General features: G+C 38.9%; 1 protein-coding gene and 1 long non-coding RNA gene across 3 annotated transcripts; both read right to left on the bottom strand.

The window, feature by feature from the left end:
* Positions 1–156383: 156383 nt before the first annotated feature.
* PRIM2 (DNA primase subunit 2) lies at positions 156384–267608 on the bottom strand. Of its 2 annotated transcripts, none has more exons than XM_035542941.2 (14): positions 267546–267608; positions 267015–267185; positions 266179–266282; positions 265794–265873; positions 262907–263027; positions 245394–245489; positions 244419–244556; positions 210866–210933; positions 202643–202715; positions 201501–201686; positions 180268–180394; positions 178541–178623; positions 164292–164360; positions 156384–156961 (listed from the first exon to the last, which is right to left on the bottom strand). In XM_035542941.2, exons 1-14 carry the CDS (start codon positions 267595–267597, stop codon positions 156734–156736), a joined length of 1596 nt encoding a protein of 531 aa, XP_035398834.2. In that variant the 5' UTR covers positions 267598–267608; the 3' UTR covers positions 156384–156733. The 2 variants fall into 2 exon arrangements, with proteins under 2 accessions (XP_035398834.2, XP_035398835.1); XM_035542942.2 differs by lacking the exon at positions 267546–267608 and adding an exon at positions 267351–267414.
* Positions 267609–279804: 12196 nt separating this feature from the next.
* On the bottom strand, positions 279805–285372 carry LOC126913241 (uncharacterized). Its single transcript, XR_007707987.1, has 3 exons — positions 285280–285372; positions 284662–284685; positions 279805–279912 (listed from the first exon to the last, which is right to left on the bottom strand). It is a non-coding gene; the product is annotated as an uncharacterized LOC126913241 (long non-coding RNA).
* Positions 285373–288358: the final 2986 nt, after the last annotated feature.

Raw genomic sequence — 288358 nt, 5'->3', positions numbered from 1 at the left:
AGTAACCTTGATACCTATTTGTGGAACTGCACTTAAAAAAGATTCTGAAAGTAAAAGATACTCTGGGCTATAAAAACACATTGCTGTTTTAAGTATTGTGTTGTGACATTCCTATGATATTGCCAAGGCAATGCATTAAGCCACAAGTCTGTCCACACAAATATAATCCACCTCTTTTCATTTTTCTTCTTTATAAATATCATATACCTGATAAAGAATACCTTGCAGGTATCCATTATGAATCAGACTGCATCTAGCCTATGTAACCACAACCATAATTTATTGCTTTCCTTTTCCTTTTCTATCCAAGCCATTAATTAATTCTTAACTCTCCCTCAAATTAATTTCCTTCCTGTTTCTGAACCATCAGCTCTGCTCCCTTCACAGGCAGATCCTTCAGAAAATTGCTCTCATAATGGCCACTTAACTTTGCTCATCTTTTTCCCCTTCACTACCATCATCAACCTTGTTTCCTTCTTTATCCCTTGGATCTGTCCTCTTCTCTTTGCAAGCCAAAGGTACTCAGTGTTATCCCTTTTGCCCAGTTTTCACTTTGGCCATACTTGGATGTTTGGAATTTTTTCTATCACTTGTCTTCCTCTTCCACACTCTTTCTACCCTCTCCCTTAAAGACTCCCTCACATTTTTTCCTATGCGCTTTTTCTCTGTGCTGCATCTATTCCCTCTCTAGTTTGGTTAATGCCTCAGAAAAACTGTGTGATTTCTTACTTATTTTAAACTAACAATAATCTATTGCACTGTTTCAGAATACTAGATTTGCCTAGTAATCTAGCCAACCTCTTCTTGCTTGCTGTATTTCCAACAATGTGACACTTGCATGCATGGTTACACAGGAGCTCAAAAGAAAAAAAAAGAAAAGCCAAAGATTTATCTCCTCTGGGATAAGCCTTTCACAATGTTAGGTTAGTTTTGTGGGATGTGGATTCCAGGCTACATAGACCTGAGACTGACAAAGTCACATTTTAAGGGGAGTCATCTAACGGAAATGTGGATGCTTCCATGACGATGTCTATCAAAGAAAGACTAGGCTGACTTTACACCTGCCTGTGTTAAAAATTCCAGTGATTCTCAATGGAGAGTACCTTAAACAGAATTTTTTCTTCTTAGAGTCAGTACCTTCTCTTCCTTTTCATGTGCCTAAAAGTGTCTTAGGCATCTGTGTTAGCTGGTCTTGCTTCATCCTCACATCACCAGTAATCTTGCCATGTAGCCCTGCACAGTTTGAATTTCTGCCTATACCATATATCAGTTCCAAAGTATATTTTAGTAACTGCTTCTGAAGACCATAAACAAGGGAATATTATAGAGCACAAGCCTCCCCAGGATGAATCAATTCTCACTGACCCAGAGAAATGAATGAAATACAACCTCATTCAATAGAAAATGTAGCCTTGTCTGTTTAGAATGAATAAGAACATCATCAAACTCAAAGTACAGACATTAACACTGAAACAGTTATAGACCAAGTCCAAAGTCCATCGACTTAGGCTAAGCTCTTGACTGATTTCAATGAGTTTTGACCCACCTGCTGGCAAATTAGGACCTTCTGCAAGTCCAGCCTGAAAGAAAAAGAGCATTTTCTTGTCAATCTCATACAAAGTTATTCAGCATAAAGATTTCTATCGAGCACCTCTGATTTCTTGGCAGCAAGCCTGAATATTTCCAGTCATAGTTATAAAACTGTTCTGGATTTATTCTATGATTACTCTTTTATGAATATGTTTGTCACTTCTGCTCAAGACCAGCTTTCTTCCAATTACCTCAAATCTGAATAGGATATGCATGTTTTTTAATAAGCCTTCAGCCATTGCAACACTCTTATGCCTTGTTTACATCAGGACACATTAATCAGCAGCAGATAAATCAAGGTAAAGATTATCTCTACAATTAGTCTTCTCTGTGATGTGAAAATGGTGATGTGTATTTCCTTGTATATTCAAATACATCTTTTATTTTGCCAGCTGTGGACAAACAATGTCATAAACAAGAACTGAATTATTGTGCATTATGAGAGCAATCTAAAGGGAAAAAAAGGATATTCACATTAAATCTTTTAAATCTATTTTATGTTTCCAGATATTAAATGCAGTTTCATTCTGAAAATAATTTTTAGCACATAATTTATGTGGTTTCAACATTAATTCACAGCAATACCATAGTTAATCTCTAATATTTCTTAAGTGTCACTTTACAAATATTCTGAATATATTCTCTCTAACTTTCGATACACCAGCAAACAAATACCCTGTAGAATATAAAAAAGAAAAAAAATATATATAATAGCACTCACTCTTCCTGAGATATGAGAAAGCACAGTAAGATCTTCTATATCCTATTCAATAAAACCTTTACAGATTTCAGAAAATATTTTAGGAAATTATATCTCTATAGAAACTACAAATCAGGAAGTTATACTATTTCTGTTACTTTGTACATCTCAGAACTTAAAGACTGTCCTAGGTAGTTTGAAAAGCACAATGCCTTGATATTTGTTTGTACCTTTTGTCCTTTTGTTAAACAGAGAAAAGCCCCAGGAGACATTATTTCATCTTTCACTGTTCACAAGCTTGGGATACAAATGTATCTAGTCCAATTTTATTTACTGTACTCTCTTAACTTATGCTATTTCTTTGGGAACTGGCAGACTGAAAATAGCAAAAGCAATGGCAAAGATTTCATAAATATAGCGCTACTTTCACAGTTTTACCAAGTGCTCTGTCCTAAGGTAAGCAGACAGACAATTTCCACATCTCTTTTCTTCCCCATACACATTCAGGTCCTTTCACAGTAACATCTGCCCAGGGCTATTGATCAAAGTTATCAGACTGTTGAGTCTAATACATATTTATAACTCGTACTTTCAGAGTATATGCTCAATAGGTCACATCAGTCTGTGATGTAACTTCATAGAAACCAATATTTGCACCAGTAGTGATATGGAAACAATTTCTCAGGGTTGGTACAAGCTGCACATCATCTGTTTTCATCTGCTGTTCTCATGTAAAGCATGCTGTAGCACTGAGTTGCCATATTGCCAGCAAGATATATCTACAGCAGCTCTTAATTCCTTTTTCAGATTCCTGTCTCAGACATTTAATTCATTAACATTCTTATTTCCATGTCTTTTTATGTCATGTTGTTTATGACAGCACTACTTCTCTCAGTGTGCCACTACACTTACAGCATACTGAAAACCAACACCAAGCCACAAGAAGCCAGAAAATTTTCCTATAGTGTTAACTTCTGGTGTCAATGTAAGTATGCATATGTTCATGCATTATTTTCATGTGGCAGTATATATGACGGGATACCAAAGAAGTTACTTAAGCCCAGATCCTACCTTAAATTTAAATTTAAAAAACGCTTTATGCAAATACATTTGTGTGTTTCCTCATAAAAGATAATATATTTTTTCCTTTCTGTATAATTTAAAAATTTAATTGTTAAATGACCTGACTGTGTATCTGCATTTCTACTACTTAAAAAGTGAACATACACATTCAGAAAATCCAGATGTACAAGAGTACATTAAAAATGAGGAATTTTTGTTTCACTTTGCATGGAATAACATTTCATATGTTTTGCTTTGAGTCTGTGATTAAACCTTTTTGAGTCTTATTAACATATGTCATATTTTGCCAGATTTCAGGAAGACTATGCATAGACTAAATTTGCCAGACCTTTCAGTATAGATAGCAGAGCTGTCTTGATAGTTGAAATCTGCTAATTTACAAGTGGTTTTAGATTTTCTTATGAGTATTTCACACAATGTTATTATTCATCAAATAAAAATTCAAAGTCTGATTATACAGGACCCATGCCTCAAGAGGGACCCATGATTCATTCCTATCCTTCAAGTATTAGAAATATGGTGTGCTGTCAACCAGTCCCTGGGCTCATTCAGAAACAAGACCCCTGGAAGCAGGCAACATGGACAGATTCAGCAGAGGCTTCTGTAAACAAAGCTGACAGTTTAAGATCTCTTTAGAACAAATTTGACTTTCAGATTCTCTCAGGAAACAGAACATCACACCACAGTAATACATAAGCAACTTTCACTGTGGCAGCTAGATGTTTAAATTTTATGAAGTAACTTTACATAAGGCATTACTTCCAATTGCATAATACACTTCAAAGCTTGACTGTGTACTTTTTTCACATACAAAAATTCTTTTTTTCAAGCAAAGTGATTTCTATCCTTTTTTTCTTTATATTTATGCCACATTTCCTTTTCTCTAGTAACAAAGTTTCTTCAACATAAGCACAAAACTTTTCTATAATCCCTTCAAAACTTGCCTCTCAAATTTTACTAGTCACTCACACTAAGTAAACAGCAGTTGAAATGCTATCTCTTAAAAAAATGAATAGAAAGTTTTTGTATCCTTGCTATGACATTTTTCAGCAAATTATATTTAAATTATTCCCAAAAGGCCAAATTGTTTATTACATGTTGAAAATTCTACTGTCTCGTTTAAGATAAGATGTGGACTTTTATATGATAACTTACATATCAACTATTATTTTATATTTAATGTTTCAGCTGCAGCAGATGATATCAAAAGACTATTTCAACTACGAAAAGCAAGAGATATTGCCACTAATATTTACTTTTACCAGTTTCATAAGATACATTATAAGTAAATATCTTGCATACAATAAGTAACCAGCTGCTAAAAAAATAGATTAGCATGGCGATTAAATCACATGTAAAGAAAATTATCTATGCTGTGAATTAGCTCCAGGCCAGGGTCACAACCCAGATTAGCATGCTGTCCATGTATGGACTGTACCTTTTTTTTCCCCCAGTTTCTACTTTTAAAGAAAACTCATCACGAAAGTTTAAAAACAATATGTTTTAAATTTGAGCACAGATTGCTCCCCTTTCACAAGTAAATTGAATAACAACCTGAGGCTGAAGAAAAGGTCATTCACTAAGGGGAGATTTCCAACTAGAGAAGCTGTCTTCCTTGTCCTTCCCTCTCTCCACCTGGAGCCATGCTCTTGCTGAGTTTTTGGCCCAGTAGTGGAAATCATTTGACTCTGCACTTAAATAGTACAACCAAAAAAGTGAACAGTCTTCTGAATAGCCTCACTCTGAGATATGATAAGCAGAAGCACTAGTGCTGGGAGAGATGGGAGCATGTGACCTATTGGAAGACCAGAGAAGCATTGTCCCCTTTCAGCTACTGCATCCATCATCCTGCCTAGCACCTTCTATCCATTCAGAGGGAAGCAACATGAAAGAAGTAACTGTGAGACAGAGGAGAATATGTGGAAAATAAATGTTTTGGCTTCTCTCTAATTGAGAGGCATCAACTATGTGAACACAGGTAGATAGTCTCCTGAGAATATTTTCATGTTTATATATTTCCCTGTTTAATTGCAGATAGATAGATAGTGATGGTGTTGTCAGCTTCACCCAACGAGATGCTGTTGCTTTTGAGTTTACTGGAGTTGGTTCTTTGTGAGAATTTACGTGAGACTGTTGGCTGTAAAATAAAACCCCCTGCTAACACCTTAAAGAAACAACAATGTTGGCAAAGAAGTCTGTCATATATAGTGGGCTAGCAGCTCCATTTTAATAGGGATAAAGACAGACCTAGTTTTACCACACACTTCAGAGAAATTTTTGGCAAGGACAACTTGATTAATCCCATTATAGCTATAAGGGTCCTGTTCTGAAGCGAATTTACACAAACTGTGATATCCAATGAGCAAATAATAGCTGTTCTTCAGTATGATGCTTTGGTGATAATTATGTCTGGAAATACTTCTGTAGATGTAAATATTAAGAAGCTGTCAGGACAGGATCTATAACTGTAATGTACAATCTTGATATGTAGGTTAGCATAATTTCTGCTCAGACAAAGAACATGTTTAAGAAGGCCTACCTTTTTTCTTTTCCAAAGTTGTCTGTATTTTTGGTGTCCTTCTGAGTTGGTCTCTGACAGAAAACAAAATTACATTATTCAGAATATAGTCCTATGAACAGCATTATGCAATTGTTCATCCAGCACTGGGCTACTCTGCCTTTCACACTCACACGTCAAGTTTAGCTACAAATCCAACCTAGTTTCTCTAATACAACAGAAGATTTATTTTGCCACCTGTTTTCATGTTCAGCACCTTCATTTGCAAAAGCAATGAGCTGCAGAGTAACTGATTGCTTTAAGTAATACAGGGACAGAAATGGAATTTTCCATTAGGACTTTAATTGTTCATTTGTACAAGACATAAGCTAGTGAATTGCAAAATAAAAACCTCAGGGATTATTGACCATAAGACTGATACTGAATTCTAAAGCTTGGACTTGAGGTCTAAAACTTCATAACATAAATAGGTTCTTTCAGATTCAGTAAACGATTTGACTATTACCAAACCAAGAATACTGCCCTGATGAGGAAAGTGTAAAATGTGACCAGCCTGAAGATTCATTGCTTTCCATGCCAGGGTAACACCTACTCAAGCAGACTTTAATATTTTAATGTTTTATTGCAGGATTGCTTCCCACAGGAATAAGTACCTATAGTGCAGTGATAGTAATCACTCATCAGCTGCATATCTATTCTGCATCCAACATTTTTAGTAACACAGATTAATCTGTGTTAGCATTAGTTAACTTAGAGAACCTTGTCCAGGAGGACAGCAGGTCAGAGCATCAGGAATATTATTATAAGGTCTACAGGATCTCTAACATTTTGTGCAAATATGTCCTCACTTAAATGTCTATTCAAAAGTCTGCACATTTAAGTCAGCTGTAATTTCTACTCAGTTTTACACTAATTATTGGCATGCTGGCTGTGTAACTTTGATTTATTATCTTGTTTTTCAAAAGCAAGGACTCTAGAAGCTCCCAGTACTGTTAATCCCGGGAGATGCTCAGGTAGAAAACTGGATTCAGGAAAAATTCTGGGAAGTATTTATGGTACAGAGTTAGTAAAACATTGAAACTGATACAGAAAATAGGGAGTAATCCATGCCTATGAGAGCTTCCTGTACCACTAAGTCTCCATTCAACGGTAGGATGTGAATTGAAGTATTTGCTTATGACTCACCATCCACAATTAACATATTGATTGGTTCACTTCACAAAACAGATTTAGCGCTGACAGACAAGATCTTCTTTGGAAGCCTCTGCTCTAGGTGCACAGCAAATGTACTTCATCACCTCCTGGGAGTGGAAAACATAATGATCTAAACAAGTGTTTTTGCTTTGGGCAATTTTAAATCACACCCATGACGAGGACATACAGTCAAGGTGAGCAGATTAAATCCAATCCAAAATAAAGTCTCTTAATAGGGCTGATGTAGGACTATCTTAATGATAATGCACATACTCTTATCAGGCTAATGTAGTCCATACTACACAGAATGCGGCAGCTCCTGGATTCCTATCTAAATATAATTCCAAAATAATTTTTGTTACAATCATTAATAAGGACCTAATAAGTGCTTACACACTATTTTAGGAGAAACCTGTATGGGATTTCTAAGCCTAATCCAGTACCAAAATGAACTCAGTAGACATCTTGCCATCTGAGTTTTCATCTAATTAAGGTTAATTCATAATTAAAATGAATGTCTTTTTTTCACAGTAGTGCAATACTGAACCAGTAAAATCAATGCGACAGGCAGGAAATCAAATTTCACTGGAGGAAAAAAAAAAAAAGACAAAGCTATGACTTTCAGACCTACATATTTAAACTGTCATTTATGTGTGCATATTCATAATCCCTAAATCAAGCACTTTTCAAAATATTGTTTGGGAATTACATTAGGTAATAAAGTATTAACCAAAATACAGACCTGTACATAAAATTAATCAGTGAATTTATGAAACAGGAGATTTTCAGACACATTAGGCAAGGATTCACTCTATAAAGCAACTTCTAAATTCAGCCCTATGAAATGTATCCCATCCCTCTCTATCATGTATCCCATTAGTTTCCTTGATGTCTTCATTGGCTGCTGCTTCTCAGCCAGGGACCTCCCAACAACCTGACTGCCTACAGCTTGAAATGTCTGTCCCAATATCTGCCCTGCTTCCCACGACTTATCTCTTATCCTAAGTTTCTATTAGTTATCCAATAACGTGTATCAAAGCGTATATTTGTGAAAATATGTTAATAGCTATCAGACCTGGCAACATAAGAGGATAGATTTTCAAACTTTTAGCTGGGTCAACATCCACCTGATTTCTACTCAGTGCTGTAGTAATGTATCGTTCCAACATGTTTTATTTTATGCCATCTTTCTAATTTCTATGTGTTACAATAGTTGCAACTTCTTTGTGTCAGACTTGTGAGCAACTGAAGCCTTGGTAATACGATAGAGAGTGATTAATTGTTTTGTTAACATTTATAACAAAAGGCCAACCCTCAGCAGGTCAATTGTCTTTAGAGTAAATTAGGTAATAATCCATCAAACAGTTGTCAGAACCCCATAAAGATATGAGCATAAGTGTACACTGACACATTCATTACGTGAAAATCATACAGATGATGGCATGAGAATATTTTGTTGTTCCCTTAAGCACCAGGTATGAAACGTAATTTCTGAACTGCAGCTTGCCATATTTTACTGAATCTGTGATAATAAATAACGGTCATCTGGAAGTGGCATACCACTGGCAATAGAACCACAATATGTTCACTAGCTGTGACAGCAACAGGATCTGCCAAGGAACGGCAAGGAAGAGGCAAGTTAAGGATCAGCTGAAGGAATCAACTTTCAAACTTATGTCACCTGCATCCCCTCGCGCACCCTAGAAAGACATGCAGACATACGCTTGTTCTCTGCCTTAACTCCCAGAAAGTGGCAATCCAAGTTCCCAGTTTGGAAAGGATCTGTGGTGTGCCCTGGCCAGGACTCTATACAAATGTCTAAAGGACCACAATTTTGGGGTGTACCAAAGCACCTACGCAGACTTGAGTCCAATCCCTAGTTCTAGTCTGATCCCCAGACTCTCCAAAGCCCAAAAGTCTGTCTGTTACTCAGACAGAGCCAACAGAGCACCCAGCCACCAGCCTAGGTGTTCACTGAACAGATGTACTACTTGAAAGCAACAAATAGTAAAACTCCATTGGGTGGCCCCAGAAAAGGAAAGGCAAAGCTACTCACAAAGGGACTTTAGATGTAGTCAGTCCCTGTCTGGAGCATGTCAACCTTTTGCCATAGCTGTTTTCTAAGACAGAACTGAAAATTCAGCTTGGACACCTGTGTAGCCATATTGACATAACCTAATATAGGTGCCTAACTTAGCAAATAAGATGCAACAGCACTGACATTCAAGAGAGCAATGAGCAATCACACTGTTATGGAGTTATTGCAGAGAGGTAGTCACAGCATTCCCATTAGATGCTTGCAGTAGCTGTTCTTCCTATCCAGGGCATTGCAATGACTGTCTTCCCTTAACTGCATAGGGAACGAGGGCCTAGCATCTCTGGTTAGCAAATGGTCTGAATCATAAGTTAGACATCATCATTAGCTGGTCTGAATATAGGCCATTGCAATTATCTGCACCTGTTGCAAAGGGACAAAACCAATAGTGTCGTTAGTTATTCCCATTAACCCTGCAAACCATGAATGGATTGTATTAAAGGGACTCCACAGGTAATTTCCAGCAGTTTGCTTCAATTAATACCCATCTTACCTTTCCTTTTCAAAATTAATGATAGCTCATAAAAATTATAACATGAAAAGATTATACATATAACACCTGCACAGAAGCATTTTAATTCTCTAATATTTTTATACAGTTCACTTCAGCGACTTCAACCAGTCAGAGCAAATGTTTTTTCTGGAAAATCAGGTTACACTGCAGAGAAACACAATGGTAGTTGATAGGAAATTGAGACTGAGGCACTCAGGTGGGGTTCTAGATAATTGGCACTCAGCTGTAATTCAAAATTATATTGTAGCTAAAATGTGAACATTTCCCAGAAACCTAACAACTATTTTTAGCTCTCCGTTTAACTGCAATAATGTCACCAATAGATGTTTTCTTCTGGCAAATTAGGTTTCAGTTAATAAGAGACATTAAATCCATTTTACATTAAACCTTTAACTAGGTTTTTTTAACTTGTTTCTTTCTCATGTGCCTTTTGAGATCTTCTGTTTGTTCCATCAGAGTCAGTTTAAATTAAAACTCATGTGGTACTCCTTGAAATGCATGATAAAAAGCACCTGACAATATCAAGAGGTTAAGTAGCCATGATCTGTACGTTGTCCATACCACAGCTGACAAGAAGATGCAGTTTGATACCGTATCTAATTTGCTGTGACATCCAAGTTTTAAGTGATGTTCAAGGAGATGGAAGGGCTGGCTCTGAACATATCCTAACGTGTGCTGGTCTTCTGTCTGTTAACTTGCTAATGAACCATGATTGAGTAAAGTAATGAAGAGTTTACAGAGAGCCCCAGGAAACCAATTTCCAATTTTGCGACCAGCAGGCTTTAACTTCACTGCAGCCTTTGTTAATTTTGTCTAGAAGAGGACTTCTATACTGAATGCCATTTCTGCTTTGTAAATCAGACAGACTTTTCTAATCCCTGAATACTTACTTGCTAATGAATGTCTCTTCAGATCCATTTTATTTCCATCTGTAGTTGTTAAAAATAGGCTAACTGAAAAATGATTACTGAGAGAAATGAAATTATAATCACTGAAAATCAGAGGAACTGATAGGCTTGTGGAGAGAAGGAGATTTTAATCTTCAGTCTGACCTAAGATGAACTGTGGAGAAAAATGCAAGAGAAATACAGCAGATTAATCTTCAGGAAAAGAAAAAATCAACATGAAAACTTTTATACGTGATGCCCATATGTGACTGTAAGGAACCAGTGCTTCTACCCACCCTGTGTACACAGAGCTCTACATACAGTCTATAGAATAACATTTGCTTCAAAAATCTTTCTCTGGAGCTAGCATCTTCAGTGTTTGTCACACAGGATAGCCAAAGACAGATGGAAAGAATCAACAGAAAAGTAAAAGAGGAGAAAAAGCAAATGTCAAGACAAAAGATAGATTTCTAAGGACAGGTTTCCTACATGTCTCTCTTCTGAACAGACAGGTTTCTATACCCAGGCCTGCTGTAAATTACAAAGACCACACTTGTTTTGTTTCCCTTTGTTTCAATAAAACATCATTTGAAAGTCTCAATTTTCAAAGAAGATAACTGTATCTTCTATGGCTGAACATGACTAGTACAGCTCTTATGAATTCTGGGTGCTGCTTTCAATTCTCTGTTCAAAAGGTACTTAAAAGTAGGGTGTACTTTCACATGTCAGGGCATCTCCAGATTAAATATTTGAGATATTGATGATCATTGAAGGAGTCATGCTTCATAATTAGCAACAAGAAAAGAGGCTTTTTTTTTTTACTTCAGTAGTGAGGGAAAAAAAGCATTATCGGGGAACATCGGTCTGGGTTTCTGCCTCCAATGCTGTTAGCTCACTCAACCTTCTACTTATCTCAGCTGAATGAAGAATTCTGAGTTACTGTAGATCCTATTGACAGTGAAATACATTGTTCCATTTAATAGCTGCACATATTAATAGGCATTCCATTTTCACAGCAAATCCTGATGGATACATAATCTACATGTATTGTTATTTACTTAATAAATCAAATTTCTGCTTTCCCAGAAAATAACCAGTATCTCCAGTAACGAATAGAAGCTTATTAGGGTCTCAAAACTCCTGCCATAATCAGAAGTTTTTAAGAGAAACACTGTTAGAAAGTACAGACATTTTCTTCAGAAATTTTAAAATCTTAGAAAAACAACTACAACCTGGGAAGAGAATACTACCTGCAGAACCAATATACCAAAAATCTTGGCACATGATGTCTCAGATGAAACTTTTTTTTTTAATGTGAGTTTTATGAACGTCTGTCTATCATTAAATCTGCAAGCACACATACAGCATAGATTACAAAGAAATTTGACATATTGAGAAATGCTAATGAGACGTACCCCATCGAACAAGCTCTATAAATCCCTCACAATGACATCGTCAGGCAAAAACCTGAATAAGTTTTACACTAAGCCTTGAAGGTCAACAAAAATAGTCGTGGTCCAAGCTGCAGAATTAAAATCAAGATTCAGGGCTACTACAGCAGTTATATTCTGACAAGGCTTTTGAAGATCTGTTCAAGGACTGTAGATAACTTTAATTGCTATAGGACTAGATAGGGAATGACACACCCAGCACCAGGTCTTGAATTTGCACAGGACAATAAAATTCCATCAAATAATTTATAAAAATGCTTGCAATGCTGATGATGAGAGCAAAGATTTTTAGCGTTTTAGATTGCACTGCTTCCCAGGACCACCTGAAAAAGAAATGAGGGTTTAAATGCCTTTTGAGAATCATGTATACGTCATCATCTGAGGCAATCTAGTGCTTGTGCACCAGAAGGGATACCAGGCTGGTCCAGTGCCCAGTCCAAGCCAGACCTTACCTTTCAGCTCAGCTTCTTGGCTCACATTTGCTTCCATAACATTTGGAGGGGAGTTGGGAGAATCCTGCAGCTCTCTGTCCAGGTGTGGCAATTGACAACACTTAGCTCTCACTGACAGTAGTACCCTGTGCACCCTGATGCCCTCATACCAAACAGAACAGATGCTTACAGCTGTCACTGGAATGGTTGGGGACAAGAAGCAAGTAGCTGTGGTGCATGGACAAACTAGTCTTAATAGTGATGGGTGGGAACAGATGCCTCCTGTGAGAGGCCCAGAAGCACCAAGATTTTAGGATTAGATTACCAGAGGGTTGGAGACCACAAAGATCTATGGGGACATAAGTGGTCTTTTGCCATTGCTGCTAAAGAGGGACACCTTACCTTACCTTACCTGACCTATCTTGACTGACTGAAAAATCAGAGGTGATAAGCCTCTTGTAAACCCATGAACAATACATAAGTTTTTAAAGCTTCTTGGGACAGAGGTTATGTTCTTCCATACGACTAAAACTTGGAGGTACATGTGTAGGCTGCAAATAGCAAAAGAATAGAGATGGAAGAAAGAAGATGGAAACAAGGGAGATGTGAATCCCACAGATTATGTTATCTTTCAGTGAGCAAAGTTAATCCATTTGTTTTAAGAGCCTGTAGAAGACAAGCCCTTTGAGGAATAAACTTCTTCAGTAAACAGACTTGTGCAATCATTTTCTTTGGCCAAATGAAATTGATTCAGGTTATTAATAGCTGCATAATGAAAGGCTCACCATTTCTTTTTAGAACTCACTGCGCTGTACACCATTATTAGGGAAAAAAAAAAAAACAGTCTATATTGTATAGAATTCCAAAGCCACTAATTGAAAATGTATTATGAAAAGCAATGCATGAGATACTTTATTCAGTTCCAGTAACAGATTCAATGACATTTGCAGCAATAGCTCTCTATTATCTACATTGTATTACTTGGTAAATTTAGCAGAAAGAAGGGGATGGGAAAATATGAACACAAGAAATATGAAAATAATGAAACTTTAATGTAGCACAAAAAGTGTGACAGATGTAATACCACAAAGAGTCATTAAATACTTCCCAGTCCATCTCTTTTTATCTCTCTCACCCTGTCACTATCAATTATTCCTAATGTTTCTCCTTATTCCTGCCAGACTTTAAAAAAAATCAAAATTAATTTATGCTTTTTGCTTGTTATCTCTCCATCTAAACTGGCTACTGACATTTCAAGATGCTGAACCATGTGATACAAAATCACTTTTATTGGAGAAAAATATAACCTTTCTATGAGACAAGCCATGAGTCATTTTAGTATTTGTTTGTTTCTAGTGCTCACAACTTTATTAAAAATTCTAAACTAAAGTAATGGTTACAGTTCTTAGCTAACCTCCTTATCTTATATTTACTTTTAGTTTTCAGGCCCACAACATATTCCAGCAGAACTTATATTAGTCTCTTTAGCATGGATCAATGCAGATGAAACTGTGCCCTGAGCAGAACTCATTTGTCCTTGTCAGCTGTGGATACCCAACTAATATACTTACAATAAAATTACACTGAAATAGCCTTATCTTATTAGGTTTACTTAAAGTAATAAGTGCTATTAGGTCTTTAAGACCTAATTTAAAGTTGCAATAGCCCACAAAGATGTACTGAATTCACCTAAAGCAGTATTTTATATTGCAAACTGAAATAGTCTAGCATATAGAATTAAACCATTTTTTTCCAATAAAAGTAAGATGTTCCCTCTGCAGACAAAATAATGCCCAAACTAAATTAATTATTGCATAATTCTGTTACTTCTTCACAGTTCAAAAAATATTTAAAAAATACAGAGGTCCAATCTGTTCCAGTCCAACTTATTTGAATATTTAGAGGGATGGATATGTATTAGGGTGATGTAAGTTGCAAGATTGGAGTTGTCTAATTTTTACAGTGGGCCAGAAGGGGTACTTTCTACAACTTTGGCAGATTCATTTGTGGATGTTAGGGCCCTGTTCTTTTTCATTTTGAAATATACTTTTGCAAGAGTCATTAAAGTCACATTCAGGAGTGCATTACAAAATAATGGGGAAAAACATTATATGTAACTCTTGAAAAAAATCTCATCCTGAATGAATAGTTTTCCATTTCCTTCACATTTTGAATGTACAGAACTGCCTTTTTTAACATAGGACTTAATTATATGTTTAGAATAAATTGGATTAGTTCTGTGTGAAGTAAATATTGAAAGATTGGGAATATATATATGGAAAATACAACTGTCACAAGTTAAATTACCAGTTCTGCAAAATACAATTGTATCTTACACCAGTGACACTATTCAAAATACAAAGTAATACATTTGCTTACATATATTTAAGACACAGAATCTGGTAATATGAGTATGAAGAACCAGGAATATTACACCAATAACATCTATTCTGTTGGCAAATCTGAGATACAGAGAAAATCAATGATGACCATTGCATATTTCAATCACCTTTAGCTAGAAGGAGGTTCTAGACATTTTCGATTTGTAGGTGGGAATTTCGCTATGGAAATGAAATTGCTAGTGAAGAGATACACCGTAGCCATTTTCAATAGAAATTGCACAAGATATTTTAGACTGAGGTAGCCAAACTTCTGGCCAGAATGGCTCAAAGATACAGGGTGTCTCTTGGCGTCCCAATGAAAGCCCTTCTGACTTTATTCTCCCAGTTTATATACTGGAACTTTCCTCAATTTCCCTGCTCAGAATATAACACTAGGAATGAATATCATGATCAAGACAGCCTCCCGCACGGTCATGAAATCCAACACACAAGAAAGCCTAACACACAGAGTCTATCACCCCCAACTCTTGTTTTCATCTGGTTTTGATGGTAAAGAGGGAAATACGTATTTTGCCATGCAAGCAGGCCAAGAGGGAATGTCTCCTGTAGCCTGAGTTCCTTAAAAAAAAAAAAAAAAAAAAACTTTAATTAGAATATATAAACATATATAGAGATTTCATTTAAACATAAGATATATTTTTATAGTAAGGATGACTGAACACTGTAACAATTGCCCAGAGAGGCTATGGAGACTCTGCTCTTGGACATATTCAAAATCTGACCGGACATGGCCCTGAGCAACGTGTTCTACTTTACCCTGCTCTGAGCAGGAGAGGGGTTGGACTAGACATTCTCCAGAGATCTCTTCCAGCCTCAGTGATAGTGTTGTTCTGTGAGGAACTGAAGTTTCTGGGCAGAACTGCTACATTAGGTACTCCAGTCCCTTTTTAAAATGGGGCATAATTATGTTTGTGCTACTTGGTATGATGATTTTTACACAAATTCCTTTTCTTGTAGTTCATATATTATGATTTCCCAATTCTGTAGATAATGTGTTATCTAAATATGCCTCTAAATAAGTTATCTATCACTCAGCCTGAATTCTTAAAGAATAAGAAAGGATCAATCCACCTGAGATTTTAACAGTTAGTATTTCAAGAGGGAAATGGGAACTAGCTACTCTTGAACCATACAGAATGTAATTTAACATTTCTGTCTAGGAACGTTCTTTGTCCATTTAACTACAAAGAATGAAGTTTCATAGATTATGTCAGTAACACGTACTATAAAATTAGTTTGGTGGATGCCTAAAAAATGTGTTCTCAATTAGTCCTCATGGTTTTTTTCTGTGTTCTCTCAGAAAAAACATTGAGGGGGAATAATTTATGGCAATATCTTACAAGTGATTTTTTAATGAGGTAATTGCCATGAATAATATGGCTTTCAAACTCATGTTCTTGGTAGGAGTTCTTAAGTTAGACATCACTTTCATTGGTCTTGTTAACTGTTATGAAATTCAGTTTGAGTTTACCACATTATCCACCCTTTTCCTGCCTGCTTCAGTGCCTGCAGAGGTCTCTCCCTTGTCTTTTACAAAGATGAAAATCATCGATATTCTCCCACTGACATGTCTGTGGGTCCTCTTGAAAGAGTTGACTTGGCTTTTGCCAAGATCCAAGCTATATTCAGCTCAGGTCTCCAGGATACTCCTTTCTGAGTGGTCTGAGCTGCCCCTGTCTCTGATGGTGTGATAGGAGCCCATAGGTTTGAGGCAACCCTGCATGGACTGTTTTCTTACAGAGATAACCTGGAAGACCAGAATAGCTTTTAAATTCAAAGACACTTTTCTTCTTCTTCTTCTTCTTCTTTTTAGAATATAAACTAGTGTGCTTCACTATTATGTAAAAAATACTCAAAGGAATTGTGTCAGTTAAAATCTGACAAAACCTTGTGATTTTACACCATGCTGCTTTTTGGATAATATACCCTTGTCCTGTGGACCTCTACTTGCACACTCGGCTTCAGCTGACTAACTCGAAGAATTTCCAAGATGCAGCAAAATCTGCACAATCTCCTCTGATCCCCTCCATCACTCCTGAAACCTTTCTGTCCCTTCCCTTCTCTTTACAGTAATCCATCAGCGTCTGTATTAACTGCAGGCCCCCACCTCCTTGCTGTGCCTCTTTGATTGCTTCTCCTTCTCATGTCATGCAGTCCTTCTGACTTTCTTTCCTCAAGAACCTGTTAAAGAGCAACTTCCCCGCCCCAGGAGGCTTCTGCCCTAGCCAGTTCTGCTTCTTACAGGAACACTACATGAAAGCTGAGAACAAGGCACGTACGTCTTCAGCTGAAGATTTTTTTAGTAATTTTTTCTTTCTGTCTAATCATCCTTAGTATTTTGAATCTTTTTGTTGGTGTAGACATCTAGCAGCTTCTAACCTCTGCAGTGCTATGGTTTGAGTCAGTTCTCACTGTTCAGCTCAGCAACCTCCTAACCCACAATGATGTTTTATGCCACAAAACAATGAACATCCATCACTGGATGCTGGTTGTTTTTTTATTAGCTGGAAATGAACTAAGAAATGTGCAATGAGAGTTTTAGTGCCAATTCCAGACAGATAACTAAACAACAGAGATGACATACAAACACTAGCTTTTTCAAAGTTAATAATAATCTCTAAATCAGCAAAGTTGTATGCTGTGCTGAACTAGAAATTGGCAAACAACTTGCTGAGTGCTGTCTAACTCAAACACTAGCCACCTACTGTTTTACTCCAGAAAACTGAATTTGTAGAAGGAAAAAAATGTTTCTAGTCCTCTATGCAAAAAGAAGCTTTTAAAACCAAACTACCAACATGGTTCATTAAAAAATAAATGTTCAAAATGTTATTTTATGTGTGGATGAGTATGAAATGCAGTTATGAATATGGAAAAACATGTATTGTCTTTTCCCCTTTGAAGATGTTGGGATTTAATGATTAGATGTAAAAATCAGATCCTAAAAACTTGTATATTTCTTTTCTTAAGATTCTGGGACAGTGTTCCAGGTTTGGTTATGGCCTTGGTAAAGAATGAGGCTGCTTTGCACATAGGAGCTGACTCTGAGAGTGAGGCAGGGGCCAGCAGCTTCATGGGGCCAGGAGCAGCTGGGGCTCCCCAGGACTGTCAGGGCTGGCCCTGGCACCAGGTCCCATCCCAGCCCTACCACCCCAGCCAGGAGCGGGTCAGCTGGGGGCACCATGGCAGCCTCAGCCCCAGGCGTTGGGTACCTCCCTGGGAGAGGGGTTGGGCCAAGGCCAGTCCAGGACATCGGCCTGCAGGTGGGCCTGGCTTTGTGGGACCCATGGCCAGGCAGGACAAGTCTATTCGGGTGCTGCAGACTGGCCCTGCTGATGGCTCTGGGACTGGCATGGGGTCCTGGGCCAACAACAGCATGGGTGGAGCCACAGGGGGTGGGCAGAGGCAGGATTGGTGGTGCAGTCCGGGCTTGGACACATACACAGAGTATCATATCACAGAATCATAAAATCATAGAATATAGAATCATAGAATGGCTCGGGTTGGAAGGGACCTTAAAGATCATCTAACTCCAACCCCCCCCTGCCATAGACAGGGATGCCACCCACTAGATCAAGTTGGCCAAGCCTCCATCTAGCCTGGCCTTGAACACCTCCAGGGATGAGGCACCCACAACTTCTCTTGGCAGCCTGTTCCAGTGCCTCACTACTCTTACAATAAAGAATTTCTTCCTAATGTGTAATCTAAATCTATCCTCTTTTAGTTTAAGACCATTCCCCCTTGTCCTATCTTTATCGACCTGAGTAAAGGGTCCTTCTCTATCCTTTTTATAAGACCCCTTTAAGTACTGAAAGGCCACAACAAGGTTTCCCCAGAGCCTTCTCTCTCCAGGCTGAACATCCCCAGCTCTCTCAGCTTTTCTTCATAGGAGTAATGGCCTTTCTGACCATTCTGGCTGACCAGGACAACTGATTAAAGAAAATAAAGCAAATAAATGTAACATTTGGAAGTTTGAGATGGGCAAAATTAGAAAAATACACTTTTTTAGTCAACAGATCAATGGGAGAAACTGAGTACAAGGAGCCAAATACTTATTATGACAGCTGTGAAAAACAAATGCTTTGCAAGTGCCATAGGGTTTGGAATACCTGCTAATGCACCAGAAGTTGTAAAAAACCCTGGAGGGATTTTCTACAGGGAAATGATCTAAAACAGACTTGAGTTGTTTGCAAATTTATGTCAGGCCTGTAAATATTAGGTAGTATCATATAATATAGAGAGCCCAAGAATGCAGATTAGTCTGAAAACCTCTTCAGACCCAAAGAAAATACTCTGTAAAGTCCTGTGTGAGAGAGTGACTTCTCTTTTTCCATGTTATTAAGAAACACATAAAAACAGTCTCAGTAGTTTTTGTGTTTTGTCTGTTTGACTACTGAATACTTCACCTGAGCTAGAAATGCAGGTCAAGCTAAGAATATGAGCTTAATTTTTCAAAGAAATTAGATGGTAGATTCATCCCATACTGACAGTAAAATCTGCTAGTTAATAAGAAACCATAAAATTTAGACTTTCCATCGACCCCTAAACATTAAAACTGTCAAAAGACAGATAACAATACCAAAGGGTCATAGGATTTGTCAGAGAAAAATTGCTAGCACAAAGACCGCTTCTTAAAGAAAATCTGCATTTTGCCCATGATTATGTACATACTGTGGACACACTCTAAGCTAATGACTGCTACCATATGCCAAAAAATAAATGTAAAGTCTCCTGTTACTTCAATGGATTTGAACCAGCCAAGTTAGCAACTATGTGAATGTTTATGTATCATCAGAGAAACTCAATGAAAAACCATCTTTTCTGGTCTTCCTCACTTTTGCTCAATTTTTCACATCAAGTATGTAATCTGAAAGTTCCACTCATCAGAGTAATACTGTTGTAAAGCAGACCAACTAATGCATAATGCAATTTTTATATCAATATTCATATTTCTTCCCACAGCAACTGTTGTAAGGGTGTGGTGCTTTGTGCCACTAAACTGTAAATCAAATTGTTCAATATTCTAAGAATTTCTTTACTTGCAACTTCAATACTATTTCAGGGTTACTAAGTATCTTTTATACTACTGAATATAATTTTCTAAAGAAAAAATATTTGTGTAATAAATCTCAGTTTAAATATTATCAAAGATATAATATCCTAAGGACTCTGAAATAAAGAACTTCTGAGAAATTAATATGAGTTGTTTTCCAGAAACACCCCGACCTCACAGACCTAACATTTAATGCCTTAAGTTTTAAACATATTTGAAGTTAATCCTTGTCCAGTACAAGATTTAAAAAATAAATAAATAAATAAATAAAACCGCCAATTTTTTAAGATCTACAACTTCAGCTGTATACAAAACAGACTGACTGCTATGTTAATATGAAAGGCTGAGATACTAAAGTGAAGAAATACTTCAGTACTAAGATCCACTTTCCATAATTTAAACAGTTTGAATCATAGATGCCTTGTGAGGAGTCTTTATACAGAAAATTCAGAAGTTCTCTGTGTATTCAGTGAAGATGGCCTTCATGCCCATCGGAGCAAAATCTGACTACAGACTGTTGTTGGAAATTAAGAGTACTGTATCCTGTTGCAAATCCCTGTATAGTTATTTTAGTCCTAGTCTGAGAGATAGCAAAGAATGTATAGACTGCAGAATATTTTTTCTTGTTTGGAAAGCACCCAACACAACAGCTAATGCCAGGTAAAAGAAAGTAAAACCATGCTGAGATTTCACAGGGAATCAGAACAAGGAGACCTGCTTTGAATCAGAGGATATCTTGCCTCAAATGATAAATTGACTTAAATGAGTTGACCAAGAGAATTGAAGTGCAACTTTACTTGGGACTTTTGTTTTCCCCTTTATTCCTACACACTGCATGGATAGGAAAAAAAAAAAAAAAAACAAAAAAAAAAACCACAATAATAATAAAACTACACAGGACAAGAACTATGCTAGGATTCAAGCTGGTTTTGCCCTCCTTTGTCAGGGCATGTGTGTGATGGAATGCTTTGTATCTGGAAGAAATTACTTGACAAGCATAAAAAATGAGAAAAGAATCTAGAAATCCTTGTGTTAAATCCAAACTGACAGCATCCCTCAGCCGACAGGTTTGAGTTAACCTTTAGTCCCATATAAAAATGCACCAGTTTTTGTATGCTGCTCTGAAACAGAATGTTTACAGATCTTAGTTCATCCATAATCAGAGTAAGAAGGTAGAAAATAATTTGCATAACAGCTGTAATTCAAAAGTACACGTCTTGGTTCTTGAACCAGCTCAGGTTTTCACTGTAGTAAAGCAGCAGTTAACTAGCTGTCAAGCACAATTGCAAGTGATAAGGGAAAAAGAAGTTGCTGAATAAAAAGCTCAGGTATGTACTAAGTACATTATTCTATTGTTAACAAGTGTATTTACTCCTGTGTCCGCATTACTGTCAATGATTTTTTGTTACATCCTGGGGCTTTAAGATTCTGCAACTTGCTTCTGTGCTGACTTCTGCTGAAAATGGAAGAGAGATTTGGCAGTTGTAGCTGTATACTGTAGGGGGAAAAAATGCTAAGAAGCCTGAATGTCTGCAAGATACCTTAAAACTTCAGAGATGTGAAACCATTTTATACCCTTTCTGTATGAATATCATTCACTAAAGCTGTAGGAACTGCTTTGACAGAAACACTCTCAACTCAGCATATCTCCAGCAAATCTAAATTAAGACTCTAAGAGAGGCTGCTCTGGATTCCAGCCAAATTTCCCCACAATCCATGACCCTACAGCATTTCACCAAGTCCACCCTTGTAGGGTAGGGATTAGAAGCATAGGGTTTCCAGCTCTGATACAATTTATCTGTTGGGATTCAAGAGTCTGTTTGGGGCAGATGCACTGGCTGGAATGAGTTAGGACCAGGGAATGTGCCAAGTCCTCTTGGCCAAGACAAGTTGTGCAGACTAAAGCAAAGGTAGAGGAGGAATATTGCCTGCATTCAGTTATTAAGAGCATGTGAGCCAGCTGTAGGGTTGATTTTCTGCATTTTAAATACCTGTGTTAGGGAAAATATTTGCACTTTTTTTTGACTGCAGGGGAAGACAAGGCTATGTAAATTCAGACTGCAACATCTATTGTGTGATACATAATCTCAGGTAAGATTAACTCCTCTTCCAATTACCCTACTTGGCATCTGGAAACACTTGCTCTAAAGAAAGCTTGACTCCCACATGATGGCATGACTTTTGGATCCATAGAACAGTAATGCCTAACAGTTGAAACCCCACCTCAGAAGCTGACTATTGAAATGCGTGGCAGTGAAGCTCACATCTGTCAATAATGGTAATTTACCTGGGTAAAGATCAATAGGATCAATGGCATTGTTTTAGAAGGATTTGAGCCAAACAAAAGTTTTGAAAAGCAAGATTTTTTGCAGGAAGGAAACTGTCCATTTTAGTCATTTCTAATAATGGAACCAACTTCTAATGCTGTCACCACACACTTGGTAAAAATATACCTTAACTCACTGGTGTATGTCTTCTGCCTCTCTTACCATCTGTGTCCATCAAAGCAGTGTGATATGTTTTACCAAAAAAAGAAAAAAAAATGTGTTTTCATAACACTGAGAGATTTCCTCTGGTAAATTTTCATAGTGATTAAAATGGAGTGGCTCAAAAACTGACACAGAACCAGATCATCAGCAAATGGCTGTCAATGGCTCACTGACCTCACTAGAACTGGCTGTTCACCACTATCTGCAATATCTAGTTTTACTCACTTTCTGTTTCTTGGTTTAATGCAAACTTAGTGCAGGAATACTGTCCAAGCTGTCTAAGTAATTATTGTACTTTCTTATGCAATGGGTTACTGCTGGAGAGCAGCCAGCTGCCCACCCAGATGCTCACTCACTCTCCCTCCTCAACAGGACGGGGCAGAAAAATAGGATGAAAAAGTTTGTGCATTAAGATAAAGACAGGGAGATTGCTTAGCAGTTACTGTTGTTGACAAAACAGAATCAACTTGAGCAAAATTAATTTAATTTGCTGCTAATTAAGATAGATTTGGGTACTGAGAAACAAAGACAAATATTAACACTTTCACCCTCTTTATTCTGCAACCTTGTTGTTCGCACTACTGTTTTTCACTCTTTTTATTTCCTTCTCCCCTGTCTGCTAGGCATTTTTACCCTTCCTTAAATACATTCCCCAGAGGCCCTACCATCTTGGCTGCTGGGCCCTGCCATGCCCTGCAATGGGGCCATTGGAGCCAGATGGAACCATCTGGGGCCAGCATGGGGCAGCCCCGGCCTCTCCTCACAGAGGCCACGCTGTAGCGCACCACTACCAAAAACTTGCCACCTATGCACAGTACATTTATGCTTGAAGTTTTTACTTCTTTTTGGTGTTAATTCCATCATACACAGTTGGCTTACTGAGTCTTCTCTTAATGCACTAATGTTCTTCTAAGAGGAAAGTTAGTCATTTGCAGCTAGACTTCACAGAGTGCACAGTTCTCTAAGACGTGCTAAAAAGATGGTCAAAGACCTCGGACATAAAGCCTTTGAAGAGAGGTGAAGAGAAATCAGCTTATTTAGTCTGAAGAAAAGAAAACTAAGGGGTGATTTAGTATCTGCCTGCAACTATTTGAAAGGCAGTAACAATGATGAGAGAACCAACCTCTTCTCAGTACTGTAAGGTGATGTGGACATAACTTTGTGGTCTGGAAGACACCAGTTGGATATAAGGAAGAAAATTTTCACCATGAGAGTAGTGCAGCATTGGAAAATTTTGCTCGAACTATAAAACCACCATCCTTGTAGTTCATTAGTTGGCTAGCCAAAGTCAAATCTGATCTCATCTAATGTTGATAGATCCACCTCTGCAGCAGTTGTCCAGCTTCTGTGGGAGTTTGGACTGCTTGTTATGCAGAGCTCATTTCTAACAAACATTTCTATAATTTTGTGATTCTCACTTTTCACCCCTTTGTCAATAAAAATAGCCAGCACTGGATCATGCAGAGCCATACATTTGAAAACTGAGACACAATGATTTTGCTTAATCCATACTACTCAAGTAGAACTCTACCTGCTCTCTACTAAGGAGCCTTCTTCAGTTTCATTTTAAAAAGATATATTAATTTAGGGAAGATTATAGAAATATGTAGTCATAGATAAAAAGGGTTCTGTAGCAGTTATTCTTTACCTCTTATTATTGAAAAATACCTCAGATGTATTTATTCTAGGAAAATTTTCCTGAGATGGTAAAAGATCAGATTGCTGATTGGAACTATCCACATACCAAATATCCCACACCCAACAGCTACTAGTACCTGGACACAATTTTTGGATTTTTCCTCATAAACCTCACTGCTGAACTATGAATAACGCTTCTCATTTGATATAATCTGGATTATCCAATATTTAAATCCTTCAGCAGGTACAATTATTTTCATAAGACAACTAGGTATGTATTTGATACTCTTCAGCATCTAATCATGATTTGGAAAGAATATTTATTTTAACTTTTATTTAAAAGATGTGTAACCTGTCTTAGCAAATAAAGATATATAAATAGGTATACTCTGCCAAACAATATAAAACACCTACAAAAAGTTTTGTGAGAAACAACATTAAAAAAGGTTATTTCGCTCCAATATTTTTGTGAGGTTTATGTCTGTTGTAATTCTTTTTTTCACTGGCAAGTCTCAGGTGTGCAATCTTCTATAGCACTTCAGAAATCACTTTGTAGAATATAGATGTGACAAATCTTGCATTCAATGACATTTGAATAAATTCCAATACCTTTGAAGTTGTCATGACCTCCTTTTGCAAACTCTTTGAGATCTACAGATGAAAAGTACTATAAGATACTATATAGATATCATCTAATTCTCTACACACTTAGGGTCAACTTCTATTTATTTTCATTTATTTGTCACATCAAGCAATGTTTAAATTGTGGATTTACTGAATGTTCAGAAATTATTTCCATCTGCATCACTGAAAGTCACTTTTTGCCTTGTGGCCATATTCTGGAGAATTTCCAGAGCCACCTGCTGAAATGGACAATTTCAACAGCTAGTTATATTTTGGTATTGTTTATGTATAACCTGTTTGTATGTATACTCAGAGAGAGAAAAAAATAATAATAATCTTTTCAGATATCTGCCTGTAATGTTCTTCCAACAATATACCCTGTCTGAAAACTGTCATTTACTAGTACAGTCTGTCCAGAGTAGGACTTGATGGAGTCTAGTCAGAATCACAAGCACATTCTGCCTACATGCCAAATAACAAAATGCAGACAGCCACTCTTACGCAACGTAAAGTGTGGGCTTACTGTCTTTGACTCCGAATGATACCAATTTCTAATTAAAGCTACACCTCTTTTAACTAAAGCAGCCTTGTATCCTGCTCTTTTGGTTCATGAATGAAGCTTGTGATAATTGTGCAAATTAATTCTTGTGGTTGTACCCTAAATGCATTTTTTTAACAGCCATGAAAGAGCAAAAAGCTAACTTTCCAATTGGAAAGGCAGAAGATGTGAGACAATCGCTGTCATAACCTATCCTTTAGCTCTGAGCAGTACCAACTAGCCAGTCAGCTGCGTTGTAAGTGGAGTCACCAGAACGTACTTTGCCTGCAGCTTTTGCTGCTGCATGATGATTTAGTTGTTCCTTCTCCTTACCCCAAAGAACGAATTAATCTCTAAGTTCCTAGTTCTGTGCACAGTACATGAAGCCATACCCAGCATGGGAGTAAGATGCATCACTCTGCCTCGCTTATGGTTTTGGAGCATGTGATATCCATCACTATAGACAGATCTGCATGGCAAATCAGGTGGGGACAGTCTGGGTAAAGGAGTGTATCATGTATGTTCTGTCTTTCTTGTACTCAGGGCAGGCAAAGCCTGATTCCCAGGCACATGATGTGGACTGACTGACATTCACACTATGTGCAGGGTGCAAATCTTGGTGCAGATTCTCTTCTCTCCATTTTGTGTGGGTGTGTTGTTTCTTTTTTCTCATCTCAAGGTTCACCCCATATCAGTGACTGGGAATGAACTGCTATGTATTTCCAATATGGATAATCATAGTACTAGCATTGATATGTACCAAAACAGAGATAGGATCCATTTTGAAATAGAGACACACCTAAACATTGTTACACTACTTATCGTAGCTTAGCAAGTACATTTAGGGCTTTATTCTTGGTACCTCTGAAATGCTGCATTGTACTCTATAGATGTTTCTATTTGTAGGTAACTTTATTTACAAGGATCTGCTATATTAATACTATTCTCATAAACCGCTAAAAAATAAGGGTCACTTACTCTCAGGAATTGTTTTCTGCTATATGTGCTATCATATTTTTTTTGCTACATTAAATCTCTGTTATTAAAGAAAAGAGGTAATCCTAGGCTTTCATTGAATGATATGGAAGTGTCATTGCTAAAGAGAACTACATTAGGAAAATGCATATTTTTAAATTTTTGTGTAGAGTTGCAGAAAGGAAAAAAAAAAAGAAAGACAGAAAGAGAATGTTCTGCCTTTATTTTGCATGTGGTGCACAGTATTTCCAAAAGTAGGATTATGAGAACTCTTTATAATTTTCTTATGAAAAAATAATGGAACTTTTAATGAACCCTAAATGCAACATTATCTTTTTTTTTTTTTTTTCTGAGAAAAGTTCAGATGGCTTGGCAGTATTCTAAGATTTGTTGGGAAACAAAGGCAAATGTTCAGCTAGTACTGCCATGCATTATTTAGTAGAAAAACAGAAATCTGTTTGTGGGAAATTAAGCTACAATTTAGAAATGAAAATCAGATGAGGCAATTCAAATCCCTAAAGTCTGAAAAAATGTTGTATTAATTGTAAACAACTACTGGAAAATTAGTTTAAGCATTATCAATGTAATTTTTTATCTTGCAATCCAGGTACAATATCTGCTTTTGAATACCATATCAATTCCCTTCTCGAATGTCAAGCCAGTAGTGATCTGAATTCTATTGTTCAGGACACCAGATGACAAGAGATCATTTTTTGCTAATACTATGATCCCTTTCACCTTTTGCACTGTGCAACTTCCTGCACTACCCATCTTGAGCCTTCAGGCACTTCCATTCCATGTCTACATAGACCAAGAAGGTAGGTATGTAGCTCATGAGGCAGAAAAGTAAGCTGAAGGGCAGACTGTGCAAGCCCAAAGGGGGCTAAGATGGTGATGAATAAATCTAAATTAGAAAATAATAAAAGAAATCAATAGCTGAGGAAATTCTTTTTTTTCATTTGTTCACACAGGGCCCAGGTAAATGTACAGTTCAATGTGTTTAAACAACAAAATATAAGACCCTGCAGAGACTGACTTTAAAACTATAACAGGCAGTAAATGCCAAGTGGGAAACGGGGAACTATATGAGCTGACAGACACTGCAAGCACAAGACCAAACAACCAAGTGGAAGTCTGACTTGGCATCAGGATGTTTTAATGGCCACAGAGGGAACTTCTGGGGTGATGTTTCCCTTGGAGCAGTGGGGACACTTACAAATTTAATGGTAATTTTCAGCTTGATAAACTTATGAAAGGATTTACACAAGTACTTGTCTGTGACTGCTTTGTGCTTTCCTTAGTGAACTAAGGCACCCCATCTAGTACTGTGTGTCCTGTGTGTGCTTCTACCTTCTAAAAGGTATCAGATTGACACCCAATTTACTGAGCCTTTTTGTTTTTTTTTTTGGTAGATTATTTCAGTCTAAAAAGCTTACATTGTAACTTGATAATATAAATCAAGGGTGGGATCATAGGATCATAGAGTGGCTATCCACCATTTGTGGATAAGAAACTGAGACACAGAGAGGAACAGCCAAATACACACAAGAATTTAGACAATTCAGTCTGGGTCTATGCAGCAGAATGGGATGCTGTCTAGAGAAAACAATTTCTGAAGAAGTAGAACCACAAAGTGTGGGAAAGAGATACTGGTTTGGGCCCCAAAAGCAGTGTAGCCATAGTAGAGATCCAACATCTTTGTTCACGCTGGGAAAGGAAACAGTTCAGAACCATCCTCTAGCTTTTGGGCCAAATGGTGCACCACAGATTGCATCCATACAGCTACACTCTCTTACCCACCACAACCACCACAACATGGTAGCTTGACAAAATGCCTGTTAAGAATGCTCCTTCACAAATGCAAAATCTCATACATGTTTTGGGGTTTATCTGGAAGAGTGCCAGCTGGCCCCAGGCCAAAACCACGCTATGAACTGCATGCTGCACAGATGGGTACATGCTCAATCTTATTCCTAACTTCTCTTCTCAGCTTAATATTATAGATGCAGCCACGAGAACTAACTAAACTAGGCACTGCATTGTATTGTTACAGCTGTAAAGCTTCCCTTTGAAGTTCCCATAAATTCAGAAAAAGTTCAGAACTCTCACAATTCTGAACCTGTTAATTTTCTTTTTCAGAAGAAAAAAACACTTTTCCTGCTACTACCAATATGAGGACAGATTTTTTTAATGAAATAAGCCCAAAGTTTTGAATTTATTTTATCAGTATCCCAATTTTTACTTCTAATATCTTTGCATCTTAGTATGCAAACAAACAAAAAAAAAGTAAGTATAGAAAAGTCATCATAGTTTTTATCCAGTTAAAATCTATTTCTCAGAAACGTTTTACCGCTTCACTTCTAGACTGTGGATGTCCCAGAATGAAAGTTATACAGTATAGCAAGACAGCCTCCAGAAGACTAAGGGAATGCTCATGGACCATCTGCACTGTTAGAAAATAAATTCTGATGGTTGAAAGATTTCAGCCACTCTCCATTTGAGCTGTATTTGAACAAGTGTTGTGGATACCTTCCTGACTTTTCCATCTAGTGGATGCATAGGCACTTGGAGTTAAGAAAATGGTTTTGCCTGTATAATGCACAGTTAAGAGCTCATTAGATACCTTAGGTAAACTAAAGTTGTGTGGGTGGAGCCTATACTTACTTCCTTTGAACAGGCAATTCCTGTTGTGTAATACCTGAAGAACAGCCAAATGGAGGCACAGTTGACACCGTTGCTTTCCTGTGCTTCATTTCAGTGATTTAAAAATGTGACTGTAACATCACTTCTAAGACTCATGAAATTCTGGTGCAATTGATTGCTTGCCACAGCCACTTGTCCCATTAAGATGTTTCTGTAACAAATATATTGTAACTTAATCTTGCTTTGGAAAAGCAAAAGCTCAAGAGAAGAACTCTGATAATGTTAAATATATATATATGTGTGTGTATATATATTAAATATATATATAAGTATGTATATATTTAGAGACAAATATCTTTGTTTAAATTAGGTCTTTTTGTCTCTGAGTACCAACATGAGATTTTTCATCTGATAAAAGCAGAAACCAAATAACAATGCATTTGCTTCTGAAGCTTACTGAGTAAGGTGAATTTTGATTGACAAAGCAGAGTAGAAGCATGTTACACCATGATTAACCTTTACTTCATTATTTCAGTAGGTTGCTCTATCTCTACATTTCATAATAACTAATCCTGTTTTAGAATGAAGGATGTTTAATTATTTGTATGTTATCTCTCTGAGCTTCTCACAGAATTTTACTTTACCTCTACTGATAAATATATGGAATATACATATAAAAAGGCTGAATATATTTTTGATGCTAATTGAGCATGGCCAATTTTGATTCACAAAACCATCAGGAAGTGTGTTGTCTTGTGAGCTTATCATTTTAATCATAACATGCTCATCTTTAAATTTCATTAAAATTAAGCCAGTATTAAGATAGATTTAAGTTATTGATATTTTATCTCTTCTAACTTACAAATGTATTTTTATCTCTACTGATACAGAATGAATTTTTATCACTTCACAATGCACAGGCACCAGAAAATGTGCAGCGCTGAATGGCAATGACATAGTCTCTTCTGAGTCATTGTACGGTATATCATGAAATGTCATACAGTAACTTCTTTTTGCTTCAGGGGACCGTTGCTCACCCTTATAATTAAAGGAACCAGTAACACTGGGGTTTTTAGACTGGAATGGGAAAAGTTAAACTTACTCATGATAATGGATTGTTTCAGTGAAGGCTGGATTTCATTATAAACTTCATTTGTAAAAGAAATATGAAAAGATATGGGAATATATCTATATTTTCTACTGCCAGGTGCTGGGAAAGGAAAGATTAAAACTTTCTTATGAATTTCTTTATTTTTTTGTAATATCAGTTAGCAAACTCAGCATAGCAGACCCATTGCAATGGTCATTTCAGCCCACCTTTAGTACAGTCTAATGCTTTGCTCTGTGAAGTTCACACGGACTTTGACTGGTTTCTTCAAGGACTGGCAGGCTTGCCTTATGCACACCTTCTGTAGGAATGAGATACTCATTCAGATACTGGAAAGTAGCTAGAAGTTCATGTTCTGGTAAGCTGGAACCATTAATGAAAATAGGAATTGACACAGCACCATGAGAGAAGGAGATGAAGAGGATACACTTTGATAGGAAGCCTTATCTCCCACCAGCATCCCAGCAAGTATGCTGGGATGCTGCTCATCACCACTTTATTGAAGGCCCTAGAGAACATCAGTGCAACAATGAGACCTCTTCCTGGTTTGGCCCACCTGAAAAAAAGGATAGGAGACAAGACTAACGAGATGGTGCCAGGTGCATAAATTCAGTCTGTATCCAGAGTAACTGTTTTGGCTGACTGTCAATCCAGAATCTGGATTGCTGACTGAAAGATTAGTCGTTTTGAGTCACAAATGTCAACAAAGAGCCATGTTTTTCACACTGCTTCTTGTCCTCTATTTCTCTTTCTATCTGTCTGTTTTGTTAAAGCAAGAATAGCAGCAGACCTTAAAGGTGAGTTAAATATCCTCCCTTAAGAGCTGTATGACAAATCACAGAACTCTAATGTCTTACACAAAGGCTTTTTCCTTTCCAATAAATAGGGAATTAAAAGTAGCTTTCGCTCTGGGATTTATCATCCAAACTTCAATTTATTGAGAGTAATACACTAATACTGCTAAACTTAAAAGCAAGAAAGCAATTCAATTTCACTTGCTGGGAACAGCAATATTACTGTTATCTGTTGGAGAGAGCTCAAGGTATTCTCAGCCTTTCAGTTTTCCTCTTATCTCCCCTGGATTTTAAGCATATTTTTCGTTGTAAAACTCTCCAACTATCCCACAGGCGGACTGACTTTTTATTGGCTTGCCCTTCTATGCTAGGTCAAATTTCCCATATTTTCTCTAATTTGCTGTAATTAATTTCTTTGTTTCTGAGGATTTTTAGACAAACTGGGAAAGATAGTTCTTCCAGTTAGTAGAGCAACAGGATGCAGAGGCTTGTTCACATTTTCTTTCTGGACTAAAGAGAATTGAGGCAGAGAAAAAGTATTGCTTATCAGTTTCATATCTTTATTATGTCTCCTACATTATTGATTTGATTTCTAGACTATTGCTGCAGTCTACCCACTTACAGTTTTGTCCTTTGCTTTGCCTAGCATCTCATAACAACAGAGATATCATTAGCAATATTTAGGTTATTTTCTACTGGAGAAGTTTTGAAGGAACCCCTAACCCAGAGCTACAATTACAGTAAATAGCAGTACACAAAATTACATCTTACATTAATAGACACTTGCATATGGTACTGATACATATATAGCTACAATTTCTATAAGCAATTAGACGCTGAGATCCCCCTTCTGGGAAGCTCCTAGATTTTACCAGAAGTACCTTTCATCTAAAAATTATGGTATTTTGAGATGGTTGAGATGGCTGAGAAGGTAACTTCTTTTACACTGCCTGTTTTATATTCAAAACACTTTATCCCAGTCTGGGGTAGTTTTATCCATCAATCACAGTCAAAACAGGTAAATGGGTGAATAATATGAAATCTTTATAGACAAACAGGAAAATACTGAGATTGCTTAGCTAGGACAATAATAGTGACTGAGAGGATGAGGATCATGAAAAGCAAAGGGAAAAAAAAAAAAAACATAATGAGATTCTATCTACTGTTATATAGCCTGGATAGAAATAACTTTTGCAGTGTGAGAACAAGACAGTTTTTCAGGCTAGACAAATAACAGTTTTGTAGGACCTGCTTTGAAAATCTACTTTTGAATACCCTAATAATAAATAAATGATAAATATCAATTTTCTTTTCAGACTACAAAAAGAAATACACTCACTTCAGCAGTGCTTAATTTCAAAAATAATTATATTTAAAAATGAGAAAAACTGCCAGAGAGAAGCCAAAAGAGGAAGCCAGAACTGCTAAATGTTGGCAGACAACATATTAGGTATTCAAAACAAACATGCACCACTAGCCAAAATACTTTTAGAAACAGCACAAGGAAGAAAGCCAGCATGGATCAGGAACACAATAAGGGAGGCTATTTGAAATAAAAAGATGTCTTTCAAAAATTTGAAAGAAAGAAAGAAAGAAAGAAAGAAAGAAAGAAAGAAAGAAAAAGAAGGAATGTTGAATGGGAAAAAATAAAAAATGACAAAAAAAAAAAAGAAGAATTTCAGGTACAACATATAGAAATATATTAGCCTGTCCTAAATCCTTGTTCAAAGATGTATTTGGAGAGAGCAGCCTCCCCAGAGAGGCCTCTGAAAAGGTGGTCAAGGTATAAAATACAACTCAGAAAAGACAAGACTAGAAGAGAAACATGAAATATTTCTTTCCAATCCAAGTTAACCAGCAAGCAAGAAAAAGCTTGATGAGATACCTGTGTGACAACCCTTTTTACAAGAAATATATTGGAGGAATAATCTAGAATTGGAGGGAAAGCAGAAGGTATGAGCACCCTTTAGCATGTTTGAGTTTTGTTCTTTTCCTTCATTTCTGTGGACATATGCATTCCACTTACAGAACCAAAGTTTCCAGGGTGGTGAAGTCCATGATTAATTTCTAATTTCTAAAGCTTTCATTTTTAAGAATTTACTAACTGAAAGTCTTGAACAAAGGCTCTTGTTGTCTTTTTCGAGATGCTTTTCCAACTATTCTTCATTAAATGATGTGGTGAGCATCGTCTGTATAGCTGCTTTAGGAGAAAACAAGGTTGCCAGGGCTATAAACCTAGAAATGTGTCTCTTGCCATGTTAAATGTCCTTACAGCCTTACTTACCAGAGATACATTTAATCACTTCTAAGCCAATACTTCTCTGAAGCAGAGGACCGTCCAAAAATAAGCTAAAGAAAGTGCTGTTAAACTGTTCTTTTACAATGTTTGGGAATTTTTTTGAGCTACTAGTGTTATGGCTCATCATAAATAATGATGATCAGTTAGAAACCAGACACTAAATGTAGCTGATCCAAGCCGTGCTTCCCAAGGGTAGAATTGATCTTACCTGATATTAGCCTTATAAACATCAGGCATCATGTCTAAACTATCAGTTTAGGCTTCCTCTGTAGTTTGAGAGATGTGCTTTCAATACATGATTCATCCTACCAGTTTTAATATGAATGAATGGAGAAGCACCTATCTTGCTCCTCTTCAAAGCCAGGAGTTAATTCCAGTGTCTGTGCTTCTAACTTTTCACAGATAAAAATCAGGTTGGATAAATATTGGTCTGACAGATTCATGAACACCTTTAAAAGGTTTTTTTCCTTCTGAATACAGAAGGGCCAGATGTCTGAATCAGAGAGTAAATCAGAAGCAAGGTATTTTTTAGAAGTGTAAATCATGTCAACACACAGGGTTTTCATGAAAAGCTACACTAGCTAAATCCCATTAAAGCAAACGAATAAATAAATAAATAAATATAAAAATAAAAGAAGCAAATAGTTTAGTGAATATATTAAATTAGACTTGATATATAAGTGACTGAAATATTTTCACATTAGTTGTTATCTAAAGTAAAACCTCAGGAAGAAAGTTTAACAATGTATAATCTTGTGCATGTGTGTGTAAACAGATACATCTATGATATCTTTGCACACAGTTAGTAACAATAGGAGGTAAATCTAATGATAGAAGGTAAACATGCACTTTGGATATTGTTCTAAAGTTGTTCCCTTGACTATTAAACATTAAATATTGTGCTCCTCTGTATGGGAAGGCACACATCTGAAAAAGCTGTATTAATATTTCAGCTTCATTTTGGAAATTGGTATATGTGATTACATTGTGAGTTTTCATTTCCATAAAAAAAATGGGCACCTAGAACTGTCACTACTATGGAGAAGAAATAATGCCTTCCCTTAATTAAAGTAACTCGTGTACAGCTATGCCTTTTTCCTTAAGTAATATTGTTTTAATATAAAACTGATTTTCTCAACTCTATAGATGGGGCCAGGGCTTTCCCCTGAGCTCAGATTAGAAATTTGGAAATCATTCGACATGACAGTTTGAACCAACTTAAACGTGGAAGAACAGAAACACACTCTTGTTCATCTCAGCAGAATTACTTACGTCAGAGCCAAAACCAGTTAATTTGCTGTTCAAAAAGCTCAACAGAAAGATCTTTTTTTTTTTCTTTTTTTTTTCTTTTATGTCACAATAGCCTAGTAAGTGTGACAAAGGGCATGAAAAAGAATAAATAAACAGATGGGCTATACTGAAATTAAGGTCACTGTGCATGAATTCAGAAGTAATGTGATCAAGAACCATGCAAAGACATGATTCAATTACAAGAGTACAGCTCTCACAAACATGTGGAAACAATACTGTTTTCACACATATTAACCAATCAGTTCTAGCTTCACACAGAACTCTCAGACCTTAACCCCTTAACACCATAAATTGTTTTTAAAAGTGTAAAACTAAAACAGGCAGGGGTTAAAGAAGACATTTTTACTTAAACTAATTCCACAATTGTAGTAATGAAGACTTTGCAACTGGTTTGGGTTCATCTTTCACTGCAGTATGTGGCAATCAGAAAGTAATAACTAGTAAATCTAATAAAATCCTCCTCTTAATTTCACATAAACAAAGGTCCGTCTTACGAGGCTGCCAAATAGGGATTTGCACCACCCACCAAGCAAATGAGTCCAGCCAAGAATGGTTATTATTTGTGACCAAGATGCATCTGAAGGAGTGACAGATTTCACATTAGCTATCAAATTTCAAATGCCTTGTCTAAAGCAGACAGGCTTCTTGGAACTGAATGACAAGGAAATGCTGGCCAGTTTTTCCCTCAGAATTTCCAGGGCTTCATAACTTTAGTTATAGCACAAAATAAGCTTCTAGTGGGCAAAAATGAGCAAGCAAGAATAGTAATTCTTGAAAAAATAAAGGAACTGGTATGCTTCATACCTAATTCAGGTTTTATTACTATCTTGTAAGAAGATTTATCACCAATAGATCAATACTTCTTTTACCTAAACTGCTATTAATAGTTTAAAATTTAAGAAAACATTCTGAAATATTAATCCAGCACTGGAATAACTTGACATTTCAGTAGGGATATTTCCATATCAGAAGTGGGGGGGAGGGGGGGGACGACAGCGTGGTATTTCTATATTTTTAGGAACAGGCAAAACATAAGTCTGTCAAGAAAGATTTAAATAGAAGGTTTGAATAGTCCTGGTCCAGTTGTGACCCATGGGAGGGAATAGAGACTTCCCTTTCAATCCTATTTTCTGTAAGAAACTCATCCCAAAAGTAGTTTTTCTTCATTTTAAGCGGTTTTCTAGGGATAGTAATAGAAAAGAAGTGATTCTTCAGCATCTTTTCCTTGTTAAAATTTGTTTCATTGATGACAAGAGGTGAAATGTATTTCTGTTGTGAAAAGACAATTTTACTAATCCAATTCTCAAAGTCTACCATATATGTAAAATAAGGTAATTACGGTAGCTTGTAGTCAAGAACACTTTGTTCACCTCCTTGTTGCTAGTACATACCTCCTTTCAATACTGGTTACCTTATTTTTTTCTTTTTTGTTTAATTTTCTGCTTTGTTTAACAGAAAATACAACACAATAATATTGACTGCAGGAGATTCATGAGCCTTTTAAAATTGGTATATATTTCAGGGAAACGTTCCAAATTTAGATTGTGGCATTACCAGATAAGATTATGTAATACTTCCATTGCTTTTGAAATTAATTTTCTTCATGTAAATTAAATCTTATAGATAAATATGCTGTTCAATGAAACAGATGGAATGTAGCCCCTTTAAGGCATAGATTTACACATTTCTTCTGAACAGATGAGATATTGATCCAAACAGTTATTATTATTTCTGCTAGTCAGAGTCAAAGATGCCCCATTTCACTAGACAAAAATATGGCTGCAGATGCACAATAACAGGGAAAAGGAATAAGTTGAAGATGGGGATTTTGATTTATGAAAGAGTACAACAGACACATAAATTGAGAATAGAAGATTACAAAAAGGAAGAAATAAATGCTTAATGGGGACCAGGTGGAGTGGAACACAAACCAACAGCTGAAAAATAACCCTTGATTGTCATACTGGAGGACAGAATCAGCCTCAGCCAACACAACTCCCCTTCTTACTCCACAGTATTGCACATATCCTTAAAATTTAATACCATGGAACATGATCAATGAAGACTGAAAAATATAGGCCAACTTTAACAGGGTTTTCTTGTTTTCTCTAGCCCAAAGTGCCAGTAAAAGAAAAAGAGAAAGGCAACTAGATACTTAGAAAAACAAGTGAAAGAAGAACACTAAACAGCAAGGGAGCATGTATCCTACTGATTTTCTTGACTTCTACATTATTCTTCACAAAATTCCTTAACTCTTTTCCTTTTACTTTTATTTTTCCTGTTTCTTTTTCCTTTCCTTTTTCCTTTTCTTTTCCTTCCTTTCTTTCCCTCTTTTTTCTTTCTTTCCTTCTTTTCTCTTCTTTCTCTTCTTTCTTTTCCTCCCTCCCTCCCTCCCTCCCTTCCTTCCTTCCTTCCTTCCTTCCTTCCTTCCTTCCTTCCTTCCCTCCTTCCTTCCTTCCTTTCCTTCCTTCTTGCTGCAACATGGTTTAATTTTTCAATTCAAAGAGTTATTGGTATAAAGCATGCCTCATTAGTTTCTGGGAGGTAGCTAGTCTTCATTAATTCAGTTCCCACTTCATTTGCTTTGCATACAGTCATAATTAGCTTCAGAACAACTTAGGTAACTTCAGCAGATTTACAGCTTCAGTTTATTCTGTGTTTGGGTTTTTCCTGTTGTTTCAGCATGTTGTATGGGTTTTAAAAAATCAAGAACAGCAACGGTTGCTTTAGGGAATAATTTCAGGTTGCAATTTTTAGAGCAACAATCTCTCTAAATCCCTGTCTGCTCAGCTACGTAACTAGTTCAAACATTAAATCTTACACAAACTCAGATGAATTTTTCTTTAAAATGCACAGAAATTCCTATTCTGCATGCATTCTTTTCCATGTCTCATGTTCCAGTCTCTCTACATGATCTATACGGCAGCAGAGGAACCCACCCATACTGTTCAGAGCTAAGGAAGGAATCATGTCAGTCATTTATTGATGTCCTTCTAACTAAAAAAAGGGTATGGTTTATTTACTGGGGAAGTACTGCTATAGTAAGAATACGTGCACAGTACCACTTTTAGATCCAACTGGCTTACATAGACTGAGAAGACACCATTTCTATTTTAAGAAAGGCAAAGAGGAAACAGCTGAAGAGAACACAGCCACAGTACCTCCTGACCCCTGTGTAAGGTTGATAGGAAGTGTGTCAGTATGTCAGTATAATTAGTACGTCAGCCCACCTCCCTGATGAACTGATGATCTCTTTCTTCTTGAGGCAATGCCCCATTCCACTAGAGTGGGCCATATTGACTGAGAGGAAGGGAAATAAACCCTTCAGAGAAGTCCCAGAACGTTTATATAAACTGTCACTGTCTTGGCACAAGTACCAAGGTAACACTACAAGAAAGATGGAAACTCTCCCAGGAAGAAGGTACAGTAATTAGCAGAGATATTCCTAGACACTTCTGATGCTGTAAAGGAGCTTCAGTTAAAAACACCTGTGGCAGAAATAAGGAGTCCAGTCCCCAAAAGGTGACATTTAAGAACTGAGCCAGTCAGAGCAGAGGACAAGGGCAGGAGTTATAAATACAACAAATAGATTGAGAATAAAGCTGCTTTATTCTCATGCAAGCCTGTTGTTTTCCTCACTTAAATAAAAGTCACCCTCAAAGCTCTGGAATGTGTGTGCATTCACTGTGTGCATGTATTGTTGTGCTATCTGGAAAGTCCACCAAAAACTCCAGTATTTGCCAAAGAAAACCAGAAACCTATGAGTTACTGCTCCATAGCTATTATAAATTTTCCTTCCTTAAAAAGCCAGTTCACATAGTCTGAAACAAAGTGAGGTTCTGAGGAGGTTTTACCAATAAGCTGCAAGTTCAGTTCATGGTAGGAGAGAAGTGGTACTGTAAATGTTAATAACCTGCCAAAGTCTTATTAATTGCTCCATGTGGACTGCTAAGTCATGGCTTCTCTGTAGCAGTCCATATGCTGGAGGTACATTAACTTGCAGAATAGTTCTCCCCCATGGTCAGCCAACATGTGAGCAGGCAGCAGGGCCAGGCTGATGGTGTTCCCAGCACACTCCACATGTCTCTAAGAAATTTGTTTTATTTGCTCTGCAGCACCATGTTCACTTTCCTCAAGAGCTGGACTCTGAGGGATGTCATCAGTCCACACCTCTGCCACTTGGCAAGCCAAAGCCTAGCACTTAGTGATATCCTTATATCTGTCATAAAACCCTTGGTGATTTCAGCCTTCGTGTTCATGGGAATGATTAAATGACAACTTTTCAGCAGCAGGCCATCTTGCAGAGCAAATTGCTGACTAGGAGCCAAACATGCAGCAAATTGAGCTGATTTAGTATGTGAAAGACTAACGCTCCTGGCAAAGCCTCATAAGCAGAAAATGTGTTGGAGCAGCTTATTGTGCTCATCACATTTCAGACAGTTCCTGGTACCTGAAGGGAAACAAGGGCAACCTGTTTTCAGTAAACCCTGAGTAACCTGTCCCAGATGATTGGCTCTGTGATATCCTTACCATACAAGGGTAAAATAAATGTTTATCATATTGGACCTGCAACCTTGCAAGAACAAAAGAGAGATGAGCTGTTTAATTGAGGAGATGGGTAGATATAGTTTGTAATCTGGTTTGATGTAGAAATCTCAGAACTTGCTTGCCTGGTTAAGTGCAAGAGATCTTTGTATCTGCACATATCCCCTCCCTGAAGAGGGACTTTTTATCAGGGAGTGTAGTGATGATAGGGCAAGGGGTAATGGCTTTAAACTAAAAGAGGGTAGGTATCAATTAAGTATTAGGAAGTTCTTCACTGAGAGGGTGGTGAGGCACTGGCACAGGCTGCCCAGAGAAGGTGTGGATGCCTCATCCCTGGAGGTGTTCAAGGCCAGGTTGGACGGGGCTTTGAGCAACCTGTTCTGGTGGGAGGTGTCCCAGCCCATGGCAGGGAGGTTGGAATTAGATGATCTTCAAGGTGCCTTCGAACTCAAACCATTCTCTGATTTTATGATATGTTTTTCTTATTTGTCAGATAGGTTGTTTTGTAAATATCTGGTGTTTAGATTCTCCTGTCTACTTTGTACCATAGAACTCATTCTGATTTCATTCTCCTTTTGCCATAGCCTTTTGTGCTACAGTCTCACTCAGCCACCAGGCCTGACTGCCCTTACCCCAGTGTGAGGTGCAGGTTCCTTTAGCCAGCAGGTACCAGGATGTCTAGTCAGCTGTGGGAGCAGTATCCTAATACTGGAAGGTGGCTGGCAATGATGCTTCTCAGACTTCTATGTGCCCAACACCACAAAATATTCAGAAGGAAATCAAGGTGCCCTTCTCAGCCTCTAAAAACTCCATATGATATGCCTACTCGTAATATGACAGCCCTATAAAAATAACAAAAGTGTTACTGCAAGAAAATTAAAGAGGGGTGGATTAAAGGGTACAGGCTAACACACTAATGTGTATAAAACATCAGGTTGCAGTCCTGTCCTGACATATATGTGAGAACAGCAGAGCAGTGACAGTCCTTGTGAAAAATACTGCTCAGTTCAGTACCTAGTAATGTCTGTTTAAAATACGTCCTTAACTAATGTATATGCAATCGGTAATGTCTCTGTTTAAGGTATGGGGAATACAGGGTTATCATTTTTTGAGTCTGAGAACAGTTACTCAAGGTCTGTAAGGGAAAGCTGCAGGGTAGCTGTTCTAGAATATCAGGAGAGTTCACCACAGGGACATTGCTGTTTTCCCAAATAAATGTCATGTTCTGCACAGGGTGGAGTGGAGCGTGGCTGGGAGGCAGGGACAGAGATGGAGTGCAGGGTTCTTTGTGGATGTTAAAAGAAAGGACCAACAATAAATAGCATATTTAAATAGCTGCTTTAAGAAGACAGAATAAAAAGAGGACTACAGAGAGCAAGTAAATCTTATGTCCATTCAAATGCTGGGAACTTGTGCTTGGTCTCTGCAGCACACTGTGGAAAATCCATCTGGGTTTCATCTGATACTGCATGGAAGCAGGGGTCCCAGCATCTCTAGTCCTCTTTTTATTAGATTTTCTTTAATATGCCATTTGTTGTTGGGCCTTTCTTACTGACATCTGCAAAGAGCCCTGCACCATCTCCCCACTACCCACCCACATCTCTGCCCCCAGTGCACAACATGCATCCAGACAACTGTTATTACAGAATAGCTGTGGCACTTTAAATTCATAGCCTACCTTAATGATTTCCCTGTGCAGCAAGATGCTTCTCACTGACAAACATGACACACAGTCAGAGGCTACTGCTTACAGCAGAAAAGAAATGCCTGAAAACAATTTGAGAAACTTTAATTCCTGGGCCTGCAGAAGCTGGAACAGTTCTTTGTCAATTTTCAGGGTGATGATCTTGCTTTTCTCATCCCAATTATCCACCACATAAATGGAGAGGTCTTAGGTGAAGTACCTAAGGTTGTCCATGCCTCATTCTAGCATGGAACCTTTCTTCTACAAACACTAAAAGAGATCATGACAGACCTGGCAGGATATGGGGACTAATTGCTAAAATAATCCATATTTTATACTGGGGAAAGTTTTGCACAGTTGTTGTTAATATTTGGAAAATACTACTCCCTGCTTAATGCATCAGTAGTCTGCTTCACATGTTTTCTAGTTAGAATACAGCAATGAGATGTACAAAGTCATCAACAAACGTTTTTATGTGGATTTTCTCCAATCTTTCTTTTCTAATTGTTTGCCGTTTAAAGATTCAGTCAAAAGACTTTAAAAGTTTGCTATAATAAGGCAAAGACTGCTGAAACAGAATGTAGGTTCAGCTTTAAAAGACTGTCTCTTAGTTTTTGAGAGATGCAACAAATTGCTTTAAAAAATTACAAGCAATGCTGTGAAAGTTTCAACATCTGGAAAAGCATTTTTGTTGCTCACCGACATGAATAGTCTCTAATTATACTGAGCATCTCTACACCAAGAAGCAGGGTTTATCAGCACCAGACGCAGGGCCGCAATCAAATGTGCACTGTGAATTCTAGCTCCCAAAACTTAAAGATGCATTGAAAAGTTATAATGAAGTGTACAATTGGGAACATTTATTGGTGATTTTGTCCCAGTATGAGCCAAGCAATTGTCTGAAATCATTGGAAGCTGGTCTGTTGGCTATTCAAGGTCTAGACTGAAGAGCTGATTGAGCTTGCATATAATTTTTTAACTCCTTAAGCTTTCTGACTTCAAACCAATAGGGATGCATGCTGTATGATTGAGAGGAACTTCGACTAAGTGCATTCAAAATCTGCCATTATATCTTGATATAGTCCAGCTTTTGAACACTTCAGGCTTGATTTCCTGTTCTAAGTGGAAGGCAGTAACAAGACTGGAGGGTCTGGGGCCATTTCTGCTGTTCATTGTCATAATTCAGCATGAAGCCAAGAAATTTCAGCAATAAATGTGGGCCTAGATCCCTGTGGCCTCTCAAATCTTTTTTAGCCAGGCACTGCCAGCAGAAACACTCCAACCATATCCTCGCATCTATTTCACAAAGGTGTCTGAAAGAGCCTGAAATCTTTGCACTGCTTTTAGCCACTTAAGCATACAAATTTCCTGATGGTCATAACCATTTCATGTGTCCCTCTCTAGTTGTTATAAAGGTTTGTTATGTGATGAAGAAGTGCAATATTATTGCAGTTCATTTGTCAGTTGAAGGCATCAGTCTAAGCACTGTCACTTTTTAAGAAATCAGCTTTTAAGAAAGAAAAAAAAAGTCTCTCTTCATTAATAAGCAGGTTTTCATGTAAGAGGAAGATGGAGATAACATTTCAGATACCATCCAGTGTATATCTATCACTTATCTAAGAAAAAGTAACCAGGAATCTTGCTTGAATACCAAAAGAAATTGATTATACTAGGATACAGGTTACACAATACTGTTCAACATTTGAAAGAGGTGAAGCAGATCGCCGAGGATTATTATCTAAAAGACAACTAAATTTCTGGATTTTTTAAAAAAGACAACAAAAAAAAAATCACCTCTGTGACCTATGCCTAATACAAAGCCCATCTAATATATATGTTGCCAATAAGTGTTTTGCCACCTTTTTGAAGCTGTGCGCGTAGTTTCTCTCCACTGTAAGAAACGCTGGCTTGCCTCCCAGCCATACAGACCAAATCGTCTTTGCAGCTCCAGACAGTGGGAGGAATAATGCTGAACCTCCCACCCAAGGAGGGTGAACTGGGGTAGACCTAAAGGACCTTTAGCAAATGGGCATCAGACTGCAGCTGTCTATTTTTTATGTGCAAAGAAAGGAGGGGGTGAAGGACACTGTGAATGAATTTGGAGAAAGAATAATGGTTACCCATGCTGTCAAAATAAGCGTAGGTAGATAATGGAGAGGCCACCTAATACGTAAGCTTCCAACTGTGATGAATTCTTTGGGTTAAGTGAATTGAAACAGAGGATAGTCTACCAAAAACCTGAAACAGGCTCTTAAAGTGCCATCCATTGACCAGAAAGCCTTTCCTTCCCTCTGAGCCAGTCCAGATGCAGCTGAATGCATCTCCTGGCTATGCAGAGCTGAGCTGTCCTGACAGCGGGGCTCCTAGCGAATGCCTGTAGATCCCAGATCAGCACCAAAGCCACTGATCACCTTCTCCCAAAGCCTTGCAAGTGCTCCCCCTTCTAGAAGAGCAGGCAGAACACAGCCTTTATAAAACCACCACCAAAAGCCAAATAATAAATCGATATTCTTTCAGTCTGAAATTAAAACCAATGGCAGAATGGCAGAAATTTGTTTTAAATTAGACTTGAATTGCTTTCAGCAAAAAGATATTTGAAAGCATCATGAGCAGATTGAAGGTTCCCAAGAAATGGCAGCTGCCAACATCAGTAATCCCCGAATTGCTGCAGAGAACAAAAGAGCTTATCCCATTGAATTAGGAGGTGGAAAGCCACTGCAGCCCAAAGTGGCTGGGTGTGTGAGAAACACATATTTTTAAATGAGTGTTAAGTGGGTCAAATTATAAACATGAAAAAAGCTTGATATTTCCAAGAATATGGAAGCCTACCAGTGTAACTGAATGCAGCCTGAATTACAAAACTGCAGATTTTTGTTCTGCCAGGATTCAGTTTTATGAGTGCTTAATCAGTCACCCTAACAGTAAGACAAAGCTGTGAGCTGCCTTGCTTGCTCACTGGAGTGTGTTGTTGGCATTATCCTCTAATGACACAACAAATTCCATAGATGAATTTTGCTGCAAAAGCACTTTCTCTCATTTTCACCTTAAAAAATAAAACTGTACAGTAATTAACTTCACAGCAGTTTCATTTGGCAAAGTAATACTGTACATGGAATAAAATATTCATTAATAATTGACTATGAAAACTGTAGTTAAAGTATGTGCAGCTAATTTAATAGCTAGCAGCTATGAGAATTCAGAGGGCACGGTTCTTTGCATGAACAAAATATTTCAAGCCAATAGTGTCTGAGAGAGATTTTGTAAAGAATAGCTGTAGTAAAACTGCAAAAGTCCCACTACAAAAAGGGGTAGAGAGAAAATTACTGGGGATTCAGAGAGCACTATGTAGTGTGCAGATTTTTGATCCATAATACACAAAACGTCTGAGAATAAGATCCTTGATAATGTCTCCAAACCCAAGTAGTATATTTCTTCAAAAAATTTACAAAGGACAGCCATGGTTTCTTTTCAGTGAGGACTCAAATTACAAGGAAACAATACTGCATTAAACATAATGAAATTTGATAGCAACACATGATGACATGGTGGAATACAGAATGAAGCCACTGAAAAGTGTGCATTGAATCAAGACTTCTGTTTCCAAGTTAACACTCTAGACTTATCTTTTTACACTGTCTTTCCAGTCCATTAAATCCAATTTGCTATTCCTTAATGGGAAACAAAACACATTCCTACTTACTACATTTGATTGTGATATGTTCTCTCTCACTCTCTCTTCTTTTTTGTGTGTATCGAAACTTGCAAAGTAATTTTACTGGCTCTATTGGGTTTACGCAACAGGGTTTTGGTAGCGGGGGCTGCAGGGGTGGCCTCTGTGATAGGAGTCCAGCAGCTGCCCCATGTTAGATAAGGGTCAGTTTCAGATGGCTCCAAAGGGACCCGCCGCTGGCCAGAGCCAAGCAAATAAGCAAAGTTGTTTGCACCTCTGTGAGAGCAGATTTAAGAAAGGGGAAGAAAAAAAAAATGCTGTACAACTGCAGCTGGGAGAGTGAGGAGTGAGAAGCAGCCCTGCAGCCCACAACGTCAGTGCAGAAGGAGGGCAGGAGGTACCCAGGCCACAGCAGAAGTTCCCCTGCAGCCTGTGGAGAGGCCCCTGGGGGAGCAGGTGGATGTGGCCCAAAGGAAGAAGATAAACCAGAAGCAGAGAATTTATATGTCTTTCTAAAAAGAAGTATTATAAACCAGCATATGAAAATGTTTTTAAAAGAAAAGACATTATGACATAATGACCATTGGATCCACTGAAGTTACAGAACATCATTTGGTACAGAATGCAGAAATATATTTGCTAAGAAATATAAAAACACATTTTTAAGATTGTTTTCTATTCTCTCTCAAGTGATCAGATCTGAATCCAGGATCGCTCTTTCTTTGACACTTCAGTGTATTAGGAACCATGGTCCAGATTCAGACCTTTCAACAGATTAAATGGACAGGATCCTGTTCTACTTAATAGTAGACACCATAGCTTAAGTCTAAACTCCCACTGTAGTCTGTGGAAATCTCCTATACAATTCGAACTCAAGATATTCTATAAATCTATAAAATTGCCTGAAGAGCTTCTGAGCTTCTGAGCTGACCAGCCCCAAGGAGATCTGTTCAGCTGCCCACACAAATTCTTCCCACCTTGTCCAAAAACTGCACAGACCGATAAAGTTACACGAGACCTATAAGAGAGTCATGCAATTAAATGGTCACCTGTGTGTTTACAGATGCCACAGGACACCCAAGATATTTGCACAGGCTGAATGGACATGATGTAGGACTCACAGGAGATCTTTGCTTCCTGGAGAGGCAGCTCAAGCCTGGGTAGCAAACCTCACCTATCTAACCAGAACCAGCTGCTAAAACAAGGTAACTGAATCTCATTATAGATTGCCACAGAGACAGATGGAGTGCTTGTAGATAACTAAACATCTTAGACATCTTATTTTGAATTAAATCCCACCATAAAAGCCTGCATGTGAAATCCAACTTCTCCAAATTTCAAACCAGATCACAGTGTTCTGGGTCACTTAACCACCAGAGACCCAAATAAGCAAACAAGCATTGTTCATGTTGAATAACTTTAAAATCCATATCCCAAAATTGCCTCTAGCCTTCAGGCCAGGTGCATATCCTATCAAGGACAATCACGCCTGTCCCCATCTGTGCATCTAACATTTCTCAACTGGAGATATATGAAATCTTTTTACTTTATTTAACTCTGGAAAAAAGAAGCGAGCTTAATCTCTTGCTGGAACAAAAACCAAACACATCTTTCTATTTATTTATTTTTCCCAGTTGTTTCAAAACTTCCAACTGCAAAAAGAGAGAAAAAAAAATCTACCCTCATGCAGTAAAAATAGATTCTGATTAGTGAAATGGAAAGTTTGGCAACTGGCATTGAAATGCCTGTCTGTTCAAATTCTTCTTCAGACAGCATTTCCAGCTACGAGGGCAGAAGATACTGTATGTAGGCATTTACAACTCTTCCATGCCATCATAATAATCACATTTCTCATTTAGATCCTGTAAACTGAAAACAATTACAAAATTCACTAAAGGAAATACAAATATATACTTGTTCTTTGGAGTGTCTAGGAACTTACATAATCATCTTTCATCACATACACAGAGTCTTGCTACAATTTCAAACATAAAGTAAAAAAACACTAGAGGTGAGTATTGTCTCAGAGACATTTAATAGCAGAAGAACAGAAGCTCATTAACAGTACCCGCAGCATACAACAATTTTGGATAGCAAATGAGAGCTAAATTTCCTATTGTAAACATGGGATGAATGTAGAGAACCGGTTTCATCATTACACTGACTTTTAACTAGGATCCTTATTCTTGGAAACTACCTACAGTTTTTTAAAGGTTTTTAAGTAGCCAGGACATCTGTCACTTTCAAAAGAAAATTAAAGTTTCATAATAGGAGAAAACTAGAAGAATTATTTGCATTTTTAATATACCCATCACCTGCAAATTACCAATTAGATTATCATTCAATGAGAAAAGGGGAAAAAGTCTCTTAAAACCAAATTTTTAAAGCAGAATAAAAAGAGCAGGAACTAGGCAGTCAGCCATAGCCTGATGTTTTTATAGCTCACTACCAAGAGAAAGCTAATGATACTCTGGTGAAAGATTCCCAATGATACAGAGGTGATCTTCCTAACATCACCTAAACCCAGTACAAATCAGCAGTTTAGCAATGAAGAGTCCGTGCAGTGGAAAGTTTTGCTTTCTAAAGAGTAACAGTTGAATTTCATCCAGCTGAAGGCAGAGGTGCACAAAAGCAAGCTTCACTCCGTTCACAGGGGAAGTAGCATTACTTTGCCCCAGAGAGAAAAGCAGAGAGGATTTACTCCAGAGGAAGTTAATATGTGAACTAGCAGAGCAAGCTGCCCATCCAGGAGGCACAAACATGGACGGTTCACACTTGCACCTCTGTTAGAAATCAGTTACTGAACATTACGGGAGAGTTTCCAAGAGCTGAGATGAGAGCATAATACATGGTTAAATTTGACCAAGAGGAAAATAAAACAGCAGATTTAGTTTTCTTTTTTTATCAATATGTCACCTGACTTTTTTTAGGCTGACTTCTCTTTGTTTACTCCCAAAACCAACTAGCACTCTAATTACATTAAAAGAAAGAAAGGGAAAAAAAAAAGCTAATGGATTATAAATGAAAAGAGAACAGGATTAAAGTCCATTGCATAGCAAAGGCAGACAACCTGATTAGCAGCAGGCGGTGATTCTATAAAGTGCAAAGATAACATTTATTCGCACTTTTATTCAGACTTATCTAAGGAAAGCTTTCATTTATTTTCAAACTCCCACAATGAAATCATTCACCATTTAAACAAGAGAGCTGATCAAGAGATTCCAAACTTCAGAATCTGATGGACTAGCAAAGATCTAACATTTGAAATTGCCAACTACACGAGGATTTTTGGTAGCTTTCCAAAAGTTTCTGTGATACTTCACATAAAGCTGATGAGCTTCACATAAAATAAAATCACATTTATAATTTGAGTGAGGGTCTTGGGATTCAGTGTTTCCAGGTACTCCTGTATCCCCAAAATCAGGTCAACTACTTCAGTTTTTTAAATACAGCCTCATCTTCCTTTCTCTATAGTTTCAAGTTACGTCAATTTTTATCTTCTCTATTAACTAACACAATCTATAAATAATTGTGTCTATGAAACCCCTTATGATCTTGGGTTGAAATGTGTTCTCACTGTCACTTTCACTTGTGCATACTCTCTCTTTATGTATATGGATTTATGTGATTATTTTGCCTGAGAAAAGAACAGTTGGCCTTCAGGTGTTTGGCTCTCTTGAAAATGTATTTCCATGCTTCATAAGCACGTAAAGTAGTTTTGTTTGCATATTCTCCTCTCAATTTGATTTTATTGAGACCAGGGGAATAGAATATGCAACACCAAGCTGCTTTTCTGATCTTTTTCCCTTTTTAAAAGAAGGACTTGTTTCTTCTCATTGCTATAGTTACTCAGCACAGTACATATGCCCTTTCGATTCTGAGTGTCGCTAAACTCTGAACAAAATGTGGTGGGGCTTTATCCTGTCAAATGCCATTCAAAAATAGCTCAGTATACAAATAACCTGTTACTGTGTGTCTACATTACTGGAAAGTCTGTGTGCCGTGTGGATGGAAAGGCTTAAACCAAACAAGTTAAAACTAACATCTTCAAAGCTAAGTGGCCAATCATCACTCAAAGTTATTTGATACTGAGATCATCCATGGGCCTCTCTGTGTACCCAGTGTACTGCACAGCAGCTAAAGAATCCCACTGTACACAGAGGAGAACAAACAGACGCAAACATAATGCCAGTTTCTTTTCTGTTTTATTAACAGAGCCTCTCCTGATGCTCTAGAGACCAGATTTCCTGACTGGTCAAAGGCAAGGCAGAACAGCAATGGTTTTGGATTGTTCACTTCCTCCTGTATGCAAACACACAGAAGTCAACCAGCAGAGGTATTTTCTGGGATACAGAATATTCCCTAAGCTGTACAGATCCAGATGCTCATTTAATACTCCACGCCAGTTCTGTTCTTCCTGACTCAATCATTTCTCTTACTTTCTTTGCCATGCTGGCCTACTTCTGAGGCAGAAGATGGTGCCCAGCCCTGCACAGAAATATCTGACTCCTGGGCAGACACTTGCTGGCCAGCCATAAAGATTTGGCAGAAGCAGGGTTCAGAGCAACTTGGGCTTCTCTTTGAAAGTGGATAGCATGGGGCCTTCTCAACCCATTTCCCTACCTAATTTCTGCTATGCATAGGACTGATTACCTCCCTAGCCTGATATCTACAGGCATCTGTCTATGCAGTACATCAGTTCTCTGAAAGGATATAGTCATTGTCCTTTTTCAGAAGTTGGTCCTTCGGAGACACAGCGATGAACAGGGCCATTGAGGTACTACAGGGGTGGCAAGGTGAACAGGCGTGACGCTAATCTCATACTGGAAATAATGTCCCTGACTACTCCACCGTCACTGCCCAATAGCAGAGGTGTGGCCAGCTTGGGTGGGCCCCTGCTGCTAGTGTCCTATGGGCAGCGCAGCAAAATGGTGTAAGCCAAAACAAGTGAGCACTGCCCCAATTAGTCTACCATTCGTGTGTCAGTGGGAGATTAGTCTTTGAGCACCTTTTAAATTACACAGGTCTGCCCATACCTAGGGTTGCTGTGAAAAGGACAGGATAATTTCATGCACAATATATATCCAGCCATACTACTGTACATGTGAAAAACAAGATCGTGATTACCCACACACTTCAAATTTGTATTTTGGGGCATGCAGAGATGAGCAGAAGTCAGGAACAGTTACTACTACTAGCAGGTTTCCAGACACCAATTTAGATTCATAAGGAAGTTTTTGACATCCCAATGACAGCCTGCTTTTTGTCTTTTAACATTTCCCAACATGTTATTAAGACACTTTTTAATAGCAAGCTTCACTGAAATTTTTGCAAGTCCCTATATTAACTATTGATACATCATAAAAATGAATGTGGTCGGTATCAATATCCACAGGTTTCCTGAAACAAGTGTGCTCTAGGCTCCCTCTCATCTGAGTGCAGCAAGAATGACATCTCCCCGAGGGTCTAGAAAACAGTAAAAATTGCCACTGCTGAAGATGTGATCAATACATTTTTAAATCCTCAAAGGAATGCTTGTATGATTTATCCCAGATGGGCACGAAGTCTGTTTTATGTAGTTCATAACGAACTTGGCCTTTTGAGGAAGCAGGATGTCTGAATTTGCTACACAACGTTATCAAAGATCCACAGAAGTTCTGATGTGCTATTAAACACTGGCATTTAATCTGTGTGTTTCGTCTTATGCCTCTGTTATCACGTTTATCAATCATGTCCTAATTACCATGGCAAGGTTTCTCACAGTACACATTCTGCTGCCTTTAACTTTAGACTTGTAGCTTTTGCACTTGCTTCAAAGCTTCTTTTAATACTGCTAATCTCCTGTGTTTGCAAAATATAAGCGTCATGGGTACTAAATTTCAATCCTGTCAGGAATTCTGGTCTCATACATTTTCTTTTGGATGACTTTTGGTGTTCTCATGCTGGTAAATGGAAAGTAGCAGAGGAATCACTGGATTAAAACTTGTCTCTTTGATATGATCAGGTCAGGGTAAAATTTGGAAGACTGTGCCATCTGCAACTACTCAGTAACTTCAGTCTATTCACTGTCAATCTACTCACCATCTATCTTCTAGATGTCTCCTGCACTAAGATGCAAGCACAGCTTTCTTGCTTTCTTCTTTTATTACACACTACCACAAGAGATGCAAACAATGACTTGTCAGTTCGTTCATCTTATGCCATTCTTGGTCTTCCTCCCAGTACAGTTCTTCTTGTTTCTGAAAATCTTTGACCGTGCCCCACTTGACATACTTTCCCTTCTTCCAACAGAATTTACATTAGCTATATTTGAAAAAGACATTTGTGATGACCATCATCTCATCTCCCTCTTGTGTTTTGTGAGGTTTTACTTCTGCATCTCTATTCTTGTGTTGGTTAACAGCTTTCATATGTCTTATTCACTAAACTTCCTTTGTGGGACAGAGGATGTGGAGCAGAACTCAGTATACCTCCTCTCCTAAACTTTGATCTATGTAATTTGCACCTGGTACTACTCTACACTTTCCCAGATGAGCATTAGGATTTTTACTTTATTTTCTGCTGCCTGAAGAAGACAGGTGTGCACCCAATATATACCATGTTTCACGTTTATGTGTCTAAAGAAGTTATATAAACAATCTGCTGGCTAGGCACTTACAGACCCTGTCTGCCCTTTCTGGGAATGAGACTGTCTGTACTAACAACATCAAAGCAATGAAAACAACATCATTAAAAACAGTTTGGGGAAAAACAAAGGAGTACAGTTTCACACAAAAAAAATCCTCTCTGGCACTCCCAGTTTTAATTCTCCAGTATTGAGTGTAATATAATTTTATTCTTCCATCTGTCTATGTATAGTATATGTGAAGCTGGGGACAACTTACAGTGACTAAATCAATTTTGAAGTAGTACAGATGCATCTATAGGTGAGAGAATACTAACATATTCACCCCCTTGAGGTGTTCTAAGAAGCAGGTTTCTTCCTTTATTCATGCTTCAAGAGCCATTATTGAATATGGGGCGGTCTTCTGACGTCCTGGCACCAAAAATGTGTTGTATTCTACAACAGAAGACAGCAAACATGAAAAGGCTATTTGAAAGACTTGGGGATTTCTAAGCTTGGTATTATTTCACATTGTCAGCAAAGTTAATCTAAATGTTTCTTTTATAAAGTCCTTACCTCAGTTAAAACAGCAGCTTCTAATTGTGGGGGTTTCACGCATAAATGACAAAACATGATCCAGCTCATTTAACAATAAAAACAATATAAATAACTAAAATGATCATTATATTGGATATATTCATCCATCACTGTTCATTCAGTAATGTTTGATTAATTTCCCTGGCTATAAGTGGGACTTATTACTCCTCTGTTATGCACAAATGTTATAATTTGGAGGATAACTTATTGCAAACCTCAGTATCTCTGTGTTCCCTTGGAGAAATCCCAGGCAAACTAATGATTTTCATTTCAGACTCTCATTTCACTCTGCACTTTTCATTGCTGTGAGGGGTTTGTGATGATCTCAAAATGTTTACCCAAGCAAAACAAAACTAAAATTAATCTAAGGTACCCAGAAGTCTACTGTAGTAGTACACTTGGAAAAAGTGTGTTATTTTATTTGGTATTGTTGGCTTAATGAAATGCGAATGTCTAACCTATTTTATTTATTTATTTATTACTTTCATGTAAACCCACATTATCAGTACTGACACAAAAGCAATATATTTGCAGGTCCAGAAATAAAACAGTCCTCTTCCTGTAGCTAATTAAAGTCAGCTTAATGTCCTTTTCTTAAGCCACAGTCTGTAGTAGGTTGTCGTATGGAATAAAATTTGTCACGTGTTTCATTACATGCAACTGTCATTTATATTTCATCTTCTATCTTCATAAATAAGCTATCTTGTACATCATAAATATGCTACCATAAATAAAGATGTGAAAAATAACATAAAAGAAGAATAACTCCCTTATATGGTGTATGTGAACTTTTTATGAAATAATTTATCTGAACTCTTTTTTATGTTGACAACTTCAGAAACAAAATCCATCACTTGCAAAGTAATATATGAAGAGTAACAAAATGTCCTGTGTACCAACTCCAGCATGTGTATGGAAGAAAGGAGGGACACTGAAGTGAAAACTCAGAAAGGAGACAGCAGCAGGTAAGTATTCTGGTCAAAATCAGCCATTAAAACCACTACTGAAAATAGTGTTGTTTTGTTCTCCCTCCAGTGTCACTCCTGAAATGTGCCATCTTCTAGGTAACACAAGTTGTAAAACCTATACACAATAATTTTCTTGGCAGTCACAATTTAGTGATCTATTAAAATATATTAAAGACTTATCTTTAGGCTCCAGATCCCTGAATCCGTCAACCAGAGCTAAAGCAATAAAAGCTTGCTGAGGGCAGAGGCTTTGGGACTCATTTTCAGAACTGCTGAGCAACCTCAGCCATCAAAGTCACAGCAGCAGGTACCCAGCACAATAAAAAATAAATTAAAAAATAAAAAAATAAAAGACCTCTATTCTGTCAGCTGGTTTCTTTCTCCTGCACTGACACCGAATAGAGAAAAACTTCTTTTGTTCCTCTCCCAATAAGTCAACTCTCACATTTCCATAACTAATCTCACATTAGTTTGTTAAACCCAGAATCAGTCACTGAGCAGTAGCAACATATTTTGCTTGGTCACACCAAAGAACTTACAAATACTAAGGTAGACAGGGCAAGAGCTAGGAGTAGCCATTAAAATTATGTCATTGTGAAAAGGGGAGATCAGGTGAAGCTGGACAGTCTCCTTGTCTTGCCACTGAAACTACAGACTATTGAGTTAAAACCTTCACAGGGAATACTTGACAATAATTCATGAAGAAACTGTGTTTATTGGAAATGAAACAATTTTTTCATTGTATGGACTAAATTTGCATTAGGGGGAGTTGGAATGACAATATTTGGATTTGCATTTCAAATGTGTCTTTCAATTCTCCATAGATTTAGAACTGTTTATACCTACGGTTATGACTTAAACCAGTTTAGAGATATGAATCATGCCTGAAATTCAGATCCAGAACTAAGAACTGCAGTTTAGAGCTTGAAAATGTCCAGATGTTGGTTTTTTTTGTTCAGTCATTTGGAGTACATACATGATTGCATATCATCCCAGCTAGGAACCTACCTAGCTGAATGTATTTCCTCCTGCTCCAGGTGCTACACTGAGTTGAAGATGTGTTCTGGTTAACTAGAAAACTTTCCTATACAAGGAGTTGTGATGGGATTGCCAAAACTTCTGAGATGCACACGAGATAACACTGTTGCCAGCTCCCCCACCATTGCTACTTTGCTCATGATAGTGATATTTTTCCTCAAGCTCCATCTTCTCAAATGATAGTCTCAGTTTCTGTTATGCTAAAAAAAAAAAAAAAAAAAAAAAAAGATTTCTAGTTCTTTCTGTTGCAAGAGAAAATTTGAAAAGTTTTAAAATGAGACTTCAGAACACTCTAATGTTTTAGAAACATCAGTACAAATAAATGGATCTTTAGGCTTATTATTACTTTTTATTATTATTTGGATTTTTTTAAACTTGTTAAAATTCATCTGGGAAATCTGTTTCACTGTTTGTTAATGCACAAAATTTGTAATGATGAAAAATACACAGAAGCTTCTTCATGCCAGTGAGTAGGAATACCAAGAGAGATACAGAAGATATTTACAGAAGATATTTTTGGATATTTTCGATACCTCTTAGCTAGGTAGTATAAATTGCCACTGGGAAGACAGCTGCTATGACCTGCCTTCACTATGTTTTATTTTCCTTTCAGAGCAGAAATCAAAGCACATGTGGTAGGCCTGTATGAACAGCGCAGCTTGCACCATGTATGTGAGCCCTAAAGTCCTAGCTAGAGGCTGGCTGGAAGACAGCTAGCTCACGGGGAGAGGGCTGTAAAGGGAAATAAAGTCACTATCAATTTGTTACTGGTTAACAGAAGTATGAAGTCAACAAACTCAAAGACCAGAAATTGTTCAGTCTCATATACCAAATGCTAGGGTGACAAGAAGGGCGAAGTGGAAATTCCTGTGGAGAAGAGGACGTGATTTAATTGGCAACAATGAATCCAAGAACAATGCTTCATATTATTGGAATGTTAGAATCACAAGGGAAGGTCTGGAAAAGAGAGGTGAGTAGATAGTGTGCTACATGGCAGAAAAAACATTTCTTGTGGACTCTGCGCAGCAGGTTCTGCACATAGTGTTATACAGATCAACATGCTCCTAAAGGCCAAGAGAGTCTAATAATGGGGTGTGATACAGACAAGCAAATCAGCTTGGCGAAGAGAATAAGTCAGCCTCCTGTAATGAGATAAAATAAAAGCTCTATGTACAGGAGATTTGGTTGGGCAGGAGGCTGCCAGTGGCAAACGGGATTAGAGGTTCTGGCCGATTCAGATGATAATTGACAAACACAAACTCTACCACAGAAGTTACACGAGTTGACTTTGTTTTGGGAGAAGTTACGGATAAAGGGATGAATTAATCACTTGTCTGTGATAGGGGCAGATGCCTATTGCTAGCTGTCAAACTGCATTAAGGTTACCTGGGGTTCAGCTTTCTCTTTGCTGGGTTCTACTCTGAGTCCTGAAATTATTCCAGAATACTGCCAGCTTGTTTAAACAATAATCAAGAGATAGGGCATTCATGTTCGGTGAAATTAAAGTTGTTGCTTATTTTGTTTATCTTAACCCAGCATGGCAAAAGATGAGTGGCCTTCAGGAACACGGTCTACAGAAGAAAACCTGATAAATCCTGTACAATCTGCCCCAGCTGAGTTGTGCCTCTGTTAAATCTTTTCAGTATCACATGGAGCATGTAGGCAGAATGCGTGCCCCCACACAAAGCGCCTGAAAACAGAAATATAAAAAAATCTATTTAAAAATGCAATTGCTTGTAATGAAACCAGAAAAAAAAAAAAAAAAAAAAAAGTAGAGGCAGTGTGCAGAGCTGTCAGCACCAGATAAACCCCAGGGATACTCCTGGGAGAAGTATCTTCGTAATGACAGGTCTGAAAAACCTATGACACATCCCAACATCTTTATATGCTGTCAATGTAAGGTGAACAGGGCTTGAATCTCACTGCACCACCCTCGTACACTCCTTCCTGGCACTGGCAGAGCCTGAGAGGCAGCTGAGGCATGGCTCACCGTCATACGACGTGGAGAACCTTCTCTAGCCCTGGCCAGGGACAACCTGAAACCGTGTTGTGGTAAAAATACTCGTTCATTAATCTGGAAAGTTTATGGTGTGCACGTTCACAAACATTCATTAAGTACTCACAATTTGCTGTTTGGGACGGTCTCTTAGATTTCATTGTCCCGGTTTATGCAGAATTAAAAGCCTCATTCCCAAGCAACATCTTTAGAGGGATAATTACATTAACTGGATTTTGTCTGTGTATGTATATTTCCGTAATATGTGGTCATGACATTCTTTTTTATTATTATTATTATTTTCTTACTATTATTTCTGCTATTCAGATTGCATGGGACATGGCTATGCAAACCGTGGAAGCCATAAACCATATAATCCTAAACCACCTGGATTTTTATTTTGCCAACTGTACTCTTTAGAACCATCTCCAGGCAGGAATTTGCAAAGAATGTTGTGTGCTTGGTTTATTCTGTCACACGATAGATATGGCTTGAGTTTTGAAAACATGCTAAACTTATTTTCTTATTCCCTTTTCCTTTAATGTGGCCAACCTGGAATTGCACCCATACGAAGCAGAAGCATGAAAGTCAGAAGCCATCAGTAACAGGCACAGACAGGGAAAAAAAATCATCTGCCCATTGGGAGGTTTTGGGAGAGGCTGGAGAGTTTGCACAGCAAGTCACAGTCATTAACTCCTTCCTCTGCTGTGAGTACATTTGAGGAAACTGTAAGAACTGTGTCAAGGTCACGTTTACCCAGTTCTAATGAAGCAATGTATAAATCACAAATTGTTAACCATCCGCTGGGAATAAAAGTGTAATTTTTTTTTTCTTAACAGCTAAGTAATTAAAAAGGCAAATGTGTTCCATATTGAAAGAATGTTACTATATTAGATATGGGAATGGCCCATGACCATGTGACATTATTAATATGACCAAAAATGATCTGGTCTCTTAAATTACTTTATTTCCCTTAGCAGACTATTAATTTCAGGTTAGTAATTTAAATTGCATTAGTATGTGACTGCTTAAAAGTGGCATTTCATTTCATTTTCAAAGTTGTTCCTCTTTTAATTTCTTCTCCTTCTACCCACAGGGTTCTGTTTATTTTAATTGGGAGTTACTTATGCCAGATTGTGTACTGACTCTCGATGACATTTTTTAAATAAGCTGTTCTTTTCAAACCCACCATACTGCGGAAAGAATCACTAGAAGTAACAAAGAGAATTTGAAATCCAATCTCACTTGAATGGAGAGTCTCTCTCTTCAAGCTGCAAAATGACCTAATAATTTCATAGACACTGTCTGCTTTTGCTTGATTCTGTCACCCTTCCTCATAGTTATTAGCAATGTCTTTTGCAAGGAGTGCCAGTAAGATCAGTGAGGGAGGCAAATAATACATTTTACTTAAGTAATCTATTTTACACAATGGAGAAAACATAAGATGGCTACTTTCTCCAATGTGGAAATATACAATATGAGACAATAATTATGTAAGTGTTCCTGTTCTATTAGTTTTGTCACAAAATTACAAAATACATTTACCTCTTTCCCATTAAAGGCAATATTTGCATTACAATTTAATTCTTCCTTTGCCACAGCATGTTTCCTTGGTAACCAAAAACTTCCCCACAATGAATGACGAGCAACACAACCAATTACTTTACAGTGATGTTTACTGAAAAAGCAGCACTTACCATCAGCAACCACACAGTGGTATCTAAGATACGGTAGTATTTCTTAATCAAGTGGTAGGTGCTGACCATGTAAAAACAATGCGGAGGGGGAGAGAAAGAGAGAAAACTGACAAAGATTTGTAATCAGTGCTGAATGGGGAACATTTTGCTACTATATGGCTAAAACAAAATCTGTCTTGACTTCCTAGGAAAGCTGAACTGGAAGAGAAAAATACCTGGGAATTTTTGCCAAAGAGGTTACTTTATCCCTTATTCAGTTTTGAATGAGGTGCTTACTTGGTACCCACCAGGTGTGCATTCTTGTACGGAAAACAGCAAAAGTGTCAGCAGTGTATCTTTCTAGTGGATGAAATGTGACCTGCAGTTTTGTACTCCAATATGTTGGCATCTCAGTTAAATGGATACTGCTGGCCTACCTTAATAAAACAACCAAGCAAAGGGTTAGCACCCACCGTATCCACTGCCTGCATGCTCTAATGCACACCGTACAAGGTGCTTGATGAATCACAAGTTAGAGAGAGCCAGCTAAGGCAATGTCTTCTGACTGAGATTTCTTCAGGATAAAAGACCTCACTTGAGTAAAGAAGAGTTAAAAGCAGGAGACAGAAGTGTGTAGGTACATGATCATAAATTAATCTTGTATGATTGAACAGGAGCACAAAGATGCCATCTTTGTTACTCAGACCTTAGTCTTAACAGACACAAAAAGGAAGAAAATCAGAGTAGAGACACAGCAAAAAATGGTTGTCTTCCAGGAAGTAGACTTTCCAATGCAATTGAATCCTGATGTATTCAAGATAGTATCTAGACCAGCAACAAAGAGGATTTTTTTCACCTTATACACAAAGTCTGTTTCCATTTCAGGTTTGTTCATACATTTGTTTTCAAGACAAAGTGCATAAGAGCTGTTTAAAAATAATAAAAGTAAAACCTTACAAAATAGCACTTTGATGTTCTTTAATATTTAGTATATAATTAATAAAGAAAACTGGTGAATTCATAGGATTTGTGGAAACTTGTGTTCAAACACTCTAGAAACACTTTAGTGCATGAACTGAAATAACTCTGTAATCCAAATAATTACATTGGTCATTCTGTTACCACTAACTGATATAGCTCATGGCAACTGCAGTGTAACAGCTACCAGATTTTTTGGAAGAAAGATGTAAGTTCCATAGGAATCAAAGAAAAGAATGTGTTGCTTTTCCAACACCTGCAGTGTTTCCAGTTAAATCACAACCTCAGTGATGCCTCTTATTATAGCATTACTAAAAATAGTATTGATGAAAAATTATAGTACCATTTTTTCCTGGCATATAATAGAATAGAAAATAAAGAATACCTACTGATTTTAAAAATTAGTAGAAAGAGGTTGAATCAATTCTCCTCATAAATGGCATGATACGCCAGTGCAGCTTTACTTACAGCTCTGAAGATTCTCAGTGATAATGGTAAGAGTTAGCTAACTGGAAAAGACAGAAAAAATCCCGTAATCAGCTTACTGTGATTAAATATCCATATAAGAAGTAAACAAATTCTTCTCTTTAAGAACAGCTTTAAATTGGATACACTACAGATCACACAACATCTGGAATTCTTCATTGATAAATGAAGCACTAAGCATATCCATAAAACATGCTCCTTTGATGAATTCAGATGCACATACTACATCTCAACACTCTGCTTTTATTTGAAGGAACGTAATAGCAGAAACTCGCCGTTATATCATGTGCATGTTACACAGTCCTAAAGAGACTAAAATACTGTACAGAAATGCAGAACAAACGACCCAACACATCACATTTTGGTAACTTTTAAAAAGAATATGAGTAAGAATAAACTTGTTTTGCAACCCCAGATCTGAGGAAGTCGTAGTACCTCCAATGCTAACTACATGTTCTTCTTACTTCAATAGAAGAAGAGAGGTCTGGTATTATGGCAAGGACATGACTGTGAGGATTTTTTTATTGTTAACTGCTGTTAAAAATATTGATCTAACCAGTAAGTGAAATATGGTGCTGAATGACCAGGTCTGGAGGCTCCAAGAAGTATTTCCAAGACTAAAATTGCTACTTTTAGCAATGGATGGGGATCTGGTGTATAAACCATTCATAGACCCTGAGAATCACCAAGTTTGGAGCTGTTGAAGAGAAGCAGTTCTGTTTTCTAACTGTTTTCTTACTTCTTCAAGGAAGTATCTTTGGTATTTTGCCTGCACAAAATTATACATAGCTCTTAATTATGTGCTTTAGAGGCCCCTGAGAAAATGGTTAAACTTAGCCAAAGCTATTAAGCATTAGTGGCTATTAAAGGCTGGTGAGTATTGCAGAGAGTTATTAGTTTCCTTGTGATCCCGTAACAAGTTTTTCACAGTGGCTGGCTTCTTTTGGTGAGTTCTTCTGTAGCTGTACTACTTATAATCAGAAACTCGACAAAGTGCTGCAGCGTCTAAAGGCTGGAGTGGGCTGGCATCATCTGTTCCTGACAACAGACAGGGGGAATTCAAACACCATATGCTTTAATCTGCAAAACGCCTACTTCCAAATCCAAGTGCCCCGTAAAATTATCTTCCTGCAGAATTCAAAGTCATTTGCAAATCTGCTTCTGTTAAACAAGCTCAGAAATAAGATTAATGGAGTAATGAAATTAACTCTGCACCAAACCAGCTTTATCTTCTGAGTCTTTCTGCAGGTTCTGAATTTCCATGACTCCTTTGCAATCACATTTTTGCAGGACTCTAGTCAAAATTGTTTATCATCTTTCCTGCAGTAAATACAGGTTCTCTCTTGCTAGAGTAGCATAGCTCTCTTTGTGACATCTGGAGATTAGACAAAGTCAAACATCATTAAAAAAAAATGCTTAGCTTCATTCTTTTTTCTTTGTTTCTTTAATTAATTCATGTCAATTGGTTTGAATATTTTAAACATACCGAAACAAATTCACAGATACCTTGGAAAAGTGATGCTTTTATGTCATATCACCAGGTTTTGTTATTAGCATCACTCTTGTTCTAATTACCAAATGTACGAACACTGCATGCTGCAGTCCTGCTGAGATCTTCTGCAGTGCCTGGAGGTGATACTACAGGAGAGACACAACTTGCTTGTATAATGTACCCACGTGATCTTTTACCACTCTCTGGTAACGAAGACTCAGTAGTAAGTCAATTAAAAGTGTTAAAGCTACTGGTAGACTAGCAGGTAAATACTGACAGTGTGGCAAATTGAGAATCTCGTTTTGGTATCAAGGCAAGAAGGATGGTTTAATGGAGGTGTAACAGAGGGCTGAAAGCTCTGTGTAGATAGCCAAGGATAAAGCCACCCTTGGAGCACAGTGCACAGGGATGTTAATTGGCTGTTGTGAGAATGCAGAAGGGAAGAACACCGGGTATGTGCTGCATTTCTTCAGCTGAGGCGTGAGCAAATGCAGACTTCTGATCTGTGAAATTAATACATATATGTGTTTCTTATTGTATTTTTTGTGGCAGGGAGGCTAGCACAGCAATTACATAGTATATTTTTCTTTTTTTATTTTAAATGGATTTGCATGAAAAGCTCATAGTACCTGGAAAAAAGGAAAAAAAAAAAAGCCAGGAAAACTTTTTGTTCAAGCTACATTATCCAGAACATTTTGTAGCTTTCCAAAATGGTCTAAACAGGACAATACCAACCCAGGGATAGATGGTTATTCCTTTTCTCAGACTGACACAAAAGACTTCCAGTTGGAAGGAAATTGTGCTGTGACTCATATGCCATCGAGTGACTGTTTGTGAAATACAAAGGGTTCCATATATGATAATAAAAGAGAATGGAAAAATTTAAAACAAACAAATTTTATGGCATTATCAGCCCATCAGGAAGTGATTCAACTCCAGAAAGTCTTCATTTTTTATTTTGAAATCCAAATTCCTCTCTGCCAAACCCTGGTCAGGTTCATCTTTCATTTCTGTTGCAGCAGACTCAGATGCCTGTGATGTGTTACAGAACTGTTTCCCTTAAACCAAACAACTCAGCTTTGTTATCAGAGCTATGTGCAGAAACACTACTTCAGCCTAAAATTGAATGAAAATCTATTTTCAGCTTTTATATTGAGTACATTTACTTCTCCACTAGGATAAGAAGACTTATCAGAGGCACACAGTGCTTAAAAGAATTATTGATTTTTAGAAATTAAAGCCAGTTTCACATAGCTCTGGGCTTCAATGAGTCATAAAAGCCCATCAACAGTTAGCTCAGATCGTTTTTGTTCCTGGAAGACAGTGATAGGTTCTTGTGAACTGACAGGTGCAAATGTATGCAGTGAGAAAACTTCTGAAGTAATTTTTGAAGTGGGACTCTAAGCAGAAAGAGGTTGATTTTAACTAACCTACAACCAGCTCAGTACAGAGACAAATTTGTATTGAAATGAGGTCACAACATGAGGGATGGCTGAGACTCAAACCTGTCAATGCTCATGCAAGATGTTTATCTGAACCTCCAGAGTCTTCAAAGCTGTGCTTTAAAAAAAATTATTTCATGAGAACTGGTATTTTTCTCTTCTTGTGACACTTCCACCTCATAGTAATGCAAAAAAATAAATAAATAAATAAAATCCCAGATCACAGTCTCCAGGTCAGCACTTCTTCAACTTGATTCTTTCAAGATACGTAAAGATCGAAAAGATAGAAATACAATTTAAAACTGAAAGGAAAACATCTTAAGGAAATAAGATAATACCTTTCTTAAGAACTGTGATAAGTTTTTTTGGATGTTTCTATCACACGATGACTCAATGTATTTCTTTAGCAGATGTTCCATTACAGACGACTGTCTAGAAAAAACACTACTTTTCTCACACAAAACTTGTATCAGACCCTGCGTGAATTCAGACATATTCAAATATGGAAAATGTCTGCTTTCATACTCAATATGTGAGTAAGCAAAATGCTGTAATTACTATCATTAAAATTAAGTTATTACTCAGACATAGGCCTCTGATTCCCAGTATCCCATCCTATACCAAGAAATCATCAGGTATTCTGGCACCACTGAAATGCACAAAGGTCCCTGACAAAGAGCAAGGAAGAACTCACAGGTGTTTATCTCTTCCTATAATTTCTTCATTGCTATTTACCTCCCACCAACAACGGTAGGCAGTCTGGCAGTATTTGACAGTTTGGTCAGTGTTTCCCAAGCTGTGGGAAAAGTAGCAGGGTTCACAGTTTCATCTGTCATGAGTTAATGGACGCGTGTCTCCTGCCCAACTATAGCATCTAACTCTTCCCCATTTTCAGTTAGAGGCTGTCCATAAGATCTAAAAAATGGGTTGAGTTTTCCCTTTCACTCATTATAATATTTGTTCTTGTCATCAGTATTGTCTTCACAAGATCTAGATGTCAGAGGATTCTCTTCTCAGCACACAAACCTTTCCAGGCATTTCATACACATGGGTGCTTTGTATGGTTAGGGTTGCTGTCGGTACCCGGCTGGGCCATTCTAGCAGATAACAGTACCATAGGATAATTAAGGTGTGGAGGGACCTCAGGAGGCCTCTAGTCCAACCCACAGCTCTAAGAAAGATCAGTTATAGAGTTTATCAGGGTTTCATCCAGCTGGGTCTTGAAAACCTCCAAGGGCAGAGACTGCACCACCTCTCTGACCAACCTGCTGTATGGCATAGCTGGCCTCATGGTGAATAACCTTTTCCTTTTATTTATTTATTTTTAGTATTTTATTTGTTATTTTATTATTGCTTTTATTTGTTTACTTCATTCTTAATCTGTCTCTCTCATATCTGTTTATGCCTTCTGTCTCTCATCCTCTTGCCACACACTGCTGGAAAGAGGCCGTCTCTGTCTTCTGTTGTTCTGCACCATCCTTAAGCTGTTGGACTTCTGGAATTTCTGCCATTTCTCCATAAGGCTTTGCTTAGGGTTCATTCAATTCTCATTACATCTTTCTAAAGGCAGTTTGTCTTTTACTGTTGATCAAAGGAGGACATTTTGTTCCTCTGCCTTGCTGCACATACCAGTAAGTTATCTAAGTAATTCTTGTTGGGTCAAGGAAACTACCTTCTTCCTACCTAGGAAAAGTAAATTCTTAAATGTTTCTTCTCCAGCATCAAGCCAAAAATTCTAGTTTGGAGTACCAAGCAACTTTGAGAAATGCTGAGAACTCCCAGGTCCCATAAGGTGAGGCACAATTTATTCTCATATCAAGTAGCAAGGTGCTTGGGTATGCTTCACTTCACATTGCAGTTGCAGGAGAACAGCTGATGAGTTGAACTATGAATATAGGAGCCATCTTCATGCTTAATGTGAACAAGATATTACTGGACTTCTTTCATTTGCAAACTTTGCATCATAACAGCACTATTGAACCTTTTAGTTTAGGATTAGAAATCCTAAACATGCAGCTGAAGCTAATTCTCCTACTTCTCAGTTAGATGGGCTGAAAGCACAGCCAGACTTTAATAATAGTTATCTGAGAAGTGCTAAGATGCTCGCCTCATTTCTATGATGTTTCTTACCCTCGTTTTTGTGCTCCAGTCCCATGAGTCAAAATCGCACCATTTAAAAACTCAAAAGCAAGAAATTACAGTTTAATCTTTAAATAATCTGTATAACAAAGGGATCTAGGACCATCTATAAAATGACACTTGAGGGTTAGCTGATCCAGGTTATACGCACTATTTCCAAAAGCTCTCTTTCAGACCATATGAGTGATTTGCACACCAGTGTAAATCGTTGCTTTCTCAGCAGTAACATTCCTGTAAACTGGTATTAATGTCAAATTTATACTCATAAAAACATGCAAACTTAAAGAATAAATGACAGGCATTGATTTAATTTCTTATCATGCATATATTTGCATAGTATTTACAGATTAATAAATGAGGCATACCTCACGTGTAAATCAATATCTGCCCTCCCTGTACAGTGCAAACTTCATTATTCATGCTCTTACACTATGTTGAATAAAACTTTAAAGATACATGTAAAACTGTTGTGGATTGCTTTGAAGGACACAGGCAAGGTCATTATCCTAGAAAGAGAGAACAGAGATGTAGAGCATTTTACGAGTTCCACTCTGTTCTTTTCTCCAGTCTTTCACATTCTTTTTCCTGTTTCCAACCCTGTCATACAGAGGTGAGAGCATCTCAAAGGGTCATTGTGAGGTGTTACTAGTGAATGTTTGTAAATGTCTGAGAAAATGATAATTATTTTACAGGCATGAATGCCTTCTAATTCATAGTGTCATTAAGCCATTTCCTAACCTTGTAAATGCATGTGAAGTGATTGCTTACATTTCAATGAAAGGAAATTGCACGAAAAACAAAGGACAGCCTTTGTTTCCCATCTTTCCGTAGAACTTTATCGCCATACATTGGTATCACATGATTCATATATGATTAATGTTATAAATTAAGACAACATAATTTCAGCCCCATTCTGCTCCCTTTACTCAAACAAGCCACTTTATGGAAGACATTCCTTGTATAGTGAAACAAGTCCCATAAGCTCATCTCTGCAAAACATATTGAAGACAAATAGGGTGAGGAGACAGGGAGAGAGAAGAATGGTGATATACTCAGCAAAACACAGCAATTATTACATCCCCAAAGGAAAAGTGCCAGCAACAAGAAGCTTGATCAACATTTAGGCCATATTGGCATCACTACCAATGACTAACACTGGTCAGCTGTGTGGTGTAATGGGCACTGGACCGAGGCTATCCCAACTAACAGATGGAACAGAATTCACCATGACAACATTAAGTGTCCTTTTAGTCCTGAGCCTGCTTATAACAATAAAAGTTTCTTGACCAAAACTACAGGAGCTTCATAGCTTCCCAAGACCACGCACGCTGCTTGAGCATCAGGTTCTTTCTTACTTCCATGCTGAAATTCTTCAAGTGTATTCCCCTCATGTTTCTCTCTCTCAGAGACAACATCCACCTCAAAACTTATATATTCCCTACTAAGAAACCGGTACATCCCTAGCGTTTTTCATGTCATGTGCCATACTGGCTAAAACAAACCATCTGATTTTCCCCATGCTTCCTATCCCATTACAATTCTAGTCTTCCCTCTGTTAGCTTAATCTGACTAAAGCTTGTACCAATTAAACACAAAGGCCCAGTGAGGACCAGAGGCAAAACAACAGGTAGAGGAACCCAGTGACCTGACCAGTGGAAAATGGATTTCACGGGGTCAGCTGCACCTGGGGCTATCAGAGGATAAGGATTAACCCACTATCTCAGGTAGGAAACCCACTGAGATGAGTCAGACAAAGAAACTGCCTCCCAGGAGCACCATGCAAACAGAAGGATATCATTGCCTGCTGGAGTGTAGGACTTATGGGATGCAGGAGAATCTGGGATAGAACAGAGAGACTTCTGAGACTGCATAAAACTTACTACAGCATGTTTTAAGTCAATTGTGGCACTAAGGGAGATGGTTTAGTGATGGGACTTGGTAGGTCAGGTTGATGGTTGGAGTTGATGGTCTTAAAGGTCTTTTCCAACCTAGATGATTCTATGATTCTGTGATTATGGGATGTCTAGGGGAAAGACCACAGGCAGGGAAAGAAGGGACTGAGGTGAACCACAGAGAAAGAATCATGGGGTAGCAGTGAGTAGTTGGGACAAAAGAAGCCAGTCACGAAAAAAAAAAAAAAAAGCTGCTGATCAGTGCACATCTGACTGAGCACTGTCCTTAATTATGGTAGTCTCTCCTTTTTTCCTACTAAATCCCTTTTTCTAATTATCTTCTGTATGGCTGCATTCTCTTCTGACCCTAAGTGGGTGTTCCCTAACAGCCTTCAAATCAGAGTGGCCATTGAGTAAGGTATGAGGTACAAGGGACCACAAGCCTAGCAAGCTCAGAGGTCTTGGGGTGAGCAACTGGAGGATGCCAGGGCCTGGGGACCAGTTTCTGGGTATAATGAGCATTTAAAAATGGCTTTTGGATAAACTCATAGCATTTCAGTGTGTGTGAAAGCACTGCTCTTTGTGGTAATTTCTATGGCCAACCATATTAGTGATGTGTATACATGCCTCACTACTGGCTGAACTTACAGACAGGAATGGCAGCAGTCTGGCTCTACTGAACTGGGCCAGCAGGTATCACATCAGTTCCCACTGTCATTGTCACTGGATTTGTCTCCAGTGGACCAGTAGGCATAAATCTCCTTAAGGCAAAAATCTCATAAATCTCCTAGATATTAAGCTGACCATACCCAGTGACCTCCAGCACCTTCCCCATATGAAAAGGATGAACGTTCTCTTCCCTCAACAACACATCAAGTGTCTACATGACCCCAGATTCTTGCAGGAAATATCAAATCATTCCAGTCTCTCCTTCCCACACTATGATCACATGGATCCTTTCTTTCTCCATAACTATTATTTTTGTGTTACCTTTGTAAGAGAGGTGGACAGAGCTGAGGTTAGGAATATCATCATGCCATGTCACATAATATGTTTCCACCAATCTACAGACACTATTGAACCTTCTGTGCCCAGAACCTAAAATCCTTCACATACCTTGTTTGAATTCTTCTGGTTTCCAAATCTGCAGTAAAACTGGCAGAAGCCAGCCCTCTGTATCTGGGCTAGTAATATTGTATGAATCAAAGCTGTATTGCTTCCAAGCAGAGAAATGCTATCACATTGAACCTGGAATTCATTTTGCTTTTCCATAACTGAACAAAACCAAAGCTGACAAATCCTTGGAGCTGAATTCTGGAAAAGAAAAAGAAAAAAAAAAAAAAAAAAAACAGAAGAGGTCATAGAGTCTTTTGGGAACTCATCTCTCACCTGAAAATGGGAGCTGGGAAACAGGAGAGGATGCTGAAAGGGTAGGCTGGTCAGCTGCTAGAGCAGAGGAAGCTGTGAGCCCTTATTGCTCAAGCCAAGCACAGAAAGCCAATGCTATGAATTTATGAAGATAAAATGGGACCAGAAAAACCTTCTCCATGCCCTGCCTGATCCTATAAACCCTGGCACGTTGCACCACGCAATCTAATCTTTTATAGTTGACAGCACTATTGGTTCTTCATAATATGAAAGAAAATAAATCCTCAAGAAAAAAAAAAAAAAAAAAAAGCTCACATAAAAGCATGGTTTAACTTTTGTTTTACTTCTCAAACACCTTTTGCTCTCCCTGACTGATCTTAGCTTGATCAAATGGAAAACAAATCTCCACAGAAATAACACAGCTGTCTTTCTGGGCTCTTAGATCATTTGGAGGAGAGGAGAGGGCACTCAGAACTTAAAAGTGTTGTTTTCTGGTTTTCTTCCCTCCTTCTCAATATCCCCCAAAACAGAGAGTGGAAATGGTGGTGAAGCACTTAAAGGCAGGAAGGGCTAAACCTTCAAGTTTCTTAGCAAAGTAGAAAAGTAAAAAGAAGCTTAAAGAATACTAGTGGTCGTGGCAGCAGGGAGATTGAACCATAAAGCTTTCAAAAATGTTTAAACATAAATTTTCAAGCATGCCCAATTTTAATATTCAGCCTTCAAAGGCTATGGGCACAAACTGGAACACAAGAAGCTCTGTCTAAATATCGTGAAGCACATCTTTACTCTACAGATGATGAAGCACTGGCACAGGCTGTCCAGAGGGGCTGCAGAATCTCCTCCTTGAAGATCTTCAAAAGCCACCTGGACATATGCCTGGGCGTCCTGCTCTGGGTGCTTGAGCAGGGGTTGGACCAGATGCCCCCCTTCCCACCTCAGCCATTCTATGGTTCTGTGAAATTCTGAGGCCACAAGGTGGGGAACAAACATAGTAAGAGAGCTCAGAGTTCTTCTGTCATTTATACGGGAGAGAAACAAGAATGAAAAATGAAAGGAGCAAGACAGCAGCCATGCTTACAGCAGCCATAAGCATCTACAACTATGCAAATGTAGGAGGTTGACCAAGGGATGGGGAAACAGGATGGCAAAACTGCCCATTTGATCTTATCATATTTCTCACACAGTATGAATGAAAACTACAAAAGCATATGGAAAATCTCTCTTTTGAGGGACATACTAGGCTGTGCATTGACAGAAACTTGACACAGGAACTTAAAAAGAATATCAATAGAAAACAAGGGGATAAAAGGACAATAGGAGAGCACTGTCAGTGCCAAAGTAAAAGCAAGATTAGGACCTAGGCACCTGAAGGAATAAAAAAATATTATCTCACTACAGCCTACACAAGTTTACAACCAGCCTTGCAGGATACCACCAGCACTCAGTTGCAACAGAGAGGTGAATGACACAGCCTGACTGATCCTGTTCCAGCTGAGGTGTCATAAGGCTCACAGAGGAAAAAAGAAAAAAAATATATCTTTTTATCCCTTGTTTCTAATGGCTATTTTTGTTATTGTTCTTCAGCAGCAAAAACAAAAACACTGAAAAACTGTACTGAACAGCAAACTAAAACATGCCTACGGCGAGAGACAGCTTTTTAAACTTCCGTCTCACTAGTGTCTGTCTATATGAATAATGTCACCATGTCACTGCCTTTCCTGCATTCTGTTGCAGTATATTCTCTCCCCACTTTTATTATGCTATTCTATTTCAACTTGATGAATTATCTATATTACATTTTTTTGAGAAACGTTCCCTCTAGGGATGGACATACTTAGTTTAGAAAGTTTCCATCAGAAAAAGGAAAAGAAAAGGAGAAGAGAAAAAGAAATTTCCACATCTCCACTGTTTCTAAGATACCCTTGGGAGTTGGACATAATTATCCACACTCTGCCATTGCCAGCCACTTCTTAGCAAAATCAGTGTATTTAGATGGGGGGGGGGGGGGAATCAGTGGTACTGAGAAGTGATGCTCAGGCAAGCCCAGACAGAAGGAAAAAGGAATTTGTTAGCAGAGAGCAAGAATGGGAAGCTGAAAACACAAGACAGGGGCAAGTTAAATAGTTTCATTGGCATTAGGATTGTTTTTATCTTCTCTTCTCCATTGTTCTACAAGTGATGTGCTTACTCATTCAATCAAAGACAACAGTTTCAGTAACATCCTCTTTGAAAGTGGTGCAAAATAGCTTGCCCCACAGCAGCCAATAGTACAGAGTAGGAGTGTTCACTCTAGGTTACATAGCAAAGTAGTCTTCACCTCTGACAGAGATTTTTTGAGGTCAATTTGAGTTCAAAATCTGTGACTCTGTGAATATAGTTTTCACTTTGTCCTTCTCAGCAACATCAGGAAAAGAAGTACCTGCTAAGTCACTTTTTTTTTTTTTTGAGTATGTTTCCTAACAGATTTGGTTACATTTCTGCATTCCAGCAGACTCCACGGGCCAGGCACACATGGTTTGGCTTGTTTGCCATTGTTAGAGCAGCCTATACTTTCATGTGAATATGGAAACCCATTCTCATGGTATCAGCCTCCAATAGAAATTCAACGGGAACATGTAAGCTTCTGTTCTGTTGGGTTACTGCAGACACACTTTTATGCTAGGGACTTGTTTTGTCAGTGTTGTAGTTTTGGACAAGGAGGCCCTGTAGACATTTTTTATATGGGAAAAAAAAAAAGTCATTTTTTGGAAAATAAGTTTCAGCAGCTGAGCTGGGTTTCAAATAAATCTGTAACTAATATGCTACTGTGAAAATCTTTATAGGACTAACGGACTAATTAGTCCTTGAGGAACTGTAAGCCAACTTTCCTACATAGGATGATGCCAGTGCAAAGCCTTCTTCTTGCCTTTTTCATTAACAGCTTTTTAAGAATTCTTAATAATTAACTTTCACAAGTGCCTGTTTGTTTAGAACTAGAAAATGGTTCCTATGCATATGCATGTTCAGTTAAAATCCAAAATATTCAGCAAACAATCTTCAAAATTCCACATATAGCACAAAAACATTACTCGTTTAATGCCACAAATTATTCCTTGTCAAAGATACAGCTCATTGCTATATGTTTCCTACCTAAAGGGAATGATCTACCTAGAGAGCCCAGTAGCTAAACAAGTCTGCATGACTTAAACTGAAATGAGGTAGCATGAGAGGTCCTGCAAACTGTAACATTTCTTACTGAAGACCAATATGATAAGTTTTAGACTTGTAGTCTAGCTATAATTTTGTCTCGCCAGTTATTATATTCCTGCCAACCTTTCCTTTTGTTTTGCATTTCCCATGCTCTTCTGGAGAAATTGTATGGGTTTCTATTCATCTCAAAACAGACCAACTGAGTTCTCCATGGATTTGTGACATTCACAGGTGTGTTTCTGCAGTGGCCATATGTTCTTGTTGCCCAGTTGCAATTTGGCTACAATAACGCTGAGACGAACATGATTTCTCAAATGGCTTCTTCCTAAAAAGCAGAGCACTTGGAGATTTACTACTGCCTCATTGAGAAAAGATGTTTGTGAGGGTCCCAGCTACATTTATTGCTTCTTACAAGATTGGAGATGCAGATCATTTCTAGGACATTATGATGGACCCCAGAAAGGTCTAAAGCTGGGAAAAATGGTCTTCATATCCTGTGGCTTCCTATCAAGGAGACATGTCCTGAATTTTCATTACCAGGCACAGTACATTTTAACATGGGACAGAAGAAAGAAGCTCCATCAGCAATTTCACCCTTGTTTTGCAGGGCCCCAAAATCTGATACTCTCTCATGATCAGAAATATATATATATATATATATATATATACACACATACGTATACAAATATACATATGTGTGTATATACATATATATATATATATACACAAAAGTTGGTATAGTAAAGTTACTCTTTGGTCCCTGCTATTTATCAACATTCATATGATTATGATCAGAGGGCTGGAGCACTTATCCCTATCCTATGAAGAAAGGCTGAGAGAGCCAGGGATGTTCAGCCTGAAGAACAGAAAGCTCCAGGGTGAGCTTATTGCAGCTTTTAAATACTTAAAGGGGGGGTTATAAAATAGATGAGAACGACTTTTTTCTTGGGCAGATAATAGGACAAGGGAAAATAGTTTTAAACTAAAAAAGGGGAGATTTAGGTTAGACGTTAGGAGGAAATTCTTCACTCAGAGTGAAGCACTGGAACACATTGCCCAGAGAAGCTGTGGATGCCCCATCCCTGGAGGTGTTCAAGGCGAGGCTGGATGAGGCCCTGGGCAACCTGATCTAGTGGGTGGCATCCCTGCCCATAGCAGGGGGAGCTGGAATTAGATGATCTTTAAGGTCCCTTCCAACCCAAGTCATTCTATGATTCTATGATTCATGACCTTGAAAAGACATTTGCATTTAAGAAGAGGACTTTACTGCTTGACCTACGAATTTCTTTGATGTAATCCCATTCATTCCACATATTCAGAATATATATGTTTATATTCAGTTTTACTGAATAAATAAGCTCTAAACAGGTTGTTTCCTGGAGGACTCCTGATGTTTGTCACAATAGAGAGTTCATTGTCTACAGATCTTTTCCTCCCTTCTTTTAAGGTCACATTTTGAACTCCTTTTTCTGGTCTTTAACTGCATCAGCTATATACAGGACATCATGGCACAGAAGCCATTTGGCTGACACAAGAGCTCTGCTCGGAGCTCACCATGCAACTCAATAAACTAGGCAGTAGTCCCTATTATGTATAGTTTTGGGAACACAGACCTCATGGTAATGGCCATTAGCATCCAGATCAAAATTGTGTAAAAGGCCATCCTTATAGGGCAGTCACTGGAGGATACCCCACTATTCTTCACATCATACTGCTTAGTCCTTACCTGAAAGTTGTTTCTATTATGAGCATTTTTGCCATCTCCCCAGACAGTAGCTTTGGATGGATTTTTCCTATATATTGAAAACAGAGCCTATCATGATGTATATAAGCAAAGATGATGTATATATGATGTATATATCATGATTTATATAAGCAAAGCAGTTCAACAAATTCAAAAAACATACTATTGTCCAGGTTCGCATCTTTCTTGAACGTACAACAACCATTTGTTTCTCTGCATGGCAGGGGAGGAAGTTATACATTTTGGAAGAAGTTCATACAACAGAATTCATTACTACATTTCCATGTTTTTTTACACACGTTCTCTTGGGATGACAAATTATTACTTCATTTAATGTGCTTACTCTTTACTGCCTTAAAAGAATTATCATATTCTTAGCTAAGAGCTTCATTACACATAATCTTGACTCTTTTGGTCTAAGTATCCTTATATTTCACAGAGGGGAAAAAGAAGGTTTGGAGGCACCTTGTAACACGGTTATTTTTTTCTTGACTAGATGTCTCATTACAGATCAGAAGTCAAAACATGTTTTAACTCTGACTGCGATAGGTCTGTTCATAGATGGAAGGCTACTCACTTGACAGCACTACTGACAGTCCTTGAGTGCAATGCCACCATTCCCCCCCTAAAAGAGAGATACATTTTATTTCTATTATTGGGAAAGAACCCTAAAGAATCACTATTCAGAGTCACTCTTCTAATTGCACCTAGCCAAAAGCAAGAACAGCCTGGAGGTATGGCTTTGCAGTGGGCTAGGTTAAGTTAGGTCCTCAAATTAACAGCTACCTGTAGGCTTACTTGAGGAGGCTCTATTCTCTGAGGCCAACTTTGCTCACTTAGAATTAGTAAGGGGATTCAGAGTCGAGCTTTATAGACTGAAACTAGAGAAGGATGCTGCAGCCCATTCTCAGTGGGAGCTCTACGCCTTTCAATTTCATACTTTATTCCTTGCTTGAAAAAGCCCAACTCTGATGACCTCCGATTATATTGCACAGCCATTTCTTTTCCCATAACTTTGTACATAGTAGAACAGAGGAGACTAAAAGGAATTTCAAAGGAATGATTTTTCAACAGGAAAATGTCTTTCAGTGCTGCACTTATGTGTTCTATATTATGTCCAAAGTTCTGGATGCATATGCAGAAAAATTCTTTTTAGTGTTCCTAATAAATCTAAATAGATACACAAAATTCAAACTTCATAATGAACAGCAAACTCCAAAGTAAACATGAATTTTAAAGTCATATTTCTTTTTCAATAAATGACCATCTCACAATCTCATTGAAATGTATAATGGTCAACTAATGACTATTTCACAATACTGCATTCAAACAGCAAAACTTGAAGAAAGAAACATATATATATTTACAATTTCCTAGAAGATATATTTTTCAAAGCCTTATCATCTTAACAAGAAATTTCATCCACACTGAAAGAGAAAAGGGGGAAAATAGCTTAATACACAGGGTACTTTTCTGTAGTATGATTTCTCAGCAGTCTCTTGGTCAAAAGAAATTAGAGGCACTAAACTTTATGAATTTCTTGAGAGCCTTTAACATGTTGTTCCAATTATTAAAGGTGCTAGGCCAAAATAATATAGATTACCTTTATCTTTTAAAGGTCCCTGAAAAACATTCAAGTATCTGGTGTAGTCTTGAAGAAGGTAAAGTATGACTGTCTCCCGTAACCAAATCTGTCCCCTTTCGACTCTATATTCAGCAGCTACATCTGTTCTCTTTTGACCCATGATAAGGTAATAAACTCCCAGATCTCAGTGTGGCCTGTACTGGCTGAAATTATTGCAGTTTTGCAGTAAAGTAATTTTTCTAGTGAAACAACGCTGCAGACTTAAAACACACAGAGCATATAAACCAAAGTTAATTGGGCACGTAATGGTTCTTGAGCCATAAGGTTAAGTAGTGAAAAACAAGGAGATAAACAAATCCCATACACCAGACTACAGTGGATGCCATGTTGCAGTTGATGTAATACACTGCTCAGCTTTCCTTCGGAATGAAAGAAGTGTTAGGGAGTGAAGTGGAGCAAATAATGCCATACGTTAACTGAAACGATAGTCGTCGTATTAATTCAGTCAAGTGCTGTATCAGAGCAGCCCTTCTCATCTTGTAGAAATTTATCACAGAACTGTTTCACAGTTAGAAACTACTGGATTTAGTTCCTAACAAAAAAAGACATTAAGCCTTGTTAAAAAAACTGACCAAGCTCTCTATAAAAATAACACATTTTGCAATTATGATGCTGCACTGCCAACTTTGTTTTTAAGAGGTTGGTTACAACAGAGGTTCTTTCTGCACATAACACTATTTCCAGAACCAGCTACTCTAAATGCAGGATCACAGTCTACTGCTAGCAGGACAAGGTCTCACAGTTGTGGAGGTGTTTTTGTCCGTCACCATTTGCTTCTTTGCAAGGTTTAGGTTTTTATACACTACCAAAACAGTCCAACAAGCCCAATCTATTTCATCAATTTTACTTATTTTTCCAAGGCATTTTCAGTTTCACTTTCTTCTACTAAAGCTATTATTTTGCTTTTAAAACTGAAAGCTATTCTTTAAGCACAGAAGACTTTTACTGCTTCTTGGTAATACATATTTAGACTTCACATTCCTTTGATTTAGGAGGTTTTGTAGGTGTACATTTTCTAAGCATCTAAATATCTAAAATCTGCTTTCAGAGATTAAAGCAACTGGTTCACAGATACCTCCTTTCAGCCACCTTTCATCTAGGATTGGATTTTCTTGCTCAGCTTTAAACAGAAAACAACTTCTTATGCTTTAATGCTTACACTTGTCAATTAAAACAATATAGTAACTGTTATAACCTCAACTACAACAATAGCAAACATTCCTTCTGTGAATCAAAACCAGGAATTTTTCAATAATGTGAGACAAAGTAATAGGTTGAATCATTCCAGAATGAAAATAACGATTTCATGCCACAGACAAGCGATGCTTATGAAGCAGTCACTAATCTTGAAAATTTAAGCCAAGCTGGAAATGCTTTCTAGACCACTAGCATAAGCCATTTAAGGCTATATAGAGAGTGATTTATACTTTCATATAAAAAGGCTGTTTGTAGCTATCACCTTCCCTTCTCTGCAGATTATTTTTATGCAGCTTGACACAGGGCGACGTTAAGTACTGTATTCTAGAAACATGGATATATGCATTCTACTGCATAAATGTGAGGAAAGGGAAAATCCAAACAGCGTTTAGCAAGCAGGGTGAGCAAGCATTCTACACAAAATGGCAGTAGATGCTGTCTTAGCTCTTTCAAAATTCAGAAAAGGGGGGAAAGAAATTAGTAAAGGTGTCATGCAAAATATCATCCAGATGCCTGAAATGCCACAAAAGCCTAAAGTTTTCAAACTAAAATTTTACACACACATGAACACTTTTTTACTGCTTAGAAATTCTGTCATTGTGCTGGACTGGTTGTTCCCTTCTCCTTTGGAGGGAATTTCTTCCAAAGTAGATATTCTTGAATCCAAAACCAAAAGAGACTTGATGTAATAAGTACACAGTAAGTTTATCATTCACTGTGTTGCTGAACGTAATTATTAAAAGTGGGTAGAAGAAAGAAAAATAGTGGTGCCTTACTTTCCTTTTGCTGTACCTCCATAACTGGGACACCTCCCAGAATGAGAGAGAAGAGAAAACCCTATGAGAGCCACTAGCCTAATGGGGTGCTGGTCATAACTCCCTTACAGAAAAGCTACATGCTTCTGTGCAGAAAAATCTGCTTAAAACTAAAGGTGTTTTTCATGCCTCATTCACAGCACAATGCAAAGAGCTGCCTAACAATAGGGAGAGCAGGAGAGAGGATTTCTGATTTTTGAGGGCACACCGGGAAAGCGATCCTGTTTTCAAGTCTGTGCTCCCAGAAATGTTCATTCTGGGATGAAATAGAGGAATAATGTAGTTGGAAAGGCTTGAAGTTGTTTTTTCTCAAAGATAAATTGGCATCTAAAGATCTCATCCAGTGCTAAAATGGTCTCTCTTACTCTCAGTTAGATGCAGTAGGGTCTTTTTTCAAGTTATTTAATATCATATCCTTCTTTTAAAGTTACAATTTCTAACTGCAGATAGCAGACACTATCAGAAATCATAAGAACAGAGCGCTGAAAAGCACTTAAACCCAACAGGATATTTTGAAGCATTCCTAGACCATCCCTAGCAGATGTTTGTTTCAGCTGTTCTTCAAATCCCAAATTCCACAAGCTCCTTAACACAGTCTCTTCCAGATTTTCATAATTTTAACAATGAGAAAGCTTTTCTTAATATCCAGTTAAATCTCCTGTCCTCCAAATACAACTGCTTTCTCTTTTTCATGTTCCCAGTGATAACAGGGAACATTTGATCACAGGCATCATTACAAAAACCTTTAACATACCAGAAAATGTCTCTATCCCCTCTTTCATCTTCTCAACTTTTGATTTAAAAAAAAATAAAAAATAAAAAAATAAAAAATAAACAAACAAAAACGGCAGTTCCTTCAACCTTGTTTTGTTCTTTGGGTTTCATAAATCTCTCATAATTGCTAATGCTCTTTCTCTCCAATTTGTTTACATCTTTCTTGAGGTTCAGTGCACAACACTGGACACAGTTCTCCAGATAATCTCACTAGTGCCAAGTAGAGTGAAATAATTACCTCCCCTGTCTGACATAACCTCTTCCTTATAATAATTCCAGAATAAGATTAAGTTTCTGGCAACAGCTTTGTTTCTCAGCCTTATTTGTATGCATCTCTCATTATAATCCCCTGACGCTATGAGAAGTACCATTGTCTACTTATTTTCACCTTTCAAGTATTTGAGTTTAATACTTCCCTCTGAAGAACAATATCTTGTATTTGCCCTTATTTCATATTGCTGATACCACAGTATTTATTCAAACTATTAGCTCATATGAAGGATTTTGTTGATGCCGTCTTGATCCCTTTTCATATAACAATTTGGATGAAGATTTCATATATTTCTGTGATTTCCTGTATATTCTTGGCTTGATCAAGATCTAGTCTTCCCATTTTCTTACTTCCCTCACATTCTTCACCCAACCAACCAACATCTTCATTCTCTCAGCATTTTTTCTAATTCTTGTTCTCTTTTACTAGGAAGAAATCAGAGAACTATTAATAATTTTTTCCTACCTTGGAAGAAAAAAAGGTCACCCTTGAAAATATAAAAGTGTTACAAAAGGTACCTGAAATAAAACAGAAAATAACAATTTGCACCGAAAATGGAAATATATACAAATTGGGACCCAAAACTATTCCATTGATATACATTATTACCTGAATTTGATATACATTATTACCTGAAATGAGAGACTTTGTAGGTTAATTTGTATCACAGGTCTACTTAATGTAATGTAGAAGATGTTATATTGCTCATAAAGGAAGATGTCAATGAGCATATATGTCAATGAGCAAACTAAATGATTCAACAACAAAACTGACCCATTGGAAAGAGTTTTTTGAAGAAGAAAAGACCATAGATACTCTAATGATTGACTTTTCCCTACAGAGCCAAGCCAGGAGGAACTGACATAGAATTTATTTTGAAAATTTGCATTTTGATTATTCTTATGACAATTGTTTTGAAATTAAATGGCACAGAGAGACATTAGGAGTTTCTAACCAATGGGGGAAAATGGTTGCAAATACCAAGGGAAAAGGCATCTGGAAAAAATGTGAGAGCGAGTTAAGAGGAAAGGAGAACATGAATAAAAACAGCAGCACTTAAGAAGACAGCCTTCAATATATTGAGGCAATTTCAAGATAAAATATCCTGGGAGGATAATCATGGTGCAAAATTTTTAAAGACACTGAATTCCTTAAAGAAACTCTATTAAGGGCAAATATGCAAACAATCCCACCACAGAGGAAAGGAAGTATAGCCAAGAGGCTGACGTTGCTAAATCTCAAGTGCTCTATGGACTTCAAACCCAAGGAGAAGATATACAGGAACAGTGATGAGGTCAGCTTAAAAATAAAAAAAAAAGAAGGAAAAAAAAGAGAAAAGTTACACCATAAGTAGGGACTCTCCATGTCCCCAGACTTAGCCATGTTCCTATTCTGAACATTTTTCTTACCTAGAAGTTTTCTATACCAATCTGAATTTCTCTTACTGCATTTTTATGTTTTCCTTGTCCAACATGAAAAACATTTTTTTACATCGTTTATTTTACTTTTTTTTTTTTAATGTACCCCAAACCTTTTAGCTTGCTCCCTTTCATCTTCTCTTCTAATCCTTAGATTAACGCTTTGCATTTTCAACATGGCATCACAACTTCATTCAGTACAAGAGTTGCTATTCATTATATTGTTTTAACCTTCTTATTCAGTTTCTGGTCCATATCTTTTCTGCTTTTTCTTTTTTTTTTCATTAAACGTATATATGGAAGCTCTACACAAATCACAAAATTGCCTATTTTGTCCTGACTGTTTCCTTTGTGATGCACTACATTTGGGAGTTTTGGAAGCATTAATTATTTTTTCTCCACAATACAGTTCTGAGATATATGATATTCTTTTTTCACTGAATACTTGGGAACCTGAGGCATAGATTTTCAAGTGAAAGTAGTTAAAGTTTTCATTGATTACTGATGCCCATGTTTAACAACATAGGAGAGTGACCCTTCATATTTCCTACATGCTCAAAGCATAGTTCCACCAGGCATAGCTGGAGATGTTAAGTATTATCTGCTTTAGCAAATTTGTCCTTAGATGTAACACACTGAGAATGTATTCACGGCCTAAAGATTTAAATGACTTACCCAGCACCACATGGCTACGCTCCAGCAGTGAAAGGAATAAAACCTAGTTTTCCAAAACAGCACTCTACTTCCTTTAAATATTAATCAATGGCTCTTTAAGCAAAGGTCATATCACAGTGTATAGAAGGAGATCAAAATTTGCATGGGTAGTCATAACCCTGGTTTTTGTATTCTGCTTTTGTAACTTCTACAGTATTCTAAAGAGTAGTCAGATGTTCTTGCTGTGCTCACTTCTAATACTTATTCTGATTTTGGTTTAAAAGTCAGATATCCCAAGAAATTGAAATCTCTGTGTTCTGTGCAGATAAAATTCTCAGGCTCCCCAGTATAGTTATCTTTGTATTGTATCCAGATAAGATTCAGTGTTGGACTGGTGGAGGTTTTTCGTGTCCATGCTGTTCATATACCACAATGCCAAGCAGAGCCAGATTAGTAACAGAGTGTGTCACTGGGGAGCAGATTCCTGACTCTGGAGTCAGAGAAATAATTTGCTTGTAGCTATGGAAGGGCACATTTCTTCTTACCAGGAAATTTAAACACAGACATATTCACAAAACCTGCTTATCACATGTGGTTCACAGCCAGTCCAGCATATCTGCCAGCTTGTCCCGCCCCACGTTGTACTAAATGGGAAAAAATCTAAACATAATGGATTTAGTAAAACCATCCTACCTACACTACGCAAAAGAGAAGGCACCTGTAAGGGAGCAGTCAGTGTGCTATAGGGGACAGGCCATGCTCCCTGCTTCTGGCTGTGTCTGAAGGGAGATGGCTTGGCCAGGAGTCCAGACCCCATCAACAGCCAAGGAGACACAGCATGTGGCACGTCAAGGCAAGACTGTCATCAAAGGCCTGGCCAAAGCTTAGGAAATCAGGGTCTGTCTACAGTAAAAAAAAAAAAAAAAAAAAAAAAAAAAAAAGTACTACAAGAAGCGCAAAGAGGCAGGAAAAACTGGTGCTAGGCAGATCAGGAATCACAGCCAAAATAAAGTGAGTTTTGAAGCTGGACGAGGAACAAGGATTACAGAGCTGGGCTGGAGACAAGATCAATAGCAGGACTGGAGACAGCTCACAAGGTCTGAGGGTGTCTCCTCCATGCACACACACTTACCTGCCAACAACCCATCACCAGGAGGAGTCATAGCTGGAGGACAGCACCCCCTAAGGCAGGCATCGTGGGCAGGAGCTCCCACCTACAGGGAACCAGCTTCTGAAACCATCCCCTCTTGATGGCTTTCATCTCACAACATGTCAAGTACCCAGCATCACACAGAGAGGAAAATTCATATTTGATGAGGGTTTAGGCCCAAATACAAAAATGATCAACTGCATCAGTATGATGCATGCACACCTCAAACACATCAAAAGTAAAAAACATGTCATAAATATGAGAAGAATACTCGTTTCACTACTTACAGGGATTACGATTCTTTTGCTTTTAAAGAAGTGTTAATTCCCTCATTCCTTTACCTTTTTAATGTCAAAACTGACACAGTAAAAGTGTTGCTGAATCCTGGCAAAAACATCAGAAAAAGAATGAAAATGAGTAGAATTTTGATAATATCTGCATCTGATCCCCAACATCACAAGAGAGTCAGGGAAGTAACTACAGTGCTAGAAAGATACTTTATGTGAAAAGAATACCTTTTTCTTTTTTTTTAGATCTAAGCCTTGCAACATCAAATAGAAGGAAATAACTTGTGTATGGCAAGGAAGCCTGTGTGGATGACAGAAAAATATCTTCACACATATTCCCAGCTAAATTCTGGCTGGAGCAGACACACTCTTTGTGAATCGTGAACAGGGTACAAAAAGAGAGCAAAGCATTTGAAATAAACTCAGTGCTACAGTCAGGACTTGAGTCCTATACTCAGACTTGGCACGTTGTTTTCTGGTCTTGGTTCCACAGATTGACTGTACCTCTGTAAAACAGATGCCTCAAAGGAGAGCTGTGCCACTCTGTACACTGTGTTTATGCTAGTAAGCTGAACAATCCCAGCAAATACAACCAGGCACTCAATTATCTCTCCAGGGAATTGTTAGCACTGGCACAGATCTGGCCTCTGCTTCCAGATGATTTCTGGGCTTAATCAGGAATTAGAAGAGGCCAAAAACCTTGCTCAATAGGCATGCTGGGTATCAGAGGAAAGATTTTAGTAGTGCGTTATTAGCAGGTCATTTCAAGTCAGTTGGTCTCAGTGCCAAACAACACTCTTGAATACATCTAATTTGTTAGTATAGGCACAGCCTGAGTGTCTGTAAACTGCTTTGATGCAGAATTCAAGGAAGCTGTGTGTACAAATGCACAGGCATCAGTAAGCCTGCAAACAGGCAGCCTCCGGTGACTCCAGCATGGGCAACCTCAGCATTCCCCAACATGCCCCCACAGAAGGATGTGCCAAAGCAAACTGTCACAGTATTAATAGTCCATTTCAGGACAAAGTCATCGAGATTCATTTCAGCTACCTTCACCCATGAGTTAAACTAATCTAGCTAGTTTTAAACTCATCTGTATTAGGAACAGCTGAGCTACCATGGGCATTACATTCACTGCAAGAGAAAAATAAACCCCAGTGGACAGATCAAAGAGTCAGCATGGGGACAGAAGTTTCTGACTCTTCTAACTACACGAGAGGACACCCACCTACACTCTAAGATGGATTTGTCCAACGGCGGGAATAGAGCAGCAGTATACCTGTTCATAATTGTATGTTTTTCTAATAAAAGCTCTTCTTCAGAATAAAGAATTAAACCAAAGTAGGAAGTGGCAAAATTGATGTTACTGTATTTTTGTTCTGTAGCTGCAGAGTGGGTAAAGTACCTAGAAGGGAAACAAAGGTGAATATTAGCTGATTGCCTTGGATAAAGTTAATGGCATGCACCTTCACATACAGCTTGATCATACCATAGAATCAGAGAATTATTTAGGATGGAATATTAAGATTGTCAAGTCCAACCACCAGCCTGACACTACCACATCCACCACTAAACTATGTCCCCAAGTGCCATGTCCACACATCTCTTAGATACCTCCAGGGACAGCGACTCCACCTCTTCCCTGGGCAGCCTGTTCCAATCCTAACCACCCTCTCTGTGAAGAAATCTTACCTGATATCTAAACCACCCCAGAAGCAACTTGAGATGGTTTCCTCACATCCTATCACTTGTCACTTGACAAAAGAGATCGACACCCTCTTCCCTGCAATCTCCATTCAGGTAGTTGTGAAGAGTGATGAGGTCTCCCCTCAGCCTAAACAAGCCCAGTTCCCTCAGATGCTCTTTATATGTCTGTCTATTATAAGATTTGAGGAAAAAAAAAAAGGCATTTTAATATTTTTTGCTAATTATTTAGACCTTTCCTATGCTTCTACGCATAACAAAGAAGTAACTGAAAATTACAGAAATCTAAAATACATTATTTTTACAGGAATATATACAGACAATCCAGAAGAATGAATGTTGGAAGCTTTGCAAGTCTTTTTACATTGATTCTATTTACATCCTTCTTGGCACACCACTGAAAAATAAAATCTTCTGTCATCACAAAATGAGTGTGCAGATCTACAGACCTGATTCAGACTCCTTTTACAAATGTCAAGCCAGAATTAGACACCTCAACTGGTTTCTCCAACATCATTTTCAGTCAGATGTCTTCAATCTGTAGAGCCCTAAAAACTTTTCAGAGAAATGTGAAGATCCTTGTAGAGCAAATTTAAGCCTATTCTGGCTTGTTTTTCATGCATTTTCCAGACCCTTTTAGACACAGGCAACTCATTATCAGGTTTTAGGTTGCAAATCAGTGATCAAATGGAAACAAAAGTGTGTCACCTTTCCATTTTACCATAAAAGAAAATTATTTAGGAAAATTTCAGCTGCCAAAACAGCAGCTGTAATTCAGCTGGGATCAGGATGGACCCAATCCGTTCACAGCTTCACAACACTTTTGAATGACCAAAAGCATCAAATGTTCACGTGATGTAATACAGATTGATGTCAATGAGGAGCCACATGCAAAATCATAGAGCCATAGAATCACAGAATGGTTTGGGTTGGAAGGGACTTTAAAGATCATCTAACTCCACACCCCTCCCCTGCCATGGGCAGGGACACCTCCCACCAGACCAGGTTGCTCAAAGCCCCATCCAGCCTGGCCTTGAGCACTTCCAGGGATGGGGCATCCACAGCTTCTCTGGGCAACCAGAAACCAACATGGAGGTCATTCCCTATGGGAATTCACCACAGGATGGTAGAGCTGCAGGGTTTACTCAGCAGAGCTGGGAAGGAGGCATTTGGGTTGCCTTTAAGCTGTGCACTGTTTCAGCTTTATGAATCAGAAGCTGGTATTTCTACAATGCAATTGATGTAGGGCATCATAATTTCATATTATACTCAATTCTATATCCACATTCTACATTAAAAGGTGACTTCCCCCTCCATTCATATTTTCTCCAAAGAAATTATACTTTTTTTCAGTGCTCTTTAATTCTTCCAGATGTTTTTTTGGGAGACAGAAAACTGACCATGGCTCTTTCTGTTCATGTATGTGTCCTTTCCACTCCTACAACCTCCTACTGTGAGGTTTTATTTCGCAGAGCTGAAAATGTCTGATGTCCTCCTTTCTCCAACCCATGGTTTCCCATCAAGATAAGTCCACTTCATCCACTTCAATCATTCCTGGCATGTATCTTCCTGTCCATTCCCTACATAGTGAAATACTACCTCTCTCACAAGAGTGATATATTCTAAGGGTCCCTCAGACAAGCGGCTCCTCTGCATGTTATTCCCCATCATCAGTCCAGCCACAATATGTGTCTCTCCCTGGCAGACAGCCATGACTGTCCCCACACCTTCTTCTTAGCCCTCTAGATCTTCGGGTTTCTGTCTGCCCTTTATATCTTTGCAGCAAAGAATATTGTCGTCACCTCTCACAACCAAATGTACCCAGTTCAACTCCTACAGGATCCATCCACTTTCTTTATGACTTCCTCCAGAGTTCTCTATAAATACAATCCAAAAAAAAAAAAAAAGCATACCGCACATTTACAGCAATATGTAATTTGCAAGAAGAGACATTATAAGCACATTGTTTTAAATATAGAGCCTGATTTTCTTCTTGTCTATGGAATACATTAATACTACAGAGCAGCAGGCAACACTGTAGGAAATAATGTCACAGTGTTGTAGGAACTGTGTAGGAAGTCGCAATGCAGCACCTTTCAGGAGGGGGAGGTGATTTTATTTTTAAACAAAACCAATTTTAGTCCTTCATACTCAACTTCTCACATCCACATACTCACAACTCCAAAATGTGTGAGCCCAAGCCATCTGTCCCGCATACAGGCAAGAGACCATGCACATGCAGGTGCTGTGTTTAGGAGTCCTTGCAGTGAAGTGGGGATGAGGGACATTGACAAAGGTTGAATCCTTCTCACATCTGGGCTTCATTTATGCTGATGACCAGGTGCTGGCTTTAGATATACTTTTTTGTACACATTAGGAACTGGTGGTTTCTTCATCCCGATCTCCACCTCCCTGAGTAAAGAGAATTTGCTCATTGCCCTTTGTTTCCAAGTCTTAGTGGGAAGCTCCAGACAGACACGTGCAAGGATTTTGCTGAGCATCAACTCATGCTGTTCTCACAGCCCTTCTCCTTCCTCAGTGTCTCCACACCCAGATATTCCCAGTCTTAATATTTCTGTAATAATTCTCTATAATGTCATCTACAAGAGAAAGCTTCTAGGATTCTGGGTTGCAATACGCATGTGGAATAGGGATAAGAGTTCAAAAATGGCTGTTTCTTCAGAAGAAGATGCCTACAATACCTATTTGGCATGTAGGGTGGATTGAATTTGTACCCAAGGACTAATATAATAATAGAGGACTCTGTCCTGTGAATCACATATGCTTATTGCATTATTGCGAACAGCCCACTATGAGTAGCTGGAAACTGCAGAAATGCAAAATCAGTTTTTCACTTGCTACTCTCAAGGTTCATTTATGGCTCTCAGAGCCTCTGTAAAATCTCATCGAGGGCAATGCATTGCTTTTAAATAAATTGATTGTTAGGAAATTTCCAGCAATAATCATAATTACTTTAGTACTGAGTAAGACAAAAGTTCCTATAAAAACCCTTCCAAGCAATTCTTTCCACAGAAGACCACACATGTTGGCAAATGGCAGACTGTTGATAGGAAACAGTTATGCTTACAGGTCTCTTTATGTGCTCACAGCAATCAACCTAACACAGAAATTGTGAGCAAAATAGGAAACAGTCTTCTGCATTAACCATATGAAATCTAGAAATAAAAATTAGACCACAGATGACTGTATTTTTCTGGCTTGCTCCAGATCCACACTCCAGGAGACATCCTCAATTCCTGCGCTCCAAACTCAGTCTCTTGGAATATCAAGCCACCAGATACTCCCTAAACACTACCTTGAGATGCCAGAGATTTCCTACTTCCTAATACCTAACTTTCTCTTCCAAATATTAGCAATAGTCCTGCCGTAAAATTGAAACTCACTTTAGTGGGCATTACTTCCTTCTCACATATTGCTCATTTCAGACCTTGGCTTCTTAGAAGAAAAAAAAAATTTACTTCTCTTCCACAGAGAAGCTAGAAATCAAGTTTGTAATTCCTGGGGAAGGACCAAGCTATTGCAGTTGCACACAATAACAACACAGCAACAACATATAAAATATGAAATATTAAAAAAAAAAGAGAGAGAGTATAGGTACTTGTCTGTGTGCCCCTTCAGGTGGATATGGCATTAAAACAGCATGCAAGTGATGTTCACTCACCCTGCTTGTCTATGCCCTTTTAAGATCTATTCTTTATTCCACCATTGAAAATTATTCATTTTTTCTTTTATTTTGTTATTTCAATTACATTGATAGAAGAGCTTCTGACAAAAAAAGTATTAACGCCTCTAAAAATTCAGCACTGAGTGCATTGGTGGATACCTCAGATTTCTGTGGAGCTGGTGCTGCTAATAACGGTAATAACAACAGGGAGTTGTGTGATGCTCCCATGGGAGAAAGAGCTTCCCCGGGCTCCAAGACAAGCTCATTTGTGCAGGTGCATTTCCATCCTCTCTGCTTTGTCATCCTGAAACAGAAACCCAGCAGTGAGCTACCCTGGCAAAACAGCATTTGTTGGAAGTGAAGGACCATCCGACATCCCTGAAGAAGAGAAGAGAAAAGAGCTTAATCTAAATATGTCAGTGGCTCCATGCATAGCCAGGGGATTGCCTGCATTCAACCCTCAATATGAATTTCATGCTGAGACTTGGCAATGGGAGTGATTTGCAACATCATGTTTTAGAGAGCTAAGGTCACTGTGGGGCTAGGAGGTAGTCTGTGCCCAAATATCTGATTTCAGACCTTTACAAAAATATTTAAAAAAGGAATTGTAGTGAAATTTTAATAAAAAATGCCTAAAAACATATGATGGGATCCCTAGAGACCTGCACCCTGCTCAGCTTCCCACCTAAGAACAAATATCACTATGTGAAGCAGGCATTGTGCTAAAATAATGCTTCTTGTGTAAACTGAAATGGCACACAACCCACTAGCCTCATTTAGTAAACACTTCTCATATGTAATACAATAAAATATAATGGAAAAGATATCTAGTTAACTTAATATTGAAGTCATCATGACTTTTCTACTTAAAGCTCTAAGTAATGCATGATTTTTAACACAGCAGTATAATTATTAGACTATTTCCAACAACTGCATTTCACAGCTGCGTACACATTTATTCATATATATATGACTTACACTTACATATGATGTGCTGCAAGTTTATGCAAGAGAAAACATTTTACTCAGAGAGAGCCGTGTCAGCTGATCTCATATATTTTAGGGTAGAAGATCTGCTGAAGAAGTCAGGTCTCCAGATTACAAACTGGGAACCTGTCCCATGAAAGTGTCTCTGATAAACAACTTGCAGTAATAGCATCCAACAACATGTTGCCATCCAGCTATGCAAAATCAGAAGCCTGTGCACATCAAGGGAGACTAGAAGAAACAGTCCTTCAATCCCTCTTTGAGTAAATAACTTAGATTTTTATGCAGCGAATCATCACATCTAGCCCTACAAAAGGAAACTGTCTGCTGAGTTTAAGTTTTTAAACACTGTGCACGTGAAGTTTTCATCTGTATTGTCAGTTCATGCTTTTTTTCAGATGTTTTGTAACACACCTGGAAATTAAGACATTTTTGTTTCTGCACGGAACAGGGCTGCAGAGCAAGATTGCATCTGCCAGAAATGACATATCTTTGCCTCCGTGCAATGCACTGACTGCTTGACAAACAGAAGCCATCCCGATAGTGTCACGAGTCCGTACAGGTGTGATGGAGTGCCACTCTTCATGCAGAGCTCTGATTTATCTGACTGCTGTGAAAAACGCGCCCAGGTAGCAAGGCAATTTCCGGGCAGCCACCGAGGAGGAGCACACACCATTCCAGCTGGGAACAACATCAATGAAATTTCTGCATGTGGCGGTGCCACTGCCCACCTGCCCTGCTCACGTCGCTCTGACCGAAACGGAGGGGAGATGGAGCCTGAAGTGAAAGGAAGCTGGCTTCACTCCCCATGGGCACAGCTGGGCGTTTTGCATCTTTGGCAGTCCATATTAAAATCGTCCTGCAGTCTGGGTAGCTGTGCTTTTAATGTGTACAAACAAGAAGAAACATTTGTACGGACCTGAAGATGAGCACTTTTAAAGGCAGGCATTTTATCAGAGCATCCTGACTGGGAGAGGATCCTACTTAAAACGGTTGAATATTTTAATAACGTCACCCTTGGGAGCAAAACATAGAGCTGACATTACTACGTGGGCTGGCTAGAAACAGAGTTACAAGGATGGAAAATTTTCTCTCATATTATTCACTGAAACAATAAAAGTGACAACAGCAAAAGTAACCTTTTTTTGCTGTACATTCCTGGATGAGCTTTGTCAAAACCTGTGGTCAGAAATACATAACAATTTAGCATTGCAAAGAGCAGATGAAAAAAAAAAAAAAAGAATACATTGCTTTTGCTCACATCTGTTTGCTTGCACTGAAATGGCAGTAAGTAAGTGTAAGAAGGAAATTCCAAAAGCACTTCAAACTTGGCCTGAACTTGACTTCAAAATTGACAGACATTGCTGCAGGATTTTTCTTTCTCCCCCTGGACCCACTGGGCATGAAGGGTGCTTAGCACCTTGCAGGAGCAAAGCATTTCCTTCCTTTTCTTGCCACGTGTCTCTTCTTTTCAGATAGTCTCTGTTGCCTCCATGCCTTCTCCTTGCTGCTTCCTTATTCCTGACAGCATGACCACTCTATTTAGGTATGTGTTCCAGTGCACATCGTAGGCAACCCCACTCTAACTCCAGCTATCAGTTTTCTTGTCAAAACACGTACACTTCACATTTTCTGTAGCTTTTGTCTAAGCACAGCAGTGCTCCCATGTTCATGTGCCTCTCTATATATCCTTTCCTGCAACCCTGCCCAGCTGCTAGAGCACACGGAGCTCTCCTGGTGGGGACAGAGGAACTTGGGAACATGGTACTTCAAACACATGCTGCTGGCTGCTGCACTGTTTCTTACTGACTCTTTGTCAGCTTACCAAGGTCAGGCAGGAGACACATGCCCAGGAGGAAGCATGTGTAGGATGACTCCCTGCACTGTGTCAGTGCTCTTTAGTAGTTAGATGATATGATTAACTAAATTGCATGTTGTATGATGAGCAGCTCTAAATTAATCTTAAGTTTTGGATTGTATCGAGACACGTATGTATACTTCTACTTCTTGTGTTTGAATAAAAAATGTGGGGAAAAAAAATCAGAAATCCATGAGAACATAGCACATTTCTGTCAACCCATACTATACGATCTGAAAAATATCATTTTTACCATATTAAAATACCATATTAAAACACCTGTGCAATGACATATAGTTCACAGTGTCAAGAGCCATGCAAGTGTAAACCATCTTTCTCCACAGCTGCCACCTTGTGTTAGGAGAGCAAAGTCTCTTAGAACAGTCAGCAGCAGGAATATTTTTGGTCTCAAGTGTGCACAAGGCCACCTGCATGTTCTCTAAACCAGAAGGGCAAAAACGATGCTGTGCCTCCTCGTGGCACTGGAAAGTCTGGTGGAGCGAGCAGGAAATCCTGAGCTGTAACTAATCCGACACAGCAATTGATTCATTATGTGGCCTTAGGCAAATCCCTGCACTCCTCTGCTTTCATTTCCCCATCCGTAAAGTGAGAACAGCAGCACACGCTTCACAGGGATGCTGCGACTGAGGGCTGCAGTGATGCCAGTGCCTCATAGCCGCTTCTGCCAAGGGAACTTTAGCCTGCCCATATAGAAAACAAAGCCAGTTCATTCCCATGGTGCAGGCTCAGTGGAGCAAAAACAGAATTGTGTGGAGGAAATTACCAAATTAGAGAGCAGAAAGCAGAGCCTGGAAAACAGAGGCTGAAAAGACATTGCATTCAAAGAGGCACCAGCTCCTTTGGGAATCACTGAGCCTCCTCTGGCAACTCATAATTTCTGCTTTTTCTAACTCCTTTTGGAAGTTTTGGCAAAGTCCATGAGGTGGAAAATTTACCTGAGGTTGAATTTAAAAGCCATTTGTTGCGACTGTGATTCTGAAATCTAAAGGAAACTTTTTATGCAGACATTAGAGCCAACATTATCAAATCCACAAACAATATTAATTTTCTGTGTATGACATGTTTCTCTTCCGAATGGCTCTTACTATCGCCAAGCAGCCTTCATTTGTATAGAGTAGTGCAAAATGCAGTACGTATTATCAAGAAGAAAAACACCAACAATTGAGGCACTCTATCAAAGTCTATCATATATTCACTGAGGCTCAACCACAGCAAACAACATGTGCCAATGCCAGCAATGGGGGGAAGATGCATTTACAAGATAAAGCTCAGCCTCCTCCATGCTAAAACACCCACCAGAACAGATGAAGGCTGTGCATGACTACTGCTGGGAAGGTTTACCTACAGCCGCAGTAGCAGGCAGTAATTGAAAATGTCTGTCCCATTCTCCGTCCCTGTGCGACAGGACAGCTGTGATATGTCTTCTGACTCTGCCATCCTCTGCCAAGTCAATCCTCTCATTAGCTTCCTTAAACACCACCTGTCCCTGTTGAGAAATTGCTCTGAAACAACAACAACAAAGTGTCAAACTCCACTCTTACTGGGAAGCTACCTGCAAGCATCACGGGTGTAAGAGCAAGGTGCGCGGCCTGAGCAATGACAGGTGTTTTGACCTTTCCCTGGGCTTTAATGACCTGATCTTTTAGATCTAAAAACTAACAGGGCACTTATTTTTATGCTGGTTATTGGAGGGAAGGCTGAAATGCATCGTTGTGAATTATTTCCAACAGCTAGTCCACCGTTTATACAGACACAGGATTTAATCAGTGGAGGAAAGATTTTCAGTTTTGCACATAACTGTCCACTTTATAGGGAGTCATGAAAGTTATATTTGATCTGATCCCTTTTCCTAGTTCTCAGGCACCTCTTTACAGGTAGCCTGGATCCCTGTCAATGGCTTAAGAATGATCTTCTGCACTTGCCTGACACATATTGTCATTACTCAACTGAGTCCCACAGATTTATGTTAATTACAGCCATTAATCTGCCAGTGCCTCTACAAGCCCATGTTCCTGCCTTCAGTATAAGTCATCCCTTTTATTTACATAGTCATCAGCTTTTTTTTCCACATAGCTGAGTCACCAGTCCCAATAGAGTGACGACACTTCGTGTTTCTTTGAACTCTCTTGCTGACGTCTATTCTGTACTTGCTGTATGAATTTTGAGATGAGGGCTGTTGTGACCTTCTCTGGAGATCTACGCAAAACCTTCTGACTTTTTTTCAGCCAAGATGGATCCATTGGCAGAGCAAGGTGGGGGGCATGCACCTCATATTCCTGGCTATAACATTGCACAGAACAAGCCTTCATAGAAATCCTACCACATTAAAATTACTTTCTTATAGTAGAAAATGGCATATTAAGTGTCCCCAGCCACACAGATACAGGCCTGGGCACTGCACTCACCTAGAGACATTAGAAGACAATTACCGTGCAAAGCAGGGAATTGCAATCTGACAGCACAGAAGTTTAATCATAGATGGTGCTATCTGTGTTAGAATAGATGGCACAGCATCATCCACTGCAATGTCTGCAAACACAAACCCTAGACTAGGTTAAATAGTCCTTCTGTAATCTTCCCTGCAGTGGGTTCTCCACATTAGCTTGTGACAGGAATATGAGAGAAAGGGTGAGGGAAGGAGACAGCTATTTTCCTTCCATTCTATTTGATGCATTGAGTGTAGTTTTTCCTATTCTGTGTCAATAATTCATCACAATTGCATGCAGTGCCTCCAAGATCCACTTGCAGCTTGTAGAGCCCCACAATGTGTCCTTGCAGTTTCACAGCAAATCCTCCTTTTGAACCTGCAATGCTGCTTTCCAATCCCCACACTGAGGGCTAAGGATGGAGCAGCAGATCACCGGGACTTCAGCCATGAGAAAGGCCCAGAAGGATTTCGGGAGTATCATATAAGAAGATAAGGATTAATTTGAATTCCAAGGACCTAACTGCACAGCCACTGCAAGCCCATGTGGTGGTTTTACCCTGCTACGCAGCTGAGCTCCACCACAATCGCTTTCTCACTCCCCCTCCTCAAAGGAAAAGAGGGAGAAAATATGAGGGAAAGGGCTCAAGGGTTGAGATAAGGACCGGGAGATCACTCAACTATTATCACCATGGGCAAAACAAACTCAGTACTGGGAGATTAATGTAATTTATTACCTATTATTAGCAAACTAGAGTAATGAGAACTAAAAACAAACCAAAAATGCCTTCCACTCCATCCAGCCTCTTCTACCTCCTCCCCTCAGGCAGCACAGAGGAACAGGGAATGAGGGCTGCGGTCAGTCCCTAATGCTTTGTCCCCACCGCTCCCTCACGGTCACTCTCTGCCCCTGCTCCACGTGGGGTCCCTCCCACGGGATGCCGTCCTTCCTGAACTGAGCCTGTGGGGGCTGCCCACAGGCAGCAGCTCTTCAAGAACTGCTCCCACATGGCTCTGTACCATGGGGTCCAACCCCCAGGAGCAAACTGCTCCAGCACGGGGGCAGCTCCCCCCAGGCCCCCTGCTCCTGCGTGGGCTCCTCTCCACAGGCTGCAGCTCCGGCCTGGGGCCTGCTCCTGCGGGGGCTCTCCATGGACCGCAGCCTCCTCCAGGCCACATCCACCTGCTCCACCAGGGGCTCCTCCACGGGCTGCAGCATGGAGATCTGCTCCATGTGGGACCCATGGGCTGCAGGGGGACAGCCTACTCCACCAGGGGCCTCTCCACAGGCCACAGGGGAACTTCTGCTGCATGCCTGGAGCACCTCCCTGCCCTCCTGCTGCACTGACCTTGGGAGCTGCAGGGCTGGTTCTCACTCCTCATTCACCTGCTGTTGTTGCGCAGCAGCTTTTTATTTTTTTTTTTCCTTTTCTTCAATCTGCTGTCCCAGAGGCCCACCCAGCATCACTCCCTGGCTTGGCCCTGGACAGCAGTAGGTCCCTTTTGGAGCCTGCTGGAGCTGGCTCTGATCTGACATGGGGCAGCTGCTGGGCTCTGCTCACAGAGGCCACCCCTGCAGCCCCCTGCTACCAAAACCTCCAAAACCTGGCCCTGTAAACCCAATACAACCCCGCAGGCTCAAACTGCAGGAAAAGCTTCTTCATCTGCAGCTGGGGTTTGAGGACAGGCACTGCAGCACATGAGGCTCTTCTAAAAGGTTAAGCAATTTATTTTTCATGTCCATGAAAGTACTTGGGCCTTGGGAATAATTCCCATCTCCCTCTCTGCTTCTGTTCAGCCCTGATACACATTAAAGTACTAACACATGGCTAATGCCATTGCTAGCCTGGCTTATAGCCCTCTGCCTGTTTTTCCACTTTCTAAGCATTAACCATCTTGGAGAAATGTGCCAAAGAAGTATTTGAAACACATTCAAAAATAAACAGCTGGAGCAATAAAGGGGTGGATGCACAGGGGCTACTCATTACAGTCCCTCCTACAAAATGCCTTGAAAACAAAGAAGATTAAGTTGATGGGCAATTACTTTAAGATGCAAAAGGAGGTGAGGAAACCAGTGCATTCATTAGAACTGTGCAGGTAGCAGCAGGCTATTGTCAGCACCTAAATCATGATCTTTAGTACAGCAGTGACTAATGGCTTCATTTTGCCACAAGGACACAGTCAATAGCAAGGTGCTGTTGTACTAGCATGAATACTGTAGGATGGGTGCTGTGGTTCACAAGACGGTTTATCCTTCCTAGCTCCCAGAGGAAAGGGGTTTACTGCTGGAGTGTATTTGTGCCAAATTATCATACCCACATTGGCCAGAAAGTAGTGGAAAAGCAGTGTGAGTCTGCCCATTCCTCTTCCCTTGCCCACTTGTTCCCAAAGGATAGGAAAAAGCAAAATGTTTTCCTGATTACCCCTGCCTAGCCAGACCCAGTTTCCCAAATAACAACATATGAAGTCTGCAAGGCAGGTAGCCCATAGGCACAAATCCAGATCTCTGATGCCTGAGCTGTCTACTGCTGTTCTGAAAGAAGAGACTTGCAACTCAGGTAGGATGTTGGTAAAATATCACCATCATTCCTCCTGAAAGTGAATCAATTTATCACAATGTTGTTGGCTTTTATTCCAGAAATTCCAGATATGAAGTGAAAAATATTATGGTACTACATATTTTGTGGTAATAAATTAATATAATTACATATTTAATACCATCTATAAAATGCTCTTCCTAAAGAGAAAACAGGTATTTTTCTGCTGTTATGATATTCCTGGCAGTTGATAGAAATGCAAAGTTAAACAACAGAACCACCTTTAATTTCACAGTCTGTGATTCTTTCATAAAATTTTTAAAGATCAATTATGTCCCATCAATGCAGAAGTCAGGCTGGACTAAGTGATTTATGCACAAATAGCCTCATACAGGCAATGGGGAGAATGAGCGGTTCATCTGTTAAACGTATATTCAAGGAACTGTTATTTTTGGCACCGTATTGTACCTTACCATTACATCAATCTTTCCAATTTTTCATATTTCTATCGTGGTGGCATCTTGTTGTACATGTAGCTCTGTGCAACCTTCAGAAAACATACGCAGATGAATAAAACAGAAATTGAAATTAGGGAGCAATTGTTTACTGATGGGACTGAGCAATATCCCAAACACAAAGTGAAAAAGGTGAATTAACGTTTTTTCAAAGCCATCTTCATTTTTTAGGTTTGTTTAATCATAAGAAAAGATGAATTTGCTTTCCTTTCCTCTGGAAAATAGGGGAAGTGTTTTGGATTCCAATAGAAGCTGAAAACATGACTGGGCTTGACTTTTGAAGAAACGACATAGCAATAGCTTGTTGGGCCTTTAATTTAAATGGAAGGCTTGCCTAAAAACTAAAGGAACTCTTCCTCATCTGGAGCAGGGGTAAGCACCTGATATCCTGCTACCAACACTCAATCAAGTTTCTGAAAACCAGTTCTCAGAGAAGCTGGAAATATCAACTAGTTAGTAAACAGTGCTAAAGCTTGTGTGCTCTGGTGAGAGCTGAAGAGAAGCGTGTTTGTCTTATTTTTGCTTCTACAGTCCCTAGGAATCAGTAATTTTATCACCAGGTACCTCTCAGCACTGCCACAAGACAGCAGGCAGTGCCCATGTTAATGGAGCACACGCAGGACCTGGCATTTCCCTTTCACACCTCCATGCTGCAAAGGTAAGGTCAGGAGAAGAGTGGAGGGGCAGGATTTCTCCCAGACAGTGGCACGACGGAGCAAATTCTTGGCATATGCTGACACCTCTGTGAGTCTGAGAAATGGTCTGCAAAGTCAGTATGGAACCAGAGATCTTCAGAAGTGTTTGGGGAGTAAAGCAGTACTCAGTCCAAATTCTAAAGGAACAAAGAAATTCTACCAGAGAGAAGAAGAAGGCAATATGTATTCAATTTCTAACAGAGCACAGCAGCAACATTTGGAAATCCTTTTCACATTAAGGCTGTGATCATCCAGTGGAGTAAATGAGTTGAGGTGCATCTTTAAAAACCTCCCTGTAAAATATATAATTGGAGGACATTACAACAATGCGAGCCTTATTGCACATCTAAACCTATTATCTACAGGACAGAGTTACAACACAATCATACCCAAAAAAACCTCCCTAGAAAACAGGAAAGCAGAGATTTTTCTACCAGCATTGGGGTGACCATGAGAGAATCTAGAAAATATGTTTCAGTTTGGGCCTGATTTATTATTTGTTTGTGGCTGAGCCCCTAAGCACTGCAGAAAGAAGACCTTTTGGGCTGCTTCATACTGTGGAGGTGGATGGTGGATGGATGGCTCTGCCCTCAGACCAGCGCAGCACTCCCTCTCATTCATAATGGTACCTGGGTGGGGAGACCAGAATGTGACTATTTCGGTGCGTTGCAGGAAGTTACAATCAAATCCCCTCTTTCCTCAAAAAAAAATAATAAAATAAAATCAAATCCATAAAGGCTCACAGTCCTGTATAATACAGCAGTCACCACAGCTCTTAGAAGGAGAATGAAAGAAGCAGGGCCTGAAAATAGGAGCACAGCCTATTTTCAGAGGCAGTTCCTCTGCCGTGTCCTTACATGCTCTGAGCACACAGTACTCCCAGAACGTCATGTTTTATTGATCATCCCATACTCAAGTTTAGCTAATGGATGGTACCAGTTATTCAACCTGTTGGTAGGGGAGAGATATTAATCATGCTTGAACGCAAATATGACTCACAAGACCATGCTATTTGCAGATTTTATGCACCAGCTAGAGCACTATAGACTGCAATTCAAATACAGAAGGGATTTTGAAAAACAGAGTAGAATGACTGACTCAACATGGTTTTGTATCCAGTAATCACTTATTTTCATTCAAAATGAGAACATAACACAGCCAAATGAAAGCTGTGGTTTTCATCCACTTTCCATTGGCATGAGTGAGGCATCTATCCAGCAGATCACTTAGGAGCACATTTTACCTTCAGCACACAAGCAGTGTAATGCCACTTTTACCCACCCAACAGGGTAGCAAGAGCTTCTGCTTTGCTGGACTGCATCCTGAATAATCACTTACCACACAAGACAAGGGAAAATACAGTATTTTCTCCTAGATAGCCATTTTAACCTCTTATTTGAGCAAACAGAGCACAAACTGAAGGTTCAGCCTAGCTGGCAGGAAAGCTTATTTTGTTAGTAATGGGAATTTAATCTATAGTAGGAATCGCAGGGGAGGGGGAAGCAGGGACAAAATAATTTCAAACAAACCCGCCTGAACACATGATCGCAGCTCTCCAAGAGGCACCTTGCTTTGAGGTTGCTGGCACTGACGAGAAAGGTTTTATTATTTTCCCTTGGAGAACAGCAGGCACAGGAAGGAAAGGGAAACCTTCTACTCTTCAGCCTGGAAGGGGTTGCAGCAAACAGATATGGGCAGCTGCAGCACAGCCGCCCTTAACAGAGGCTACTTCTTGCAAATGAGCAGGTTGGGGGTGGAAAGGAGTTTCTGTGAGGTAAGGGTATTAATCCTCTTCCTTCCTGGAAGGGATGAAGCAGGATCATATCTCAAGATGGCCAATTGCACCTACATTGAAGAAAGTGTGAGAGGCTTGAAGTCTCCGTAAACGTCACATTGCTTTTGTTACTATATAGTAATATAACAGGCAGGTTTTTGTTCCCATTTCTCTGCTATGCTGAGTTTCTTCCTGAGCTTACTCTTCCTTTCAGAATTTTGCTTTGCTGCAGCTTTGTTTTTCTTTGTAAAGGAGAAGAGCACCAGCATCTCCTGTGGCTTAGGAAGGACTGTAAAGCTTTGAAAGGACCTCTGGGCCTGCCGCCTGGCTGCATCAGACAGCAAAGGATTCACGTACTATTGAATTATGGTATTCTGTGGCCAAAGGAAGCAGCAAGGGAACACCACGCTTGCTGGCTGCTAGCACAGCTGCTGAAGCACCTTTTCACAGATTTTAAACATCAGCTCTCTCTCCTGCAGCAGCTATGTTGCATAAACAGCATACGTGATGCCTGAGCTTTCAAGCTGGCATCCACACCCTGAAAGCACTTAACGTGTCTTCTGGTGGTGTTAGTCTAAAAGTGTATGTAAATGTGTATATATATTCTTGCATTACTGAATTATGTCATACACATACAGAAATGCAATCATCCCATGTGCAAGGTAGGCATGTTTACCTCACAACACAGACACCTCTAAAGTCCTGTGGAACATTATATCGATATTATATACTGTAGAACAGAATCAGGTTTTGTGGTATTTAAATATAAAATATTTATAGTTTTTCATTTTATAATTATAGGTGCCCAGACTTTAGAAAATGTTGCAGGTATACACACAAATGTGACTCTTGGTGCATACATTTACGATATCGCATGCGCATGTATACTGCACATATAAAATCACAGGCAATACATATATATACATTCTCTGTAACATGAAAATGTTATTATTTGAGGAGAGAATATAACAGCATGTTTCCAGGGAAATTATAGCTAGGGTCTTTAAGCACATCACTCCTCTGCCCATATGGAAAGTGTTTGAGGTAGTGGGGTAATGAGAGTATGCTGAGACCTCACACTTGCATGCAAGGCAGAAGTTTGCAAGGATACCTAGGAGGACATACCTTTTTCTCAGGCTCCTAGTGACTGCTGAGGAGACATTCCCTCTCACAGAGCTGAAGCACTACCAAGGCACTGGTGACTCCCATCTGTCTTCTCAGCACAATCTTCCACCAAAATGAAGAAGGCAGCATTTTGAAGATAGCAATGAAACATTTCGAAAGCATCAGTGAATCTACTCCTTCTCCTCCTCCTTTGACAACCATACACACACACAGTCAAATACACATGCAGATTATCTCTCCTTATATTTATGAATATAGTTCTTTAACGTGTACATACATGCTCAACATAGAGGGGCTTTATGGGAGTTAAGGACAAATGGTTAAAAGCGTGTAAAAACATAAACAGTTCTACATATGCACAGATTATTTAGGACTGACTGCTATTCACAAGCAAATCAAATGCAAGCAAATGCAGAAAACAGCACAAGGCTGTGTCTTTTACCTATTTTATTTATTTATAACATTTATGGAGGGTTTTGCAAAGCTAATTCTCAACCGTTACTTGCCATTTTACAAGCATGTTTAACATCTGCCGTGTCAGGTAAATGTGTAGCTATTTACTCTTCTGTAGAGATGGTGCTGATTGCATAAAGGAGCAGGTGTATTTCTTGGGTAATACAGCTGAAACAGAAATATTTTGTCCCAGGGGAAACCAGCCATGATGTACGAAATGTGCTGAGGACACAGGACGCAGTGCTTACTAGGAAAACCTCAACAAATTTCCCTGCAAGGTACACATAAGGAGCATCGCCACCAGGTACCTGAACACGCTGTAGTGAAATTATTGCACTGACAACAGCAGACTTTGTTCTTCAGATGGGGAGGCCAACAGCAAATTCCCTTCTCAGCATGAGAGTAACAAAGCCTTTTCTCCCTCTCACTCTCTCTCAGGCACACACACACACACTTTGCAGACAACATCCCCTTATATGCTGCTCTTTTCTTTTGGGAACATAGACGTCCTGACTCTGCAAGTGTGTGCAGCTGGCAAGAAGCCTGCTGTACAGCTTCATTACTGTGATGGTTGTGAACCAAGTTAACACCTATCACCTTCTGCTCCTGTGTTGGTACTGCCGTTTGCTCTATGGGCTCTTCTCCTATATTTGACCTCAGATTACAGTCCCTACCCATCGCTCTGTCTGCCTTGATGTTGTTCCTCTAAAAAACAAAGTTCTTCTCCCCCATGATAGGTGTTCAACTCCCCTTTCTCTGTTTTAGCTTGGCTTTGCTCTCTATTCATCCAGCCAGAAATAAAACCACCCCCAAGCCATAACACACATAGGCAGCCTGTCTTCGCACAAAGTTATCCAGATATTTACTACATAATTTGGTATCTCAGTCCTTAATGGGCTCTACTCTGACTGCAGGCAGATCTAGTCAAGGTGTGTTAATTAGCAAGCAGTCAGACATATGCAGTATTGGCCTGGTAATTATCCACTGAAAATTTTCATCTTCCTAAAGTGTTTTTGAGCCCATCTAAATTGCTTCCCATCAGCCCAGCAGGGCTGATTCAGAGGTAGTGACTTGTACAATACAAAGAGGGTGAATTCTACTAATGAAAAATCTTCCCTGTGAGTAGTATGCAAATGGGATTTGTTTCATCCTTTAGAGTCATCAACTCAAAATGCTGAATGGCTGCCCCACTCATTAGAGCAAAGGCGTCATGCTGGATATATAAGCTGCCCTCTATCCCTGTTGTTATCCTCAGTAAAATTCACGCTCAGGAAGAACTGCACGGTAAATCTCATTCACTGAGAGACACAGCACAGAGGAACGAGGCTCTTGCAGAGAGTGTATATAGTGTCACACTGCAGCTTTTTCACTTTTGAAAGCCTGAGTGGTTTCCAAATGCTGTACCTTTCATTGTACACTCTGCTCACAATCTGGAAATTCATAAAATGGTTTTACTTTAGAATTTTGCAGAAAGGGCAAGGAAATACTGTTTTGCTGTCACAGTTCAGTGTTAGGTGCTGTTCTGACTTAAGAACCTGCAAGAGACCATGGCCTCTTGCCTGATGGAGGACTTCCTCTGTGGATTTCTAACAACTCTTTGATCTGAGGCTTCACAGTGTGATACATGGATTGACTGCAAGACACAGTGATGCCACTGAGGTTTGAGTGTTGTTTCACTGGTATAGAATTGCACTAGCTCCCCGTGTCTCCAGTGTCATTTAATTTGATCTTTCTTGAGCTTCTTCCCTGACATTTCTAACCATACAGCAGATTTTTGTAGGGCGCAGAACACCAGATGGTTCTCAACTTTTTGCAAATGCAGTGGCCTACGATGGTATTTCTCTCCTTTGTGGTAGTGCTTTCCTAGAATTTTCCTCCATACTTCCATCACTTCCATACAAGTACATTCAGAGATGAGAAGAATTCTGAAAAAAAAAATGAGAACAGACCTTGCAGGAGGTGAGTTTGTCATTATTCTCTTTAATGGCATTGATTTCCTTTTCATTTTCACTGCTGAAGAGAAAGGAAGAACTGTAAATAAGAGAATAATGCTACTGTCACACTGACATACTGTAATGAACAGCACAATACACCATGAATGAAAAACACAGGAAAGCAGTTCTGCAAAACTACTATTTCCAGGGTCATAGGTGATGTATTTATGGAGTTTTATTTTTTCCTGGCTTACTGTGTAATGGAATCATTGAAATGCAGAAGCAGAAGGTGCTCAAGTGGTCATGTAGGACAGCCCTCAATGAGACTTTTAACATCCTCCAAGGACGGGGAGTTCGGCATCCTGCTGCACCTCCCCTGGTGTTTGGTGAGCAAGGCTGCAGATGCCCCAGCTGTCACAGTACAGGAGGTGCTGCACCTATCCAGCACATTCCTTCTGCCCCCACAGTGCAGCCCTGGACCTGTGTGGCAAGGGTGAGCTGAGGAAGACTTTGGCCCAGAGCAGATCACTGCTGCACCAGTATCTCACCCTAGTACCCTCCTGAACTGCCTTTTGGGCACACCAGAGACAGACAACAGGCTGAATACCTCTTGCCCAGCTTGCTCATCTGAACTTAACCCAAGACAGTCTATAACTGTATGTGTTGCATCCACCATAGAGAGAAAGCTTTTCCTAATATCTCAACTAAATCTTCTCCTGATGCAAATTAGACTAATTTATTCTGGTCTTTCTGCAGAAGGTAAACCATAGCATAAATGATGAGTTCCAGAGAGATCTTGTTCCTTGCTCCTGTCATACTCCAAGCTAAAGCATAACCCTAAGTGTTTTGAGACTTATACTTCTCAAATAAGACTGTCATAAACATAATCGAGCAAGAAGGCAAAGATAGAAGGCTTTGCCATTTCTTAATGAGTAAGAGGCTCGGAAACACCTCTTTTCCGGTGATGCTGTGAGGCTCGGAGTAACAACCCTAAATGGTAAAGTCAGAGACAGCCTGAGAAGATGACCTGGAAAACTTGTTTTGGTGATGATCTGTAACAAATGAAAGTAAGTCTGCTTGAATGGAAATATTTCCTGACATAACTATTTAGAGATATTTGAGTTCATCAATAAGTCAGACCCAAAAGGGATGAAGCTATTTGCACTTATTCAATCAAATCTTATTGAAAATGACCTTCATGAAAAAGAGCTTTAATGCTGCTGGAGAAAGAGGCCTGGGATGGGGGTGTTAAACACCACTGTAAGCTAGTTAATAAGGTAAAAGAAAAAAAAAGGGATTTGTTTTGTAATTGCAAGAGAAGCACAGAGGATATTGTGAATTCTTCTAGGTTTCGGCAGGCTACCAGTCACAGCGACTTTGACCCTCTTGTATCTACCGATCATATGCTCATATTTTACTTGATCCTGGTCACAGTTCTTTAATCCTTCTTATAGAGCAGAATTTACTGAAACAGATTATTGTACAGCAAGGTCTTTGCTATTTCCCTTGCTGTATTTATCTCTCCTGAGACTTGTGTAGGAAACTAATCAGAGCATCAGCTTCTTTCCATCCGTGCAGAAGCATGAAAAGTTATGAGCTTCACTGTTCAAGACTGCCTTACAGCTCAGTATTTTAAATGTGACTATTTGAAAGAGAACTAAACCTCAGAAAACACCATAAATTTCTGTGAAGGATACGTATGCTTCTGCAAGTTAAACTTAGTTAGCAAGACTGAATTACTGTTAACCTTAGTATACACATGCAACAGAAGGAACGAGTAAATGCCATGACACCACACTGAGAAAGGCCTTTACAAGAAAGGAAAAAAATACATATGTGAAATGTTAAAGTACTTGGAAGCAGTGAATCTGAGTATTAGTGTCCATATGGGGAATTTATGTGGTACTCAGATTCAGCTGTCCTTATGGGGTCAGATATTTTGCACTACAGGCATAACAGTAAGGTTTTAGCTTTCGTGCCCACTACAGTTTCTGAAGCTGGTTTTCTGAATACTTTGCCTATCAAGCATTCACAGCCAGAGTAGGAATAAAGATCAATGTATTTTTAACTTACTTACATGGTACATTTGTTACAGATTATGCCATTTTGAAGACAGAAAACAAGCCTTAGAGCATGACAGGGAAGCAGACCTTCAGCCAGAAATGAGTTCTGCCTATAGGAAAAGATGCATGAGAAAACACACATAGATGAAGAATCATTGTATGTCGGACATTTAATCACAGGCAGAAGGAAAGCCACAAGGAGAAACGGCAATGATTTAACTGTACACCAACAAATACAAGCTGGAACTACGTGAAGATCATCTAGAGATGACCCAAAAAGCTAATACAGCAGGCAATCACTGGCTCAGAGCTGTCAGTGTGACTGTATGTTACTGGCCAGATTTTTGTAGAATAAACCTTCAAGCAGCCGGGTTTATTTATATAAAGTGTTAGTTACAAAGAAAGAAACAGGCAGAAAAGAGGACAGGTGTTGAGGGTAACTGGGCTGCCAGATAGTTTGTGGGAACCTCATGGGCAGTAGCCTGGTCCTCTGGGCCATGCTGAACAATACAAAACATGAACGAGAAGGGCTTCAAAAGCCTGACCATCACCCAGAGGCCTGAGGTGAGGCAGATACTGTCTGAAGCCAGAGCAGCAATCTAAGGGGTTGAGGCAGGCTGGCTAGGCCCAGCGCAGCAGCAGGCCTCTACACTGGACCCAGCCCAGGCCAAGGAGCTGCGAGATGGTCATTTAAGAAAGGGACTTCAACTCCTGCAGCTGAAAGCAGCTCCTCCAAGGCAAACCTGTGACAAGGATGTGTTTGGACTGCCGTACTGACTACTGCAAGATCATGCTGGTCCTGGTTACATCTACATGAAGCACCAAGTTAAAGCACTGTCTGTCTGCTCCACCACGTGAAATGGGCTCCACAGAGCTTCCTGGTCCTGTAGAACATACCAGCACAGGGACAAGCAAAGGACACATCACAGCCTTTCCCAGGCACCGTGATTCAAACTGACATACATCACTGAACCGCTCTCCCAAGCCGTTTGCATTTACAAAATGAGGAACTCACACATGAAGTTCATATTTTTACTGGTTACTGAATTTCTGATGCTTTTCTCAGGTAGTTTTTGGATATCCATATTGCCTTCCTGCAGTATCCTGGTATCTGGAAGGCTATGCAATGTGTTTGAGAAGCAGAAGACAGGCTGAAGTCCAGCACTCCCTCACAGAAGAGTCAATATAGCCGCATGATATTTGCAAGTAGTTTCAGCAACATAAAATGTAAAGGACATAAAGATGTAACTGAACGCTGCTAGCTTGTGTATGCCAGACAAAATCAAACTGTCGCTCACTCCAGTGTATTCAGAGGCTTTTCGGAGGCATTGCACAGCTTGTGATCAAGAAGAGTACATCAGCACCACCTCCAGGCAGCTGCCTATTTCCATAGATTTATGGAACAAAGAACAGCAGGAGAGGAAAAATCTGATCTCTATGTGGGAAAACAGCAAAATGATGCTATCCATGCACTAATGGTAACATTTTCAATTCCTGTAATAGCCTTTTAATCCCCAGAGCACCAAGATACATCCTTGATATTTGGGAGCGATGATCTTAAAGGTAGGTGATGCTTTAAATGAATTCAGTACACTATACAGGGCAAGATGAGACATGAACGCACCAACACATTCTTGAAACATGAAGATTAAGGTGAAGTAAGCCCCAAAACTCTCCCAACGTCACATGTTGTCATCTGACAATCAAAGCACTCCAAAATTTTAGTACACAGGACTGAAAGAGTTTTTTGAATTGTACATAAAGTCTTTGCAGTAAGAGAGTCCGAGTACATGCCTGCTTTACTTGGAGGAGTCTACTTACTCCTCAGCCCATCACAGACCATTTTGTAGCCAGGACTGTGGTCTACTTAAAAAAGCCAGAAAAGTAATGTCAATATTTGTCTGGAGCAAAGAGAATAAGCAATCCAGAGATAAGTGCTGGCAGTTTCCTTCAGAAAGTGTTGGATCCTGTACCTGAACATGACAGCCTTGCAAAGGGCAGCAGGTTGATAATCAGCGCTGTGAAGAGGACCAAGACAGCTTCCTAGCTGTTTCTTTGAACACTTGACAATGCAAAATGGTGATGTAGGAGGGAAATTGCTAAAGCATAAAAGACTCCCTGACTCTTGAAACTTGCATGGAGAAAAAAGGACAGGAACTCTTTCAATACCAAATGATATTATATTATACTTATGCAAGTTTTTGAAGTTGTGAGATTACTCAAACAGAAGCTCTGGTAACCAGGAGGAGGGCCAACTGACAGACTGAGGCCTGTTTATGTCTGGGGGAAGGACTGAGGTCCTCAAATAGAGGTAAAATAAACCTTATAATTTTTAACTAAAACTAAAAAAAAAAAATTTGTTGGAAGAAATCCTAACTTCAGTGTCTCAGAAGGAAGCTGCAAACTTCAGCATTTCATGAAAGCTGAATAATGAACTCTCAGGATCTGCACTGGGAGCTTCTAATTGAAGGGTTAGAAAACTCATTTTCTCACTCCCAAACTTCACTGAAAAGGTTCTCAGGAGTCCTCTTCTTTTTCTGGCATGTATAGCTCTCTTCACTTTATTGTGGCCAAATACAATTTCTAATATACATCAATAGAAGAGCTATTTGCAAGTATTAGCAAGGGTTAGCACCTTTTTTCCTGACATAGATGCAAGGCCTTTATTTTTATAACGATTTAATTTATTAGTCATTTTAAAGGTGATTTAAGGATAGCTTTTCTAAATTGCTCATTCACTGAAAAAAGTGTCATGAGTGAATTTGGCTTCTGTGGGCATACAGAATGATGCTCCAAGGACAGATTCTTTCCCTCTGCTCTTCAGTCTTCTGAGGAAGAGTCACCCAGGCAAATTTCACTCCGGTGCTTTTAGCAGTTTAAGTTCCAGTAAACCCGAGGAAAGAAGGGTTTTTTCTCTGATTCAGAACTGACTGAATCTCACAGATTTTGCTCTAAAAATTAAGCTGATCGGGGAATAAAGCAATGTCTAAATCTGCTTGGAATCAGGAGGAGGGAATATTAATGTGAGATGTGTCACAACCTTGTTTCTTACCTACCACTCCCCGAGCATACTAAAAACATGATATAGCATCCTTACCCAAAAAATCAGCTGAAAGTGTCTGTTTTACTGGTCAGAAAGTTACCAAAGGAGGAGGCCAGGCAGCACACATACATGAAAAAAAAATAAATAAATAAAAAAAATACGTAGGTACCTCTGCTTAAATGCAATATTTTCACATTCCATTAAAGCTTAATATCTCAAAGCAATATCAAGTCAGTTTCTGAATGGATATCCAACACCTATTTCTAGTCCCAGACTTTCCTGAGATGTTGATACTGAACCTTAAAATTCAAGAGAAGGGAATGATTGTTTCCTGAGCAGTGCATGGCTCCATCTCAGGTGGCTATGTTGTGATGGTGGCAATCAAGATTCTAAGGCTGAAAATATTTTTCTTTACCATTAATACCCAATGTCCACTCCGATTGATCAATGTTTTCAAACACTGTGAATGCAGTTTTGCTTTGGTCTGTGCAGCAACATCTTGTGCAAAACTGAAGTTTTTACAGGACAGAATTGAGCCAAGCTTCTTCACTGATGTTCAAAGCAAATACCTACCTTCATTCATCAGATACCTCGTTATAATAGATGCATTCTTTCTATAAGTGCATTCGAATATATGATACTGTGCAGCATATGTTTGACAAGTGGGACAGTAGGAATTCATGTTCCCAAGCTAGGGGATAGATAGTTATTCAAGTCTGTTATAAAAAGTAGAAAGTGAGCATTGGTATTATTTATCTTTCCTATAAAGGAGAAAAATAATGATTATTAAAAAGTCTAGGTAGCTGGAAATTAATTCAGGAGAAACACTGATAAACAAAAATACAGCCCATAAACCCTGTGCTTACACCACTTTCATAAACTATAAATAAACAATTTCTTAATGACAAATAGACAGATATAAGCATAATAGTCATTTTCTCTTAAAAGGGGCCTCAGGATCAACTGAGAAGTTTGGCTTACTAAAACGTGCTCACATTTTGCAACAAAATGAAATAATTCAAGTTAGAAACTTTTAATTAAAAGAGCTTTATAAATTGCATTCATTATGTATGTTTGCAGTGATATATTTCTTTGCTCTCTAGAGTAATCTGTTTTCCTTGGTCTCTTTTTCTTTCACTTAATAAATTATCCTCATTTACACAAAATGTTAATGCCACGCTCTTTATTAATAGGATAAATATGGACTTCAGTAACAACAAATTATGTGGTGTCACTGTTAAATGATCTGCCCCTTTCCAGCTTAAGTTCACTGTTGAACACCAAGCCTGCCAATGGGTTGGCAGCTGCTGTTTGCAGCACAATGCAAGACTTTTAAGGCAAAGCTTTCGGAAATTGCTCCTTTGGGGTGGTCTAACACCATCTGAGGTTTGCCGTGCCTGAGTTCAAAACAAGGCTGTGAGCACTCCCCTCTCTGCATTGACCTTCCTCCCACTGTGCTGGGTTAGGATGCTCAGGGAAGCCAGTGGCAGGGCTGACCAACTCCATTTCTTTGCTGATTTGAAGAGTTTGTCATTTAAACACATTTAAGACATAAGCCCCCAAATATATTACGTTTTCTCACAGATTTTGGCTGCTATGCCAGATGCTTCATCTTACAGAGACCACACGAAGACAGCTTGATGGAAAAGGGCAAAGACTGCTTCCATGGTAGCATTAACAAGCTGCAAGGCTTATGCAAAGCTAGCAGAGTATCTTGCTTTTCTTATAAAACCTTACTGATTTTTTTTTTCCTGTTAAGTACATTATGGCTCTAATAATAATTCTAGTCCAGCTGCTAAGCCATGCAGTTTCAAATCCATGTGCTGCAAGCAGGGTACCTAACTCTGTGTGAGGGCATCTAAACACAGCGGGCTTGGTTTGGTACCGTGCACTTGGAAAGTCAAGGGAAATTAACTGCTTAGAGGAGGATTGCACTTGTCTCTAGTTAGGGAAATGCTGAGCCCTCCTGGGGAAATACTGTACCTCTAAAGGAATTGTTTTCTGTGCAGCTGCTATATTAAATAAAAATAAGTTTAAATTTTCCAGCCATCATCTGGTGAGCTCTGCCTTGCCTTTTATTGTGTCACTGGTACACTGATCACCTTAAAGACACACACATGCAGCACAGAAACCACCCTTAAGCACCAGCCCAGCCCTCTCCATACTAGCCCAGGCTTTTGCATTTCCTCAATCTGTTGACAGGACTGATCTCAAACCATCTGGTGGCAATTTCCCTGCATTTCCCCGACTCTTACACACCACTTTCAGAACATAACAACAGTAGAGAGAACAGTATTAGTGCCACCTGCAATATGCTTAAGAATTAGTGAGTACTCTCATGTAAAATAATCCACCTATTTCATCAATAAATTATGGCATGTGTTTTAAAGGAGACTTTTGAGTTTGGCAGAAGAGTTTTCCTGAAGGCTGGACTTGTTCCCATTTCTGGGATCATGACACACAATGCCTACAGGTAACCTGCTTGCAGCTCTTCCATTTTTATACAGTAGGTCGGCAAGACCCTTTCCAAACTTGCACCTTCCCTTGCCATTGTTCCTCCACGCTGCCCCAAAACACAAGAACAAAAACACAAGACACAGCCTTCTGTAGTCAAAAAATAACAGTTTTGGCACCCAGGTGGCAAGAAGAAGACAGCCACCTGATGCAAAAACAGGGGACAAGGAAGAAACCATGGAAGGACTAGGTGAGGGCAAGAAATGGTTAGGGACTGGATAGGAAGTCAGGAGAAGCTAACAGTGAGGTTAGCTGAGAAAGAGCTTTCTTGGGAGGACTTGAGAGGACTGAGGAAGAGACCATGATGGATGGGTCAAGAAGGGTCTCTAATCACCAATGGAACTTCCCCTCCAAAGTGCAGAAATTCAAATTCCTCAGTCTCACAACACCCCTGATATCAGCCATAACCTACAAAGCACCTTGGAAAGGGCACTTTTAATTCTACTTTACTGCTGGAAAACATAGACAATGACATTCTGAAGTGGCTATCAGTTATTCTACCACTGAAGTGCCAAAGGTCTGTGCGATAGAAGGTTCCAGCTCCATCAATGGACAGTCCCTCACGAAAATGGAAACTTTAGGGATTTTTTTTCAGCTTTGCTTCTAAAAAATGCCAGGAATCAATTGGCATTTCATCAAAGATTCAGAAGTTAAAAAACAGTAGAATTAAGGTTTTACAGACAGTATCACTTTGTGCTAATTCACCATGACAGAGTTAATAACTACAGAAGCATGTCATTATGCTTTTTAAAGGACCTCCCATAGAATTTAGCAAATAAAATAGCCAGTGCTCAACTAAATGAACAGATTTTGTTGTCATTGTTCAGTGTGATGCCCCAGGCCTTGCATGCCACAATATTGTTTACCAACCAAGCAGATGGGATGCATCTAAGCTTCAATGTCTTCAGTGCAGGCATCCATTCCTGAGCTGGCCATCTACATTCTCTTTAAAACAAAGAAGAGGAAATAGGCAGTTATGGGAAGCAATTCTTGAGACAAAGTTGAAAAGCCTCATTTAGGATAAGATAAATTATGTCCTGTAAGCGCATGCTTCTCATCATCAAAAGCCAAGGTACAAACATCAATACCCAGGTAGAATAAATTTATAGCCTGATATTTTTCCAGACTCCTTATGCATGGCTTTTAATCCCTTCAGTGGTAGTTGTTGAGTCTTTTTGAGACTTCTCTTGAGAACTGGACATGGATATACCCAGTCAGGTTCTAAAAACTGAGATCTTTATATCCAGTGGCCATTTGAGAAAGGTCAGTGGACAGGCAACAGCTGGGAGTTTTGTGGCAGAGCTGAGGGAAGACCCTCTCCCAGGGCCATAGTATTCCCTCAGATAAGAAACTGTGCTTTCCCTAATTTACAGTTCTCTCAGCTTCAGTTTGGGCATTTTCTATTTGCAGGCAATTTTGCAACCAAGTGACCCTTAGGATGTAAGCTGTGCATGTGCATAGCAAAGGTATAAGACTGGAAAATGAAGGCTATATCAAGGGTATCACATGCAAAGGTATTCCTGATTGCTTTAGGACTACTGTAGATGACTTCCAGAGGGTCAGCAAACAGACAAAGCTTATTTGCTCTGCATAGATGGCAGAGGTTTTAGAGCAATTTTCAAAGGTGTTTACTGTCTTCATCCCAACAGAGAAAAAAGCAGGCTGAAGAGCTGATCATATTGCAGCCTGAGAAAATATGGAGACAGACAAGACTACCAAGAGAGGGGTCAAGATCTGCAGTAAATCACCTGCTTAGTTTCCTTAAGGAATAGGGCTCATTCCTAGCCTACCTCTGGGCAGAACTGTCTTTTTCTGTCCTTGGCCTGATCCTACACCAAAAAAAGCAATCTTTTTTGACCTTTACAGATACTCATTTAAATGTAATATGCATTTCTTTCCAGTATCATCCTGACATTCCTTCTCAAAACACCCTGCCCTCTGCTGTCCTGCAGGCAGGAGCCCTTGCAAAGGTTGGTGTTCATGATATCTGATTATAAAGAAATCAGGAAAGAGCGCAGAAGGCATCAAGAAAATGAGTTGCCTGGCTCAAAAACAGTCTTTTAGTAAAACGCCAGACTAAATATGCGTTCAGCTGCACACCTCAGCAGAGCCAGAAACATATGCCTGAAAACAAGGTATGCAAATGGGCATACTTAGTTATGGAAAATGAGCTGCATTAAGAGGAAAACTTAATGTAACCACAAAGCTAATGGTTTCTATCACCATGTGCTTGTTCATATTTCCTTGTGGCATTTTTGACATGAAGCTTAGTCTGGAATGGAAGAGATAAATATGTATTTCATTTGGCAGCCTGGCCTAGATAAACAGTATATCACTTTTGTGGATACAGGATTTACAAATGTCTCTGGAGACTAGAAACTCTTGACAATCCTCAACACAGTAATTGATCTTGCTTGCTGGCCTTTTGCATTTATATCACTTTGGTCTCTTGTATGTTAAATAATTCAAGCATCTTATTTTCTGATTGCAGAGGTTTTTTTAAGTGGCACGAGCCTGCAGAGTAAAGAAATGGTAACAGTAGGCTCCTGGGTGGTAGATCACTTTGGTAACAGTATTTTGTTCTTGTTGCAAGTGTGAGCTACACTAGTGCCTATTTATATTTTTCTTGAATAAATCAAAGTTTGAATTCCAAAAATAAAGGCAGAAATGTTTCTTTTGTGGGGAAAAATAGTGGTTAAATAAATGTATTTATTTTTGAGGACACGAGCATGTTAACAATATGTTTAACCCTTACTAAGGAAGGGTACCTCTGCTATTCAGGTGAAAAAGCACGTATCACTTCTTGTGCAAAAGCTTAATGCAACATAAATAATTAACCACTAAATGTGGATTCATTGACTGCTTTCCCAAGAGAAGCTGTGCTTGCAGTATGTTTCACACCTGGTTTATGTTAGCTCCTGTCAAAATATTCCTCATAAACATACAGAAGGGTCATTTTAATCCCCTGTAAGTAGATTGACTTGAAAGTACTCAGTGGACGAATGCTGGTGACAACCAGTCAGCGCTAAGAACATTTTCAGGATTTCCCTAATTAACCTTTCAAGCCTGAATGAGCTACTCTAGAGTAAATCTGCAGAAAATACAACTGGAAGATACCCTGCGATGTCCCTCAGCTTGTGCTAAATGGGAGGCCTTCTCGCTCTTCCCCCTCTGGGGCAGGACTTGCTATACAGAATTACACCCACCCAAACGCATCCTTCCTCCTTGCTGAGGAGAGCAGTGTGGCCATCACACAGGACATGATGGTAGCAGCCACAGGGCCTGGGTCCCCTTCTTACTGCGCTTGTTCCCGTTGGTCACTGGTGGCCATGCACCACTGCCTGCTGCTGCCCGTGCTTCACAGGGACCTTGTCGCCTCTCTGCACCACAAAGGAATTTCATGCTCCAAGACAGTGTCTGCATACATTGGAGGTAAGACAAAAAAAGCAATGCTCACATGTGGTCTAATAAATACTTAGTAGCCCATTACAAACTAACAAAAGTTCCTAATGCTGCTCCTACGATTCTAAACAGATTTGACTGCAGAAAAAACCTGCATTCAAGTCGTTACATTCTTTTAAAGGCTACTCTAAGCATACAGCATACAAAAAACATGGCGGAAGGTGTTATTTTTAGCATTTTATAGGCTTATTTTTGCTTCCACAAGTATGTTTAAGATGGAGAGTACAATATACATTACAGCATTCAAAGGGTATGTTCAGCTTGTGGTTTGGCAAAAGCCCTGCTTGGAGACATACTCAAGGTTTTCTGCCTTTGACAGCTTTATGCTCTTGTTATCAGCATGTTCATCTTCTCTTGGGGTTTTAGCATTCTGAATGTTCCTGCTACGGTGTCTTCAAATCAAAATAATGAGACACAAGCAGGCACTATCTTACATATGTCATTGTCGGTAATTGACAGGGACTGCTTACTTGCAGACCCTCATGGCTGTAACCCAGGCAAAGAGCTTAAACTCCATATTGAACCATAACTCTAAATTTAGAACCATTATGGTCCTTTATTAATAATAGCAATACTCAGCACTTGCGTATAGCTGTGCCTTTTATAGGAGAATCCTGAACATGCACTGCAAGCAATAAATAAGCCACAAAACATCCTTGGGTAGTTCAGAATGATTATTGTCTCTTCATTTTACAAAGGAGCTTCAAGAAGTCCTTTTTTTTTTTTTCTCCTTTTTTTTTTTCATAGCAACCATTACTGCTTCAGCTAAATTTCTGCAAGAAATAAAAGGTCTGCCCAGCTAAGTAGGTTTTGTGGACCACTCTGCTTTTGCTCATAAATTTTAAGGGCATGAGGAATGACTATGATCTTCAAGTCTGACCTCATGGACAATACAAGAAGACATACGTTTCTAAGACATATTTTTAGGTTTTAGTCAGGTGTTGCTTAGATAGAAGTTAGACCAAAGGAGAAAAATAACCCCCTGCATATCTGTTATTTCATTTGTGGGTGAAAAATGGAAATTTTCCACACCTGTACAGTGGTATTATTTTCGTACACTTACTACAGACTTTATACATCATAAACAGATGCCATACACACAGGCTTAGTAAATCAGTCCTATTAGAATCAAATCAGAGTTTTTTTTGTGACATGTCAATCTCTCTTATAAATTCATTTCACAGTTGACCTTCCTCAGCTGAGTACATTTTATTGCCAGACTCACACTGCAGCAGGGTGGTTTATTGAGAGTAAACTTTTTTCGTCCACCACCATGACTAAACACTGCAGAGGTTTGTTGCAATTAGAGTAGCATGAAGCTTGGTGTCTTATTGCCCAGAGTGAATTACATCCTTACTGTAAGCAGAATATTTAGTATTCAACAATAAAAGACGATAGATATCTGCAAGGAATATTTTCTAACAATTACCCTGAGCCACGTGCTCCTCATTAGCATAGAAATGAACTCTCTTTTGAGATAATGTGACAGAAATTCTACTACAGAGGTTTTTCTCTTTCTCCTGTTATATTTAACTCATTTCAAACATACAAGATGTGAGAACAAAACAGAGTGGGCAAGCCAAAGCAATTATGGTAATGCATGAGTACATGTACAAATTCACCAGGGAACAATAAGAAAAAAAAAATAAAAGATAAACACAAGAGGTACAGATATACTAGAAGAAGTATACACCGTAATGAACTGAAACTGTTCCTTTTACTGGTTCACTTAATTCTATAGAGGAATCATTCTGTTCATACACTCTTCGGGGGCGGGTACGCCATATATCAATAACCAGACGCTGTACTTTTAGCATTCAGAAGTGTCTTCTATTAGACATACATCAAGGATTTTTCCTATTTGGAAATCTTTTGTCTACTGTTGAACTAGTGACTGATGGCACATCAGTGGAAAGCTCTACTATGGACCCCAGACTGGGCTTTCTAAATATATCCCTTCTTCATCATAATCTGGCATTTTTTAAAAGCAGCACTATAACAACAATATTCCAGGTCTTGGGAGTATCTTCAAACTGCTTGCAAATAAAACCCAGGAAATGAAAAGAGAAGATGCAAAGAAATGAGGGGGAAAATACTGCTTCGTACCCACAGCATCTTGCCAACAATTAGAAATGCTTGAGGAAGGTTATTATCCTCAGTGGCAGACATATAACTGAATATAAGTTGGTAAGACCTTTTCTATTTTTATTAGAAACGGGGCAGCAGTTGTTGTTGTTGTATCCTATCAGGCCTCACATACAGAGAACAAAAAAAAAAAAGTGTATATCTTAACCACCAATCTGCCTTCCAATAAACCCTGGAACAAGAAAAGAAATGCTCATAAGACACATGTTGAAATCAATAGTTTCAATGTCCAGCAGAAAAGAAAGATATTAAAATTTTGATGTCGAACCATCTGTGATTATGAGAACAAAGGAAAGGTGAGGACAGGTGAGGACATACTTCAGGGACTAAAAAATAATTGGAAAAAAAAAAGTGGATGAAACTCTTTTGGGCCCTTGGTGTACCTACATTCACTGATAACCTGAATAAGTGACATGTCAGCCCATGCCAGGATGTTTGCTCTCACACGAACATAGTTGTTCCTACAGTAAAATTGTCCTGCTGTTACTGAATTCTTCCTGCCCGCTGTGTGAAAAGGTTTGTTTCACTGGGGTAGTCTATTATCGCTTCCCAGTCAGTGGTGCTAATTGCAGGAGAACTTCTCCATCCCTCAAAGAGAGGGTGAAAAAGATATTATAAGACTAGAAGCATTTATGCGATCTCTGAACGTAGCTGATGCTCGGCATGGTTTTAATCACACCGTCTGTCAGATGAGGAATCACGGGTTAAATATCTGCGCTTGACAGCTGTGGACAGAAGGGCTAAGACAACAGGACTTGTAGAATGAAAGGCTAAGACTACAAATTATTCCACTCTGTGAAATCAAAGTCTTGATAGCTGTTTGTCAGAACTGCTGAGTGCCTTTTCTGACAGGTCTCTTTAGGGGAGACTGTCTCTCGAGAGTAATGGAGGTTGCACTAACTTTTGAAGAAGGTAGAAGTGGGAGTACGAGAATACAAGGGGCTTCTACACAGACAGAGCTGCAATAAAATTGGCATAAGTGAGCACAGAAAAGGGGAGAAATCAATTGTACAAATGATGCTTCTGTCTCTGTGCTTCTCTCTAGAAGTATACTTTTTTTTCTTTTGATGCATTTTGAGTTACAATGTCACTCCTTTTTTTCAGGTAGAGAAAATGCAGTTTTTCATGATCTTCAGGCTGTATCTGCCCCAAAATCAAATCATCTGTAGCACAAGACGTGTCCTACTACCTCTAACACACATGCACACAATTCCTACTCTTATACATAGAAGATTTTGTCATTGACTTGTTACTGAGAGGTCCCATGAGGTCAATGAAAGTCTGGAAAATGTAACCATATATTTCAGTCTTGCCCTTGGTTGGGTAGTTATTGACACCTTCCTTATCCAAGATTAAAGCTTCTTTATCACATTTTATGTTTTAAAGATGTAAGTTATTTTAAAGTAATCGACTGAGCTAGTGATCTCTGGAATTAAAATAGATGTGATTTGCATACACATCTGCTTTGTCGTAAATTATTGGCAAGGAAAGGCAATATCTAAACTTCAGCTGCTTTTATCATCCCTGTGTTATATTTAAAATGCCCTCGGTGAGAAATATGTGAATAATAAAATAATTTAGCTATGAGTTCCTTACATATAAGAAAGACAGGCAGACAGACAGACAGGATTCTTTCTCTAAATAAAAACCAGAATGCCACCACCAAGTCCCCTACAGAGGCACTTACTGATTGTTTCCTGTACTGAAAGGTTTTATCTTTTGGGTGATGATAATAAGAAAATAACTGAAACAGTGTTTCCAGGTATCTGAGAATGTTTCTAAGACATATTTTTAGGTTTTAGTCAGGTGTTGCTTAGATAGAAGTTAGACCAAAGGAGAAAAATAACCCCTTGCATATCTGTTATTTCACACGTGTGCCTTTGACTTATCCAAAATATATTGCCTGAACTGCATGACATGAAGCCTTGCTTGTGTAAGACTCTCTCAAGGTGAGTCAAATCCAACATTTCGAAAAGTTTCAGACCAGTCCTATCCTTTCAATGCAATGCAGCCTGGAATGCACTCTGGCCATTCTTAGGACATTTATGTTGTAAATGAAGCTAAAGTTATTGATCAAGCTTTTTTTGCATAGTGGAATTCACAATGATTTATAATAATGAGGAAAGCTCTCTGCATTGTTATCCAACGTCAAGCAAAATTAGAATATTTCTTTCACAGCCCACCACTCAAGAATCCCCCCAGTTCTTTGACAGTAAGTTTTTGGTTTGATTTTTGTGTATTCAAAACCAAGAGATTTCCAGTGATTCTATTTTTAATCTTATTTGACAAATATTGTTTTAATATTTTAATTTTAATTTAATATTTTAATTTTGTTTGCCTATAACAGGAATCTAGGTGCCAACACAATTCAGTCCTGTTTTAGTAGATGTTGTTGGGGAAAAAAAAGAAAAAAGAAAAAAAAATGTGTGCCAAAAGATACATAAGCTAAAAGATAACAGGCAGCCAAGGGAAACAAGGATGTTATAACCAAAATTAAGAGGGAGTATAATGAAAGGTTAACAGTGATTATTTCCTATAACAGCTGTTTGAAATGTTAGGTATTTTTGGCAAGCACAAACCAAAAAGGCTATGAAAATCGGAGGAAAATAGTAAAAAGACCATGGGGAGCTATGAAGATTTAGTAAGAAATGGAAATGTCCAGAAAGAAAATTAAAGGCTACAAAGATGCTTCTGAAGAAAGGGGAAAGCGTGAGAGAATAATAACAATAATAATTTAAAAAAAAAAAAAAAAACTGAGGCCCATTGTTAAAGCAGCCATAGGTGAAGGTTAAGCAGAAGATGAGAGGGCAGATGTTCAGTGTCTGTCACTTCAGGTTAATTGCACATAATCATCTGGGTTACAGTGCCCACCACCTGCTTGTCAAGGCCTTCCACTGGCTCAAAACACAGATTATAAACCATTCAGAAAAACAGAGACCATCTCTGACATGAGATTTAGTAATTCTGTAGTTAGCAGAATGGAACGATGATTTCTGCTGTTGGTCTACCACAACTGAAGGACCTTTATGAGTTGTACAAATTGTGCAGGACTCTGCACTTGTCATTTACCCTGCACAGTTAATGCAGTGATTTTCCTCTTATTGGCCTAAAGACTCTCAGTCAATTCATATCTCTAGGTCCACAAAAAGTAACTAAAGCCATCATTCTGTTATAAATAAGCTAGTAAATAGACTCTGCAGGAATCCGTAGCTCTCCTGGGAAGTGCTGAAGCATTAATGCTTTGAAAAAAAGGTCTAAGCTACTGGTCTTTTATCATTTTGCAATAATCAGCAGAGGAGAAAGAGAGACTGCCTTCATGGGCAGCGTATGGTATGTCCTTTGTTAGAAAGCTCAGGCACAGGGGAGGGCCCAGGACCTCCAGGCACCTCGCGTCAGGATGCTGCCTTCTGCCACTGTCTCTCTGCTGGTAGCAGAGCCGTGTCCCCACAGGTGACAGTTTACAAACTGGGTTAAGAACTGCCTCAGGTCTTCATAATTTGTGTAATTTCTATATTTTTGTTGCACACCTATACTTGGAGACATTATACGCTTCGTCTAATTGAATGTACACCAAGGATATTTTCCGTGGCAAGGCTGGTGTTTCTGCTACCACTTAGGATGTAACAGGGGCTTGAGAAAGTGGACTGAGAAGAAATGATTGTGCAACATATTGCTCTGGGGTGCCTTTCTCTTGTTTTAAGAAATGCAGCCTTAGAAAGCTGTGGAGTAGAGCAGATGAAGGTGTATACCAGCTCATCTTTCCCCTTCACACTGGGCACTCATGCTGTGTTCATTTCACAGACTCAGACAGAGAGAATAAACTGAGTGCTAACTACATATTTATGGGAAACATGCATTTAATAGTGGGCTTGCTTTCAGTACTGATTAGTTTCATTTCTGTCCATTTTATACAACCCTCCTGCAAAAGATTTCCATGTTTTTTCCCCTGTATGCTTTGAGTAGTTCTTCACTGACTTTATTTTTTTTAAATGTTACTTATTATTAAACACCTAGAGGAGGAATGGCTACAGTGGTTTGTTTTGTTGTTTTGTTTTGTTTTTCATATAATACAGGGGGAAAAAAAGTCTATTTTAAAAGGTCTGTTTTTCAAATAGTTAATATCAGATGTGAAAATAAAACAGAGTTCAGCTGTACAAATTTCTCTATTTTGCTAAATAAGAGAAAATGTGATTTTTATTAATGATATTATAAAATAATAAGCATCTAACTTGAAAGGAACCTTGAGAGGAAATACAATGTATTTCTTACCTTTAAGTAGGATCAAAAATACTTACACTATTCCTGGTAGATGTTTGTCTAACCTAATCTTAACAATGTACCAGGATGGAGCTCCCACAACCTCTCTAGGCAACCTGTTTCCACAAATAAGCACCCCTTTAACATCAGGGTCTGGGGTGTTTTTTTATTTGATTGATTGATTGATTGATTGATGTTTTACTGTCTTGCCTTGCTGCACTGAAAAGCCTGTTTCTTTTTGTCCTATCCAGAGAGAAAAAAAATTTACATTTGGAAGGACTGTTTTTCTCTTATTCAGAATAAAGAATAAAATCCTTCTTTCCCTAAGAAAATGAAGATAGGTACCAAGTTTTCATTCCTTCAGAATTTCACTTACCCTCCACAAGTTCCCAAAGATAATAATGACTCTCAACCAGTTCTTCCAATATCCTGGGACAGAGTTCATGATCCAGACAATGCATTAAATTGCTTTAAGTGTTTTCCTACCAATCTTTCATGGGTCTAACCCAAGCTTTCATCCATTTACAGCCTCACCTCGAGTACTGTGTGCAGTTCTGGGCACCACAGTACAAAAAGGACATTAAACTGTTGGAGAGTGTCCAGAGGAGGGCGACGAAGATGGTGAAGGGCCTAGAGGGGAAGACATATGAGGAGTGGCTGAGGTCACTGGGCCTGTTCAGCCTGGAGAAGAGGAGGCTGAGGGCGGACCTCATTGCAGTTACAACTTCCTCGCAAAGGGGAGTGGAGAGGCAGGTGACCTATTCTCCGTAAACACCAGTGATAGGAACCATGGGAACGGTGTGAAGCTGAGGCAGGGGAAGTTTAGGCTGGACATCAGGAAGAGGTTCTTCACCGAGAGGGTGGTCACACACTGGAACAGGCTCCCCAGGGACGTAGTCACTGCACCAACCCTGTCTGAATTTAAAAAGCGATTAGACTGTGCACTTAGTCACATGGTCTAAACTTTGGGCAGACCTGTGCGGTGCCAGGAGTTGGACTTGATGATCCTTATGGGTCCCTTCCAACTCGGGATATTCTATGATTCTATGATTTATTGCCAGCCTAAATAACGGTTGGCCAAGTGATGGTCTTTTAGTGAGAAATGAAGCGAAGAAAGCTTTAAATATTTCTATATTTTAGGTTTCATCTGTCCATAACTTTCCCTCTTCACTGACTGGAAAGTTTTCTTCTTCCTGTTGTATCTATATAATGAGATCTTTTTATAATGAATGTTCCTTGTTGCCTATCTTTGTAAGTCTTGGTCTTTCTGATTTTTTTTCTCTTATTCTAGTTTTATTGTTTACAATTCATCTTCAATAACTTCACCAAATCTCCACATCTGCTCTTTTTAGACTTAGAATTTGCTTTTAGCTAGCTTTTTTTTCTTATAGCACTTCCTATTCTTCCTCCTCATTGAAATGATTCATACCCACACATTTAATACAGCTTCTCAGGGAACTGCCAACTATTCCTAACTCCTTTTTCCTCTCAGACTTGCCTCCCATGATTAGCAATACCACTGCAGCCGTAAATCTGAAACCACATGCAGAAACTTAACACAACCTTTGCACATTGGAAGGAATGAATTTCAGAAGTGAGAAATGACTTGCAGAACAAATATGAACTCCTTCTATATACATGAAATGGGAAAAGTCTCCTTTCAAATGGTACAGGGATTTGTCAGGTTTTGAAATGTATAATGACAGGTTAATGTTACCTCATTGAATCCCAGCAGTCAACGGTGAGGAAAACAGACTTTCATAAAATATATTACTACAATTCAGGAAGCCACGTCAAGAATTAGAAAAAAATTAAAAGCTTAGAATGGTCTTTCTGAATGGCAAGAGGCAGCTTAAGAAAAGGCTCTGATGCTAGGACAGTATTCACTAAATGTCAGGATGACGTGCCTTTGCTTTAAATAATAAATGTTAGTTATGAATTCGCTTGACAGATAATGGACAATGTTATCCCCAATGTATCTTTTTCATATAAAATCTGGGCGTTCCCTTGGGGACAGAAATGGGCCTCAGTGAAGTCAGCCCAAAGCCTCAGAGTTGCCTCAATGGCCTCTAGATCCACCTTTAAGATAATGTCAAGTGAAAATCTTGAAGACAAACATAATCAAAGCATGACCAAAGAGCTCTACAGCTGCTCAGACTTGTTAACTGAGTAGAGGTACATGGCATCGCTGCTTAGATATATAGAAATAAATAAATTCTATCCTATAAGTCAAGTCTGGGGAAAGAAGAAATAGGTGCTGATGTAGAAAGATCTATGGAGCTGTTTATCCTGTTGGTGTTGAGCCAAGTTATGACTATTGGAGAACATATCATTCAAGTGACTTTTATACTGCTGTATAATGGACTGATTAAATAGGCTTATAAAACATTAAAGAACATAGAAAAATGACTACAGATTAACAAAAAAGGTTTGGGCATTTCAACAAATCTTCATGAACGGAAAAGGTGAAAAGAGATACAGGCTTCTGCAGGAATCCAGGTAATTACACTTCTCAGGTCATTGCCACCCTTACTACCAGGGGATGACAGTGTGTACACGGTGGTTGCTTAAAAAATTGAGAATGGAGAAAGGTAAGATGCAATTTGTCAGGAATCTTCATAAAATCATGGAAATTTGTGGGATGCATTATAGGATCTGAATATGCATTTTCCAAAATAAGATAAGATCTTTTCTATTTTAACTGTGAAAAGGTGATATTTAGAGCATATCTCATCTTCTGGGCTCTAGACAGCAATGGATTTAGTCATAGTGTCAGATCTGTTATGTGCCAAAAGCCATTTAGTCAACTACCCATCCCAGCCAAACAAATAGCTCAGTGCCTTCAACAAATAACTCACTGCAAACCAAAACATAAGCAGTAACAGCAAGATGACGTTACCCTGAGAGAACAGAAAACGCACAACTCCATCTGACAGCAGCTCAGCTTTCCCCATTAAAGTAACCACCAAAATTTATCCTTCTTCTCTTAAAAGACAATATATATCGAAGTGTCAAACTGAACTAGAGAACAGAGCCACATACAGATTCCCCTTCTGAAAAAAAGTTTTCATGAATTGCTGTCTCTCACCTGTGTGCTATTATTCTAAGCTTAAAGAGAAGGTAATGCTACAAAAAGCTGGTGCATAACATGTAACTATTGGCATTGTTGTGGTTCACAATTTCCTCCTTAGCTACTCAGAAATAACTGAGTCAATATTAAAGATTCTGAGAGGACTGGGGGTTTACACAAATTCAGCATGGAGCCGGAGGAGGGGAGACATTTCTCTACCTATGACATAAATGCAACTGCAAGTGAAAACACCTAAGGAATAATGACAACTTAAAGCTTTCACCTTATTTTTTAAATGTCACACAGGTTTTTAGCTTCTTGAAGAAAAAAAAAAAAAGTCATTTCTGTGGCACCAGGTGATTGCAGTATGAGGCCTGAGCCCAGCAGCTTCAAGGGTTTCCTTCCCCAGTGACAGGATGAAAGCCAAACTCCAATTACTAGTATGGAGTCCAAACGTATGTATAATGTGTATAATATGTGTAATCTACAGCTTGTAAATATATATAAAACATAAAACATCTACATTTCCACCTGTGCATTGCTTTTAGCCTTCCTATAGACAATTCTGAAACAGAGAGACAATCTTTAGGGTAGCGGTTGCCCTTGGAAGAGTCACAGAGGGAATCATTTGGCCCAACAGGTTTAAGCTGTGCTTGAGCAAGGAAAATGGCAGGACTCAAACTGTCATTCTCTTTACAAGAGCATTCTCTACTATCCTGTCTGTCCGTACAAAAGTCATGATCTACTTCTTATTTTTCTTTTATACATATTCCTTCCAAAGTAATGCATTTTAATTTATCTGTATAAGTAGTTTATGTTAAGCACTCTGTTATTAGTACCAGTAGCAATACTACCAGATGCATGATCACAGAATTTGGTCATCTCTTCTTGCAAATATTTACAGTAGGAAGAGTTATGCTTCAGTATTTGAAAGGATATTCTGACAGTGCAGCGGTACTCACACAACCAGATGTTTATGATCAAATTAGGTAAAGGTTATATGTCCTGTGGGAACGACTCATGAGGAGCTCAAGATACTCCTGAAGCAAAAAGCTTCAGGTTACCTCTTCCCGGCCAACACTTGGCAACAGACCACATGCACTTCCAGTCATTTGCATTGCAAAGTGAACAACGGACATATAAATCAGTTAAAATCTCAGATGTTCACCTGACAATATTACAAAGAGTAGATGATTAACAACACTTAGCCATGACTTAGTGAGAAGTGGCATGAGGTTTTTTTCCACGTTTTACAGTTGATATTTCATTTCTGTTTTCATCTATGCTTTGCTTTTGCATTGTGCTTTGTTAATTGCTTCAGGAAATGGCTAGAGTTTATAGGCTGCCTGGAAACTGGGATGTTTTAAGAGAATGTACTGAAGCGCATTGATCTGAATGATATCAAATCTATTCTTTTCCAATGGTGCATAGCAAGTGACCTTACCTGATTGCAGGAGTCTACTGCTCTTCCATTAATAGTTTACAACCCATGGTTCCAGTTTTCATCCATATTAAATATATTATAAATCTTTAACTTGAGAAGCAGCCAGCCAGCACGCAGGACTCTGTGATGTGTTGAAATGCCTCTGCTGTTTGAACTCTGATTCGCTGTGGAGGATGGGTTTCTTTTTGGGCAGGGAAGGGTTCTTTGATGGATATTCTGCTAGAAAAAAAGCAAGGATGGGTAAACTTCTTGCTTTAAAAAAAAAAGAAAAAAGAAAAGAAAAAAATCACCTCTATGCAAGTCATCATGAATATATTAACATATGCACCCACCTGTACTCTATCAAACACAAATTACCTCCTAAATATAGTGCAGCTACAGGACAATCTCAGCACACAGCTCCATCTTTCACCATCGAGTGAATCACCTTAAATCATGATCAGAAGCTTCAGCAAGCATATAACATGTTTTAACTACAAAATTACATTACTTTTGTCCTCTGTTCTTTAGCTAATGGTCCCAAAGCCCTGTGTAGGTTGGTGCTTGACAGCAAGCCTATGCACATCCACACCTTGCAATAACAGGTGGAACAGACACCCAGACTCAGAATTGTCCTCCAGCAGGGCTGTTTGGTCTGAGAAATAGATACATTTAATTTCTTGGTTTTCATCTCTCATATCCTTCATTATTGTGTCACTATAACTAACAAACGTTTTCAGAAGATACTATAAACTCTTAAGCAAAACTGCTGTTAATTGCTTGAAGCACTGTTCACAGCGTGAGGGGATTTTTGTACTTGTCATTTGAATCACTTGGAAATAGACCCCAAAATTTTGATATTTTAGCTTCTCTCTTTGCTTTTGAAGCAACAAAATGTCAGATATCATTAACTATGTGTAGTATCTGTAACTTCGGGTCCCCCCAAGGCAATCCCTAATCTCCTGAGGCACAGCCTGATGGAAAGGGGTTGCACAGAATCCTCTCCCTCCCTCTCTGCTTGTTTCCACTACACTTTCTGTTCTTAAAGGTTCACTTTTGCTGTAAGTTCATCCTCCAGTGTCTCCATAGCTTTCTATCCCTGCTCTGCAGCCTGACAGGGGCGGATTAGAGGGGGACCAGGGAATGATGGCTTTGCTGGACCACAGCTGGCAGCTGAGCAAAGCTGCAGCTGAGCCTCCCTGTGCCCATCAGAATTAATAAGCCTGGCCTTGCTGGGTGGAAAATTTTTGCTGCTAGAATAATCCAGGACCCTGAAAAGCTGGCTTTTCCCACAGGCTTGGGAGCCTGCTACAAGTGTTTCAGTTTTCTAATATAAATATTTTCATAAGTAAGTTTCATAACTTTCTCCATCAAAAACACAGGAGTTTTGCTAGTTTCGAGGATAGTTAGAGAGCTTGCAGGTAAGCCTGAAGAGGTCACAAATTCCCATTTTTCTGTTCCAATATCTGCTTTTGGATTAAATTTTGTAGGGGAGCTTAAACAACATCTTTTTTCTTTTTTAAGGGAACCTTAAAAATGCCTGAACATACACACTCCTGGCTAACAAAATCCATCTTTGTTGGTACTTTGCATTTCTGATTTCTGATGCTGTGGCACAAACTAGTTGCTTGCTGAGGGAATTATACACTCACAGAACATCCTAGTAAGTCTGTGCTGTTCAAAAACCCTACATAAACCAAAACTCCAGAGGCTTATGCAGATTTAGCTTCCTTTCTCACTAACCTTGTCAAATATGTGGAGGACTTTCCAGGTCAACAATTTTAACACCTCATATTTTTAAAGGAGTTGCCTTACTTTATTATAGTGATCCCTGCACATCACCAAACTCTGTGTGAAGACCAAAACTCTACTTTAATGCAAAAGTGCTGTTTTACCACTTCGTTCCCCATAAGCGTGAAACAAGAGCAATGGAGGCTCATCTTTGCCCAATGTAATAATGGCATTATATTGATATGGGTGATATTAAACCTTATCAGTAAGAGAAAAAGTATGCGATATATATATGGAGAAACAACCCAATAGAAATTCTAGGCATAATATCCCAGACAGCCATTTTACAAAGTGTCTAACCTCAGTGAGCAATACCTTTCCTGTGACTTGGATGGAGCTGCCCTCCTGTACTGGACACGAGCTCTCTTGACCATGTTCAAACAATTCCTGTTTTCCAATTAGATAAAGAAGGAGCAGACAAGCATTCAGGCACAGCTCAGATGAAAGTCCACAAGTTCAGCTACTTCTCTAACGTCATTTCCACAATATCTGTCTAACATCTGTCACCACTAGAGCAAGCTATGACAAATTGCACAAGCAGGCCCATACCAGATATGGCCAGCAGCTAAACCTGCCAAACTTCCCCATCCACTCAGCTCTAATTTGTAATGAGTATTACTGCTAAACTCTTGCAAGTTCAGGAAAACACCCATTAGACATGTTCAATTACAACCATTGATCTCTTGGTCTTATAAATATACAATATTGGGAGGAGACATAATAGTCTGTTAGGTCATATCATAGAATATAATTTTAGGCAAGGATTTACCAGGAGGAGCTAAGAGAGGTTTAGGCCTTTCTTACAATCTCACTAACTCCTACCACCAATATTCCTGCTACAGCACTAGCAACACTGCAACACTCACTGTCTTCAGCTTTACACCTCTTACCCAGAACCGATGGACCTGTGACCATGACAGCTGGTCTCAAGGGAGCACATGCTGCCCCCTCATATGATCTGCATGGCTTCCTCTCTTTGGTCTCCCTGCATATGGGGAGACCAAAGGACCAAAAATAAGACCAAAGTAAGAGGAGACCTCCTTACTAATAGATGCTATTCATAAAAGAGTTTTTTTGTTTGTTTGTTTGTTTGTTTGTTTAAATTAAGACTGGCCTCAGTCTCTACAATGAAATACTCCTGTGTGCGGCAGAGGAAATGGTCATAAATGAATTGCTGCTGCAATTTTCCATAAATGACAAGCATATACAAAGTAGTGTCTTTCACATGCCTGCAAGTTTTATTCATCTTCAAGGTGGAGTCTCAGCGGTATGTTGTTTCTAAAACAACAAACGTTGTTTCTAAAACAACACAACTTTGCAGAACAGTTCAGTACAAATAGCATCAAAGGGTTTTTCATGTCTTCATGACCCCACAGAATCATAGAATACCTCAACTTGTAAGGGACACATACAGATCATCAAGGCCAATTCCTGGCTCCACACAAAACCACCCCAAAATAAACCATATGTCTGAGAACGTTGTCCAAACACTTCTTGAACTCCAGCAGGCTCAGTGACAAGACCTGGAGAGCCTGCCCTATCACTGGTCACCAGACAGCAGCTTCCTCATGAGGCAGCTGCAGGCCACCATGAGGCCTCCCCTCAGCCTCCTCTGCTCTGGGCTGAACAAACCAAGGGACCTCAGCTGCTCCTCAAACATCCTGCCCTCTAGGTCCTTCCCCATCTTTTTTGCCCCCACATGCAACAGTGGTTCATTTCACAAAAAAAGGGGATGGGTTTTTCTTATTCCAGATAACCTGAAACTCCTTCTGTGTTACTCCTGACTTCCACCACTGAAGTTTTCACAAACTTTTTCTCTGTTCCCTTACTGCCTTCCTGCAGAGGTAAGTGGGGGTTCAACCTGGCACCACCAACCAGATATTATTTAACAGCTCACTTTAACTGTTGTGAAAATCAGAAGAAAATCCATTTCAGTCCTTTCCAGATGCATTTGCGGGGCTAAGACCAAGAGGAAAAATAAGCAGAAAAAATGTAGAAAATTCATCAGCAATGGGCAAAACTAAATCAAAATCTGAATACCCACAGGAAATGAAATAGCTTCATAAGAATGTACTACTTTTATACATTAGCTCTCCAGAGATAAAAATGCCCTTTAAATGTGAATTCTGGAAATTGCAGGTAAGCAACAAGAGAATGAAATTCCAACTACTCACCTTGTGCACTAAGAGAAAAACTCAGACAATAACAAACTGCTTCTACAGTCCCTAGCAGACTTACCAATGCACAAGAGGCAGAGGGAGCTTGGTATAAAGGGGATCCCTTTCAAGGTCATGCCTGTATTATAAGGATATTTTGCAATTCTGTTTTCCTATATCCTGAGGCTATTCCACCTCCAGTCACCACAGAAAATGGCATGATGCTACTTACAAAAAAAGAATAGCCTGATACAGTTTTATTAACTCGCTTTGGTAAACTGGAAAGTAGTAACAATAACCTAAAAAAAGGAGGTCTTACCTTCTGAATGTAGACAGGTGAGCATATGAACAAGATGCCAAAGAGAGTCTTTGGTGGAAAGCAGCCAGCTCTGAGTTTTGATCCAATGCAATGGTCACAAGAGACTTTCATGGAGCTGCAGCATGCTGCAAGACAAAGAAAAGAGAGGACATTAGATGGAAGACAAGCATGCAGAGGAAAAAAAAAAAAAGCCCTCATCTCACATATTAACACCCAGCTTTATGAACACACACACTTGGGAAAAGGATGGGCTTGACCACCGAAAAGTACTCGATTGCACATCATTTCCCACTGCCAAATGGAACCCCAGGGTTTCCCACCAGTTGAAGAGCCTTGGGTGCCTGGGTCACTCAGCATGAAACCTCTGGTGACACTGTGAGGTGAAGGCCATCCCTTCTCTCCTCCACTGCTGCCCTATTGCTCCTGCCAAGTTCAGCAGCTGTGCAGCCCAGCAGCTCATAGCATTGCACTAGGACATGGATTACAGACATGATCCTGAATGAAACAACCCTCCCAGAAGAAACTGTCTGATGGGCCATAAACTTTACTTCCAATTATCTGTTAAAAACATCTTTCCTTTCCCTACCAAGCAGGACCATATAGCATTGTCTGTAGGAATCAGCTGTGAAGAACAAGCTAGAGAAATATATGAAGTGCTGATCACTCACAGAGTGAAAAAAATAGCTTTATATGCAAATTAGAAACGTTCCTGGAAGTATGTTTGCTCTGCAACACTAGAAGTTTAATTCACTTAATGATTTTGAATGAGAACAAGCAGAACTAACTATTTTCATTCTTAAATAAAAAAGACAACTGCATTGCATTATCTTCCAGTTAGTAACACTTGCTGAATAATTACATTTTATTGTATCTTATTCTCTTAATGTATTTTTTCCTGAAGAAATAAAGAGCTTGTGTGGTACAGTGATTACAGGCAAGTAACCACTTGCGGTCCAGTGTATTCCATAAAAAAAGCATAATTTATGATCACAATTTATTTACCAAAATTAGTTACTGGACACCAAGAGCAGAACTACTCAATTTCCTTCCTCGGTGGTAGAGGACGAAGAACAGAAGTAAGAGGGGTGAGCATTACAGCAACATTGCTGAGTGACCCTGTCTGCATCACACAAGTGAAACTCTAGCACAGCCCTGATGATTTTGCAGTCCAACACCAGAACTCTTCTAAAGCGTTTTTGGTATTTTACCTGTAAACACACAATATTTTTGAGCAGTAGCAAGTGGGGAAAGGAGCAAGGAAGCATTTTCTACCTGTCATGAGATAGAAATTACCCAAGGGCCACCATGCCAGGCCCAGTCAGAAGAGGATGCCTCCAGCATCAATGGGAATCATTCACAACTCTCACTTGCTTCTTTCCTTCCCCCATAAATAACAGGCACATCATTGCCAGGACACTCCCAGACTTCTTGAAAACTTCTGGCATTTCATAGCTGAAGACAAGAATTACATGATGAAATGGGTCATTAAATAAAGCAGCTGCTTTTATTGTAGCACATTAACTTCTGTGTTATTCTGGAAAAATGCTTACGGTTGGGCTAAGTGTATGCTCCATTCCTCCAAAGGCAGCCACTGAGTTTAAACCATTTGTCAAGTGTTAAGTGAGTCAGATGCACACTATCAGAGGTCACAGACTGCCTCATACATTCATTTCCTATGAAATTATTTTTTCTAAGCATCCAAGGCACTTCTTTACAATAACTGGTGCATGGTACCTGGCTCCATTTCTTGTAATGTCATACAGAACTTACTACACTGCCAACATCTCTAGCTGTCCACAGAGTAATTTGGAAGTTGGGAAGGTGACCATCAAGGAACAATAGTTCTGCTGAGGGATCAGCTTCCTTGGTCTTGGAGCTTTGGGTTTTAGTTTTAGTGTAAACATAGTGCTGTTGTATCTGTCAGCCCAGACATTTTTTCTAACACACATCAAAACACCTCATGGGATTCACAGAGCAAGTGGTGCACATGGGGTCTGGGAAAGGAGCGTGAGGCTTTTATTTTCCAGGAAGAGTCACAGAATACTTCTTAAAGAAGGACAACAGAGAAAGTCTAAAGGGAGGTAAGGTGGGGGGCAGAGGGAAACTCTCTGAAAGTGCACCCCACAGCATGCTCAGTGGTAAAATCAGTTTTGTTTCTTTTAGCTTCTAATGAGATAGCTGCTTGAAGCTTGATTTTTTGTTTCTGGTCAAGAAAGCGCTGTGTTGATGCTCAGATGAATATTCTCCCACCCAACATGCACTTCCAGTTTATGGACATACAACTTTTAACGTTTCAACTGTGTGTATGAAAAGTCATTTTGATGGCAGATCAGAGTTGCTTACCATTGTTTTGTTGGAGGTGTTTTGTTTTGTTTGTTTGTTTGTTTGTTTTTTGTGGTGTTTTTTTTTTGCAATTGCAAGGTGTTACCAAGGTAGGAAGAAAGTAGCTCCACCAGAGGTTTGGGCAATAGGATTCTTCAGACAAATGTTCTTATTAAAAGAATTCTGCACTGGGCTGTCCTCCCCCTTTTCAATTTTTTTTAGTCCACCTCTAGGCATAGGCATTGCAAGAGGCATCCATTGCACCCACTGTCCTACAGGAGCAAGTCCCAAACAGGCCACATTACAAGAAGGAGACTTTTAAAGATAAAAGGTGCAGCATTGCCATACACAAGGGCATTGCCCTACAGCCTGGGGTGCTCTCATGGGGGCCACCTGGATGTCTCCTCCTCACTTGGCACAGAGGCTGAAAACAGGGGCTAGAAAAGCCATTCTCTTGAAAGGAGATCTGCAGAAACCAGCAGTCTGGCTTCTTTAACCACTGGTAAGCCAGGAGCAGACTTCCTTCCCCCCCATAGCAAATTTGTACATTTGCTCTATTTGACAGACCCGTTTTCTCAGCATGGCCCAAGCAGCAGTATCACCTCTCACTGCCGCCCTGGCAGGCCAGGACGCCTTGAGCCACCCATGCTGATAACGTCTCAGTATTTTCTGTCGACTGCTACATCTTCTCACATACTAACCTCAGAATAAAGTATGCTGTTCAAGGCTGTCCAAACTGTCAAAAGCGGCATACATGGTCATGGCAAGGTCACAGTCATAAGCAGCATCAATCTATGCCAGTCTCTTTTCTCCTGCATCACTTCGCAGCTGAGGGGACAGTAATTAAAAGCTGTGGGTTGATACTTTTAAACCCTTCTATCAAAGGGGCAGAGTTCCTGGGCTCATAGCTTTCCACAACAAAGGAAATTATACCTTAGCCCTTAAAGAGATTAAACACCTGTTTCTCACCAATTTCAGAAACTTTAGTGATTAACCAGAAACTGAAGCTTACTCCAAGAAGGAGATTTACTAACTGCTGCTTTGGACTATTGAAATGTAAATTAAAATCTCTCAGGGCAGCATTCTAGCAATTTATTTTGAGACTGTGCAGAGCTGTGGAGGAATGCCAGAAAATAATCTCACTCTCCTTGTTAAAGAAAAAAAGAATCCAGATTAAAATATGGAAGATGTTTTGCTGTCCTTTGTGCTCACCCCACGCTACCTGCATCAAACAAATTACTGGTAATCAGGCAGTCACCAATACATCTCAAACTGTCCATGAATTTTATGTGCTTTATATGGCATCCCTGAAGCTCTTCTCCACATGAATCCTCCAAGGTAGGGCTGAAGAGCATCTGTGCTTTACACCTGCAGACAAGCAACCACTGTGGTATCTGCACAAATGGAGCAAAATGGGTGAAGCTCTCTGCAGAAAGGCTACGCGGGTGTAAGAAAAATGTGTTTTATCTAAAGCCACTGAAATTGTCGGACACTGGGTCTGTGAACTGTGCAGGAGGTATCCAGATGCTGAGGTAGGTGTTCCTCTGCCAAACACTGTCATATGGGATGAGAAAAGTGACAGTAAGCTAAAACCAGATCATTTCCCATTTTAAATTGGAAAAGAAAATGAAAATTTGTCTTTTTCCCTCATCACAATAGAGATTAAGCAAGGGAAGAGGTCTGGAGGGAGCAAGTGCTCTTCAGAAGCCATCTGTGTTTTTACTGAGTTTACGCAGCAGGGTTTTGGTAGCCGGGGGGCTGCAAGGGTGGCCTCTGTGAGCAGAGCCCAGCAGCTGCCCCAGGTCAGAACAGAGCCAGCTCCAGATGGCTCCAAAAAGGACCTGCTGCTGGCCAGAGCCGAGCCAGGGAGAGACACTGGGTGGGCCTTTGGGAGAGCAGATTGAAGAAAGGGAAAAAAAAAAAAAAAAAAGAACATCCTGTGGAGCCCCCACAGGAGCAGGCCTTGGGGCAGAGCTGCAGCCCGTGGAGAGGAGCCCACGCAGGAGCAGGGGGTCTGGGGGGAGCTGCCACCCGTGGGGGACCCACCGCCTGTGGGGGACCCGTGCTGGAGCAGTTTCCTCCTGGGGGATAGACCCCGTGGTACGGAGCCATGTGGGAGCAGTTCTTGAAGAGCTGCTGCCTGTGGGCAGCCCCCACAGGCTCAGTTCGGGAAGGACGGCATCCCGTGGGAGGGACCCCACGTGGAGCAGGGGCAGAGAGTGACCGTGAGGGAGCGGCAGAGATGAAGCGTCAGTCCCTGACCGCAGCCCCCATTCCCTGTTCCCCAGTTCTGCCTGGGGGTAGGAGGTAGAAGAGGCTGGATAGAGAGGAAGGTATTTTTGGTTTGCTTTTAGTTCTCACTACTCTAGGTTGTTAAAAATAGGTGATAAATTACATTAATCTCCCAGTGCTGAGTCTGTTTTGCCTGTGATGATCATTGTTGAGTGATCTCCCTGTCCTTATCTCAACCCTTGAGCCCTTTTCTTTTTATTTTCTCCCCCCTTCCATCTGAGGAGGAGGAGTGAGAGAGCAGTTGTGGCAGAGCTCAGCTGCCCAGCTGAGTAAAACCACCAGTGTCAAATTTAGAATAATTAAAAAGACCAAACGTTCATCCCCTCTTCTGCCTCACTCTTCTGTGTTTCCAGCACACAGGACGATTGCTGTGGGGTTACAGCAAGCACACAAGGCAAAGACATGATCCCACAGTTTATGGCAGCCCTGCACATCAGGCTGTCCAGGCCACTGTTCCCAAAATGGCTACCAGGGGCCTGCTCCACAAACCATGCTTTCCATGCAATGCAAGATTTGTTCCTTAACTACAGCCACAATTTGGTGGCCCTGCCGTGCCCGTGGGTAAATTGTTATTGAGGTCAGCAGGGCTGAGCCAGTGCCACATAGTTTATCCCGGGGGAGCTGGGGTAAATTTTGGAGAGTGTTGAAAGCAACAGTGTTAGAGGTGAATTTCACCACCACCACCACCACCTTTACCAGCAGAAATAAGTCTGCAATCACAACTGATTTGTCCAATTGTGGGCTTAAATTAAATATGCTGGAAGTGCAGGGAACAAGAAACACTCTGATTTATTGTAACAGGCACCAGCCCTCATTTATAAAAACTGGAATTTGTGCTGTACGTTGGTTCAACAAAAAGCCTCAGTAAGTCATTCGCTATCCAATAGGTACATTGAGTTATCACATGAGCAGCCATTACTCAAGGTGACAGTCTCAGCACAACAAGCCCCTGTTGAGAGCACTTGAGTTTATGTCAACATGAAACAAATGAACCTAATGGATATCCGCCTGGATGAATCCAGCTTCTGTACTTAGCCACAAGCCCTACTGTACACAGTGTGGCAAATCGACCAAGCAGCGTATCTCCACAACATTACTCGCTGTGCAAAAAGACTGGCATTTTTTTCTGCTTTTCTTCAGATAAGCCTGTTTTTGCTGCTGTTGTCGTTGACTTTTTTTGTGAGGAGGGAAGTAAAAATAACTCCTAACACCCACCAGTCACATCTGGCAACATGTTTAGAGTTGGGATGGGTAACCTTTCAGAAGTTTAACCAGAAAGGGGAGACAGCTTGGCTTTGATTTTCTCCAAAATCTATAATCTTTAGGCAATGCCTCTGTCGTTTGAGAGCCCCCCCCCTTTTTTTTCCCTCCTAGTATGCAAGGAAAAAGGGGAGGAGGGGGAGGAGGAGGATGCCAGCATGCAATGTGTTTGCTCCTTATTCATTCCTAAGACTTCCTCCATGGGGTCTGCTCTACAAGCTATGGACCAAGCACCCAGTCGTATTTGCCCTCCCTGCCCATGCAATACCACTGCCAGCATGTCACACTGTGACAAGGATGAGCTCATCCACGGGCAGAAATACAATGGCTCTGCTCCATGGGAAGACAACATTTCTGAACTGGGATACACCATTGCTGCTGCTACCCACAGCCTGGACAATGCTAGAAAAGCAAGAGAGAAATAAGGATATTTAAGGATTTAGAAGGTCATAATATGGGAACAGAGAAAAGATATGCAAAAAGGGAGTGAAGGAGAGAGCAAAATGAAGATCTATGGCATCTTAATTCTAGGAAACTGTGCAAGTACCGGCGCGGTCCCTGGAAGGGTGCAAAGCTGCTGTGTGCAGCACACTGGGCCCAGGCAGCAGAGAGCTGTGCTATTCCGTAGACTTACCTGTTTTATCAGACATCTTGAAAGGCAAGTTTTCTAAAGCTGCTAGCTGAGGAAGATCAGGATTTCCTCCCTGGTCTCTCTCTTGATTAAGAGAGATTTCTTTTCTGCAAGCAGACATGACTGTTACTGAGCTGATCCCAATTTTTTTTGTCATAACCTATGGCTCAGCCTCGTGGCGCAAAGAGAAGATTCATTCCCTAACCAGGAGCAGTAGAGAACAAATAGAACACACACCGGTTATTTTTCTGCTGCCAAAGTTACTTCATTGTCATTTTCTAATACACAATTCACTAAATTACACACGTAAATTTCCTTCTTCCTGTAAAGAAAGCAATGAAATTCAATGTCTGAAAGCAGAATATTCATCTTCTGGCTTTTTTACTGCACTTTCAGGCTTTTATATCTTCATATAAGAAGGGAAAAAAAAAAAGAGAAAAAGAACAATAAGTAGCTAATGAGATTGATTTCCATAGCTGTTATTTAATCTCTGTGTGTTTTCTCACACTTAATACAACATAGCCAGTAGGGAACAGTCACATTTTGCATTCATTAATCTGATTAGGGAGAAGAAGCCACTTCCAAGTGCCACGCACTCAGTAGGAGATTAACCAAATTACCAGAGTGGGAACCACCAGGGCTGTAACCATCCCACCAGCAGGATCCCAAGCCTCGGTGGTGCCACCACCACCAATTGGGCAGCGTCCAGAAGAGCCAGGAGGCAGCAAGATGCTGACAAAGACCTCCTCACCATAACCACCACGGAAATGTCACCACACGCAAGCCAAGAGGAAAATGATGCATGTCTGCAGTCTTTTATCTGGGCCTTTGTTTGAAAGAAACACGAAGCAGAAGGGGAAGGAATAAATCTGCACTGAGAAGTGAACAGGGATAACAAACTAGAAGACAATACTGAACTCTGCTCTTCAGGGAGCAAGTTAATAATCTTATCTAACAATGTGTCCCTTCAGTGATAATACACGGTAAACAATTCAAAATCATATTAATATAAATAAGGGGTAGCTGTTACCAGAGCTCAGTTTAAATGACAAAGTCCTCTATTAGCATGAATGCATTAGTATCCTCTTCCTGGGATGTGTATCTAATTTGCAACTAAATTATTTGGCGGTTTATACTGTATGTGACCCTGACCTGATTGTGCAGTACTCTTACCCCTGGAGAAGCGGAGGTAGGAGGAGCAGGCTTTCTCCTGTACCGCTACCAAACACCCTGGGACAGCAATTTCAGTACCTGATCAGGCAAAACTCCTTTAAAGGCTGTGGTCATTTGCAGAGAGTAAGGAGCGAGAGATCAGAGCTCTGCCGTGCGGCACAGCTACGAGAAATGACACCGTGTTTCTGCCCAGAGATGGAGAACGCCACTCGCAGAAACCGCAGCAAAATTGGTCGAGTCGTCCTCCATCCATCACAGCGCCCGCAGCTTCCTTCTCGAGGCGGGCAAGATGATGATAAATACGATGTGAGCATCTTATGCTGTCTTTTTCCTCAGCTACAAATAAAGCTGCCGGCAGGATCTGCCTCCCCAGGAGTAAGTGCCAAGGAGAAATGCAGGGAAAGCAAAGGGAGCTGCTTAATGGAGTGATGCCCACATTCCTCTGCAGACATGATCCTACAGAATGGAGCATGCAGTCCCAATCTGGCACTGTTTACAAACACGATGCAGCTGGCATCCCTTGAATATCATCATAGCAGGTGAGCACATGGAGGAAATAGCATTTTTATTGACGGACAGATTGCAGTACTGCATTACATTGGACATGCCATTGAAAAACAGAGAGAGCCCTGCCTAAAATATGGCAGTACACAAAGGTTAGCAGCACAGGGGTTGTTTTTATCAAGGCTAAGTGCACCCCATAAAGCTTTGCTGGAACAGCTACATTGGTTATGAATGTTTAAAATATATATATATTATATATATCCCATCTCAAAGCCTGCTTAGCTCTGCCTGGAAAACCCCTAGAGTAGATACAGATATGCTTTTATCAGCTTAGTTAGGCTGCTTGAGGAAACAGTGTAACAAAAGCAGCATGATATCTGCATCTTTCCTGCAGGGCTCAGCAGACACCAGCAGTGCCAGCACAGCTCCTGCAGGAGAGCTACTGCCAGGGTGAGCCAGTCCTGACACAAGCTGCATGTACGTGTGCACACACGTGTGCACGTACATATGTGTGCATGTATGCACGCCATGGCCTTCAGCTGCTTCTAGGGCAGACACAGCACCCAGCAGCTCCTCACGGTGCTCACAGTCACTCCACTGCCACCTCCCTTTGTACTTTGGCCCTGTCTAAGCTCAGATCCGTGAGGTAGAAAAGGGATAAAAAAAAGTTATTATGCACGCAAAACATCAACACTTAACACAGAAGATTTGGCAGGCATCTGCATTACATCTCTGCTCATTATACATCTAGTTTTCCTTCACCCTGACAACTCCAAGACTGGAATCTTTGTTGTCTGATTTTCGCACTAAGCTTCCATTTCTACAGCAACCAGTGCTCACGTACTAATCAAATGCCATTATTCATCAAATACCGCAGAGAGTAACTGTTCTGGGTTGTCAAAAGCAAGTGCTGAGCAATGCCCCATGAAAGATTACTTCACTTAAAGGCCTTCAACACTGTGGAACAGCCAAATAAGTCCGCATGGGATGGTTTTCCTGTCTCAAAAATAATAATAATAGGAACGTGAGGTCAGGTATTTCTCCAAAATGACTGCTATACCAATCAGAATATGTAACCCAAATGAGGAAGGAGATGGGAATCAAATCCCCCCTGCCTCTTTCAGATCAGGAAATTCCTTCAAAACCCATTCCCTCAGAGATACTAAGTCCAATTCATCAATAAGGTGTGGCATTGCTTGTGAACATGGACAGAGAACCCCCAGTGCTTAGCTGACTAACGAAAACCTGTTTACTACACCTGGACACCCTTGTTCATCACAGCTGTAGCAACTCATTTTTCAAGTGCTCCAGAGCTCGGGACTTTGACAACAAATGGCCAAAGCGAAGAGCAGGGCTGGAAAGTAACTTGCTGTCTGAGAAGCTGTTTTCTCTTGAGCAGAGCGCACCAATATGTCTTCAAAAGAGAGAAATTCTTCCTCAGCCTCTCCTTCAGCACAGCAGAGTCCAGGGGGAGGAACCAGCAGAAGAAGCCCCCTGCCCCAGGCGTTGCACTGGGGGTAGGGCTTAGCCCCCCTCCACCGGCATCGCTGCTCCCACCAAATGACATCTCCTGAAATGTGTGCACTACGCTTACAACTCATGGAAAGAACAAAATTATGAACCCTTAGGACCTGCAAAAGTCGGGGAGGGAATCAATGAAAAGTGGTTTTTTTTTCATTTATTAATGTCTTCCAAAGTCTGAAGTAAAGATAACCTATAATTTTTTTTGCAGTTGCTCCAGCCTGCTCACATTCTCTCTTCCACTGTACTCTTAAATTTCTTTGAAATTACAATTTCCAAAACAGCGTTTAAAGGCCACACTAGGTTCAGAACTTTTTTTTTTTTTAATCATGAGACAGAATAATCTGTGCACCACAACAGATAAGGTGAGAAGGAGCCAAAACCCACTGAGGTTAAAAAATAACTAAAAGCTCCAGCAGGATTTTGTCCAGAGTTTGTCTTGTACTCTCACCATCCTGAATGCTGCTGGCAGCAACATAGTGCAATTTCTCTTTCTTCATAGCATGAGTCACACGAATTGACAAATGCTGCCTCATTTGAAATCCAGGTGTTTAGTCCCTGACTCTAATAACACTCTGCAGACTGATGACTGATTAATTGACAGGCATTTTTGGGATACCTAGTGATGAATATCAACAGCTGAGTGAAATGTCAGCAAGTGAGTAAAATATATTGCAAGGCTTACGTGGATTATGAGAGGTTGCATTATCAAACAAGAGAAGGAAGCCAAGGGATAAGCGAGCGTAGAATCAGAGCAACCAGCAGGCTAGTGATAATTAAGTCTAAGGAGATAATTTTATAAACACAGATTTAACAGCTTTACTCCGATTCTCACCTTTTCTTGTATAACCAGCATAGGTTTATTCAGAGACCACGGTAGCAATCAGCTCGAGTAAAAGTGATAATGAGAGTAGGAAAGGGGCTGCACAGTGGAATAGTTAGGTTGAAGAAAAGCAGAATTACAATTTCCCTGCTGCCTGCTAATGACTTAATGACCCCAAATGAGATCCATGGGGGGCTCAAAAAGGAAGCTGCCTTTTGAAATTCAAGCAGGAGTTTCGTATCTATTATGCTAATTTCCAGACACTAATGCGGCCAATTTATATATAAACAACAATTTCATCTGTCATTTAGGGCTCATGTTGCAATCCTTTTCAGTAAAATATTATCAGCAAGTAAGTAATAATGTGCCTTGAGCTAGAAGTGTGACCTTGCTGCCATCCAGAAAACAAGCCATGTTAATCGCCCAGCTGCGATGCCACAAAAATAAACACATCGGTTTATGAGCAATTGCCTGTTCTTATGTACCTGTTACTGGGTACGTCATAGACACCATCTTACATTTTTTATGAGAATGGCCAAAAAAAAAAAAACTCTGCTTAACAAAATTGTTCATATTTCACCACTGAATTTTGCCTCTTGTAAGGATGAGCTGAAAGAACTGGTCATGGATTTGGGAGGGGATCAGAAAAAAAACACAATGGTAAGATAATTACTGTGGACATCCAGTGTTAAGCCATCATTTCTTGAGATACCTGATTTGCCAGCAGTTCCCCAGCCACTATAGCGCACAATCAGTATTGGACCCTGCACCTATAAATGAAATGACTGGCTTCTGATTTGCACCCTCTAGACCCTTAAGGAGTCCATGGAGTGATTTTAAGTCATACAAGATCACAAGAACAAGTTCTCATATTCTACATTTGGTTGGGTGAAGGAGTTCTTTGTTTGTTTAGTTATCCAAAATTGCTAGACGTTGACATTTTCTAGATGAGGTTTTAAACAGGGTAAGGAGAGCAGTAACCACCAAATCCCAAGGGCTGACCTGCGGTCTCATAAAATCACCACAAGCACTGCTGCCCTCAAGGGCTCTCTCAATCTCTTTGCCACACACACAAATCCAGCACCTGAGGAGTTTCTGTAGCAGATAGCTTCCTGAAATATTTCCCCAAAACTTTTAATTTCAACACATACAAATTTCCCAACACCAAAGCCTCTCCCATTACCTGTAATAAACACCTGCGTACAGATTGCAGCAAGCACCTTAATCCTTAGGTTTTTTAAGCTTAGAATTAATAACTCAACTGGAAAATTGAAAAAAGCCTCAGTGTAGTGAGAGACTACAACCGAACAGGATGGTCATGTGAGAATGAATTAATTTTATTTTTAAACACTTTAAAGTCTGATTTCAAATCTAAGCAATTGTTTTGTTATAACAACACTTAAATACCTATAATTACACATTGGCTTCTATTCTTCAGGCCATTTTATATGTGCATGTAAGGCAAATGCTCAGATATAAATCCCAGGCAGTGATTATTTTTAATAGTGCTATTATTTTCTCATCATAATCACTGGGGTACAATTCCTGTTAAACTATTCAGCATTCCTTGGGAAAGTTAAGTAAAAATCAATCTGATTTACTTTAAGGTAAGGGCTTCCCAGCTCTGCTCCCTCCCCCTTCTCTGCTCAAATAAATATAAATGGGTATTAGCTATGGGGAAAATCAATGAAATTATATTAAACTTGTAATTCAGCCAAGTGTCTGCAAATTCCACTAATTATTTATGTTTTGAGTCCTGTGTTGATGTTGCTGTTATAGAAAAGCTCTAGAGCCCATCTCTTTAATGTAAGCAATATTTGAGGCTTTTACACCTCCTTTTCATTAAAGTTGAAACATTCTGTGCCCTAGTTACATGGTTTAAATAGTTTGATAATTTTTTACTGGAAATCCTGAAAAAAAGTTTGGTCTTCTGAAACGCATTTCATGACGTAGTAAATTTCAGTAGGTGCTGATAGCTTAGTGTACATGCTGGATGAAAAGATTTGGGTGTTTGAGCCTTTTAAAATCATGAGTGATCACGTGTCCTTACCACAGGACTTCTCCGAAGAGCTCTTGGCTGACGTTAGAGAGAAGCAGGTCTCTCCAGCCCCTGTACACCTGGTAAAAAATAAAATTAAAATTAAAAAAATAATAAATATTCATTCTCCTTATTTCAGCAATTAGCCTGTGAAAGCAATTAGCCTGTTGTTGGTACGCCCTGGCAGGGGTGAGGAAAGCCTTCCCATTGACTTCAGGGCAGTGAATTTCAGGCAGTGATATGAAAAACGCCGGTTCCAACACCTCAAAATCAATTTGAATCCACAGGTCTGAGTTCACCCTCCCACGGTTGCTAAACACCCTGTGACATTTATTGGAAGAGTGCGGGTAACGATCTCGCTTCTTCTTGGCAGATTACATTCTGCCTCCATGAACTACCTGTAAAATTTCAAATGGATTGTACATTATTCATTTCCCATTTCAAAATGTCCATTATTAGTGAAAATGACATTTCTGTAGCAAGAGGAGCGATTTCAGTGCGATCTGCAAATCAACCAGTAAGGATTTCTGCAAAGCAGTTAGGGGAATTTCTAGCCTAAAAACACTATAATGCGAGATTTCATCTTGACTGATAGACCTGTCAGGATTTCCACCCAAAAATACAGCTGCTTTTCCCTCCTTTCCACCCAACCCTTTTATGAGTTATATCTGAAAGTTTTATTCTTGTATTTATTATTGGCACTCTGGCTATTTTCCCAATTTTAAACCATTTTAATCCTCCTGTTGTCCCACTCAGCAGAACAGATGCCAAGCAGGGCTGGAAGGAAAAGGACAAATCGATGCTGCATCTACAGTGCTCAGGAGCCACAGATGAGAAACGCAAACCCAATTAAACCTTTACCTCTGAAATGTACCAAGTGCTTGCTGTGTAGATGAGAGCAAAACTGTCCAAAGCTGAGATTGGGTACATCATGTTTGGGTCTCAACATTTCCTAACAAGATAGGCAAAATGGAAGACCACAAGTCACAAAGTCTGCCAAAAGGCCCCAGGGTGGCATCTTAGGAAGCTGTATGGCTCTCTCCTTTTCTGAGCTTTTATTTCTTTTTTCCCCTCTTCTTTCCTTCTAAGTGCAGTGAATTCATAGTTGTGTTCCAGTTTCTTTTCAACTATGCACCAGGGACACCATAAATAACAACCTTGCTGCCATCTCATTAAGACTCAGAAATTTTCCAGCCATTAAAAAACTGAATTCATTTCACATTTTCAGGTCATGCTGTCTTGCTAGCAGCTCCCTCTGAGAGCTTCCCTGACATCCCAAGCTTACTGCAAATAAAATCAAGACTTTAATTCATCCTCTGTCTTCCCCCTTCCATTCTTTGTTAGAAATGTCACATCCACACTGCTGCATTTTTGGCCCCGTACATCTCCAGGGTCAGCTCCAGTCCCCCTTCCCTCCTGTACAGCCTGTGCCACTCAAATCTGCTATGATCTATCATTCTTCTTTTCCTCCTTGGAGGTAGTTATGTCCCATTTTGATTATTGCACTTTTCCTTCTGTGGCCATTTCCTCACTATTATTTTTCCTAGCCCATAAAAAACAGTCTCCATTTCTGCCTGGCAAATCCCCTCCAACCTAGCTGGTAGGTTAGGGTAATTAGTTAGTTAAACAGGGCTTAGTTTAAGTAATTGAATCTTGCCCTTGTTTTGACCTGCGGCATCTTATGAAACAAATTCATGAAGTATTTAACCAGCACCCAGAGCCTTTGTGTTGGAAGCAGAAACAAACACAGCTGAGCTGGACAAAGCCACCCAGCTGGGCTCCTCCTCCCCAGGCTCCAGGCACAGTCACCGGCTGCAAGCACGGATAAACAGACCAGTCAGAATAATTAGATACCCACAGCACCGCAAATAACTTAAATAGGGGTTTTCACACTCTGGAGGAGTGGGATGGAGTTGGCAGTGGCAGGTTTTTCGCAGTGGCATCTGAACTGATGATTAGAGCACACAGCAGAGCAGAAGAGTGAGTGCGAGGTCAGAGCAGCCTGCATCGGCAGCACGGGGGGTGTGAAAGTAACACCAAATGGCGGGTGGAAATCCAGGAAGCCCCAGAGCAGCATGAACTTCAGCACATTACAGAACTAGCAGCTGAGATTGCCCCATACATCCAGAGCTTGTAGTGTCAAGATGGTAGAGCAGGCCACCTAGAGTATAGTGGACAGGGCCAACAGCAGCAACCAGGCTGTGCCTGCTACGCCAGCAGGAGCCTGCTGCACTTCTCAAGAAAGGAAAGTGAATGTATTTCACTCACTCTTGTCCCAAAATTTCCAGCATGTCCCCACGCAGAGGGTTCTCTGCCCGCTGCCGGCACTTGGATGCTCGCAGCTCCACTGGTCAGATCCCATTCCCTCATCTCACAGGAATGTATTTTCCTTTCTCTTTGAACATCCCTGCAATCAATTCTCCGTATTAATACTAATTTCAAGCTCTTCTTAAAATTTGGCACTTCAGATGAAAAACAGGTATATGCAAAAAAAAAAAGTTACAAAATTAGCAACTCTCCAAACACAACCAAAGCCTCGAGCCTTTCATCCTTACCCCTGGTCTCCAGCAAGCCGAGGCCTTCATTGTTCACTTACTTATGCAGAAAAAATACCAAGTAATTCAAGTTTGGGAGGGAAAAAGAGTGAAATGCTGCAGCTTGTGCTGGAAGCCGTGCACTGACCACACACCGCACCCCTCGGGCAGCCCTGCCTGGCTCCCAGGTCATGCTCATCAACAGGAGTGCTGCATATTTTCTCCAAATATCAGGGAGCACTGAAGAGATTAATGGGGCAGGAAAAGCCAGCATCAAAATCGAAAGCTGTTACCGCAGCATTATGAAGTTTTGGGCACGAAAAGGTCCATTTGCATCCTTCCCTACAAACTTTCTGGGGAGAGCACGCCATTTGTGAGATGTGGCTGCAAATCCTAAATACAGGCCCAGCCTCACCAAAACTTGACCTTATCTGGCTTTGCAATCAGGTCAAAATTCTGGAAATATTTGGCCTTTGGGTCACACCTGGCATTCAAATTCTGGCAGCTTCTGGCAAGAAGGCAGGATGACATTATTCTCATCGTACTTCAAGGGTTCTGCTACATCACCTCCCAGTTCACCAAGGTAAACCCTATTCCAGGGGCCTCTGAAGGGCTATAAACCTTCTTTAACTCAGCAGGATTACCTCCCTGGCTCCCATTCACCATTCTGTATTATGCAAGCTTAATGCTGTACCTTCTTCCATAGCCCGAAGGTGCAGCTCTGCTGATCTTCTTTATTCTCTTTGTCATTCATGATGTATCTCTCTGTAATGAGGTAGGCGAAACTGTTTTCCCCCTCCAGACTCCCCACTGCTTTAATATTGAACAAATCAAATAAAAGTCATGTTTAGTGACTGCTTTTACGTATATTTGTGCCTGAGAGAAGCCATTTTGTGGCACATCAATGAGAAATATGCATGTCAGAAGGTAGAAGTCAGTCAGTCGTGACAAAGCATTTTTCTGAATTTCTATTCAGCCATCACCTGGGGCCCGCCACACTATCTGAAAGCTGCCACTGGTGGTGTGACCTCCTGAGCAATCCCTATCGCTACAGCTCCTCACCCCATTGTTTAAGAAAAAAGCAAAAGGCTGGGATAGCTCCCAAGCATGCACCTCTCCTACAACTAAAATTCGAGGAATAGGGCAAAAGACGGAGATGTCAACATATTTTATATGCTAATCAGCTTCAGAGAGCAAATAAAATGCATTCTGGAAAATAGAAAATTGACTTCTCCCAAATCAGGAGAGATTGCAAGAATATATTCACAGTCTGGAAAGGAACAGAAAGCGTGTTGCTCTGTATGCAGGAGCAGCCCCCGTGAAAGGCAAGGAAGCTCCCGAGCCTGGATGCTCTTCAGCAGACAAAGAAAACTCTCAAAGGCTGGGTTTATGGATAATGGAAAGTGCCTTCCCTCCAGTGTAGGCTTCAGGTGTTACTGAAGGGAGTAAGGTCAAAAAAATACTTTGTCTTTTTAAGTTCCTTGTTTGGTATCTTTTTAGGCTCTTTGATATTGTGTCCTTGGAACTGAATGCTCAAAAAGCAGCTACAGGAAACTCTGAATTTTTGTTTTGCTCCAGCCTTTTGTCAGGAACAAAAGCGTTTGCTTATCGAACTACCTGTGGAGAAACACAAAGCAATATTTCAATCTCTCACTGCAAATCAGAAACACGAGGTAAAAGTCATACAACTGGGAGCCCGCTCAAAGGATCATAAACTTCCTTCTGTGACTCCATTACTCTGACAAGCGCCTGTTCCTCAAAATACTATTAAAAAATATACGTCTCCTTTACAACAATCCTAGAATGGCAGAAAGAAATTAATAAAGTAACTGGAGTACAGTTTTGAACCATTTTTCAGTGCTTGTGAAATACGTTGAACATATTCAACTCACAGCTTCGTAAAATAAAAACTTATTTTTATTAACAGGAGACAGCACAAGCTTCTCACTTTGCTCCACGCATATGTCTTTAACCTTAACATATTAGGAGGACCATATCTAAAGGAAGGAAGATAATGAATAGCTCAGCTATTATGCCAAAAAGGAATCAAGTATCCCGTTGTCCCTTTTGGATATCTAAGTAGCCAAAGATTATTTGTCATAAACGATCGGGTTGCATTTAAACTGATAAGCTAACAGGGGAAGTTTTCTTACTCCTTAGTCAATCAAATCTGCCAAGCAAAAGATATTTTTGTTGCTTTGTTTGACTGTATAATAATTTGCATATTAAAAATGTAAATAGTTACTTATGATTATAAAATAATAATTAAAATATGAAATAGGCCAGTTTTATGGCATCAGTTCAAAATCATTTGCTGCAGCACATAAGCCAGTGCATGAAATTTGCTGAAGCTGGAGTTTCACTGGCTGTAAACACTCACGAGACTGGAATACAAATGCAGCCTTCCAAATTCAAACATTTATGAAGCTTAAATACCTGTTTTTAGAGACTACAGGATCTGTGATGCTCAGAACAAGAGAAGGCTGGTACAAAGTATAGACAATCTAATTCCTTGGTCGATCAGTAATTATAAGAACAGTTTATATTTGGGGCATTTCATCTCATCTTCAAGATCTCTCGTAGAGGACTATGATGATAAAACATGGGGCTTACTTTAGCTCTTGCAACACTGAAATCAATCAAGTATCTGTATGCAGGCCAAAGGGACAATAAATCGTGTTTGTCACACCTACAACCAATCTTCTGAAAACAAAAGATGTAACAATTTACAGACCCTTGGATGCTCTATATTTATCCTTTGCTAGATGTGAAGACAGAATCCACTTTCCCCCCACCACCTTTTTATTTATAAGCATCTTTTTTAACAGACCACACTTTTTTTTAGCAGTAGATTTCTTGCTACATGTGAAGCTTCAGCCGAGGCAGATGATGTTTGAAGCAGAGCACTCTGGGCTCCATGGAGTGGCCTCGATTATACTTCATACAAATGAAGTTATATTAATCTCAGCATTCATCATGAAGTATGACAAAGTTTAAAATGCCTCAGATTTGTTATGAAAAATGGTATTGTGAAAAATCCTTCCTATTACATCTGTTTAATTTACTATCTCCTGCATGTGTTTTCTAGTTACAAGGCATGTTTGTTTTCTTTATTGGTAAATATTACAACAATATGAGATTAAATTAGAAAAAATGTGTGCTGTTGCAAACTCTTAGTTAGAGAATTACTTGTTTCTGCTGCACTGCCTCAATAACTCACTGATCTATATACCCTGATAAATATTCAGGCACGTCAGTCGCAAATACAGACCCTTACCAGGCAAATGTGTCTGAGGCATCTCAGCTTCTGGAGCCAACAAAACACAAGAGTAGTTTCTGCACATCGTGCCCAGCCACCTTTGGATGCCCCCAGCTGAAATTATGGGGTTCCCAATTACTGGTGAGCTAATTGGCAGCAGGTACAATGCGAGATGTGAACCCCCGCCTCTGGACATGCGGCGAGACTCATTGGCTCCTGGATGAGCCTCAGGAGCACCAAGACACCACCTGGAGTAGAGAGGAACCACATATAAAAACGGCACAGGAAGAAGGAATATCAGAGGCATGGAATAATAACCACATGCAGAAATGCAGGACGATTCTTCAGTTTATAAAGCAATAACTGAGGAAGGATACAGTTGGGACCTGCGATATTGTGAAGGTGAAAAGAACAATTAGCTGCTGCTTCTCATCATATAACATAATGATATGATCAGGCACAAAGCTTAAAATAACAAAAAAGAACGTGTTTTGTTTTGTTTTCTCACATAATACCTAATCACATCATGGGAACTATTGTTACTGAAGTGTCTGAAGGTCAAAAATATGACCGACTTCAAAAACTGTTGTAGCAATTAATGGAAGACAGGTCCAGAGATAGCAATCTTTGGCTATCTATGGCATCTGCTAAACCCTATGAATCTGGGTCCCAGGGTTTAGCCCAGGAATGGTCACTGGGAGGCAGGAAGGACTGCCTGGAGCAGGATTGCTGCCCTCTCTTCCTTTTCCTAAGCACCCAGCCAGGTGCAGCTGCCAGGGATGAGATGCTACAGGACTCACACACAATGGCAAAGCTTAGCTTCATTGGATAGAAAGCACTCATCTCAATTCAAAATGCCCAGGGAGTTCAAAGCAGCAGCAGTAACAATGAAAATTTAAGATTTGTCCATCAGAATAAAAAATACTCTGAATAGGCAATAAGTACACATCAAGCTTGTTGTTATCATTTTATGCTATGAGGCTTGGAGCTGGGATTGAGAGGTTGCATGCACCTCCAGTATTTCTTGCATGAAACATGGAGCCTCTTTCAAGCAAGTCTTTCAAAACAGGAGTCATGACTATTTGGTGTGCATAAAATTTACATATTTTTCTTTGGATTGAAACAACCAAAGAAATCCAGGCTCTAGATGCTCTTGCTTGGTCATAAATGCAACCCAAGCACACCAAAACCCAACACATTAAAACAATCTTGACAAATAATTAGGAACTGAAAACCTGAGAGCTGACATAGCTGAAATGACAAATTAGAAATGTCATCTCTCTATGCACGTTCGCCTAGTGTCACACAAAGCCAGTGTATTTTTACCCACATCAAATTAGAATTGCCAGCTACTGTGGATTTTTCCTTGGACAAGGTACAGCTGAAAGCTCTGCAAACAGAAACCTGACTCTAAAGCATTTATTAGGGAGCAATCCATAAATCATCTGCCTGCATGATTAATGTTGGACATAGGAGCGGGGTTGCTGTTTGTCACAAGGCTCACCTGGCAGAAGTGTGTCTTCAGAAACCAAAATATAAAGACTAATTCCAAAAAGGGCAACACTGTGAATGAAGGTCTTGTCAGACACCAAAGCATCCTTTTCACATATGTATGTAGGTTCAGGAGGTAGAGTATGATCCTTGAGGGGAAAAAATAAAAATAAAAATAAAAAAAAAAGAAGCCTTTCATCTCTTTCTACCTTTTGGTCCATCTGCAATCAGCCCTTTGCTGGCTGAGCCTCCTTCTCAGTTGCCCATCTTCAACTCCTCCTTTCCACTGGCAGATCTCACCAAATCTGCATTGTTTTTTCAGATGTGTATGTTTTCATACAGCTTTCAGGCAGTGATTTTTGAATTGCTATAGCTCACAGGCTTCTGCTTTCAACATAATGGATGACCAGAGCAGCAACAGAGACAACAATTATTCTTCTCTAGCCATTGCTAGTTGAAATCAAGTCTATGAAGCAATGCTGTGCACGACAGACCCAAGATGGTGGATGAATTTTCATTTCTATGCACCAGTGAAACCTTAAAATGGCTGTCCTTAAGGTTGTTATCACCAGCTGGAAAGGTGCAAACAGTTTGCAGTACAGCCTGCACAGCTGCCTAAAATTCAGGAATGCCCAACTGGTTCTGGTTTTGAGGAACAGGTAGCAATTGGTGTCTTTCTGTCTTTTGCCTTATTGATGTGACACTGCAGGGATAACAAATGAAGAGCTGGAACCTGAGGGCCCCTGTTCAAACAAGAGCTTCTGCACTGTCAAAGATGCTGCAAAGTTTGTGGGCAGCAAGAGAAGTGAAGGGAGTTTGGTGCCTCCAGTAAGGGAGGCACAAACGTCAGCTCAGGGTTATTTAGCATTTAATTTGATTTCATCTGTTTTCCTGCTTTGTATTCATTGATTTCAAATCCTTCCTCAGTACCCATTTCTGTCACAATAGCTATGGTAAACTGCCAGCTTTTATTGGGTAAGCAAGTGGCCAGCTGAGACTATGGACATAATTAACGTGTCCATTTTAACAATTCACCTCAAAACGTCAATTTATACAATGCATCTATGTAAAAACATCTTCTAGACACAGTCCTTTCTATTTTTTTTCTCTTCTGCCCCTCGTATTTGTTACATTCACTCATCACGACATCGCATAATTTAAAACTGTAAGCTTTGAGGAAAAAAAAAATGGTCTTTCTATATTCTGCAATGAGACCATGACCAATGAGACACCATCACAATTGCGCCTCTGGAAATTAATATACATAGTAATAACACTATATTCTTCCAACCATTTCCTTATCATTTCTAAGTATATTTTTCCTTATTATTTTTTAAGCAGAGCGATGGAAGCTGCTTTGATTTGTGTTCAAATGCCAACTTTCAAATGCCAAGCACTGCACCTCTTTGCACTGTGTGCTCCTTACAGCATGCGCTTTTCTATAGAGAAAAGCATGGTGTAGCAGCAGCAGATTAAATGAATCCAGGCAGTTTTTTCCTTCAAAGAAAGATCCTTTATTTTTTCATGCTCCAGCCTGTCGGTGCTCTGAAGCCACAGCGAAGCAATTCCCAGCCCTCAGCACCTCAGTATGGCACTGGAGATTGGAAATGGAAATGCTGCTCTTTGGGAATAACGAGTCTTTCAGGCAGTAGCTGTTGACCAAAACACTGCAGCTCTGGTAAGCAGTTATCATCTAAGCCGCCTTTGACTTCCCACAGACTGATGAAGGAAGCAGATGGGCCTTCATACTTTCCTGGGGCGTATTTTCCCTCTTCCAGATTCCCTGAACACAAAACGCACAAAACTGGACAGGGACAGCATGAAGTAGGAGTGTTTCCATTAAGCCAGACCTATTCTGAAGACCAAATCTGACATCAAAAACCCATCTGGGGACCTTTTCCGACCGAAACCCCTCTCAGAGAGCATGCACAAATGGAAAGGCTTGCTGCCTGCCAAAGGAAAAAAGCTCTCGGGGCCACATTGCATATCCATTAGTAGCTGTGAGCAGTAACAGCAGCCTGTAATCATTTGGGGTTTTGAAGACTAAACAACCAGGTTGAACATCACGATCCTTTTGATAGCGTGATTCTGTGAGTTCACAGAAATGAAAACCTGTACATGAAATGTATTTATTTTGAGATATCTGTATGCTAGCAAGTTATAAACAAAGACCCTAAGAAGTCATCCAGGAGGACTGCTGTTTTCCTAGGGCTGCGACAGCTCTTTTTGATGCATGCAGCTACCAGCCAATGTGCCTCTTAGCTCACTGCTCTACAACTGGTTCTTCCACACATAAAATTAGTATATTGATGCTTCTAGCCCTTCCCTATTCCAAAGCCATCCCATGACCCAAAGGCCAGGCCGGGCACCTGTTAATGCTAACGAGTGCTCCAAATCACAAGCAAGAGCTGAAGCGATTACCAACAGAAACCCTACACACGCCTCTCTCTTTGCCCACAGGAAGTTAAGGCTTTACCAGTCACAGATGTCCAAGAGACTACAGCACATGTATTAGACATTAGCCCTCCACCTGGCAGAACAAACAGGTGCAGGGTAACCCATGGCTTTAGTCATTTTTCCTCCACAGACACAATCCTGCCGGCAGCTCATTTATGCTGCAGGTTCTGCCCAGCGAAGCACAGCAATGTATGCTCACAAGCTAAAAACTATTTCCAGAGAGGAGATTTAGGTTAAGTATCGTCCACGTATTTGTATGCAAGACTCTCACCACAGTGAACCATGAAGACGTTAACACCACGATACATGGAAAAGATTTGCTGAATGTATTTACTCATTTGGGGAGCAAAGAGCCAACATCTCACTCATGAAACAGTCAGTCAGCAACAGCTGAAAATTAAAACTACAGCTACGAGATTCTTCAAAAATACTTGGGAATAGCATGCAGCGGTGATGTTTTTAATTAAAATATGTAGACATCTGGAATTGGAAGAAATGACAACATCCTCCAACTTACTGGTAGGAAGAAGCGATAAAATATTTCTAGTATATTCCTACCGCTTATGTTTTTATTTGTGTGAAGTAAATTAAGTCCCAAAGAAGTCTCCTTGCATAGCTATATATTGAGCATGTGCCTTCCTGTAGTATCTCCGCATTTCCTAAGCAGCTGTCGAGGCAGGCCCACCTGCCTGACCGGGCTGCACAGGGCTCAGCGGAGAAGGATGATGAAGAACAGGCTCTTCAGTCAGCTGCTCAGAATCACAGCTTTAGGACATCAGTTAACACCAACTGCAATATAAACCTGGCTTGGCAAAGTATAAAGACATCAGTTTAATAACTTTTGTTAAAAATCATCTTTACTGAAACTTGGAATGCATTTAGACATTTTTTCCAGGTTTATGGACTACTTCAGGTCTTAGCAATTAGTCTCTAGTTACAATGGTTGAAGGTGACAACTGAATGAGTAATGTTAGATACAGGAGTACTACTTTTTTCTGTTTTTTTTTTGTTTGTTTGTTTGTTTGTTTGTTTGTTTTTTAAGATACTGTTCTTGCAAGCTACAGAAATATCCCTCGGGTTAATTTCTGTTATAGAAAAAGAATCTTGGAGCCATTATCCATGAGGAAAATAGTGACTTGGACAGGTGTAGAACTACTAACACATGGGGAAAATAATTAGCTTCTTGGGAACAACCTTCATCATTGGCAACAGGCTCCAAATGGCTTTAAGAAATTCTATGAAACTGTCATTAAGAAATGCAGCGTTCATTAAAGTAATTTATATGTGCTTAAAGGCACTTTTACTAAGCTTTTTTTTTTTTTTTTTTTTTTTAAATCTTAAAGCATTACCTAGAAATACTGGACAACTACAGCTAAGGGGTGCGAATAAAATTTTTGAAACAGCACTAAATTCTAGTAAAGGAATAAAGCATCTCTGGAGTTTGCTACATGTTCAAAGATGAGAGCGACTACTACCCTTTGAAAACCTGGATGTGAACCAAAAGTACTGGTTGCTGGGTTTACTGCAAAGATTTGAGCAGCAATCCTTGAGAAGCAGATTTAGCATGTTTTAAATTCTGCACAACAGGGAATTTAATAAGTATTGAACCTAGCACGGAATAAGACAATCACATGGCAAGTACATTGCCTGCAAAAATATCGAAGGTCCATTACCACTACCGCTATTGTTTTTTCAGTCATGAAAACTGTTTATCAGAAGCACGTTAACAGACCCAGTTATAGCTGGCATACATCTATATGATATAGAGAGGGATGATTTTGCCCTCTTGGAGCTCTGTTTAAATCTCATAAGTAAGTGTCGCACAGGTGAAGTGCTTTAGAAAAAAATCAGCTACCTGTAGGAAGCGAGTGGCTCTTCTCTGCTCAGCAAGCTGGCTTCACCCTTGCTAGGAGCCCAGGAAGGACCCTAGAGAAGAGTAAATGTCCCATCAAGTCTCCTTGATAACCAGTTTGGATACACCAGCTCCATGCTTCAGGTTAGATTTGGCCTTCAGTTTGGAAGCAATTAAAGCAGCTGAGCATTGTACTATCTGCATGTCTGATGAGGACAGCAAGTTTGGTTTGTTTTTTTTCTCCAAAATTTTATCTACATATGCTCAAAAACAATTTGGAGATCAAAAGCAAAACCCTGCATCTAGAACCGGCATAAGCATGTTGTCATGGGCTGCCTGGGTGGAAACTTCTGCAGAAAATAGATCTAATTTTACTTTGATGCTGTTTTAATGTACATGCACTCATCATTTCACTTGGGGGAGGATGTTAGATAGGCAAAGAAAGGAGTTAATTTCATATAGTCTGTGAACAATTTTGGAGGTCTTCAAATTTTTATTGTGTGAGGGGTTTTTTCTAACTGGTGCTTGGGGAACAAATGAATGAAATGGCATTTTTTAATCCACAGTCACAAAATACTAAGATTTCAAGGGGGAGGGTGCCTTATATCTCTCATAAAATTCAGTTTAAGCAATAGTATGGAAATGCATAGAAAGTCCACAAAAATAAGTGATTTAATTTAAAAGGACATTTAAATGTATTTTCCAATGAATAATACATTTGAAATGTTTACAGTACAGAAGTCTAATTTTCTTCACCTGAATGTTAAAAAGGTGAGAAATATTTTCTCAAGGATCGCTTCTAAACATGAGTAGGAACAAGCAGAGAGAGGAGTACCGTACAACCTCATAGATGCTTACATTGAATAAATTAATATATATGTGCAATACCAACAAATTCAACTGTATTACTGTATTATATTATTATTAAACTCATATTACAAATCCTACAACTGATTTGAAACGGACTTAATAAAATTTCCTTTTCCTATTTGTATGTTGATTCAGGTATTTATACTTGTTCTTCCTGATATGTTATCATAATGATGAAATTTTAAGAAGCAAGGTTATAGGTAAGTAAATTGAAATCAAAAGTTCCCTCAACTGTCAAAAAAAATGTACTTCTGTTAATACCAGATCCTGAAAAACATGGTTTTATAATTACCACTTGGGACATCATAATCAATTAAAAAGAAAAATGTAATCAGCTGTAGGTAAACTATTCTACCCAACAGTGCCTCCTGGCAAAACAGTGACAGCTTAAGCATCCTCTAACCTCCATTCCGAGACACAATGACAAGGCTCCTCTTCCCTTCAAAACCCTACAGCAACAGCAAATACAACCACTCCTTACCTACAGGACACAAAGAACTCTTCGTATTTCTATTTACATTCTAATGGCAGAGATCAAAGTAGAACACAGGCCATTCAGCAGGTTTTGTGGTATTTTTCCCCAGCCAAACGTTTCTCTGAAAACTATAGTTGGGCAAAGCACTGAAACCCCGATGGCCCAAAGACCGAGTGGCTGCATGAAGCTTTTTCTTTCTATTTAGGTTTCCTCTGTACTCTACCCAAGTGCACTAGAGCAGCTGTCTCTGAACCAAGGGTGCTCTGCAGCTGTCAGAATTTGATTCTTTTTAAACATAAAAATAAAACCGATTGTCATGGACTTCAAAGGCCAAAAGGACCGGTCGGATCGTCCCCTTTGAAGAGTACAAGACAGACCAGTGCATTTCATCCAGTAGCACAAGCATAAAGTTGACTCGTTCAAGGTTGAGCAAAGATATTTCTTCTAAACTGATCTAACTTGATTTTACTGGTTCACTTTTTAAGTGCTGCCATTAAGCATGGCACAGACTTGTCTTCCCTTTGTGTAACACCTCCCACAGTACAATTCCGATCCTGAATAGAATGTGATGTTCTCTTGAAACATAAATAATTACTAAGGTTATGCTATATCTGACTCTGCTGTATTCATGCCCTTTTCGTTATCCCATTTTCATCTTAATTAAGGTCTATAATTATATGACAGAACAGCTTCAGTTTGTCCAAGTCCTTTTGTTTCAGCTAGGAACAGCATCCTGCAATACTTTCATTGTGGCATCCACTTCGGCTTCAAGAGATGTTGAGAGTTCATACATCTTTCTGCTGGTTGCAGCCCAAACGCCAAGTCCTGCTCTCCCTCTACAGGTGTGTCCTGGTTTCAGGTAGGACAGAGTTAATTTTCCTCCTAGTAGCTGGCAGGGTGCTATGTTTTGGATTAGAATGAGAAGAGCGCTGATAACATGCTGATGTTTTAATTGTTGTAGAGCAGTGCTTACACCAAGCCAAGGACTTTTCAGCCTCTCTCTGTCCTGCTAGCGAGCAGGCTGGGGGTGCAGCAGGAGCTGGGAGGGGACAGACCCAGGACAGCTGACCCAAACTGGCCAAAGGGGTATTCCATACCATCTGACGTCATGCTGAACAATATATAGGGGTGGCTAGCTGGGGTGGGGGGCCGGCTGCTCGGGGATAGGCTGGGCATCGGTCAACAGGTGGTGAGCAATTGCATTGTGCATCACTTATTTCGTACACATTATTACTATTAATATTATTATTATTATTATTATTGTTATTCTTTTCCCTGTCTTAATAAACTGTCTTTATCTCAACTCACAGACTTCACTTTCCCATTTCTCTCCCCCATCCCGGAGAGGGAGGGGGGAGGGTGAGCGAACGGCTGTGTGGTGTTTGGCTGCCAGCCGGGCTAAACCACAACAAGGTGACAGAGCTCTCAGTAGCACCCTCCTACCTCCAGCTATTGACCTACTTTTCATCTACCCTAAAACCTCTTCTAAAGACTTCTAGTGCTTCCCCTCTGTTGTCAAGTTACAGCTTAAGTATCTATTCCTGTTCATTTCCCAGCTATAATTCACTCGACATTATTCCAGCCATTTTTGTACCTGTTTTCCAATCAATTTACCTACATAGATGCTTCAGGTTCCTTGGATGATCAGATTGCACCCACCATTCATAACCTTTGTCCGATTCGAACGCCCCAGACCCTTCAACATTTAAGGGATTTAAACAAATCTTAGCAAATGAGCACACTAAGGGACAAGCTATGTTCCTTTTGAAGCATCCTCCTCTATATTTAATTGTTGTACATTTAAGATGATGTAAAAAAAAGAGTACTTTTTACATGAAGATCATGTCTGTGCAGACATGCATCGCTCAGCAGCACACACAGCTGTGTGCATCCTCTCAGAAATGCCATCAAATATCCTCGCAGCACCTCCTTTACTGACCCAAAATACACAAGTGTCTTGCCCAGAACACTTTCCAACTACAGAGGCGTGTGTCTCCCATTTTCTTAAAGTTACAAAATACAGTGGAAGTTGAAAGAACCACTTAGAAGGAGAGCTGAGACGGCTGATGCTTATAAATAGATCCATCTGTAATACTTCGGAAATAAATTATTTCCGATTTGTAAAAGAGTAGGGTTTGTTTCTTTTGTATTTTGGTTGGTGGTGTTTGTTGTTTCTTTATTTTGTTTTGACTACTGCATAACCATATCAGTCAATGGCTTTCAGAATCCTTATCTTCTGTCTAAATGCAATTTTTAAATAGCATTACAACAATGCAGGATGAGTTTTTCAAATGACTGATTTGCATATTCTTACTGATTTTGCCTTTCCAGTCTCAAAGAGCTCTGTAATCAAGGAACAAGTGATTCTTATTCAAATTACAAGGCAGCAAGAGTTTAAAGCTCTAGGAGACAAATAACTCTTCAGTGTCCAGCTGCTAAGAAGGAAGATTCTCATTTTGGGTTTTTACAAAGGATCAAATTCAAAATATTCTGCTTTCAAAGTCAAGATGGTCAAAATGTGTGAAATATGAAAATAAATCACCTTCAACTGCCTTCATATAAAGAAAAAACATTACACACTTTTGCTAGTTACCTGTAACTGTATGTACTCATTTGTATGTTTTGTTATTATGTATTTTTTCTTAGAATCCACCTGACAGGTAATAAAAGGGAAGAAAATACAGTTCAAATAAAAGGAAAGAAAATACAGTTCAAAGAAACTACTAGTACCTCCAGAGACGTAAACTGGCGATAATGATGTAAACCAGTGGAGGACAAAGGCTTCGTCAAATCCTGCTGTTTGCTGCAATTCAGATGAAGATTTTTCATTCAACAGAGGATTTGTGACATTATATTCTCTTCCCTGTAACGAGAGCTATTTTTAAATTCTATGAATTCCTAAAAATAATGTTTTTCTGCTAATGTTACAATCAATACAGATAGGTGAGCAAGAAGCCCACGCCCACCATAACAGATTTCAAAGCACAGGTAGAGCTCACAAACGAAGCGCTAAGAGTTTTATCATAGAGAAAGTGACAAATGTCATCATTAGCAGGGTTAGGGCAGAACAGAAATGTTTCTACTCAATCATAAATTACAATTTGTGGGCCTTGGCTGGGACAGGATGCCTGCATCCAGTACACCTCGACCTGCTTGATCAGCTCTTTCACCAGGAGCATAAGGAGCACAAGTCACTTGGGAGGGCTGAAACAGTTTCAGTTCTATTACAAGGATCCACGATGTTCATTAAGGTACTTCCAACTTCAATATTCAGTAATTCAAAGCAGATAGTTAGCACTCACGAGCACACTTCAAAACCTTACGGTCCAGTTTCTTAACCATCTAATGCAACCAGTGGAGTCCAACACTTCCACATGGAGATTAACTGGAGATTAACATCCACAGGTGTCTGTAACTCCCTGCTGCTTGGGCCCAGAACAACAACTGCCCTTCAGCACCTGGCACGCAGAGCCTTTTCTCAGGATAGATTTCTGTAACTCCTTTGGATACCATGTATTAAAAGGAGTAAGGCTTTTTGGTAATTTACACAAAGCAGACATTAAATAAAGGAATAATTCAAGGAACAGTTAATCCTGGTTGTGAATGGTCTTCTAACAACACAAGATGTATTTTCTTTTTAATGCGTTGTGTTGCACCAGCCCTGTGCAAGTTATGTGCCCTCAAAGGAACACATTGCATATGAGAAGCAAAGAGATTGACAGCTAGTACAAAATTTAAACAATAATCAAATAATCATTAGTCCAGCCACACCATTAATAGTCTAAATCGGTCAAATATTGCAGAGAAAATAAAGCCTCTAGCATAAGACAACTACACAGGTTACATACGTATTTCTTTGTATCTCTCCCTTTTTTCAGTGGTGCATGCCCCTTGCCATTGCCCCTCGGGGTCCTAAGGTCAGCAGCATCCTCCTGCACGCAGCAAATGGTCAGGGTCCCAAGTTGTTCGTCATGAATAAGAGGATGCTGATGGTGGGCATTGGTCCTTCTCCTCTTCAGCCTTCACTTGGGGGTAACGTTACACATTTCCAAAAATGCTCTGCAGACTTCTTCATTGGTCTAGCAACTCCACATTACATCCAAATACATTCTATATAGTGTGGTTTACTCATGTTGGATACTTCTATTTTACCTCTAAAACCTGCTTTGCACCAATCTTTAGGTTGTATTTCTTCAAGTATCAGCACTTGGCTCACCACTGGTGAGTTGTTTATATCCAGCACTTGAGGTCATGGATCAAATCATTCTACAAGCAATAGCTACTTATTACTAGCCATTAGCTGTAGAAACATACCCAAACTGTTACAAACATAGGCAGTACAGTTGTACTGTACAAAGTACAAAGTACTGTACAGACAATTGTACAAAGCAAGACTGCCATTAGGCAGTTGCTATTAGAGTTAAAACAAAGCTCCAAGTAGGCCAAGACAGGTCTAGAGAAAACAAGCCCTGGAAATCTTGGTACTGAGGGTTTGCACAGTTTCTAGAAAGTCTGTTGCCTGTCACTAGCAACAACACTGTATTTATTTGCTTACAGGGCCTTACTGGTAGCTAGGTCACTCTCCAGAAAAGGGAGAAAGTCTTTGGCTTCTTCAAGATTAACCAGCTGGTGGTGTCACTTTTTCGGATTACCTTCTTCATACAATTGTCTAAACTCTACTTGGTTCTATTTCAAGTACCAAAACAGGCTCTCAAAATTCAGTGACGAGGTACACAAATAAGGAAGTTGATTTCCCTCAGCTCCTCATGTAGAAAACAGAGACTGGCTCATGCCCTTCACAGGGCAATTTGAATCACAAGAACTCCTACTTAACTACCACACAAAGACAGCTAAAAAGGAAATACCACAACCTTGTATTTTACAATTTATTTATTAACAAGAATCATATAAAAGTGACCAGAAAATGGGATATAATAATTAAACATTTTGAACAAAATCAAAAAATGTAAGTCAGGCAAAAATCACTTAAGAATTGGGAATGCATTTTCATTTCCCATCCTTCGACACACTTTATACAACAGTATCCTAAACCAGCAATTATAAGTATCGGATACGATTACAGCCTCTAACTTTCTTTTCATCAGCCCATTCAAAGTACTAAATGCCTGCGTCTTCTAGGTAGTGAAGTGTATATTCCTTAGTATAAGGACACATTCAGCTAAAGAAGAAAGACAGAAAGGAATAAAAAAAAACATAGCTGCTTAATCTTCAGTGAAGTATGCCTCCAGTCCCTCCAGTTCTGCCTGAGCTGTTGTATTTGAAGAGCTGGGAGTAGAAGTTGAAGTCATGCTTTCCTGACTACTGCTTTTTTGTTGAGAGTTGCCTAAATGACTTTGTTCCTTCTTCAGCTCTCTACCACCAGTTAATAACTTTTGACTCTCTGCAAAATACTGATTAGGATGATTCAAAGAAAATCCAATGTCGTCAAGCTGCACAAAATGAAAGGAAAAGTTATTGTATTTCAGAAAAAAACATTTTTTCATATTCAAGAACAAATTAATTAGCAACTTAATAAGTTTCTATACTGTTGAATAAAAATGCATACATTTGTCAATACTGGTCCAAGAAATATTAGGATACCATAGATTTATTTTCATCACAAAATTTCTTCCTTCACATGGGGAATAAAATTACTGCTTTGAAATAATCAGACAGTATTTTAGACTGTCTTTCCTGTACTAAAAAAAAAAAAAAAAAAAAAAAAATATATAGGTAAAATAGTATACCTTTACAAATTTAGGACAACCGAACCCTATACCTAAATCTTTATCTTCCTACCCTAATAAATGGACTTCAGTAAGTCTAGAATGCAAACAGCAGTAGAGAATATAAACAGAACTTGTTACAACTGAACAATATAAATGTAGAGCTTGAGCATCAATGGGAAACTCTCAACAGAAACCAGTAGCTTCGCCTCTTCCCCTTTTTTCCCCTGGCAGCCACAAAAACAATATTTATAAGGAAGCAGATTAAGTCTGTTCTTATATATTAGAGCAGTTGTTGGAGAGGAGCCCACGCAGGAGCAGGGGGTCTGGGGGGAGCTGCCGCCCACATGTGGGGGACCCGTGCTGGAGCAGTTTGCTCCTGGGGGATGGACCCCGTGGTACGGAGCCATGTGGGAGCAGTTCGCTCCTGGGGGATGGACCCCGTGGTACGGAGCCATGTGGGAGCAGTTCTTGAAGAGCTGCTGCCTGTGGGCAGCCCCCGCAGGCTCAGTTCAGGAAGGACGGCATCCCGTGGGAGGGACCCCGCGTGGAGCAGGGGCAGAGAGTGACTGTGAAGGAGCGGCAGAGATGAAGCGTCAGTCCCTGACCGCAGCCCCCATTGCCCCTTCCCCTGAGCCGCTCGGGGGGAGGAGTTGGAAGGGGGTGGATGGGGGGAAGGTGTTTTTAGTTTCTCACTGCTCTACCTTGTTAGTTATAGGTAATAAATTCCATTAATCTCCCAGTGCTGAGTCTGTTTTGCCTGTGATGATCATTGTTGAGTGATCTCCCTGTCCTTAGCTCGATCCATGAGATTTTCATTCTATTTTCTCCCCCTGATCTGTTGCAGACGGGGAGTGAGAGTGTGGTGTGGTGGTGCTGAGCTACCACCACGGTAGTTACTAGTTACCAGTGTCAAACCAACGCAGCGCTTCCAGTGACCAAAGACTCAGGAATTTTGTAAAAATTCCCAAACGTGGGACACAACAAACCAGGAATCAAAAAGGCACAGACTAGGAATCTTCTGCTGCCACAATCTTCCCGTTTTCCCAGAAAGGAGTCAGTTGCAACTTAACAAGCGACTTTGCACGTGCACACACACACACTGCATGAGGATACATACTGGTGGCTGATTTAACATGCAAAACCATCAGCTTAAATTTCAGCCACTTGTGAAAAATCATAAAGCAGAGAATCAGTGTGCGTCCTAAATGGGATCCTGATTAAATGTATTACTGCAGCCTATCTTAGCACCACCAGAAAATGGCTGCACATACAACAAAATCTAATTCAGGCATGAAAGAAAGATATTAGCAACTGTACTAAGTGACCTTGGTTGAAAAACCCTAAAAATAAGTGGCAGGCCTAGCACACTAATTTGGAACTCAAAATAAAAGGCACATAGCAAAAAAAGAAACCTAAAACCACTACTGAATTTCATTTCAATCTTATCTGGATGAGTTTCATCCAGCCAGCTTTCATCCATGTCCCAATTTCCATTATCTGGGAACTAAATTACTTCCTTACACCAAAAAGGCTTAAAAAATAAGCAATACAGTGAAAAGCTTGTTTTCTTAGGAAAAGCTCTTAATTATCTTTTTTTCCTTAAAATCTCAGTTTTCTTCAGACCAATTTAAGACTCATTTTGTAGCTCTAATTCTGTTCTATGGCACTTTCCCCAACAAATTAGAACGAGCTGTAGAAGCAGCTCGTTGTATAAATAAAACCCACAGACACGTTTCCAGAGGTGACTGATGGCATTTGTCTAAAAGCTACTTACAGACTGTTAGTTAAAATTGTCGTATGATCCCATGTACCATTTCTCCTTTTCAAATCTAAATGCTGCTAAAATAAAGCTCTAGTGGATGAAGTTTAGACAATGCTATTTTAATTAAAAGAATTCTGCCCAACACCTTTTTTTTTTCTTGAGTTGGAAAAGAGAAAATTTTGTTTGTAATCATCATTATCCTTTGTGATAGTGATAAATAAATCTGTTCTGTGAAATTTTCAGTAGGTTTCGGTGAATATTTCTCCAAACAAAAATATTCTGCTCTGACTGGAACTACACAATAAATCTTGACCACAAAAATGCAGGTGAAGCAGACAAATTTCCTTGATTTTTTTTTACATTACACTGCTCATGTTACTTCATGCAAGTTTTACAGTGTTTTAGTGTTTTACACCAAAAAAATCACAGCAAGTTGAAAACCTTCATCATTAACTTAGTAAATTTCTGGTAACTTAGAGCTACCAGAAGCAGAGAAACTAGATTTCTCTGTCAGTTTATCCATTCACACCTATAAATCCATCTGGAAGCCACTATGCCCAAAGAAAAATGTATTTTCTGGGCAGTCAAATTTAAGCTTGTAGAGTCTATCGATCCAAGTGAAAAGACCTGTCACTTCAGACAGAACTCTTTATTCCACCCAGTAGCTGATGCTATCACAAGACTGTTCTTGGATTCAACGCATTTTGCACATGCTGACCTTCATACAAATTCCAGTTTTACAGTTCTGCTATGGCAAATGTTGTTTTGAAAGAAATTGAAGCAATCGTTTTATAGCTACGGTATCTTTGTTTTCTTAACCCAGAACTTTTAAAACAAAAGCTGACATTACAGAAAAAACGTGGAGCAATCACGGTGTTACTGTGATATCAATCAACCAAATCCTTTTTTTTTTTTAAATTAAAAAAAAGTCCAACGTTCTTGTGATTTGGTCACAAACTAAGAAAAATGGTCTTTGACTTAATTCCTCCCCCTCCCCCTTTTTTTTTTTTTAATAAACTATGCAGAAGTGATTCCTTGGCACCAGAAAGCTTGCTAAGTGTGCCAGATTTCATTTGCTCTTTAAAAATACACAAAGATTGCAAAACATCAGTACTCAGGAATAAAATGCTGAGAGATGGATGTTAATATATAAATAATCAGCTGTACAGCAAGTAACTGGCACAGCAACACTCATGCAAATGACATTAACAGTAGTTCATCTGGAATACAACTTAGTAACAGAGACACTAACCAGTTAGGTTTTCTTTTTCATAATAGCCAGTCTTAGATCAGTACAACTGTGATCTATTTACAATCAAATTTTGAAGCACTAATTATTTCTACAGGCAAGCTGACACAAGAACATTAATTTAACCTACTGGTAGTTCACAGCTGACTCATATCATCAATCTCTTTTACTTGACTATATGTATGTTGCCCAGATCAAAATTGTTCATTCTGGAAATATTTTCCTCTATTTTGAATTGTTATCCAATTCTATCAACTAAATTAAAATAAGATCTCTCTGCTATTGTAACTGTGCAAGGCATTCCTCATTACTGTGACTATTTACTTTGGGTTACGTCTGCACTCCTTACATTTGCAGGGTGTCTCATTTCCTCTTTACTTAAGCTGCCTTCTGCCCACTCTTCAAAACAAATAAAAACTTAACCAATCTAAAAAGAATAACCAACATGAAATAGCTTACTATGAACTCACGTACAAATACTAGAACTTCAAACACTTATGATTCTTTCTATAAGACTTAAAATCTGAATTTGACTAAAAAGACAAGATAGTTCAGTATCTTGGCAGTTTGAATACTTACTCTAGTTTCGTGTATAACAAACATATATTGTTTCTTATTAAAATATGATAATTTGAAAATATCTAGCCATTTGGTCATACTTCTATCATATCTTTTCTATCATACTTCTACACAGGCCATTCATTCATAATTCTATCAAGTCAAAATGGATTTTCTTCTCACATGTAAAACAGCTTGTCTTGATCAAATTATACTGTTATCATTTAAAAAATAACTTCCCCAAAAAGCAGTGTGCCTTAATATCCCAGAACTTGAAATATATGTTAAAGCCAATCATGCACCATACGCAGTGCTTCCCTTTTCCACACTTTCTGAAAGACTTAGCAAATTTCACGTAGGCACATTTCTTTAACACATCAATTTCAGCATGAAGACAATGCACTGGACCGCAAAAAATGATGGTCACTTTTGTTTTGTGATTGTGAGATAGTGAAAAGAAAAAAAGAGGTTCAGGTGAGGTGTAGCACTAAAGTCAATAAGCCCAGTTTACACTGAATCTTCAGATAAGCAGCATTTAGGTATCCTGTAAACCCAGAATACTGAGGTGCAAAGCATCCCCCCCATTCTCCCCACATAGTTGTAAACATCCCATTCTAGTTCAGCTGGACTTACTAGGACAGACTTAGTGTCAAGCACTACACTACTGAAGCCAACAGCAAAGCTGCTGCCAGCATGAAAATAAAATGCAATATAGATTGGATAAATGATAATGGAGAAGAAATGCAGAGAGTTCTTAGGTAGACGTAGTGTAAACTCAGCGAACTCAGAAAAATATCATCTTAAGCAAGTCTCTGCTACAAAGCCATTTGTGGTAGATCAGAAAGTCTAATCTACATAAGCACTACAAACTCTCAAGAATTATAGATAACAAGAACTGCTCTGCATAAAATATATCAAAAACTTCCTTGATAAAATTTTGGACAGATTACAAAATTGAAGCTGAGAATTCTCCAGGTGAACCAGTCCATTATTTCTGGAAAAGTTTTACTCAAGATTTTTCAGCTATTTGACAAAACAGTAATAATCAACATTATACTGCTTGATTTTTCAGGAATTTCTTCCACTGAAAAGCTCTGCTCTTCGTATACAGGAAAGCAAAGGTTATATTGCTTGATTAGCTATCATCAATTACAGAGACTTTTTTTTTTAATCCTCCCCTTGAAAATAAAATTATTAAAACATGTAGTTGTAGGACAGAAAAATTATTCTTAGCACACTGTTAATAAGTTTAGCAGCTAAATTCTCAAAAAAAAGAGCACCCTCATAACCATGTGACATTCAAACTTCAGAAAGTGACTTTCTGTGTTTTCTGCTTTTGCTGCTGGAACAATGATGACAGGAACTAACAGCAGGAACACCAACAGTGTCTGTCCATGTTCTGCCTCTGTCAGTTTTGCAGCCACTGTGCTGCTTTCTGTTAAGTAAACTTCAAGAAAATAACCAGACTTCAGTAAAATTACTTAGTGGACTATAGAAAAAATTACCAGGATAAAGAAATCAAAGACCTATCGCCTCAAACCATTCAAGCCACCTTAAGAAGTAAACAATAGGAGAGGACCGGAACGCACCATATTGTACCACATAAAATTGTTCCATTTACTTTTGTGGACAGCATTCCCAATATCTCCGTTTACAAGCTTTTACATGTCAGAGGATCTTCACAGGGGGATTTAGAAAGCAGTAAGTTACTCCACATGTATTAAACGTGATTTTGTAGAAATGAATAAGGGTTACTATAGTAACCAGATGAACAAAAAAACTTGACAAAATCTTTTTCACTACTTTGATTACTAGGTCTGAAAATGATGGCACGCAGTCTTTGGGACAGCAGGACTTTTAGAAAGCTCTTCATCTAGAGATTCTAGTTCCTTCTTCCCCAAAAACAAAACATGATAAAAACTACAGTTCTTGTTAAAACATAACTCATATTAAAAGGAAACGTGCTTGTGGTTTGAAACCTGTCCATAGAATGCACTTATTCCCTGGAGGCTACATTTACATCTAACCCTATGCAGAAATTCTCAGGAAAGTTGAATGCATGGAAAAGAACAATCACAATGCTTCCTATTGTTTCTTGGAAGATTTTGATATCCTTCAGGACAGAGCTGTTGTTAGGTGACTGTTTCACTTCTACATGAAATGAATGAAAACAGAACAAATAAGATGAATCTCTAGCTAAAGTATGAAACAGCAGCAAAGCAGAAAGATGGTTTTCTTAGCGCAAGCTGCGAAGACATTCATATCACCCAGGACTGAAAGAAAATAAAGCTTTGTGGGAATTTACCATAGGACAATGGAAAGACAGCTTTACTAAAACACAACACACATTCAGCACCATGTTGATTTATTCTTTGGTGAATACTGACCTTGGGTTCATAGTCATCTTGGGAAAATTATTATTTCTACTGACTTAGCCATACATAGGGTATATATTATCTAAATTTCAAATAATACATAATTTTGAATTTCCTTTCAGATTATTACAGCCATTTTATCATCATCTTCGACGATAAGACAAAGTGTTCCTCTCAAATCACAGCTGCCGAACTGGCAATACTGACTGTGGCTTCAAAGTATACTTTTGCTATACATTGACCCTAATGATTGCTGGGAATTTGAGGAAACAAGCAGTTCCATCTAAATCAAATGTGAAAACCAATAAGAACAAAAGAAGTCAACGGCAAACGTCTCTGGGTAGGTCATCTAATCCTCAACCAGATTTTGAACAAGACCATGTTCTGATATTTGAAAGGGATGTTTCCATTTTTTCAGCTGTGGAGACGACAAATTTATAAGAAAGACTGCACTCTCTTGTTTTTTCTTGACAACAAGGAACCTCGAGCCAATAAGAAAACTTTTTTGAATCAAGAAATCATGCAGGAGGTATGCTACTGCCATTCTCTATCTTACAATTTTGTGGATCTTGCTTTAATATTTTATAGAAGCTTATGATTAAGCAAGTGGGAAAGGTCTGTGAATGTTCAGTTTGATTTAAAAAATCATCACACGTGACCAAAGACATGAAAAATGTCAAACGAAAATAAACAATATTAACTCTGTAAGTGCTGGAAGATTAGAGTTTCAGTTACATTTCTTAGATCTATTCTGTTTATCTTTTAAGGTGTATCTCAAAATATCAAACATGCATTATGGGTTAAAAATAACAGTTTGTTTAAAAAGAGGATATTGAAAAAGTTAAAGGACAAAATTTTACATTATTGACCATTTTTAGGAAGAAATCGTAACTTTTTACTGTATCTTTAACATTCAGGATAGTAAATAACATCAATATATAAATGTAGGAAATTACAAAAGAGTATGAGAAATTATTAAAATGAAAGCTAACAAAGCTGATGGATGTGAAAGCTGCAAATAGCCTCTGGATTTCATGCACGATTTCCATGGCCTTCCTCGAGACAAAAACGGTGATTATAGTATAACAAAAATTAGTAGCTACTTACATCGTGTGTCAATTCAAAGTACTTCTGACAGGCCAACTGGTAATGCATGCCCTTCACCAAATCCAAGATCTAAACATAGGAAGAAAAAAATTTAAAGGCTTCAGAGGTAGCACAGACATACAACCAGAGAATTCTGCATCTTGTTGATATTACCATGACAAGGTAAGTATCACTTTTCTCAGCAGACATGTATAATACCTTGCAGAATTCTGCAGCACACGACATCTTTGACTCATGTATTCTATTAATAAGTGACAGCATTTAGACACGCTGCAGTTCTTTAAAAACACTCTGGCCACATTAAAAACAAGATAAAACCCCAGGAAGCTATGTCTGGTCCCTAAAACTTAATTTTAATACCCTTAACTTCAAAAATGAGTTGTATATATATTTTGGTAATACAATTGTGACAGTTATTGCTGAACTATCATATTGCAACATCTCTTCCATAATTGCAGACATAAATCTAGTAATTCAAGTGGTTGAAGCATGAAGCAATCAAGTACACTATTTGTATTTTTATTTTCCACATTACCAGTTTGTACAGATGCAGAATAAAACACTACTGTGCTCCCATCAAGAAAATTTAATGCAAACCCTTTAGACAAGTGTCTGCAAGACGGGAATGCTTCTACCTTCAATCAGATTTGTCCTTTTTGAAATGTAGTTATTGCTAGCCAAGCTCAGCAGAATACATGAGTGAATAGCCTGTTTTCAACACCTATTAGGAAAATCATGCTATCTTTTGTAAATACAATTTGCTTCCCAATTCTACCGCATGTAATCTCTTCTGTGCTGTATAAAGTTCCATTCTTATCAGCAGAACACAATGCCGCCTGAATTTTTTATTTATTTATTTAAGTTTCATCACCTCCTCCCTCCTTCATATAATCAAAATGTATGCGCTCTCTGCTTATCAAACAGAGAAGATTGCTGGAATTAAGAGATAACCTCACTGGAAGGAAAAATAGTTTTCAAGAAATGTTAATTTCAAGGCCCTTTCCCAGGTTTGACCTTTGTGTCAAACACAGCAATACACTCCGGCTTAAAGCCCTGCTGCACTCGTTATTGGATGCCGCCTTGTATTTATTGACAGATATATAAATAAATTACATTTGCTGAATGGATAAAAATGGCAACACACTGCCAAGAAAGTACTTAACCACATTGTTTCTCTGTTACAGTTCAACTGATTACATTTCTATGCCTCTTGCCACTTCCTGTTAAATCTTCTGTAAAAGATCAAGACCAAGGCCAGCCAGGCAATGAAGTCTGAAATTTGGCACTCTCTCTCAATACACACACACATATACACATACATACATACATATATATATATATAAACACACTTTCTTTATCCCCCCCCCTTTGAAAAAGACTGAAAAAATTAGTGTCACATTAAGCAAAGGGTTGAAGAAAGTTCATCTATTCGAAACACTTCAATTACATTTTGCCTTACATCTTCCTCTGCCTGTTCCTTACAATAAAATCCGTACTGTGCAAAAGAGCTCTCTATTTTCAAGTAAATGCTAACAACATTGTATGTATTCATATTTTTTTTTTTAATAAAAAAAAGTTGAATCCCAAATCTTTACATTTATGTGTATTTCAACAGGACAGAATTGTTACAGCAGTTTTCATTATACCAAAAAGCCATTATGCCTCACTATATTTTCCTCATGATTCAGAGTCACGATCAAGAAGACCTACGTGTGCACTGGCTAGCTGAAAGAAACATTTGCACTGAGTTATTTCATAGCATTCAGATTTTTCTCAACTAACCCTTCCGGCTGGAATAAGTCAACTAATTCAATCTAGCTCAAGAACCCTTAAGGTCTCCTAAGAATTATTCATTTAACCAAGATTACACCTCAATGTAAGTAAACAGTTCAAAACCTCAGGTGGAAATGCATTTTAAGACTCAGAACCGAGTGAGCAAACAGAAGCTTTCTGAAGTATCAGCAACTTCTGAGTATAAAAACCTCAAAGTTTAAAGGCATCGAGGTTCTCTTCTAATTTAAGAGAACTTTTAAGAAAAGTTGATCAGTTAAAAGACTAGTAGTCATACCGCAGCTTTACTTTTCAATTCCAGACCACACAGTCATAGCTGCTTTTTGCATCAATGCTACCATTATCCAACTCTCCTGACAAGCAGAAAAGACAAGAATTATCAAAGCTGGCTTTTGATTTACTAACTCGGTGATTCACAGGGTGTGAGATCAAGCTGCTGTTGTTGTCTCTGACGGTTCAGTGCAAAAATGGTAACTTCAAGTGACAGATACCAGAAGAGGGATCACTGACACAGTACAGATGATGAGAGAATGAAGTGGCACTTACAAATAAATTCCACTTTTGTAGGAGAGATTATCCAGGACAAACTATTCTGAAACCAGGCCCATTTAAGCCCTGACCCATCCTCAGGAAAATCTTGACCCATCTTTAGAGTGGAGAAGAGTACTCCATCGAATCGATACTGCTGACACGTAACATTTACCAGAGTTGGCCCTGAGGAACCTAAAATTCTTAAGGAACAATTTTGTAATTGTGCAGCGGCTCTATCTTCACTGCCCACCTTTACTGCACTTTCACCAAGGACCTGCTGTCCCACTCCCTCAAGACTGCTCAAACCTCCCAGAGGCTGCCATTCTGTAACCACACTTTTTTTTTTTGCTGCAGACTATGAAGACACATGTAGCTTGGAGAACAGCTGTTAAGAGGAACCCCTACCAGCATTCTCCAGTGAAATTGGTAATCACATCTTCATAGCTCTTCTTTTCCCACCACTGACAGTGCTCCATAGATCAGCATGGCAGCCAGAACAGAGCAGGGACTTTCATCCAATTTCTCAAATCAATGTATGTGGTTGCACCAGTAGGCATACTTACATTGAAGCTAGATTGAATACATTACATTCCTACTCCTTTCCCCTCTCCATCACGTTACCTCCTCAGCTTTGGCTGTTTAGCCAAATTTCAGCCAAATTTGACAGGTAGAAGTGACAAAGCTAGACAATTCTTACGTGGTGATTAAAAACTGTGGCTGGGTAGAAAAGCCAGACAAACATTTGTGACTCATTCAGGGAAAAGCAGTTGTAATTCAGCTCCCATCCATTCTGAGAGGCACACAGAAGGCAGCCAAAGCATAAATCTGGTAACTGGCACATAACTTTAAATCAGCCACATCACATGGAAACAGATTAACTTTTTTTTTGTATATGATGGGGTTGAGGAATAAGGATTACAATAAACATACCCGAAGAACAGCTTTAGTAGATCAACTGGGTGTTCTGAGATGAAATAAAGAGTTAATAATGGCAACAGCAGAACCAGCTAGGAAAGAGTGCTCTGTGGGAGAGGAACAAGCAATGCTCTATTTAAATAAAACAGAATTATCATTCATAATAAATATTATCATTCCTACTACAATTGTGCTCATAATGAAAGCAAACTTGCAGCTGCTTTTCACTGGTGTTACCCAGAAACAGACCTCCACTCAAAACTACCGTAATTACCAGCAGCAATCTTTTGCCTCCACATATATTCAGACATTTACACTAAATTGCTTTATTTTGCAAGTAACTGTACATACTCAAGGACTCCTTTTGTTAGTTCTTATGTGCCTTTTCTTTCCCTGCCATCTGCAACTTGCTTTTGTGATGGTGTTTTACTGACTACTAATGAGGTTAAGATGATGTTTGGCAGCTGCATGCAGCCACCTGCTTTATGGACCTTCAGCTTTTACAGCTAAGACACTGCATAGCTGGGTAGTTTGAGCTCTGCAATTATCCATTGTTAATTTCACTTATTCAAAGTTAGTTCATTTTATCTGAAAACGGCTGAATTACCTTTTATCTTCCAAACCCGAAATCTTTCTGCTGTAGATTCAGTTAAGCGTGACTCATTTCTAACCTTCATTTTATTTCAAAGGTGACTGAAGATATGACGGGGGGCAACTGCTGGAACATACCTGAACACATTCGCGTTTCCTTCTGTTTCAGGTCAGTTTGTGACCACCTGAGCATAAGTCCTGCCCCAAGACTCCACACTGCACTTCACAGAAAAATCTTTTCTCCATTTTTTAATACTTCCTTTATATTTTAAACTGATTGCCAGCAATTTTTGAAGGTTTTCTTCGTATAATGTAGCACAAATCTTCTCATATTTAAGTTCTGTTTTCCCTCTAGGACTCCCTCACAGGCTGGAGGACCATTGCTACATCCTTGCCACAGCTCCTGTTCCTCTTATACTCTTTCACTTGTCCTTTTGTAGTCAGAATACTTGATCTCATGGCACTCAGCATCGCACATGGTAATATTCAGAGCACCGTAACAGCTCAGCTTCTCCCCTGCAACTTGCATCCCAACCATGAAGTAACAAAACCTAATCCAGTATGCTTTGCAAAGGTAAAAATAAGAGGCAGTCATGACCTTGATGGAGGTATTTTATGAACATCTCTTAAAAAAATACCTGTAGTTTTCCCCCCTCCATTTTTAATGTATAGGCTTTCCAGCCTTAAGTTCTCGTTTTATGTATGACAGTGAGGAACTCATTAAACACTTAAGAATAAACGAATGCCTGAATGAGAAGAAAATGTCAATATGTGACTATATTTGCTGCAGCAACCCCTGGGCAGCTTATTTAATAAAGACAGACATTAATTTAAACCGAGTTAATCATCTTAAAAGGAAACAGCTCTAATGCTAGTTGTGTTTGTTTGCTTGCTTACTTTTTCAAAGTTTTACACAGCCTACTGCTGAAAGTTACTGTTACTGAAAGTTAATGGTGTGAACATCAGGTGCATTAGCCCTTCTTGCATTTGACTATTTCATTTCTCCGATACCAAAAAGTTTTGAAATAGCACGTTGTAAAATGTACACTTTTAATCAGAAATTTGGGGCTATGATTCCCCACACATTTTCATTTAACTTGACAAATCCTGTATGAGTTTACAGCCACTTACTTTAAAAGCCAGTGCTGCCTGTTTTTAGATTTGATAGATAACCCACGCTCCCATGTAGCAAGGAAATGCTCAGTCAAAGTCTGGTCTGTTATCAAGTGTAAAAGCAAGCATCTGAAATACTTCAAAACCAAAACACCTTACAAAATAAAATTTTTACTTCATGTACATTTTAAGTTTACAAAACAGCAGTTTCAAGAACAATGACCTAAGACAACTTGCTTCATATATATTTTGTTGTGTTTTCATGTTTCTCCTGTATTCTCATCCTGAACAGTGCGTTTAAACCTTTGATTTCTTCTGTGCTATTCCTTTTTCCTCCTTTCTCTTCTAAATAAAAATGTCATGAGCAGTTTAATACTCCATAAATTGAAGCTGCTGAAGTGTAAAGACAGATCCTAATTCTGCCCCCTCATTCCTGCCATCTCCATTTTAATAATGACAGGCTGAAAGTGAATCTCAGTCCTCTTCCCTTTTTTCAGGTTCACCTACAGCTGGATAATTTTTTCATCTATTTTACCATGTAGTCGTAAGGCCAGCATGAGGGAAGGAATGGAAACTCAAGAAGCACAGACAAACAGAGGGTAAAACTGCCTTCCATAGCAGCAGGACCAATTTAGGCTAATAAGCACGTGGTACTGAAGTCTAAGATTTGACTAATGAATTTAAATACTTTAAATTGAACTCGCTGAAACTAATGACATTCTTCTCCAACAGTGGGAGAAAGTGTGCTTTTTAATCTAATTTTATTATTATTTGCCCTAAACAGCAGGTAATTCTATTATTCTAAAAGACAAATTTGATTGTGTGCTAGCGCAGGGTGCCCAGAGAGGCTGCGGAGTCTGCCTGAAGATCTTCAGAAGCCACCTGGACATGGGCCTGGGCACCCTGCTCTGGGTGGCCCTGCTGGAGCAGGGGTTGGAGCAGACACCTCCAGAGATCCTGACCACCTCAACCATTCTGTGATTCAGTAATGGACACTCTCAATATAACTGAACATACATTTTTATTACATTATTCTGGTGGTTAGAATATCAAATCCAAGTTTTTAAAAGTGTATTTTCTAGTCCAACCTTTATTGGTTTCCAATATAATAAAACATCTGTCTTAAGTACTTAAAACCATGTTCTATGTAGAATAAAATCCGTGCATATACTCTGACTATACTGTATTCTTAAAGCTTTTTGTTATCAAACAGATTAGCTATGCTCCTCACTGTGTTTCTGTACCTTTCTTGCATTCTCTTAAGTTTTCTTTTTGTATGCTGTTTCATTCACACAAGCCAGTTCATCAGTCCATCAGTTCAACAGTTACTTTTTCAGTTACCAGCCCTTCAACCAGATTTTAGAACAACCCACTCTTACTTAATTGCATACACCCTTTTTAACAACAATCTCACCCTCACCTGAATAGCCATACATACCTTCTCATTCCTAACATTTGTTTCAACTTATCAGGAAAAAAATGAAGATTGGGAAAACTAAGTCTGAAATACTGTCACTCCGATTTTTAGAATAGCTTTAATCCATGTCATGTTAAGATGTCATGAAACACTTAAGACATTAAATTATGTCATGCTAATACTCGCCATTGATGGTGTCAGTAATACTAACACCACAACACCAACAAACACACACTAGGAAAGTCAAAGAAGTTGATCGAGACACATTATACCTGAATGATAAGAATAGGTGAGAGTTTTAATACTGGAAAACAAGACTTGTTTAGTATTGCCTAGATAGACTTGTATTTGTATCTGTTCAGCTTATATGCCAAAGTAGTCCTAGTGAAATCAATAAGCATATTCATGCTTGAAAACTAAAGACAACAAGACACACAGTTTAGCTGAGGAACCATAGGCAAAGTACTGTATTAAAACACCAGGTCTATGGAAATTTACAGCATTTGTAGTTACACAAATCTACACCAGAGTGCCACAAAGATTTATTTTCACTAACGAAGTTTCCTTGACATAATCTTATTCTCAAGACACTTAACTGTCCACCTGGAAAGATTTAATCATTTTAAAACATTTGCAAATTTTGATATAGTAAAGACAATAACCATCTGAGCAATTTTGGAAAGCAAACAAGCAGTCTTAACTCACCATTTGAGAGATGTGAATGATGTACAATTTCTAGATTGAAGGTCTAATGCTTTTTTAAAATTTCTTGGCAAGCAATATGTAAGGGTACTCTATTTTAGGACTTGAATTTTATCTAGTTAATTTACTGGGGAAGAATCCCGCCACAAAAAAAATCTCACAATATCTATGCTCTAAGTAAAAATGTGAATTTTTGAAAAGAGTTAGATTAATAAATATTAAGTCCCATATGGTATCATCATCAATTAAATATTTATTATAGCCACAAGTCAAAAAAAGACAAGAATTAAAATTGCAATTGCTAAGAGAAATTTTAAGGAACTTTAATGCACCAAATTTCACTGTGATAGCAAAACCAGTCTCACATGAGATTTGTCTGTATTAAGAATATCAATGGTTCTTGTGGTTTTGTTCCTGTTTTTATATATCTCCACAATAAATAATAGTTTAATAACTATTAGTAATTCTTACTTGAACAGTATCCTCAAAACTCACAGAAATACTACCAGCACTAACTGCGGTTAGGGCAGAATTCTTCAGCTGCAAGGGAAAACACTTTTACAGCTAGGAATGATCTAAAACTTTTCTAATATTAAATCATCAGAAGGGGGAGTGTGGTCTGCCCAGCCATGGCTTAGCTAATTTATTTCTCTCCCTTTTAAGACTCCCCTATCCCCCAAAACATCAAACTTGTCAGAAAACATTGGCCAAAGTTCAATGACTCATTTAGAATCTTTAATTTAATCCAATTATGGAAAAAAGCGGCTTTTTAAATTAAGAGAATAATTCTACTAGAAAGAATATTCTTTATTCTAAAGTTATCTATCTTCTGTTCGTTTACATTAGCATTTTTTCTTAAAAAAAAAAAGTAGTAATTGGAGAAAAAGCAAAAATGAGTCTAGGTCTCCTGTTTCTCCCTACTGCAGAACCACAAGTTTTTATTACCTTTTGCTATTGTGACAGCAGTGAATTGGGAAAAAAACCTGGGCAATTTCTTCAAAAACCGATATTTTAAAACGAGTCTAAATCAAAGCCTATCACTACTATTTTTCTATTTGAGATATGTCAGCAACATATTATAGTGCATTTAGTAGAGCACCAAAACAGATGCATTTATCTGGCATATGCTTTAATCTTCATATTCTTCAAATTGATTAGCTTTTCTCAGAAGCGGTTTTATAAAGATTTTACCTGATTAGCAGTATACCAAAAGACAGAAATGAAATGTGGTCTAAAATATAATGCAAATACTGCGCAATCACACATTACATTGTCAGCTAACTGTATTACTTCTCCAAGGAGCAATTTTTAAACAAACAAAAAATCTAATTTCACAAATAAAGAAATAGCTTATCCTAAGGAAAATGTGAACTAAATACAAGTCAAATAATTTGGTTCTTGGAATAAACATCAGGATTAATTCTTTCTGCTTCAGGGTATATAATAACTAGGCAAGACCTGTGAGTCAATTCCTGTATCACCAGAAAGATCATTTCAGCAGAGACAATCTCAGAAAAGACAGCCTCAGAAAATCCAACCTGAGATAGCTGGCTGGACTGAGGTACTTCACATCAAGCAGATTTACACGTTCAAATATCTTCATCACTTTTCTCACTACTGGCTCTACTACAAGATGACTGCAACGGAAGCAACGCTCAGACTGACCACCGACTCATGTCAGGTCTGGCAGTATTTACTTTGCACCACAGTCCCCAAGTCCAGCTTTCCTGTTTCGCACCTTGTCCATGCACAGGGAGCCCTTTGGAAAAGCACTGTGAGGATGGCTTATGTTCCCACCACAGGTCAGTCAAATGCTTTCTTTGTATGAAAAGACTCAGGAATTTCCTGTCTTATGAACCTCAGAGGGAAAAGAGTACTCCTTATCTCAAAAGTATGAAAGACAGCCCTAGAAAGAGAAGACTGAGAACAGCACTCTATATGAGTACTCTAAAAACACCAGATTAAAATCCCAGAACTAAAATTGAGTTGGAGCACAGGTGATTTGGAAAGAACCCATAAGAACAGAAGGCATAAACCAAATACAGGATGGGAAACGCATCCAAACCAATCGGTTGCTGCTTGCGATTATTGCTGAAAAAATAAAACCCACCTGCAGCCATCTCTGATCAACTCGGGATCAACTAAAACAGGAGCCTGGCTTTCATGATTCAAGGACCTCTTCAGGTAAGCTGTGAAAGTTACAGGAGAACTGGGGAAAAAACTCACTGATGTGGCTGTTGACGTACTACAAATCCACATCTGATGGTCTGAAGCACTGTTACCTCACTTTCTGGAAGATAAACCACCACCATTCAGGAGTCTACATCCCCTTGTTGAACACAGCATATTCAGGAATAAATCACAGTTCTTTGTGCTGACAGACAGCACAAAGATTATTGAAGAGAAACACTTGAAACATCAAAAGAGCATTGGATGTAACCACCCCTGGGACTCTAATCAGCAAAAAACATCCTCAAGATTAGCTTGTCACCACGACCTTGACGAATATTTAAAAATGTCTGAACAAATGGAAAGGAAGCACCCCAAACAACAACAGTTCTGATCCAGATCACTGTGCATGAACTGGAGATAATAAGGGTTCAACAGACAGCTACGAAAAAATAAGAGTCCCCCAACTAAGAACTGCAAGCCTCCATGTGCTGCTGACAAAGATGTCAGCTAAGTCTCCATCAAATTCAAACTTGAATATCTATATTCATACTTGCACAAATTAAAGCTAAGACAGCAGCCCTATTTCATTTTGGGTACAAAGTAGCCACCAATGGAAAATTCTTTGTGCATGGCCTGGGCTGCCACAGCTTCTCTGGCACCTCCTCTTGAGGGAAACTGATGCTTAGGGCAAGCCTGATGAGTTTCCAATCAACCTTAGTTTCACAATGAGAAGTTAATCTTAGCAGGGAACAGAAACTCTCGAACTGTCAACCCCTTAAAGCGAGCTTCTGAGTTCAGGAGAGAAGCATCTACTACTGCTCATCTGAAGTACGGAGCGCGATATACTCCTCTCACAAACACCATTTACCCAGAAGAGGGAGTGCCCCGGAGCATCGAGTTCAGGAAGAACTACAGGACTGTATGTAACAAAATGCTTGGTGGGCACGTGAAAAGAACTCTAGGTGGTAAGCTCAGAAGACCTCGTGCCCTTACACACAGAGATGCTGCCTGAGACCTAGCATGGAGATGCCTTTTGAAAATCTCATCTGTTTCCATGACGATGGCTGCATAACAGATTCACACATTGTCAGATAAACATAAGAAACATTTTACAGCACAAACCATCCACCCACGAGGTCTCCTGGGTATAAACAGACACATTCTTGAAAAGAAGCACGTCTTATGGTGATAGCATATAAGGAATCTAGCTCTGGAAACATTTTGTTTAGGTGAAAAATGTATTAACTAAAAATAAAAAAAGGTTAATCTCACAGTAGCTTGAACCAACTCTTATTTACTCAAACGTTCTCCCAGCTTACATCTTGACAGTGATACTGAGGGAGTATCACTTGCTGCAGCGGTGATAGTTACTACCTTGCTTTTCAGGTTCGTAGTGATACATCCTTCCATCTACTCCTCAGAGGAGGCTGTAAACAGAAAACCTTCTCTTCTGCACAGGGTAATGAGCCCATAGCTGTAGATCCTACTAACTCTTGCGATAATCCAATTAATTCTCCTCACACACAACACAGTGAAGAATGATTCCTTGACCTCCACAGGGATCTGCTAAGCCACTGCATTGCTAACCACTTCTAGAAATAGTAGAAAGGTTACTTCTTAGTTGAACCTATAAAACTCTGAATATAAAAAGAAGGAACTACTTTTGACATTGAGAACATGAAGTACAGGTACGTGTTTTGGGAAACGGAGAAAATTTTAATACTAGACTTGTTTGGGGAAGTGGGGGTCTGCAGGACCTTGGTAATGGAGCGGGTGGATATTATATTTACATTACCCACTTCAACCAAGCAACGAGGCCTTTTGGGCTGAATTCTCATTGACACACTGACTTACTCTCAAACAACTTTGTCAACACATCCTATTGATCTGGGTTAAAAAAAGAAGTCTGTTATGGGATGATCCCATTCCCAAAAACTCTCCAGGAGGTCACTGAATTGGATCTTGGATCACCCATTAGCTGCTGAGAAAGACAACTGCATTAATTTGTCTACTAAATAACTAGAGAGTCCTAATAATGAATTGCTGACAGATGGGTCCTACAACCGTGTAAAAACAGTAACAGACTTGTATGAAAGTGCAGACACTTCCTAACAAAACGGGTATCATGTTCTTCCATGTGTGGAGGCAAAAATTAGCTAAAACTGTAAAAACTGATGGGTGGCAGACAATGCTGTGCATGTGCAGGGGCAGGGATAAGGGGGTGGGAGGTAAACAGCCAAAACTGAACTTCCAAACTGTCAAGCACAAACCTGCTAGCTAGCTACAACTGGTATGAGCTGGTTGTAAATCTTGATAACATTTAGACTAAACAGAAGTGACATGTTCCGATTTTCCAGTTAATAAAGAGACATAACACAGAACCATCAGTTAGGAAGCTGATTGCATATTTTGCAGGCAGACTATTAAGGTGAAGAAAAATAGGGACTTGGGAACACAGAAAAAAGAGGGTGAAGATCCTGGGAAGTTGGGGATTATTCTAGAGATCAAAGATGCATGGTGATAAATGCCAAAGAATTCCCTGGGACCACAGCTTATAGTGCCTGAGACTCTTAAATGCAAGCAGCTACAAAACCGGTATTGATATGACTTTCTGCCCCATCTTCCCAGACCAGCAGTGATTTCCCTGACCCGAGTAAACACAACACCAGAGTGGGGAGCAAGAGAGGGCTCACGTGAGATAATCAAGCACGGGTATAATTCTGATCTCCTTGACTGTAAAAAGCTTTCAGATCCACTACAGGTTATTTACTGTCTCTCACCTGTGGCATCAGCACACACATCAGCTGATGACTCAACTACTGTGCATGCTTTCATTAAACGGATGCGAGAGACTTTCATACACTGCAGGCATCTGAGTCCTGGAACACTGATGTAAAACTCTGGCTCCTCTTGAGTTTGCTCTCCTCTGTATGAGGCCGCTTTGGTATCCTCTCAGTCCAGAATAACGCATTTAGTACTACCATAAACCACCGTGCAGAGAGAACTGAAAAAGCACTGCAATACATGCACTGATCTGGTTTTGACATCACTGAAGGGAATTTTTCACTTTGTGACAACCTGCTTGTCTAGAACACACAAAGCAACAGAAAAGAATAAATGAAGACACATTTGAAGACAGCAAAGAACTCTGAAACAAAGCAAGGAACAAGTGTAAGAAGCCATGAGCCCCAGGAAAGACACTCTGTTTATTAAAATACGTAGCTGAAAGGTCAAGCTTTGAATCATTCATTAAAAACATAGATCTGTTGAGTTTTAAGAAAGCTCTCGCTGATCTGGAGCTGGCAGAATGTCTAACAGACTGAAAGGGTACATACAGTTTGAGTGAACGTCAATCTTGAGGCTGATACACTGGAAAAGCAACTATATCAGAGGTTTCAAAGGATCGACAAACCGTTCACCCCTCCTAACCATTCACTGCACTAAAGGAAAAAACATTTCTGACACCACTGGAAGGTCAGCAATTATCACCAGCATTGGAGAAGACTCTATAAGGTTGCAGTCCGGACTGAAGGACTCTGAGTTGTTATTGGTCACGTGTAATGGGGAGTGGCAATTATAAGATAGGTAAAAGCTCTTGGAGACAGATGTGAAGCAATCCTCGTCCTCCTCCTGAATATCTCAGACTGACTGATGTAAAATATCAATTTCTGAAAACCCAGACAGAGCCAGCTTTATTACTGGACTTTGTTTTGTTTTTATTACTAAGAGTGGCCACTGCAGAGCCCTGTACTATCAATGCACTTAAACTCACCCCACAGAGTTCCTAGACTGCACTGTGTCCTTTTCCAGCCACTGATAGAGATGGTTTCTCTTACTCAGTTTTGATAAGAAAATTTAAGATTTGTAATGAGTCCCAATCCTACTTTACAAACAAACAAAAAAATCACAAATGAGCTAAGGAACCATGTTAAATATAAAGATCCTACCTCATTGTGCAAAAGCACTGAAGAAATAGCCTCAACTGAATCCTACCCACGCGTAGCAAGGCAGCTAAAACAGGAAATCCATACCAATCTTTCCAATGATTAGCAGGATAAAAATCTCAGAGCAGCATGATTTTTGATGCATATAAAAAAGAAAAAAGCCAAAGGAAGGTATCTCTAGTGCCTGTCAGATAGATGAAAGACACTTAATATGGTCCAGGAGAGAAAGAAAAGAAAAAAAAGTTCCAAGAAAAAAAGTCTGGGGATTTCTAGAATTTGTGAAGAATGACTTCCAACGAACAATAAAATCTTTTAAACTATTCTCTTTTAATCTATCTCCTAATTACTTCTTCCAAGGGAAATTACTTTAAATGAAACTTTCACATTTTTTTTTTTTTAACTAGTGCAACACTCTGTTGGTGCCTGACCAGCAATGGTGATACTCCACATGAACAAAAGATATTTTACTACAGACTTAATGTAGACTTCACGCAGTTAATATACATTACTTTTTCCTGAACTGTCTCAGCTGAGCTCTAACCTGTATGTCTCCCTCCAATGAAGACAACAGCGTTCTTTTATATCCTTAACCTCCTGCAAGAACAATGAATGGGAGGTCAATGTCCTTCAGTATGCACGTGAAAAGTTCCATTTTCTGATTGCTCGTTCTATAGATCACAGGTTATCAATTTACTGTTACCTTTTAAAAAGCTGCTAAAATCTGTTAAATTTCACTAGGCATCTCATGAGCTGTTGTTGTCTAGGGGAAGTCAGCACAATGGACATATGGTGGTTTGTTTTTTTTTTTATAAGTTTATTACAGGAAACAGTGACTAACATCCACTATAGTAATAAACAAACTCATAATATTAAGCAAAAGAAAAAGGTGATGACAACAGTCAACACATCAATGGGAGCACTGAAGCAAGAAAGACAAGATTCTGGCTTAAGACTTCTCGAAGCAGAGATATTTTACATACTAACAAATTGCATGCAGCATTTCTACTCCAATATACAGTACAATTGAAAAACAGGGCCTCATTAAAGGAAGTTCCAAACAAAATATGCCTTACCTGAGCTATTCCACTGGGAGGGATCTTGTATGACTGCAGCTTCTGCTTCAGTAGCTCAGGCTCACTGTGGCGGAATGGGCACCCTGACAGTAAAAACAAGCAAGCTCACAAACAAGGTTGTTTACCCAGGAGTTAGCAGAGTAACACACTCAAGAGACCAACTAAACTGTTTCTAATTGTCTAACAGCTTATTAATAAAAAAGTTAATTGCCCATATGTGCAATTGCTTTTTTCTTTTTTTTTTTCTTTTTTCTTTTTTTTAAATAATTAGTCCACTGCATGGTTAGTAGGGCACCAGACTCTCAAGAGTTACATAAAATATCTTAACATAAACAAGCCACAGTTCTCATTCAGTGACAGGAAAAGAGATTGTTAGCTCCTTACTGACAATGATAGCACTGGTACATTAAAGAGCTGTGAAAAAACTGGAAAAGACAATGATAGTCAACTAGTCTTTAAAGCATAATCCTTTATAAAATACTGCCTTAGAAAGTTCCACCACCTTGAATAACGGTTTGGATGATGATGTGGGGTTTTTTTGTCCCAGAATTAGTTTTGAGACACAACTGAAGGAACAACCTAATACTAGAATAACAACAGTGACGCACTGGTGTGGGTTTTCCTTGTTTAGTCACACCAAGATAGGAAGTTTTTAAGTACCCCAACAAGCTTAGGAATTTCTGTTCAATTTAATTCGTATCTCAGAACCCCTCCAATTGCTTACCTTTTATAACATCTATATATTTAAAGTCTCCTTGCATTGTGCAACTCAATACATATAGAGCCAAAAGCTATCAAGTGCGATCTAAGGAGAACATTTGAAGACCTTGATCTTGAAATTAAATACATAATTTAAGAGATTACAAGAACATGACAGACACAATACTCCAATTTGTCAGATACTTTGCCAGATAATTTGTCGATGGAAAACTGTAATGTTTATGGAAAAACATGACCTTACTCTGAAGCAAGAGTTTCAAGAAGTAAATTCCAATTGCAAATTCTGTTTGAGTAAGGACACAAGTTCTACAGAACTGATTTTTCAGATTACTTCAGTAAAAAAGATAAAGCTTAAACACTGTATGTACCCTGTATAATCACTATTATGACCTCATTTGTAAAAGGATAAACAATACAGTTTGGCATTACGCATCATAGCAAAACAAATTGCTTAAGTATTTACTTCTTCAAAATACTGGAAAACATCGTAAGTTCTGTCCTTGTTAAGCTTCCTTTTGCAGTATCTATATTGTCTGGGATGTGTATATATAAGCCGTGACTTCCACAGTGATAGATTCATTGCCCTAAAGAGTTAAAAATGTCAATACCAGGTCATTTATAAATTTACACTATTCTACAACTAGAAATGAAGCATCAAGAAGAGCCCTGAATGTCCTAAACTTCTGAAAAGCAAATAAATTAATATAAGTAGAACAAGGTTGCCAGGTTGAAAGCACGGCTTAAAAGGAATTTAACTTCGGTTTCTGACACACAAAGTGGGAAGAAGAGTAGGGAAGGAAAAAGAACTAGAGTTGAGTACAAAACTGAACTTCTCTTGACTGCTATTAAGCAAGTAAGACTAATCACAAGAAGAGTAACAGAGAACAGCAGTGACTATCTTAGTTAGTAGTCCAAACTTACTACCAGAGGAAGAAACTGAAATCCATTTGGCTCTCTTCCTTAGCCAAGGAAAAGGCTAAAGATTTCCCTTTGTTTTGAGAACTCACCATGATAATCGCCTTGACTCGGTGGATTGGACATGATAATCTTCATGCAGCTGTACGGGGTATAATCCGTTCTCCTTCCTTCTTTCCCATAGCTGTGGCGAATGCTGTAAGCATATCCTTTGTCAAACTACAAAAAAAAAAAGCATATATACTTATATCCTGTACCAGATTTTTAACTTTGCAAATAGAAATGCTGGATTATGAAGTCAATTCTCCAAACCTACTCAAATTGAGAAAAATGAAAATAGATTTGTTTGCTGCTAGCTTTGATTTTTACATTATATGGACTTGTATATGCACATATACATATTTTACATACACATCACAAGAGAAATAAGAATTATTGTCTTTCAAGCTGATGCAGAAATCATTAAAGACCAAAATTGTGAGCCCCAAGATGTTAGCAAATGGTGAAGACATGGCAATTTAAAACCTTTCATAAATGTCCATAAAATAATTGTTTTATCATGGAAAAATAATAGAAATTCAGATTTCCTTAATCAGGTTCACGTTTTTGTTCCCCCAAAGCATAATGCTTCACCTACACTTTGTTTCAGCACTAAAGTTCAGTTTGTTAGAGTCTAGAATTGAGTGCTTTGCTTGAGAAAAAACCAAAATTTTTAGCATATCTCTTTTGTCCAAAAATCAACTCCCAACTCATACCAACTCCTGCAATAAAATTAAAAGTTCTAAAGAAATATAGGTGTAAACAAACATTTATTTTGGCAGCCAAGTACATTGCTATCAGTACATCCTTTTAAGTAAGTCCTGTGAAGAGGACTCAGTGACACGAGTTCATGCTATTTTACATATGGCCATAGCTGACGTAAGATCCGTGGTAGAATCAGAATAATTTCACACCCATATTCCATGAAGCTTTATCAGCTACTGTGAGCCATCAAGGAACATCTGTTCAAATACATACTCCTAGAGGAACTGAAGTACAAGTTAGAGACTTCTCATTAGCAACTTCTTTTTACAGGATTTTGCCCAAAGTATCACAAAATAGTTCTTAAAAAATAAATAGGATGAAATAATGAAGCTTTGTGTGCAGAATTACACTTCTGTCTCTCTCCTCCTCAAGAAAGCTACAATACATAAAAGAACAACTGTGCTCTTCATGCTCCAGCATTAACTTTACATTTAATTCAGGCACAGAACTTCAAAAAAACAATTCCCGTAAGAATTTGTTTTCTTGTCAAAAACAACTTAAAAATCATTTTAACTCCAATATTTTACTAACGTAGGTCAATACAGACAAAAAATATTGAAGCATATAACGGGTTAACTCTGTTTATTTAACAGATAAGAGCAATTCCCTGCTTGGGCTGCGGATTTCCAATGGTAATTCAGAATATTCAGACATCTGTGAAATTATCTTGACCTGCTAAAACTCATACAAAAAAAAAACAGAAGAAGAGGTATGCTTTTCTTAATATAGTATTTGAACGGTTTTGACAAAATCTAACTGTATATGATGGAAAACCTGTAACATAATATGGAAATATATAATATGTTGAAACATAAAAGACAACCTTTGAGAATAAAAACATAAGTTGCACCTGATTCTGGATGGGTGAAAAAAAAGGAACTTCCTTATCAAGACACTGCCGTAGTCAAGTTAGTATAACAATATTCAGCACTCACTCTAAATCAGGCTTAAGGCATCCAAACCACTGAACAGACATTGACTAATTAATCCTTACTATACATTTGACAAAGTGACTTTATTTTAAAAGAACACCAAAAAATACAGATATATCAAATAGATAACGTTGTGTTTTCCAGCACAGCCAAGGCAGGCTGCAGCACATCAGCATATCCTATCTAGTCAACCCTTCCATCCAGGGGAGAAAAATGTTTGGTTGAACAAGCACTATTTTTGCTTACAATGAAGAACTGGGTTTACCTACAGTAATAATTTAGGAAGAAGTGGAAGAGTGTAGGAGGATGTGCTGTAGGCATGTGCATGCCCTCAGGAAGGGCAGGTGCAGGAGAACTCCCTCACCTTAGCAGCGCAAGCAGCAGCTGCTGGCTGAGTACTGCTGCTCCTGCAGGAGCTGCAAAAGCTAAATACAGCCTTTGCAGCTGCCAGCTTTAGGAAAGCCTAACACAGCAAAAGACAGCATTATAATGGTGAAAATGTGATGTTAGCACTTACATATGTGCATATATACTTACATATAAATGCACACATGCCAGTACATATGTATCACGGCATGGAACTTAATTGGGAGCTGGGAATTGGTATACTTACTCTTTCAAAACTCCTGAAAAACAGCAAATATCAGACACAAAGATGTGCATATTTTAATGCCCAACCTCTGAGAGAATCTGTTAAGCTAAATGTCAGGTTTGTGATCACACAGCCACATATTCTTCCATCCAGAAACTCTGGAACCTTTCTGCCTTCTTTGCAAAGATTGGATGAACGCAATTTCATTTGCTTAACAGAGGGTATTTGAGTAAGCAAAGCAGATAGTTTTTTGTAAGGCAAAAGCAAATCTTGACTGCTTCCGGATGTATTGCTTAGTTTGCCAGAAAATTAACAACCCTCTAACAGTGCTGTATACTAAAATCTTCAGCTATACTTTTCACATCACTTGTCTTAACGCCCACAGAAACTACTTTTACTACCTAACTCATTATTTTATGCTGAGAAGCAGCTTTTGCGGTAAATAGAAACAACAGCTACATAATAACACAACATGGCCTTGGGACAGGTTGGGGATTTTCTCATTGCTTTCTTGTAACCCTGTTGGGATCTTTTGAGGCCATTTGACATCAGTTTCATTATACCTATATGTTCTTTGGGCCAGGGTTACTTTTGTTTTTTTAGTAATATTACAGTAGAATAGTATTTTGAGAAATTAAAATGTATAGAAATAGACATAGCTACCACATGTGAACTTAAAACTAAGGTATCAGAAGACTGAGTCATTTACTTATTAAGGTAAGAATCCCCTCTGTGCTGAACAGAGTAGCATAAAATGCTTTTTTTAAAAAAGGCAACTTTATAAAACTCATTTTATTTCTGCCATTGTAATTGTGCCACTTTTTTTAATGGAAACACTAGTGATAAGAAAGAGAGCAAGAAATTGTGCAAAGGCATTTTTGCTTGCCTTTTTTTCAGTAGTGGCCATTCTTCTGAAATTAATACTGTAATGGTAATGGGCAACTGCTGGTAATGCTCAATCTCTTGAATTCATTGCAAAATGCTTAAAATAAGTATTGTTCCAAAATTATTTTTAAATTTCAGGCAACACACAGTGTTTTTGTGGCTATTTGGCAGATTTAAAGCTGTCCAACACCACTATCATACTTCCTGGTCCACGTTTACTACCTTACACTTCTGGAATTAACCATAAACACCCCAGCGCTCCTGAACAGTCCCCTTCAAAATCCATCCTCCATGCTACAGAGCCTTCACGTGCAAACCGGTTGTTTCTCTGAAGGAGAAGGAATCTGTCCAATAGCAATGGCTGGCAAATCTAACTTCTCATCTGTAAGAGAAGACAATTGATAGTGACAAACACTTGCCCAGCCGTGCACTTGCTTATGCACATTCATAACTGTCACCTGTTCTCAGAGCCTTTGCAGCAGCTCAGACTAACACAGCTAAGTTGGCCCCCATAGTGAGATGCTTCACCAAGACCTCTCCTGTCCTTGTGATTCGGTTTCGGGTCATTACTCAAGGGAACAGAGTTTTAGCAGCGTCAGTATCCAAGGGGCTGTGTGGTGCTCCTCAGTAGGAAGAAGCCATGAATTGTGGCATTTCATATCAGAAAGCACATCCTGAGGAACAGCCCTCTGTACGCTGGGGGATGAGCTCAGTGATCAGACTAGCTCTTTCCTAATGCTATTACTCTAGGATATGCACAAAGAAAAATCCCCCTCAGAAGCATTCCCTTTCAATTGCCAGTGAAAGTACACATATATATGTAATTATAATTAGATGTGCTTGAAATTTGCACAAATTAGAAGGCAGAGAAATTGTCCCTTCCTATTTATTCCAAACCCCCAAACAGATGCTGTATGATTCTCCCAGTTCCTTCAACAAAATAGGGCATTTGCAGAACACATCATGCATGTCAGTGTTTGCAGGGTCATTCTAATTACTTATAGATAACTTGTTTTTAAAATATTTCAGAAAAAAACATGTCAAAATTGTAAAACTATTACAGTACAGACCAACTATGCAATCTACCAAAAGGTCATTATGATAGAAAACTATGAAAGGTGAAAACTCAAAATGATTTGAAGAACCACTTTTTTAGTGATGGCCCTATAATAAAAACGTTCAAGGTTTTTATTGAAGCCTGAGATGAAGTTGCTCGATAATAATGATGCTGCCCAAGTGGGTACATCACCTCCTACTGTGTGACAGTTTCCACTGAGACAAAAGAAACAATAGAACAGCGGCACTAAAATAACACCACCATATTATTGAGTAACTACATACACTAGACCACCTACTGTTGGGTAATACTTTAGAATGGGGATTCTCTGCAACTTTTTACAGTATGGCCCACAATTCTACTACCTAAACTATTTTTTCCTCTATTTAGTTTATTTAGTTCTCTGAGCTTTCCAAAATCTGCAAGGCATTTGTAATTTATTTCCAAGTGCTAGGTCGATGGGTCATGGTTTTAGTGCCAGAGGAAGTGATCAAGAAACACGTCTTATTTAAATAATGAACTGGTTCACCCTAAAGCCAAGAAAATGAAACAAAGACAACCTTCTATCAAATTTGTCACTTTAGTGCTGGCATGCACAAACCTCTGGATTAACAGCTGTGTGCATTTTTATTTTTTTTTAATTTTAGGAGTAGAAGTCAATTGCCTGATCTTTAACTTGTTCCCTAAAATATAAAAATTTCTGGGGACAGCTCTTCTCTCTAGACACAGCTGTAGAATGCATGTGATGTCTGGTCTGAGATAAAACTGCCCACCTATGTTCTGCAGTGTATGTTTTCATGCATCGGTATTTGTTGTGATGAGCTGTGGTGTCCAGCGTACGGTGCTGAATGTACTAATGATCATTCCAGGCATCCTAACACAAGTGACACTGAAGTATTCTTAGACTTCTTCCTACAGGAAAGTAAGCTCTTAGCACTGATGGGCATGGCTAAACCAGTGGTCCATAAGCCAGAATCCAGGAGGCTGGAGGACATTTCACTGGGTATACGCGTGTAAGATAGCAAGGAATTCACCTTTTGCTTTTATCTGATACATTTAAACAGGTATCAGACTAAGGCAGATGAATTTGCCTTAAAACTGTTAGTTAAGGCATATATGCTGTGTTAGATTTCCTTCACTAGAAGATATGTATGTTATAAGTTAAGGTATAAAGAAGGTATATGTAAGATGATAAAAACCTGAGATATATATATACACACACACACTAGAAGTTTGCAACTGGTATAGCCTAACATCAGATTACTATGTTCTAGATAAGAATTTATGGAAATGTTATTTTCATTAGAGTTTGATCACATAAACGTGAGATATTAGGGTATGGAATGGCAATGTCCATCATACAGACCATGTGGCAGGTACACGCTTTCCTTTGAAGAAAAGCTTTGTTAAAACAAAGCAGAGAAGCATGGCTTATGTGTGCCTTAGTTATCAATTAGATACAACTGAAGACAACTTCAAAAGAACAGAACAATTATATACAACACTTGCAAAGCATTTCAGCCACTGCAGAGTAAGTATCGTCATAACCGCAAGTTACTTGGCTTATGTCACTTGTCATATTTGCATTAGAGTATCTAGAAATAGCACAAAGTCCTCCATAAATTTTGTCATTTGCAAATTAGGTTACCAATTCAGATATTCAGCATGCATATTAACATGGGAAATAATTTGCTGACAGGTGTTCCGAGCACTGTATGCTCATGTTCACACTTCAGCAAAACTTTCATGTTTCAGTTTAACTACTTCTATATACTCACGTGAGTTTTTATGCGTTTATTCCTTAAAGTCCTGGAATATTTATTTAAAAATCTCACAACTAAGCAAAATGACTGAGGCAATTTTGTCTAGCTTCTTGGCTGACCACCAGATTAGTTCCAGCTCTGCAAAACTCAAAGTAGTAATGCTGTTAAACCATTTTGTTCAGCAGTCATTGGGTAACTTCTTGTCTAAAATTGTTGAGCCTGTATGGATAACAGCTTCAAATTCATAAATTTATTGCACAAACTTGTGTATCTTGTGAAATAATTGATTCACTTTTCATCCATTCCCTAGGCAGTCACTCAAATCATTACTGTTGACGCTGCTTAGCTGGCACATCTTTGTCCTTTTTTTTTTTCTTTAAGCTCATTCTTAAAATAACCTCAATTTGAGGTTATCTTTTCCCAGGCATGGCTTTCATTTAGGAACATAAATAGGTATTTCGCCATCTGCCAACTACAGAAAGGTTCCATTTATGCTAAATCCTCAACCTGTAGCACAATTTCTATGCTTTAAGGTACAGATCAGAAACCTCAGCTAAAATTGAGCTGGAAATTTTGAATATGCTGTGCGGCAGTCATTACAGATTGATTCACATCAAGTACAAGACCCCTCTTCCCCTCCCATTTCAGGTTTTCCATATCTGATGAGGCAAGAAGTGCTCTGCCCTGGAGGTGTCTTCATCTGCTACAAGGAAATCAAGAAGTTTACGATCAATTAAATTCCTTGTGTAGTGTCCACATGAGTGTAAGCTGCATGACTCATGAACTAGTTTTTGGGCTACCCCAGGCTACTCAGGCAAAAATACGTCCATGTAGGCTTTTTAGCGGTAATCTAAGTTTGCCTTAACAACTTAGCAGAACATATGCTACTGAACATAGAGGTGTAAGCTCTTTGTTAATGCAAATGAAACAACTACATTAAGAAATAATGTAGTTTGTGAGTTATAGTTAAAAAATAGAAAGATAACAATAGAACAAAAATCAAATTTTAAATGGTAATTAACACTAAACAATTAATGACATTTTTGCTTTGTTTTTAAATAGAAAACATTAATTAATGTTTAAAATAAGATTTATTTAATCTGCTGTATTAAAATGACAGTATTTGATAGCACCACCACAGATAACATGCTTTTCTTAAGTATCTATAAAAATACATTGGTACAATGTATAGTACCAATACATTCAAACGAACGAATACTCAGTAAAACTCATTATTATATTATTTGTTTTAATCAGGTTTCTGTAGGCCGTTCCCTACGTTTTTAATGGAACTCTCAAGTCCTTTTAATATAAGAGAACAATCTTGAATTAGTTACCAAATATTTACTCCACAAAAGACTTCGTTAAGAAAGCTTAAAATTAGATGAAAAATAATCCTCTTTTTATGAAAGAATTTTATCTTTCTGTCAGACAGAATTTACCACAGCATTTTGTGTGTACACTTATGTTTTATGTGGCTGTATATTAACCTTGTCTCAAAACACAAAGGTTTTCATTCTTCTCTACCTCAAAAGCAAGGCAAAGATGGCAATAGCTAGGAAGGTGATCGCAGCTTTCCAGTAGGGCCTACATCTGCCAGGGATTGTCCCAGTAACACATCCCCTAGAGAACTACCAACCTACAAAGAGCAACGGCAGGTCTCTCTTTCCTAGGTCCTGTACAAGCTGCAGTCCTGGCCCAAGGCTGAGCTATCTGAAAGGACATGAGAAACTACTAGTCACGACGTAAGAAATATATGAACATAAGTATGTGTTTATAAACATATATAACCATATAGATAAATATAAATACTTCCTGAATATCAGAAAAAATGAGAAGTTAACAAATCTTACAGTGACTTCACTGGTGGTTAAAGCAGAGCTACATAATAGCCAAACTTCACAGTTGATTGAAGTATTGGTGACCTTCTGGGGAGCACAATGTCTCAAAGCCTGCAGCACCCACGAAGCCACATCCATCGTACCACATGAGGCTGAGATCATCTATTAAGTTCCACCAGAAATTTCACATTTTGGTACAGATGTCGCTAAATGGGGATCAAAGTAATTAGGGATGCTTTGTTTGTGAGGGGTGAAGGTTGTAAAAGGGAGCAGCTGGGAGGTAAAAGTGTTTTGTGTTTCATCTTTTATACAAAAATGAGCTTCTAACTCAAGGGATTCCATTCAGTTAAAGAAAAAAAAAAGACTTTTCCAATACTCCATGATTTACAAGCATACCAATGCCATTCACTGATTTTTCTGCTCGTGTTCTTTCAATCAGTGTTTCCCGCATTTCAATGTTCAGAGATGTCAGCTGATGGAATTTCTAAGTGTTTCTTTCAGCAGAAGGTAAGCAGTAAACCAAGAGCATTATTAATTTTATCAGAAGTGGTCGTCAGAGAATAATCTTCCCCAAAACACTTAACGGCAGAGAACACAGAAAGCATTGTCACTGAAAGAGATGTAAGACTTGAGAGATTGCAAAGCGGACAGAAACGTGGCAATGTAGAACAGTAAAAAGGACTAGGAAAGTTAAAGTGAAGTAGAATAGTAGGTGACTTGGTGTGCATCTATAGGAATAAGATTCAGCTCCAGACATCTAAATCCAGACATCTCCCATTGCTGTCAATGGAGGTCAATGCAATCAGGAGCCTGGGGAGCAATTCAATTCGCCCTACCGTACGCACCCAGAGGCTCATTAAATGAATCATCTCCAGACACTATTGACCGTATTGGCTAGATCTCTATTGATCATAATGGCAGCTTAGGATCCTAGTGTAAAGAATATGTATACCAAGGAAAAAACAGATTCAGCAAGTTTGTATCAGAACTGGGAGAAATCCATACTTATATGTATACCGCTGTAGCATGTATTACAGGTTTTAGACGAAGATAGATGAAGACAGGCCAGGGCCCCTTGCAAAGTCTAAAAACTAAATTCCTACTGCTTATCCAAGCTCTATCAGTACTCTGTAAAAAACAGGGGCTTTTTTTTTTTTTTTTAGTTTTACTTAAGCACAGTAAACACGTAAAGCATTTACTCTCATATAGCTCATCATGTCTTATAACATATATAGTGTGACCTGGGTGTGAGCATATACAATAAAAACTTTAACATTTAGGGAAGAAATGGTGAAGAAAACAGATTGTTTTTCATAGAACTGTCAGCACAGTCACGTTGTCATTCTGTGAAGAATCCTGAAAGGTGTCCAAATGGATTCCCTTTTGTACAGATTATAAGACAGACCAAAAGTAAAATGCAGGACTGGGACAGGAGGTTCAGACTGCACTCTGACAGAGGGAATATTCATAGTAGCCTGTCAGAACATTTTAAAGCTGGGGATGAAAAGGCATTCCTCAGAGCAGACTGCACTATGCCAAAATGGCAGCCAGACAGACTTCAGAAGAGATTCAGAGGAGAGCCACTACTCTCAGCTCCAGCCGGCACCTAAGATACCTGGAATGTCTTCTGCTTCACAGAGAATAGTCCAACACGGATACTAAACAAAAAAATAGCATTTAACTCAAAATGTGTGGCAAGCTCCTTTGTTCTAATAATAATTTTTGTTCTAATAATAATTTAAGGAAGGAGAAAGAGCATACCAGAAAGCAAAGTTACCCAATCAGCCACACCACAAGCTGGAACTTTAAGAGGTTATGACTACTCCCAGAGTGTGAGGATAACAAAAAACAACTCACAAATGAGAGAAACTCTGAGGAAAAGCTGTCTCAGCCACTCCAGTCAATCAAAATTGACAGAATAAGATATCATTGAATTACTTCATTAAATTATTACTGCATTTGCTTACAAGCATCCTCACAGTACAGTAATGAAATCTTTTATATATCTACGCTCTTTATGTCTTATGTTTTAGGAATCCTTTATATATGTATACTCAGATCAGAAAGACATCGGAAGACAACTTCAGAACTGGCTGATAAAGACACACAAGAAGCAATGTAAAATTAAAGCTTGCACTCTTTGTTGATCATGAGATTGAGTGGTACGTTGCTGCTACCATCGAGTAAAAACAAGCCTGCCAGCAAAGCAGCCCTCATTCATTAGAAATCTATGAGTGACCCAATCAAGTGATACGCAAGAAAGTCCAGGAGATTTAATTTTACTGTAAGCCTCAGATCTGCCAAAGTGGCAGCAGCAAAGAGATCCAGTGACTTGGGAAGGTGAATATCCCTTCAGTCAATCCAAGTTAAAGTTACCAAAACGTGCTACAACTGTGGGGAAAAAAAAACACACAACCCACACCTTCGCAGTTACTGTTATACCTCTCAGACAAGGATGACAGCGTCAGAACAGAAGGACATCATATTCTCAAACACATAACGTCCCAAGGTATCAGCAAATCTCTAGTATAAGCACACATTACAAAAATGGGGGAAAAAAATGAAATAATTCTTAAAACTATGAGGAAGCTGACTAATAAATGTGTTTCCTCAGATAGCTATGTAAGCCTTATGTCTACCCTTGAAACATGTAGGCTTACCTTTTTTATACAGACATAAAAGACTGAGAAAAACAAGGTGTTTAGAGATCCGCTATTTGTCAGCCCTTTTGAACAGAGTAAACCAGACATCGGAGCCCTCCAAACAGCATGGTTTGGCTCAAGAATGCAGGCATTTTCCCTGTAAAAACAGATTCCCTCCTTTATCAGCAGGACAACAAAAGACAAAAATCACATTAAGATGATGATCAAAGGAGGCTGAAGTGTTCAAAACCGCCGATGTTAGTCCTTACTGTCATAAGCAGCATAACTGCTTACATATACAGACCCCTCTAACTTCTTTCTCATGTGCAGAGAGAGTACTGTAACCAAGAGTTGAACTCTAGACTTTGAATGACAACTTTCTGCATTCACTGACAGAAGAAAGCTTGTTTTAAACCACTCAAGACTGTTTTTCCATTTTTTTATTCTGTTAATTCATCATTCATTAAAAGATGACTTGACTACATAGAAAAATGCAAACAGAAAAATAAAGAAACTCTACTGACAAACTGCTCTGAAGTGTTTCAGAAGTAATATACATCCGATTTCTTAGTGCCTGCTGCAAGGTCCTACAAACAGAAGAATACAATTTCTGGGAAATAACTAAAGTACAGGAAAGACAGCCTAACTACTGTAATACAGCTAAAAAACAGCCTTTCTTTTTAAACAAAACTATTTCCTTGCTGTTATTGGCCCAGTTCTCATGCCTCAAGACTAACTCAAAAAAGACCCATCAGAAAAAAAAATGGAATTTAAATCTAAGGAATCTGGACTTTATAGAAAGACCACTAGCTTCTGCTCCCCTATGTACAGCAGGGTTAAAAAGTACATATATTTGACGGAAACATTTTGTTTTCCTTGCTGTGTGAGTGGACTTCAGAATGGACACAATGAACAGGAAAAGCCAGAGCATAACACATTATGCAGAACTCAGCTTTTCAGCTAAATGGCGCTGTACATTACAATATAAAATCAGTGTCTTACTTTCAAGAAGTAATAACCTCTCTCATCTTGAAATACTTAAGCCTGATCCTAGTAATTTAACTTTCTCAGACCGATACAGTAAATTTCTAAAACATAAATTGTGCACAGCACAAGTCACATTTAAAAAAAAACACCTTGTCTTTATTCATGAGATTCATTACGTTTCAGAAGACGTGAGGCACAATTCTTAAATCAATTCTGAAAGTAAAAATACTTTCTTATTTATATCTAAGCTTACGTGGTATATCAGCAGATTGCACATTTGATACGGACAACATGCTGCTTTTCTAAATGATTGAATAGGAAACACAGCCACGATTTGCTGGTTGAATATAGACGTATGGCATATGACAGTTATGTGATGTTACAGCAATGACATGGACATTATCAAAAGAGACAGTACACAGGATTCTGGCTTTTGTTTTGGAAGTCAATATATACAATTACAGCAAATCTGAACATCTAATAAAATGATTTTAGAATAGTTTCAAACAATTATATCAAGATTAATAAAGTATACTACCAAAACCAGTATTTTTCAGTTCAAAACAACACAGGAAAACAACTGGAAAAGATCTGGCATGTCATTCAGTTTCTCCTGGACATTAATAAGAAGATACAGATGAATATATTTGTATCTCAAAAGTCATGAACGTCTGTCTCAGAAACTGGGGTAAACACCCAGAAAGGTTCAATACATTATGGAAACACACAGCAGGTATTTTTCAACAGATTGCTCTAAAGATAAAGCTGTATTCTTAGGAAGGTATTCAAGACAGCCTGCCAGAGAACTTAGTGATACTCAGATATTTCACAACCACTGAACTTATGGCAACCAGACAGACAAATCTATCATTTTCCTTGAAATGTCACTGACATACTAACTTGCTGCTGCTGTAATGGCTAATCAGATGGAATCCTCTTTTAACAAGTCCACAGTCTTTCTACAGCAATAAAGCACAAGTGTGACAAGCGATTCGAGGCTACAAAATCTCCGAAAATTAAAAGTCTGGTTTTAACATCCATTTCTATTCTTGCAATTCAGAAAAGATAATATAGTAGGGAAAGAAATGCCCCGAAACTTTTATTCTCTGGAAACATGTCAAAAAGACTGGATTCTGTTCTAAATTAGTTTTAGTACAGGAAAGATTATTTGTTGCTTTCATTCTTGTCAGTGCAAGAACTATATCACTAGCCTGCTCATATACTAGATTAGTAAATACAAATTTCAGTGCCTAATAGGTAATAAAGAAAACCAACCCTATCCCTCTTTACAGTAGAGAGACCAACTAAAAAAAAAAACACTATGCCAATACCACAATTAATATCCTGAAATTACGTTCTTCTCTGCCCCTAGGACATGCCACAGGCTGAAAGACAATCTGAAGTTTTCCCTTATAATACAAGTTAAATGATGAAAACTGAAAATCAAAGGTAAGGTAGATATATTTTTAGCAGTTTTTTTTTTTTTTTTTTTTTTTAAAAAAGTACTTTAAATTGAGCAATCACAGGAAAATGCCACCATAACTTTGGCCTCACAACAAAAATTGGAAAATTTTAGTTTTAAAATAATTAAGATATCTGGTAGCAACTCCAAAAAGGATTTTATGTTTTCTAGTATACCCTCATCAGTCACGGTCTTTTTGAATACCATCTGTGAAACAAAAATATGCTGAAAAATAATGTATTTTTATACCAGCTCCACTTCACTTGAGAGTACTACTGCTTTAAAATTTTTCATCTATTACACAAATTTATTTATTTCTAAGTTTTTTTTTAAACAAAGTCTCTGTAAAAAAATATTGCCATAAAAAAGACATGTTAAGTATAAAATGACAAATAATGAAACAGATTCTTGTCAATATTCAGTTAGCTTAGACAATATGCTGATTAGTAATTTAAGGCCTGAGTAAAGCAAGTTTCAGAGGAAAACACACAGAAGCATGACTGAGTTTAATATGCTTCTACATTTGCTACAGGGCATAATTAAAACTACATCTCTCTCTCAAATCTACATAATTATGTCCCACAGACACTCTCCCTTTAGTATCCATAACTTTACTGTTAAACCAGGAAAGGCCTTAGGTTTAAAAGGTCACACAATACTGTTTAAAAGTAAAATACACCCTTACAAGTAAAAGGGTTCAAAACAACCAAAAAGTCAGGTTTTTGTTTGGATTTGTTCCTTTTAGTGCTCACAAGTCCAAACACACGGTAGGCAAAACAAAAGTTTAATGCACCTTGAAAAAAACCAATACCAAGTGAGGCTGCAGGTTATTCCCCCATCAAAGGTACGGGGAATTGACACAACAGCTACCACTGGGAAAAAGGAAATTGAACATGGCTTATTTTGGAAACATCGGTAACTCCTTTAACGGATACTAAAATGAGCCATTAATTCACCAGGGGGACTGTCCCATTACCAGTGTATATTCCTACAGCAAATTTAATAACATCAAGGCTAACTAGTTCAATTTAATAGTACAACATCATGCACCACTTACCATGTATTACTATTCTTACTGGAATTTTAAAAACTTCCGAACATAATTGAATCATGTACTGTTCATATATATAGATACATGTATATAAAGTCATTATATATATATATATATATTTGTATATATATTGTTAGTTGTAGGTTAACAGTACCATTTCAGTGATGAGTACATACGTTATATACAGGCAGAAATGGTGAAAGATTGATTACTTTCATCTTGCTTTGCTGAAATAAGCGGTAGGACTTTCCTACCATGTATCACAAAAGCTATACAGGGCTTAGACACTTAATTTTATATTCATGTCTCATTTCTCATCAACTGACTTCTTATATGTCAACCGGAGCTATGATGTACTTCGTTTAGTTGCTCAATTTGAAAAAAAAAAAAAAAACAAGTAAGAGACTAAGAGAGAGACAGCCACAGAACCCATCTGTATTACTAGTTTAATAAAAAGGTCAGAGCAGCAATACCTACAAGCTTGCAGCAATACCTACAAGCTTGCATATATTTGTGTGAGGACTGCGAACAATGTAGATGTTACTGCTAAATTCCTTTGCAGCAAAGTCAGGTTTTCTTATATGTCAGAAAAATAGAAACTATTATCAATGGCTTTGCATTACCTGAATTACAAATCGTGCATTCAGTAAGCAGGTAGTAATGTCCATAAATGCAACGAGGCATATTATTTTAAGAATAGCAATTCTATACTTGTAAACTCCTAAAGTTTTAATAAAAACTGCCATCCAAAGCAAACCTTAAACTATTTTAATTTGATCTCACAATGCTTAATTAAATGGGAAGCAAAGTGCTACCTCTGGCCCTAACTAGACGAGCCGGTATTCTGGAGTCTTTGCAGAACGACGCTGTCCACAACACTGAAGAGAAATAAATAACAAAGACAACACTGACAGTGACTTCCTTCCAGCCACAGGCCAGTGATTTATGTTTATAGCCACTGCTAATACGCTTTATAACATTTGATACCGTCAGTAAGGAATCTTTTCCTTCCTATGACTTAGCAGAATTTGCAAGAAGTCAATTCACATTTGACCATGCTTCTTAGAAATAATCAAATGCAAGCACCACGAGCATGCTTCCTTGGTCCTCTTACTTCCAGAACCCACAACAGATCTGACTACTTTCTTCAATAGGCATACAAAACAAACTGAAGAAATCAAACCATGCAGACCAGTCTGTCAGAAATACACAAACAGTACTCATCTGAGTGTTTCAAAATGTTGAACTGCTCCAAAAGAGAGAATGGACCAGAACGCTAGAAAGTATAAATGAGGGCTCACAGGACAGGAAGGGCAAAAATCCCCACTGATAAAACACAACTTTAGATAAAAATAATATGTAATTGCAGGAATCCTGCACAGATTTAACATATTATGACACACATATTGCCAAAAATAACCACATTGTAATGGCAAGTGAAACACTTCCATTCAGCTGAAGAAGGATATTATGATTCTTTGGACTAAACTTCATGGCAAAACAACAGAGGTTTTGCAATAAATTCCTAGTTTGACTTGAGGATTTTCAATTATTTGTGTGAAACTGCTCACTGCTTCTTATTAGAAAGTAACCAGAGACAAAGGAAAGAAAACAAAATCCTCTTCCAGCTACAGCCAACAGGGACGTTGTACTAATTCGCCTTGATTCAGATGCAAAAACAGCAATCCCTGCGTTTGCGGTTTCAAGTCATGCTTTTCATTCTCATGTCTAGCTGTATAAATTCTGAGTATAAGACAAACTCACAGACAATACCTCTCCTGTTTGTTGTTTATTATAAAACAAACTCCAGACTCTCTTCTTCAGCTGAGATCACACCAGCTAATCGATCTCAGCAGCTGCATCTCTTTTCACACAGGTATCACCTTCAACACTAGCACGGTCCCATTTGAACGATGCACCTGTTAACCTCCAGGCTTCAATTAATATGCAGAAAAGATTAAGTAAGCTATATGAAAGGAGATCTTGATTGATTCACTGCCATGAAACTGTTTTCCAGAAAATAACAGCAGTTGAGAATTCAGACTATGGACATCTCTCTCTTGTGTTCAGTACATCAGAAGCTGAACAGCCTTTGCAGCATTAAGCAGGAAACTTGGTCTGTTCACTCCAGTTTTGCAAAAGTTCTCTGATCTCATAGATCTGGCTGTTCAGAAGAATGCCACAAAAAGATATACTAAAGAAAGAAAAAGAAAAGACAAACACAAAAGAACTCAGGAATAGACAAATCTGAAGGTCCTTTTCTTTATCCTTTGAGGCTGAAATTTAAAATTGGATGTTTATTTATTTATTAAACTTCAAGCCTAAAGGCACAAGATGCAGTTGGAGCACCTGCTTTCTCAAAACCCCCATAACAGTTGTATGCTACCATGGGATGTTTTGTTTTCTTTTTTCTTTAAACTTGATTTGAAAGAAAAGACAATGCAATAGTAAAAGACAATTCAATAGTAAGTTTGGGAATCAAAACGAGACATTTAACTGAAAATGCATTTTCATGTTTCTTCTAGCAATTAAATCATTTAGCCTGCTACTGAAGCAGCTTCAAGAGCTAACTTTGTAGAAAAGAAAAAGCATCTGAAAGCATATAGGAGTATTTTGACTTTCTTTATGCTCAGCTATACCACGTAAGCATAGCCGTTCATATAATAGTGTTATGACTACGATGTCATTTTTGCCAATACAGAATAAAAATGATTCACCCAAAACCTTTAAAACTCGTATGCTCTATCTCACTACAGCTAGAGTATTAAATGATAATTTCTAAATAATGAGAGAGGAATACAGATAGTACGTGATTATACTGAAGATCATTTTTGCAGTCACTAGTAGAAGTTTGTGGGAGTTTAACCCAAAAATATAGTTTAATCACGAGCTTGACTATTCACTCCTCCAATAGCCAACGAAAGCAAGAGCACCATGCTTATCTGTATCATCAGTACTTTGTTACCACAATATACTCTTCCATTTTCCACATGTTTCACAGGGATAAGATTTTACAGGTAATATATGCAACAGATATTACATGTTTGGTATCCAAGACGACTGTAAACACTTCCTTCAAGTTCTATAGTAGCCTTTACAGACCTCCGGGGAATTCAAGCTTAGCCATCTATTTGCACCAGTACTACTGATGTACAAGGAAAAGATCAAATTTTAATCTTTATAGAGGAATTTCAATTTGATTTACATTTTTCTCTTAGATGCCCAATATTGTGGCTCGCTGTTGAACATGTCACTGGGCTTTGGCAGATTTGTAAAGTTTAAATAACTCAAAAATAAAAGCAAATGACATCCAATTAGAGAACTATAATTGAACACGACAGAATAGAGATCCTTTTCAGATTTGTGAATCAAAACATGTTCCCAAAATAGTAGGCACCATTACCCAGTATAAAAGGGAGAAGTAAAAAAAAGAAAAAGGAATCGAGCTGCAAATCAACCCTCAAATCTCAAACAAATGAGAAAGTAAAATACCAAAACCAAATGCAATCAACTTACTGATAAAGAATATATTCTAGGGGATTTAAGGAGGCAGAGGTTGTTTTAAAGAACCACCACATTATTCCGTGCATTACAAATTCCACTGTGAAGAGTTGTGAACGCTTAAAAAGCACTGCTCAGCACAGTAACAGATGTCTATTTCTATTTTCATGCAAAAATATGGTTTGTTTTTATTATATAAATGTATAGACCTACAAAGCAGCATAGCATATGCACGTTAGATCTCCATGTTTTATTTGCTTATTCCTTATGATCTTGTCTCCCTCTAGTGGCTGGCCATCGCAAAAATTTAGTTCTACCTTTCATCAGACACGTGCAAAATCACAGGGTACTTCAGCCTGGACGGGATCTCGGAAGATCTCTAGTCTGCTCAAAGCAGGGCTAGCCAAGGGATCAGACCAGGCTGCTCAAAGCTTTATGCAGTTGGGTCTTCAAAGCTTCCAAGCACAGGGACTGCATAATATCTCTGGGCAACTTGCTCCAGTGCTCTGTTGTCCTCATGCTGAGAAGTTTTTCACTATAACCAGTCTGAATATCCTGTTTGAACTTAGGCCTGCTGTCTCCAGCCCTCCCACCATGCACCGCTGTGCAGAGCCTAGCTCTGCTTTCTTACTAACCTGCTGCAGGTCCTGCTAGGTTCCCTCTCTTCTCCAAGCTGAACACGCCAAGCCTCACAGGGCAGGTGCTCAAGTAGTTCTCTGCTCAGCGTGCTTCTGTACATCAACTGCTTGGCTTTGGGAAGAGGGCAGGAGATGGGCACACCTGGAGCGCTGCTTCTGAGGTGTCATTTAACAAGTGCTGAGCAGATGGGGATAAACCCTGCCCTCCATCCATCATCTGTGGCCCCTGATAACACAGCCCCAGAAGCTGCCGTAAAAGGCACTTTACGGATCTGTTCAGTGGACATCAGCGTGCTACCACAAACAGTCTTCATTTTGACAGTAACCTTTCAAAATAGGAGTATATGAAAGGTATGTAACAGGCTCTTTAAAGAGGCAAGAGGAGTCAATTCAAAGAGGATCAGAGATCATAATCCACCCTGAGGAACCCCTTCATGGCATTTCTGGTTGGCTCTGGTAGTAACATTCCCCACCAGCTGCCTGCAGTCAAGGTAAAGCCCTCATTCTGGAATCCAGATCCAAGGACCTCCTAAGATCACCTGGAAAAAAAATGGAAGAGCCAGGAAAATCAAGTCACTGGAACCAAATGGCATAGCCATTCAGTCAGAAGTAACACAGCTACCACCATTTGACAGCTGACACTAACATCTGAACAATAATAATTTACCATTTAGGCACTCTTAGCCTAGCAATTTTCAGAATAATTTTAATTACAGTGCCTAAAGCAAAAGCATATTTTGTTTTGTGTTCTGCATTTGTCTCTGCTGTGAACATGCTACGACTCGATCAATTTCCCCCACACAGAGGATCACTACCTGTTTGAGCTCATTCCTTGGAGTTTCTACTTCATTTTTCATTGAATACAAAGTTTCACACTTCATTTACAATGTACTTTACAGTTTTCCTCTCAAATGAAAAAAACTGTTTCCTGCCAACTTTTCTAAAGTGTTTCTTTTTATTATTGTTATTTATTTATTTATTTAATCGTGGAAAGCTAGGGGATGTCCACACCAGTGATTCAGAGCACCAGAGGGGTTGGGTTCTTTTTGGTGCAAATTTTCCTTGCACCTATGCTTAGTCTGTAGTATGCACTCCAATGCACTGCTGATGTGTTCAAGATGATTCCCTTCCTGCTGAAGACTGAAGTTGTGCACAAAGGAAATTCAGGATTGAAAAAGTGTAAATGTTACTGCCTTTCCAAGATTCATGTGAAAGCACAATTTTGAAATCATAACCATTTGCAGTGAATCAAACATTCCCCTTTTGCAATACCCCACCCAGTAATGAATAATTGACTTTAATCTCTAGCAAGATACCATTCATATATCTTCAAAATGCTCCAGTAGGACAAAACAGTGTAATCACCTCTATTCGACAGGAAAGGAAATACACCGTGATTCAGAAGATAAAAACGTCAAAAGAAGAGAGAACTGATTAGGATGGCATTCATCTTCATTTTTTTCAGGACATTAAACATTATATAACATTTTACTGTGAAAACCACAGACCACTGGCTTCAGTTATGGGTGTGAAAAGGCAGCTTTTTCTTTCCACCCCAGTCTAAAGTTGGTACCTAGAACATGAGCAGAATTATGAAATAGCAGCCTGCTTATAAAAAATGCAGTAACTATAACCCCTTGCTTCACTCATAATACGCTTTCAAACTTCCACAGACAAACACAGGGTCATAAAACTTGACTGAAAACAGGACACAAGATGCATGCACGTCTTCATACACTTGCAGGCATCTAGTGTCAAAGCACAAGCAGGTGGAATCAGACATTCCACAGTTCACACAGTATTTTTTTTATTTTTTTTAAGTCAGAATAAATGTAGGTATTTCCACTGTTTTTGCTTCTGATGGCTTGTTTTTATCAATTTCCTTTAAACACAGGAAATCACAAATGAGAAGTCTGCATTTTCCTGAATTTAACAAAGAGTTAATTGGCATTTAACTGCAAAATTAAAGTTATTATCTATCTTGAAATCTTTTCTTGAATCCTTTGTAAATGACTGCATCCTGGATTTCTTCTGTTTTAATAAAACACAGATTTCCTCTTAAGTCATGTCCAAATAATGGAGCTAGATTTACAGAGATTTAAGTCCTTATTAAAATCCTGTTTTCATATCCCCTCCCATTTCCAAAAAAGGATCTTCAGACCAGTGGACATATCTTCCAGAACTTGAAATAAAAGATGCAAATCATAATTCATTATAGCCTGGACTCCTTTTTTTCCCCATACATTTTTTAAAGAGCCAAGTTCCAAGAACTTAAGCTAACAAAAAATAATCCGCCAAACACTCCGACGTACTTCAGAGTATTCTGGAAAGCTAAGATCTCACATCAAATGCAAAGTAACATAGTCCAAACAAGACTGACATAAGGTGTGAAACATCTGGTCTAAAATCACACTCTCAAATCCTGAATGCCACGTGCCACAGGCCAAGCATACAGGTAAGTCAGGACACCTGCTTGGTTTTACCTGTATAAACTCTAGACTGTGTAAAACAAGGAGCAGATCACAAATCTCCAAAAATTACCATCATTTTTTCAGGCTCTCAAAGCACATGTATGTCACACTTTCCTCCCTCATGATAACCTCGAAACTACTGGCAAGGGTTAGGCCACTAATTTGTCAACAACACAGCCTATAGCACTGAACAGCGTTTTCTCACTATTTAAGCATACCTTTCTTTCACCCACAGTTTCTTTTCAGACTATAAATTTACTAATGCAATCTTACCTCTCACACAACTGTCCGACTAATTTTATTTTTATTAACCAATAAAAGAGGCTAACCTCTCCTTTCAGACAGTACTGTTTCTGGTCACTTACCTGCATGGTGAAGCGAATCAATTTAGTCACATAGTACTTGTATTTCATGCACAACATTGGTTTCCTAGTGATTAAGTGGTAAAACAAGATTTTCTAGTTCTCATCTAAAAAAGCCTCTGGCTTTGTGACTAGCTTGTTCTTCACATGCTTCAGGAGAACGACCAAAAAAATTAATAAAATCATAACAAAAAAGGAAGAACAATTTTAAAAGACAATACTGTACCTTTTGTAAAGTTATCTTTTTAATAAGCACCTATCCAAGTATCTAGCAGACATGCACATTAACTACATCCAGACATTCATATACCTAGGTATTTTTCATTTGTTGAATTACCTTGTCCGCATCTACTTTTCCCCTGATGAATTCTTTCTTCCAAAATTCCAGTGCTTGTTCCAGAGTCAAACCGATGCCTTTCAAGAAGAGTCCGTATTGCATACGGCCTCCGTGACGGAGATGGTGGTTATCACGCAGGGCTTTGTGCAACTGGCGCATGCAGAGTGGGAATGATTTCACAGAAAGCTGTCGAGAAGAAATGATTTGAAGTCATACCGATCATTTTTAGGATATAAGCTTATCGCGATGAATCATTAGCTCCACTTGAAAACGCCAATGGCTGGGAAGATGTGCATGTGCAGGGTGACTTGGAACTAATAACAACACAAAAGCATCATTAAGCTATCAAATACAACAACCATCTCGAGAAGAAAATCCAAAAGACAGTAGCACTGGTGGTAATACCAGAATATCTTCTGTCCAATGTAACAAAGGGATAATTGCTATCAGGAAAGATACATTCACAGTTCTACTTCAATGCTTCTTGCTTCTTCCTTATTTTAGTTTCTGGAATGGCAAGGTGACCGGTGTTTGAGGTTTGTTTTTTTATTTGTGTAGTTGATTGGTTTGGTTTTTATTTGTTTGTTTTGGTGCTGTGGGTTTTGTTTGTTTGTTTAAATATCTTTTAGAAACTACAAGCAAGAGTAAAATCCATTGCAGCTGATCTGCAGATTTTTTACCTGAAGAATGTTATTTCTTATAAAGCAAGACCTCAGAGACGAAAAAATGAAATTCAGTTTTACTGGGGTTTTGCACTACCAAAAGGAACCCTGTCATGTTTAAGACGGATACTGAAAACAAACTATTTTCTAAGTTCCAATAAAAAAGAGTTGGAATAAGTTCAAATTGCAACATTATTATATATGAAAACTTTGTTAAACTCTGTGATTATGTTAGGTATTTGTGAAAGCACACAAAATTAAGCAGCAAATTAAGCAAATTCACTATAGCTCCAGTCTAAATTCTGATTAGATGCACTTTCAGTTAATTCTATTCCATTTTAAAATTTGTCTCAACTTCATTCAAGCCATTCTCAACAGTTACATAACAAATACTGAATCAAAAAAAAATGTTGTCTGTACATAAGGAGTTTGACCTTAAATCATAATCAACATATAACTCAATAAACACAGAGGACTTACAGCATCGATTTGGTCTAGAGAGATTTTTCCTGTGTTTTTTTGTACACTGTAATCTGGACCAACATAAGAATGGCTGAAAAAAAGCAAACAGTATAGCATCATGTAAATCTTTCATTGTTCAAAAAAAAATTGAGTTTACAAATACAAGAAAAAATATTTTATCAATTAAGGGCTACAAATATTATACAGCTGACAAAAACAAGAACAAAGTAGTAAACAGTTATGTAAGTAGTTTAGATTTACAGAACCAGAATTACAGTCAGTATGATAAAGAAACCCTCCCTTCCTCTGAAAGGAGTGGTGAGGGGTCATTAAGAATTTAGATCAGAGAATCACACTACTGTTGAAGTTGAGACTTCTGCGATCATCCAGTCCAACTCCACTGCTCAAATCAGAATTAATTAGAGCAGGCTGCTCAGCATCTCATCCTGCTGAATTTTGTGCAGCTCCAAGGACAGACTCTACAACCTTTTGGGTAACCTGTTCCAGTGTTTGACAACCCTCTCATTAAAAGTGTTTTCTTCTGTTTAAAGGGAATTTCCTTTGATTTAGTTTGTGCCTCTTGCCTCCTGGCCTATCAGTGCCTACCACTGAGAAATGTCTGGCTCTGTCTTCTATTTATATATATCAGCAAGACACACACACACACCCTGGACCCTCTGTCATCCATGCTGAACAATCCCAGCTCTCTCAGCCTTTCCTGACGTATATTGGGAAGCCCAGGATTGGACTCAACTCTCCAGAAGTGGCCTGAAAAGTGCTGACCAAAAATGAAGGACCTGCTCCCTTGACCTGTTGGCAGCGCTCTGCCTAATGCCACCAGGAGACAGTTTCCTCACTTCAAAGTACATTGCTGGTTCACAGTCAGCTTGTTGTCTATCACGACCCCAAGGTCCTCTTCTGCAAGCCTGCTTCACAGCAGCCTGTAGTGGTATATGGGGTTATTCCTCCCCAGATGCAGTGCTTGGCATTTCCCTTTGTTGAACTGTTGAACTTCAGGGAATTGCTGTCAGCCCACCTCTCCAGCCTGTCCAAGTTGCTCTGAAATTCTTGTGCCTCGCTACCTTGCTACTTGTGCAGCATTAAAAAAAAAAAACACCACTTATGTATTGCTACGATCATCTACTGGGATGGAAAAATAAAAAACTAAGCATCTGCTTCTTAAGTGTACCAATAAAAAGCTAAGAAGGCTTTTACTGCAGTAGTGACATAAAAACATGTTAACTTCTGATAGTAGCTCGCTAGCCAAGATAGCACAGGACTTGGTAAGAGCTGCCTCATCTTTCAATCATATTCTAGCAAAGCTACTTCTGATACCCAAGCTAAGTTCGAGTAACCCTACGTTGTATCAGGCATGTAGACACCATCGCTGAAGTAATTTCAAATCAAACACAAGCACATTAGGTGCCCAGCTTTTGCTTTTAACTATACAGACTTCTTGAACGATGATGTGCAGTGCTGCAGAATAGGCCAGGAGAGATGGTCACAGCAGAACCCAACAGAAATCCTGAGCTGACAATACAGCAGGCAATAAAGCAAGCACAAAGTGTCTCTGGATACAGTATATTGGACCAAAAAACAGTGCAAACTCTAGATAAGATCAAATCTCTTTGATTTTGTAAATAGTTTGCAAAGATCATTTCGTAAATCTTCTGGAGGCAGAAAGAGATTACCTCCCGAAAAAAGGAATTCAGCTAAATGATGCTACTAGGCGTTACTGATTATTTTGCAACCCTTCTACATTGTCATGTGTGAAAAACATACAGCTAAGAGTTGATTTTAGCACAGTGCAAATCACTTGCTTAATTATATGTGTATTCATTGGTTCTTTAATCTTGTTTTGGTATAAATTGGAGCACTAGACAAGCTTATTGTCCCTAATAGTTGTTGTTTTTCGTTACACAACAGTGGATAAATAATTTAAAAAGAATTTGAGCTGTGTATGTCTATTATTACTGATTTTACTGATGCAGTAGCTGAATTTCTTTGTAGAACCACATCTGCATCACTTTACTTAGACAAGCTACAAACAAAACAAAAATCACGGTCCCAAAGATATTACAATCTAAGCACAGAACAACAGAAAACCGCTGTTGCTTTGGCAACCTCATTTTATTTTGTATTACAACCAATTAGGGAAGTGACCATTCAGTCACTTCTCACATCCTCAGATGAGCGCTGGTAACTTCAACTGCTCTACCATTATCACTTCAGATCATCTCCTTGTACCCACCCTACAGTATTATTAGGATCATACCAGTAGAGGCATAAAAATTGCTCAGCTAAAGAAAAACACTTCCTCTTAAGCAAGCTAGAAAGGATCAGCCTGGGGAAGAGAGGCTTCAGAAGTCACTGCTGAAGAGAGCATACTCTTTGAAACTTCCTGACTCAAAGGCCAGCCACGGTAAAAACACCAAGTTTTTACATGGTAGAAACACCTTTTTTTTCACTGCAAGGACAGAAAACTCAATGCAGGGGGCAGGGGGAAAGAAGGAACAAATAACACTTTTCAGACCCCAAAAGAATTAAATATTCCCCACCCAGTAAGCGAACAGGGAAGGTTTTTCACTATTTTTAGCTTCCTAACTTTTACGTTAAAAAGAAGCATATGGCCTTTGCAAAGTCAGAGTTTCTTGATTCCTGGCACCACTCACCACAGAGCTGAGCTCTACACGCTGCCTTCCAAGGTGACACACTGCCCGAACACCTTTATCCATCCCGACTATGGGGCCACGACGGAAGGAACTGGGCATAAAGAGGCCAGCACTGGTAACTAACTTCTGCAGGTCCCTTGACTTCATCACAAGAAATCAACACTTTACTGTCTTCATTGATTGCCATTATTTTCTCCACATTCCTACTGAAAACCTCAACAACCTTGCAAAAAAAAAATTAAGAATATCCTTTGTTCTATGAATAATGGTCATCATTTTTTCACACCATTAAACATCGCCAAACAGCCTTCCACAACTGGTTTGAAGAAGCAACACAAACTGATCAGGCTTCCAATCACCCTCTCTCTCTTTTTTTTTTTTTTTTTTTTTTTTGCTTCTAGCTCTTGTTTCGGACTTTTTTTTTTTTTTTTTTCCTAACTCCACATAGTTTGTGCGTGTACTTCCTGATCGAGTTTTCCTCACCTAGAAACATTTATAGTTCTTCATAATTTCTCTTTCTGGCTTGCTGGAACATAAGCAATGTCTTCTCCTTTCACTTTAAAATAGCTTTATTTTTCCTCCATAGAGAAATTCCTGCATCTCTCCACTCAGCCTGATTCAATCACTCCAAAACTGAAATCCAAAAACCTAGTAACCAAAAAAATTCTAAACCTATCTTGCAACTAAAGATCAATACCAAGTTCAAATAGCAATGCTAAATATTTTTGTTGTTGTTGTTGCTTTTTAATTCTTTGGTGAAGGTTTGTTGTTCTTTTTTTTTTTCCTTCTTAATTAACACATGCAAAGTTTTTAGATGTAATCTATTTTTAGACTTTCTTTCAAAAGTACTCGCAGGACACGTAGAATAAAGACAGGCATTCTTTTCTATGAAATTTGTATAAAATATAAGAATATTAATATAACTGATTCAAAGCCTGCCTTTAGGCAGATTGAAAAAAGGGAAGAAAATGCAAAGTCCAGTACAGGAGCAAAGTATTGCAATTTGGGGTCAAAAAATGGAAACACTGAGTAGTTACAAAGAACAAAAACACTTCTACTAGCGTTTACACATTTTTTCCTTGTAAGTTTATGTTCTTGCACAGGACACAGCTCTAAATACATTCTAAACACATTTTCCACAGGAAAGCGATTACAGATATATATTTTGTAAATATTTTAGCAGGCAAAAAATATTACGTTTTGTAATGACTTTGGGAAGCGGGTCACATTCTGCAGAATTATTAGAACAGTAGTGATGCTGGTTTGGGCAAACAATGCTAGGAAACATTTAAGCCATTAATGCAACACCATCTGCAAAATAATTTTAAAAATACAAAGGAAGAAAAGCTTATAAATATTTTTTAATTTACACAATTCACACAAAATGGGTCGTATCTGTGTGATCTATATTATTCTTTCAGTGTCTGCTTTTAGGAATTCAAGAAATAGGGGGGAAATCAAAATTATTCATAATTCATGACTAATATTCGATATGTTTAAAACAGTAAGACACACAAAGCCAAAATGTCATAAAAGATAAGACGGCAATGCTTAATATTCATATAGTTAAAGACGTATTTATGATAAGCAAGCCAAGAAGAATAAAACAGATAACTAATGCTACCATTGTATGGTAAAATTGTAATCCTGTAATACTGAATTATATTTCCTGTAATACTGCACGTCAAACAATTTAAAGTTCCACTAAGCCAAATAAAATACGTGGGCATTAAAAAAATTGCAAGATTACCCAATGCCAGTTTTGTAGTGACAAAGTCAAGTGCGGTTCATGGAAGAAACCTACTGAGGGGTCGTGACAACACTAAACACTTCTGAAGGTGCCTGGAACACTTGAGGAAGGAGGAAGACCCTGAGCTGGCAATGGCTGGAGCTTAGGACATTGCTGCAGGTGAAGGAAGAGAAGTGCTACATTTGCTTACTTCTTGCTTTATTTCATGATCTATAGCTGTTCAGAGACAATGGCAGAAACAGAATATTCAAGTTGGTGTCATTTGGTTTGACCACGGTAAGTTGCTCTAAATAGTCTACACAGCTGATCACATGTGAATAGGTTAATATTTCACAGCTGGATTATAGACTCAGCTGTGACCGAAAATGAAGGAGACAACAGAATTAAAGATAATTATGTCTACTTATCATAAGTATTCCATTTGCTAGGAGTTAAATTCTCAATGACCGCTCGAATGTACATTTGTATTGTTCTTGACCAGGCAGAAATCTCCATCATGTCCACGTTTCCAACAGTGGAATTTCTGTCTTTCAAATAAACACCTGTAGGACCATTCTGGCAAGTACAGTGTTTATGACACCACAAGATTTAGTGAGGATATGAAGGACACATTGCAGATGTTAATGATAGGAAATGACACCAGTCTATTATGGTGTGCATCCTTCTCTACTCACGAGACGAGCGTAAGCGAGAAGGAGGGTGGACATGGGGACATAAGTACTGTGCTATTCTTTTTAAAAAAAGTAGTCTTGCAAAATAATTGGTTTCCGTACCGCCTTTGAAAATTATCATTTGAAAACAGAACTAATAGAATCATGTAAACATTACTTGTAAAGGATGTTAGAGGACCACTTAGTTCCACATCCAACTTTAAGTGGGACTATGGCCAACAGTGGTCAGGTCACCCTTGGCTTTTTCTAGCTAGGTCCGAAGAATTTTGAAGAGTAAAAGACTCCACATCTCTGGGCAATATGCTGCATCATAATGCTAGCGGAGAGATTTTTCCTAATATCAGATCTGAACCCCCCAAGCTGCTACATGTGACCACTGACATTTGTTATACCGATAACACCATCAAAAATTCCGTACTGTGATGTTTGCCCTTACAGCTATAGGCTGCTATGTGATCATCATTAAGCCTCCCTTCCACCAGATTAAACAAAGCCAATTCAGCCTCTCCTTTTAATTCACGTACAGGCACAGTCCTACAGTAGTTTGATGGGATTACGTATCACAACTTTTGTCTATCTTTGAGACTATTCCTGCTGAAGGTTTTAAACAGTAACATCATGACCCTGTAATTTTACCATATAAATTCCTTTGAATATAGGAGCTACAAATGTGTTCTTCTCATGCATTTCACAGAATCACAGAATCGTCTAGGTTGGAAGAGACCTCCAAGATCACCCAGTCCAACCTCTGACCTAACACTAACAAGTCCTCCACTAAACCATATCACTAAGGACTACATCTAAACGTCTCTTAAAGACCTCCAGGGATGGTGACTCAACCACTTCCCTGGGCAGCCCATTCCAATGCCTAACAACCCTTTCAGTAAAGAAGTTCCTCCTAATATCCAACCTAAACCTCCCCTGGCGCAACTTGAGCCCATTCCCCCTCATCCTGCCACCAGGCACGTGGGAGAATAGACCAACCCCCACCTCTCTACAGCCTCCTTTAAGGTACCTATAGAGAGCGATGAGGTCTCCCCTGAGCCTCCTCTTCTCCAGGCTAAACAACCCCAGCTCCCTCAGCCGCTCCTCGTAAGACTTGTTCTCCAGACCCCACACCAGCCTCATAGCCCTTCTCTGGACTCTCTCAAGCGCCTCCATGTCCTTCTTGTAGCGAGGGGATTTCGTCAGTTTCCATTTCTATTAAAACAGCTAGTTTTAGCAATTCAAATCTCCTCGTACAACCTACTGTGAGCACATGAAATCCCTAAACATCAAATAATTTAACTTTTTTTTAACTAAAAGTGTTTTAACTAAAATATTCTCTTCCCTACCCACCCACCCCAGTCTAGTACAATCAGTATTAAAGAGCGCCAGTGAAACAGAATATGAGAAAAACAGCACCTAGGTCGCAGATAAAATATGTATTTAGTCTAAACTAGTTCAATCACAAAACATGTTATGCCCATTTAAAAAAAGCAGCATGGATTAAAATGTCTATGCAGACTTAATCCTCAGTAAGGTAACCTCTTTTGAGGACTAGCTAATTTAAAAAGTCACAAGCAGATATGAACAGCTGCCAACCAATGTGCAGTACATTAATAACCAAACAATGCTCTCTAACTTTCAATTGTATGCTTTTTTCATACGTTTCTATCTAAGCTTTTGCTCCCCTGATAAAGCACTATTGGCATATGCCCAAAGTAAAATACTGCTCTAAGAATTCACTCACTGAAGGAAAATAAAAGCCTACAACTAATATTCTCCTTCTCTATGAGCAAGATAAAGAAAAAATGAATCACAGATTCATGGAAATAAGTAACAGAAAATGCCTATTTGGTCATCTGTTTGTTCACTGCCAAAGCCTATTTTTTAAGTTGTAAGGCTTGATCTACCTTATTTATTTTAGAGGAACGTGCCAGAAGACAAGGAGGACACATTTGTGTAGTTTTTTCAGTTGGGGACAAAATGTACTGGGAATAGCTCCTCTGTTTTCATAAATGTAAAATAAAATTAACTCACCAGGTACGAAACATACACATTAAAGTTATCATTAAAATGTGCAAAAACTGCCTTTTTTTTTTGCATAAACATGGGATTTCAGATTCTATGAAACTTCAGATTCCTCAGTAATTACTTCTAGAGAGCATAATTTATCAAAAGTTAGCCTAATAGCTCTTCAGCTTCAAATGGAGAAAGGTATGCCACTGAGGCATGTTTTGGAAAATCCCAGCAAGATGTATAGTAATAAAACCATGAAAGGTTATTAGCATTCAAAAGTAGTCCCTAACCAGTAGACTAACAGTTACACTGCACTTTTTTCACTCGATGCTCTTGAGCAAAGTTCAGCTATATGTCAATAAGCTATTTTTCCTATTCTCTACACTAACACAATAAAATATGAAGCTGTTCTTATGTAATAAAAATGATGAAAAAAATTTTGAATCAAAATAAAATGCTTATGTTTTTTAGGTACAGATACCTCAAGCAGCAGAGCACCACAGGAAATGAACAGCATACTAACTAGGTCTGCATCCTAATTCAGGTACAGTGCTGGCATGATGGAGCCTTGCTGCTTCCATTTCTAATTCATTTAGCATCATTTCAGTGGTCTTAATGCAGAGCTGTATAATGTTAAAAACAGAGCTTTCATTACGGACATTCAATATTCTACCTTAAATTTCTATCCTTAGAGATTATAAAAAATTGCACTGCAGAAATACCTGAGCAACCCAATCTAACTGGATTGGCTTTGAGCAGAGGCTTGATAATATGATCTCCTGAGGTTCGCTCCAAGTGAAATAATTCAATGATTGTAAAACAATGCAGCTCCCTCTCATTTTATGGTCTTTGTCTTCCTCCATACTATCACAGTAAGAGAACTCTCCCAAACAGCATAACATGGTAAAAAGCAATCACATTTATAAGAAAGATCTATGCTTAACCTGAAAAAGATCTAAAAGTATTTTTTCTTACTTTTCCCCAAACACATTCAAAGAAACAAGAATGCTTCTATTCTTTCCATTTTGTTTTTCAGTTTTGGTTGTGTTTTTTTTTTTTCCCCCAGTCAAAACCAATCACACAGATAAATCATCTGAAAAATCTGTAGGTGACTGTACTGTATGAGTAGAATAAGCCCCAGTGGTACCTGAGATGATTAAGCAGAGGTTGTAGTCTCTCATCAGACTGTATGGAAGGCAGTGATCGTGCTGTCAGCTAGAAGAAAACAGAAGTTCAATTAATAAAACATAGCTTTTGGAAGTACAGCACAAAGCAGGAATGATGCAAGAAATCACCCTGTATTGCTACCACTTTAAACATCATTCCTAAGACATACTTTCTCCTGCTAAAAATGATTTGGCACAGCTTTCCAGAATCTGAAGTTAGCAGAAATATTTATAAATTAACAAAGTTAAACAGTGAAAAATAGTTTTACTAAAATTACAATGTTATTTTAATTAAATAGCAAGACATCACTGAAAGTTGAATACTTTTTCCAAACATAATTGGACTAGAAGTCATACTTTACCTAGACAGCCTTCTAGCAATCATGTAAATATAGTCCATTAAGCTGTATTATATACAATTTACATACATGTATAAAGATTTACATAACATTTAGCACTGTATGACTTTTATATAGATGTGCTTCTCTGTGCACAGTTATTGCTTTTTATGGGAATCATGTGTATTTTGCCATTGGCCCACCTTAAACCAAATATATATTTTTTTCTTCTAAATATTTCAAGTGACTAGTTAAGACATTTAACTTTTTCTGAACAAAATACATCCAGTAGTATATAGATCAAATACACATTGCAGTATTTAATAATATTAGTTAATTGGCGTATTAAAAAAAATATATGTATTAGATTTGCCTGATATTACATACGTATCTACCTTTACCTGTAAAGGCTACAAGCATAACAGTTCTGATAATGCTGATGCCTATCTAACATAATATAATATTAATATAGCATGTCTTTCATGATTCTATTGCTGCCCAGTTAGGTTGTGTTTTGAAAACTATCTTCATACAAATTTAAAATGTCAGCTTATTTTACATTACATAAATCACCATCAACTTCTTAAGTATTTCACAGGTAACTTAAAGTAACGTGCATACAATTGTATCTTTTAAGTCCTTAAAAACAAAAACTTCTAGCACCAGCAATGCAGCTCTATTAGTGTTTGCTGGCTCCAGCACACAAAGCAAAGCACTGAAGTAGGAACACTCCAAAACGCAGCTCCTCTAAGCCTCGGGTAACCCCCGCACACCAACCTGGTCCAACTGCTGCAGTCAAGGGGGGTCACACAAGTCTCAGCAATCCATTCATCTTTAAAACAGGCTGGTACCTTGGCAATTAAAGCATTACCTGCATTCCCTTATCATTCTTAAGCTAGATTGTGATACATACGGCATACTACGAATTCATTAAGCTTTATGTTATTTATTCAGAAGTTTCTTTTGAAGAAAAACCTCATTTTCTTACTATTGAGTGCTAGAGGCTCATAAAGTGCTAACTAACATACTAGTTATTCTATATTCATGCCCTCTATAACAACAATCTAGTTTTGGTTTAAATACACTCAGACAACCAGAAATTTCTGAATAAAACTTGGAAGCCCTCTAAAAGCTGGTTGAGTTATTACACTTGGCTAAAAACAGAACAGTCTGAATTGCCTGAAATACCAGCTGCTTCTCTTGCTATTAATACTTAGCTGATACACAGAACAAGATTTGTGTGCACACTCACATACACAGCTTTTTACCTAAGACAAGCATGTAGTATTTTTCTCAATACAGTACTAGGAGAAAAAATTATATTTGTCTGAAGCATCACCGAATGTATTGGCATGGCTTGCTTATATCCATTTCATATTGTTTAGAAAACTAATCCTTCATATTACATTTAATAAGTAAAAAAAACAGATATTTTTTTCTTGATATAAACAAACATGATAAGACAATGTTTTTGAAAGTCACACTGGACAGTGATATAAGAAGCAAACACCTTTCAAAGAACGGTGAAATTTGAAAACTGCAAAATATTGATATTGTCAAAGATATATATGCAATCAACTAAGTTGTATATAAACATTATCAATGAACAGAGAGCTACTGTCTTAAAAATAATTTGGGAGCCTTGTAGGAACTGAGGTAGAAGCAAGGACTGTTGATCTCTGGGTTTAATCAAGTTTTACTTTGATGTTGCAGTGAAAGAATAAAGAAGTGGCCTGTGCAGCCCGTTCAGGAATCACTGCAAACGGTGTAATCCCTTCATCACTGCAAAGTATAATCCCTTAAACTCACAGGAGAATCCATGTCACACTGTTGTTTTTTTCCTTGTCTTTTTTTTTTCCCCTGTGATTATGGAATCTGCAAGTCTTAACAGCAAAATAAATCCTGATTTCCTCCTTTATGTTGCCTGGAAGGACAGGATGAAGATTTCTGCAGAATATGCTCCTGTGGAAACGAGATCATCCATCTTTCCACAATTACAGCACACACTTCGTTAAGTTCGTTCAAGTGTTTATTTTCAGGAAGACGTGGGATCCTCACAACACTGTTCATTTCCATCTAAAAGGAAGCATCTCCTCAACACAGTCACTTGTTCCGCAGCCGCCAGGAGCCTGTTTTGGTTTGCCAGGTTTGGTTCAGGACAGGAAGGTGCCTCTAGCGCTTTTCCAATATCGCTACACATTCTTCCCTTACAGAGACACTCAAGAGCTACTAGAGAATCAGGCGTTACAAAATTATGCAGAATGCAAAAATAATGAATATGGATACGACCAACTAAACACGCTACGCTAAATGCTACCTTTAAACAGGAGCGCTTCTTCAAAAGAAAAAGGGAGGAAAAAAAATACACTCAGGAGTGTTTCTATGGTTGATTCTGCACAGACAAAAAGAACAGACCCCAAGATATCAAGCCTTCCTCTTATTTATTATTCTAGTAAATAAAAGAATGTGCACATGGATCCTGTGTAAGGACAAAAGGTGGGGGGAAAAAAAGCAGAAAAGGAATGAAAAACCACCAGAGGACTCTCATATGAGACACCATTGCAGGCAAAGCTGATTTGTTCAGCTGAAACTTCGAAGAGATTACCAGCCTGAAGCGCTGCCATCACTCCTTTCTGTATCTCTTACAGGAGAGCGAGATATTTCCCTAAACAACTGCTACTCAATCATACAAACGAAGAACAAAAAATGAAAGCATTGAAGTGTTGAGTAAACCATCCTCACACATCTGAGTAATATATTGTGAATGGAAAAGCAGGAGGATTGATGTAGAACAATACATCCTTTGCTTTGAGCAGGTGACTCGGTAATGCTTATATGAAAACATACAGAGTGTCAGAAAAGGAGCGCTTACAGGTTTGCTTACAGGTGTTTCAAGCTTTGCAGAAATGAATCATCTTGTTAGCATCACCTTTTTTGAAACAGTAGTTTAGTTTAACCCCAAAAGCATCTTTTACAACTACAGAAGATATATTTTAACTTGTAAAACATTTCCTTCTTGCCGAGGCTTAAGATCTGAGCACTTGCTATCAGGTGTACTTCGCTTTCTCCACCAGAACTTTGAGAAACGGCAGGCTTCTAGGTGGTACACTTTGGCAGATGGCCAAGTTAGCTGGCTTTTTCCTGGTCCTTGGGTCTGGATGTTTTTGCTTAGTTGTACTGTCCAATAGGATTTTTTTTTTCCCCTGAAGAGCATTGTAATTCATGTCAACATAGCAGCAGTCATTTCCTTTTACTGCAGCTGCCAGGAGAACCCACTAAAGTTGTTTTGGTTTGTTCTGATTTGTTGTTTGTTTTTTTTAAATAATTTTTATTGAAACAGCACGTTTTCCTTTAACTCAACCTGATTATAAAAATAAAAGGTAAAAATTTTTGATGTGTCTTTCCCCACAAGTGAATTTTTTCTGAGAGACACTGTAAATACAATTAGCTTTTACAAAGGTGGCGGCAAATTAACACCAGTGGTTTTGAACAGCTAAGAATTATCATAGAATCACAGCGTCTTTTAGGTTGGAAAACATCTCCAAGATCATCAGGTCCAACCATTAACCTAGCAACAAATAATCAGCTAAAAATTGTCCTTTTTCAACAGCAATTTGCTACGAGAACAACGTAATCCCAATGACAGAATCCCAACAGATTCTGCAGCCTTTTTTCCATCACTCTGAAACCAAATTTAGACAAATTCTTGCAAGAACAGCCTTGCCTTCACCTACAGAAGGCAGTGAGCACAAAGATCATCCAAACAGTAGAAAAAAACATGCTATTCAATGTTAGATACGTAAAAGACATCAAAACGTTGTCAAGTTAGGAACATAGCTCCCACTCTAATCATGCGGAAGCAGTTTAATTTCGAGAGAACATAAAAGACTGCAGACTTCAGATATTCCCAGCTGAGAGACCAGGGTGATGAGAAGAGCAGGCAGAGCAAGCCTCAGACACGTGGGCATCTCACAGCTGACCCGAAATCACGGAAGCTGTCAGGAGAGACGCAGATCATTAAGGCAAACTAAGCACCACGTTGTCAATGTCACACAACATTTAAGAAAGGGGAATGGAGGAAGGATACTGAACAATGAGGAAAAGGAATGAATAAACTGAAGGCTGAGAAAACCTAGGTCCAGCTTCATGGAAACCTCCCATGATTCTCGCCCCCATCTCTTCAGGGAAGAGGAAACAAACCACAATCTTCAGGCATTTGAAATAACCAGCATTTCCAAGAGCAGGCTTTCCAAAACTTTGACAAAATTCAGTAATCTTTTTATACCATCTTCTCAAAGCACAAGAGTAAGAACCTGGTTTCTATTTTCTGTATTTTCTATATATATTTCCTATATTTCTATATATATCCTATTCTTTATTTTCTTTATTTAGAGCTCTGTGCAACAGCCACATCTCCAGTGTGCCCAGTGCTGCGTTCATGGCAAATGAACAAAATGACATTCTCGTGCAGCACAAAGAAGGGAATGATTTGAGAATGTAGGAAGGAGGCGAGGACTGGAAAACTACATAAATAAGAATTAGCTCAGGTTTGGTTGGGGCATTTCAAGCAATAATGAAGGCAAAAGGATGACAACTCACAGGCTGACATCTAAGAAAGAATTTGTAGTTTTTTCTTGCCCCCATGAGAACTTGAAACAGCAAGTTATTGAAAACTTAGTACGAACTTAAAAAAAAAAAAACTGACAGAAAGCCTGAAGTTAAGTAGCAGCTCCACATGCTATCAGGAAGGCATTTTTATACATAGCAATTAAGAACAAGATTACCATGACTCAATTAACTTGTCTCCATTTTTATGGGTGTGAATTTCTTGATTTTGAGGTTATGATGTGAGAGCTATTCACTCTCTAAGTGATTTTCTGTGCAAAAAAGATAAGAGAATTTTTATTTTCACAAAGAGTTTGCTCTCTAGGCAAGATGTCCTAATTAGCTGCATTGCGCAAGAAGATTTTAATATGCTGTCAGACCGTTTGATGAATACATTTTTTAAAAATCACATTAAATTGGATGTTATTTTGCAAAATGACATGGAAGACTTACAAGTAAAGCACAGCAAGAAGGGTTTTGACAAAGGTTACTTTCAGCTGAAGCTACTGAATTACTCCAAGCTCCTTCTACAAGTAACCAGAAAAATAAAGTTCCGTTTAGAGGATGTATCAGAGACCCTGAAGTGTACATTACCACCAAGAGTATTTTCTTATCAGCTAGTAAGTATTCCCAGAACAAGCAGGGGCGTCTCGAGACATGCTGTCGGCACGCACATCCACCGCCTGTGATCCGCCTGCACACAATTAGTCAAGTCTAACTTTCCCCCTTTAACCTGAGAGCTCCCTGTGCTGGTGTTCGTGCTGTTTCCTTCATGTTGAAATGAACATTGTATAGGCAGGCTTGGCGTCCTTTTGCCGCCTCAGATGTTTTCAAACCCAGCCAGGCACGACCATAAAGTACAGGACTCCTATTTAAAGGGTAGGCATTAGGAATCTCAAAAAGTGCTCAGTCCCTGGATCATTACCCTACTTTTCTCCCCAGTAAATCATGGAATCATAAAGCTGCTCAGGTTGGAAGGGATCTTAAAGACCACCCAGTTCCAATCTCCCTGCCATGGCATGGGCAGGGACACCTTCCACTAGACCAGGTCGATATTATCTATTGAATGTTTTGTACCATTAGTCTAACAGCTTCTAAACCTAGGTGAAAACCAGCCGAAGATCCCTAAGATTTGTTCTCCACCCACAGAAATTTATACAAAAAAAAACAAGTAGGCTCAAAGTTGATATACCATTAACAACAGCAAGAAGTAACAGCAAGTTGCTGCAAGTGCCAAGCTCAAAAAACAATTAATTACATTGTATACCTACTAGAAAATCTTCCTTCTTACACCTTCGACTATCATTTATTTGTTCCAGATGAGTACAAGCTTGGAGAATAGTAAAGTGAAGAAGAGAAAGAAAGAAAGAAAAGATAAATGGTAAAAAAGATGAGTAAAATACAACGCTATGGTAGTACCTGCAGCAGTAACACATGCAACATTGCTGTAGAGAATTCGAAATTATCTTTCAAGAAATAAAACGGTTACATTATAGGCTGGAAATTCAACACCAGTTGACTTATTTATATCTTTCTCTTGAATTTTTCAAAGAGAGATTATGTTTAGAGATACCTATTTAACATTACATGGCACGCTAAAGAAATCGCTTGTTCCGGTTAAATTAATACTAGACAAGCTTTATTCAAAGAGGCATCTCCAAAGAAAAACACAGGAAATGGTTTGATTTGAGTTGTTTTTCAGATGTAATCATTCCCACAGAGTATCAGCTTTTATCTAAAAAAAGCAGACTACACAGTTTGTTACTGACAGTGCAGTAGCCACGGTACAGCAGAGAGGTAAGAACACAGAACCCAGCTCTTCCCACTCACCAGGGATAACTGAAAAACAAGGGAGGCCAGTAAAACGTTTCCTGTGAAAGTCACTTACCTTAGCAATTTTTTCTTTACCCCAACCTACCTCTGGAGTCTCAGCTTGACCAAGAGAAAAAACAGTATGCAGGAGATGCTAAAGAGACTTTTGGGAGCCTTTCCTCCATCCCCTCAATCTTAAGATACAGAATAGCTTCAAAATAATGCTATAGAAAAACCTCAGTTGTTTTTAAAGACTGTCATACCATTCGCTGTATTATTACAGATGCATTATACAAGAAAGTACTCTATGCATTTTATAGTATTCAGGATCAACATAAACCATGTACACACCCAGCATGGTTACAGTAAATATCAGGCCTCTAAATCTCAGTTTTCCTTATCCTGATTCCAACTATATGTGTTTCTCAATGCATGTATTCAAAATCATAGCTTTTTAGTTTTAAAAGGGAGAATCTATGATGTATTGACATTTTTCTTCAGACAAAGCTCTCAGACGAAAATCCTTCTCCCTGCAACCCATCTTCAGACACAAACGCTATTTACTTTGTGCCTTTTATTCCAGAATAAACAAGGGAACTAATAGTCAAGAAAAGGCTTGTTAACAAATTTCGCTTTGATTAAAAACATTGTTAATGAATAGAAATTCATAAACATTAAAATATCTTTGTTTTTAACAAATCTCTATTTTAGCTAGTAATTCACTTAACAACTAGTTTTCAAGCTTATGAACTCTCCAACTTAGTAGCCTGTTCTTATATCCTGTATTTTAATGCATCAGACATCAAAATACTTGCTTTAAATTACCATATAATTTCTGGAAAAGCTTCAGACTTCTGGGGAAGTTTTGAATTGCCTTTTGAATTGAGATTTCAGAACGACTGCTTCACATAGTCTTCTAAAACCACACAATTTCACCACCTCTACGAAATCATGAGATTCTTATACTGCCAAAACCCAAGAACTCAATTTAATTGCGTTTCCATTAACATCCAACAAAAGTTACAGGCTCCCTCGTATCAACAAAACCTGATTGATTCTGAAACATCAACTATCCTGCTAATGTTGTAACAAAATGTCACAATGCAAATGCTATGCAGCTAGGGAACCTGGAACAGGAGAGCGGTGTTTGCATGCTGGCATACTGCTCTACCTAGACAGTTGACATTTTAGCACTGATCAATTTTCTTCTGAAAAAAAGTTCAGGTTTAACCTTTCACAACACGCTGCAAATCTCAAGTGTTGTACAAAAATAATAAGTAGTTTTGCCAAGGCTTTTTCAGCTATTAAAAGTTATTTCAACAGCACTTCCACTGAAATATGCTCAATAAAAACCAAAGCAAACAATTAATACTACATTTATCCCATTGGAAGCAGTAGCACAATCTGCATGGAAGGAGATAACATTTTTCAAAACTAACAAAAATGTTTTTGACATGAGAAAATGTTTTTGCAATGAGCCAATCGGATTTAGCACATAAAACATTTATTTTCATATAGCACCACCAAATGCATGGAAGAAAGGAAATAAATAATATAGATTGGGGTTACTGGGCTCTTAGCACAAACGTAACAACTCAGTGACATTTTCAAAGGACAGGAAAAAGATTTTCCTCATGAATCTCCAGTGATTGATACACGTATCAATACAAGGCTGAAGTCTGTTTGTTTTTTTTAATTAAATAAAACTCCCAACACCTCGGTCTCACACCTTCACAACAGCACAAACCAGCCCAAAGCAACTCATAGAGAACGTAGAGTGGGCTTTTATATTTTAAGGAAAGCAAAGGCAACAGCTAACTCAAGATTTACTTTAAAAAAAGAAATTCAGGTCCTAACCTTAGCATTTTTTTATTTATTTATTTTACTCTGAAGTGGAGGGACAATGTTGCCATGAACGGTGCTCAAATGCTATACCTAAGAATTGAAAAGCTGTATGTAAATAAAAAAATATAGTATAAAATTCATGTTTATATACAAATAAAATTAATGTATATTTATTTAGGCAGCCAATTCAAGTTGCCAAAAGACAGGTGCTCCATGGCAGAAGAAACAAATCAGCAGTCGTGAAGAGCTTGATTGCTAGCATGTGCTAGATACTTACCGAATACTTTTAAGAATTTTGAAGAGACCGAACTCGACTAATTTCAGCTCAGCATCTGCCAAATGCGTTCAGAATAATAATTAATGTTTTCCTGAGGCATTTGCGTCTGAAAGAAATTGATTTCTTTTTTTTCCATTTGCAAATGTCTGGCTTTCATATTCGCATTGTGGTATAAATAACATCTGGGTTGAAGATTAATATTTAGTCTTTAAAGCAGAGGTTTTCAATAATTAAACCTTGTTTAATTGGTAAGCGAACTGTTGCTAGTTTTTGCATCATTACTTGTGGAAATACTCATTTCGCTTGCATGTCTGGGCACAAGTATGTAAATTAACTCACCTCATGTATTTTTTTGCATTCTAATGTAAAGCTAAAGTTGACAGATACCGAGATTCTCATTAGATATTTTTTCCCCTAAAACATTATAATATTGCAGGGAAAATGGAATTAATACAGTGTCTTTCAGGCTTTAATTATATGTAGATTGAAGTAGCCACTCAGAAAGCTACCTTGTCAGCAAATCCCAACCTTCTGGTAATGCTGCTTGCCGTAACTGGGACGACTCTTCAGGAATTTCAGCAACTGTTTCACTGCTGATTTGGCCTTTACCAGTAGCTTTCTCAACTTTTAATTTAGTCCTCAGTCTTTCTGCTATCTAGTTCCAGATATCTAGTGGTTTTAAAACTAAGCCAAGTGTACTAGAGCATTGGTCTTCACAGCAAGACTGGAAAATAACACCACTTGCTTTAGGTCACCACCAGCTTGATGCAAGGAAGTATTTCACTCGTCTTCAATATTGCTTACTGCTCTTTGGCTGCCTGCAGATTTTGTTTCTTTTTCTAGCAGTATTTACGAGCAGAAGCTTCTGATTGTTTGCTGTCTTGATCCCAGTTTCACAGACTGAATATCCCAGTGCTCCCAGTACTGGGATCTGTTCTTCGGTTCAGCTGTATATTGCTGCTGTAATTAACCTGCTTCAAGAGAGCATTAGTGGCAGTGGGGAGGAGGGTGGTTTCACTCAGAAGGCAGTGATTTGCTCAAGGTCTTAACATTATCATTGTGACTATTTGCCTTCTTCTCATCATTCAAGAGAAGAAAATTAAGAAAACTAACATCCCTGCATAACCCAGTAAAAAAATTACTAACCAGTATCACAGAGGAAACAATTAGCCAGAAAGCATGAAAGACTCATTATTGCTTCATTAAACACCCTCATAAAGTCACATCAGAAATCACGACAGGTTTTCCAACCAAAAACTGCATTAATCTAGCACTAATTCTACGCTCAGCAGTACTAAAACTGTTTTAAGAACAACCCTAAACCATGCCAGCAAAGCTTCTCCAAAGGTGAAGACCAAGAGAAGAAACTAGCATCTATAGCCCCACCCAATCCACTCCATTAAAATCTCGTTTTCCGTAGTCATTATCACTACGACGTGGCTTCATCTACTGTTCTGCAAAGGAAGCCATCCCCAAAAAATTGAGTTGAAAAGGTATTATGTATTTATCATTAATCTTGACAAACTGTTACTAAAGCCCTATGTGGCTTGGAAGGCAGTGCAGGAAATAAATAGGTCAGGCACTGTATAAAAGTCACAGTTCTATTATCCTCAGAGATTTCATTTTCTTAATAGGATTTTACTGCTAGGAACCAATTACTCCGTCCTTGTGTCTTATTACTGCACTCAAAGAAAGTTTTCCTTAAGTGTCAAAATTTGGTCCTGTTTATCTCATACCAGAGCTGACCTGAATTCTCGGCGATTTGCTCTACGACACTATGTGAACTTATTATAGCTACAGCCTGTAAAGAAAACTGTCATTTTGGAAACAACCTCAGAACCAAAAGCTGTGTCCGGTATTTTTCTACGACAAAAAGCACAGATCAGACAAGTTCTGCTGATCATCTGATCTCAGCTGTCCACGTATCAAAGATGGTCAAACAGAATCCCAGTTGTTTAAACCAAATAATCAATACGTAATAAATTAGTCCAACACCAACTATTTCTGAACAGTTAGCAGCATTCCTACTTTCCTTACAAGATCTTAGACTCTCTGAGCATCCTCAGAAGTCTCCATTTTCATCTGTGATGCAGAAGAATTTTCACAGGTACCAGTGTTTAGCAATTCCAGCAAGACTGTTAAACGCTTACTCAGGAGTTATAAACACAAAATGAAACTGGTTTTTAGAAACAAGAGAGCATCTTCCTCTTAAACTGGTTTCCGAGAAAAATAATTAACTAAAATCTCAAAAATAGTTGTTGGTAGGGACCAGGATTATTTACCAGTCTACACTGCCTGAGGCTATGTTCCTATTCTGTCTTTAAACTACGGTAAAGACCCTAATATCTAAGGAAAAAGGATTCCACCACCAACCATTTTCTCTGTCTAATGAGCTGGTCAAATCTTCGTAAATTACTTTTCCTTGAGAAAGTTATTACACCACTTCAGATAAATGAAAGTAGTCTTTAAGAAAAAGTTTGTATTACAACAGTCTGTGCAATGCCAGCCTCTTACTTCCAAACCTCAAAAGAAGACACCTGAATTTCAGTGTTTTATCCTCTCAACATGTGGGTACTGCTTGGAAATAACTGCTGCGTTGCTAAGATTTAGAAAATATCCATCTTCTAAAAGTAAAAAGGCATTTGGAATACTTTTGCTTAGTTATGCATATTTTACAATATTGACTTTTTTTTTTTAAGGTAGAATCAAATTGCCAACCCTTCAAAAAGTGTTAAGCCCTAGCTCCCCATATGTTCAAGTATCAGCGACTATGTTCTTATCTGTAGTGAATATAGCTAAAAACATGACAGGCACTCCCATCTCATGCTCCTAAAAAAAAAAAAAAAAGCATAAATCTGAGCCTACTTATCAGCATTTTTAAATATTTTACTTAATCTCAACTCTCAATTGCCAGCCATGACATTTCCCAAATATGAGTAAGACATAATGTTTAAATATTTTCTCTTCAAATCAAAGAAGGACATTCACATTACAGAAAATTACTAGCAAAACATGTATTTCTTAAAAAAATCCTTTTTAAAATGTTAATTATCCAAGTTTACAAATATTGCATATACTTTCCTTCCGAATAAAAACAGGCTGACATAAGAAACACTACCCCCAGGACTCCAGTGCATGAAGGAGAAAATTAAGGCTTCATAAAAACTAATTAACTGGTATTATGGAACACACTAACATTGCCTGAGAACTTAAGTATGGTAGTAGGACCTCCATTTCATATAATCATAGAATGGCCTGGGTTGGAAGGGGCCTCAAAGATCACCTAGTTCCAACCCCCCTGCCCTGGTCAGGGATGCCACCCACTAGATCAGGTTGCTCAGGGCCCCATCCAGCCTGGCCTTGAACACCTCCAGGGATGGGGCACCCACAGCTTCTCTGGGCAACCTGTGCCAGTGCCTCACCACCCTCTGAGGGAAGAATTTTTCTCCTAACCTCTAATCTAAATCTCCCCTCTTTTAGTTCAACCCCCCAACTTTTGTCCTATCACTATCTGCAAAAAGTTGCTCTCCATCTCTTTTATAAGCCCCCTTTAAATACTGAAAAGCTGCAATAAGATCACCTCAGAGCCTTCTCCAGGCTGAACATCCCCAGCTCTCTCAGCCTTTCTTCACAGGAGAGGTGCTCCAGCCCTCTGAACGGGTCCTCTCCCCTGGACCCGCTCTAACAGCCCCACGTCCTTCTCGTGCCAGGGTCCCCAGACCTGGACGCAGCACTCCAGGTGGGGCCTCACAAGGGCAGAGCAGAGGGGCACAATCACCTCCCTCACCCTGCTGGCCACTCCTCTGTTGATGCAGCCCGGGATGCAGTTGGCCTTCTGGGCTGCGAGCACACACAGGCTCCTCATGTCAGGCTTTTCATCCACCAGAACCCCCAAGTCCTTCTCTGCAGGGCTGCTCTCAATGAGTTCTTTTCCCAGTCTGTCCTCATGTCTGGGATTGCCCAGACCCAGGTGCAGCACCTTGCACTTGGACTTGTTGAAAGCTGTAATGTTCATGTGGGCCCACTTCTCAAGCTTGTCCAGATCCCTTTGGCGTCGCTTCCTTCTGTTGTATCATTTGACCTCCCTGTAAGGCCTGTGGCTTGGTGCTCCTACGTAAAAGAAGAGCACGTAGCAAGCTGCTCAGCCAAAGCCCAGGGAATTCTTCCCAGCCCACCAGAGCCAGGCTGCTGCCAGCACCTGACCCCAGACCAGGCAGCAGCAAGGCTGAAGAACACTGCAGACCTCACAGCAGGCACCACGCACAGACAGCACGCACACAAATGGCCTGATCCATCGGCACATGGTGGCTGACCTCTGTGGCCCCCTGGAGCTGGCCACAGGCTTTGGTCGCCCCAGAAGATGTCTCTCAAAGCCCTGGAAGCTGGCTTGGTTGCCAGCTTTGCCCTCTTTGCCACAAGCACACATTGCTAATAGTCAAGTAAGTCAAGAAAAATCAAAAAGTAAATGCCATGACAACTGTTTTGCACATTTTTCCCAGAGAAATGAGGCTAGAGTGATCTTGCTATTTACACTCACAGATGAGTGTTAGAATTAATAACTTTTGACCATTTTAGCCAATCCCGCCAGATTTGAGAGAGAAAAGAACCCAAAAGACACTACCTCCTGACAAGTTTCACGAGGAAAATACTAGGTGAGAGGCACTGGCATGTCTCAGAAACAAACACAAGCTGTAGAGAACAGCAGAGACTCCGAAAGGAAAACACATCCTATGTCAAACACACGAGAATTTCAGAGCTGACAGTTTGGTTTTGTGCTGATACTTTGGAGTTTGACAATCCCAGGAAACAGCCTCCTGCCCAGATAACATGTAATTGCAAAGAATACCAGACCGAAATAGAACAATTAACCAGTACCTGAGGTGCACCTAGCACTTTTCAAGGACAAACTTCAAGAACCGGACCCCAGCAAGGTATCAGAGGGCACTACAAACAAAGTGTAGGGCCCTGACCCTCACCAGCCTGTATTTTTTGCAACTCTTAGCTATCTGGAAGAAAGCCTGAAATCTCTCTCATCTTTAATGTATCGGACTTACTGTAAGATGACTGATGAAATAATTAGACCCCAAAAGAATACAGGTACATCATGACTACAGCACAAGGGCTGTAAAAAAAGACTATCAAGCCTGTAAACCAACAATGCATAGGAAAGATACAAGAGACTGAAGCAAAAGAGTACACAGCTCAAAGAAGTGCCAAACCAGGTGTTATCACTGTGCTTTGAGACAGAAGCTACATTACAGTAACGTCCTCAAATAAAGGGGGCATTTAAAAAAGTTTTTATGAGGTATTTTTGTTCCTACTCCCAAAACACTACTTTTTGAACAGCACCAGTGCACATTTTTAAAAGCAAGGTCAACATACAGTAAGCCAAAATCTGTGAGTAAATATCTTTTGTATTCTTAGCCCAGCACCCACCAAACCACAGCTTACGATCCATTGGGAAGCAGGAGAACAGCCCACGAGCATTGGCCAAGAGTTCAATGGCACCAGACAGCAGAAGTTTGGTTCCTCCTGAGTTGCAGCAGTTCACTGCCCCTGGGGCACAGGCATATGGGATGCAATTGCTATCGGCAGAGCATCAGAGGCTGTAATTACTAGTTCAGGTGCTTCTAATAGCCAAGGGCAGCTGAGCAATCACAAAGCCCTAAAGGATCTAAGCTGCTCACAACTCCTTGTAGCAAGCTCTCATGACAGAAAACCTTGGAGATCTTCAGAAGCCACCTGGATGTGGTCCGTGCACCCTGCTCGAGTAGGGCTTGGAGCAGGTGCCTCTAGAGGTCCCTTCCCACCTCAGCCATTCTGTGAAAACAACCTGGGTAGAGGATGGCCACCTGAAATACATAAACTGATTTATAGATTGTTCAAAGTCATTTTTAAACATAGTATCCAAAGTAATGCCTGCATACCATTAAGTTGGAAGTGACTAGACCCAATAACGGGTCAGTCATTTTCTCTGTAGTTTATCATCTCATCATAGTAGTAACAAACAATCACTTGTCAATGAAAGTAACTTCCTAATTTTTTTTTTAAATCATACATCTTTAAGATTTATCCAGAAGTAGTTTTTTTTTCTTTTTCTTTTTTAAGAGCAAAACGCTGTAAATACATCAGCTGCCACAGTGAGGTATGATCAGGACTTGACATCACCTCTCTTTTCAGAACAACAATTATTAGAAAAGCAGACACCAAAAAGGCTCAGGTGAACTTCTCACTAAATTTTGTCAGATGTGTTGACTTTTTTTTTTTATACCCAAATATTTTCTTATTTCCTGAAATACTCTGATGACAAGTCCTACTAAACATACCTTCTATAGCACTCAGTATATTCTTGCAGTTGGACTTGATGATCTTCATAGGTCTCTTCCAACTTTTGTTTTCTGTTCCATCATCCCTATGAACATAAAAATCTGGACTCCACATCAGCACTGTTCTTGGACTTAAATTTCACTTTTTACATTTTCTCCGAGAGTTACTGAAAATCATGTGAAAAACCCTGCTCTCCATCCTGCATAACAAAAGTAGCTTCTTTTCACACTAACTTATGACCTCCTCAAGGCTAAGCCTGTACAGAATATGTAAGAAGGAGAAAAATCATCTGGAACAAGAGCAATAAGGTTACTGAGGTTGGGAAAATAAAATTGTTTTCAAATATGTACGAGAGAGAATTGAAGAGATTAGGAGAAAACAGAAAATAGCTCTGACAAAATGCCAATCACAGTCAAACCACAGTCCATATATGACGCTGTTTAAGGAAGCAAGGATTAATGGGACATTATTTGTCTAAAAGCTTATCTCTGCTCTTAGAGGGCAACTCAATAAGTCAAAACGGAAGGGCACACGCAACAAAACACTAACTGCATTTTTTTTTTATTATTATTATTTCAAAGCTTCTGCACCTCATGCCTTTAATAGGTGACAGATGCAAGTAGCCTTATATTGCCTAAGCCTGCTTGGAAGCATCACTGAGAAGCTGAGACCTTGCCTAACATCTGCCCAGCTCTAACTTATCAGATGATTCGAGTACACACTGGGAAAACGAGGAGAGCACTGATGACTGTTATGAGGTATGCTTGGAAAAATAAACTCTGGACTACATTGCCTTGCTCTAATGGCTTAGGCACTCACGCAACAAAAACGAAGAAGTATGGATGAACTCTTAACAGCTTTACATTCTTATAACACATTTGGGTCAGAAAGTCAAAAAGACAGCACCTCAGGTGAGTGGGCTTTAGCTATGGAGAAGGTCAAAGAGGTAACATCCCAGCCAGGCCACTGACAGCTTACGCCAAGCATCTAAATTATAGAACAACAAATTAAGTGAAAAATAACAGCCCTGGAGGTGATATCCATCAGCTACAACACCACAAATGGCTGAGCCCAGGGGGGAAGCAGTATGCACGGAAGCCAGGCCACCTGCCAAAACCTGGACCCCTTGGACCAGTTACAGTGCCCCATTTGGAGACCACGGTGCCAAAAACAGCTTGACTTGAGGAGAAGCCGCCTTGTTTGAAACAAGTCTGTATTGTTCAAAGTATTTGAGAGTAGGCCACAAAATAGAAATCCTAAGGCAATATGATGGGTTGATAGGATGTATGATAGGATGACCTCAGCTAATGCTCAACTCCCATACAACTGCTGGCTGTGGTAGGGCCGTTGGAGCCGGCTAGAACCACCCATGTCTGGCATGGGACAGCCCCGGGCCCTTCTCGCAGGGAAGCGGCTCCCCCGCTACCAAAACCTTGCCACCTACACCCAGGACGAACAAAAATCATTATTTGCCTGCTATAACCTTCCCACGTTGTAAATACAATTTAATATTTATGCAATTGAATTGGTATGGCTCTGCATTTGCAACTACCTCAATCCTATGATATATATTTTCCTCAATTAAGGGGAAAAGTGCTTTGCAAAGTGGGAAGAGATTCACTTACTTTGGCATGCAGAGGTGATTTGTGTTCGATTTCTCCGAACTAGAAGCCTAAACATCAATGGAGGCCCTCCCAGGGTCCCAGATCACCCTCCCATTTCTCTAATAAACATACAAGGGGACCCTGAGGCCTCTAATTCATGTACGTAAGAGACATCTCAGCTTACTTCAGCTGAACATTTCTCTGCACACATTAAACAGTTTGAACAAATACCATCCACAGAAAACCCAGTGAAGAAAATAAAAGTCAGCATGCAGTATAAATAATTTAACAAACTGCAATGTTTTTAATTATGTGTTCAAAAAGGCATGTTATTGTTATGCTATTTTGCAGGGTTTTGATTTGTACTTTTTCGTGATTTTATCAACTGATCTTTTAGCACTAACTTCAATGAAATAAACTATAAGTGCAAAGTACAAAAACTGTCCTATTGGCAAACTAGTATTATTTAAGATGGGCAGCTCTTTCGTACCATCTAACATGAGGTAGGTTTTTGGCACAGTGGTGTTGTAGGACCATTAGCCTTGCTCTTGAGCTGGCAGTCTCTAAAGCACTTACCAACAGAGCGAACTAACCTTCTGCTGGACTGCAAGAACAATGCTTCCGTGCAAACACAACCAGAGAGTAAGACATTGCACTCTTGCACCAAACAATGGAGACATCAAAAGCAACAGAAAGTGCGGGAAGGGTCACAGAACTCAACTGTCCCACCAGGGATTTAGGCTGGAAACAGACTGCTGATAGAAATTACACAAGCTTGACTGATTAGTCAAGCCTCAGACGACAAAGTACAAATTTCCGGCCAGCTGAATAACAGGTTCATTCAAATTTTTTAAAATGCATTCCTACCTCATCCACAGTAACAGTCTGATCCAGCAGTGACACATACCCTCAAATTTAAATTAATAGTAAATCCAGTGGTTATACCGAGAGATGTTTCATTTTCCTAAATTAGCATTTCCTTTTGATTGAAGTTTTAAATACTAAAAAAACTTAGCATACAAATTAAAACATCTTCAACTGATATTACAAGCATTTAAATGCACTGTGAGGTGTATCAGAAATGGTGATCGACTCTTTCTGTAAGCAGAAACAGTATTTCACCAGGACTAGCTTGCAAGTTGGCTTCAGCTCATACAGTGCAGTTGTGTGGTTGGTTTAGAATCACTCAGTATGCTGAAGACATTTCACTTCATCCTGCAGCTAAAGAAAATTTCTCTTTTGAATAACAATTAAGTAATCACACCTGACACCGCTCTTCAAGAACAAAGGCTTTCAGTTTAATGGGTCTGTAGTCAGCAATGGTCATAAAAAAGCCTTTTCAAGTGCTTGAAGTATCTCCAGACACCATGTTTTTTGGAACCCATCTGGGTCCTTCTAATCTAATGCTTCTTAACTGAATCATAACAGGGTCGATTGTACTTTCAGTTCAATGCAGAACACAAGTATAGGCAGCACAGAGCTAATATCCGACTCAAGGGTCACAAATATGGTTTATAAATGCAAGATACTAACTGAAAAACAAAGGAAAGCCAACTTCTATCACTAAGATCTTATGGTTATGATTTATAAAGTCATATTCTGTTCCTGAGGAAGTACTATTTCTCTCATTATTTCCACTGTTTTGAGAAAGATCATGGCAAACTGCAGGAGGAAACTTCATTACTGGAGGAAAACTGCAGAACTGAACTATATCAGAAGTGCTTCTTACAGACAAATTATGCCAACAAATTTGTCAAATATGTTTTCAAGTCTATTTCATTGCTTTATCTTGCCACAAGGGCAGACAACTGAAAAATCAGATAAAGATATATAAACCCAAACGGATGAACACATTCCAAACGGATGTATTTTTGTTACTCAAGTGTCCTGGTTTCAGGTAGGACAGAGTTAATTTTCCTCCTAGTAGCTGGCAGGGTGCTATGTTTTGGATTAGGATGAGAAGAGCGCTGATAACATGCTGATGTTTTAATTGTTGTAGAGCAGTGCTTACACCAAGCCAAGGACTTTTCAGCTTCTCGCTCTGTCCTGCTAGCGAGCAGGCTGGGGGTGCAGCAGGAGCTGGGAGGGGACAGACCCAGGACAGCTGACCCAAACTGGCCAAAGGGGTATTCCATACCATCTGACGTCATGCTGAACAATATATAGGGGTGGCTAGCCGGGGTGGGGGGGCCGGCTGCTCGGGGATAGGCTGGGCATCGGTCAACGGGTGGTGAGCAATTGCATTGTGCATCACTTTGTACACATTATTACTATTATTATTATTATTATTATTATTATTATTGTTATTATTTTCCCTGTCTTAATAAACTGTCCTTATCTCAACTCACAGGCTTCACTTTCCCGTTTCTCTCCCCCATCCCGGAGAGGGAGGGGGGAGGGTGAGCGAACGGCTGTGTGGTGTTTGGCTACCAGCCGGGCTAAACCACAACATCAAGCTTCTGCCGCTTCCTGGGTTTACCAGCTAGAACATCGGCAGCACCGGGCTTTCAACCCACTCCTGATGTGCAAGGCAACCAAAATGTGTATTGCCTTTTGAATCCGGTGGACCTGAGCTGAATTGAAAGCAAATCTGAGATACGTTTGCACTATATTCAACTTACATGTAGTAAAGCCGTTATATATGGAATCACGCTTAAATCACAGCTGCCTCCATCCATGCTAGACAAGCACAGCCCTCACTAGAAATACTATCACAAATCCTAAGGATAAAATTATGTTAGCATGGAACTGTATCTGCCGCTGCTCTCCTTCGCTGTTCAAAGTCATCAGCCAGACCATGACATAACACAGATGTGGCTCTATTACTTTCAGCTCCCTATGTAGCTAATTCTAATTATTTTATTTTTTTTAAAGCTTACAACAGAATTGGATTTGTTGCCAGGTGAGAAACACACAACACAATGTAAGACAGACCTGACGAACTATTTCAAACAGGATATGAGTGTGTGGGAAACACGATTCTAATATTAACACTTTATTTGTCAACTGCCTTAGTAAGCTGATCTGAAATCTTTTTCTTGGCCTAGCAAAAAAAAAAAAAGATCTGCTTTCACTGACAGATCAAGAGAAAGTGATAAAGCACATGGAACAACAGATGCAGGACTTTGCAGCACTGGCTTGCAAAACTGAGCATGAGGAAGGCCACTAAAACACATCATCTGGCATCTCAGGTTCTCCTATGCCTACTGCTGAGGAAGCTACATGATGCGATTGTATAAGGAAAGGTTAATAGAAGAGGCAAAAAAAATTAAATGAACTCATGTAAAACTTGAGTCATATTCTTGCATGACTGTCAAGGTATCAGAACAAGGAACAGTGACTGTACAAGTACGCAGTCATACTGAACGTGGAAACATACAGTTGCATACAGGTATGCACATACATATTGAATACTGAAACACACAAACATATCGGTTTTAATACTAAACTTTTTTAAAAGGCTATCCCAAACCCTAATAAACCTCCCCAGCTGCCAGTATGACCCAGTATGACACAGTTGAAATTGAAGGCCTTTTGCAAACTCTGCCTGCAAGGCCCCTGCCCATCATGGGTTGAAGACAGGGGACCTGCGGAGGGCAGGTCACGGAAAAAAACAGAACAGCTCAGGACTGGGGATATGAATGTTACATCCTCTCCTTGAGAAGTCTTAGACACAACCTTGTGATTCTAGCTAAAACCTGTAATATATCTGCCTTTTCTACAAGAAACATAACATGCAATTTCATAACTGTGCTGACAAGAATAAAAAGATACAACACTGAGAGCAGAACCACCACGATGCTAGAGCATCAGCACTAGTCTTGAGTTCTTCGGGCAATATCAAATGCAGTAGATCTCTGAATATCCAACTGGTGAAATGCTATCTGTAGAGATCCAATATGCTACATTTGCAGGAGTATCACACACACACACAAACCCTTCAACCAGTTACGGAAGATTGTCTAGATTACAAGTTAGATTAAGCTTAGGTATGATGTTGTTCCAGTCATCAAGACCAAGAACAAAGCTCTAAACACAGGACGTCCCTTACAGCCAGACATCCAGACGATGATGCGTCAGCAACAATGCTGCAACACAAAGTATCTCAGGTTGTAGAAGCCTTGAGGGAACCCAGAAGGACGCTGAAGGAAAATGTCCAAGTAATAATAACCTTTGAAAGTCCAACAGACAACACGACAAACGACCAGAGTTTTCAGAACGGATGAATTGCTAGTTGATTAAGTAACACAGTTTCCTGTTTTATGGATAAAGAAATCAATGCTATTTGGAAAGGATCGTTATTAGCTGGTTTGAAAAAAAATCTGAGAGAAAGAATCACTGATCTTTTAAAGATAATACAACACTTTTCATGTAACCGATTAAAAAAGGAACAAGAAATGCCTATTTAGCAGGAGTGCAACAACACTAGGAACAAAGTTAATTAAGACACTAAGGAGAACAAACAAGAACAGGAATTGCCCACATAAAATCAATGCTAAGCAGCCTAGACAATAAATAAGAGAAAAACATAATTGCTCATTTACGGTCAGATTTTAGTTGATGTTAAACCTCATAGAAAGAAATCTCATGACTCCAGGATTAACCTCTGTAGTCATAACATCAACTGGACAAAATCAGTGGTACCTAACTGACACGGAAAACTTCAAATGCACCAGGTGATATCTGATATAACAGATTAAAAAACAGAATGGCTACACATTACAAATACATAAAAGCCTGATAACTGTGAATGACGTAGGCGAGCAGATTCATGAAGATACAGTTAAGACATATTCAGATTTAAAAAACTTTTTACTTAACCTTTTACTTATTAGCTCACACTGACAGATGCACAGAAATGAATCACAGAACAACAAATTACTGACATTTCATGGAATGTTTATTTGCATTTGGTGTATACAAAGAATAAAATCAACCTCATTTGCACACATTCTGCATTACACCAAATACAACACATTTTTCTTCAGAATTAGGAACTTAGTCCCATGTCTTCCCTCCTCCCCGTGTGTAGCAATGCAGTTGCAACACAGAAAGGCTACATTTCAGGCACAAGTTTTCTGCATTACCTTGTTCAGCACTCCCACGGTGCCCTCTGATGGCCAAGGCACAAGATGCAGCTCTAACCTCTCAGGGCAGCTAGACATCTGGACACATACAATAACCATCATGGAAGGGGTGAAAACCGTGAGAAGAACGTGTTGGCAGTTTGATTGTGAGACTGGATGCAGTAGCAAGACAGAATCTTCTGCCAGACCTCACGCATCCACTCTGTGCTGACTGGAACTAAAACTGCCAGCACAGCTTATAAACAGAGCCAGTTTGTAAAGCATGAAACCAATAAAGCTGTTCGAAACTCCGCACTCAGCAAGCAAAACGTCTGATTAGACTGCAAGAGATAAGATGCAGAGCTGCAGTGACCTCAAGACAAAGCTGGTGCATAGCTAGCGTTAACTTTCAGGTCTTTGTCTCAGTTTGCATCTGCTTTTCTGAAAGGTTCCTTGAAATCAAGCCTAACGCAGAAAGTGATGCTTTCACAGAGCTCACTTCAAAGTAATGAATAAAGACTGCAGACAAAACATTAATAAAAAAGTAAAGCTAACTGAAAATTTGACAGAATTACCTATAAGTAGTTTGCAGTTTCCACCCTTTGCGCTTTGGATCCTGCAAATTTAGAAAAGCTTTTAGTTTAGTCCAATCATGCAAAGGATTATAATTACTGTACCATGTCCAAGTAACACTAAAACTGCATAACTATTTGCTAAGTGACAGGACACAGGAAACTCTACCCCTACTACTCAGTAGGATTCCTGCCTAAGGAACAGGAACAGCCGCCCTCTGAAGGAAGTGCTCACAGAGACCCTCATCCAGCTTTCTGCACAGGTTTGCTACCAACGCTGACAGAGAATCCTGCACAGAGCAGGACAGGAGTTCTACTCTCCACTACTTCTCAGCTCCCTCTGCACAGAGCACAGGGTTATGCTCAGGCTTTGTGGGACATATTCTTCTTTGCATCAACTGAACTGAGGAATCTCCCCATGAAACCATCCAGCTCTTTAAAGAGGTGGGTAGTAGGCTGTGGACTACACTTCCCAGGAATGACTATCACCTTTGAGCTGTAAGTTGTTACCCAAAATCGCTGATGTAACCACAGTGCTGACTTCAAGCACTGCAGCTTGGATGAATTTCCCATGATTAATTGCCCCTCAAATTATTACTTCAAGCATCTCTGCTCTTCTGACAAGAGGATAATGCTGGTAAAGCCTGCAATAAGAAAAAGATGTAGACGAACGGAAGTGCTATCCTCTAGCTTTCCACTAGCAAGTCGATGCCAAGAATTACACCTTACACACAAGTCTAAATTTAAGCAACTGCCCATCAGCAGATAATCCACAATACTTCCCTTTCTTCTTCCCAAAATAGCTTCAGATCAAACATTCTGATCGGTTTTTATTGTATTTTTATTGCCTACACATTGAAAGACTGAAGTAAAAAGAAACCCAAACCTCTGGGATTAACAAAGCTGGTAACAAAACAACCTTCACTTCATTTTGGCAGCATAAGTAGAAAAAAAAAACACAAGGAAAAATCATGTGTTTTTTTCTATTACTTAAGAAGCTTTAAACACTATATCCACATTTATTCCCTTTCTTTCACATGTACCTTTATAAACAAAGGCTGCAGTCATTAACAACCCATGTCATTTTGCTTAACTCATGACAGATGATAATAAAAAAAGCCTTTGCCTTCTGATATTTGTTCAAGACAACAGAGTATTTAAATTAAACATCAATCCTTAGGGTAACGCTACTATTTAAATACAATGGAATTTTTTTTTTACATAAATAGAGAAAATTGTAATAAAAAAGATATTTCACAAGCTACAATGTAAAATTGAAGCCGTATATCTGCATTCATCCATTTCCCTGATATTTCACCGTATTTTCTACGATTCCATAACTCAGACACTGAACAGCTAATTCAGTGTCCTTTCAAAATCTACAGAGCACATTTTTCACTTCTGTCTGGAAACTTTCCTGTAACCCTGGATACAGAACAATCCTTCATTACCTTTCAAAATCCATTTGTACTACAGAACATGTATATTACAATATTTTTTTTTTTTACCTCTTTACTCAGAACAATGAGGCATCACCAGACGGATGAGATGGATACAAAACAGGGAGATGGCACACCACAATTCCCACGACAGACTGCACAGGCTGCCTGTAAGGCACTGGGGTGTGTTTTTACACAGCATGCTCAATTTTTAAAACTATTCTTGGGGCAAAAAACTCTGGGTAAGTGTTACATATCAATAAGTTTGTGTTTGCTTTGTTTTGAAGCAGCAGCAGCAAGCTTTGCCTTTTTATTGTAAAACTTCTGTTTAATTATACTGCCTTTGAAACACCCTACTTCCCTAATACCAGCGAAAATTATTCTGACAAATATTCATTTACAAGAACTACAAAAAAGGTCCATTTCCTCTCAAGCCTAAATATGCAGATTAGCAATTATTTGCAGAAGAAATCCATTAACAGATGAATCTCCCTGTGGGAAACTGCAGTAAAATGGAAAGCCACACAATGAGCCCACCCAGAAATCTGCTGCAGCAGCACTGACAGCGACCAGCATTTCTAAAAACTAGTCACTTCACCTATATTTAGAAGTTTAAAAAAAATATAAAAGAAGTTTGAAAAGCTATCGTTTTTCTTAAAAGTTCAAAACACTTGAACCGGGCAATCAGTAAAATTAGTATTTCTCTTGAAAGTCTTACAGCAGAATTTCTTTTTGACAAGTCTTGGTATAGGAATTTCTGAGATAAGACTCGTGCATACTTTATTTTTTTCTTTCATTTGCTGCTTAAAGAAGTGCTCCAACCTCTGGAAAGCGTACATACTTTAATCATACTTTAAGTGTCATCTGATACAACAGCCAGCTGTTCAATTTATTTCATATCTAACTTTGAGCTACTAACGTTAGTTTGCCATTCTTCCTGCGGATTAAAAAGGAAGGGTTTAAGCTATAGTCCTTCCCCCTCAGTCATACGATCTTCATCATTAGGAGGAATGGCAAAAAACACGTTAACATCTCATATACAATGTACATTCTCTGGTTGAGGATATCAGAAAACACTACATACGGAAACAGCCCCTCTCCATAATACAAGGAGAAATGTATGCAAAGAATTTATTTAATTGAAAGGTAGTTACCACAATTTCTAGAGATTTAGAGTATTTCTCTTTGCCTGATCCACAGACTTAAACACTTCAGAACATTCCCTCTTCCTGTCCTTCTCCATTCTACATTTATTGCAGCCTTTTTTGCTTTTAATCCAAGAAAATTTGGCTTCACACAAACACAACTGCAACCGAAACTGCAGACACTACAGCTGAATTTAGGTCTCAAAATAATTCACATGTTAAATCTGGTAACTTGCTGGACTCCAACTCTTTCTTCAATGCCCAGTCTGACGCTCACTGCCGTACATGCTGATTTCTACAGCTACAAGACTTAGTCATTTCACTGTGACTATTTGCAACAGCCAGTCTTATGAGCATCTGTATCTGGTGTGATATTAAAAACTGTTTACAACCAAGGTGCAACTTTGGGGATACCTGTATGGCAGGCTTATAAAAATGCCTGATATGCTACCCCGAATGTAACATCTAACCAAGGAACGTAAAAACATGGGTTAGACAATAGAGGCAATGAATAATGAATGAATACAGGTGCATCTATTCTTTGTGATTTTTCCACAATTATAGATTTTTTGAGGATTGTACTGCAAAGCTTTCAAAATTTTTTTCCAGAATAGCTTTTAGCAAGTAAGCAAAACAGGAAAAGAATCGCTTTGAGAAGCGAACACAAGGTGGACACTTCAAAACGTAATGAAGAAAAACAGAAGCAAAAAACAAATTCTTGTGAACTACCGGGATTAGCAGAACAGAAAGGATGATAAGCTGAAGCAGGAGGAAAATGTCCAGTTTTAAGAAATAGGCAAGTGATGAGATGAGTTGGTAGAACAACTAGACAAAGACGCAAGCAAGAATAAGAGCATTACTTACATTCTTTTGGAATGGGAAAGCTAGCGTAAGTACTTGTAAGGTTTAAGCCATAAACAATTTGAAAGTTTAGGACAAAAGTGTCACATACTTCAGCAATGTCATGAAAAGTAACTGTCAGGATTGGACCACATTTGTTCAAATGTTTCAGTGAGGTAGCGCTATTGCTTTTCAACAATCATCAATTTAAGAATCCATTCTTTAAGCCCGGTGAATAACTGTTCTCTTCTAAAAGCAGCCTATCAACTACATCACTTGAAAGAATTGGTTTAGACAAAGAGTATCTAAGATTTATGCTCCTTTACAGAATTCTGCAGAGTTGTATGCAAAGATTCCATATATTCATTTCGAGAGAATTTTATGATTAATTACACACGGTAATAGTAGCTAAATTGTGCCTCTTGAATCATATACAAAACTAGTAAGTGGTTGAAATTTGGATCTCAAATCTCCATTAATGTATAGGCTGATAGGCAATTCAAAGCTCAACTAGAGTGGAAGGGATTCAATTAGCATTATTGAGACATGAATCAAGTTCTCCTGTGGAAACAACTGCATACACAAATCAGTCTCAGTCCACAGTGAAACGCTGGGATGCTGAGGAAAACACGAGGTACATCTTCACTGGCAGTTTAGATGGCTCTCTTGGTCACTGGAGTCCTGCTCCATTCGTGGTCCAAAGCAAACATCAGCTAGATCACTTACCAGCTCCCTTCTAAAAAGTTAAGCAGTTTTCTCCAAGACAAAAGCAGTTCACAAGGTAACTTGTCATTAACTCTGGTGTAAACAAACTCCAGACAAACACTATTTCCGCTATCACTTAGACACTCTCTGTGGGTCACAGGCAGCCACAAGAAAGAAAAAAATCAGGAGAAAACTTAAATTTCAAGCACAATCATATTAAAAACAGACACTTTGGTTTACTTACTGACCTCATATGCCTCTACAGTTCGTTCTTACTGACTATAGCGCATCATTCTCAAATTACTGTTACCAGCATGTTAATAAATTGTTAGATAAATAATTGTTGTCCTGTGACATTAAACAAGTATTATATTAACTGAGGTATTTCCTGGTTATCACCTCTATTACACAAAATAGACATAAATTGTATTTCCTGTTTGTATATTCTATTCCAAAATTATTTTTCTGAAATTTAAGGAATATCTAAGAGTTAAGCAAACCTTCCACGTATTTCAATTCCTGTACATCTTGATTTGTTATTTTACTACCACAAAACACTTCAGTTCATTTGAGGATGGGATTAGTTCCATCTGAATCAAACCAAACAAGACCCATGCAAAGGGACCACAGCAATGGTCTAGACAGCACAGGCACATTTAGTATTTACCAAAAATCTTATACTTTGTAGCAGATGCAAGTAGCAGATAGGAGAATTAGGAAGCCAAAACACAGAATGAAGTCAATTTCATTTACCCTCCTAATGTTTTTAATAGTTACTTTATGCTAGCAACCACTAAGTTGCTAAAAGAAACACGTCCTTCAATTAGCAGAAGGGAGAAAACAGCATATAATGATTTCAGAAAAATAGTCTACAATGGAACAATTAAGGGGACACAGTAAAAAGCCAGTCCACAAGGAAAAGTGCAATGATTTTCACTACCTTGGAGGTATCTATTCTGCATAGGGGAATGAGGTCTCTGACACAGAATCACACATGCAAAGTTGCTTCCCTTGATTTTCTTTCTCTCAGTCCAAATGCCACTATTTTCTTAGGAGAACTGTTCCTTAGACAACCATACAGCAAAATATTAAGAAATGAAGACCAGCTTCTCTGCAAAACTCTCACAGCAAAACTTTCATGTGGGAGATTCAGAGGACAAAGTCACTGTAATCACGTTTTACATTATGGTGCCAAAGTTATTACCTTACTAACCTTGTATGTGCATATTATAAAAATCATCCATTTATGTTACAGTGAATTACTTTAAGTTAACACTGGGAACACAATACCTGAAATGAATTTCAAGTGACAAGACCATCATTAATCATACCTTTTCAACATTAATGCCACTACATAAAGCCTTCTGCTTCACTGCCTGAAAAGTACGTGTTTTAGGAAGAAAATGTTTTGCAGGTGGTGTTACAGTGGCCTAAAGAACCTGCTAAGTCCCAGATTAGCAGGTTCTTTGAACATCCTGCATAGATCAACCAAAATTGTGTATTTGACTGATGTTTAATTTTAAAGGACAAATCACCAGGAATTATTAGTAAAACTAAAAGCAACTTACTTGATCAATATTTCTAACAATTTTGAAGATTACATCCTAAGCAGGGAAATGAATAAACGAAAAAAAAATAGATGAAAATTAGAGAAAGCCAGTGATGTCTTCTTTTTGCAAAAAGGAAAAATTGATTTGTAGACATTTGATCAGATTAACAAGGTCACACCGCAAGGTAAAAAGAGCGTGCTCTTATCAAGTTAGGAGGAAAACATGCTATCAAGATTATACATATCACAACTGGAATCTTGAATTCTCACAGTTTATTTTTAGTCAATAGTTTAATTTGCATAAAGTTAGATCATATGTGATCTTCTGTCTAAGTATTTTCACAAAAGCAACTTACTGCAATAGACTTACAATAATACAAAGACCACCCAAGCTATACCTTCAACTGATACACTCAAGATGGGGGAAAAGGGCGTGGGTTTAAACACAAGTATGGGATTCCACTGAAAAATTGCCATCAGGCAATGATTGTAAAGCTCAGTTATTGCTACCAAAGATAATTACAAGTCTTTGTAAAGTAAACTCTTCAAACCCACAATGAAATCATTCATGTTAAACAGGAATATTTACATTTTCAAGCATTTGCTTATAGCTTAACAATGTAACATTTAACAAGCACTAAAACTTAAAGACAAAACATTCTCTGAGCTGTAACGCTCATTATGATAAAAATTACATTATGATTCACTCTAGTTCAGGCAAACATCTGCCATGAGCAGAAGCATCCCAGTCAAAATCAGGTTTTACAGTATCTATTATCCCCATCTCTGGAATTTACCAAAGAACTGCTTCAGTAGAGGAGTCAACAAAACAAGGAAGCTAAACTAACACTACTGTGTGTGCTGGAACCAGAGTGCCGAGCCTCCTTTCCGCTAGTAGCCAACCTCAGCAGGCCTACAAGGCCAGGGACTGAAACCTTCAGTTGTGGTGGGCTCTCCTCAGCTATGGTCCAGCCGCCACCCAGCCACTCCCCACTCCCCCTCCTCACCAGGACAGGGGAGACAATAGGATGATAGGGCGCTTCTTTGCTGTGAGGGTGACAGAGCACTGGAACAGGTTGCCCACAGAGGCTGTGGAGTTTCCTTCTCTGGAGATATTCAAAACCCTCCTGGATGCCATCCTGCGCCATGTGCTCTAAGTGATCCTGCTCGGCAGGGGGTTGGACTAGATGATCTTCAGAGGAACCTTTCAACCTCGGCTGTTCTGTGATTTTGTGAAAAGGCTCGTGGGTTAGGTCAAAGACAGGGAAATCGCTTAGCGATAAGCAATACAGGCGAAACAGACTTGACTTGGGGAAAATTAATTTACTGCTAATTAAAAATGACTCACGTAGGAAAACAAAGACAGGCCTTAAACCTTTTCTCCCCTCTCTTTTGAGATGGGCTTCACTCCTTCAGTCCAGACTCCTGCACAGGCAGTGCTGGGAAGGCTATGGTCAGTACAGACCAGCTCCTCTCCCGCTGCTCCCACCCTGTCACATTTTAACCTTGCTCTGGCACGGGCTCTCTCCCACCGGCCACAGTTGCTTCAGGAATAATATTTTTAAAAAGTAATCATTACAGCATGGGCTCTCCACCAGCTGTAGTTCCTTCAGGGAATATCCCCGTGCTCCAGAGCGTGGTCCTCCATAGGTGCCACGAGTATCTGCTGCAGTGTCACAAAGCTCATCCTCTGACCTTGGTACTCCCTCTCTCTGCTGTTCTCGTGCCTTTTGGTTCCCTTTTAACCTTCCTTAAATACATTCCCCAGAGGTGCTGCCATTTTGGCTGCCATACCCTGTGGTGGGGCCATTGGAGCCAGCTGGAACCAGCTGGGGCCAGCACGGGGCAGCCCCGGCCTCTCCTCACAGAGGCAGCCTTGCAACTCCCCGCTTCCAGCACCATGACACACACGCCCAACTCACAGCTTTAGTCAAGACTACTTGTGTTCTTTTCAAATAAAAGAGCATTTTACATGCTCAATCTAACACCGTAATCTATATAAAGGATCCTGTTCAATCACATAGGTAGACAGTCTGTACCTGACACTAAGCGGTACTATCAAAAAGGTAGTTCAAAAAAACTAAATGCATCTTTAAAGATTATGTCAGTCCTGGGGATGAGACATGACAAGGACGAGGGAGCTCACATTGAACACTGCAACACTTTCATCAGATGGGAGACACCCGTCCACCCGTACAGCCATTTTGGTTAACCACACGAGACTGCAGTTGTGAAGGCAAACTTGCCCAACGTAAACTCCAGTACAAACAAGTCAGACAACTGCTAAAGCAGTATTAAGTCAAATTCTAATTTGTTTGATTCAAGAAAGCAGAATTTAAAACAGCTATCCTCAAAAAAGATCCAGCACTGCTAATAATTTCAGAGCCTAAGTTCTCTGCATCACTACAACTGAAATTAAAATCAAAACACAACATAGTATTATTACTGCAGAAACATTTGTGTATCAGCATAAACCCAGTGAAATCTTCATGAATAAAACATAATGCAATCTGAATTAATAAAAGTTTGCTCTAAGTTATAAAACAAATGTAGAGCTAATATTACAACTTAGAGGAACAACAAAATATTTAGGCTTTCTACTGTTTAATCATCATTAATGGGACAAAGGCAATCATTTACCAACGAATGGGTCAGAAAAAAAATACAGAAAGAAGGGCCTTGCAGTATTGATTTTGCACATATAATGAACTTCAGTTGCATTTGCAACCATCAAGAAGGCTTGAATAGTATTAATTCCCCCTATTAATGAGCCTCAAAGAACAGAGGCATACTCAAGATGTTAAACTTATTTTTAACAGGATGAAACAACACGACTGCTTCGTGGAGTTGACTGAAGCACAACTCTAACCAAAATGAATTTGTGCCAATATAAAACCTTTTTGAAAGTACATATTGTGAGTTATTTACTATTCTCTCAAACATCAGTACCGACACAATTCATTCCTTCTGTTCACCCAGATGATATTCCCCTTCCCTGAGAAGCCTGGCTAGAACCACTCCGTAACACGCAGGTAGGCAGTGGCGTCAGCCTGCACCACAGTGGGCAACATAGTAAGGCTAGGCCACCACTCCAACCATTCAGTGCTTTGGTGAGCTACAACTAGTAGCTCTAGCACTCGAAGGCCTTAGAGTATAACAGCTTCAGAGCACCTTAGAGAAGGCAGGGCAGGACTTCATCATCAAATAATTGCTGTATATACCTCCTTCCAAAAATGTATGCGTGTAACTCCTTGGGGGTAGCACCAGAGAACCTCCTGGTTCCAAAACATGCATCACAGTACATATAATCAGTAACACCTTTCAAACGACCAAAACTTAAAAAACCATGCTTCTTTAGCATTTAAGAACTGAATGGCTAATGAGAACCATAAGCACAAAAAGATTCCTCAAAACTACATACCTGAAAGACCATCTTTCCACTACCTATATTGAGGGCATTTTCTCCCTTAGAAGCTTGTAACAGACAGTCCAAAAGCCTAGGAGGCAAACTACCACATAGAAGATAGAATATTTAGCCTAATTTTTTGATGTTACCCAGTGAAGGCAAATGCCGTCTTTAGAAATAGCATCTGAGTCTAATTTGGATTATCGCATCATTAAGGTCTTTAATTATCAAATTCTAATAAAACGGGGATCGTCTATAAGAAAGTTCTGAGAACAAAGCATAAATAACCAGATCATGCAAAAAATACTAAAACAGACTCCTAAATGCATAAACAATTATGCTCACCACAGCACTATTATCGAATCCATTCATTAACAGACAGATTAAATGACAAATCAGTGATGCCGTTTAGGACTACCACTTCTTAGCTAAGTCTAGCCATTATGCACAACTTCTGTACAAAGTCATGAAGAGCTCCATACAATCACAGAGCCTGAATGCAGCATGTTCCTTGATTTTCTTTGCAGCAGCAGACATACAAACACACCCATGTGCTACAAAAGCACTGCTATGCAACACTAAACCAGCTATATACGCAGAACTTAAGCCCAGACCAAATAATACTTCAACAACTACTTTTCACAAATGGTACTAAAAGTTTGTGACTGTCATAACTTCAATAGAAATGCATCTCCTCACTTCAGGTAATGCTGAACAAGAAAGGTGCTTTACTAAAGATTATCCTCTTAATTCCTTTGTTGTCGAACAGCAACTACTATCACCTTTATATAAAAAAGACCCTTTATGCACACTTTTCTTTAATGGTATATTCTTATATTTTCACTGAAATGCTTTTTTTTTTAAACCATAGCATTGCACAAAGCATATGATATTGCAGAAAACAACTTCCAATTACAAGTTAGAGAGAAATGTATGCTTACATGAAAATAGTGTAGCCCCAAAATCTGAAACAGTAATACTTAGAATTTTATGTGGGTGTAATTGATCTGTTATAGTTTTGTTCCACTGAAAACGACACTAATTATCCAGCTACCAAATTTATACTCCTGTTGTATATCAAACACTCCTGTTTAATATGACAGAATAACGTTAGATTGACACTTGTAGAACACATCGGATATTTGGCCTTCATTTCCATAAGACTCAAATAATATCCCTAGCATCCCTCACCAGTGCACTGTGCAGGTTAAAATTTGCTGGAACAGTTTATTCAATGTGCTTTCACAAACCCAATTAGCAATCAGAAGCCCATAACTTCAATCAGTTTTGGAATAGGACAGGAATCACTAATCTATTATTTCTTATTCTGAAAATATGGGGAATGGTAATAAAAAAAAATTTACATCGTAAAACAAAAAATTAATGCAAGCCTGAAATAATGCAATAACTTAAAACGGACCAGTTCTATAGAAGATAATTTTCCACACCCATGAGAATGTTAATATTTCTAAACTATGATTATGGGGGATAAGAAAGAAGTAGTTCTTTACAATAAAGCCGCTATTGGCTGTAATGAGTTAATCTGGATTAAATGAATCCCATATAAAATAGCCTGGAAAATCAAAGGCTCATGCGGAAATCTCATCAATGAGATGATAAAAACCTGAAGGGAAAAAAATGTCCTATTTTTTGTTTCAACAAAAAATGTTGCAAAATCTCATGGAAAACACTGATACAAAGAGAAAGTTGTTACTGGGCTAACATTTTGAGTGAAAAGTCACGTTACTCTTATGTAGGAAATAATTTTAAAATCCTCTATTTGAAAATTCTTTACAATTAACATTGTAGGTATGATAAATTCCATTTAAAATTAAGAAACTCAGCTTATTCTGTCAGTTGAAGGGCTTTTTTATTGTTTTGTTTTGATCTGTAAGCACTTTTGATAGAGTTTGGTAAAACCAAATTGATGTGTTTTAAATCCAAATGGCTACTGTTCAAGAGTGTCATTAAACAATGCAACAAGATTTGTAAAATCAGACTTACCGCCAGTGCTTTAGATAACTTTTGTCTGTAGTTATTCAAAACAATAGCATCAATGTCCTTAAGAGGCACAAACGCAAAGCCATCTTTAATAAACACTCTTCTGGCTCTGAATAGATCAACAGCATCTGAAAGTCCAACCTGAGAAAGTGTAAAAAAAAAACCACTGTAGAATAGCAAAAATAGTGCAGTAACAATTATTACAACCCCAGGATTCAAGACGGACCAGTACAGCTTTAAGTCATTCTGTGTCTTTTAACAAAGCTCTAGGCAAAACACAAAGATTTTGAAAACAAATGTTAATTTTTGGTTGAAAAATATTATTTGCTTACAGAAAGTCATACAACTAGGCAATACAAGCTACCTTAAAATTTGTATCTACAACTAGCAGCCTGAGATGAAGTTCAGCAAAGCCAAACGCAAGTTCCCGCATCTGGGAAATCCCCAATGTCAGCACAGGCTAGGTGTAGATGTGGTGCTTAGGGACATGGTTTAGCGGTTGACTTGGTAGTGCTAGGATTACAATTGGACTTGATTGTTTGAGGTCTTTTCCAACCTAAGCAATTCTATTATCATTTAACTTTCCATCACTTCTTTCTTCTCACTCGCTTCCATAAAGTATTTCACACTAATACCAGATTAAACCTAGTTTTAGTAACGGATATTTGAGAATGTCTCCATCCTGACAGTCTGTCAGCCAGTTAAGTCACGTGATTTGTCTGGGACACGATAAAACAGAAGACCTTTTTTGTGAAAAAAGACAGGGGATGACAGAAGATGTTAATGGTAGTCTGAAGCTCCCTTCATTCTCCCTCTACCCTCATGCTGACGTGAGAAAGAACTCTCATTAGTCTCAGTTAATTTAGACATTTTGATTTATTGTTCATAACAATACCGTATAACCTTAAAATAAGTAACTCCAAGTTTTAAAGAGAAAGAATGAACGTAAGTTAGTGGCACTTAGAAATTTCTACTTACCTTATAGAACATTTGTTCTTTTACTTTAGTCATAGTGAAGCCAGGGGTTGATGTAGACAGTTCATTTGCCAATTCATTTTTCAGATCTTCACTAATCTAAAATAAAAAGCTTCTTTTAAAACCGCTGAAATACTTCAAAAATACTTTTTTTTTTAAATGAGCTAAAAGATGACTTGATCTGTAAATATATCATCTTTTCAATTGACAAAAGAACAATTACATATTCAACAAGTGATCTCTAATAATTAAGTATAAACCAGCAAAACACTAGTGATCAATTGTGTGAAATACATTCCTTCTAAAGTAGTAAAACAGACTTCAAAATATAATACTATAATAATACTTTATACATTAACACAAGTATAAAAAAACATGCTTTTCAAAAATTGGCCTCTTCAAAATCAGCCTCTGTGAGGATCCCTGCTTATATCTAGATTTACTGCATTCACTAAAACAAAGCATGGTAACCAAATGACAACTGGAAAGACAAAGTTGTTGTTTTACAATTCCAAACAATTTTGTTAGATTTTTTAAAATATTAATATCAGGTGATTTTCAAAAACATTTTTAAAAGATCATCTTATACGTATGGATTTTTTTTCTTCAAGATGAGAACAATGGGACATTTATTGTTCACCATGTGTTAGTGCTTTCACAACTTTAGAGGATTAAGCAGCAATACTCTAATTTAACTTCTTTAAGTACCTAGACAAAATTTCTAACTTGAAAAGAAAAATCATGAAAAATATTACATTTCCTAACACAGTAATTTATTGAATATGAATATGCAAATACATACATATACAAATACATATATACTATGCTCTTAACTACTTAATAACATGGGTTTTGAATAGCACCAAATACAGGAGAAAAGCCACACTTAAAATTAGAATATTTTAACAATTCTACTATTCCATCCATCCATAATGCGATCAGCAAGATAGAAGAATGTAACGTGGAAGGCAGAGGAAATACACAGTAGCATTATATTTCTGCATATGAAAGTCTAATAGTCAGGGAAAAAAAAGAGCCTGTAAGTAAATCACTTTTCTTTAACAAAGTAGCTGTACCAAAACAATTGATTGAGTTTCTAGAAACGGTGAAGGAAAACAGTCTACAAAAATACTCTCATTAATGATCTGATTTTTGTTAGTCTTTGAGAAGAACAATTCCAGCTTTTAAAGCACAACACCCTGAAAATATATACAAACATCACTTAGTACTACCAAAATATTTCTTCTACTTTTAAACGATGTATTTCTTGGGTAAATCTAATTATCTTGTATCAGTCTAAGTCACCATATCGGCCTGCAAGCTTTCACCCATTATAGACCGAAGTTCCAGAGCAGTGATTTCCATTTTTCAAACCTAACAGTTCTGTGATTTCTAAATATATGGTACACTTGAAGATAGAAATTGCTTGAGAGCCCAGTCTACCATGTCATTCCAAACCCATAGTAAAACAGTCTTTGAAAAAAAGCAGGACAACAGATTGCATCTTCCAGGGTAGTCTCATGGGAGAGGAGGGGCAGCCAGGCCAAGAAAGTTTTGTTTGGCTGGTTGGGGTTTCTTTGTTTGTGGTGGTTTGCTTTTGTTTGTTTGTTTAAATAGAAAGCCATTAAAACACAGCCCAGTGACTGTTTTTACAGACAGGATTGCAAGTTGGGGTAAGACTGAAAACAGGGAAAGGCAAGGATTGCTTGCTTTTGCTTTTTGAAACAATTGATTAGTTGATATTAATCCACAAAACCAGCTTACTCCATATTACCTTAAATTTTAATTTTTAATATACTCCTAAAATAATTATACTGACTCCAAACTTCATGAGTTGTCCCAATCCTTCTTTATCTGTAATCAACTGCCTAAGATTTGTGCAGATATAAATCCCAGTGATTGCACATTTTCTTGCATCTTACCATTTAAAAGAAATTAATACTGTTGGGTAAAAGTGATCCTGGTGAAAGCTCCAGAAGAAAACTGGTTAATAGGCCACGACTAAAGTCTTGGATAAGTTTGTGGACAGGGCTGTCAATAAATACAACTAGTTTTTTATAGTTTTTAAACACTAATAAGTATTATTATAAAACAAATATTTATTTTAACAGTAAATAATACTTATGAAGCTGTTAAATAATTCACTTCTCACAGCCTCAAGTATCTTGTAGGTTAGGAAAACCATTTCAGTATTCTACAGCAACCCTACAAACACTCTACCTCCCTTTTTGACCAAATTCCCATTGCTCTCCTTTTTTCAGCTAATGGAGAGCAGAAGAGGAAACAAGGATACCCTTAGCCCTTAACTAAAGCTGGGTGAAAACTCCAGAACATATTAATGGCAGTTAAAGCATTAAAAACTCGCTTCCCTAAAGAGTGGAACATTAAAAATAACCTTGCATAGGCATTAAGGACTTCACTTTTTTAAAAAACATAAAACTATTTAAAATTGATTGAAGTTGTAATGCAATAAAAATAACTACCATATTATAGTCTAAAATGTAGGTAATACATACACATCCATACATGGAGCATCATGAAACATGTATCCCATTTCTTCTTGGTTCATGCAGGCTGGAAAAGCTTTTCTTTCTTTTAAAGCAACACTACGCTTTGTACATTCAGTAATTCTGTAGCTGAAATGCCACCTGCATTAATACATTCCAGTAATCATTAAAAAATTAAGATGGTTAAACACAGCTTTTAGGATTCTAATCAAGATCAGAAAGATAAACAGACTGCTTAACTTTCTACAGCACTCAAAGATGTTTACAGACAAAATACTGTGATGTTCCAGAGATAAAAGAAGATCAACAGAAGTCTTTTGAGGGTGGCACAAAAAAAAGAAAAAGGCATTAGCAAGCAGAACTGGGCAGACTTTACCGAGCAATTCTGAATTTTAAATTACACAAAGCACCCAAGCTGACCCAAGAGCAAAGCACAAAGGGCTTGTTCTCCTCCCCGCAGCCGTGCAGCTCTGCCCTCTCCTCGCTCTGCCTCCGGCACCCAGGTCGCCCTCGACACGGACCTGATGCAACCTGTGTACACACAGAAAACACCTCACAAGCTTTGCCTGCCTAGCTCATTGCCAGTTTCTTAACCTGAAACTGCTTATTACCAAGACTGCCCAAGGCAAAAGCAAGAACAGTAACGCTAGGAGAAGGCTTTTCCCTTTTCAGTGACAGCAGGTCACATACCGTAGCTTGAAACAGTCCAGCAATTCATCGCAAGTCTTTGAGACTTAGAAAAATGAGAAAAGTCAAGACATAAAACAAAAAAAGGCAGCGAAGGAAGGAAGGAAGAGATGACGATGGACACGTTGCATTGCTTCCAGTTTTCTTGCTTACTATATACAGTTTATTCTTTGATTTTGATCACAGAATTATCCTGGAAACACAGACATAGAAACTCAGATCGAAAGATGAATTATTTAAGATGTAGAACTTGGTTAGACAAACTTTAGCAGTGAGGTTATCAAAAAAAACAACCTTCAAATAAATCTGATATCCCTACTGTTTTAATGAAGGGATAAAGATGCATTCACCATTATACTACTGTACATACACTTCTTATCTCTGCTGTTACTACATCTCCCAGGAGAGAACAAAAACTTCTCTTCCTTTTCCAGGACTCAGCCCCAGGTATTTACAGGCACACGTCACTGGTGTCCGTAGAGAGGGCAAGTTTTAAAGCTTGCTTTTAGTTACTGAGCAGGTAGTACTTAAATAGCGTAATACCCTTCTCAAAAAGTGATGGTGTCAGTCTCTCAGTATTACTATACCGCAATTTTAAGTGTCAAAAAGACAAAACAATCTTTCTTAGTCAACCTTTTCCATTAGCGCACAGCACTGTACAACGTAAGCTACAACTGGAATACAACAAAATTAGCTTAGATACTGTTAAATTTAAGTTTAAAGTGTATTCAACTAGTTAATTAATTATGACTACAGAAGGTAATCATGCCCAGATGTCCTACCAATGAAGAGCATGAAAAGCCTGTAATAAAACACTCCAGAGGCTCCCAAATCTGTTGACCAATCTCACAACAAAGTTTCTTAAGAGACAAAGTCCATTTTGGCCAGGCACGGATGAAGTGAGAAGAAACTTCTATTTCCTATGGTACCCGAACTTACTATTTTAGCTCCAGTTCGGTTGCCGGCATCTGTATAAACATAAAGGGCTGCACTTGGCATTATTATGTACTCTTATACATGCATGCAGTTTTATTTATTTTAAAGACAAGAGTGGGCATGGAAAGACATTTTATGGATCCTTCTCAACTATGAAGATCCTTCTACAGATCCTTCTCCTTGTTCAATCCATCGTTATTCATGGTTACCATGATCAGAGAAACCCAGTGACACAGGTCCAGCTTCCCACATTCCTGACAAACATTTGACTGCCTCCCTGAAAATGAAAGCTAAATAAAACAATTACTTCAGGTTGCACATGACTGAAGAGCTAAGGGAAGATCCTTACAGAATCACAGAATGGCCTGGGTTGGAAGAGGCCTCAAAGATCACCTAGTTCCAACCCCCCTGCCCTGGTCAGAGATGCCACCCACTAGATCAGGTTGCTCAGGGCCCCATCCAGCCTGGCCTTGAACACCTCCAGGGATGGGGCACCCACAGCTTCTCTGGGCAACCTGTGCCAGTGCCTCACCACCCTCTGAGGGAAGAATTTCCTTCTAACCTCTAATGTAAATCTCCCCTCTTTTAGTTAAAAACTTACGTTTAAAACTTAAGTTTAGTTTAAAACGTATGAGAAATATGGCAACAGGTTCTCCTCCATTTACAAATGAGAAAGCTAACGTCAGACTAATTTTACAGAAACTTGTTAACAAATGTTTATCTAGATTTAATCACTGGATTAGCAGGGAAGAGTATTTCCGTGTTTGAAGAGGGTTTTATGAAGCTTTTATCCAAAACACCAGTGAGTAAGTCATACTTGCAGCTTAATTACATACTGCCCAAATTATCCTATCAGCTTTCACGCAGCTGTATCAAAGAACAAAATAAACATTTCCGAATTTACTGCATTCACTGCTATGTGATGAATAAATTCATTTTGGAATCATTCTTAACCTCAACCACTGCAAAAAAAAAAAAAGACAGCTTGACACTCCAAAGCCTTTACTTTCTTCTTAAGTAACATATGGATACCATTTGGGGAGGGGGGAGACCACCCACTATTGATTTCCCAATTTTCTCTTCCTTTATGGCAAAACAGAAGGATCAAAATATTTATAGGAAGAGAGAGGACACTTTATGAGATCCTCCTCCTTGTCTACAGTAAGTTCCTTCCAATAAAATCCAAAATTGCCAGTTGCTAAGAACTGAGGATCTACAAGGATCAGGTTAGGACTTGCTATTTTTTCATTTCCAAGCCATTAGATAATGGTAGTCTACCGTCACCTGGACAACCACAGAGTGCTAGAGCACATTAGCACACAACTGGTGCCCGTTCCCCTTCCACCTCTTCTGCCATAAGCTGAAGAACATTGTGTAGAAGACACCTATTCTGCCCTGCATTTCTGGCACAGCTGCCATTTCACGTCACTTCAGGAAGCCAGGCTTGCAGCAGAACACAAGACAGTTCAGGATTCAAACTGTACTCCGAACGCTGTCTAGTTGTTTTCAGCTAGATTAAGTGGAAGAATGCTTTTATTCATTATCTCATTTTTATAGCAGCCTTTTTTGCTATTTTTATTTCCAAGCACATAACTTTCTCAAAGCAGGAAAAGACCGTATTTCAAAGCAAAAAGTGTGCACCGTATCCAGTACAGAAGAACTCAACCTTAAGTAAGATCTTAGGAGTCTACTGTAACTGAAATGATGAACTGCACAAAGCTATTTAATAAGAATCACAGTCCACTAAAAGAGGCATAAGTAACTTAGCTGTGTAGTTTGTGTTTTAGCTTGACTTTAATTAGTTTCATGAGTCAATTTTAAGCAATAAAAGCTAACTTATAAGGGTCCGTTTAGATCTCTGCAGATAATCAGCATCTGTTTCTAATCAAACTTAGATGATTACCAAATTAAAACTTTTAATTAGCATTTTGCATAATTTACTTAAACTGTTGTTCATATGTTTACGAAGGTGAAAAGGGACGTCCCCAGCAGCTATATATTCTTCAATCACATTTATTCCTTATTTAATTCCACAATTCTACAGTACATCACCAACACCATATGTGCAAATAAATACATGCAACTAGAAATACTGCAGCAAAATGCTTGTTTAGTTGTGGAGAAGCTAAGCCGTGCTTATCGTTCAAGGGATCATTAAAGAAGCGTGAAGACCTCTCCTCATCCATCCTGTCAATACAAAAACAGTGGCAAGTGCATGTTCTGCCCTCCTTCCATTCAAGAATCCTGCCTCTTAGATTTACGAGGTGTGTTTATACTCACCGGTGAATTAAGCTTTATTAAAAATGTCTATAAGAGAATACTACAATTAGCTTTAAGTCTAAACATGACAATTTTAATCACTGTTTACCCCATCTCCCCAACCTTTATAACGTTAACTCACTAAAAAACTCAAGCTGCTTTGCAGTCAACCCAATTATTTTAAGATGAGCTGGGAATAAGGCATACAGCCAGTCAGTAAGACTGCTCTGGAAAAACCACTGCTTCGCTATTACTTTGCAAACAGAGCTGCCAGTCTGACTTCCAAACCTAGGACTGCAGTAGAGCAGACAAAGAGTACCACCAGCTGGTTGAACTGGCTCGATTCCCCCGCTGCTAACAGTGCTGAGGAAGGAGGGAGGGAGGTCTCCTGGGGATTTTCTTCCCCTAAAACATGACTACAGTCAATTACAGGAGGTAGCCATTGGCTTAGAGATCAGTGCATTCTTCTCTCTATCAGGGCCAAGAACCAATTTTTGTCTGTGACAAAGAAGCCGTTGGTTTTCACTTGATTTAAGTCGAATCCATCTTCTGAACCTCAAATGATCAAACAGAAATTACTTCATTTGAAAGGAGGTACTTGAGGATGAAAAGTAACCTGTTACATTTTTTGAAGTGCTCATAGCGTATGTTTCACTGCCTTAGCAAACTCCAGCACTTCAACCATCCTTAAGCTTTTCCACATACAATTTTGTTTCTATTACGACTTTAAGCATGGCACAGCACATATACTTTTAGCTTACAACGACAATAAGGCACTGTTCCCCACTCGGCCATGCATTTTTTCTGACCTTTGCTATCACCTGTACAACAAGTATTGTTGGTTTTCACACAAATGGAAAAATGCAAGATCCAAGTAGCAGGAAACGAAGATAAAATTCAGGACCGTTTCCTTCACAAGCACAAACTGCAGCCTACTTGAACACAGTTACTGTTTTAGCTTGACATGTTTCCATACCATAAATACAGGCTTTAGACAGTTTCTACTTTTAAGCAATCCTCCCCATTCTGTTTGGGAACAGAAGAAATGTTATTTGAAGCCTCTGAAATGCAAAGCTATAATAAACCCAAAGAGCAGAACGTTATGGTTTATACACCTGGCACCAAAATGACTAATTACAGCCATGACCTTTCAGTGGACAGACACAATATTGAGTATTTTCTTTCACCTGTATCTGTACTTGAGGACACAAACTAGTCCCATTCTCATTAATCCAAATCTGACTTCAGGATCTTCCGTAAAAAAGGCGACCATTAAACATTTTTCCAAGAAGCTACACTACAAATATTTATCCATCTGCCCCACTACTGAGATAAATGCTTTTTGAAGAAAGCATAACAGTAATAATCAGAAAGTCTCTCACAGGAATGCTGTGATCATAAAAATGGAAATTAAAGAAGTTTAATTTCTACCGATTAAAGCTGCTAAAAAAAGCACTTTAACTTCAACATCAAAGAAGTGCAATAGCAAAAAAAATTAGCTCCACTAATGCATTTTGCTCTTTCCTTTTATTTTGCAGTTCTTATTCTTTCCTCTCAAATGCTAGCGGATGCACTACAGAGCATGGGCTCCCCCAACTGACTGTTCCCACCTGCTGTTCCTTCCCCATTGCTATGATACAAAGCATTTTGTTAAAACAATGTATTTCCTAACAGCAATAAAAAATAGTTATTTCTGGGAAACTGCCAGTTGTGGTAAAATTAAAGCATCTATCCTAGAAGTTATAAAAAAAAAAAGACATAACACTTTTTTAGATTTCAAGAGGCTTTTCAGAGGTAAAGGAGTTCTCAGATGATTTAAACAGGATCTTTCATGCTGTATGGAGAGGCAACAGCAACAGAGAAAAACGTATCTGAGAAGAAAGCACGCTTTGAAGTTTATCTTTCTGCACTGTGCAGAACAAATAATACAAAACAGAAACATTACAGGGAATCTAAATTCAATTACACATCATCCTTATACAGCAGATATACATGATTATAATTCTTAATTTTCGTTTCTTGTGGAAGCGACAACAAGGAACTATGTCTGTTTCAAGGAGCTAACAGTCTGAAGACAAGATGAAAGAAGGGTCACAGGAGACCAGAATAATCAAGACAATCACCAGAACGTCAGTGAAATACAATCTGAGATCAAACTTTACATTTTATTCTGCATTCCAGTATATCAAGTTCAATTCTTGGAAAGATATATCAATAAATCAAAGTATCTGATAGCACTTAGGAAAAAAAAAAAACACAGGTGGCAATTAACGGCCCGTGTGGATGTGTCAAAACCAAACTGTGCTAAGCCAACCTCACTGCCTTTATGACAGTGCAGCAGATCCTCCAGGATGGGAAAAATGCAAACGTTATATTGTGTCAAGAGCCCTTAAGGTCACTATAATCTGACACTTTTCACAAGCAAATAAAGCAGATGAAATGAACCTCCTATAGCCTGGGCACAAAACCAATTGGAAACCATGCATGGAAAAATTGAACTCAAAAATAGAAAAATGGATTAAGCTAAATTCTGCAAACATCCATCCCAGTACTCGATACATGAATTTTGTCTCTGTATCATCTTAGCATTAGTAATGGTTCAGCCGGAATATTGTGATCAGCTGATGCTACACTAAAAAAAAATGTTCCCCCCATTAAAAAAATTGGAAGGAACAACCACAAAAATGAAAATCCAGCATAAAGAAAGCCTAAAAGAAGAAACAATGAAATATAATTAGAGTCCTCTTATATGTAGAAGGCAAATACAAAAAGAAAGAAGCTTTCTTAGTAGACAGAACAAGTAGAAAAAGACTTAAATTACTGGAAGTTAAACTTAGGTCTGACAATAACAAAAAAAATTATAGGGAAAGTAAACCAATAAAATGACTAAGAATGTGTATACTGTTTATAGGGCAAGCTTTTGGTAGCAGGGGGCTGCAGGGGTGGCCTCTGTGAGCAGAGCCCAGCAGCTGCCCCATGTCAGATCAGAGCCAGCTCCAGCAGGCTCCAAAAGGGACCTGCTGCTGGCCAGAGCCATGCCAGGGAGCGACAAGGGGTGGGCCTCTGGGAGATTTAAGAAAGGGAAAAAAAAAATGCTGTGCAACAGTAGCAGGGAGAGAAGAGTGAGAAATGAGAGAACCAGCCCTGCAGACCCCAAGGTCAGTGCAGAAGGAGGGCAGGAGGTGCTCCAGGCACGCAGCAGAAGTTCCCCTGCGGCCTGTGGAGAGGCCCCTGGTGGAGCAGGCTGTCCCCCTGCAGCCCATGGGTCCCACACGGAGCAGATCTCCACGCTGCAGCCTGTGGAGCCCATGCAGGAGCAGGAGAATCTCCCAGCGTTCAAGAGCAAAATTAGGCATTGCTGCTACAGAGATTTGTACACAGGAAGAATGAATGCAAAAAACTGAGCTGGCTCAGTTACAGAGGGTTACTTTATGATAGGAGTAGTGAGAAATGGAAGCGAATGGTAAAATGAGTATGGCAGAGCCATTCCAGGAACTACAAGTTAAAAGCCCCAGAACATGGCAGTTGTCTAAAGGTGAATTAGACAGTTAAGTGACAGTCCGTACAGTGACACTTCTATGAAGAGGGCTACAAAGAGAAAGGTTCTGTTCGCTGTCACTTTAGCAAACAGAAGGACTGAGCAACAGCTGAGAAGAAAGTCAAATGCATGGAAGGAAAGAAGTGTTAATGATTGTAGGAATTAACATATAAATTAAATGGACAAGGAATGAAGAGAAAGCCTATTTAGGCTTCTGCTAGTGACATTTCCTTCTAAGGCAGTATTACTCAAATACTAATTCACAGTAACTGACATGTCAGTTACCAATCCAGGGGACTCTACTTCTAACTACTGAGCAAACCTAAAACACCGGTATGGCTAGATAAATTTTGACCCAATTTCTCTTTTAATGCTATAAATGACAAATTGGCATATATAAAAAGAGTAAAGAATACTCTAAAAGAGTATTCTCATCACTTACAAAACACCTTAAAATGGCTGAAAGAAGTGAAACATATTAGAGGTCTATTTTTATTTCAGAAGCATGCAAACACCCAGCCTAAGATCTAGGAGTTACTGTGCAATGTGACGTGCACAGACGCAGCTTTGAAGGGAAAGAAAAAGATCAACAGCAGAGAGTGAAGGAAAGAATGAATTTACAGCCTGGAGAAGAGGAGGCTGAGGGGGGACCTCATCACGGCCTACAGCTTCCTCGTGAGGGGGAGTGGAGAGGCAGGTGACCTTCGTAATCACCAGTGACAGGACCTGTGGGAACAGTTAAGCTGAGGCAGGGGAAGTTTAGGCTGGACATCAGGAAGAGGTTCTTCACCGAGAGGGTGGTCGCGCACTGGAACAGGCTCCCCAGTGAAGCAGTCACTGCACCAAGCCTGTCTGAATTTAAGAAGCGATTGGACTGTGCACTTAGTCACATGGTCTAAACTTTTGGGCAGACCTGTGCGGTGCCAGGAGTTGGACTTGATGATCCTTATGGGCCCCTTCCAACTCGGGATATTCTGTGATTCTGTGATACTCCATTTTTATGGCTTCAGGTTGTTAACAACGTGATTAATTAATTCCGCAGTGCTGGGTCCCATAAGAGCAAATACATGAACGATAGCAAGCTCAACACCTTAATTCAGGAATTTCTAGGAACACCACTGATCCTGTGGCTTTCCTTAAACTTACAGACATGCAGAAAACTCTTCAATAACAACTTGGTATACCAACAGTTGCCATAAATATTCTGATGACATCAAAAAGCCAGTCAGAAATTCAAGTCAATAAACTAGGATTTAGCTCACACTATGAAGGTCCAAAAGCAGTATTACAATAAAAAAAGTCTAAGAATGGTCACTTCTCAAGGGCTTTTGATATGGGTACACATAACCATCTACAAGAAGAATATGGAAAAGTTGATGCAGGTGCAGGGGGAAGAATGAGGGGCACAGAGAGAGCAGGGCACTGAAAAAGCAGAGACAGCAAACCTCAGTGATAAGGGTACATGACAAAGCAGGGCCTGGGCATAATGCCATCAACTGGCTCCAAACTGGTCATATAGGATAATCTGGCAGAAACATAATCGGGTATCCCTAAATTAAATAAAGGAAAATATCAGATGTCACAAGAAATTAAAAAAAAAATTACACTTAACAACCAAGCGTCATTTACCTGCAAAATTGTATACTTTATATAGCTCTTTCAAATTCTGAAAAACTTTGAGATTAAAATACTTCCTTCCATAGTTATAATATTTAAAATATTCACTACACTTCCCTTTAAATATCTTTAAAATATATTAATAGCTTTTACTGCCTGAAACTGTCAGGCATCGTAGCTGTAATTATTCATTTCTAGTAAGATTCTAATGGTTTAATCTCCTAAATTAATACAAGTCTTAACTGCACACCTGTGTTTGTGTATTCTCTTTGATGGGCTCTGTCACCTTAAATGTCAGCCTTTAGATCTCCTGAGCGCTGCTTAAGGGTTTCCCATGCTCCCTATGGGACTGACTTTGCACACAGACTAATGTGCCTTGAGAGCTGAAAATTACCTGCTATAGGTAAAAAGCTCCTGTATTTATCTAAATAGTGGTAACAGCGCTATCCCTTCAAAACCTTTTTTCTTTCTTTTAATTATGAAATATGTGTACATTATGCGTCTACAGAATAGACTCAAATCTCACTGAAATACCTCCAGAATAATTCCGTGATTCTTCTGCTATTGTGGTAACTATTCAACTCGTCAGGCAAAAATAGCCTTAAAGAGTACAGGCTAAAAATAAGAAAGCTTTAGAAACATGGAACTGGTTAGCAGGTATTTCTTGTACACTGGGGGAAGATGAGGGAAGAAAACTATATTGCAGAATCCTCTTCTCTCATTGAATGTCCCCTACTAAAGTGTCAAGAAATGCAGTAGACAAAACCACAAGCAAGAAACTCTCACATCTCAACATACTCAAAGGCTGAGTGTATATTCATGTGTTTTCTACTCTCAGGAAAACAAGTGAACGAAATGTCTACCAAACAACATATCACAGAGTGAGTATGTGTGTATAAAATCATTTATGTTTGCTCCCAAAAGTTCTAAGTACTTTCAAAAGTTCAAAAGCTACATTTCCGCCCTGTCTTTCTCTTCACTGGAAAGAAGGATATGTTGTAAACAATGCTTTTGACACCATGGTTCAACTAAAACTTGCTTCCTGAGAAAACACAGGCTAAACTCTCAATTGTTCAAGTTGATAGTTGTCAAGACAACAATTTTTCAGGGTGAAGCTATTTATGAAAGGCATGCCAATGATTTTCAGATAGAAAACTTCTTCAAAATTTAATCAGTTTTAATTTTTAAAAAGCAATCAAAAATGCAAAGAGATATAGCTATCAAAGCTTGTGTGTCTGAACAACACAAATCTGAAGTCGTTTATTTTCTAAAAGCTGTCGGTATTACATTAGACAGTAAATAATGGAAATGAACCAATTAAGACAGCTGCTCCCAGATACTACAAAAAACACTAGTTTCTATTATTTTTGTACTATTTGCAGTCAAAACAGGACTTTATTAAAGCCATCTTTCCTTTTTTCTGCTGAAGAAGCTGTTTTATATTCTGCTTAAAAGCCAAAAACTTGTTATACTACACAAAATAGCACCAAGCGAGGGGAAATGGCCTCAAGTTGCACCAGGGGAGGTTTAGGTTGGGTATTAGGAAAGATTTCTACACTGAAAGGGTTGCAAAGTTTTGGAACAGGCTGCCCAGGGAAGTGATTGAGTCATCATCCCTGGAGGTATTCAAAAAACACATAGATGTAGAGCTTAGGGACATGGTTTAATGGGGGACTTGGCAGTGCTAGGTTACAGGCTGGGTGTTGATCTTAGAGGGCTTTTCCCACTTAAGTGATTCTATGGTTCTATGAAAGCTTTAACCAAAACGGAACAAGACAGTAATTTCATCACTGTCCCAAACTAGTGCCAAGAACTAAAAGCTGAAGCCAGTTATCGTCAGAGACATAGAATACAGCCTCTCAGAAGTTGAAACTACTGAGTTTTTCAAACAAAAATTTTAACAATAGTAAAGTTTCAAATGCTCCTCATTGGTCTCTGTTCTTGAGCACAACGTCAGTCCTTGCCACCTACCATTTACAACCAACTGGAACCACGTCAGTTGTCAAAGGCTCCAGGAGGGTCTCAATCACAGTAAAAGCCTACAAATGTTTACGGAGTTTAAAATAAAAGTGTAAGCAATTAATAACATGCAAAGGCTGTAATAAGGCACTAAATGAGGCCGTCATTTCACATGATGGTTCAACTCCAGTTAACAGCTCACCACTAACAAAAAAAAAAAAAGCAAGAATGAGGTCTATCAACCCTGCTCACCCACTTTTACTCTTGCTTCCCTTTTATCCTTCTCCCTTCTTGCCGTTTTATTCAAGACCACATGCACTACCTCTCGCCCATGCTGGCATCAGTAGATAGGATTATATCTAGTGCTCCAAAATGTTACGTGCTTAAAGAGTTGAGCACTGAAAGCTTAGTTCCAGTTGCCTGAGCAGCAAGTCCAGGCATCTTGTACACTTACTTGCCAGAAAACATTGGTCAAAGGTATTTCCAACAAGTGATTAAAATGCAATCTACCTTTTAGTCGTTCACAAAGAGTGTCTCAAAGATACACTCAAAGCAAGCTTAGAGTTTTTGACAAAGCCCAGAGGTTTCAGAGGTTTCTCACAGAATTACTGAAGATGAATGGACTAACTCAATCCAGTGACAGCTTTGTAAAAACATCTCAAGAATATACTTATGTTCCAAATTTCCGTAACACACTAACTGTTAAAGTTTGTGTGTGTGTTTTTTTTTGTTTGTTTTACACAAATACGGTATAAATTTTGAATGATCATAATCCTACGCATGTTCAAATACAAATTCATTATGCCAATGTCATTATATTTCATCTGAATACTTTGAACAGTTTATAGTCTCCCATTTATAACTAATGGGCTTTTTTATAGTCAGGTAAAACTCCACAGAGCAAATATTTACTTACTGAAATAAACCTTTTCCCGTTTATTTTGCTCCATTAGCAATATAAGTGTCAATCAAACTGCACAAAAAACCTTATTACAGTGAAGACATTTGTTTTCATTAGATTTCATTTCCATTTTTATTTTCAGAAAGTTCTTGCTCTTTGATTAAAATTCTCTTTAATCATGAAATCAGTCCTATCATTTCAAACTCTTCACAGCTGTCATAAAAAATTCAGAAAGTCTGATATTTTTTCTTCTAGCTAATAACATCTCCATTTTTCAAAAAAAGAAAGCTAGAGAATATCCGTCTTCAAAGAAGATCTTAACAGCTGCTTAAATATTATTCCTGACTGAGACTGAAGACTTCTTGATTCTGTAAAGCAGTAATTCCCAATCCAAAATTCGCAAAACCTCAGGAAGCAGTCTGCAAAACCTCTGCTGGAAGTTCTAAGAATACACATCTTGCTTTCTCATGCACGTAAGCAAACATGAAAAGGAGAGAAGTGACTTACTGAGTTCTTTATATTTAGCTTCACTTTGTGCTGTAAATGAAGACAACTGTGACCAAACTGTACAAGACAATCCATTCATTCCCACTCCGCCACAGAAAAAAAAAAAGTTGACTGTTTTTTTAATTAAATACTGAGGAACCACTTCTTACAACGGTTCTTAGGAGTTTAACCAGAGACACTGCGATGCCAGACTAAATCAAGGTCTGAACTTCAGGAGCTCTGGCTTACCCGAGATTACAGTTCTGAAATGCAGAGCCATTATCTAGAAGTTGCAAGGTGCTGTCTTCTCTTCGTAAAAGTTTAACTAGATTTCATGGGATATCTTAGGCAATTAAAATCCAACAGGAGAATTTCCATCTGTTTACCAAGACAGAAACTGAGTATTAATTTCCGAATTTCCTTTCCCTGGAGAGGACCCCTATTTCTAACAGGTGGAATACAAAGCTTTATCTTGCTCTATGCACAGTAAGGCATGAAAGCATTGTAACTTCCAACAGAAAAACTGGAACAGGACAGTTCATCTTTAATTCCCTTTTAAAGCCTTTTACAAGTGCAACAAAGAGAATACTGTTTTTACAGTGGCTTTATTTTTAATGGCTCCTACATACCATCACTGAGGTTAGACCTCTTTCAGATACGTATGGAAATCTTTCACACATGACAGAAGAGGATTTTCAATGAAATGATGCTTTGTTGCCTCACTAGGCGTAAGAAAGGAATACCTCCTTAATCATTTCAATAAACTAAAGGCACATTCAATAGCATAGAATCATGCCATACTCCTAGCTATTTCCAGCAGCCTGCAAACATTAATTTATTCTCACAAACCTGAGTGCTGAAACTGTGACAGGACAATATGAGACCGGGGAATAAGTAGCAGAAATACAGCTCCACAAACACAGCATTTGCTGAAATGTCTGTTGAACCAAAGAATGACATTTATAATAGTCTCGGAAAGACCCAGGAAAGCCCATGAGCCACTCTTTAGCTAGACAAATCCATTCTCAGTATTACACAAGTCATCTTTTATCATCAATATGTACTGGTGCCAGATCTTTCAATTCAGCAACACAATTACACAAAGTCAGCTACATCTTAGAATATTTAAGGGTGTTGTTGTTTTTGTCTTTTTGATTAAGTAGTATCTTAAGAGAATTTTTGTTCAGCGTAGCGATGATGATACATCTTTTTTATTAATTTTATTCTGAGAACTACAGGCAAACCTGGAGCTTTGTAACAAAATAGTTTGTGGCTGCCATGCAGAATTCTATTGAAATCATTAATCCAGAAACTGCGATATCCATTTTCCATTTCAAGAGTAAGAATAAAAAGAATAAAAAGAACAAAAGACAGCAAAAGATTAATTTCAACCCATAACAAGATATCAGGTGACCAAGTATCTAATACCAAGAGGAATAACTATATACAAGTCAGATTTCCAAGGTTCCCCACTTGCTAAAATATTTAAAATATCTGTATGTTCATACCCTATAATTCACATTTATGCCTGGGTATAAAGTCTATATAAAACTTATTTACTTGCACATTAATACCATTTGTTTTAAAACTGTATATAAATTCTTCAACAACTGTACCTAATAGCCTAAAAAAAAGGTAAACAATAGTTCTGGTTACACATCTACATTCCAGTAACTTGCAGTAACTAGTACAAACAAGTAGAATCAAATTGATTTTAGCACGCACAAATGTGCAACCATGTGTTAGAAACACACTTGCACAACAGAAACCTATTTTTTTCACCTACACGGACAATTATGCAGTAAGTTGCATTCTTGAGCAATCCATACAGGATTTTCATAACTTCATTATAATATTCTACTGATGGCTCAACAGCTCTCTTAAGTATTCCTTGAAAGCATTTCTTTTTAGTTTTCAGTTTTCCAGATTTCAGTATTACTGAAATGGCAAGGTTTACAAAGTCTCCAGATCAGTGTAATTTGTTTTGGTTACTAAAGCAAGAAGCCAACATCTTAAAATTAGTGGACTGCAGAGGTTCTAGAACAAAGTTTATTAACAAAAGACATATGCTGACCAAGACTATTTTCTGAAGTAAGTAATCTGATGAGAATGGGTTGCACAGTATGTATACTTCTGGTTAGAATAAAGCACAGCCATCACATTACCACTGCAACCTTTAATAAGAGGGAAGTGTATTTCACACAATTCATCACTAACATGCAAAAGAAAGCAAGGTGATTCCACCCTGCGTGTTAGTTGCTCTGATTGACAGTTGAAACATACAAATGCCTTATCTGAAGAACACAGTAACCCATCTAGAATCGTGATTCAAAGATACCTCCTATAAACTTTAGTAAAAAATCTTTAACTTCTTTTCATAATTACACAGTTTGCAGTTAAATGTTGGTAGATAAAACAGATGGAGCTTCTTTTGTTGCAGCACAAAATTATATCACTTAATCCTCATTTCCGTGGCAAGACTATTCTCCAAGTTCAGGAGTTCTGTGTTTTTTTTTAAAGCCTCAAGCTCACATTTATTTTTTAAACAGAAGTACAGAAACTACCTTTTTTTTAAAAACATCAGGCACGCACTACATAATACAAATCCAGAGAGTAACATACTTACAGCTTCAAATTGTAAGTTAACGTGCTCCAGGAATTTCTGCCTTAAACTTTCAGTCAGTTCATTGAAGCGGTATCGAAAGAGATCCATTTCTTGTTGAAGAAACCAACGCCTGAGATCCTCACTGCAGAGAAATGACCGAAACCAGCATATGTTTTCTGATTGTGCATTCTCTCTTTCAACATAAAGCAGATGTCAAGCCTAGTGAACACAACATTAAATGCAGGGCTGACTTTGTCATAGGACCCACAAACTGAGGAGCTTGTAAGAGAAGGCAAGAAACTGTCAGGAAGGAGCACTTAATCAGAAAAGACTTCTGAAGAGACAATACCTAAAGAAGCATGACTGCGCACGTTTCGGAAGAATGGAGGTAGTCAATCTCAATACTAAAAACTGCTCTTCAGGTATTGAAGTTGTTAGCCTCTTTTAAATGGTATTAACCATTTCTTACCTATTTTAATTTCATCATTTCTTAGTTGTTCTAGATAAGGATAGCCACCCACAGATAATATTCTCCTTAAAGGACAGCTTTTCTTCTTCAACATGGCACAATATTTTTTAGTAGCACTATTAACTTCACAGTTAATCTAATGATGCCTTACAAAGCCTACTTCTTTTAAATATTACTTTTGGGGTATCCCCTAGCTGGAGGAACATGCACACCTATCAGGAAAAGCTGATGAAAACTTTTACCCCTGGGTGGCACTGTTGGACTACTAGAAACTTAGAAAGGGGCTGCAGCAAGAAAACACACGCCTGACAACACACCCTCTGCAGGCCACAGGGAATTGAATCAAGCTAGTTTGCAGTTACGCCTATTTAAGCACACTTTTCAGACACCACTTGCTATATTAGTAGCTTTCACCACCTAACCTAATGATCTGTGCCAAGCTCATTTTTTCTGACCTAGTACAGTAAAATCCTACAGAGTAAGGTATTCTATTTGCCTCCCAAATTTATCTTTTGGAGAACATGACAGTTTTAGACATAGAAATATTTAATTCCTGCAATACCTGCTTTTCAAGACAGAATATACAGGATGCAGTGTCACCTCAGTGCTTATGATACCATTTTCCACTATCTGAGTAAGCGCTAAGTCCACCTCTTCAAGAAAAATAAAAAAAGCTATTTAAAGCAGAAACTGTTTAGCCAGCTTCTTCACTGCAGCACTATATCAAAGCTACCTGTATACAAACATATGAAAATACATTTGCAAATAGTTTAAAGAGCGCCTTGGATCCCGGCCAAGTCTTCCCCTTCCCAAGGGGTTTTTCCGCCTAGACTACCAAGCCAAGCTCTGTCCTGCTGATTCTGCAGCTGACCGAAACAGGTATTCATTTCTGCACCAGATTTCACCCTCAACAAGCTGCTCACCTCTGACCTGCCTATAGCCTAGCTCTTAGGATACTTCCTCGAAACACCAGGTTCGAACCAGGTCTCCCATTTCCCAAGGTAACACCCCAATCAAATGAGCTATTACATAACAGACGAGGACCTTCTTTTAAAAAGATAAGTCACAGAGAAAAAGAAAACAGTCCAAATATCTGCATCTGTCATTAATTCCGAGAGATTCCAGAGCAATTTTTAAGAGATGAAGGGAAAAAACAAAAAAAAAACACCAGAAATGAACAACTAATTATTCATAATCCCATACATGTGTAATAAAGAACAGTAGAAGGAATTTACTTGTAATTGTATGTTATTCATGCCATTTCCTTCTTTCAGGATTATAAACTATGCCAGAGAAGGGCCTCACCAAGGGCCATGGTGAGGTTTCCTCCATCTGGAGGCTTCTGAGGCCTCTGCTACATCCCATTCTGCTCAGGCAGTCTGTAGCCAAACTACATGCAATGTGCCTGGTCTGCTCTGGTCTGCACCACTCTGCACCAAAACTCTCACCTGTCCCAGGATCTATTACAAGGAAAATCTCCATCCATTTCAGCTCCATCTCTTTGCCTAGAGCAGCACAGTCCATCCTCACTTACCTGGCCTGGTCTTCCCTTAGAGCCTGTATGCATCCATAGCAGCAATTCAGTCACCTCAGCTATCACAGTAACACAGTACACATTCTACCACTCTCGCCAAATTTAAACAAATGATACTGCATTAGAGTGCAATTGAACTAGTAATTCAAGCCAAACACACTTTGTATTTGCTGGTTTTAATTAGAAAACAGGACAGCAATGGCAAGGAGTTAGGAGTTCATACTGATGCATGACAAAGCTGCTAATAGACATAAAGCACTGACAACCTCTACCATCCAAAGACTGCAGCTGAGACAAAACAAAAGCACTTGACAGGACCAACTACATGCCTCAGATTACACGTGGAAAAAAAATGGTATGCAAGCAACCAAAAAAAAGCATCTTTCTTTTAGACAGAAAGAACAGTCAGTGGAGAAAACCTCAAACTCAAGCAGTATTTTTAGTTTCCCAGAAATAAGGCTCTCTTTTGACAATATTATAAAGCCTATTTACATAGGTCTTTGGTCACTAAGAAACAGCTGAAGTATATGCAGCAGTTAAATTTAATTGTCCATAACTGAAACAATGACTGATAAACTGCTGTACTTTATTCTCAAAAAGAGATGCCAAAAAGAATAGGCTTAAATCAATGCTCAGTGTGTAAAACCCAGAAGTTTATATATTACAAAACTAAAAAATAAAACTTACACCAAAAGCTGGACATTAATCTTAATCCTGAATATGCATTTTCATCACAGTTGAAATCATGCTTCTAGAAGAAAAGGTCTCTACTTGAACCTACCACCTCTCTGTTTAGTAGCCACTCAGCTCTGTAATATCTATAAAACCTATGATAAAGTAATGTAATGTAACATCTACATCTAATGTTATTAATAAGACTACAGAGTAATCCAAAAAGTACTTACGACTGACAATAAGCAAGGCGTAGTATGAAATGAGAGATATGGTCCTTTCTTCTTGCATCATAATCATCCTCAGCCAAAGCCTACAAAAAATGTATTATTTCAGAGAACTGATCTCTTCCAGATTAAAAATCCACAATTAATTTATCACGGCTGTTTAACATCATATTTATACTCACATTTAAGACAACAAACACAAGACTAATAAAGAAGGGGATTGACAAAAAAAAAAAAACAGTACCCTAGAACACAAACTAGAACTCTGACAGAATACCAGAATTTAAGTTTTAGGAGTAGTATTTCATCACCTGGATCTTTATTCAGAATTTCTGAATGGTGTACAGAAAATAGCGCAAAAAAAGAGTTCCTCTTTTTCTTTTATGCTTACTTTGTAGGGAAACTTAAGTCTGCGGAACTCAGCCTCCAGCTTCATTTTGTATGAATCGCTACTTCTTACATAGCTCACACCAAGGTTTTCAACTACTTTAAGCACTGGGGGGAAAGGAAAGAAAAAAAAAGTTCATATTAGAGACAACACCTTAAAATGAAATCTTACTGTATCATGACTTGAGAAATGAACAGAACAGGTAAGGTCACATAAATTGCTTCTTGTGGTAAGGCGAGCAAAAGGGTACGAAATATGGAGGATAGAGCATGGCCCACCTTATCTGTAGCTCACAAGACCTGAGCAGCTCACCCAACTCCAAGACCCAGACAGTCAGTACAGAAGGGGAGACACCTGACTGATGGATCAGCCTCAGAGCATCAGTTTTCATGGTACTGGCTAAAAAAAACTTGGCTTCAACTGTTTGGGGGAGTTCAGGGGAACCCTGGCGCACAACAATTTCAGTCGCTGTACTGAGAGACATCCAGTAAAGATATCCAGAAACTAAAATATTCTCATAAAACACAACCCTACCGTCCAAACCCATAAAACCCTGACTGCTTACACACCGAACTTTCGCTGTGAAATCAGCTGTAGTTCTTTGAAATATCTACAGCAGCACGTTCTCAGGTAACAGGGGTGTACTTTAGCGTGAGTGGGCTGCTAATTTCTACCAGTAACAGACAGACAGGGTACGTCAGCCTTGTCAAGAGCACAGAATTATGCCAGAAAGAACCCAAAACCCCACCGTGATCGCTTACACCCAGAAAACCCCGAGTGAGGCAGGTTTGGGCCGGCACCCCCGGGGCTGACAGACTTTGCCCGGGGACCCTACTCACGCCTCAGGCGGTCGACGGCGAAGCTCTCAAACTCGGTGAGGGAGATGTTCTCGGTGGGGGGCTCCTGGTAGAACTGCAGGCTGTGGGGGTACGGGTCCCGCCTGTCCCCGGCCAGCCTCGTGTGCCGCTGCCGAGCTCTGCTGCTGAACTCCATCCCCGCCGCCGGCAAGCCTGCGGGACAGACACGGCCGCTCAGGGACGGGGCGGGAGGGAAAATGGAGGCCGGGAAAGGAGCCCCCAGCCCTCAGGGGGACGGGGGACGGGGGACGGGGGACAGGGTCCACCCCCCCCCCCCGGCGGTCCCGTCCCCGCCGCCGCTTCGCGGCCCCCCCCAACCTGCTCCCGCTCCGGCCCCGCGCGCGCTCCGGCTTCCCGCGCACCGCCCGCCCCGCCCGCTTCCGTCCCGCCCCGTCCGGCTGTGCCCGCACTCAACATGGCGGCCTCGGCTACGGGTGCCTGCGGCCGCTCTAGGCGCTGAGGGAGCTCTATGGTAGCTGCCTCAGCAGCCGTGGCGGGGAGGTTGACACCTACAGGGGTTGCTGACGAGTTTAACTGTGGTGATCTCGGATTTTTTCGCAGTCATGATAGGATTTTTGGTCAAGCAGGGTGTGTGTGTCCTGCACGGCGGCTTCACCTTCTCCCCTGTGCAGCTGCCCCCGGTGGTGATGGTGGCAGGAGGTGAATGCCCCATGGTGGCACCCTCCACCCCATCCTCACCCAGAGCGACGAACTTTCCTGAGGAAAAAGAATAAAAATAAACACCATAAAATGTAAAATATTCTTCCCCTCTTTTAATATTCTTCCTTTTTTTTTTTTTTAACTCTGAATTTTTGGGGAATCTCATGGATGACTTTGAATGTCTGTCATGGCAGTAATTTCCACTACTTGTCTGTCTTGAGACATTTTCAATGTTAGGTATGCTGAATATCAGTATAATAAAGTGATTCCCCACAAGCCAAACTGGATTCATGAGTAGCTCCTGTAATTTCAGCTAACGACAGCTGAGCCAGGTACAGTTGTTCAGTAGTACCAGACCACAGCCAGCACTGGATATCCATTCAGGAGGGCCTGGCCATAAAATCATGGTGCATAAATTCATCATCTCAGGTATCAGATGTTATCTCCGAAAGTTAAGGCATCCACCCGAGGGGTCCTCTGGTGCACTTGAAATGGTCAATGCTCTTCATAGTAGAAAGTGAGCATGATTCCCAACCTCTTTGTCTTATTGCTGGGATTGCCCCGGCCCAGATGCAGGACCTTGCACTTGGCCTTGTTGAACCTCACAAGGTTCGCACAGGCCCACCTCTCAAGCCCATCCAGGTCCCTCTGGATGGCATCCCTTCCCTCCAGCATGTCAACCGCACCACACAGCTTGGTGTCATCATCAAACTTGCTGAGGGTGCACTCGATCCCACTGTCCATGCCACCAACAAAGATGTTAAATAGCTCTGGTTCCAGTACTGACCCCTGAGGGACGCCACTTATCACTGATCTCCACCTGCACACTGAGCCATTGATCACAACTCTTTGAATGCTACTATCCAGCCAGTTCCAAACAAAAGATGTTGGTTGATCATTTTGCAACAAAGTCAGAGTATAAAGGGATGGAAAATCAGAACTACCGTGTGGCTTATACCGACAAAGTGAATAAATAAATAAATAAATAAAATCAGTAGCTTAGGCTGGCAACTTGTTTTTAAGAACAGTGAAGCTGCCTACCATGGACCAGGACACGTACTGTTCTCATGTTCATGGGCAACACCTAAGATACTGCAGAGCAACTGGATAGCAACTTTAACAAACGGGCCCCCTAGAAGCAAGCCTGAAAATGTAGACTGTCTCTATATTAGCCAATTAAAGATGATGTTGAGTTCACCTGACATGGGATAACCCACTCCAGTTAATCTTTGAAACAAGGCAGCGCCATCCAAATTGCCTACTGAGAATAGTCCTGTGCCCATGCTACTTCTCAAACTGTGAAGTGTGCCGTTTGGTCCAGGCCAAACCTCTGGCAGGGACCATTTGAATAGTTTGAACAGATAAAAACACCTTCACTCTTTAGGTCTGCTCTGTTAGCCAGAGCTCATATCTGTGTGTTATTTGTTTTTTGTTTTTTTTTTCTCTTTTCCAGGTGGGTGCCACAAAAGTTTCTCTGGAGTAGGAGTGAACCTGCCAAAATCCATCTTCGTTGCATGGGGGCAGAAGTTTTGCTTTTGGCAGTGTGATGTTTGATTCCCAGGAGTCCTTTAATACCCAAGAGATCTTATTCAGACTGGCAGCACGTGGCACAGGGCAGGTCAAGGAGAAAGGTAAGAGCTTGCACATTTGAGTGCTGTACATGACCTGGACAGGAGGGGGAGAAGTTGGACAATGCCGAGGGGCCCTCTGCAGAAACCAGCAATGTTTTTAATTTTTATTTAAAGTAATGTTTTAGGGTTTGGCACGTAAGCAGTGCTACCACACATTTAGAACACATGCCATGCATTTTGGTGGCTATCACCATTTCTTTTGCTGAACCGCGTCCTGCTGATTTTTCACGAGTCAGCAGCTATGTCAGTGCCTGCCATTTTCTATATTTCTTTGTTGCTCTGCTCGTTTTTTTCCATCTAATGCTGAGTACTGATACTCAAATTGTCTGCAATTAGGTGAAGACCTAATCTGTTTCTTTTTAAAAAATTAAATTAACTGTTTACACAGACATAACTGCAAAAAGAAAGTCATATGATTTAGAATCAAAATTAACAACTATGTTACTAGACTCAAATCTTACAGTATAAAAACCTTATGAGGGGGTTGCCAGCCCTTTCACACAAAAACACTATTCTTGGGAAAAGAAAACAGACAAAGTGAAAAGAGATCATCTTGGAGCAAAGTTCCCAAACCACAATTCAATGTCATAACCCAAACTTTCTTACTGACCTATTTATCAAAATCTGTAGATGGTGATAGTTCTCACAATAGTGTTTTGCTTACTTTTTTTCATTTATATTTTCATCATTTCCACAGCAACATGACCAGTAGGGTCTGGTTTAGAAGATATTTTATTACAGAATCATTGATGTTCCCAACAACCCACCTCACAAATGTTTTGCAACAATATCCATATGGCCAGCTGTCAAACTGTCCCCATCACCCCATCCAAACACAGTCCCATCTACATACCCCAAACTCCTACTGTTGTGCTACCTAATTAAAAAATAAAAATTAAAAAAATCTTATTTTGCATTAGATATGTATGATTGCACATTTTCTACTCCCACTGTTGTTATGCTAACCAGCAGTGTCCAGTGCAAATCTTTTGGAGCCCAGTTCTTTTCTACTTGCATATCTACAGCTCCTAAAAAGAAAGTAAACAGGGTGATGCCAGCATCTTGTCTCTCCTTCAAACTGCCCCATTCATCCTTCAAGTCTAGGATGCTTGGACCTCGGCGGATAGCAGGGATCAGCACAAAATGTCCCTTCTCTGCTCCCAGCTCTTACTGTTAATTTATCCATAATCTTATTTACTGCTTGCATCACCAGTCTGACTGAATCCTCATATAATGTAGTCTTTATATATATTCATAGCTTGTTTTCTTGATGTTTCAATTTCTTAAAAAAATCTACTTGAATATTTGTTAAAACTTTAATTTACACAGTTTTTAGATTTCTCCATCACTTAACTCAGTTCCTTTCCTGACCTGGCTTTCCCAGAAGTCTTGACTGGTTTACACTTCTGTTGTAGTGTATTTGTGTCACTGCATCCACCTTCTCTTTGGGTGACTGTTTTGCAGTAACTTTCTCTGCTCCATGCTTTATATTAGCTCATTAAATATTTTCCAGCCGGGTTATACTGAGACTTTTTTCTGACTGTGATGCACGGATACCTCTGTATTTACTATAAATAGCAAGGTAAGTGTTCTGTGCTAGCCTTTAGATTCCTTCAGGCTCCACAGTGAGTAAAGCATGACTCATGCACTGAAGAGAGGTTCAGGGGGCTATTTTGGAATACATTCTCTGTCTCTCAATGTTAATTTATTTAAATAGCGAGGTTACATCCCTTGTGACATCCTAAGTCACTCTGGCTCCACTTGTGCTTTTGGATACTGGATTTAGTTCCCAACCTCCCTGCCCAAATCTCTAGTACACAAGAGATACAACTTCACAGTCATCTTTAATTTATCTCGACAGGTCTGCCTCTCACTGCATGCATCTTCTTCAGTACGTTTAGGATGCCATAGTGAACATGCTCGCTACTTCCTTTTTCCATTTTATATCTTATTTTCAGTCCCTGAGCATCCATCATTTCTCAGGCTACATATCAAGGAAGGATCTGCTCTGTCCCTGTGCTAGACTTCTCTGAAAGGATGCCACACTTCTACTCTGTTAGAAGATGTTCCAGGTGCTTTAAAAATTTTTGCCTGACATTCTGAGGCTCTGGAGTTTTCTGACCTTTTTTTTTTTTTTTTAACACTAATAATTTTTGAGTATTTGACCAGTGTTAGACAGAGAAGCTGTGGATGCCCCATCCCTGGAGGTGTTCAAGGCCAGGCTGGATGGGGCCCTGAGCAACCTGATCTAGTGGGTGGCATCCCTGACCAGGGCAGGGGGGCTGGAACTAGGTGATCTTTGAGGTCCCTTCCAACCCAAACCATTCTGTGAGTCTGTGACTCTATATTAACAAGTTCTCATAGATTTGAGAAATTAGAGCCTGGAAAAAAAAAAAAAGGAGAGAGAGAGACTGGAATTTCTACCATGGGAAAGAAAAGCAGAACTCAGCCAGTTTTGTGTGCAGAGCAGCAGCAACCAAGCAGTTAACACAAACATCCTGGCTGATCAGCATAAACATAGCTTCAGCTCAGCCACTGAATGATTGTTTCTAAACAAAGAGACAGGGGAAGATTTGAAAAATTGAGCATCAGGGCTTAAAAAGTAGAATCAATTTGTAGACTGTGTGTATTCTGCTGCACAAGTAACCCTTCTTTTGTTTTCCTATTGTAAGTCTATCTTTACCATATTTAAATTGTGAGCTTCTGAAACACCTAAACCAGTTTATCAGTCTGTCTACATGTATAGATACTGATGTTCTCTTTTCTTGGAAATTATTACCACTAAATTAATTTACAAGAAGAAAATTTGTTACATATTTGCTGCATTTCTTATACTCTTTTGAGATTAATCCATTTCGTACCCGCACAGCGGTAAAGAATAGCATCCTTTCTTATCAAGTGATCTGTGGGTAATTGAAAATCTTCATTAACCCCCAAAATATTGCTATGCAAAATAAAATGAAACCGCATAAAACCTAGTCAAATCTATGTATCTAGGATTTTTATCTATTTTTGAACCACATAAAGAATGAATTATCAGATTCAGAGTAATGCAAAGAAGGTTTAAAATATTTTTTATAAGGAGTATCTCTTATTGTCAGAAAATTTAAAAATATGATTCTGCCTGCATTAAAGGAAACCCACCACAGCATAAAGATTTTCTTCAGCCTTTTCAGCGTTTATTTAGGGATACTGAATAATACAGACTTGGCCAGGCAGATTTCCCATGTTTAGCCTATGACTTGATGATGAAAAAATGTCCTATTCAGTACTGACACACACAGAGATTTCAAATACCCAGCCGTTGTGTAAAACAGTCTGTAAGATTCCAACCTAAAAGTAATTGGCAGCTGTGTTAGGGTTACCCAGAGCACTTCCACTGTTACAAGTGGAAACCCAAAAAACAAGTGCTCGGGAGTATCCAGTGTGCCCAATCTAGCCACTAAACCTGCACCTATCTTTTAAGCTCTTCTTTCAAAAGGAATAGTTTCCTATGGGATTATTGGAAAGAGGTAGGTATCATCCTGCTGGCCTCCAAAAGGACATCCAGTCTGTGTAAATTTAGGTGCCTGCGTAGCTGATTTATTTTCCATTTGTTTACCTCAAGATTGTTTGTTTGTTTTTCTGTTTTGTTTTGTTTTCAAATGCAGGTGGTGCACGGAAGTGAAAACTTAAACATTTTTGCAAGTTAGGGGAAAAGAGTGTCCCTTGTATGTAATACCAGGTCCTGTTCCCTGTTATGAATTAACACCAACATAATGAGTTAGAGGTAAATCCCACATTCCTTATGCAAGCAAAACTCCAAATTAATTGGAAGCTGCTTAAGTAAGACCTACAAAATCAAGACTATTAATATACTAGCTAATTCTTTAGCCGCCTTCCTACTGGAAACTAAATACTTGCATTACTTTGTCTTATTCCTTAGTATTTTGTCTTTCTATTACTTTCATTTTGTTATAGCATCGCCTTTGGCTGAGGGTAGAAGCAGAAACTGTGTTAAAGAGGCCACACTAACAAGTTTATTAAAAAGCAACAGTGAAAAGTTCAAATAAAGACCCCTCTTCCCATTAAGTCTTCTCTAAAACTGCATTGGTTTCACTGGAAGCAAAATATAGCCTCAGAACTTAAGCCTCAAAGCCCATCCTCCAGCACTGTTGACATCAGTTCCTAGTGTAGCTCTCCTTAAAATTCAGCCTTGCTGATAAAGCTGTTGATTTAGTTTCAGACTGCAGAACTAGAATAACTATTGCCACCAGCATCTTGGTAATCTTTCTTCAGACCACCTACATGAATATGTAGAGATCTTATACACCCATTATTGTTTGGAAAACTACGTGGTACTTCTGCAGAAAAAATAATAATAATAAGCAGCTTTTAAATAACCAGTAAAATTGCCTGCAATATAGACAGATGGAGTAGAAGAGATTACTACATTTGCACTTGGAAGTAAGAAACCAAGTATATTAGTTACACAATTGACTACACAGAACTTTCACAACAACAAAGTTATTAGACTAGGTTGCAGACCTAACATTTTTATAACAAATCCAGTAACACCATAGTGAATCTAAATGGATCCACTTGGTATACCTTACTCTTATATTTTAGGTGGTATTAATGCATTCACCAAAAAAAAAATAGAACACAGTGTCCCAAATACTTTCAAAAGTAAATGTGTTCTTTTTATATATATTTATTATACTTATTTTTTATGAGCCCGCTGCTTACACGGATATCTGAATGGTATCACGTGCTTTGGTGCATGTAGTTTTGCCTGTTCAATGAAATAAATGTATACTGTTAAACACGGGCACAAATGATGGCAGATATTTAATTACATATTGAGTGTTGAGTACCTGTGCAGGTATTGAGCACCTTACCAATTTATGATGAATGCGATGATCTCCATGATAACCTGACACTCCATGCCAGTGTTCTTCCAAGGTCTTCTAGTCCAAACTTAGGCAAAAGTAGACTTTGAAAGCAGCACAAAGCAAAGCTCTGGCAGGCAGGTACGATGGTTGTAATGACAGTCATCATGGGTAAAATCACTGCTAGTATTTCTCTTTGCTCTTTGTCCTTGCCGTTTGTTCTCTGGCAGCCTGAATACTCTTGTTTCCTTCCTCTCTCAACTGCATAGCACAGGGTGCACACACTGCAGCCTTCACCTTGCAAGGAAAGCTACCAAGCAACAGGCATCTATAGGCAGATTCTAGAGGACAGGGAAATAAAACAAAATTAGCATAGTTTAACTACAGAAAATTGGTCAGTTGCACAGCAAAAATACTGAATTTTCCATTTCAGAGAGCGAGCCAAGTCCTATTTTAGAATAACAGAAAAATCCCATGTGTTACAGCTGTCGCAGCCTACAATCACCTACCATTTCAAAGATCTTTTTCAACAATCCTAAAGAGTGGAAGTCTCAAAGCAACAGAGGACTTTTTTTCTACAAATTCCACAGCTGAGGGGTCACATCATACAAAGAACTCTCAAAGTGGATTAGTTTGTGTGCCTAGTTTGAAGCGCTTATTATCTTCCAACAGATTTATTTGATATTTTATTAATTTTTTTTAAAAAAATCTGTCTTTTCTCTGTTCCCTGTGCAAGGTCTCTATTTGAATGCAAAGTCTTTCTCTTACTCTTGAGGAAAAACAAACTTCTATGCCCAAAGGATCACTTAAATTCCAAATTTAAAGTTGATATTTCTGTTCCTCAGGAATAAAGCATCTTTCTAAAAAAGTAGAGGAAGATAGGGGTTTGGGGAGGCTGTTTTCCATACATTCCTTCATGCACAAAATTTCTTTGCCTTCATGTATTTTAAATATATATATTTTTTAAATAAATAGAAATACTTTTTTAAAAATAAAACAATAGCATGTAGCAACAAAGCTACAACTTCACATACAGTTCTCCCTCTGGTAAGAGTAGGAGAGAAAGAACCAAGCACGTGGAACAAATTCATAATATTGGATGAATCACTAGAAGTTGTTTACACATTAGAGAAGTGAGTCTAGTACAAGAAACTACATAGAACAAAACTATATAGAGTGGCAGTGATAGTAGAACAAAGTAAATACACCAGAAGAGTAATAAATGAAAAAATACATTTGTTGTTGATTAAAACGTCTAGTTGGTTGATGTGATTAGAAAGACAATGGAAAAAATCAAGCAATTTTAAATGTGCTTTTCCGTGACAGTAAATCATGCTTAGGGTTTAAAATTTCACAGTATCATCACTCAAGGACCTCTTGCAGAGAGGTGAACAGAGTATTTTCTGCAAGAAAATGCAGTTTCATGGTAGTGGCAGAGCCTCCAGCAGCCCTTTGGTGGCAAGTAGCGAGCAGGCAGCACCCTCCGTGGTACGCCTGCTCATCCAGCTCGACTGAACTCACTCCCTAGCAGGAGGGAGCAGGTGATGCTCTCAGGGAACAGAGCCAAGAGCATGAATTTATTTACACGTCTAGGAACTTCTCATTTCTGCTTTGTATGTCTACAACAGCCTGCAAATTGTACATGGGGAGCTGAGAAAGCAGAAGCTGTAGCAGAGCAGTACACAGCAGGTAGTCTGAAAAAGGGAGGGACAGCCCCAGCAGTCCTCAGAAATACGCTGCGTAGGCTGCCATCCCCACCTCCTCAGTCTCCTCATCTGCCTTCCCCGTTCACCTACGACATTTCTAGTCCACTTGGACAGTTTCTGGGTCCAAGGAACCACTTACTGATGCTCATTTTCCCTTTCCCACTACTATATCCTCCCCCGTTCCGTCTCCTCCATAGGCATTCATTGTGTTACCACCTGCAGAGATTCCCCAGCTCCAGATATGTGGGCATCCCTTGTAGGTAGCAGTAATTCAATCATAAGAGTAAGAGCAGTAACCTGGGGCCACAGACAGCTAATGTCCTGCTAATGCCGCCATAGTTCACTTCTTCCCCTCTCCTGTATCCCACGCAGCCAGCCCCAGTACTTTCCACACTACTTTTCACCCATGTCATATTTACTGACCTGCTTATTCTGCATCTCTGACATTTTAGATGATTACAAATACATCTGTTCCTACAGATTATTGGCTTCAGAGGGAAAAGACTTGCCCTTTCATTTACCCTTAATGAAATTTACCCTTAAAACCCTTAATTTACCCTTACCATGACTTCCCATTTCATTTACCCTTCTTCAAAGTGTTTTCCTTCTGTGATTTTTATTGAGCATTTTCCTCCTGGTCAGGTAGAAAAACACCTGCTTTCAGTTATAAGGTTTCTGTCACCCACAATAAGCTAAAGTCAGACTCATTCACTTTTTTTTTTTTAAGGTTGCTATGACAGACTCTTCAAAGTTCAAGTGTAATGGCCTGAATATACATGAGTTTTCGTTAGCAGCCAAAGCAAATGTCAGAAACTCATTCCGTAAGACATTTTTGAACTTCAAAAAAGACTGAAAAACTGCCTGGCAGAGATTCTGCAAAACCAACCAAATTTTAATATCAATTTGGTTTTGCTGTTAGGACTCTACTAGCCATTTTGCAACCACATTTACTTCAGGATCTTATCTTTCCCATGCTGCATAGGACTAACAAGTCAGTTGGCTAGAATATCTGGATACCTGTATGAATACTCCTCAGCAAATGAGATAGCTCTGGAAATTCAACAGCGCAATTTCTGTACTGCTTTTGTGACTGGAAATCATTTTTCATCAGTGGCAATTTTCTATTTTTAATTGTGGTCTACCAATAATGGGTTGACTGTAAGAAGCTTGCTGGTAGCCTACAAAATAGACTGGTCCCACAATTACTAAAAATAAAATATGCTCTACGATGTACTTTTTCCGCATTGTTTTTCTTTTATTTTACCAGGTTTTAGAGCCAAAAGGAAACTGATTTAAACTGCCTGCATAAGAGAGGCCACAGAATTTCATCCACTGTATGGATGAAACTAAGCTAAAGTTGGGATAAGATATCCGTTTTAGAAAAAAGTTGATCTTACGATGTTTCAGTTAAACTCAAATGCAAGTTTTCTGGAGTAAACTGGAAGTAAAAGGGAGATCTGGTTGTGCTAAAACTTAGTAAAGCCCACACACCGTGGCCACAAGAACATGGAACATATTACCTACCTGAAATTTGCAGCAAGACTTTGCAAACAGTCCTTCAGGTCAATGTTTATTTATTTACATATTACAGTGAAACTGGGGCTGGCAAAGACCACTGTTTACTCTGTTAGATTTACCACACAGCAAAATTTAGTCCTTTTCCCTTATAGTTTGGGTGTAACAACTTACAAAGTCCAATTTTGTTGTCTTTTTGCTTTTAACTAAGAGTATCTTAGCTAAATGCAACAGAAATACAAAAGAGTTGCAGAGGGTGGCCTGCTAAAGAACGTTGCAGAATATTTCACTGTGGTCTGTACAAAGAAGTTCTAAAATTGTCTGTATGCTTTCCACTTGTTTTTGTTGGTTTTCTTTTTCTTTTATTAGTGCTAGTTAGTTCCAAGTTTCTTGCCTTGTTTTCCTCTTTACGGGTGTGGACATATATTTAGTTTTTATGTCTACATTGACATGACCTCAGCCTGACAGTACGTTATGGGAAGCTGGAAGATTTATTGGCAGAAGAGAGCCTGTTGGAAAAAAAAAGCTGGGTAGTGGTAATTGGAGAATGAGTCAGTGTCTGGAGTCCAGCTGTGCTTGCTGCACAAGCCTGACTGGAGCTGTTACTCAGATCTGTTCAACTATCTGAAACTGGCTTTTTAAAAAAAGGATAGGCTTTATGTATGCTGGCTACATTTTTGGCTAAGAACACTGGTACAAAGGCAGCAAATTGTCTTTCTTCCTTCTCACTGTTATTAATATTGCAGTGGATTGCAGGAGCCATGCTCTCGGAGAAGCAATTCATTCCACACACCAGCACATCTGAAGGATGCTATGGCATCAACATCTTAAAATGCAGCAATGGTAGTTGGATATGTAATAAGTTCTGTGACTAATAGTATAGAAACACCTACATCCTGACCCTGGGAGGGAAAGTAGTGTTACTTCTTACCGCGCTCGTTTACAGTGGTAGGAGCTTAAGAAGCACAGCATCAGTTCACAGTTGGCATTATTTTAACTAGCAGGTTGAATTATGAGGCTTGCTGCATCGGCATGCCAACAACTGAAGTTCTAACCTTTGAACAACACAGTATGTTAAGGAAAGAAATCATTTAAATGTCTTTAGAGAATGTTGTCAAATTAAATATTGAATTTGAACCAAATTTTATAAAACTAAGTTCTTACAAATCTTTTAATCTCTTTCACCATACAGATAGAAACAGTTGCTTCTAAAGGAAACATTTCTCACAGATCACAGCAAGAACCTTAGAGTGATACAGTGGATATATCGTACCTGATTTTATCGTCAAGACTGAAAGAAAAAAAATATTAATTGTGAATCATTTACATCTTTCTATTTCTTTTTGTTTTAATAATCCGTGAAAGTTTTAAAAACATGGTTAAGGATCCTTCCCTTCCCTTCCCTTCCCTTCCCTTCCCTTCCCTTCCCTTCCCTTCCCTTCCCTTCCCTTCCCTTCCCTTCCCTTCCCTTCCCTTCCCTTCCCTTCCCTTCCCTTCCCTTCCCTTCCCTTCCCTTCCCTTCCCTTCCCTTCCCTTCCCTTCCCTTCCCTTCCCTTCCCTTCCCTTCCCTTCCCTTCCCTTCCCTTCCCTTCCCTTCCTCCTTAAAGCATCTAGGACCTGGAGTAATTCCTGAGCTCTGTATGGCATTAGAAATAAATCACTTAGTCTATGATAAGAAGGACGCACAACTTGGCTTCATATGGGTCATTCTCTTTTTTGTCCCCAGTGTGCCTACAACCCTCTGCCCAGGGCTCCATTTCACACACAATAACCTCACACTTTCCCCATTCTTTTTTCCCAGGTCTTTCTTTTCTTCCTCCCAGAAAAAAGTAGTACATGTGCTGAGCATTGCCTGAAGGCTGATCAACTGTGCAGTGGTGATCAAATGTGACAGAGCTTTCTGCTGTCTCGCCCCTGGTGAGATCATTAGCTAAGTGTTCTTAATGATCTAAGTGTTATTATCTAAGTGTTATTATCTAATTATCTAACTGTTCTTAATATCTAATCATTATCTTTCTTCTGCTGTCTTCTACTGTCTTTCTTCTACTGAGTTGCCAATTTTCAGACAACATGTTGAATGTTGCCGCCTTTGAGAAGTTTACCCATCTATATTATTTGGTTTAATTTGGCCAGTGGTTTCCAAAGTTACTGGGGAAAAGACATTGGGACAGAGAAGGGCTAAGTAGTTTAAAGATGCATAGATACCAAACCAACATAGCCACAAAAGTGATGGAAAAAAGAGATCATCAGTTCACATCCACAAAAATCCAGAATCGAGAGTCTTTACCATCCAGAGCCCTTAAGCACAGTAAAGAATTAATAAGAGCAGCACAATGCAACTCTCATGACAGTCCCTTTATAAATTTCAAGGGGATCAGGCTAGACTTACAGGGCAGTTCTCAGGTAACAGAAGATCATCAGATGATCGCTCTCACGCAGGGTGACCCTGAGCAGTCTTCTCGTGGGCATAATTTCTGCATCACCGTAATTACTCCACCTTGAAGGTAGCATTAGCTTTAGTTACCACAAATTCACACATAAAGGGAAACACTTAGTGATTGAACTCTTTTTCTGAGTGACAAATACATGTCCTCTTGACATGTCTTTCAAAAAAAAAAAGTTTGAGCTCCATGATGACTTAGGAGAAAAATCATTTACGTCTACTTTTCAAATGCGAGAGACAAGCTTTAAAGGGAAAGTCAACATAAGAAATGGGAAAGATAACAATTAACTCCTACCAATGTCAAGGTGACTAATAACCTAGGCAAAGAGGCTTGGTACTTAAGGACATCTAAAGCTTTCAAAGCAGAAAATCTAAATCTAAAGCAAGAGGGCCACTGTGCACTAGCCCTGTAAGAGGGACACTGGATTAAAGTGACAATATCCTTTCATAGCAACCATCACCAAGGACATCGGTTATAAAAAACATGATGTGAAAATGTGAACAGACAGATACACTGCTAAAAATGAAGCAGAACTGGCTTGTTTTCCATCTGTAACGTTGACAAATGAAATGTTGAACTATTTGTTGAAAAAGATCAGTAATAACTGATGTCTCATTTCCAGTCACTTTCTGCAACTCTCAGGAATATTCTACACCAAACTTACCATGCTATATGCTAGCACTAATGCTTTGCCTGATGAATTATCAGTAAGCAAAAGCAATCAACTGATTTTTCTTTCTACTCACTAACATCGGGACAATATGGAACATAGTATGTTTTGCATGCGTACATAATACATCCACAGAGAATGCAGGAGCTGCAAATACAGGAGCAGCCCAAGCATCTAGTTACAACAGCGTTTCTGACGGTGATCAGTACCAGATGCTGCAGAGGAAATTTCCACAGAATCCACAAGGTAAGCAGCCATGGACAACCTGACCTATAACAACAGTTTCTTCCTAACTTTGCCGTTTAGCAGGCATACGCCCTGAAAGATGGCATCTCACAGCCTTTCCAAATTCACTCTGCCCTATCGCCTTAATAATATGCATTCTGTTTAGCGAACCCCCTCTTTCTCTTTCTGTAGCCCTTCTGCAAGCTTCCCCCACTAGCAGGGTTTTAGCATTCTGTGTGCCAAGGGGTCAGGGGCCAGCTCAGACACCAAATAACAACCTTTGCTCAGACTGCTGAAAAACAGCTGTGAGTCTGTACAGAGGCAAGAAGAATAAAAATTCCAGGCAGAGCTAGAACTGTTGAGACAGGACCGTAAGTAGCTCAAGAGCAAAAACACCGGCATGGAAACCTGTAAAATCCTTAGTTAATAAAAGAGAAGGAGGCTCATCAGCCCAGTCAGAAATTACAGGATCAAGTGACCAGTTGTGAGTGTTGGTGGGCTGGTGGCAGGCTGCTGGCAGCCTGCCCTTCCCCTCGTGACCGATGCCTGGCTGGGGAGCAGAGACACTCAGTGCCGTATCTGGAGCAGTGAGTTTATTAATCCTTAACCAAAGAGGCCATTAAATACAAGCTATTTTTTGTGTGAGTCAATAGGCACTTGCTTGGTACTTGTAAGTTGTGCATATCCTGCTTGTAGAATATCATCAGGCATGGCTACCTATGCCCCACCCCCCCAAAACAAAACAAAACAAAACAAAATCAAATTAAGGACCTTAAGAATTGAAGAATTGAAGATGTGCACTTATTCCTGAAATCTACTGGACTCTTAATAATTCTTCGAACAATCCAATCCATGGATTACGTGTTGCATAAAACATTGGACGTTGTATAAATTGAGACTGACTGCACATTTCTGAGTCTGTGCTGCAGATTCCACATTGAAGCAAATCTTTTTCAACATGTTGTTTTTATATTATTATTTTTCAACCTCTGCAAAATCAGCCAATTCCTACCACCAGATGTATTCATACTGCAGTGATTCAACCCTTGGCATTTTTAGCAGACTCACCACAGGTCATTAGCTGCACCATGTATGTGCAGTTTATTGAGTAGATAGCCCACAACTTTGTCTAGGTTGTTTTTGCAAGCATTTTTGTTCAGTTACACTGGACAAAGCAGTCAGATGGATAATATTTCATGAGATCATATTTTGCAGTAATAAAAATGAAGATTTCTGAAACATAATACTGTTGTTAACTACTTTCACTCACCTAATTTAGCTATCTAAAGGTTGTGTCTAATTTAAGCTATTTGATTTGGCTGCCTCGGTGGTTACTGCAGAGAGATAGAGATCTCAGAGACCAAAAGATCTCCAATATATTTTTCATACTTATATTATCACGAGATGAATCACATAGTATTTTAGAGATGTAGGACTCAAGCTTAATATTTCTACTCAAAACCAAATAAAAAGAACACGTGTTTGTCTTTTGCAGTGTTATGATTAAAATTGGATGAAGTTTCACTGAATTTGGTGAATGTGTCTTTTGTGTGACTGCTCAGCTCAACATAGTTCAGTCTCTTTTCTGGAGGTGGACAGGGAGCTGAATTTCAGTAGGCAACATCACCAAAAACCCAGAGCACAAGTCCACAGGTGAGGGCGGTCAAATGCTGAACTTTACAGGGAAGGAGATATCACTGGGAGATGATCATATGTATCATCATATCTAAACATTTAAGGGGTCTATGTACAGAGAAGTCACATACCATGAAGACAACGAAAGTCAAGCCGAAAAAAGGAAAAAGGATGAGACCTGAGAGTTCTCAGGATGAGTGCTGGGACTTCAAGAAAACAAGCTGTTTCATGTTGGCTTATTCTGACTGTCTTTAAAATGAGATGTGGTCTTTGTAAATTATCAGGATTTAACTTAACTGCCCCATCAGTTCCTCTTTGAACTAAAGAATTTGCAAGACAACCTGCATAAAATAATACTTTTTTTTTTTTGACCAGAAGACTGGTCAGGAGAGGGCTGTCTTGGGGAATGATTTTATTAAGATATAACGAAAGTTGGTGAAAAAATGTGAAGGGCATCCTTTATCTCTTCCTTATTTATCCAGGCTAAATAAATGCATCACTTAGCCATAAATCACAACAAAATATAACACATGTCCTTACAGGGAGCCGTTATTGTTTTCTTCTAGTCCCACAGCACCCTCTATTAGCTCTTAATTTTCCATTCTCCCATTTCCTTTAAACATGCACGTTCCCTGCTCCCTCTCTTTAACAAAGTGAGCATAACTGAAAAACTCCTTCAGCCCTTCCGGATGCTCCAGCACAACTTTGCTAGCTCTGCTTTGTCTCCTTTTCACAACCAATTACAGTGAAACCACAGAAGAGAAGCTGTTCTCCTTTTGTCACCCTTTTTTTCTAAATCTTCCGTTAGCAGATGCTGCCAAGGCCAGAAAACTCCTTTGCAGATCCTCTGTCCCCTACATGGGAAGCAGTCAAGTCAATCAGCTGCAAAGAAACCAGACTGCATTTTGTGCACGTCTTCCATTTCACGCAATCCCCTCAAGGAATGGAGGTTTTGTAGTAACACTCAAGGGGATTTGCTCCAGCCTCTCACATAGGAAGCCCAAAATCACTCCCACAGACATACGATACCCGTATTTGTGCCTCCTTTATTTACTGTGTGTAATGAATGCTTTCAGCTCCCGAATTTCTGGCTTGTGGCGTTGGTGGAGCTTCCTGAACAGATTCCTTTAGCCATCTTTTAGCCCTGCTGCAATTCAGCACTAATGAAGGCTGTGCCCAGTACCAGTCCTTTCTGATGTGTAGTACTCAGTGTTGTCAAAACTTCTTTTACACACGTATCTCTGGTATCAGTTTTTTCACATATGAACGCCATTACTCAAATTCAAAGTGAAAATAACAGAGGGAATGGAAAAAAAAAGTTAAAAATCAAAATCTTGACAGATTGATATATGATTGCAGTGTTTGAAGTGATCCAAGACTTCTAATATCTAAAGAAAAAGGGAAGGGACCAGTCCACAAAGCAATGATGTCCATATAAATGACAGTATTAAATATTTTAAAGGCAAGATCACACAGTGTGGCTGGCTGGATCAGACTTTTATCTCCACACAGAAGGAAGAACAAGATAATCATGATAAGCAATATATATGACTTCCCTCTATTCACTTTCCCATTTGAAAACTGGCCATATGAGTGCTTACTCTTTGCATAAGGCAGATCAGATTATCTCAACTCAGAAATTCCAGTGACTTAACATCAAATGAGAACCATTACAAGCCATTTTAAGGAATGAACCATTTCAATAAATTGTTATTGCATCAAACTGGTAGTTTATAATGCTCTTTGCTACTTTCCAGCTCTTAATACTTTTCAGCAATTTATAAGTTTTTCATAATATACTTCCTGCATCATAAGTAATCAAAACCAGTTTAAGAATAACTTAATCAAATTGGTAAGTTTGTCTAAATTGGGATTTGATTGCCAGGAGCAAGAGTCAATGTAAAAAAAATATATATATAATTATTATTATTATTTTAACATTCCATATTTTCCTTCTGTCTTGTGACACTGAAAACAAACTTTCCCAGTTGACTTGAACCTTTCCATCCAAATTAAGCTTACTGACACTATCTTCCTAATCCTACTTCTTGCAGAATAACACCTTCATTTTAATCTATCATATAAAAGCAACTTATTGATTTATTTCTTTACAGACATGCCACAACCTACCCTAACTTCTTTAAACTATTTCTAGTGTACTGTTACTGAGTGTGTTTAGTGGGTAGTGTCCAAGTGATGAGCAAAAATACAGCCCCATTGTGGCTGGCACTCTGCAAACACAAGAAAGCTACCAAGGAATTTTGATGTTTACCTGAAGTTGTCAAATATCAGTAACCTAGGAATGAAAACAAGCAGCGCAAAATTAGTGTGATTGCAGGGTAAAATAACAAAGTTCTAAGTCTAAAGTAGCCAGCAAAAATAATCTTTTCAGTTTTCTGCACCTGAAATTCCAGTATTATCAATACTCTTTATGCCACAGCCTCTCCCCGCAGAACACAGAGGTGCAGTATTTCCTTTATTCTCTTTTTAAAAGACTTACTATTGCCATTGGCTGTAAAAGCCAGACAGATGAAATGCTTCGTCATACCTCTCTTAATTAAGCTAGTGAGAACATTGAATAGTGCCATTTTTTCATTTTCTGCTGCCACTCTACCATAAAAATGCACTCCCTACTCTCCCAGTCACCTTTTAAAAAATCACATAATGAGATATATTGGGCTCTTTATCATTGCCATTTGGCTAGTACATTCTGCTTTTATTCTTCTTTCAGGGGGGCAGAGATATTCAGTATAACATTGTTAGGGTTGTCTATTTAAGTCTTTTCCTCAAGAACATTTTACTGATTTTTAAAAAGATTTTGTTTAAGGAGTTTAATATATCTTTCCTTTTATTACTGAAATGTACTGCAGCAAATTTATAAAAGACAAACCTGTAAGTAAATTAGTTGTCCCAACTGTTCAGTCTAGCCAGACCCATACTGGCACTTACTGAGCTTCATCAGCCTTTCGAGGGGGAGGGCAGCCTAAAAACAACCCAGTAATAAAAACAAAACTTCAGTACACTCCAGGAGCATCTGGGTGTGGAACAGAGAAGGAAAAAAATACAAAACTCTTATTTTATCGCTGGACCCACATGGGACAGACACCTCATGTAATGGATGCCATGTCAGAAGGAAGGTGGTTAGTATAGTGCTGAGGCCTCAAAAATACAACTGGGGCTGCAAGAACAGGTTCTTGCAATTTTCTAAGAATTTATTTTTCAAGGTGAATTTCTCAGAGTGCACAATATGATCTGGGTGCTCTGTTCCTGTGCTCATATGAAAAGTTAAGTGCAATGTGTCCCCAAGATACGAAGTGCAACGTAGTGCTAAGAGGTATGTTTGGAATTTGGATCTGGTGGTACCCTAGCATACAAAACCTCACACTTCCAAGACAAAGAAATCTCATCTATAGACTAACAAAGATTAGTCTAATAAGACCTGGGTCTGTTCAGCCTTGAGAAGAGAAGACTGAGAGGGGATCTTATTAATGTTTACAAATACCTGGAGTGTGGGAGACAGAGGGATTTGGCCAACCTCTTTTCAGTGGTTTGTGGGGACAGGACAAGGGGCAATGGCCACAAGATGGAGCACACGAAGTTCCACACCAACATGCGAAAGAACTTCTTCACGGTGAGGGTGACAGAGCACTGGAACAGGCTGCCCAGGGAGGCTGTGGAGTCTCCTTCTCTGGAGATATTCAAGGCCCATCTGGACGCCTACCTGGGCAGCCTGCTCCGGGGAACCTGCTTTGGCAGGGGGGTTGGACCTGGTGATCTCCTGAGGTCCCTTCCAACCCCTACAGTTCTGTGATTCTGTAAAAAAAAAAAAAAAAAAACACCACGTAGTTATGCCTGGCTAAATACAATATTTTTCTAACCCAACTGGTATCAGAGGAGGGATAGCTTTATCAGCCAGAATTATTTTGACATGTAGCCAGTGGTGGATTTTCACACATTAGTTCCTTACAGCTCCCACTGAGGGTATGGTCTATTAATTTAGCAGAAGTTCAGAGGCTCATTGTGTCTCTAGGAAGTTAAGCGTGAGCAGTATTCATTTCCACAAAGCCAGCTGCAAAGAAAGTCAATCCCTTTGTTGACAGGTGCCACAGACACCCTACTCCTGTAAGACAAGCCGCAGCACTGTACCAGGTTACCGCATCTCTCAGTAAAAAGCCAGGCAGTAATATTCTTCCATTTTCAGTGACAGTTTAGTTGACATAAATTTTATCAATGTATATTTTGCATTGAAATGTAAGTTATAAAACCGACTCCCACAAGCATCGGGTGAAAATACTTGCGAGTTTTCCTGAAATTTGTAGTAAACTGGCAATGCGCATGAACATCTGAAATGAACACCGAGGTAAGACCTTTCACCCAGTCTTAGCTGTAACCAGCCACACCGTATAAATAATCAACGCATGAATGTGGAAGAGAACACAGGAGAAGTCAGTCCTCAATCTGATGCTCAGGAGTGACTTACGGTGTCATGGGTTTCAGGCTGTTTTTTCCTCCACTGTGATTTATTGCAGAGATATTTCCAAAAGCACTAAAATCTGCTTACAGACCACGAACTTTCTTCATCATTCTACTTTATGAATTACTGTGATTATTTTCCTGAAACCAGACAGATAGATTTACCACAAAACTGACTTCAGTGTCTGCCTAATCTTACATACGAAATGGTTGAGAGTTAGACAGAAAGTAACCCTCCCAGGTCAGGATTTACAGCAACTAGCACAGTGAGATGACCGACCCAGGTAATAACAGACGTCCAGGAAGTGTGCCTAAACATTTTCTCCTCTGTGGGCCTACTTTGGTGGTTTCAGACACCTAAACTAATTGCCATTTCAAAGTGTCTTCTTTTATTCGGGCTTCAAAAAAACAGCTTTCTTTGGAAGATGGTCTTCCACATAAAGGTCTAATTTTTGAGCACTCGTCCAGGCCCTGGGAATCCCTGGGCCATATTGCAACTGCACCTAAATCTCATAACTACATCCGCATGAGTTCTTAATATCCCCTTTTGAATATCCACGACCAAGAATGGGCTGGGAAAGGAGCAGACAAAAAAGCCTGCGTCCAAGGTCAGCGAAACAAGAACAGTATGCACCATTTGCCCTAGGAGTCATCATTTGGTGAGCTTCCAACCTCACAAAAAGCATGAGGCAGCATTTTGGCAGTTCTTTACACTTCCTCGCCTGGTGCTAAGTGTTATAATTTGGAAAACTGAAATCTAGTTCACATTCCTCTTCTGCTTGATTGAACTCAAATCTTTTATGCCTACAGCTTGCCCCTCCAGCACGCATCGTTAAGTTACTTGGTCAGAGAGGGAAGGTTTTGACCGAATGACATTTTTTTCTCAGTTAATGCATTCCCACACAAATTATTCATTTATGAAAATTCATTTTTGATGAAACACATACACCAACTTTAACATGCATAAATTTCCCTCCAATCTCAACATGTTGTGTAATCACAAAGGTTGCCCAGGAACAGTCAGTTCCACCTAAACACAAAAAATCCTAGGAAATCTACAGTTACTTGATGGCAAATGTACAAGAAAAAAAAAATGTTACGTAAAGGGCACAAAAGAGAGGTCAGCTGGGATCCAGGATGTAGTAATCAACTTTTTCACCAAGTAAAATATTTGTTGCTCTTTTCAGCAGTTATTTGAAACAAGTCTATAGCATTTTAAGGTTTCAGATACAGTATGTTGAAAACAATTGAAATAACTATGTAGGCATAGAAAGAATCGTAACTACTCTCAAGACTGTATATTTATATTTCGTGCCATTTCTATTATAATATATTTGAACATAATTTTGTTTTAATATCTCACTCCTGCCCAGAGAATAGGCAAATCTTAGTCATTCTTGGTTAAAACACTAAATAAAATCTCAGAAAACAAGTTGTTATGCTATGTTATTTTTATAGTACAATGAATGACTTTAAACACTTTTGTATTTTTTTCA

Source organism: Cygnus atratus, chromosome 3 (assembly GCF_013377495.2).
Source record: "Cygnus atratus isolate AKBS03 ecotype Queensland, Australia chromosome 3, CAtr_DNAZoo_HiC_assembly, whole genome shotgun sequence".
NCBI lineage: Eukaryota > Metazoa > Chordata > Aves > Anseriformes > Anatidae > Cygnus > Cygnus atratus.
Note: the sequence above shows the minus strand (reverse complement) of the source record. Positions and strands in the feature narration are given on the sequence as shown.

Bases quoted from the DNA above. Each gene is read 5' to 3' on its own strand.
- PRIM2 (XM_035542941.2), bottom strand. From the start codon at position 267,597: ATGACTGCGAAAAAATCCGAGATCACCACAGTTAAACTCGTCAGCAAC. The intron at 201,687-202,642 runs GTAAGTCCTCTG...TCTTCTCGACAG, and splicing joins CTCTAGACCAAATCGATGCT to CTTTCTGTGAAATCATTCCC. The intron at 178,624-180,267 runs GTGAGTTCTCAA...TTTTACTGTCAG, and splicing joins GAGTCAAGGCGATTATCATG to GGTGCCCATTCCGCCACAGT.